Raw genomic sequence first — 288,358 nt, 5'->3', positions numbered from 1 at the left:
GAATTCCCTCACTACCACTCACCAACAATGCACCTCATCTCTCTATAACACCTTTCTGACAAACATGTTTTTTTTAGCGCTACTTATAGTTTACTCACTCAGTTCTGTGATCTGCATGGTACAGGTTCTTTGTAGCAGACACATTAACCCTCTTTGCTTTGTGGGTGGCAGTGAGTGCACAGTGAGCAATGTGACAGTGTGAGAGTAGGGTAAGAGGAATGACTGCAGGGTGAGTGAGGTGACCATATGAATTTGGGTGCATATGTAAGTGCAAAGTGGGATGAAAGACACCCAGCTGATCCTCTCCTTCACCAACGACCCAGCCACCGCCAGAACCAACCTGCACGAAGGGATGAAAGACGTAGCCGAGTGGATGATGAACAGCCGCCTGAAACTAAACTCAGACAAGACGGAAGTCCTCATCCTTGGATCATCGCCATCTGCCTGGGACGACTCCTTGTGGCCCCCTGCCCTGGGCAGCGCACCCAAACCAACGGACCATGCACGTAACCTGGGCTTCGTCCTGGACTCCTCCCTCTCGATGACCAGACAAGTCAACGCCGTCTCATCATCATGTTTCAACATCCTACGCATGCTCCGAAAGATCTTCCGATGGATCCCCACCGAAACCAGGAATTCGGTCACCCAGGCACTCGTCACCAGCCGACTGGACTACGGAAACACCCTCTACACCGGGACCACAGCCAAACTACAGAAAAGACTCCAACACATCCAGAATGCCTCCGCACGACCCATCCTGGACCTCCCCCGACACAGCCACATCTCCGGACACCTGAGAGACCTGCACTGGCTCCCCATCAGCAAGAGAATCACGTTCCGACTCCTCACCCACGCACACAAGTCCCTCCACGACCTGGGCCCCAGGTACCTCAACAACCGCCTGACCTTCTACACTCCCACCCGCCAGCTACGATCAACCAGCCACGCCCTCGCTGCCGTCCCACGCATCCGAAGAGCCACCATGGGAGGAAGATCCTGCTCCTACCTAGCAGCCAAGACTTGGAACTCCCTCCCCATCCACCTCCGTCTGAACCAAGACCACCTCTCCTTCAGGAAGCAACTCAAGACCTGGCTGTTCGAGCAGTAGCAGTCACCCTCCCCCCCCCCCCCCAAGCGCCTTGAGACCCTCCGGGTGAGTATCGCACAATAAAAATACCTTGATTGATTGATTGATGGTTAGTGATGGGCTTGTTTGAGTGAAATTTCAGATCGAGCATTGAGGGGGACAAGTGAGTGAAGGGTGAGTAGTGTGCTTGTGTGACTGCAGGGTGAGGTACAGGGTGAACAGCACAAGTGCATTGTGAGTGCAGTGTGATCACTGTGAGTTCAGGGTGAGCGGGTTAATGGTGTGAGTGCATGGTGATCAATGTGAGTGCATTGTGATCATTGTGAGTGCAGGGTGAGCATTAAAGTGAAGGACAAGAAGGAGGAGTGGGTTGTCTGAATGCAGGGTGCATTTCCAGACACTTGAAGAAACTCAGCATATTATTGATGGTGGCATAGGGTTTCAGATATAAGTTAAACTATTGCTATTATGACATTAATACGGATTGAGGGTGTGGGAAATAAATAATGTGCTGATCCTGCAACAAACTTTCAGTGTTATGATTAGGGTTGCCAGCTCATTATTTTGATATCCCAGATGGGACAAAAATAAGCAGTCACCTAAAGCTGCATTTTTAGCACTTACTGGTGCATTCTTAGAACAGCAAATAGAAATATAAAGTACTTTTAATTGTGTTTTAGGGTTGCCTGAATGATCCATGAGTGATAATTTAAGGGTGTGTATTCAAAAAGGAGCTACAGAGGGAAAGGAAACACAGGTCGCCCTCCACTCAACAATCAATCAAAGCACCAAGAATTGGTTTAGAAGGCATCTATTTTCAGGTTATATACCTTTAAAACGAAGGTGAGTTTCTATAACTTATAGATTCCATACAATCCTCTTTTTTCCTGCTCTGAGGTAATCGCTAAACGTTTAACGCCTTTACTTAAAAAATAATTTTTTACAGAGGACAGTCCCCAAATTGTTAAGTATTATGTTCCCTTCGACTTAACACTTTGTAAACTCAGAACCCGAAAGGTTTTAGAATAAACAGAAAAAATGTGAATGGCAAAATGACCCCTCACGTGTGCACCACCAATGGGTTCACTAGTTGGTACTCACCAGTTGTGCCCACTTTTATCATCATCGGTGGTCATCCTCTTGACATCTGGAGGAGACAACGCGCTCCGTGATGCCCCGGCTGAATGACATTACAGCTGAATGATCATTCTACCATTTTTTCTGTTGATTTTGTTTTTGAGGGAGGATCAAACTGCATTGTGATAATACAGTAAAAATATTAACCAACACAAATAATAAAAGAGTAAAAATGACTGATGAACCACACCAAAGTAGAGGGTAAAATTGAGTAAAAAAACAGTACAGCTATATAGGCACAAGTAAGTGTACAATAAATATGAAGAGTAATAAAAAAAATGTAATGGTCAAGGTGTGCCTGTCACCGAACAATACATACTTTTCCTACCTGTAGAAGAATCCAAGGTGTGCTCATCACGTGATAATAAATATGGGAGAGCATTCAGCAAGGTGTGCACATCACATTGCGTGAAAATCGCTGGAACATCAAAGTGTCTACTCCTATTGGCAGAGACACCTGTACGCGAAGATCATAGGAAGATCAAAGTGTCTAAATTCTATTACAGGACCGGAGGCTTCAGATTATGCTTCTCAATCTTTACTGCAAACATCACAGCAGCCAATGAAAATGCATATTTTCATTAAATAACAATAAACAAACTACATTTCCCATGATGACATGTACGTAGGCACGCCCCCACAGTCCATAAGAACCCCTTGCGTGCTGCCATCTTCCTCTTTCTTTGCTGCTCACAGCAAGAGATAAGTGCACTTTGTTCCTCCCTCTGCTGCATTGCATTGGTTCTATATTACAATTGATGGTTATTACTGTTGCTTATTTCGGTATTCACAGGGATTAGATGTTCTTTGAACTTGCCTTAATGTCGATTGATTGCATGTATTCTGTGGTTTGAGGAATTGGTGTACCAGAGGGTGAGCGCGGTTTTAGGAGCGCTCTGTCACCCGCCCCTCTCTTTGCATTCCTCTGTGGCTCATCGTATAGTTTGCGCCGTTCAGCGTGTGGATTTCACGGTCGTTGACCAGGGGCAGACCGACACCGACTCCGTGTTATTGAGCCTCGTTTGTTGCCCGGAGCATTTTTTCCCTTTCAATAGATAAGCGCGCCTCTCGCGCATGCGCAAGGGCTCCCCTAATCGCCCGATGATGCTGTAGAGACCGGGTGGCTCTCGGCCACGACACGCTGAAATTGGGCTTTCCTCTAGTAGGATTTAAGTCGCGTTTGGGCAGCGCGTTTGCGGTGCAAATTTTCCTTTCATTTCACACGCTGATTCAGACGCTTTGCAATACGGTGATCGCTCTGCTCTCAAAATCGCCTGGTGAAGGTTGTAAAATACTGGCCTGTAGACAGAGTGGGCACACGCTCTTGGAATACATTTCTTGGCCTGGGTCTCTGACCCCTTCTGGTTACAACATTGCTGAGGGGGGTCTATACTGAATCCATTGGTGTGCTAAGTGGGCTGACCCCCCCCCCCCATTACCCTCCTTGTGGCTTTAGAAGGTTTACCATAAAAATATTGACTTCTGGAATTTCCTTAGAGTGGAAATAGAAAAGTCACCCCTGACAATGGCTGAGTGGGAGCATTACCAGGAAGAGTGTGCTGAGGAGGAGGCTTATGACTGGCAGCAGGAGGCTGTCTTGGAGGACAACCTAGTAAATGCTTTGGACGCTTCGGTCCAGTCCTCAGTGAACAGGGCTATGGAGACCACGGTCCCACAAACTGTACAGCAGGCCCTGGCAGCAGCTTTACGCCCTATCAGGAAACAACTCAAAGGCTTCGCAAAGAGACACGGCTACGATAAAAAGCCGCAAAAGAAGAAGGTAGAAGCTTCTACAACGGATCAGGGCTCTTCCAGCCCTGCACTGTGGCCGCATGCGCAAGCGCTATCTGCGTTGCCCGCCAGTGGGGCGGCGGATCATTCCTACTCGGGTGGCAAGGCTAAGGCTAAGCTCAGGGCCCACCTCAATACGTACACTGACACTGATACTACCCACACGGACACCGACACTGATACCTCGGAGGAGCCTCCTCCACCTAAGAAGGAAAAGGCATCTCAGTCTTGTGCGGTGATTCCGACAAATACCCCTTTCACCTTTGATCCTTCGGATATCATGCACCCTAGGTCCTCGGACTGGGTGCCTCCCCCTGCAGTTTCCTCCTATCTGCACGATAACCTTAAGAAGAGTTTCCCAAGAGAGGTGCGTAACTGCCTAAAGTCAGAGTGTCCACGTCCTGACCTTCCGGACAAGGTGGCGGAGATGCCAGAAATCGATGCTAGCCTCCTGACCTTCCTGCGTAAGTTTTCAAAAGACCCCAAACATGGCCTGGATCGTGCCTGGAGAGGCTGACAGGACAAAATGCTGGACGTAGTAGGCCTCTTGGCCAAGATCCTAGAAATGGCCTTAGCAGCCAAAGAATCCTCTACGCCGGTAGATCCGGATATATTGGCAGGATGGACCCAGGGGGCCATATGCCTTATCGGCAACGCCAACTGCGCTATATCATCCGAGAGGCGCAAATCTCTCTTGATCAAGATGGATAGCAACCTGACCGAATTGGCAGATGCAGAACCGGGACCCCTAGCAGCGGGTCAGCTCTTCGGCGACAAGTTCGTAAAGGACGTCTCTAAGTACGTCGGGACCTTCACGGCTTTGGATAAAGCACAGTCAGGGATCAAGAGAGTACTTAGCCAGGGTGTTTTTAACTGGGACGGGCGAGGCGGGGGTCGCTCGTCCGGCCGTGGAGGTCCCCAAGGCTCCCAGAGAGGTGACTTTGGTCGTGGAAGACACGACTACGACTACGCTGGAGGCGGGACCTTCTATCCATCCCGCAGGAGGTTCAACAGGGGACGCTTCCAGTCGAACAACAACAGAGCGAACTTCAAGGCTCAACAAAACACAGGTGAGCATTTCAGACCTTTCTCTTCTTCCTTTAGGGGGTCGTACTCAGCACTGCCTTTGGCAGTGGCAGGACCTTGCACAAGACGCCTGGGTGTTGCAGACAGTGCAGGGCTTTCACTTAGAGTTTTATTCTAGTCCTGTTCAGTCAGGTACTCCTGCCGATCTCCATTTTTCCCAACGAGATCACAGTTTTATAGAGGAGGAGATCGTTGGGTTGCTGCAAAAGCGCGCGATAGCACCAGTCATCCACGGGCCTCTCGGCTTCTGCAGCAACATATTTATTGTACAGAAAAAGGGAGGTGGAAACAGATTAGTTCTGAATCTCAAGGATTTCTATCAGTTTCTAACGTACAATCACTTCAAGATGGAAGGCATCCATCTTCTAACGGATTTACTACAGGAAGGGGACTGGATGGTCAGGTTGGACCTCAAAGATGATTACCTCTCCGTCCCAATTTTCCCTCCGCATGGCAGGTATCTCCAGTTCAGGTGGAACGGCCAATGGTACGAATATTTGGCTCTGCCTTTCGGGCTCTCCTCAGCTCCTTGGTGTTTCACCAAGATAATGAAGCCTGTTGTGGCTCATCTAAGGAGAGGGGGATACGTCTCATAATTTACTTGGACGACATCCTGATAATGGCTCAGAGTCAACAGGTTCTTCTGCAGCATCTCGGCCTTACGACCGCGCTGCTACAAAGTTTGGGCTTTGTGATCAATCCAAAGAAATCAGTGATAGTTCCCAATCAAGTACTAGACTTCCTGGGATTCATGATAGACTCGATGTCGGCTCAGTTGTGCCTCCCGAAGGCGAAACTGAAGGATCTCAAGAAGGAGATCCGAAAGTTGTTGAGCAATCAGACAGTAACCCTCAGTGCGATCGCCAGAGTGGTGGGAATATTGGCCTCATCTGTCCAAGCGATATTCCCGGGCACTCTTCATTACAGGGCCCTGCAAAGGCTAAAGATCAGGCACCTCCAGAAGGGACTGTCCTATTCGGACGTCATCCCTCTGTCACAGGAAGTACGAACCGAGTTACAATGGTGGCTAGGCCATGTAGACGCCTGGAACGGCAGAGCGATTTTAGGCTCCCAACCAAAAGTCATAATCGAGTCCGACGCCAGCCGTTGGGGCTGGGGGGCGCGCTGCGGAGACATCTCCACAGGCGGCAGAATGGTCTCCACAAGAACTTTCCTTGCATATAAATTGCTTAGAACTGCTCGCAGGGTCGTTCGCCGTTCGGACGTTGTCCCCGAGGCAGACCTCTTGTTGTATCCTCCTTCGAATGGACAATGTGTCAGCGGTGAGGTACATCAACAAGTTGGGTGGCACGAGGTCGTCTCTTTTTGTACAGATAGCCAAGGACTTTTGGCATTATTGCCTGACGCACCAGATATCGATAATGACGGAGTATCTTCCGGGACAATCCAATCAGGTGGCAGATTGGAATTCGAGGTACCTCAGGGATTACAGCGACTGGAAGTTGCTTCTGGAGGTCTTTCAGTGGCTACAGAGGATTTGGGGTCCATTCCAGATGGACCCCTTTGCCTCCAGACTAACATATCAGCTCCCACAGTTCTTCAGTTGGAGGCCGGATCCGCTAGCGAAGGCGACCGATGCATTTCTGCAGGATTGGTCAAGGGCAATCCAATATGCCTTTCCCCCTTTCATGTTGATCCCCAGAGTAATGTCACAGGTGATCAGACAACGGGCGGAGATAGTCATGGTGACGCCATGGTGGACGTCCCAGTCGTGGTTTCCCAAATTATTGCAGTGGAGTTGCGACCTCCCCAGACTTCTTCCGGAGTTGGAATTGCTACTGCGGGGTCCTCATCAGGAGCGACACCCATCAATTGTGGAAGGCAGGCTCCAGCTGATCGCTTGGAGGCTTTCAGGGAACAGTGGCAACTGCCAGGCGTTTCGAGCAGGACTACTGAATTTATCTAGCAGGCCTGGGCACCATCCACACGAAAGCGATATTCCTCGGCCTGGAAGAACTGGGTGGATTGGTGCATGGAACGACACTTGGATCCCGTGGGGTCAGAGTTACCCCACGTGTTAAATTTTTTGTCAGATAAGGCAGCGGACGGTTTGGCTTATAGATCGGTGAACAATTTCCGGTCCGCCATTTAAGCGGGGCATGCCCAGATAGGCGGAAAAAAGGTAGGCATGCACCCAGTGGTGTGCAAGTTACTTAAGGGTATTAGTGTAGCTAACCCACCTAAACCCAAGTATACAGGTTTGTGGGACGTTTCGTTAGTTCTCGCGTTGTTTAACAGATGGCCCGTCAACAAGCTCTTATCCAGGAAACAGTTATCGGCCAAGTTGGCCATGCTACTTTGCCTTTCAGCACGCAGACGCTCCTCGGACGTGCGGGCTCTCGACGTTACAGGTAGAGTATTTACTCCGGAAAGAGTTTCCTTTACCATTACAGGAAGCACCAAAACATTGTCACGTCATATTAACTATAATGCATTTCATGATAATGAGAAACTTTGTGTGGTACAATGTTTGAAGATATACGAGGAATGCACAAAGGCTATCCGGCCTCAGGGCTGTTCACAATTGTTGATTGCATTGCAAAAACCCTTTAAAGCTGTGGCGGCCGCCACCATTGCCAGATGGCTTCGTTATATTATGCAAGAAGCTGGCACTGACGTCACCATTTTCGGTGCTCATTCTGTAAGAGGTGCTATGGCGTTAAAATTATTCATGTTGGGTTCTAGCATCCAGGACATAATGCGTAGCGCAGATTGGTCCTCAGAGTCCACTTTTAAGACGTATTATTATAAGCCGGTGGGGGATATTACCTCTGTTGTTTTCAATGAGCGTTAAACTAACATAATCTGAATCCTCTGGTCCTGTAATAGAATTAAAAATTTGCTAGCATTCGCGCCAAGAATTTTCAATTCTATTAAGGAGAAGGAGGCGAGGATTATCCCACCTGGCGTGGTTATGTGTAACAGCTTGCCCACCCAGATATTTTCGGTGGTTACGGTTTCATCTCCTTTGTTTGAGGATCAGACAAGAAAGCTGAATAAACGCAGGAGATTGCCAGGATATTCAACCTGAGGAGCTCGTTATTTCTTCCATGTTGGAGGAGTTATGATGTTATTCAAGTTATATGGACTTGTTCGCTACAAAGAAAGAGGAAGATGGCGGCACGCAAGGGGTTCTTATGGACTGTGGGGGCGTGCCTACGTACATGTCATCATGGGAAATGTAGTTTGTTTATTGTTATTTAATGAAAATATGCATTTTCATTGGCTGCTGTGATGTTTGCAGTAAAGATTGAGAAGCATAATCCTCGCCTTCGTGTCCTTAATAGAATTGAAAATTCTTGCCGCGAATGCTAGCAAATTTTTGATTCTCATGGCAGAGACACTCGAACTACGTAACTTTAAAAACATTATGGCAATAGTAATTGAACCTAAAGGAACCGCATCAAACCTGCTCCAAGATGGCCTGCCGGCGTGATGACGCACAGCGCGACCAACGTGAGGACGGGAGAATGCGTAGGCAGGCGATTCTTGGAACAGTAACCAGGCAACATACGTCAGATCCAGTATCCAGATGGCCTGCTATAAGGTGATTGTAGGGTGATTTGAAAACGTTTGCACAAGTTGCTAGTGAACTTTCCATGTTTCTGAGAGGTGGACTACATGTTCCTCCCACCAGAAGGCATCCTTTTGTTATAGCTAGAGCACATAAAGAGTATTTCGGTTCTACTAAAACGTGCATGCGTATTAAGGAGCATTGTTGTTGGCCAGCTTTAGACAACCAAGTGAGATCAACCGTGGACAAGTGCCCTGAATGTCTGATGTCTGATAAGCTTTGGAAGCTGAACAAAGTTCCTACTCACCCTGTGCCATTACCCGATGCACCTTGGGATAAAGTGGATCTTGATTTCTCTTGACCTTATCTTTCTTTGCCAGCAGACATGAGGTATGCCATATTAGTAGACTACTTTTCTAAATGGCTGTCTTTTTCTTTTGTCAGTTCCTCATCTATTGTTGCAGCAATTAATTTTTTTGAAGAAGCATTTGCCATAGAAGGGTCACCTCGGTCTCTGGTTACTGACAGTGGTTCACACTTTGTGTCTAAGAAAAAGAACATATTTTTTAACAAATATGATGTGAAGCATTTGTGTGTTGCCCTCTATTCACCATGTTCTAATGGTTTGGTGGAGAGAGGGAACAGAATGATCAAAGAAAGGGTGCAACCAGCTATAGCAGCAAATTTAAATGTTAAACATTATCTCAAACAGAAAGTGTGGAAATATAATTCTACACCACACTGCACTACGGGAGGTGCTCCTTTCATGTTATTGAAGGGTACAGTTGTTCATTCTGCTTTGTTTCCTGCATGGTTGAAGGAGCAACTTGAAATCAAAGATGCTGATTACAGTGCGATGGTCAATCAGAAAGTCATTCCACGTGTGGAATGGGAACAACTCAAAATGTCTCTAGCCAATAAATACAGTACAGTGTTTGACAATTTGCCTAAGGTTGGTGATTATGTGCTGATCAAGAAACCAGTCACGGTGAGAAAGGGTGAATCTGTTTATTCCCCTCCCACCAAGGTGGTAAGGGTCAGTAAAGGTTCAGTGCTGTTGGAGAACAAAGAGTGGTGGAGTGTTAGGAACCTAGGGCGAGATGTAGGTGAATCCTTAATAGCGAATTTTACCGATTCGCTATTAAGGATTCGCAAAATTGAATGTAGGTAGGAATCTCTAAAATATTAGCGAATCCTTAATATTCCTTAATAACAAATCGCTAATTGAGATTCGCTAATAAGGAATACCTACCCATTCATTCCTATGGGCTTGGAGGCCTATAGGAATGAATCGGAAGATATTCTCCATTTGAGATTCGCTATTAGTGAATCGCAAATAGTGGGCGCTATTTCAACGGTGATAGGGTATCAAAAGGACACCCTGTTGCACCCCTGAAATGTGCATATGTGCACATGTGGCGCACATACATGCACTAAGAGCATGAATGTGTGCCACATGGCACTTTAAAAAAAGCAATAAAGTGTTTTTTTAAAGAAAATCGCTAATTGCCACCAACTCAAAGTTGGTGGTAATTAGCGATTCCTTAAGGCTAAAGTGCACTTTCTTTTGTGCTACTAACATTATATTTAAGAAATCGCAATTACCGATTCCTTAAATGCAACAGCAAAATAAGGAATCGCAAAAAACAGCAAAATAAGGAATCGCAATTTTGCGATTCCTTATTTTGCTAGTAGGTTTAAACTCACCTACATTGCTAGCATCCAAATAGCGATCGTAAACGCTGAAATGCTCCTAATTTCAGCGTTAGCGCTCAATATTTGGCCACCCACATCTGGCCCCTAGTGTCCTTGTCTCATCAGCAAGCTAAGATTATTAATCAAAAGAAAGCTAAGGTCACAGACTTAGGGGCATATTATCAAGGGGGTTTATCTCCACTTTTATTGTCTTTAAAAGCCAAGAAAGCGGAGATAAAATTATCTCCCTATTACCTAGCTGTCGCTAACACCAGTTAGCGACAGCTAGTAGGAGATAGCGACCATCTTGGGCCCCGCTTTGCATGTCAGTGATATTTATCACTAATGACATGCAAAGTGGGCGTGCCAAGATGTTAGCGACTGGAAACAGTCGCTAACATCGCTATCTCCTATTACCAACTTTTGGAGATATTCGCGCTCAGCGCGAATATCTCCAAAAGCTAACACCTGCCCCTGAGCAGTTCTTAGCCATGTTATCCAATGGTAGGTGGATAACATGGCTAAGAGCATTAGCTCGGTAATGCATGAATATCGCTGACTTTTCAGCGATATTCATGCATTTCGGCCGATTTTTATCGCTTAGGAGATAAACCTTGATAATATCAAGGCTCCTAAGCGATAAAAATCGTCGCAGCTCGGCGATAAAAATATCGCCGCTAAACCAACATAGCGATAATTATCGCTAGTTGTTGGTAATATGCCCCTTAGATTTGACACAGTGGGGACAGTCAACAAATGGTAGTGATGTGCTTGTGCCAAGTGTCAGTGGAGTTCCCAGTCCAACAGATAATGTAAATTCTAGGCTACACCAGTCCAAATTGCCCAGCAAATATAAAGATTATTTGATGTTTTAAATTTCCTCATGTACTTTAATTTATTTTGTTTGTTTTTTGTTTTGTTTTGTTAAAGGGGGAAGATGATGTGATGTAAGCAGTGTGACCCGTAAATTGCCTCGTGCACGAGTTTATGCAGACTCGAGTCACAGTGCGTCTTTTAATGTTGCAGTCCTTTGAAATACTGTTGTTGTCCCGTGCAGGAGAGGGCGGTCGGCCATGAGCCTAACCGTTGATTCAGTTACTGCTGGGATCGCTGTCGTCCGGTCACTGCCGTTGGGGGTGATCTTTGATTGCAATAAAGTTGGAGTTTCTTATGAGTTACCTTCCACTCCTCTGCTCATTTCACCTCCTTGAGCCCATTTGAACTGAACTAGGCAGGGCAGAGGGGTGGAGGGGTGGAGAGCAGTAGCCACCTTTGAAGCACAGAGGCAGCCCCTGCCTCCTTTCCAGCTTTCTTCCTCCTCAGAGGAGTGCTGCAGACATTCTGTTTAAAAGTCATGAAGGGAAACGGGGAACATCCTTTTCGACGCAGATTTTACACCACAGTACTTTTAGAACGTGTCCTTTACAACGCAAGTCGTAACCACGACTTGCGCTGGAGGGCGCTAGAGGATAAAGAATAATAAATTTACTATTCCAACACCTTCCCTAGTATCCACGGGGACTGGTGTTGGAATAGTAAATTATATTATTTACTATCCGCGCCCCCAACGCAAGTCGTGGTTACGACTTGCGTTGTAAAAGACGCGTTGTAAAAACACGTGTTGTGACGGTATGCGTCGTACCGTCATAAATCCAAGGGAAACCCCTCTCATTTGGAGCCGGTGTTTTACAGACCAACAGATCCGCCCCCTCCCTTCCTACCTAATTCACAGGTCAAAGACATATTGCTGCATAGTCTGTGGTCCACTTCCTTGGAACTAGACTGACCAGTAACAGAACTAGACTCTGAGGAGAAATAGTCATGGTTTCTCATCGACCAATGTCAGAGTAGGGGTCTTTGAATGCCAGTTCCGCTTGCCAGGTTCAGTACCTCAAACCTGGAAGTTCTGTATCCTGCTGGAAAGAGCTGCGTTGACCCTCAATGTGATAAGAAGCCCACTGACTGCTGCCAAAAGGTACTGGAGGTATCTATGCAGAGAGTCAAGGCTGCCGAGAGAAGAGGGCCATGATGAGCTCTGCAGAAGGAGCTGCATGTTGGTCTGCTGCAGCCCAGGGAAGGATCTGCACTGCCAGACTGTGGGGTGAGGCCAGGTTACTCTAGTCCCACTGCTGTGTGCACCTGAACAAGGCACCTTCTTTTCAGACTACGCACCCCTCACCACCACCCATCAGTCTGTAGTAGAGAGCAGAAGTAACTGCAAAGGACAAACACTGTGAAAAAACACCTTTGAAGGTTTTGCTTTAGAAGAACTCAGCATTGTGTTCCATGGCTCATACTGAAAAGAAGTGCCTCTCAGGGCTTGGAGGTAAGAAGAACTGCAGCCGCATACGGTGGGTTAATTTCAAATCCTTCATCAAATCACTGCTGCGACCAGGAATAGACCCTTCCTTTGTTTGGTGGTGGGCTTGTAATTTGGGCCCCAGGAAAATCTGAAGATTTCCCTACCCTGAGCAGGCAGGAGTAAGTGTGAACTCTACTTTCCTCTGCTCATGCAGTTCCACCTCCTCTGAACAGGAGCACAGCCACCTCTTTGTTGGATGTTGAGGGAGTCAGCAGGGCTGGACCAGAGGCAGCACTGTGGCATTCATCAGAGATTGATTCCCAGAGCACCCAAAAGTGAGAGCACTGCAGTCAATGTCAGCAAGTAGTAAAAGAGACTCTTTTAAAATGCAATGTCCAACTAAGATTGTGGGGACAACAATAACATTGAGACACAAGGGAAGCTACAGTGGTAGCAACGAGACAACGTTATCTTGCCAGCATTATTACTACTGTATTATTGATGGATCTAAAGCCTTCGGAAAGTAAAAAGAGATTGTGCCCCACAAGCTCTTGGGGTATTTCACACTCCTCTTATCACACAAATTGTCAGGATCCAGAAGCAGTATACAGAGAGAGGGATTCGGAGCGCATCTAGGTCCAGCATACGAGCTCCCAGAATTCAGAAGCAGCCGGCATTGAGGATTCGCTAATCACCTATTCCGTGATATTTAGGCCTCTGTATTTCATGTGTAGTTTTGAGCTATGTAAGGTGATTAAAGTACTTTTTCTTTTCAAGTAAAACACTGGCTGGACAGCAATTTATTAATGGTTTCATTGAGTTTTGAGCAGTGGTTGAGGTGGATCAAAAAAGAACGGGAACTGTGATGCTGCGTGCAATGGGATGGAGTGAGTGTGGGGGTGGGTCAAAGGCACGGCTAAAAAAAACAAATATTCTGTAACTCTTTCAGTTTTCCACCTTAGGTGATTACATTTAAGATACCATACAGCTTAAATGAAAAATAAATGCACGCTAAGTTAATCAGTGGGAAATGAACTATCGTACATATGAAATCTCTATTAGTTAATGCATTGCAGAGATCTCTGTCTGTAACCAGACAGCTATCAAAAGTAGGGGGGGGGGAATAACCGTCCTCAAATCTACAATTTTAGCAAAAAAATTAACCTAGTAAATTCTCAGGTCTAACGTAACTGCGTTTCTGTATAACAAAAAAGAAGTGAGAGTTTAAAAACATCAGTCAAAGGCAGAGAACAAATTAATGTCCAAAGCAAAGAATGTTCGAAACACCCTTGGTGCATAGGTGCTTCAAAATGCACAAAATCCAGTGGTCATACTGCGTTAAAGATCGTGATAAACCCTTAGCCCGATGTCACTAGATCGTGGTTCATAAACCGATTTTAAAGATAGTTGTAATAAAAGACAGAGTTTTAAATTAGATGCGGATATAGTATTTTTGCAAGAAACACATCTTACAGATGCTGAATCACTAAAATTAAAGAGAGGTTGGGTGGGGGAAGTTTTCTTTTCTCAGGGAGATGGTAAACATAATGGAGTAATAATACTATGTCGTAAATCACTCCCAATTAAACTCCTGGCGAAGGAATCAGATGTTGATGGTAGATTGTTCAATGTTAAATTGTCACTAAATAGTGGATACAATGCATTTTAATATGTTTTGTGGGTTTTATTCAGAAATAAGGAAAAAATATTTGCTACCGATTCTGCGAGAAGCGGGCTTCATTCAAGTCAGACCTGCTCTTATTTATCTCCAGATGTTAGGCAGTACCCGCAACATTTTTTATGTGGCTAGTTTTTTAGTGGCAGCAATGAGAATTAGAATGAAAAATTTGATGATAAATGCATAAACCTGACTGCTTTTTAAATGATTTGCATTTTTCCTGCTTAGATGGGTTTGCGCCGAGATTGTAAATATATAAAATGCTCAAATTTCTGTATATATGAATTGTTCGGTCTTTTATGATTTTAACTAATCGAATAAAGTGTTTTGACTGACTGACTGACACTAAAGAGTGTTCCAGTCTCTCTCCTCAATGTCTACGCCCCTACGAATGGCAAACCCACTTTTTGGCGCACATTGCCCAAGCATATAACCCATTGCATTGAAGATAATTTTATAATAGCTGGTGACTGTAACCAGATTTGTCCCCACTGCGTAGTAGCTGAAGACACTGTGTACTTGTCTGTACTGTGCTAAATTTGCAAAGTAATTGCAGAAAGGGTCCTGTACATAACCAGATATGATAAAATAAGTATTTCTATCTTTTCATGCGAAAATGCATCTTGTACTTTCACAATGGTGAAACTGACAAATTAGCCAGCAGTGGGAGATGTGATGATTTTGGGATCCTCCCTAACCTAGGGGGAGTACCAAACAGATGCCTTGAAAACAAAAAAGCACATCTTATTGAACGATTTAGTTGTGGTCCCATCCTCTTAGGACAAACCCAAACACAGTTATTGGCAAAAAAACATTCCCAACCAAAGGCCCTGCAAAACATCATGGGATGAGATTAGCAGGGGGCAGTGAATAATATATAGGGGCAGATTTATGAAGGCCTTGCGCCGCCGGTGCGTCATTTTTAACATGGGAAAAAGTGACGCACCGGCGGCGCAAGGCCTTCATAAATCTGCCCCATAGTATACAATATCAAAAGAATTCTACAAAGAGCTGCAGTTCAACTGATGGTTACTAGATGTCCCTCACAAGTCAAATGCAAATGCTTGATGAAAGGGTTTCAATGGTTTTGCATTTGACTCGTGAGGGACATCCAGGGACGACCAGTGGAACTGCAGCTTGATGTAAGAATAATTTCAATGCTTTGCATTTGAATCGTGAGGGACATCTAGGGACGACCAGTGGAACTGCAGCTTGATGTAAGAATAATTTCAATGCTTTGCATTTGACTTGTGAGGGACATCTAGTAACAACTAGGTGAACTGCAGCTCTTTGTAGAATTATTTTGATATTGGATACTATAATATTCACTGCCACTGCTAATCTAGTCCCATAATGCTTTGCAGGGCCTTTGGTTGGGATTGTTTTTTTGCCAATAACTGTGCTTGGGGTGGTCCTAAAATGATGGGATCACCACTGAAGTTCAACAAAATTTGCTTTTTGTTTATGCTCTTTGTGTTCAAGGCATCTGCTTGGTGCTCCCCCTAGGTTAGGGGGGACCCCAAAATCATCAGCTCTCTCATTACCTAATGTTTTCATTGTAAAAGGTCATTTTTGTGAATTGGTTATATGCTGTTAAGCATGTTAAATTGCTTTATCTAAGTATCTGAGAATATTGTTGATTTAGATGCTACGCTACATGATTAAGCACAGTTTTGGTACTGTCCTTGGTGCAATTTGCAAAGTGCGAATTATTTAGCGTAGTTTTAAGCCCAGGGTTACTCAGCATAAACTTCTTGATGCTTGGCGTCTATGCAATCCGTCCACTAGAGAGTACACTTTTTACTCCCCAAGCCATCAAACTCAGTCAAGAATTGATTATATTTCTGTTTCTCACAACATTTCACAAACTCTCTCGTACGCACAAATTGGTCCTATGTTACTCTCAGACCACGCTCCTATCTCAATTCGCCTCGACATCTTACCTAAAACTACTGGTCCTAGAAAGTGGCGTTTCACACATGGCCGCACTGTGAGGAGCTCCCTGTCAGTGAAAGCCTTCCTGGCTGAGAAACCCCCCCTTTTCCCTGCTTTTTCCCCCGTTCCTCACAGCGGAAATGGAGATGACCTGGCCGATGCCCGGTGGAGCCACTTGGATAGGCTATAGAGGAGTCTGGTCCGGGTCTCCTCCCTGGCCGTCTCCTACCCAGCCGGACATCGGGGCAGGGCTTACCTCTTTCCGCCGATACTGCTTCTCCTTCTGCCTTTGCTGCCTCCCTCGGAGTTGCTCGCCCTCCGGAAGTTCGCCCGCCTCAGCTCTATTCTGGATCCTCCTGGGGGCTCTGAATGCCGTGGGACGGCCTGTTGACGGTGAGTAGCCCCGGAGACGATGGCTGTTTGTTTCTTCCAAGATAGCCGCCCGGAGAGACGCCTCGGCCGAGGGCTCCCGGACAGGGATTGCCGTTTTGGCTTAAATCCCCCTTTTCCCCCCCGCAATTCTGCCTGGATCTTGACTCCGGACACTATGACGACATGTGCCGATGCCCGGTGGAGCCACTTGGTTTGGCTATAGAGGAGTCTGACCCGGGTTTCTCCCGCGGCCGTCACCTACCGAGCCGGACATCGGGGCATGGCACTCCTCGTCCAGCTGCTCCTGCTTTCTCCCCCTTCTGCCTCCTTCGGAACGACTTGCCACGGAACGCTTTAAATTGGACCTACCCTAGATGGCGGCGGATTGATCGGAGACCTTATTCCTCTCTTCCTGAATGTCCCATTGCCCTCTAAGCCAGGTGTCTGCCCTGATGCCGGATCATCTGCAGCAATGAAATGTAATTGAGGGTGAGTGCCGCGGCACTGTTGGACCCGAATTTCCCACCTGCAATTCAATATTTCTAATATTGGCTCACTCACCCAGCCCCCGCTGCTGCTTTGCTGCCTCTACTTACACCATACAGGCTGTCTGCTCTGGTGTGTACCTTCCAGGTAGGGGGGTGCGGAAGTTTCATCCTGCGGTCTCATCATCGGTGCACCCGTGGTCCAGAGCCTCTACACGCCTTCTACAGCCTGCCGTCCACATTTGGTTTCGTTGCTGCCTCCCCCCATTGACTCTTGGCACTTAAATACTGCGCTCTGGTTCTTCCTTATGGACTTTTTGGGTTTTGGACATCCCGCCGTTTTGCTGTTGGACTCAGTTGATACCCTTGACTCCGACGCCATCTTGCAAGACCCCAATCTTTCCCCCCTTCCCTCCGGTTTTCCACTGATGATCCTCTATCGTTTTTCTCCTTCTTCCTGGTCCCATCACCCTCTCTCACAACAATACTCTCGTCCCCCTCTACCTCCCCCCACCACTTTTCCACTCACTATGTTATGATTGTGCAACTAACTGTTTAATTTATCGTACCTATAACTCGTACCTATAATCCCTCCATTTCTTTATGAAGCTGCTCTCCTGCATTTCCATGACCCGGACCCGCCATCTTGTATGACCCCTGTCCCCCCCTTCCTTCCTCCCTCCTGACTCCTTCTGATAACCTGCAAATGTTTTTTCTCTTTTGCTGAACGCCCTTACCCCATACGCCCTCAGCTGCCTTTCTCCCCTCCCAGTTTTTCCCCGACTGCTGTTCTTATCCCCTTTTTCATCTTCTGCCTCTTATTATTTGTCTTTTCTTTGTAAATTGCTGTGGAAAATGTTTAAATTACTGCACATGGTAACTCGCTATGTTGGTTCTTTATGTAGAGCGCTCTGATACCTCTGGGTCGTGCCAGGGCTATATTAAACTCAATAAATAAATACATAAATACATAAATAATACTCTCCTTTTGAATCCGGAGTTTTCAGCTTCCTCCACCAACTTTTTTAATGATTATTTTAAGAAAAATCAAATAGAAGGAATGCCATTCTCTACTATATGAGATGCTTTTAAAGCCTCAGCAAGGTAAATCATTATTGGTTTTGTTGCTAAGAAACAAAACGTGCCCGTTAACTTGCTAATGATCTTCTTCATGACATTAAGAGACTGGAGCACTCTTATTACACTTCTCACTCGAATGATTGTTTAACAGCTCTTATAAATGCCAAACTGCAATTCAATAAGAAATCGACGGATGATGCCTCATTATACTTCTTAAAATCTAGTGCAAAATTCTATGGAGGTAAAAATAAAGCAGGGTAAATACTAGCCAACTATTTAAAAGTTAGGCAAAACAAATTGAATTTCAAATCTATCTATGATGAGAACTCCGATTTAAAATTTAAAGATGGTGATATTTTGACTGAATTCTCTCTCTTTTACAAATTATTACATACATCTGAAACACAACCCACAGACTACTCCCTGGCGCATTTCTTTTCTAATATCCAAAAACCCCAACATACTCCTCCGGATTTGTCCTCTCTAGAGACAGACCTAACACAGCAACTTTTAAAGGCTCTTCAAAACCTTAAACAGGATTAAGCACTGGGACCAGATGGTTTTACTGTCAAATTTTATCTCCACTTCTCTAAACTCTTTCTACCCAAATTACATTGCCTAATTGACTCCTTTCACTCCTTAAATAACTCCTCTGGTTCTTTTCAGAAGGGCATATCTGCCTTATTCCCAAGGAAGGCAAAGATTCTAAATATTGTAAAAATGACAGGCCTATATCCCTGGTTAACATTGACTACATAATCTTTTCCAAAGCGCTAGCTATACGATTAGATTCCTATCTGCCAAAACTGTTGGGAAAAGAACAATCTGGCTTTGTTAAGGAACGAGTCATAACAGATAATACACAACTTTTTTTAACGTTTTATTTAAATATTCACACCTGAAGCAACCCCTTGCGGAAATAGCATTAGACACAGAAAAAGCATTTGATAGAGTTGAATGGGATTATTTGTTTTATACCCTTATGTGGTGCGGCTTGGGCCCTAAATTCATATCCTTAACTTCTCTCCTTTACTCTAACCCTCGCGCTGCAGTATGCGCTAATGGTTTAATCTCCCCATTCTTCAATTTGGATAGAGGAGTGCGTCAAGGATGCCCTCTTTCTCCCTTCCTATTTAATTTGGCTTTGGACCCTTTTCTTTTTAAATTATGTCAAAACTCAAATTTACATGGCTTCCAAACATTGAACTCCCACATTAAACTTGCAGCTTCTGCTGATGATTTTCTGATTTTTATGTCAAAACCAGATGATTCAATTCCTGCCTTTTTAGCCGAAGTGAAGTCTTACAGCCAGATTCATCAATGTCAAATTCTGCGATTTCTAAATTGCGAGAAATAGCGAATCGCAATTTAGAAATCGTAGAATGGCATTCATGATAATTTGCGAGAAAAAAAGCGATTCGCAATTGGCCTCAATCGCCGATTGCGAGTTCCCAAAAATCAGTAAAAATTCGCAGAATCGGCCGATGCCTGTGTTGAAATTGCGATCTCGCAATTAACGAAATCGCAAATTGCGAACTCGCTAATTGCGAGATCGCAAAAACGGGAAGTCGCATTCTGAGCACAGTGATGACATCACAACCAGGAAGTAGGCAGGTTGCACCCTCATTCAGCAGTGAGAGCCTGAAGTGGAAGCAGCATTGCCAGAGCTCCCCTCCAGAGTGCCTACAGGTGAAAACCAGGAGACACCCAAGTGCCCAGCATGTCACAGGAAGCTGCAGGAGAAACTTCCACTGGAAGAAAACGGAAAATTTAATTTGATCGAGGGAGTCTGCAAGGACCATAATCGGCTCTTTGGTAAAGACTCCCGAAGGGTGACTGAAGCCGAGAAAAGGCGGATATGGGTGCGCATCCACGCCAAAGTGAACTCTGTGGGGGTGACCCAGCGCACTGTTGATGAGATCAAGAAACGTTGGTACGATCTCAGAGGGCGGGCAAAGGAGAAGATTGCAGAGAGGCTGGGGGAGAGGGCTGCGACAGGTGGAGGGGATCCCACTGTCCCACCAAACACACCACTCGAGGACCGAGTCGAGGACACCATTAATCCGCAGGCATGCGTGGGGGTGATCCAGCTGGACTCCTCCCGACCCACCACAGATACAAAAGGTAAGAGCCATGCGACTGCGGCCCCCTGTCCCCTAACAATGTCCATGACTCCAGATCATCCCATTTCAAACCCCAGTCATGCAGCCAAAGCACACCACAAAAGCGCTATTGCATTGTGGGACATGTAGTCTGGCCACAATTACCATCTAGCCCCATTAAGCCAGACCTGTTTAGTGAAAGTCTATCCAACAGTGAGTCAGGGAATGGTAGCCTGCATGCATGTAGGAAGATCAAATGTGGAAGAAACATGTCACTAATCAACGTCCACTTTACATCACAGGTGACGCAGAAGTCCCCAGTTCAGACAGCGATGCCCTGCAAATTGAGGATATCCCAGAGGACACTGAGGGAGACTTAAATCTATCACCACAGCCAGGACCATCAGGGCAAGCTGCCGCACCAGCGGTCATTCCACCACCTGCCCCTGTGGACAGTGCCACCTCTGCGCCAACAGGCGCAGCAGTACCACAGCGCGTCACTCAACCACCAGTGGTGCTGACGACACCAGCAGCAGCATGCCGACAAACCCGCCGCCCTGCGGCTGTAAGGAGCCAGTCAAGCGGACTGGTGAGGGAGCAGCGCAATAACACATCCCGCGCTGCCAAAGGAGCAAACGTGCGACCAGGTGGGCTCTCTATTGAGCGCCGTATGCTCCATGTCCATCAAACCCAAGCCCGTCATCTTGCGGCTATACACCTCCAATTCAACAAGACCGCCAGGAATGTTGGTCAGATGTCTGACCGCATGGAGAGGATGACAGTTGCTATGTAGGCCAACACCCAGGCCATGTACAGCCAGCGGAACCTCTACCGGCGCAGACACCGGCAGCTGCTGACCCGCCTGTCAGCATACACGCGGTCCAATTACATTATTGGCAACGCGACCTCCCTGCTCTCGCGACGCTCCTTGGCCATGCAGGTCCAAATGGTCCAGTGCTATCAGGACATCGCGAGAGCTCTGGAGCAGGTGACAACAGCAGTACAGGCCATGCAGGCAACTGGCCATGGCCAGGCGGGGGGGGTGACGACACCAGTGAGGCTACTTCCAGCCATAGTATCCAGTCTGTGCCACCGGTGGTAGCACCCCACCGCAGCAGCAGGCCCTCTGCTGCCTCACGGCAGAATCAGGAGGATGATGTTGAAAGGAGGTTGGGAGCATCTGCCCGGAGGCGGCATTGAACAATTGAACATTACCATGAGGGGCCATGCTGCTGCTACAAGCATGCCCTCCTCAAGAACATGGGACATATGACGAAATATGTCAATCATGTAACAGTTTGGGAAATCCGGGAGCGGAGCTTGCCAGAGCCGATGTAGGAAGCGCAGGAACCGAGCTCCACGCTATCATGAGCAAAATCCTGATAATTATCCTAAATTAACGGAGGCTACAGACCCCTGGAGCGAGGGCACGCTTTCCGATGTCGGTGGGGAACATTTGAAACACAGTCCGCTGGAATTTGACGACGTAAGGAGAAGCCGGAGCACACGTGGGTTTGCTGGCGGACTGGGCCCTAAGCCGCGGACTTGCCTGGGAGCCTGGCCGGCGTGCGTGACCCTGCGTGCGGCTTGCGAAGGAAGCGCAGTCCCGGGACCACCGGAGCGGCAACGGAACACGGACTAAGCTGGCGGAGCAGAGGGAGATAGCGGTGTGCTGAGTTGAGAACAAACAGGCCGGCGTCCGGTGAGTGCAAGAACACCTAGCGGCACTCGAGAGCGAAGGAAGGAGACACTGGACCCGGAGCCGCGTCAGGTGCCCACCCCAGCGGACTGGCATCGGACTCACGGTAGATTGTTGAAACTCGACCGTAAAACCCGGAAAAGAGACTGAAACGGCAGTGCATCGGCCTGGGCCACCTGAAGGGCGACTATTGCGGCCGTAACAGCAGCACTAAGGGCCGCTTAGCTGCAGCTATTGCTCCCCCCTCGTCCCCTAACAGCTTGCACTACATGACGGAAAGAACACGGAGGCACAGAATCTGAGGAGGACGAAGGCTATTCCGAGACAGTAAGTGCAGTAACTAATTGGGGGAGAGTGCAGTTTTTTAAACTCCTGCAAAACCACCGCCACAGGCCCAATACAAGCGGGGATACAGGGGGACCCTCCCCCACCAGGCACCGAGTGAGCGTGTGGACAGAGGGCGCGTACTGCAGAGCGGCGGCAGTGATTAGGATGCGGGGGCCATCTCAGAGGCCAGCGCCAGCTTGCTCAACATAGCGCCAATATAATTATAGAGGAGAGGGCCGGCAATGAGAGTTCCCCACACTTTGGAAAGTGGCTAAGTGGATCTGATTGAGGGTTACTCCCAAAGACAGCCTCTACCAGGTTACACACTATGACCGTTACCAACGCTGCAGGGACAGCAGTGGGAGACGGGGAAAAGGAAGTTTTTGTGGACACAGAGGCCGGTGTGGGCCGTAGGGACTGCCTGGATACCAGCTGAACAGGGAAGGATACTGTACAGCTGCAACTACAGAGCTGATGCAGCGGAGACAACTGGCAGCAATCTAATCCCCGGCGGAGCCACGACAGAACCCAGCTAAGGCGCCCTTGACGACACCAGTGTGGTGGCAACTGGAGAGGGGAGCAGGATCAAGGCATATACACGCTTGGGGTACGGCAACGATTACATTGGAATGCAACGGACCACACTGGGCGTCGAGTTGATGAGAACCGCATACACTAGAAATTAGTCCAGAAGAGTGTTGTCGCGGGGGAGCCCCACCGCACCACAGGAATCTCCTGAACGGAGTTGGTGGCAGGAGTGCCGATATAAAATCTGTTACTGCTCACGTGCAGGGAGGTGAGTAGTGCGCTATACAAATTTTAACTTGACTTGACTTGACTTGAGGTGAGTCGCCTCGGAACCAGACAGATTGCCATGGGTAAGGGTGACAAGACCCAATCCAAGTTGGCATTTGACCAACAGAGATCTAAGGTTCCGGACTCACAAGAGCCGGAGCCATCACCAAAGAGCAGGGGCCCAGAGGGCTCAACGTATGCGGATATAAAAGATATGCTGGTAACGATGGAGAAAGGACTGCAAGACAGCATGGCGTCAATTGGCTCGAAAATTGATGCCCTCACATACAGAATGGACCGCATGTCGGAGCGGGTAGACAAGCAGGCGGAGCGGCTGGACATGTCCGAGAGACGACTTACGGAAGTGGAAGAAGCACAATCCGAATGGGACAAAGACCGCAAACAGTTCACTAGACTACTCCAAGTTATACAGGACAAATCGGAGGATTTGGAGGCCCGCTCGAGGGGCTTGAACATTCGCATTACGGGGATTGCGGAAACGACGCAAACTGGGATTATGGAACTCTTTGTAGAGAAACTTTTGATTACTCTTTTGGGAGAGGATGTCTTCTCATCGATGTTTATTGTAGAAAGAGCTCACTGCACATTGGGACCCCGTCCGCGGCCGGGGGCCCCCCGAGACCGATAATAGCAAAACTACTGAACTACAGGGACCGGGATACAGCGTTGCGGGTTGCAAGGGACAAAGGGAAACTACCGTTCGAAGGCATGGATGTCTCCTTGTTCCCGACTTCACTGCGAAAGTTCAGGAGGAGCGACGACACTTTGCCCCATATAAGAAACTACTCCGGGAACTTGGATTGGATTATGCTAAGTTGTATCCCGCAAAACTGCGTATAAATAGACAAGGTCACTCACATTTTTTCACGGATCCTAGAGAACTTCAGAAATCTTTGAAGGAGTGGTCCAAGGAACGGAGGGGTAGCCCAAGAAGCCAAAATGAGGAGCAAGATGAGAACAGCCATCTGGATGAGCAGGAATAGCTAGGTTAGCAATATTCAGGTCTGCTCGCTGCGGCCCTTATTGGAGACTGGGCAGAATTGGGACTATCGGACCTCGACCTGAAGTGACTTTCGGGAGCTTGGAAGAGCTGCAAACTGAGCGTGAAGAGACCCGTGAATGGACAGCAGTGCCATAGCTGGGTGAGATCTTTTCAATATATGTGTATCTGACAGCAGACTTGCTACATTAATAGACTTTATACTGGATTGGTTTAAGCGTACAGTTCAATGCGAATGGTTCTTGAACTTTGATAATGTTCTCTGAGGCTTCAAGGAGGAAACGGGGGGAAACCTTTTACTACATTACTGAGCATTGACTTAGCCTCACGTGTTAATGGACACTTAGGGGGCGATAGCGCTGGGGTGAAGGTGAGACATAATATGCAGAAGTACAGTTATTTGCTTGTCCTGGTGACCTCTGCCCTAGCGCTTTTAGCTCTAATGGTCCAGAGGAGGGCCGGTTTGAGGGTTGTTCGGGACGGTTTTAACACCTTGAACGCTATGGGGATTTTTCTCCTGTGCTGTAACTTTACAAACACCATTATTCATGACGAGCTGGGCTCGTCATCAGCGTAGCAGGAGGCTACTGCATGACGAGCCCAGCTCGTCATGAGCGTGGAAGGGGTTAATGGAAGGTGGAAGGGGGGAGGGATGGGGCGCAGCAAGGCCAGGTTGGGGGCGGTCGGCTGTGGGAGGGGAAGAGTGGGGAGGTGGGGGTGTTTTGATTCGGGGATAGGGAAGTTGATTGTTCTGCCAGATGAGATCCCTCTCAGTTCTAATTGTCTAAAGGTAGCTATGTCACCTGATGCCAATATGGGGGCAGCACCCAGAAGATGGAGAATCACATTTGTTGACTATATTGCCTTGCTTCAAAGATGGCTGACTGTTGTGGAATGAATGAAGAGAGAGCTCTCGAATATCTGAGGGCGTTGACGTGGAATGTGAGAGGCCTTAACGACTACCGCACAAGAAAGGTTGTGAATTATCTGCACAGACACCACATTGATTTAGCGCTCATCCAGGAGACCCACCTCCCAATAACGAGCAGAATGCCCTCCGCTAGGGGGCTGAGGGGTAACAGTGTTGCTGCAGGGTTCACTACACATTCTAGAGGAGTGATTGTATGGGTCAATCCCAGATCAAAGTTACAATTGACAATGATTAAAGCGGACTCGGAAGGCCGTTATTTGATCACCAGATGTGTGGGTAAGGAACATGACCTGATAGTGATTAATGTCTATGGCCCCAACTACGATTCCCCAGAGTTTTATGATGAGATAGCTTCACATTGTCGACCTTACGTTTGCTCCAGAATGATATGGGGTCGTGATTTTAATCTAGTGTTTGACCCAGAGGTGGACAGGTCAACGGGGCCAGCAAGACGACCAGTGGCTGCGGCTTTGCGCATGAGGTCGGAGCTTGTTAAACTAGACTTGGTGGATGTCTGGAGGCATAGAAACCCCACGAAGGGCGGATATACGCACTACTCTGCCTACCATGATATCCATACAAGAATCGACTACTGGCTGGCGTCCCAAGCAAGTGTCAGAAGCATTAAGGAGTGCATGATACTTCCCCGCACTCTCTCGGACCACTCCCCCCTGCTCCTGGTATCGAAAACTCCTGTAAAGAGAATCCCCCCATTCCCATGGCGCTTCCCCCCTTACTCATTGTTGGATGAAGTATTCAGAGGAGAATTAGCAGAGGAAATAGATAGTTTTTTTAAAACCAATGTGGGGTCTGTCGATAGTTTTCAAACGGTATGGGATACATTCAAAGTATATATCCGGAGTATTGCAATGTCCAAACACTCAAGTGTACTCAAAGCCATAAGAGAGAGGCTGAAACACCTTAAGACATCAATTGTCGACACTAGAAAGGCAACAGCAGAGTAATTCAGATGCTGGCATAGAAGAACAAATCAAAACGCAAATCGCTGACTACAATGAAGAGGCGGACAGGAAAGTACAACACATGGGCAAATACGCAACGGCACGCACATATGGTGAGGGGGAACGACCAAGCTCTTTGCTGGCTAGAATAATGCCGGATGAAAGACGACCTCTGGCGATAGATGAGCTGATAACGTCGACGGGGGAGGTACTTACAGGGGAAACAAAAATACTTGAGGAATTCAGAGACTACTATTCTGGACTATATAAGTCCAGATCCTCCCGAGTGGAAGAGGAAATAGATGATTACCTTAGCTACATTAAAATGCCCCTACTGTCCAATTCACAAAGAGAATTCCTAATGATGCCCATACACCAAGACGAGATTATGGAGGCGCTGGAGGGAATGCGTTCTGGTAGCGCTCCGGGAGCGTATGGGCTGACAGTTGGCTTTTATAAGGCTTTTAAAGATAAGCTGGTTCCACATCTATCTACTCTATTTGACGACATCTGTGCAGAAGGAAGTATGCCTAGTTCTATGAGAGAGGCACTTCTTGTCACAATTCTAAAACCCGGGAAACCCGCTAATACTTGTGGCTCTTACAGACCGCTTTCTCTGATAAATGTAGATGCTAAATTGTATGCAAAAGTGTTGGCCACGCGCCTGGCGTTGTTCATACCAGAATTGGTTGCCCCAGAGCAAGCAGGATTTATTCCTGACAGAAACCTCACTTACAATATTCGTACAATATTAGGGACAATGCAAAATGTATGTCAGGAGGGCAAAGCATTAGCGATTTTTCTTGACATGGAGAAGGCCTTTAACTCGGTAGAGTGGCCCTTCATGCTGAGAGTACTTCGTAAACTAGGTCTGTGGGAAAGCTTTTTGCAGATGATAGGAGCATTATATTACGAGCCCACAGCGAGACTGCGTATGGGCGATCGTGTCACAGAAGCTTTTGAGATTAGTAGGGGTACCAGGCAGGGCTGTCCACTATCGCCCCTGCTATATGCATTGGTGGCGGAACCATTGGCCTGCGCGATTAGGGAATGCCATAGGTCCGAGGGGATCAATTTCCCAGCATATCAGATTGGTATTTCTACATACGCAGATGATACGCTGTTATATGTCCGTGAACCCGAAACAAACCTCTCCTCAGTGCTCAGAGAGGTGGTAAGATTTGGGGCTCTCTCGGGACTAAAAGTGAACTGGAACAAGTCAGTTGCGTTCCCATTAACACCAGTGACGGTACAATTTGAAATGGAGTACCCGTTGCAGTGGACAACGGACCCGGTCAGGTATTTAGGGATTCAGCTTCATACCAACCAGGACATTTTAGTGCGGGAAAATTACGGGGTCGCCTTTACGAGACTGGTCGATGACGTGGATGTATGGAGTAAGTTACCGTTGTCCTTAATGAGAAGAATTGCCATCATGAAGATGGTGGTATTACCTAGGTTCCTGTTCCTGTTTAATAATATCCCAGTGGGCCTATCCAAGGCCTTTTTCAAAAGCCTGACTCAAGTACCTATTAAACTAGCCTGGGCCGGTAAACAGCCCAGAGTTCAGTGGAATGTTTTGATACTCTCTTATGAGTTGGGAGGGCTGGGCGCACCGGACATGGGAAGCTATTACAGAGTTGCTCAGGCGGCTCACCTGCATACGTGGATACACGGGGACTCTACCATTCCACACGTCGTTCTGGAGCGATTGTTTGCAGAACCTGCCCCATTAACAGCTACTGTGTTTTGTCCTGCTGAGTGCAGTATTGGTAAACTGGACTCAATAAAGGTCACAAACCACGCATGGCATGCGCTTTTACGGGAAAGGGGCGGTGGACCGCTGTACTCCCCACTTATGCCGATAGAAAGGGCAGTGTGGCTCGCCCCATTGAAAGAGAAGGGAGTCACATGTGCACTGAATGGGCGTCGCAAAAATGGAGGACCTCTTTATAAACGGAGTGGTAAAAACCTGGGAGCAGATACTACCCCCGGATATAGAGGCCACTCTATTGCTGCAATTTCAGTTTCACAGGGTGCGCAGTGCCCTATTAGGACTATTAGGCGCGGATCTGGCAGAACCGCCGGAGGTCCCGGAACTCACATACGTGATTAAAACGGCAGCCCCTCAAAAGTTGGTTACGAACCTAATTAAGATAGGAGTACAACAAAAGGAACTGCAACACTCTAAGGCCAGGACTGCGTGGCAATGCGATTTACAAATGCAGCTAGATGATACAATGTGGAAATACTGTTGTACAAGTACAAGGAAGCTGTTTCTTAATGGAAGGCATAGGCTGATTCATTTCAAATATTTGCAGCGTGTATATTACACCCCAGCGAGACTGCATAGATATGGGCTTCGACAATCTGCTGAATGTGAACGTTGCCATGCACAGGAGGCAGATTTCATGCATATGGCGTGGAGCTGTCCTGGTGTCAATAAATTTTGGAAAGAAGTGTTTTCAGAAATGAGTACGATCTTAAAGACAGAAATGCCGGCTAACCAGGCACTGGCACTGCTGGGCTACTCTAAGCCCCTCCCAGTTGCACTAAGACGTCTGGCAGATATAGGCTTTTTTGATGGCTAGGCGGGTGGTCGCAGTATGTTGGATGAGGGGCCCGTTGCCAACTAAGAAGAGATGGGCAAGAGACATGTTATATTGCAGCACGCAGTCGGAAACCTACAGTGAATTGCTTCCGCCTACAAGTCGGCTCAAGAATTTCTGGTGTCTGTATAAGACATATTTGAGTACTGGAGAAGGTGAGGACATGACACAGGGTGAGGTGCAGGATGGACACGGAACGCACGCGGGAGAACGGGAGGAGACAGCACAGGATGGACAGGAACCGATGGAGCAGGGGACGGGGTGGGCGTAAAAGGATAATAACCAAACTTAAGAGGTATAGTAGGTAGATAGACATCTGGAAACAGTGACCTCTGTATGTGGGGAGGGTGGGAGTCCGGAGCAATACTCTAGCTAATTGATTTAGCAGTGACGTGAAATGGAAGGGAGCGCTGAGTGGTATGAACTTGATTGTCGTAGAAGGGCAGGCCACGGAAGGTATACAGGTTGCACCCTGGGATGGAACCTATAGGGTGGTGGGTAAGCCTACGTTCAGGATGATGAGATGAGACGGTGAGTGTCTGGCGAGTTGAGGGTGGGGGGAGTTGTTGGGGTTAGACCTTGTATTTTTGAGAATTAGATACTGTTTTAGGCCTACATCTTCAGTGTGGTGGGAATAGCAATCATTGACAAGATGCTAAACGCTTACAAGCAAGGAGAGTGAGACAGGTCCGGATGGGCGGAACTGTAGATAAACCGGAGATTCTTGTACTACATGACCCTTGACTGCCGCCGGACCTCCGGGATGTCGGCAGATTGGCTGTGTATGATGTGTCCAGATGATACAGATTTGATGACTATGATTTGTTGCCGGTCTCCGGGTTGTAGGCTAACTGCTGTGTGATAAAATTAATAAGAAAATAAATGTTTTTGAAAACTAAAAAAAAAAAAAAAACTGTTTGGGAAATCCCTACTTTATTGTGCTGTAACAATAACCTACATTCTGTCATATAGTTACTGCTTATCTATATATCGTGTTAAGTTAGCATGAGCTTATTAAATGTTTAAACGCCATTTTTCCTTTTGCTGCTTCTGCACATGAAACATAATTGTTGATTTAGCGTTCAGCCTAGAAGAGCGTTGTGATTTACATGAGAATAATATGTTATTGCTCTGATATCAGCTTTGCTTGGTAAACTATGTCTGTACAGTGAATGCTGAAGCTTCAAGGATAACTCGACACAGAATTGTTGTGAGGTCTGATCTCCGCACCTTCATAGACTTAACATAAGTGCAGCTCCTGCCAAATTCTGGCTTTAGGCGTGTTTTATATTGCTTTGCTTGGAACACACACACACACTTGATGCGGTTCGCATGCAGAGAGCTGGTGGAAACTGATGTGATCTCTTCACACTAGGATCTTGAGGTATGGGGCCGCCCTGCTAAAACCCAAAGAGACCTTCTTAGATATTAATATAATGTGCTAGTTAGGGAGGGTGAGAATTAGGTGTTGTTAACCCTTATTCATTACAGCATTTTAGCATGCTATCACCTTTTGCTTTCTATGGACTAGTAACTATGCTGATAACTTTGCTTCTGATAATATGTTTCCATGTATTATCTGAGATACTGTGTTTGAGAAAACGGCATTAGTAAATAAATATTTCAAATGTGCACGTGTCCTCTTTTACTCCACGTTCTGGTTTGAAATGATTGTATAACGAAAGAGTGCTCATGTGTTCCACGTGACCTGAGGTATTGTAAGTTCACGTTCTGGTTTGTCTAAACATTGGGAGTTTGTTATGACCAATGAGACACTGTAGCTAGCTCGGTAAGGGGATTTTGGGTGCTGAGGTTCGTTTTGGGTCACCCTAATTCACTGAGGTTCCAAATCTCTATGCACAGTTCTGTAGGAGAACGGAATCCCTGCTACATGACGCCCGATCGTTGGTGGTCTTATATCATGACACTCGAGTAGTATATCATTCAAACCTTAACCCCTTCACTGTTGTTTCTGGAAAACGGTGGTGTCGGACAAAACCTACCTATTTTTGAAATAGGTCTTTTCAAGCTTGAATCTTTCTAAAACGGTTTCCTTGAATTACTACCAGTTGTGCTACAAAGTTGACTTTGTTTTTATACTTTCCTGTGCTGTCATGGCCCAGCCGGTGGACATTCCGCAGCATAGTTGAATTGCGGTGCGCAATCATTTGCAGACTTACAATGTACCCGTTGACGGCTTGGCTGTGATTTTGGTGGTGAGTGCGGAGGCAGCTTACCCGTACTAACTCTTTTATTCGTGGGTGACGTTTCCGGCTGTGGACGCTAATTCTGGTGTGTTCCACACTTACACTCCCTCACCTGTACCGAATGAATATACTCCGTACAGGGCACAGGAAGTACCTATTGATACTTGGCAGCATCGTGTTTTGTTTGGTGGCGCCCTACCCCATTCTTTAACGGCTCCGAGGTTAGGTCCTTGTAAAGTTGGAATGAAGGCAATTAAGACGATGAAACTATAAGAATAGTTTATTCCAACATTGGCAGCATAATACAGGACCACAACCAAACAGGATGAAGACCAACAGCTGAATGCCGGTGAATACAGTTTAGTATTCAGTATACAGTTTAGTAATTGCTGCTGTCGGCTGATTTGCACATCGCTCGCTTTGCAGAAATTGCCGTGTAATATTGTCTGTGCTTGTCTGATAGATCGTAGCGCTGCATTCATTTTACATTGTTCCCAGCCATCTTGTTGTTGTAATATTGTCTGAGCTTGTCTGATAGAACTCAGCGCTGCATTCATTTTACATTGTTCCCAGCCTTCTTGTTGTTGTAATATTGTCTGTGCGTGTCTGATAGATCGTAGCGCTGAATTCATCTTACATTGCTCCCAGCCATTTTGTTATTGTTGTGCCTCGTAGCCCGTCCCTCCGCCCCGCTCCCGCCTCCCAGCTGCTCCTCCCTCCCACAGATAGTCGTAGTTCGTGCCGTCCTCACTAGTGCTGTGACCCTCCTGACTCGCTCAGAGGCGGTCGCTCCCCACGTTCCCTGGCTTGTGGTATTGTAGCGCTATCACGCTCCCTGCTAATTGCTGCTGTCGGCTGATTTGCACATCGCTCGCTTTGCAGAAATTGCCGTGTAATATTGTCTGTGCTTGTCTGATAGATCGTAGCGCTGCATTCATCTTACATTGCTCCCAGCCATTTTGTTATTGTTGTGCCTCGTAGCTGTCCCTCCGCCCCGCTCCCGCCTCCCAGCTGCTCCTCCCTCACCCCACCCCCCTCCACTATCCACTTATGACATATGTTTGTGCGCGCAGCTTTCACGCGCAGCGATCGCGCCCCAATGCTCGCCAAAGGTGCGCCAAAGGTAAGCCCGTCTACGCCCGTCCACACCAAGCGCCAGACCCCCTGGTCCCCGCAAAATCCACTCCTCCCGCATAACGTATGATCCCGCTACCCTCTCAGCACTCAACCCCGGCCGTCTCCCAGACTGCTATCAAGCCGCCCCAAGACACACCCATGGACCCTTCACCTCCCACTCCTGCAAATTCGACTGCATCAGGACCCACACCAAATCCACAGACTCCAAACAGAGCGCCGACGTCAACCACCTTAAGTGCATCCTACTCAACACCCGCTCGATCCACAGACACGCCATTGACCTTTGGAACCTACTCGACACCACTTCGCCGGACGTCCCCTTTCTTACAGAAACCTGGATGAACGCCTCATCAGCTCCCGACATCGCCATATCCATCCCGGACGGCTACAAGATCATCCGAAAGGACCGCACCAACCAAACAGGAGGAGGCATCGCCATCGTCCATAAGAACACCATCCGCATCACGACCAGTTCCGACGATAACCTCGCTACCGCCGAACACCTTCACTTCCAGATCCACACCGACCCCAAGACCACACTCAGAGGCACCCTCATCTACAGGCCACCAGGACCCCGCACACAATTCAGCGAAGAGATCGCTGACTTCATCAGCCCACACGCCCTCCCTTTCGAGGACTACATTCTACTGGGAGACCTCAACTTCCACCTGGAAAAGAAAAACGACAACAACACCACCACCCTTCTGGCAAACCTGGCCAACCTCGGACTCGAACAACTTGTTGATACCCCCACTCACTATGCCGGGCACACGCTCGACCCAATCTTCACCTCCAGCAAGCACATCTCCTTCAATCACACCACAGCTCTCCATTGGACGGACCACAGCTGCATTCACTTCAACTACAAAAAGACCACGATCCACAACCTCCCTCAAACAATTCCCCGAAGAAACTGGAACAAAATTACCACCGACCAACTCCTCACATCGCTTCACCAATACCCTCAGCCAAATCATCGGACCCAAACCAAGCAGCCACCAACCTCACACAATGGATCACCCACAGCGCCGACGAACTAGCACCCCTGAAAGTCCATCAAATCAAGCAAGGTAGCAAAAAAGCCCCCTGGTTCAACGACGACCTCAAGAAATCCAAGAAGTTCTGTCGCACCCTCGAGAAAGACTGGAGAAAAAACCCTACCACTGACAACCTGACCACCTTCAAGAACGCCACCCGTAAACACCGCCAACTAATCCGATCCACCAAGAAATCAGCATTCAAGGATCGACTTGACAACAACGCCCACAACAGCAAGGAACTATTCAACATCATCAAAGAATTCACCAACCCCACCGCCGGTACCAACGACATCACTCCCTCCCAAGACCTGCGACTCCCTAGCCTCATTTTTCCATAACAAAATCGCCGACATACATAACAGCTTTGAAAACCAACCTGGAGACCACTCCTCTCCAACCACCTCCGAACCAAAACCCCCCTCCAACAACGTTTGCGCCTGGAACCCAATCACCACTGAAGACACCAACCGCCTGATGAACTCCATCCACTCAGGATCGCCAACCGACCCATGTCCCCACCACATTTTCAACAAAGCAGACTCCATCATCGCACCCCACCTCCGCGAGGTCATCAACTGCTCCTTCAACTCCGCCACCTTCCCGGAAAGCTGGAAACATGCCGAACTCAGCGCCCTTCTGAAGAAACCCACAGCAGATCCCACTGAACTTAAGAACTACCGCCCCATCTCGCTCCTCCCATTCCCTGCCAAAGTCATTGAGAAAGCCGCCAACAATCAGCTTCCTCGAATCCAACAAATCCCTCGACCCCCTCACAGTCCGGCTTCCGAGCCAAACACAGCACCGAAACCGCCCTCATCGCAGCAACAGACGACATTCGAACTCTACTGGACAACGGAGAAACAGCTGCCCTCATCCTACTTGACCTCTCCGCTGCCTTCGACACAGTCTGTCATAGCACCCTCATACAACGCCTCAGCAACGTCGGAATACAAGGAAAAGCATTGGACTGGATCATCTCGTTCCTCGCTGGAAGAACCCAGAGAGTCCGCCTTTTAGATCAGAGGCCACCGAAGTCATCTGCGGCGTACCACAAGGATCATCACTCAGTCCCACCCTCTTCAACGTATACATGAGTCCCCTCGCATCCATCGCGCGCCAACACAACCTCAACATCATCTCCTACGCAGACGACACCCAGCTGATCCTCTCCCTCACCAAAGATCCAAAAACCGCCAAAACCAACTTACACGAAGGAATGAAAGAAGTTGCCGAGTGGATGAAGAACAGCCGTTTAAAACTGAACTCGGACAAAACGGAAGTCCTCATCTTAGGCTCATCCCCCTCTGCTTGGGACGACTCATGGTGGCCACCGGCCCTGGGTACCGCACCCATACCTACGGACCACGCACGTAACCTGGGCTTCATCCTGGACTCCTCCCTCTCGATGACCAGACAAGTCAACGCCGTCTCATCATCCTGCTTCAACATCCTACGCATGCTCAAAAAAATCTTCCGCTGGATCCCCACAGAAACAAGAAAAACGGTCACCCACGCACTGGTCACAAGCCGACTGGACTACGGAAACACCCTCTACGCCGGAACAACAGCCAAACTACAGAAGAAACTCCAACGCATCCAAAATACCTCAGCCAGACTCATACTCGACATTCCCCGCCAAGCTCACATTTCCGGTCACCTGAAAGACCTCCGCTGGCTCCCCATCAACAAGAGAATAATGTTCCGTCTCCTCACCCACGCACACAAAGCCCTCTACGACCTAGGACCCGAAAGCCTCAAAACGCGCCTGTCCTTTTACACCCCCACCCGCCAACTTCGATCATCCAACCAAGCCCTCGCTGCAGTCCCGCGCATCCACAGATCCACCATGGGGGGAAGATCCTTCTCCTACTTAGCGGCCAAGACATGGAATTCTCTCCCCACCCACCTCCGCCTTACACAGAACCACCTCTCCTTCAAAAAGCAACTAAAAACTTGGTTATTCGACAAGTAATTTACCCCTTACACAGAACCACTTCTCCTTCAAAAGCAACTAAAAAAAAAACTTGGCTATTCGACAAGTAAATTTCCCCCCTCCCCCAAGCGCCTTGAGACCCTCTGGGTGAGTAGTGCGCTATTCAAATTTTGGAACTTTGGAACTTTATTCAGAAGAAGGTTGTTCCACGAGCGATGCACTTTTGAAGTGAAACATTCTCTTGAAAAGTGTACGGAATTAACTAACGTAACAGGATAAAAACATTGGAGCGCGCCAGAGCGTGCCAGAAACACAACGAAAAGCACTTACTTGTACACTACATCTTCTCCTTTTTTACATAGATAAAAATGAAAAATAAAATTATTCTAATAAAGTTACGAAAGAAAATAGTCTTTAAAACGTGTAGGAAGAGAACAATTCCTGTGACTCTTAGTTGTAATAAATGAGGAAACATTAGAAGTGCTAGCACCAACATGAGAACCAACACTAGCATCAATGTGAGGTTCCACAACATTTGATTCTTCAACAAAATTGAAATTGTTATCTGCAATGTGAACACAAGGAGCATTAACCAGAGAGTGATCATCAGAAGTTGCACCTAAAGGGAAAAAAGAGCAAGAGGAAGAATCATTGACATACTTAGAAGTGGAAATCTTTCTCGCCTGTTCTGGAGTAAGTCTTACAATAACACGCTTATTCCACCACCCTTTCCGGTCAAGAAAAAGAGACCCCTTAGAAACTTTAAGAACTTGAGTGGGTAAAGAAAAAGTTGACATACCCTTCTTAACCCTGCTATTAATTTTTACCATAACCCAGTCCCCAACATTAAAAACTTGATCTGAAGAAATGATTTTTGAATTGAAGTTCTTTTCTTGAGTCACTTGTTTGGATGCAACATTTCCTTTGACAATTTCTCTGGCATGACAAGCCAAACAAGATTTGTCCTTAGTCTGCAAGTCTTTTATCCAAGACGGGCAAATATTACCATTTGGATTCCTTTTCCTTAAAAGCCTAAAAGGGGATATTCCAGTAGTACTATGAGGAGTAACCAAATAAGACCACAATGTGCCCCTTAGAAATTCTTCCACATCCATACTAGAGGCAACAGCAGTCTGGATTCCTTCCTTAAAAAACGTATTCATTCTTTCTATTAAACCATTTGAGGAAGGCGAATAAAGCGCTACTCTAAGGTGTTTAATGTCATATGATTTTAAAAATGAGAGCCATTATCGCTTACTAATTCCCTAGGAGGACCCTCAGAAAGAAATATTTTACTCAAAAATGTAATAACCACTGCAGAACTAGGATTTTCACAGAACTCAAATACACACCACTTCGAGTGGTAATCAATCAAAGATATTATGTAGCGTTTATCACTAGGCATAATTTCCCAAGGACCAGAAAAGTCAATGGCTAACTTTTGCCATGCCTCCTCTGGAAATGGAACCGTATGTAAAGGTAACTGGGGTGTCTTCCAATGCTTGTCCGAAATCAAACATGTGGAACAAGAATCAATCCAATTGGCAATGTCCCTATCTATGCCAGGCCACCAAAAATGCTCTTTTAACTTCCTGGAAGTACCACCAATACCTAAGTGTCCTTGATGAGCAGAGTCAAAAAGTCTTTTGCGAATGCTCATAGGTGGAACACACAAATCACCCCTAAAAATGACATAATTCACAATTGTGAGTTCCTCTTAAACCTGTGCAAAAACTTTCAATGAGGCAAGGAGTGCACGAATTTTGGGCCAACCTGAAACAATCAAGTTTTTAACACCAACCAAAACCATGTCTTCAGAACAACTCTTTAACCAATCAGCCTCTGAAATACAAAAAGGTGAAAGCACTAATTCCTCTATTGATGCTACAACATATTCAACATCATCGATAACATCATTTTCCACACCATCTTTCTCCAAACTCAGTCTCGAAAGAGCATCCGCCCTTAAATTATTACCACCAGATATGTGTTTGATGGTGAAATTGTATTCATGCCAATTTGATAATATTCGAACCAATCTGGAAGAAGCCTTGCCTGTTCCGTTACCATTGAGGAGATGTAACAATGGCTTATGATCACTAACAAGCGTAATATGTGAACCCCAGATGTATGTCTTAAATTTTTCTACAGCCCAGGAACAGGCAAGGGCTTCTCTTTCGATGGTACTGTAATGGGACTCAGCCACATTTAAAGCCCTGGAAGCAAAACCTACAGTATTTTCTTTATAACTGCTCCTTTGAGTAAGTACCGCACCTAACCCTTTTTGACTAGCGTCAACTGCAATGGTGCATTCTAAGCTTGGATGGAAAGATGACAAAGCAGGTGCTTCTACCATAACTTTTTTTATCATGTCAAAAGCGTTGATAGCCTCCTCAGACCAAGTAAACTTCACATCTTTTTTAAGTAAGACACGAAGAGGCTGAACAAACTGAGAATAATTCTGAATAAATCGTGAATAATATCCAGCTAGACCCAGGAACGATCTAAGAGAATCCTTGTCTTTCGGAAAGACAACATTAGAGATTGCCTTTGTAAAACATACTTTCGGTTTGATACCATGAGCAGAAATACTGTGACCAAGGTAATCCAATTCTTTAACCATAAAAATACATTTTTTAACACCCACAGTTATCCCCACCTCCTTGAAGCGTGATAAAACCTTTCTTAAAATTTTGAGATGTTCTGCTTTATCTTTTGAATGTATCAGAACGTCATCCTGATATGCCTGTACATTTGAAATATCATGTAATATTGTGTCCATAAATTTTTGGAACACGCTGGCGGCAGACGCCAGACCAAAGGGAAGTCGAAGGTACCTAAATGCTCCAAAAGGAGTTATAAACGTAGTAAGTTCAGAAGAGGACTTCGAGAGAGGAATCTGATGGTACGCACTCCTGAGGTCCAAAAGTGTAAACATTTTTGATTCTGAAATTCCCGTTAACAACTCCTGAATTTTTGGCAATGGATGGCAATCCACAATAATATTCTGATTAAGAGAACGTAAGTCTGCACACAAACGAATGGATGAATCTTTTTTCTTAACTACGACTATAGGACTAACCCATAGTGAAGAATTAGTTGGGACGATGATGCCTTCCAAAACTAATTTGTCTAACACTTTTTTAAGTTCATCCCTCACATTCAAAGGAATATTTCTTAACTTATGACAAACAGGAATGGCATTGGGTTTCAGCCTGATTAGATGCTCAAAATCTTTAATGTAGCCAACAGATTCCTTGAAAACCTCTGGAAATTCAGATATTAAACCATGAACCTCTGCAGGTTGTCATCTCTGAGTTGGCACTGACCACTCAGCATTGTATAGTGGCGGGCGACTTTAACTTCCATCTTGATGTGACAGGTGACCCGGACACAATTAAACTGCTGGATATAACATCCCCGCTGGGTCTTGTCCCATACGTGTCTGGTCCCACGCACGAGAGAGGGCACACTCTTGATCAAGTGTTCTCATCAGTTCCGGTTGCTGACGTAGAAACCTTGCCTGTGCTCTGGACAGACCACAGGCTGATCAAGTTCTCGGTGCCGGAGATTGGGCGGCCGGGTAATATTGCTCCCGTGTTACCTAGACCAGCTTCGAGAGCGCTGCACAGAGTGACAGCCGACATGCTGGAGCAGGCGCTCGCGGAACACCCCTGTCAGCTTTCGGGTGTTCTGGAAAAAGACACGGAGGCCTGGCAGTCGTGGCTGACCGAAAGGTTGGACGATCTTGCCCCGCAAGTTGCCCCTCGGTCCACGGTAGCGCGGCAATCTGCGCCGTGGTTTACTGAGGCGTTGAGGGTGGCTCGCAGCCAGTGCAAGGTTGCTGAGCGGGCCTGGCGCCTTCAGTATAATGGGGAGGCTAAACTTGCCTATAGGGCGGCTATCAAGGCCTATCACCGGGACATCTTGGAGGCCAAGAAAGCATACCTGGCTAGGAGGATTGAGGCAGCGGCGAACTCCTGCAAGGAGATCTTCACGGTGGTGAAGGAGTTCACGTCCCCCAGCTCCCAGACACCCCCGTCAGTATCATCGGAGTCGTGGGCTTGTGATCTTGCCAGCTTCTTCACAAATAAAATCAAGGCGATTCAAGCCTCCTTCTCGGAGAGCACCGTGGATAGTGATTGCGGCCCCGGTGCGGGATGTGAGCTACCGCCCACGCCTGTCGCTGTTCTGACAGATTTTCCTGCTGTCTCGAGCGAGGCGTCGCGGGCGCTGCTTGCCAGCCTTAAATCGGGTTCGCCACTTGACCCCTGCCCTGCCAGATTTTTGGCTGAGATGGCGGCGGTGGTGAATCCTCTGGTTAATCCTATCCTCAACGCCTCCTTGAGGGAAGGGAAGGTGCCTTGTACCTGGAAGAGGGCGATGGTCATTCCCCTCTTGAAAAAGCCAGGTCTTGATGCTGAGGTCTTGGCCAATTATAGGCCAATTTCACTCTTGCCGGCGTTGGCTAAGATCACCGAGAAACATGTTCATGGCGTCTTGTCGAGCTTCTTAGAAACGAACCATCTGCTCCATCCTTCCCAATCCGGATTCCGTCCTAATTTTAGTACGGAAACGGCACTGTTGGAGGTCTCTGAGATCATCAGGGAGACTCTGGATGTTGGTGGCAAGGCCATGTTAGTCATGTTGGACCTGTCGGCGGCCTTCGACACCGTCCCTCATGCGGCGCTCCTCGCCAGGCTTCATGACATCGGCATTAGGGGGACGGTGTTCAAATGGTTTACATCTTTTTTGGAAGGCCGCCGCCAGACGATCTGGGTCTCGCAGCGCTCCGCCGAGATGCCGCCTTTGGGGGTTGGGGTTCCACAGGGCTCTGTGTTGAGCCCATCATTATTTAACATCTTTATGACCCCTTTGGCGGCGGCGGTGGAGGCGTATGGGGCCCAGATCGTGTCCTATGCCGACGATACGCAACTCCTCTTCACATGTGGCAAAGACCAGCCATTTGATGGAGAGGGTATTCGGGCCTGTTTGGCCATGGTATTTGATTGGTTCCAGCATAACAACTTGAAGGCCAATTCCAGCAAATCTGAGGTTCTCTTTTTTGGATGTGCCACTGACCCTGAGTGGCGACAATGGTGGCCGGTTGAAATGGATCCCCCGGCACAGTCATCGTTGGTTGCCAAAAATCTCGGGGTTAAACTTGACAATAAATTGTCATTGAGAGCCCATGTACTTGGTCTGGTGGGCGCCTGCTTTGGTGTTCTGAGGATGCTCCGCAAGTTTCTTCCATTGCTTTCTGCGGAGCATAGGCGGATCACCGTGCAGGCGCTCATTGGATCAAGGCTGGACTATGCCAATGCCCTTTTCCTTGGCCTCCCAGACTACCTGGTCCAGCGTCTACAGGTTGCACAAAACTCTGCTGCCCGCGCGATTTTCGGCCTGCATAGGCGATCGCGAGCCTCGGGGCTGCTTCAGAAGCTCCACTGGCTGCCTATCCGTAAGCGGATTATGTTCAAATCCCTTACGTTGATGCACAAGGCACTGTTTGGCTCTGGGGCCGGATATTTACGGCGCAGGTTGATTTTCTATCGCCCTGCTCGCCTACTGCGCTCTGCAGCTCTTTTCACTGCCGTGGTTCCTCGCGTGCATAAGGCCCGCACTGGGGGCCGCTCCTTTGGCTTTAAGGCACCTCAGTTGTGGAACTCCTTACCACTGGCGTTACGCAGTACTCCTAACTTGCTTCAATTTAGGAAGAGCTTGAAGACATGGCTTTTTAATGCTTAGTTTTTTCTGGGGGGTTTTTCTTTTCTGTATTGTTTCGTGTTATGTTATTACACACTGATTTATTTGTGGAAAGCGCCGGGACACTCTGTCGGAGTAGCCGTGCGCTATATAAATATAATTTAACATAACATAACATATTTTCTTCATCAGCTACATTAAAAATTGATGTTTCATTAATTTGAACAGGCGAATCTGATCCTTATACTAATTTTAATCCCATTTTCGCCAGGTCCTGCCACCCAACAATGTATTTGCCATTGATCGCTACATAAACCTTTGCTGTAGTGCACCTACCTAAGCATTCAATCTTAGTTATAAAATACCCCAACATATTGATACTACTCCCATTATAACCTTTAGGAATAATATCTAAAGGGAAAAGAGTCACTTTCTTACTCCAATGCTCGTTAAATAAAACATCGGAGATGATGGTGACTGGTGCTCCAGAATCCGCCCTCATTTCCAATTTTACATTGTCAACAATTACATCGCAAGTAGGATCTTTAACACGTTCACTGAGAAATTTCAACTAAATCAATTGATAACATTTTCCTTTCAGATGAATTATAGCGATATTTCACATCTTCAACAGTATTAATGTGAACATCATCAAATGAATATTGCAGGGAAGAAACATCAACATTAGAAATATTGGTATGAGAATTGTCAAATGAGGAAAGAGAGGAAAGATTGTAAATTCTAACTGTGAAGAACCTGGTCAATCAGAACCGGCGGCGTCAGGGACACGCCCGATGTCTTCGGATTCCCCTGTCCTGGCAAACAGAGACACGGAATGCTTCTAGGTGGCATCAGAGATCAAATTTATTGGCTGCAGCCAGTAACAGAAGTCCTAGAAATCATCACGGTATGAGTTCTCAGGAGACTGCTCAACTTTACAAAGCAAGTCATCCCTTTTTATGCCAAACATTGGGCTTCAGGCAAACATTCCTAGTTTACAGTTCAACCAATCACATGTTTCCTCAGCAATAAGTATTGCATAACGACAAACCCATTTTACAGTTGTCCGGCCCATGATCAATCACTGAACAAACCCAACATTCTTCTTTAGACAAGCCCATAATAAAAGGACCACAACCCATATCATAAATATACCATAAAAGTAGGAACAGAAAACAGATAGAAGTAAGATAAGGCATGTTTGTGTGTAGTAAAGTTTTACAACGTCCTGTGCTCTGATCCTTAATCTAGATCAGCTAAAGGGCAGGAACTGGTTCAACAAGGTCAGCTTCAGGCAACAGGGTCAGTTCACTCAGGTCAAACAGAAGTCAGCACAAACTGCAGCTAAGATGTACGTGTACTTAAAAGACTAGTTCATCCACAGTCATCGGCCTATGTGAGGGCAACCACAAAATGGCTGCCACACACAAAATGGAACCCAAGGGTTCAAAACGAAATCCCTAAATACATAGTGAATCCATCGGTCTAACATGACGAAAACACTGGTACTTGCCGCACTAACTATTTACGGCTCGCTAATATCAAATTCATAACAAAACCATGCCATTTATAAAACGGGTTCAGAATTCACGGAACCACAGACCCTCCTTTTGCCCTTACATAGGCAATCACTCAGTCTGCGTCTGAGTTGATGTCAATATTCATCAGATCATCAAGATGCTGCTGAAGCATCATCCTATTACTCAGGACTTCTCTCGAGACAGGTCTTCTCACACACGTAGTAGCACATTTTACAGTTGTCCGGCCCATGATCAATCACTGAACAAACCCAACATTCTTCTTTAGACAAGCCCATAATAAAAGGACCACAACCCATATCATAAATAGACCATAAAAGTAGGAACAGAAAACAGATAGAAGTAAGATAAGGCATGTTTGTGTGTAGTAAAGTTTTACAACGTCCTGTGCTCTGATCCTTAATCTAGATCAGCTAAAGGGCAGGAACTGGTTCAACAAGGTCAGCTTCAGGCAACAGGGTCAGTTCACTCAGGTCAAACAGAAGTCAGCACAAACTGCAGCTAAGATGTACGTGTACTTAAAAGACTAGTTCATCCACAGTCATCGGCCTATGTGAGGGCAACCACAAAATGGCTGCCACACACAAAATGGAACCCAAGGGTTCAAAACGAAATCCCTAAATACATAGTGAATCCATCGGTCTAACATGACGAAAACACTGGTACTTGCCGCACTAACTATTTACGGCTCGCTAATATCAAATTCATAACGAAACCATGCCATTTATAAAACGGGTTCAGAATTCACGGAACCACAGACCCTCCTTTTGCCCTTACATAGGCAATCACTCAGTCTGCGTCTGAGTTGATGTCAATATTCATCAGATCATCAAGAGGCTGCTGAAGCATCATCCTATTACTCAGGACTTCTCTCGAGACAGGTCTTCTCACACACGTAGTAGCACAAAGGCCACATATGGCAGGGCCACACTGTACACAAAGACAACATGAGAAGAGAATCGCAAAAACCATCCCAATGATCATCAGAATCTTCCATCCCCAAGTGGATAACAATCCCCAAAACCATCCAGTCAACGACCAACCGTCATTATCCACATGACTCAGAGATCTTATGTAGTCTGGAAATGGCCTGATATACTGTAGGAGCATTGTCTGGAATAAAAACGCAGCAACTCGATTGGATCACTTTACATACCCCACCTCGGTCCGCAAGTATAACATCTAAAACCATTTGATTCTGTAATGTCATAAGGTGATCCGCTTGAAGCTCAGTGGTCAAATTACTAAGGACACCGGCAGTTTCATTTATGGTGGATTCAACCACTCTCGTTAATTGTCGCAAGTGTCTACTGTTTGCCATAAGTCCCCAAAACGGTAGGAAACCCTTAAAGAAATCTCCCACTTCTTGTCCAGCGGTATCTTCCTGATCGAAGACACCTCTAACAACTCTCGTTCTGTGGTAATCTACAGCAGCAGTATACGTAGGGGGCAACAAATACGCCACATAACATGTGCCCGAAAAAACAGGGGGCAACCATGTATATGCTCTAACATAGCAGACAAAATACGTGCCCTTAGCTGCTAAAAACGGTGGGGAAGTTTGGGACGCAAAAACATACGTCTGAGTACAAACACTCTTCCCTAACTGAGCTCTCGGATTCTTGCCTTTCCGTTGCAGACAAAAATGACCACGATGGGGTACAATCCAAATCGGAGGTGACCTTTTTCGTCTCTGCTTCTCACCCAGACTAATGCTATATCCGGTTGCATCCCAGCAACATATGCTAATAACTCATCCTTGGGAATAGTCTTATACGTTTCGATATCTCTACTCATATCTGTAATTCCCTTCACCAAGGCTTTATTACTTGAGTTATCTCTCATGGAACGCAGAGAATAAACTTCGATGGCATAAACAAACATCGTCTGATATGCCCATATGGACCCATTGTAACTGAATGACAGAACCAGATAAGGAATACCTCTATCCATAGTATGCGGCATAAGACCACACACCCAACAATTAGTGGTGTTTACTACTAACTGGTGTTGATGCAGAAGCTGTACAAAATAATTATTCACAAATTCCGACCTTCTGATTGCTCGTGTTCAGGTAAAGTATGAAAAGAATACAAGGAAGCAATAGTAGGAAAAGACATAGGTTGGGAGGTGGGTGCAGAAGTCAATTGGGAAGAAAAAACAAGATATCCCATTAAGAACATCGCTATGCTAAGTAACATTAAAAGACATGTTATCAAAAAACATTTGCTACTCATTAGTTTACACAGTTTCATTTTAGAGTTCTTTTCCTCGGCAGCTCTCTCAATCTTAAAAAACTCCATCCTCTAATCGATGCCGTTCACGGCGGTTGGTTCTCTTCTGCTAAAGATGCTTCTGTCAGCCCAGGGAACTCCCTTAGACCAACCAGAACCGTCGACCTTGCGTCTTCGGCTTGCACTCTCTAGTCTTTTCACCGTGACCCTACAGCTGAGCTCGGACGGCAGCTTGAAAAAGAAAAATAGGCCAAAACAGTTTCTTGGATGAAAGAGTGCCGTTCTCCAAAAACAAAAGGAAAAATTATACTTTTATTTGCTCATTGTTTCTTGGTCGCAAATTATAACAGTCTTTTCCAGGCTTCGTTTGACTTTGAAATAATAGTTCAGGCTCAGTGGTGTCCAATCTTAGATGCAGAGGCACAGCAGCTTGTAGAACTTCATCATCCTCACGTTCAGACCTTGTCCATGTCAAATGAGCATCACTAAATGGAATGAATCTAGGGACCTTCTCACAATCAAAATCAGCTTTACCATCCCTTACCCAATGATCATATGGCAAAGGCAAAGGATCTTTTTTACAATGGGTGGCATGCACCCAGTTCTTTTTGCCTGCTACTCTAACAGCGGTTCTAGTAACCAACAAAATCAGGTAGGGGCCGGTCCATCTAGGCTGTAAGTTCTTTGTACGCTGAAAGTTTTTCACAAAAACATACTGTCCAGGTTCAAGTACGTGGCCTGGATCTGTAGTGGCTGTCGGCAGAGTGTCATAGACCTGTTGGTGGAGAACACGTAATTTAGCAGTCAAGTCATGTAAGTAATCCACCAAAATAGGGTATTCAATACTGCTGTATTCTTTCGGACGAGGCACACTCCAAACATTCGCTGGACGACCAAGCACAACTTCATACGGACTAAGTCCCACTCTAGAATGTACAGTCGTCCTTGTTGACAAAAGAGCCAACGGCAAGGCATATGGCCATGTAAGACCAGTGCTCGCTTGTACCTTAGCCAATTTTAACTTAAGCGTACCTTTGTAACATTCAACAAGTCCAGCAGACTGGGGTGATTCGCTGCATGGAACTTTTGGTTAATTCCTAATCCAGAGCATACTTTCTTCATGATCTGACCCACAAATTCACTCCCATTGTCCGACCATACAATTCTCGGCAATCCATACCTAGTGAAATACTCTCTCAACAAAACCTTGGCTGTAGACAAGGCAGTATTATCTTTTAGGGGGTAAGCCTCTATCCATCTAGAAAAGGCGCAAACAACCACAAGAACATATTTTAAGTTGTTGCATCTCTCCATGTGAATATAATCTAACTGTATCACCTTAAGCGGATACGTCGGAGGAGCAAAATGACCAGCTGGAGTTGGAATTCCCTTACCAGGATTATATTGCAGACAAATCATACAATGTTTCACCACGTTCTCTGCACATTTCGGGATTCCAGCATTCTGCCAAATTGGAGCCAACAACTTGCATATTCCTTTCGAACTTATATGAGCCAATCCATGAGCCATTGTAACCACTGGGAGCACATACGCATCTGGCAACAACCATCGCTGGTGTTCCGACAACTCAATCCAACAACCTGTAGAATCCAACATACCCGTACTCTCTCTCCAAACATTCATTTCCTTTTCTGTAGCTTCAGCCTGAATCGTCTTCACACTTTCTATCGTGTCTTCATACATTTCACCAGCCATAACCCATCTCGCTGGTCCTGCAACATACATACGGCTCATCACATCCTTCGCTGTCTCCTTTGCAACTTCATCCGCAAACGCATTCCCTCGACCAACATCGTCCACAACTTTTTTATGCGCACTACATTTCACAATTGCAATCTGCTTTGGGAGAGTGAGAGATTACAAAAGTTCATTCACTAACTGTCCATGCTGAATTTTCGTTCCATGGTAAGTAAGGAACCCTCGTTCTCTCCACAAAAGCCCAAAACTATGAGCCACACCAAACGCATACTGACTATCGGTATATACATTCACTCGCTTTCCTTCCGACAACACACACGCTCTAGTCAATGCAATCAGCTCTGCTGCTTGCACAGAATTCTGTGGTATGCGTGCTGTCTCAACAACTGTATTTAAAGTTGTGATAGCATACGCTGCAGTCATTTCACCATTCGGAAGCTTAAAACACGAACCATCAACCCACAGCGTACCATCAACATTATCAAAAGGAGTGTCCCTAAGATCCACTCTAGCTTTTGTTTCTTCCTCTGTACAAAGAAAACAATCATGCTGTTCTTGAGCATCCGTCTCTGTAGAAATCGGCAACAACGTAGCTGGATTCAACACGTTACATCTCCTAATATGAACATGGCTAGCCAACAGTGTCAACTCGTAACCTGAAAGATGTGCACTAGTAAGGTGCTGTGTCTTAGTCCTGTTTAATAAGGTTTCCACTCCATGCGGAACCATCACAATCAACCTATTATCCAATACCAGACGACTGTCGGATAGAAACGGCAGCTGCGGCTGTAGCTCTCAAACAACTCGGCAATGCTTTAGCAACTGGGTCTAACGTTGCTGAGAAATACGCGCATGGACGCTGCTTGTCCCCAAAATATTGTGTCAACACTGACAACGCACATCCTTCTCTCTCGTGCACGTACAACGTAAAAGGCTTGCTATAGTCTGGAGTACCCAACACAGGAGCCGAACATAATGCATCACGTAATTCAGAAAAACTTTTCTGGCATTCATCAGACCAAGGAAGAGGATACGGAGTATCTTTCGTTGTCAATGCTTACAGAGGTTTCACCAACAGTGAAAAGTTGGGGATCCATTGCCTACAATACGACGTAATACCCAAAAAGGCACGAACTTCTCTCTGTGTGGATGGCACACTCATTTGCGCGATCGCTTGAATTCTTTCTGGGGTCAATCGCCTTCCCTCCTTCGACAAGAGATGACCTAAGTAGGTTACTTCTTGTCGGCAATATTGCAACTTTGAAGGTGACACTTTATGGTGAAGGTCAGACAAATACCGCAACAACGAAAGAGTAGCCTCTTTACAAATCTTTTCATCATCAGCAGCAATCAACAAATCATCAACGTACTGAATAAGGGTAGCACCAGCAGGCAACACAAAACCATCAAGCTGAGTTTTCAACGCCTGACTATAGATTGAAGGACTTTCACAATAACCTTGGGGAGCTCTCCTAAACCGGAAGCTTCGTCCTCCTAAAGAGAAACCGAAAATATCCCTACTCTCCTCAGCGATCGGAATGCTAAAGAAAGCATTCTTCAAGTCAATGACAGAAAACCAGGCTGCCGAAGCAGGAATCAACGTCAACAATGCAGTGATATCAGGGACAACAGGAAACTGTGGCACGACAATCTTATTCACTTCTCGAAGATCGATTACAAACCGATACACAGGTGGCTTAGAAGCATCAGTACGCTTAAGAACAGGCAAAACAGGACTGTTACACACATTTCCCCTCGTTTCTTCAACTACACCCTTCTCAAGCAGATCATAGGCAATCGCCAAAAGAGCTCTCTCACCATCGCTCGATATTTTATAGTGGGGAATATGAGGTAGCTTAGCATTCGTTTTAAGGGTAACAACATACGGTGCAATCTGCAAAAGACCAACATCATTTGGACCTGTAGCCCAAAGCGTATCAGGAAGCGAACGCAAATCCAGTGGCAAACAATCTTTAGACAAATACATTGGAGAAATCACTTTCTTACCAAGAGGAAGCTGTACTCCCGAAGGAGAACAATGCAATGTCGCATACAATCTTTTCAGCAAATCCAAACCCAACAGATTCTCATTACAACCATTCGTTAGAATAAGTGGAGCTTCCAATTCACAAGGGCCAATAGAAAGGGACAAAGGACTAGAAACTGGGTTACAAACTGGGGCGCCTGAAAATCCTACGGAAACATTGGTTAAGCCAGACAAAGGTGCGCCAGGGAGTTTAGAATGCATAATAGAACTCTTTGTCGCACCAGTATCCAAAAGAAAAGGCTCTACTACACCTGATGTAATCACTTCAACATAAGGTCCATTCTGATCTACTGGAACTGACACTACCCCCTCTCTTTGCCCATGGCTGTCCTAGCTATCATTATAACCAACACTCTCACCTTCGATACAGTAATCCTCAACATAATACTGGGCAGACTTTCCACTCGGAGCATTCTGTCTGTCAAAATAATTCGCAGAATTCTGTAGGGAAGAGGAACGCTCATTCTGGGGGATCACACCATGACCTCTTCCTCTAGGCGCTTGCTGAAAACCACCACGACCTCTCTGACCAGGTGCACCATTCGCAGGCTGTAACAAAGCCGGGCAACTATTCTTGAAATGACCTTCCTCTCTACAATAAGCACACTGATTAGGGCCAGGAAAGAATCGCTGAACATATGGCTCAGGCTTCTGTAACAATCTCTGAAATTGCGAAGGTTGCTGAAACTGAGGCTGATTCTGACGAGGCGGATAAGCTTGCTGCAAAAGAACTTTCGTCTTTAAATCTTTCGTTTTCTTCTCCGCTTTATCCTTCTCATCTTTATCCCTATTCTCGTAATATTGGGCAGTAGCCAATATCTGGGCCGGCGAAGAAACGGCCCATGAACTCTCAGAGTCTTTCAACTTATTAGAAAGTTCGGGAAGCAAGTTAAAGACAAATTTATCCACGAACAACCTTTGACCACCTTCCGTACTCATATCCTGACCACTATGATCAATAAACGTCTCTTTAAACCTAGTGAAGAAGTCAGACACACTCTGGTCTTTCTTCTGCTTACATGCTGCTAACTTATCCCAATTCACTCGTAGCGCAGGCATCATCGTTTTCATCAAAGTAATAATTCTACCTGGCAATTCTGAAACTAAAGGTTCAGGTTTAGCACCTCCCTCTTGTCTACCATCTGCAGCAATAATATTCGCCCAAGTATCTCCTAATTCTGCTGCATGATTCTCATGACGAATCTTCGCCCACAAAGGTTGCGGAACTACATTACCCATCAACATATCTATGTCAGCTAAATTCATGATACATGCATCTGAGACAACTCCTTGTAATAACCAGCAGGATTCTTACGAGGGTCAGGTAACGTCTGCTTAAGAGCCAAGACCTCTGATCTCTTCCAAGGAACATTACCCATATTCGCTGAAAATGCGCCGGAGCGGCAACAATATTACGACCGGCATCAGCCTGAACTGCTTCCTTCCATATAGGAGGAACTTCTCTCATTGGATACTGTCTCGCTTTTCTTCTAACAGAGGAATCAGGTTCGTACAATGTCTGAGGCGGAAGTCTAGACCTAAATGCCAGTATCGTCTCTACGGCATCTGTAATATCAGATTCTACTATCATCCCTTTAGCAAAATCCGACTGAACATCAAGTAGTTCCTGCGGGATCAAACCCAAATCATTATCTTCCCATTCCTGACGCAGAAACATACACATCACATTAAAAACAAAACATACCTTTGCTTAGGCGGTTCCCACTGAAAGAAAACATCCATAACTGCTGGCAAATCATACCTTGAAGCATTTATAATCCATCTACGAGCCAACAAATCCAACACAACCCGTTCCTCGGAACCAGGAAGCTGACTACGACTCTGCTTACGGTCCGAAACAGGGGTCATATTCAGTGACCCAAACAATGGAGACAACAGAGTAGAAACAGTCTCGGTCATTCATTTTCGAACAGAAGGAGAAGAAGCAGACATAAGAACAGGTGAATAAGTGTTTTGAGGCAAAGAAGGTGTAGGCATAAGAACAGTAAAAGTCTCAGATGCAGAAGCGGAAGGCAATGGAGTTTGAGGCAAAGCTGGTAGCAAAGCTGGCGACCCTAGAGCAGGTTGCGCAGGAGGAGGCAAAACCATCTGTGGAGCACCGGGTGGCTGAACAACAGCAGGAGGTTGAACAACAAAGGGTGGAACAACCGGTGGTAATGGAGGTGCAGTAGCACCCTGTACATAAGGAGGTGGCAATCTCAGCAAATGAGAAATCAAAGGATCTTTCTCAAGATCTTCAATCGTTTTTGGAGGAGGAGACGGCAAGGCCGGATAACATTTATCTATGGCCATACAACGTTGCCTATCTGACACCTCGATTGCTTTATCTTCTTCGTTTTCTTTAAACTGCCTAGCAGCTTGCATTATTGACACATTCTTTTCTCTTTTATCTCTTTTAGCTTGTTTAATTTCTCTCTGTTTGGCTTCTTTACGCCAAAGGCGGAAGGAGTCAAACATTGCCGGCCGGACTTTCTTCTTGAATAACGCTACTTCTAAATTATCTAAAATATTTGATTCGAAACTACCATATTGGGGCCATCGTAAAGCACCATCCTTTTTAGTGTAGCGGATCCATACTTCATTATAAGTAATAGGACCCACTCCGTGTTTTGAATAGAGCTCATAAGCCGGAGTTCCAACCGGAGGTATCGGACACGAGTCCTGTAGTCAGGAATCCTTGTTGCAACCACAACTAAACCATTTTCTAAGTTTGCTAAGACCAGGCATCTTATAGCTCACTAATCGAGCTTCCAACTTCAAGGGGTTATCGACTATCGATACTCTCGCAAATATACGAGCCCCTCGGCTTCGATTGCTGCAGCAGCCGAATCAACCAAGAACCAAAAACCAAGAACCAAACCAAGAACCAAACAAATTCGTGGGAGCGACCCACTTATACTTAACCAAAATATCTGTCACGCCACCAGAAGACCGTCTATCGTCTCGCTCTACAAATCATCTATCGAGGGTCCAAGACAGGGCGACAGTCAGGGCAGCAGTCCTTCATAGCCGTCGGAAAGTGGGAAGCCTCGCAGCAAACACCTTCGGTCCACGTCGACATACAGGGGTCGATGAAGTGGCGGCCTTCCTCCAGAATTTCCTCACGAAGCTCCTCACGATCCCGGGTTTGGACCGGTACCACGGATGTCGCCCCACGTTGGGCGCCAACTGAAGGACCGGGTCAATCAGAACCGGCAGCATCAGGGACACGCCCGATGTCTTCGGATTCCCCTGTCCTGGCAAACAGAGACACGGAATGCTTCTAGGTGGTGTCAGAGATCAAATTTATTGGCTGCAGCCAGTAACAGAAGTCCTAGAAATCATCACGGTATGAGTTCTCAGGAGACTGCTCAACTTTACAAAGCAAGTCATCCCTTTTTATGCCAAACATTGTGCTTCAGGCAAACATTCCTAGTTTACAGTTCAACCAATCACATGTTTCCACAACAATAAGTATTGCATAACGACAAACCCATTTTACAGTTGTCCGGCCCATGATCAATCACTGAACAAACCCAACATTCTTCTTTAGACAAGCCCATAATAAAAGGACCACAACCCATATCATAAATAGACCATAAAAGTAGGAACAGAAAACAGATAGAAGTAAGATAAGGCATGCTTGTGTGCAGTAAAGTTTTACAACGTCCTGTGCTCTGATCCTTAATCTAGATCAGCTAAAGGCCAGGAACTGGTTCAACAAGGTCAGCTTCAGGCAACAGGGTCAGTTCACTCAGGTCAAACAGAAGTCAGCACGAACTGCAGCTAAGATGTACGTGTACTTAAAAGACTAGTTCATCCACAGTCATCGGCCTATGTGAGGGCAACCACAAAATGGCTGCCACACACAAAATGGAACCCAAGGGTTCAAAACGAAATCCCTAAATACATAGTGAATCCATCGGTCTAACATGACGAAAACACTGGTACTTGCCGCACTAACTAGTTACGGTTCGCTAATATCATATTCGTAACGAAACCATGCCATTTATAAAATGGGTTCAGAATTCACGGAACCACAACTGTTTTCCTGTTCCTACAAACTATATTGAAGTGACCAGTTTTACTACAAAAAGTACACTTTTTTCCTAATGCAGGACATGTAGGGCTGTTGCTCAGATGATTTTTGGAACCACATCTAAAACAGTATGAGTTAACCTTTCTTTGAAAAGGCTTAATTGAAGAATTCTTTTGAAGGACAGCATTGATCTGAATATCTTTATCTGGTTGAAGCACATTCCCCTCATTGATGCATCTTGAGGAAACTATCGACCTTTCCACACTCTTTGCCATTTCTAAAACTTCATTTAAAGTTGGGTCGCGACAACTTAAAATTCTTTCCTGTATTTTCTTGTGATAACAATTGTACACAAATTGATCACTGAGGACGGTATCCAGATATGCCCCAAAATTACACTCTGCAGCCAAATTCCTCAAAACAGAGATAAAGTCCTCAACAGATTCATCCTGTTGTTGTTTCCTTCTCATGAAGTTAAAACGTTCCATCATGACGCTGGGTTGTTCTAAGAATTTTTTATTTATTCTTAAAATAGCGTCTGTAAACACATTCCATCCTTCTCCATTACCAGGTAGTGGTTCAGAAATCGGAAGATTATTAAAAATCTCTTTCCCAGCAGTTCCCAAATGGCTGTACAAAATAGCCAATTTTCTCTTTGAAGAATATTCATCTGCTCCAATCGCCACTAAATAATTTTCAAAACTTTTATACCATAATTTCCATGCCTCTTTTGGTTTACCTGGAGTAGGCAGGAAATGACTTAAGTAAACGATTTGTTGATTAGTGGCCATTTTAAATAAATAAATACATTTAAATCCTTTGAATTTGTCAAAACTTCCGAAAGTTATTAAAGCTTGTTTTTTTTTTAATAAAACAAAGTTCTCCAAGGTAGTACTTGTTTGTACTGAATAAATAACGTAAATGTCTTATTTTGAAAATAAAATTGAAGAAAATACCTTTAAAACTAAAGAAATCACAATCGGAAACGCTCACCGTGAACCATTACCATGGAAACAGCTTCTTTAGTAAAACTAAGATGGCCGCCGGAGCGTGAATGAGCGTGATGACGTCGCTATGAGTCATTGCATTCACGCTGTCATTCGCGTCATCGGTGACTCAACTAATCATTCGCTCCGCTTACTGAAGTCAGGAAAACCAATTAAAATGCGTCAAAAAGTCGACTTTATGCTCAGAGAGAGCAGGTTTCCGACGTGAAGATGCAGAGATTGTATCCGAGGTTCCGGTGTGAGACGTTTCTCTCAAGAAGGTATTTAAAGTCTTTTTGTGCAAAAATGGTAAAAGAATAATTCCTTGTCGCCAAAATGTAAAGTTGGAATGAAGGCAATTAAGACGATGAAACTATAAGAATAATTTATTCCAACATTGGTAGCATAATACAGGAGCACAACCAAACAGGATGAAGACCAACAGCTGAATGCCGGTGAATACAGTTTAATATTCAGAAGAAGGTTGTTCCACGAGCGATGCACTTTTGAAGAGAAACATTCTCTTCAAAAGTGCGCGCTACGGAATTAACTAACGTAACAGGATAAAAACATGGAGCGCGCCAGAGCGTGCCAGAAACACAACGAAAAGCACTTACTTGTACACTACAGTCCTTTGTCCATTCCAGGTGCAAATTGGCCTGTTCTGGCTGGATTTCCTCCTCACCCTCTACACGGCAATTGTGCTCTTGTCGAAATTCGTAGACTACACGTAGTCTCTATTGCTGTGATTAGAGCTTTAGTGCAATACATAGCCCGCAATCTTCCGGGTGGGCCCCCGGGAGGTGCAGCGCTTACGGCCGGACAGGGCGGTTTGAAGCTCAGTCCCGTGATGGTCAATGCAGTGATGGGCAAGCGTCCCCAGGAGAAGGATGATTTTCCTTTCTGGCTTGCCGAGAAGTTTGACCAGCTGGAAGCAGTATTTCCTAATACAACTCCTGGTGACAAACACAGGATTTGACGATTAGTTTACCAAAGGATTTGGCTCCTGAAATCGGTGACTGTGAAACCTCGGGTAAAACATTTGCGGCGGTCTATGCGAGGTATTATGGCACTCCGTCTATGGCTGTCCTGCCTACGATCATTAAACGTGTTCAGGATGATCACGGACCGGAGGCAGCGGTTGAATTGGGTATGCACCTGTGTGGCTCCTTTGATATAGTTTGCGATCTCATTCTTGCTAATGTCAAGGGGGATGCAGTGAACTTTCAGGTGGCTAATCATTTGGAGGCAATTCCCGATGCTGACAAACCCAGACAGTTAGCGAGGATTATTGTGGCGGCTTATAAAACAGTGGGTCACAATAGCAAGGGTCTAAAGCCTTTTTCTGTCAAAGAGAAAAAGCAACCCCAAGGGCAAACTTCAGAAACGGAAGTTCAGCACAAGTCCAAAAAACAAAATTGGCCCAAAAAACAGAAACAGGGTAAGCAACAGCAACAACTGCAGACACTAGAATCTCGTCCTGCGTCTCCGATGCCTGCACAAACAGAACGTGTTTATGACTTGCGCGATCGCGCGACGATTAAATCACCTGATCGATTTCAGGTTTCAGATCAACGCTCTCCTCGTTCCTTTGAGGACTCATCGGGCCTGAAGACCGGTGGTGGAGGAGACGGAAGGGGTCGGGTGGTCAGCAAGGACGTGACCAGCCCCGCCAGACAGACGGTACAGGAAAGCAGGACGGCTCAACGCCGGAGAGACCACAGTTTGCCAAGAAGAAAGTCGCGGCTTTAACAGCGCATCGATATGCCACAGATAGTGAGAACGCGGCTTCGGAATCTGACATGGGCTCTGACCTTGCTGGACAGCGCGGCGGAGATTACCATTGTGAGAGAGGCCCTGGTCCACTACTGAAGGTGACAGCGACTGATATTTATGTTGTGATAGAAACAGCCGATAGAAGAGTTGCTCCCCCTGATAGACTTTATGAAATTGTCCTGTTAATCGAAGGTGACATACAACGTACCATCAAAGGGGTATTTTGGGAAAATCTTTTGTCTACGTATGACATTTTGCTTTCGGAGGCTGACTGGCCCCCACCTTTTGTGCTCGCAGCACCGCGAGGGGAGGAGGTAATCCTCCCCAGCTTCGCGCACACAGTCTCGAAAGAGGATGCGCTGCACTTTGCAGAAGAGTGGGCTAAGGCTCTTGCGCCGGCTCTGTACTGTAACCAATGTGGTTGGGAGAAATTGTCCCCATGCCACGAGATACCTTTGCGGTCTCAGCCGCAGCCTCAACCTCAATATCCCATTCGGCGTGAAGCCAAGGCTTCCGTCGCGGCAATCCTTAAACAATTGGAATATCAGGGAGTAATTGAAACATGTGTGTCACCGATGAAATACCCTCTTTTTACTTTGACCAAGCCTGACGGTTCATATTGTTTGGTATTGGATTACAGGCATTTAAACTCGCATTGCCGTAACTGTGCAGTACAGAATACTCACGGCTCTGCCCTAGTGGATAGTCTTGTGCGTAAGCGTTTTAAGACCACGCTTGACATTTCCAACGGTTTTTATGCCCATCGATTGGATGGTCTTAGTTCCCAATGGACCAGCTTTACGTGCGGCGGTGTCCAAAACAATTTCGGCGTCTCTCAATGGGCTATAAGATTAGTCCTTGGATTTTTACCGCCCGCATAGTCTCTCTCTTAGAGAGGATCGACCCAGATGCATACTCGTATGTGGATGACACATATCTCACAGACGACAAAATTTGGGAGCATCTATGTCGAGTAAACAGCATAATTTGTAACTTTGCAGACATGGGTTACAAATTTAACTTTGCAAAATCGCACATTGTGGAGTACACAGTGTTGTTCCTGGGCTATGAGCTCAACAATGAAGGTAGAGGTTTGGCTCCTCACTTCTTGGAGAGGTGCGCACAGTTGCGCGCTCCTACGACACTGAAAAAATTACAGTCTTTGCTGGGTTTCTTAAATTTCGGGAGAACATACATTCCGTAATATGCCCAGCGTATCAAGCCTTTGTATGCTTTGATACAACCAACTTTTTCCAAATCATGCTGGCTGCTTGAGCACTCACAAAAGGGGGTGGTGATGGACAGAGCATCAGAACCAATCAAACACTCACACCCAGCCATCTTGCAATCCTTGCAGGCTGATTTGCTCGCTTCTAAATTCTTACTGACTCATGATAACCACACTAACCTGGTGATAAGAATCATTCCTGGGAAGGTGGGTTTCACGTACCTCACTTTTAATGAAGGAGACACAGTACCTATTGCTTACAAGTCACACTTGTACACTTCGGCTGAAATGCGGTTTTCCACTGTGGAGAAAGTTTTGACGGCTGTACAGATGGCAATTCTTAAGGAACGTGTTCTGTCACATGGAAAACGCATGTTGGTTGTTACCCCCTGCCCTCATTTGGAGGCAGTTATAAAAGCCAGTGTACCGAATTCTAAAGCTTTGCACCCTCGGTGGATTCAATGGGCTGCTTCCTTGACATCTACGGATGTCACGTTTATGTTTGACGCCTCATTGCAGTCGCAGGAGTACTTGCAGTATGAGTTCGTTCATCCTGCTCCTCTAGCTATGCGACCTTTGGAGGACTTCCATTGCATCATGGTTCGGCGCAGGTTTCCGCATGCGCCATTGTGGTCGGTGCCATGGTGAACGATGAGTTCAAGTCCAGAGTAGTGCACACGCAGACTCTAGGGGACTGCACCGCACAATTGGCAGAGCTTCGTGCTCTCTTACTAGCGTTGGAGTACGCTGACCCTAGTGTGACCACTCTTATTGTGAGTGATTCGTATTACTGTGTCCAGTCTTACAATGAAAACTTGTTCTTTTGGATTCAGAATGATTTTCGTGATTCCAAGGGTAGCACAATAAAACACAAGATGATCTGGGTTCGAGTGGCTGAGCTTAAGGCTACCTTGCCACTCCTGTTTTTGATTCATGCTCTCGGCCATCAGCGTGTGGGAGTTCACGCTGTCGGTAACTCGCTTGCTGATGAAGCGGCGAAATCAGCGGTATCTACATATTTAGTTGCAGCAGTTACACGGTCCAAAAGTAAGATTGATGATGACATCTTGGCAGCTGTTGCTGCCACTGAGAAGGGAGGTAAACATCCTACAGGGTTCCCTTCGAAGTACACATACCACTTAAGTCCCGATAAGGTTCCTTTTGTGAAAATTCCTGAAGTTGGAGAACGTTTGATTCCCAACTCGGATCGCAGGGCTACGTTGATTACAGCGGCGCATGAAGGTGTGGCGTCTGCGCATGCGGGCGTCTCGGCCACTGTAGCTCAATTACAAAACGTTTCTGGTGGCGGGGACTGTACAAACAGACGCAGACTATGTCCTTCAATGTGACATTTGCCGGCAGATTAAACCTTCGACTGCTGCGCGTCCGCCACAGACACAGTTGTACATATCTAATAAACCACTAGGTTGTGTTTATTTAGATCACTGCAGTCCTTTTTCCTCTGATACTGCGTATAAGTACATCTTGGTAGCAGTTTATTCATGCACACGCTTTGTGTGGGTATGGCCCCATCCCAGCGCTGATTCACGGACTGTCATAAGAGATTTGCTTGTCTTTGTAGGGATTTTTGCCTGTGGTACCTTCCATTCGGATCAGGGTCCGGCTTTCGCCTCTAAGGCATATAAGGATGCCATGACTTCGATGGGGGTCCAAGTCAAGTTTTCGTCTCCCTACAGACCTGAGGGTAATAGTGTAGTGGAGCGAATGAACCGTAACTTAAAGCAATCTTTGAGAGCTCGAGTTATAGGCACTGGCAGAAACTGGCTGGCCCACCTCAATGGCGTGCAGCGTGCACTTAATAATCTCCCTAGAAGGTCTCTGGGTTGGCAGACCCCATACGAAATGCTCTTTGGCATCAAGATGTACGTCCCTGACCTTGATGGTTTAGACTGCGTGGCTTGTGCCACAACCTTTGACGTAGATGAACATTGCAATGTTTTATAGGATCTACAAAACACCAGAGACAGTCTTGCAAAGGAACTTTTTTGCCCTACTCATCGGATGATGCGTTGCAGATCCCGGTAGTTGGCTGGCTGGCTGCCCCAAGTTGGAGAACTGGTGCGAGAGAAGATCGATAACAAGAAAGAATTTGGTCCTTCCTACCGAGCTCCGGTTCCCGTCCTTGGAGTGAGGGGCACAAGAACAGTCATTTTACCACCGCTTCCGGGTCGTAAGGAAAACAGGTTTATCTCCATTGACAATGTCAAGATACACAGAGTGGCCGATTCTTCTTAGTATGACACCGGCAGTCTCCTGTCCTTCCATTGTGAGAAATTCTGTTTTGGCCACTGCTTCTAATCCTGAACCAGAAGTGGCCATCGAGTTACCTGCAATTTCCAGTCCTTTATTAAGTACTTTGCCTGGTACAGACCATGATGACATTGATTACACTTACCCCACTGACTTATCTATGCCTGACCTGCAAACACGTTTGGCCACAGAATCCAGATTTTCTTTTGACACTGTTTCCAATGCCTCAAAGAAGCCCTCACGGTTTGCAGTTTATGCCAGTTTATTTAAAAAACATTTTTTGATTCCCCCTTGGAACATATATTTGGCTGGTACTTTTTTCAATTTACCTTTTTATGTCAATTGGTTTTGTGTTTTATTTTTTTCAAATCGTCAATGGACACTATGTCGAGGAAAGAACATTCATTCGACATCTCAATGGAACTTTGGCCCCCCTTTCCTCGTCGCATTCAGCACACAGACTGAAGAGAGACTTGACATTTGTTAACATCACTGCTTGGCCTGTTCTTGATGGGTTTGTGTGGGATGCCGTTAGATTTCAAAATCATGGCCCTTCAGAGGTTGTTAATGTCCCTAATGTGCTTAGAGTTAACATGGGGGATGTAGTGAAACAAAACATATGTTCTGATGATTGGGATGTTCAGGCCGTAGAGACTTTGTTTTCAGACTTGAAATACTATGCTGCCTTTGATGCTGAAGATTTATACTTAGAATCTGCTAATTATGGTGATTTGTTTTGTTTTCAACATTTTGGCAATCACTTCTTACATAAAACTACTTCCAGAAGGAATACTGTAAATTATACGCAATGGGAGCATTGCCCGGCTCCTATACAAGGCAGTTACAGTACTTTTCTGAAAAAGTACACTTATTTTACCGACTTCAATCAGTCTAATCCTGAGTCCTTTTATTTTAAAATGACACAGAAGCCAATGTCCAAGGTTAGACTTACCGATACTAAATTATTATACTCGAAGTCCTTTCTTGATCAGCTGGCTGTTGGCGGCTACGAATTGTGGAAGGAAACTATTGACCTTAAATCTGTTTGGGGTTCTAAAAGCTGGCATGTACAAGGCACTGAGGCTTTGCACCGAGCATGTCTCATCCCAAATCATATGTTGGTTTTGAATTCTTCTATTTCGCAAACAACATGCTTTGGATTGGCTACTTCTAAAAAATTAAATACACCTACCATCCCTGAGTTAGAGGAATATTCTGGCTGGAGTAATTTTACTCAGTTTTCCATAAGGGAATTGCAGATCCTATTGCTAAATTCATCCTTTAACATATCCGGTATGGATCCAAAAGGTTGACTGATGTGGCACAGAAGTGCTGATTCTTGCCAGCATCGTTTTCTGGGTTTAACTGATGGCTTTACACAGGTCAGACCTGATTCACGTTTTGAAACTGACCATTCTGTCACGACTTATTCTGTGGGCAAATTATGTCAAAATTGGCTGAAACATTCTACATTGGCTGCAGTTAAAATGCATCTATCCAAGCTGAATGAAGATGTAGATTTAAATGATTTCATAAAAGGCCCGGCTAGTGGTAGATCAAAAAGATGGATATATGCGATTTACAATGAAATCTGGAAGACATCGCAGGTTGAGGCGGCAACACGCCTTAGAGCTATTGATCAAGCTAATCTAGAAAAGGTGCTTGCAGTTGTTGATAATAGTATTAACATGCTTTCTTCCCGCATTTACACGTTAGATAACATTGTGTCCTCTGTAGTGGATATTGTGCAGGATGAAGTATCTGTATTGTACCACAGTCAAAATCAGTTGTGTTCTATTATGCAATTTGCGTGGACCCTGCAGACGCTGAAGGCTGGCAAGGTGCCATGGACCTACTTGAACGTGTCCTCCCTCTTTGCCCCTTTTAATTTAACTGACAAGCAGCGCTTGCTTTCCATGCGAGATGCGTCTTTTTCAATGTTACATATTGAAAGGTTGGACTCCTTGCCTTTCTCTGTGACAGAGGCCACTGCTGCAACGTGGCTTATCCACGGTTTGATAACATTACCATTTGCTTTATATAAATTTACAAATTGTATGCGATATGTTGCTATAGGTCGATATGAACCATTGGGTAATGTATTTCTCCATGAAGTCTGGTCACTCCCATTTACTTACAGATGTTTAAAAGACGGACAAGAAGTGTATCTGAATGGGGAGGAGTGTACAAAGACGCCAGATCACTCTTTAATGTGTAGACACATTCAATTGCACGGTTCTTGCAACCAGGAACGGCCTAATTTAGCCTGTGTTTTGAAAGGAACACCAGTTCCCGCAATCGTCCCCACTTTTACTTTACTGGCAAACGGCAGTTATTTACTTTTAAATAATGAAGATTGTTGTGGGTTAATTAAAGGTGTTGCTTATGTGGTGACCGTATCTGAACGTGTGGTTTGCTGCAAAAATGTACTGTACCCACCCCCGCCTGGGAAAGGGGATGTTTCCATCTGGCCGCGCATCCCAACCTTGACGGCAGAGTTCAATGGCATGAGTAGAATAAGAGCTCTTTTGTCCCAAAAAGAAGTGGCCTTGAGTTCGGCTCGAGAAACATTTGTGCTTCACATAGCTAACACCCGCACAGAGGTTCAGGCCCCTTTAAATACTGATCTGCCGTTGCATTTCAGCGAACTGGTACATTAAATCTTTAACGCGTCCTCCACGACTGGGCTCGTGCACTTTTTTAATATAGTCAGCAGCGGTCTTGTGACTTCATTTGAAAACATATTTGGGGTCATTCCTGCTTTCTTTTATTCTATTTTTTCAAGTCTATTTGGTGGATTCCCGGTTTTGTTGGCATTGGCGGCTGGCGTTCTGGTGATATTTTGCTTTATTAAAAATGGATGCCCCTCCTGTGCAAGAAGCCGCACAGCCCCTCCTGGCACTGTCTGGCAACAGGATGCTTGAATACTATGGCACTTTGCCGCTTGCGACTTTAAGCACGGCATATGGATGATCGTTTCGATTTTCCTATTTTACATGTGTCCAGCCTGTGTTTCATTGCCTGAGCTGCGATTTTGACTGGGCCCTTGATTTGTGTCTCTGTAAGATGGTGTCTCCTGACGTCGTTTTTAATCAGCTGATGAGTCCCGTCGTTACTCACGAGTTGGTTTGTTCTGGCGAAAGGATTATGGCCTTGGCAGCAATGCATGGACTAATGGGTCATTGGAACATACTCGCAGCAGCGCAAGATTTCTTGGCACATAGCTTTCTTGAGAACCCACCGAGTTGTCCTCTGATGGTGATAGAGGCTCCGGTACTAGAAGAGCACGTATGTTCTTTCCCACTATTAAATTGGATGGCTGAACTGTTTTCGGATGAAGACGGTGACTTGATGTTGGAGGCTGTTGCTGCATATTTTGCATATTCGGTCTTGCCCTAAAAACTTTCTAGGTTTTGGTCATACCACCTTTTTCTTTGAATTTTTCACCTCCCAGACCTATTGGCTTGAGTACAAGTGAACAATGTATTGCCATTTTGAGATTTTTTTGATTTGATTCATGCAAGTTATTTCCACCAAATTTTTATATTATGATATTGCTCATCGTTCTTGAACTCTGCTTTCATGAGGAGGCCCTTATCTTATCTTATCTTATCCGTGCTCGGATCACAGGGGGGTGTCATATAGTTACTGCTTATCTATATATCGTGTTAAGTTAGCATGAGCTTATTAAATGTTTAAACGCCATTTTTCCTTTTGCTGCTTCTGCACACAACACATAATTGTTGATTTAGCTTTCAGCCTAGAAGAGCGTTGTGATTTACATGAGAATAATATGTTATTGCTCTGATATCAGCTTTGCTTGGTAAACTATGTCTGTACAGTGAGTGCTGAAGCTTCAAGGATAACTCGACACAGAATTGTTGTGAGGTCTGATCTCGCACCTTCATAGACATAACATGAGTGCAGCTCCTGCCAAATTCTGGCTTTAGGCGCGTTTTTTATTGCTTTGCTTAGAACACACACACACACTTGATGCGGTTCGCATGCAGAGAGCTGGTGGAAGCTGATGTGATCTCTTCACACTAGGAGCTTGAGGTATGGGGTCGCCCTGCTACAACCCAAATTAGACCTTTTTAGATATTAATATAATATGCTAGTTAGGGAGGGTGAGAATTAGGTGTTGTTAACCCTTATTCATTACAGCATTTTAGCATGCTATCACCTTTTGCTTTCTATGGACTAGTAACTATGCTGATAACTTTGCTTATGATAATATGTTTCCTTGTATTATCTAAGATACTGCATTTGAGAAAACGGCATTAGTAAATAAATATTTCAAAAGTGCACGTGTCCTCATTTACATAACGAAAGAGTGCTCATGTGTTCCACGTGACCTGAGGTATTGTAAGTTCATGTTCCGGTTTGACTAAACATTGGGAGTTTGTTATGACCAATGAGACACTGTAGCTAGCTCGGTAAGGGGATTTTGGGTACTAAGGTGCATTTTGGGTCACCCTAATTCACTGAGGTTCCAAATCTCTATGTACAGTTCTGTAGGAGAACGGAATCCCTGCTACAATTCTGTCTAACTTAATCTGACTCATGTCATTATTACTATTGTCATGCATGAGTGAAGTAATGGGTGTGGGGAGTGGGTGCACTAGAAATAGTTCATGCAGATTTGGTTACGGCGTCTGTGTCCTTCTGCAGGATTCTCCCTGCGTGCGTGACGCACATGTGCAGGTGGTCGGTTGTCCCCTTCCGACTCACTGCCAGAGATGTCTACAGGTATCCTGCGCTTGGTAGCAATGTTGTGGAGGATTGCACACATGGCCACGATGCGGCAGCAGACCTCTGGCTCATATTTCATGGCCCCACCAGTCTTGTGCAGTATGCGGAATCTGCTCTTCAAAAGGCCAAATGTCCTCTCAATTTCTTGTGCGTATGTGTGCAGCATTGTAACGCCGTTGCTGTGGTGTTGCAGGGTTGAGGTACGGGGTGAGGAGGTACTCACGGAGAGCGTAGCCGCTGTCACCTGTACGATAGGAGCAGAGGGTGAGTGCCTGTTCTGCGCAGCTACATTATCACAGTGTACTATTGTGGGTCATGTGTACTTACCTAGTAGGTGTCCTTCACCAAAGTCTCCCCTGGCCAGTCGTGTATGAATGCCGCTGTGCCGGAATATGAAGGAGTCATGTGTACTCCCCGGGTACTGTGTCACTATGTCCGTGATGATTGTCTTGGCATTGCACACCATCTGGATATTGAGAGAGTGGTAGCACTTGCGGTTGCGATACATGTATTCTGTTTGTGCTGGTGGGCAGATGTGGATGTGGGTACAGTCAATGCATCCTATGATATGTGGAAATTGTGCTACGTTGAAAAATTGTAGCTTGGTGTCATTCAAGTCCTGTTGGCTGGTGGGGAATGAGATGTAGTGGTGTAGCCGGGTCAGCATTGCATCCAGGAAACTCCTTAGGCAGCGGGACATGGTGGGCTGGGATATCCCCCCTGCAACAGCGACTATCCCCTGGAAGCTTCCGGAGGCCAGAAGGTGCAAGCTGCACAATACCTGGACATGTGTGGACACGGCATTGGTCCTCCTTGTTGGGTGCTGCATCAGGGGGTATAGGTCCCGGATCAGCTTGACAATCATTACACCATTCAGGCGGTACTTAGCGTAAATTTGCTCCCTGGTTTGGCCCAAAAGGGTGACCCGCTGGCGGAATATCCGCTCCTGGATCCTACGTCTGTTCCGTGCTGCTCGCTGTAGCCTTCGCCGCCTGACCACCATGTAGAGTCCTGGCATTGTGAGAGTCCTCATGCTCCAGTTGCATGTCCTTAACTGTGTTTGGTCAGGCCTGCACCTGTTGGTAGTTTGTTAACGTTTTTCTGAATATTTTTTTTTCCTTACTGGTTACCACCTGGTTTGAGTTCTCCCTAAATTGCGCGTCGCAAATAGCGATTTTCAGGTTTTTCGCATTTAGCGAATTTCCATGAATAGCGATTGCGATTATTTTGCGAGTTCGCAAATGAATTTGCAGAATCCATGGTTTCTCGCAATTTCAGAATCGCAAATGTCCTTCTTCAAGGAATCTGCGAATTGATTTGCGAATTCGCAATTTTTCCGAATTCGCTTTTTTGGTATTTTCACTATCATGAATTCCTTTTAATCAAATTGCGATCGCAATTGCTAAATCGCAGGTTTTGTGGTTTGAGGTCCCTGTCTGTGACAGAAAGCACTGTGACTATGTTAAGTCATTATTTTAAACTTGTATTACACACAATATAAGATAGGCTGCTACAAAATACACAAAAAGGTTTATGATTACAAAAAAGTGTTTCCAAAATATGGATTTTAGTAATACCCATGCTGTATGTGCAATTTGTGTATAACTGTCCTTTAAAATCATGCACATCACAGCTCAGCTCGTAACTCCCTTACAAACCGACTCCAAAAAGAATACATCTGTGTCTTCAGGAAGCTTCAAGTGATTCCATCAATTAAATCAAGTACAAGCTTCCTTTACATTTGCACATATATAAATTTCTTTCATGCAGCAGCACCCTTACAAAAAGGCGTTTCAGGGTGCTGCTGTCTGCCCTTCCCTCGATTTCACAGCACAGGAGACTCCCAGCTTTACACTTTAGCTGAAGCATTTCAGCTTTCGAATATAGTTGTCTTTTAACAAAAAGTAAGGGGAACTGTTCTTGAACTGAACAAGTGCTGTGCCCCTCAGATTCCACCCACTTCGATCACTGGTTGTGAGTATCTATCGCACACACCTCCCTGAGTAAGCCTCGGATCGCACTAGCTACATGGACTACCTGGAGGGTCAAGAGCTAAAGGGGTTTACTTAGTATTCTCTTTCGGAGCCAACAGTAGAGTAAGCTCTAAGACACCAAACATAAAATTATGTCATTGTTTCAAATTGAGTCCAGTAACCCCAGATTTCCTCAGGAGCTCTTTGTGTTTGCTTTGTTCGCCCTGAGTTGGCAGGGTGTGCCCAGACGTGGGTCCCTTGCTCATTTTGCCACTGGATTCAAGCTAGCCTGGCTGATGAGGGCTGTTAGCCCAAAACCGGTCCCAAGATGCTTGCTTCCGGTCCAGGGAAGATATTGCTTGGCAGTTCCGGCTGGATTGTTCTCATGAGGCACAGGGTCAAGGCTGATTTGCATATAGCCATGTCTGAACTGGGGTGGGGAAGTGAGCAAAAGAACGACGATAGATTCAACCAAGATCTGTAACTGAGGGCGAGTGTCCGAAAGGTTTCAGCGCTCCGTCCATCATCTCCTTGTGTTGCCTTTGTTCGCCCTAAGTTGGCAGTGTATGCCCAGATGTGGGTCCCTGGCTCACTTTGCCACTGGATTCAAGCTAGTCTGGATGATGAAGGCTATTAGCCCGAAACTGGTCCCAGGACGGTGTAAAGGAAATATTGCATTAAATACCAACGAAGTACACCTTTGTGTATATGTGTTTACATTTGAGCACATCTACGTTAACCTCTGGTTTTATAACCTGTTTATTGTTGTACTAATGTACTTATAACACATTTCTCCCTTACAGTGTGTGACCAAGTGCACTGGGTGTCACAAGCGTGACTTATTATGAGGGTAGAAGAGCCCTACATTGACAACTTCCGTTGACCCCAAAAGGTAGTCTGCGTGGGTTGGATGCAGGTCCCAAAGCAATCAGCTGGACCATGTAGGGTTACGTGTTAGGGACAGGCTGTCAGTATTTGAGAGACCTCAATGTGATTGTTCAGATTAAGGGGCAGTGCCTGTGGTCTGTCTGAAAAGGGCACATTCTTGTGAGTGTGACTCAGTGTTGTATCTGTGTTATTACTTACCTTTAAAGAATGTCTTTGTGCAGAGCCTTGAGTGCTAAATCTGTGATTAAGTGTTATTCAGTTTGTGCTCTGCATTCCGGCTACAGGCTTCGGACTGCAGTTTGGCACTTGGAGGTCGGTGCAGGGATTCTTAGGCACAAACCGTGGAGGTCCTCTCATTGTAAATATACTTGACGTTACAACGTTCATGATTGGTGGGTTACCTTTCATTCTTGATTGACCTCTGCTGCCCCTAGGCTCAGTTTGCAAGGATAACAGATGAGCTGTGCTGCTGCACATCCTTGGTGTGAAATCCTGGGGAGTTGGTCTGAAGTTGTCCTCCGAGAACTCTGCTAGGCACCAGGGCATCTAGGAGTTGGGCAGAAGGGCACCAGGCCCTTCCTCAGGCTCAAGTTATTCATTGTCAGAGGTGCCTGCCAAACTCCTCTATGATGGATTGGAGCAACATCTTGCTCTGTAGGCAGCTCTATGGAGAACACCATGAAGAGTACCAATAAGAAGCCAACACACTGCCAAAACCTCTGGGTGAGTGAGGGCCTCCGATAGGGTTTGGTTGATGTAGACTAGCAGTTTGTGAGTGAAAGTCCCCAAGGATCGCTAATGCAACTCTGTTCATCCATTTTACTGAATGTATCAGCAATCAGGAGTGAGATGCATGGTTCACTCGGGTTGACATTGAAAGCATGACAGTTTGACCCTCTGTAAGGGCTGACAAGTTAGGGATAGTGGGACAAACTTTTAGCTGATGGCCTTTTAGCTCAAGGATTGCCACCAATGATCCTTCAAAAAGTGGAATCCACCGTGTTTCTCCTCAAGCTATTCATAAGAAGCCACAAGGGTCTGGTGTAGGTGTTGTATACAAACGATCCACCTGTGTGAATAATAATGTGGTAACATCAGAGTCCCTGTGAGGGGCTAACCTCTCGAATGGAACCATCACAATTCCTTGATTGGTTCACTCATGTCTACTACGTAGTATATTCGTAATAGCTAGTTTTCATTTGGTTAGGCGCCTTGATGCCCATTGGGCTTAGTAGCGCTATATAAATCTATTTTCATTCATTCATTCATATCCAAACAATAAAGCCACTGATGCTTAAGTGAGTACATGGCTGCTGATTTAAACAATGCTTTTTGTTCCTACAATTAAATGTTACTGTGCTCCTAACATGAATCTCTTACTGTTGCGAGACATGGGTTGGCTATTTCATCAATGCCTTTGCAGCAGGATGTGACGTATCTTATTCCAGGCCAACGGATTCAATCCCACTTTCTAGGATCCACAGATTCCGGTATCTGGTGAATACGTGCATCGCACAGGATTAGTTTGTACATGATATTTGAAATACACTCACATCTTACGGGCAGTGCGCAAGCCAGAGCAAAATTGCAACACGACATTGGTCCAAGACACCATGAAATTTTACCATGATTGTTTAACTATCTCTACTAAAATAGGATCTATGTAAAACTTGGGACTCTTTGAAGCAACTCTCTATGATAGCACAAACCCGATGTGGCAGATAAACTAAGGTTTTTAAAATCAGTTATTCCTGAATAAGGCAGATCTAAAGAAATATAATCTACTCAAACGTGTGTCAACCGTTTCCTTGCATGAGCCACTTACCATGACACAGGACTGTAGAACATGTATTTTTCTGATTGGGTGGTAATAGATGCTATTTTTAAGACTTTGGTGTCATATGGCATGGATCATTGCCAAATAATTTATTTCGAGAAGAAATAAAGGTTGGGTGGAAGTTTCTGTGATATAATGATAATATAATTACCCCTTGCAAGAACATAAAAGGGAAATGTGGGGTGACCTTTTGAGGTTTTGTTGGACAGCAAATGTCACCCACATGCATAGTACTGCAGAGGGCCACCTCATGCACTAAGTAGCCACTACTGCTTTCAGCAGTGTTCCTAGTGGAATAGGGTACTACTGCCTACCCTGTAATGGGCATTGTCATTTGTGAGTATTAAGAGCTGCATACTAATGTGGGTATTTGCCCTCAGTGAACAGAGAAGGTTTATTCTTACCAGCATCTAACCTGGTAGATGCCAACAGAAGCAGTATTCTAGGGAAACTATGTATTGTAAAAGATCCACATACGGGTTAATTCACATCTCAATCTCATCACCAAGTTGAGTTGATGTCCTAGAACCAAAAGTGTTTCGTTGTCATCATTCTCTTAATTTCCTTTCAGGCAGAAGATGTTCTTGTTTCATCTAAATTACTGGAATTTGAAAGGGACATTATCTCACAATTTTTTTTTTTTAGGCCACATGTGGACTCCTGATCGGTCTCACCAGTATATTCGACTTTACGGATCAACTTGGTTGTGATCTAGGATCTCGATATTCATGTTTCTCTTCACAGGTCTTCCTTACTGACTCTGAGGCTAATAACTCCTTCTGGTTCAACGGGATCAGAGCAACTTGTTGAGGGGCTGGAGGTGTGCGGGTATCCAAAGAATTTACAGATGAGCAATTTCTGGCACAGACCCTTGGTCCTTCTGTTCACTAAATGAACAAGGTCCCGGGGACTGAATAATCTGGTGGCGTATTTGTATCAACCCTATTTATCTGTACCATGTCTTATACCAGGGAATCACCTTTGGCAATTTTCTTCATTTGTAATATTTATTTTGGAAAAGGTCTGGGTTTCCTGCAAGAAGAGCTGCGGTGATTGTCGTCTGGTGCATCTCGTCGTGCGGGGTGGCTTCCACTCAGTAGGGGGGGCTGTGGCAAAGATTTGGATTCAACTGACCCAGGTACATCTCCCACCCCCCCTCCACAGGCCTCTCCTGATCCCCTTGAGGTTGATGGGCATGGGGATTCAGATGATGACGCGAGCCCCTCATGGGACTGGCGCCTCTCACCCGTAACCCTGGTCCCAGGGCCTGATGCCCCCACTGCTCCCTCCATTGGGTTGTGAAGTATGTAGGAGCAAAAATGTGGGGCGTAATCGCTTGAGGGCAGAGTGTCCTTGCCCCTCTTTAGATGGACAGGTGGCTCTTACCGCATAGCTACACCTCCGGATGGCCATCTTCTTGGCCAAGTTTATGAAGAACCCAGGAAGGGGATTGATAGATTTTGGCGAGCGCGACACTCTTGGCCTGCTCATCAAGCTCTTCAACATGGCGGAAGTTTTGAGTGCTTTGATTTCCCTGGAGGTCCTGTCTTGATTTGCACAGTGCGTAATCATCTTTCTGGGCTTTGCAAACTGTGTGCTGTCGATGGAGCGCTGCTGTTCCTTGCTCATAACGGTGGACCCAAAGCTGGGTGATCTGACGGATTCAGAGGCTGGCACAGTGGTCTAAGGAGGGCTCTTCGGGGAATCCCTCATCAAAGGATTGGGAATGTTTGTGAATATGTTCACGCCTTTGGACCGGGCTGCCAATTCCGGTGAGTCCTCCATTAAAGGTGTTTTCTCCACTCTGGTCTTCAGGGGGGGTGGCAGGGGTTGTGTCGAGGCAGGGGCCACTCGACCAGTCAGTCCTGCAATATGAACCTAGAGGTCAAGGCTACAGAAGGGAGAACAGGACAATATCGGGACCAGTCCCGGTTCAGCAACTTTTACCCAACTAGTGGAAGGTGGTACAGAGGCTTTGACCAGGCTGCCAATTCCAGTGAGTGTTAACCCTGCTTTTTTCCTGAAAGTAGGGGAGTTTTCTAGCAAATTTGATCCAAGTCAGGAAACCGATCACAACGGATGCGTGCGTCCTACAGAACATCCAGGGGTTTCAAATAGAGTTCCTTGGTTCCCACATTTGAGCAGTGCACCCACTCCAGTTCTCAGCACAGGAAGATGCGCTGGTGGATGCAGAGGTCCCCACACTTCTGGCCAAATGGGCTATTTGCCCAACAACTCTACATTCTCACGGCTTTATCAGCAGCATATTCTTAGTCTACAAAGGATAACGGCCAGTTATAAACTTACACAAATTCAACGAGTGGCTAGTATATTGCCACTTCAAGATGGAGGGAATCCATCTCCTTCATGATTTTCCCTGCCCCGCTTACTGGACGGTTTGTATAGACCTGGAGGATGCCTACCTGTGCATTCCGGTGTTTCCTTCACACACGCATTTTCTCCAGTTCCTCTGGCGCCAACAGGTCTTCGAGTTTTTCACTCTGGCATACAGCCTTTCCTTTGCCCCATGGTGCTTCTTGAGAAACTTTTATGCTACAGTAAAGTTTTGCAGTAATGGAGTATAACCAGGTATGAATAATGTGTAGTTATCAAGATATATGAGAATGAACATTGATTTATGAAATTAGTTTGATTTTAAGTGACTTTAATTGAGTTTATAAAATGATAATGTGATTCTGAAAACGAGCAATGCTTCATGTTAGAGAGACAAGTTTAAACATGTTCTCAGCTAAACAATGGTCTACTGATATTAGAAATTGTTATTTTTTGCATACTTAGAGTGAACATTCCAATGGACATTATGTGATTCGGTTCTCATGAGAATATGGAGACCCTGAAAGTTATGCTAACCATAGCATGTATGTTATAATAATGTTTCTTTTCAGCATTTGATATGAACTCATACTTTTCCATTCTCATGAAATGCGTGAGAATATTATTTGATGTTTCTACTTTCTAAATGTGCTAATTCTACATCCTGGACTCATGTCTTCGATGGTGGTTTGACACCACCTGACACAAACATTTGTAAGAAATCTTATATATTTGGAACCCAGAAGGGGCAACACACAATTTATTTTTTCTTTGTATGGCAACGCACTCCCAATTTCTCTTAACTCAGAGAGGCACTTTGCTTTTTGATGCAAACTAATTTTGGAGGATTTTTCGAATGTCTTTTGGATTTATGGCTCTGTGCTACATTCAGTAACATATGGACTGCCCTGCTGAACCAGAACTAATCTTGAGATAGACTGTCTCGTTTGCTAATGTACAATGCCCATATAGACTTTAATCTCCTATCCTTGGATTAGTGTAGCTCTTTCTTGTTAGACCTGGAGAATTATCCTGCTACCCAGTGGTAGTCGGATTCTGTACCTTTGAGTTTTGATTCTAATGTCCTTGCATAAATGCTGAAAGCTTTGATTAAAGCAATTGTATTACTAACTGAATTATTAAAAAGATTATTAATAATGAATGCTTTTCCATCTTTAATACAATAATTTAACTAAATCTGGTCTGTGACTTTATTTGTGTCAATGTTATTTCATTGCACTATGCAACTATTTGGAAGTATGGGGAAGGTACTATTTGAGTAAGTAAAAGACGTTAATAGAGAGTAGATGGGCAATCACCCCTCTTATCGTCTAAAAAAGGTACATCGAAGATTTAGAGATAAATGAAGATCAGGATACTCCAATAGTAGGAGGGCCCAGTGCGGTTGGGGTATTGGACAAAAAGCGTTATGCTTCCACATAGTCATAAAAAATAAATTATGCAGCCAGGGCCACAATTGTAGGTGAATTTGAGATTATTCCGTTTATGTTCAGATAGTCAACAAAACATTCATAGTCCACTTGTTTAGACATTTGTTTTTCTGTTTGTAAGATTATCTATATTTTCTCTGATCTGCCACAGATTATGATCCAGTACCACTAGCTCTAGAGCCTACTCTTATATCTAGCTGAAGAATAATAGAAACATTATGCACAAATAGTTTGTTTTGATATGCCCTCTTAGCTTGACTAGTGTTATGTGCTTTGAAGTATCTCATCGAGGCATCTAATCAGTCATAAATCAGTTACCATCACTTGACTATACCTTAGTTTCTATATTTTATTTGCCACAAGTCACATTATCAATGCCTCTTGATGGAGGTTTCTTCATTATACTTTTCGGCTGCAAGCACATTTTAAGAAGCCACAGAATCACTTCTGTGTTTGTAGTCTTATTCTCATCAGAACGCGGTATCATGTCTGAAAAGCATATGCCTTTCAGGCCTCGTTTTCACGAGCACCTACCTTTGAAAATGACGCACGTGCATCCCAGAGCCATTTTGCCTGGACAGTTACTGTGTATCTCCACCTCTCTGTTGCGTGAAGGTCTCCCATTGTGGGAGATGTTAGGCACAGGCTTTAACCTTCAGATCCTTGCTCCTCGTTGCTTCATAGTTGTTAACTGGGCAAAGCGATATCTTCAAAGCACATTGCTGCAGATTTCCTGACTGTTCTTTAGTTATACGGTAAGAACATATTACATTCCCTCTATTGATACAGAAGCAAAACTGCATTTCTGAATATGATGGTTTCATTTTCGTTACCACTACCATAAGGTCACTGTAGCCGTGAGTATTACTTATTTTTACAGACACTGAGATGATTAACTTCAGTTGCACCTGCATGCTGCATGTTGTAGCCTTACCCATAGGTTTCTACCATCACTGTGATACATTGAAGGTAGATTAGGTTCATCCCCCACCCCTCTTTATCCTGGAACTGTCCCTCAAATCTGGTTTAAATTTCTGCCTTAAATTCCCTGTAGGTGCCTATGATGAGACCCCGTGATTAAGTGTGGGGTCAAACCCTGGTCGACATTTGATAAAAACTTGTTGCCATCACATACACAGGCAACTGTGGGCTTGTCATATTGGATTAGGAACTTTTCCGTTTTTTGTACACAAACATACAAATAAATGCTTGTTCACTATTATTTACTGAGCTTTGGTTGTGGTTCCTTCACTGGGGTCACTGCACACTTATATTTTCATGATATTTACAAGGAAATGTGGCTTAGATTATGATCCCGTTCAAAAGTCACATTACAAACAGGCTTTGGCCAAATATAAACTCCTGGTTACAGAAAAAAGTAAATTATATTGTAATCAAATAGAATCAGCACAAGACTTGGAGAAGCACCTATACCAGGTGGTCACTTGGTTATCTGGACAAGGCCCTTCCTCCTCTATAGTTGCTTGCTTCTCAAAACCTTAGCAACTCACTCGCAACTTACTTTCAAGAAAAGGTCAGTAACAAATATTCTAACTTTACAACACACATTTCCAGTGACTCCTTCAGTAGTTTCTCAAGAACATACTAATTGTTCTTGTGATGTCTTAATTACACCCCCAGTCAAAAATCTTGCTCCTTCACTGCAGGAATTTAATCCGGTCTCTCCAGAAATGATTTCACACATACTTACCACCATCAATTCTGGATCTCCTGATGACCCTTGCCCTCCACCCACTCTTAAGTTGTTTCCTGACATCATAGGCACCAACTTAGCTGAGATTTTTAATGTGAGGTTTAAAACAGGCACATTTCCCTCTATATGGGGGGGGGGGGGGTGGAAGAGAAGTCATCAAGCCCTTTATTAAAAAAGAGCAATCTGGATCCATCCGATGTCACCAGTTACAGACCCATAGCTTGTCTCCCGTTTCCAGCTAAGATCGTTGAAAAAATCATGAATGTTCAGTTATCAGACTTCATTGATCAAAATAATTGCCTGGATGAATCTCAGTTTGGATTCAGAAGGGGAAATGGCACCGAAACTGCTCTTATCAAGGCTTTGGAAGAAATTAGGAAAATATTAGATGGAGGCGGGGCTGCAGTTTTGATACTGTTGGATCTCTCTGCGGCTTGCGACACGGTCGATCATGTGACTTTGATCGACTGTTGGGATCTCCCACAGAGCTAAGGCCCTTCTGTCTTCCTTCCTTTCCAACCGAGCACAGTCAGCTACCTTTGGTAACTTCAACTCTCCGTCGTTTGCTTTCCCATGTGGTGTGCTTCAGGGATCCTCGCTGAGTCCGACCTTATTTAATATCTATGTGTCGGACTTGGCGAGGGTCATCAAATCCCACTAACTGGGCATAACCTTATATGCAGACGACACACAATTGGTTCTGGCAGTTAATAACAACGGTGTAAAAATGGCGCACAACTTCCAGCAGGGAGTACTTGGATGGCAGGTAATTGCCTTAAATTAAATTCTGATAAGACAGAAGTTATGATTTTTTTTTGGGCAATCTCCTCCCAGTCTGGTCCCCCCACTTGGTGGCCAGCAGAACGGGGATCACCTCCGTTACCATTTGCAAATGTGAGAAACTTGGGGGTTATTTTTGATAATAAATTGTCATTCCTGCACCATGCAAATACAGTTCTTTCTTAATCATTTTTCATCATTAGAATGATTAAAAAAAACTTCCTTATCTTTCTATCTCTGCTGCCAAGACCCTTATCAGTACATTAGTCATGTCTCGCATGGACTATACTGTGATGGGCTTTATTAATGCTCAGGAAAGAGTATTAAACAAGTTGCAGTTGGTGCAAAATGCAGCAGCTAGACTGCTTACAGGTACTCCCAAATTTAAACCAATTTCCAACATCATCCGACAGCTGCATTGGCTACCTGTTAGAAACAGAGCCAAGTTCAAGGCTTTGTGCATCGCCTTTAAATCAATGCACTGTTCCAGACCAGAGTTTTGTTTTTTTTGTTTTTTTTTTTAAATCACTGCGTCCAGGTGCCTACGTTCATCCTCAGCAAAACTCCTGATGGCACCACAAACAAAAAAAAGTCTCATGGGGCGACAGATCCTTTCTATTTGCCACCATTAAACTTTGGAACAGTCTTTTGCCCCATATTAATACAATCACGTCCTTACTTACATTAGGTAGCAATTAAAAACTTGGCTCTTTACCAAGAAGCATCATTCTCCTGCTAGCATGACCCAAAGCGCCGAGACACCCATGGGTAAATAACTAAAGCTGCAAATAAGCCATATCTTATAATTTGCACCTGCATAATGTTTTCATTTCTTACAATAATTGTGCTGCATTGTATAAATATTCCAGACAAATGATATGGAAATATTCCATCGTAGGGATCACTTGGGTTAAGACCACATCATCCATAAAATTTTACACCAATATTCAAAGATTAAATCTTGAGAAGATCACATAGATGTGGAGTCACACATTCAGTGCTGTCAAGTAGAACAAACTTTCTTTTAAACCTCTTCGTCCTCCACTTGGCCTCGACTGTGCTGCTTTATCACCCAACAAGACATTCTCCATTGGAAGATCCCTTCTGTCCTCATCGTCCTGCTCAGGTCAGCTTCAACCTTTCACCCTAACTCTCCCTTCCTTTCTCTTGCTACACCACTGAAATTCCACACACTCCCCATCATTCACCACTCTGTTCCGTTAGTTCTCATTTCTTCTGCTCCCACAGTTCAGTTTTCGGCTGTGGCCTCACACAGTAGTCCAATAACAGGCTACTATTTTATTTTTACTAAAAGGGCTATCACATCAATCCTCCTCTACCGGGGTGACACTGCTCTGTAGCTAAATCTTGGAGGTATCAAACAGCGAAGTTACTGAAGCACTGTAGCTGAAACAATGGTGGTTGTTTTCAAATTCTTTATTTTCTTTCCATATACACTTCTTGGCCTGGTCAAGTGGACTACAATAAATAAACATGGAAAAAGAACATCTTGTATAGAAAAATGTAAAACCCAAAAAGCCTTTAGTTTTTAACAAGGTTTAGCTTTTTCCAATCTTCTCTTATTTTAATTCAGAATAAACCCTGGCGACAAAGAGGAAAAAGCATCCAGATTCATGCTGTTCTACATGAAACACGCATGCAAATAATATTCCACATAGATCACGTTGTCACGGATTTTGGACCACTTCATAGATAAGCTGTTTAGGTTTCTACACTACCTATTAGTAGATCAGAATGCCATTGAAATAAATGATCAAAACACACATAGCCAGCTCCTGAACACTGAATTTTCAAAAACACCGAAATGTTGCTAGTTGACTTAATTGGCAGATTGGCCATCTTATACTCAAACTGACCCAACCGGATCTTAAACCAATCCTTTCACTCTTTTCTGCCCTCATATCTTACAAGATGATAGGCTCCCAGTTGATCTTGTTTAGGGAACCTAGCTGCCATGAATATCTAATCTAACAATTAATGACAGTAAATGATGATCTTCAATACTGATGGGAAAAAATTACACTTTCATGTTGGGAGTTTTCTTCGCTACTAGTGACCCCGCTTTTAAAAACTTGAGTATCGTAATAGAAAGTTCTGATATTTGAATACTACAATGAAAGGTTTTGTAATAATTAATTACTATTATTATTCATATCCCCATAATTAATACAGAATTGAAAATTACCCATGCCAGCTCTTTTTGTGAAGAAATGTGGTTAAGTCAGAGCCAAAAGAGTAGGTTTTGGTAGAGCTCTGTAGTCCCTGGAGCACTCGGCTGAAGCACATACAGTGGAACAATCACATATTCATTACTATCACCATTACCTAAGCAAATCCAGCTATATTAACCGAGGGTAGGCAGAGCTTTTTTCTGGCCACTGATATACTGTCACTAGGTAAGGTGGCAATTGCCGATTTTCAGGTTGGACTACATGCTCTTTTGAAAGTTTTCAGTTTTTCCTATTTACTAATAATAGCAGGTAAAATCACGCCTGACAAATCATTAATTGGGGTGGAGGTATCCAATACGGTACAAATGAAAGGATTCAATCACATTGTTCTTCATCTACTGCGCATCTCAGCGTAGGCACCAGAATTGATCGGAGGGCAAGAAAAGGAACATTATTAGACCCGAGGCCAAGTCCGGATTATCAATGATCGTGTCCTCCCAATTTCAGAAGTGGTTTTTGTTCCACAAATACACAGCGCAAGGTTTCCTTGCTACAGGATGCCACTGTGTTGGAAACACATACATGTCACTAGTACAATTACAAAGAACGGGCTTGCTTCGAACACCAAGTTTGTATCTTCTACTACTCTTCCATCCAAGTTCTACACAAAGAAACTTAGCAACAAAATACATTTACAGGCAGTAGACAGTGGGAAATCTAGGAGGAGGATCATTTGCACAAGTTCGCACTTGGAAAGGTTCACACTACTAAAGGGTATAAACAGCAATAAATGTACATATCTGTACATGTGTTCTTGTGAAAAACGTAATATTGGTTTGGATTTGGTTTATTATATATGAAGAGAACCATATGTGTAATCACAAATGTAACAACTATAAATCAAGTATGAACATTATGTCATATTTGCTTGAAGCTTCCCATGATATTGATTGCAGGCCTTAGCAGGCCGAGGAGCTCTAATGTTACATGTTGTACATTTTCCAGAAATCTTCCTTTTTAAAAAAAAATATTTTTATTCAGATTCAATCCCCCACCCCCCTTTTGTTGTACAGGGCACAGATATTCATTAAAGATTATAATGCAAGGTTATAACAAAAATCATACAACACACAACTACAAAGTATACAAATAAGATTGCAAGACGACAACGAAGAACGAAAATAAATTAAATCCTGGACACATTAGTTTTCAATACCTCCTACCCCGGATCTCTCTCCTTCCATCTTTGTATAGGTTCCCATATTTCTTTTCCTAATGTCTTGCCTTTTCTACCCCTCCTTGCATTAATTGCTTTCTCATAGATTGTAAGTAGCTAATAATTGTGTTAGCCAATGGTGGAATTTGGGTGGTACACGATCCACCCAAGCCGTGGCAATGCACAGTCTCAAGACACCCAAAACCATAAAGATAAAGTACTCACACGGTGTCTGGATAGCATTATCCACTATTCCGAGAAGTACCACTGGTGGCGTTAGAGTAATCTCTATCCTTAATGACCTTTTAAGGAATACTTCAATTTCATCCCGGGTAGTTTTTCAAAGGGGTGCATGTAGCAAGCATATGGACTAAATCAGCCTCGGCACTATCACATCTTGGGCACGTGATACCAGCTACCCCTCCCCATTGTGCTATCCTGGTGGGCGTATGATACAGCAAGTACAGTGTCTTATAATGTTGTGCCTGAAGTGGTGCTGAACACAAAAGTTTCTGACCTAATTCGAATGATGTACGAAAAAGTTCCTTCTCTACCCCCAACTTCTGCATCCATTTATTTTCATATTTTTCCAGATCATCTACTTGGCGCTCTATTGTTAATTGTACAGTCTGTACCATCCTGTATAATATTCAAAATAGGGTTTGACCCAAATCCCGCCGGTCCTCCAGTTTTTGTCAACATAAAACTCCTAACATACAGACACTTTAAAAAATGGGTTGAGTCCAAACCATATATTGCCTGCAAACCGCTAAACTGCATCATCCCCTGTGAATCTAACAAATCACCCATTTTACTAAACCCATGGCATGCCCAATCAGAAAAAGCAGCCCCTGAAAATATGTCCAGGAAGATTGGGATTACTATTCAGTCTGGTGTATACGTTTGATCTACCTAGACCAAATTTTTTCACAAATGAAGTCCAGATCTTGTGGGCAGCCATAACAGTTTTAAATGTAGTCCTCTTACAATAACTATTGCCAGTGAACTTCAAGAAAAGGTTCTCAGCATGATCTAGCACCAATGCATAAATTGCTAAAGTTCCTAACCCATCTTGCCTTTCCCTTTCTGCCCCTCCAAAGAATCCTGCCATATACAGGAGGGACACCACCCAATAATACAACTTTACATCAGGTAGGGCCCACCCACCCCGCTCCCTAGGGAGTGCCCTGAATTTCAACGCCCTTCGGGTCTTTCCATGCGCCCACACAAATCGATCTATCATGTGCTCAAGAGCCTTAAACCACTTTGCTTCAAACAGTAAAGGTAAGGCCCTAAATAAATACAAACATTTTGGGAGAAAGATAATTTTGATTATATTAGTTCGACCTACTATTGAGAAGTGAATATTATGTAGCCTGTCTAGCTCCTTCTTAGCTTTATTTATTACCGGTGTTATATTCACCTCCACCTCCACATTTTACATTGACCCCCTATGGATATCTACTGGACAGATGTTGTCATTTAAATCTATACGTCGTATATATGGGTTGATGTAGAGAGCAAGCAGGGGCACCCCTGACGTGTACCCCTCTTAATCTTGGATGGAAGCGTGTACCCTGCATTTACTCGTATACGAGCAGTTGGACCTGCATATAATACCTGAAAAGCTTTCACCAGCCCCCCACCCCCCAAACCCCACCCTCAAAATAAACCAGAGAAAGTCCCAGGAGACCCGATCGAAGACTTTCTCTGCATCTAATAACATTATCGCCATTGGGTCTCCTGCAACTTCTGCGGCATCAAACAGGGTAATAACTTTTCGGGTGTGATGGGTGGTACCTCTCCCTGGTATGAACCCGTGCTGATTGATACTCACAAGGGTATCGACTACTTTAGCAACTCTAAGTGCAAGGATCTTGGAGTATATTTTTGTGTCCGCATTGAATAAGGTTATTAGCCTATATGATCCAGGTTGATTAGGCGATTTGCCTTTTTTTTTAAAGATTATGACAATATCTGCCCCAGCCCAACTACTCGGGGTGGATACTCCTGCCTGCGCCTGCTGCATTGTAATGGCCAAATCCTGCTGGATTACGTGCCAAAAGGTTAAAAAAATTCCATTGGATTTGATCGGGGCCTGCGGCCTTCCTAGACGGGAGATTAGTTAAAGCAGCCAAGATCTCTTCCGAGCTAAATGGTTCCTCCAGCTTCCTCATCTCATCCTCCGCTAGGACATCTACTGGAATATCCCGCAGATAGTCACTTATCTTAAACAGATCGCTTGGGTGCTCTTGGTCATATAGTGAAGTATAAAATTTTCTATATACTTCTCGTATCCCCTCTGGGTCTGAGACGATCGTTCCCGCACCATCCTGGATCTCCCTCACTTGCCCCGTAGACACATTCTGCCTTGTGCGAATAGCAAGCGCACTGCCCACAGATTCATTGAACTCCTAGCATCACTCTATATACTAGGTATGTTTTTGCTGCCTTATTAGCGATGCTCTCCTCCACCTCGATCTTTGCTTTCGCTATTAACACCTGATCTAAAGGTGCGCCCCTTACCACACTGTTAGTTCATCCTCTGCATCTGCCACAGCTTGAACGAGGTCTGCCTCCCTTTGTCTTTCCCGCCTGCGACTTGCTAGACTAAAGCTTATGGTCTCCCCTCGTACAGCCACCTTAAAAGAATCCCACATGTTCCCAGGCGCCGTACTAACTCTGTTGATATCCAAAAAGCTCCTAATCCATTCCTTCATATGCATGATGTAGGCATCCTCTTTTAGCAACCTCTCTCAAATGTCCATACCCGATCCGGGCTTTTAGTTCCAAGCGTTACTGTTAAAATCAAAGGGTTATGGTCGGAAATTATCAGAGGGAGCCTCTCAATTTTAATTTTTGATTGTAGAGAATGAGACAAAAAAAATACTCACACATACCTTATGTGGAGCAGAGTAATAAGTAAATCCCTGTTCGCCAGATTTTAGGGTCCCCCAAACATCCAATAGGGCATTATTCCTTGCGAGGTTGCATAATGATCGCCACACTCTTTTTCCTACCCTGATATTCTCCATTGGAAACCAGTCCCCCTGCCCAGTTGATGTTGAAGTCCCCGGTCAAGATAATAGTTGGAGAACAAGTGGCCAGCTCCAGATCCATAAAATCAAAAATATCCGGGTCATCTTCCGTCGAGCCATGTATACACCCTAAGGTAACCCACTCCTCATTGACTTTATATTCTATGCGAACCAACCTCCCCCATTGATCCTTTTTCCTGATTATAAGATCCCTTCGTTTTAACAGGATTGCCACTCCTCTGTTTTTAGCCCCCAGTTTACACTATGCTAGTACGCAGAACCCCAGCTGGTCCAGCAGATGGCCTTGTTTTCCCTCTATACGAGTCTCCTGGAGGCACACAAGGTCCACATTCCGGGATCTCAACCATGTTGCAACCCGCTGCCTCTTAGTGCGGTCATTTAGGCCACAAACATTTACCGTAATTATACTCACTCATTAATGCACACCAGATAATTTTCCCAGCACGCTATCAGTAACAAACAATATTTTGTCATTTCTCCCTTGTTGCCATGTCTTCACCCCCTCAAACACCCAAGCTTTGACGATGCTTCCCTGTATGTGACCACCCAACCAAAAAACAACTTGCCCTTTACCCCTCCTTTCCCCCCCAACCCTCCCCCCCCTTACGGGCAAATAGGTCAGTCCTGACCTATGCATTACAGCTGTAGCCCCAAGTTCCACCTACCCCTTCCCCCTGCTCTTGAATACCATCCCATGCTTATGCCATATCTGACCTGCTCCCCGCCGCTGCTACTGTATTAAGACATACATTTAGCCATAGCCCTTCCACATATTATTAGACCACCTATTTTTTCTGTCTTAGTGCCAACGTCATATTTTTTTAGCCCCCTTTCCTTTCTTTAATCTCATCAAGATATGCCTGAGCTTTAATCTCAGAGAAGAAGATCCTATTCTGCCCGCTATCCACTACCTTGAGGGGACATGGGAACAAATATGCCTCACAGCCCATGTTTTGGAAAGGGGTTATCATTTGCCTCATCCGCCACCTCCTTTCCACCGTCGCGTGGCAGAAATCTGGGCGGGCAAAAAAGGTTGTACCATTGTAGGAGCATCCAGCCTCTGGTTTGGCTTTATCCATAATTTCTTGCCTCAATAAAAAGTTTCCCACAAATATCAGGATTGCCCTGGGTTTGTCGGTAGCTGGTCCTTTCCTTTGCACCAGGGGGAACCTATGGGCTCTTTGTATCTCATTCTCCCAGTTCCAACCCGTAAACTCTGGAAAGGCCCCCTTAAGCAAATTGATAACAAATGCCCGCATATCCTGCCCTTCCTTCTGCCACACCCAGTAATCTAACATTATTGCGCCGTTGGCGATTCTCGTAGTGCTCAAGTTTCCAATGTACATCCGCTGCGATCTTTTCTTGTTCCTTTTTGAACTCATGCCACTTCCCAACATCTTCCTCCAATTTCTCAGTTCTTGCTTCCACCTCCGTGACCCTCGATACCATGTCCGTATAAAGTTTATTCACTTTTCGTAGTGATGCCTGTATTTTTTGGTTTGCCTGCTTTGCCCTCCGCGATTCACTCTTGGCCTCCCCCTGCATTTGCTTTAATGTAGTGTACAACATATCCATCGTGGTTGCTTGGGCTGGTGTATTAGGCTGGGCGTTGGGCAGGTTATTACACCCCTCCTGGTAAAGCTGGGAAGTAGCTCAACAGTCCCAGTCCAATTATTTGGACACTTCCGGATGTGAGGGGCTCAAATTAATTTTGGACCTGTTGCGAGACCTATTCTTCAGGCTCCTTACCCTCCTTTTAGTACATGCCTTGAGAATTTCCCCACTATCAGTTGTTGATGCTCCGGACTCCAACTCAGGCTCCAAACTGCCCATGTCGCTTTCCGTTGTTGATGCCGAACCCCTTTTCCTCATCATCCTCTTCTTCCTTATCATCGTTTACGGAGAAAAAACGATAGTCACGGGGGGGGGGGGGGGGGGGGGGGGGTCCCGGAATTATAAGGGTACCGCCTGTACCTTGAAAAGTGGGAAGCCGTTTATTATGTTCTTTCAAGCCTAGCCCCGAGTTCTGGCCTACAGGGGTGGAATCTTTAGGACTTGTTGCCTGTCCCAGATCTGGCAATAAGACCCTAATCGTCTCGGGGGCCTCCATAGGGTACAGTGCATTCATTCATTCATTCGTCACTCTGTGGCCCGAGTATTGTATGCGGACCCGATTCCTCCATGTTATTCTCTATACAAATGCCTGTGGTGGCCTCAGCCCCTGCCAGTGTTTCTGCAATTACCAAAGTTTCCAACATTTGTCCATCCTCGTTCCCACAGAGAGACAAGGGTACTTTTCCGCCCCCATCGCAGCCCCCCTTACCAGATACCGCTGACAAATCCATGGGCTGTTTCCTGACGGCATCCGTAGCCGAGCTCTGCCTTTCGCTCGAGAAAGCCTTCTGAACTTTCCCATCAGGAATCTGCTTACGCTGTGCTGTCATCGCGGCCTCAAGCACGGCGCGGGAAAATACATCAATCGTAGTGCCTCACCTGTCATCCGTACCTCAACTTCGCCTGCGGCTCCCATCCAGCCATCACAGAGGCCTGGGCTCGGTTCTCCTAGGCTGCACACATTCCCGCTCGTAGCTGAAGCCATCCGTAGAGGGGAGAATGCCGTGTCCAGTATTGACGCTGGGGCTGGAACTGGAGCAGCAAAAGATTCATGGAGGGTAGATTGACGCATATTCTCTTCTTTGCCAGCGGCTTCGCTATTATGTCGTTTTGCTCCCTTCTTGTTTAGGTGCATTTTTTCCTTTGACTTTCCATCGTTTTCTTTTTTTAAGTTTGCCATTCTTGGCATCTTCCGAGTTGCCTTTCATCATGTTCCTTCGACTTTGGGTCATCGACCTTAGATTGGAGCTTGGAGCCGCTGTGCCAGGATCGCTTGAGACAGCTTTCTCCCTTTCTCTCCTTCTGTGGATCTCTGTGGTTTTGGGCCGCGAGGGGCCATACTTTGTATCAAGGTCTGCCGCGGGTGTAGAATGCTCTTCCTCGGAAACTCAAACCAGTAGAGCACACTTAAAAGGTTGGATTTGCCTTTCACTATAGATGAGCCAAACGCTGTAACAGCTTCAATAGGTACAGCATACTGTTTTAACTTGATCAGCGGCATTTTCCCATATATTCTAATGACATGCAGGAGCGAGGAGAGGAGCGACTGCTCCCTACGGCCTGTTAGCAGCCATCTTGCCCCATCTTTTCCAGTAATCTTCCCTTCACGACTGCCCTGCACTTCCTTGAGGGGGGGAAGATCCTTCAAGCTGCCCTGCACTTCGTTGAGGGGGGAAGATCCTTCAAGCTGCCCTGCACTTCGTTGAGGGGGAAGATCCTTCAAGCTGCCCTGCACTTCGTTGAGGGGGAAGATCTTAACACCTGCATTATCAGATAGGTTTTGCCCTAGCAAGTTTGTCAAGTGATCTTATGGTTTTGACTTGTAGGCAGAGAAATTGGATATATACTAGGTCATTTGTACATTTTTTTAGCTATGTGCTCCAACTGACCATTTTCAAGCGAGAACCTTGTCGGTTGAAACAATTGTCTTGGATGTTTTGATTGGATGCTTTCCATTTAGCATTAAAGACTAGTTGGACTTTGAAACTTTCCGTCGTTTTAGGTTTTAATTTTAACACTTTATAACCAGTGGTTCCGTTAAAAGACAGGTCGATCCCAGCTTTGGAGGATCACCGGCACGTCTAAGAGAATCTTTGGCAGGATCCATCCACCCACTCCAGTTCAGGTGAAGGGAATAAGATAGCACAAAGACGTATGATGACAGTGGGGGAAGAGCGGTGTAAACTGAGAACAAAGTAGAGCAAGCAGTACAGTAGGAAAATGAGCCTAGTGAATGGGCACAGATGTGCGAGTTAATATAAAAAATAAAAAAAATCACACGCAATAATTCTCATTTTTGTAAAGGTTTATTAATTTTTCATTGATCTGGGCACAACGTTTCAAAGGGAGATGATGAATTATCAATGATCAAAGGATTTTTAACAAAATCCAAAGGATGGCGTCAAGAGGCGGATGGTAAATGAGTGCAAACATAAAAGTGCAAAAACATCAAAGTAAAAAATATTTGAATCCCCAAAGAGTCCGGTTAATCCAAATTTGTGTTAAAAAATTGAAAGGTTTAAGTTAAAACAATGTCAAAGGTGATATGTTAAATCCAGGTGTGATTGTTGACAACATTAAGCATGTAAACTTGGGTGACCAAACAGTTCCCACGGGTTTCTGTGAGTACATGGTTTCAGACGTAACCCGTAAGTCAAACCCCAAAACCACAGTCCTGTGAACCTCGTTAAAAGAACGCTGTGCCTGCTGCCTCTCAATCACCATCTGCAGGATGGTCTGGGGCACAGCACAGTAAAATAAACTTTGCTTCCATCAATACTCTAGGAGCCCTCGAGGATGCTCCAATTCACATAGAGGATAACACATCATACACAATCAAAGACAAAGAAAATTTGGTGGAGCCACATATGCCTGCCTTTCATTCCACATATCATGGCCCCAGTAGGACAGAAACCCAAGGGGCAGCTAGGTTCCTAAACAACAAATTAGAAGAAAACAATCCAGGCTTAATGAAGTGATCCCCTTCAAGCTCTTCCAATTTGTGACTAAGGTTGAAGGTGGTTAGTACTGCAAGGCATTCTCAACCCTACATCAACACCCTACCCCTCTAGAGACAGAAAATACTTGTTCCCCATGCCCTCCTGCTCCCCCCGCCTCTCTCATTTATCACACATTTCTTTTAAGGCCCACAATGTCCATTAGTAGCAGCTGAGGTGATCAGTCATAGAACCACATGAACAGAAAACAGCGATACTAGACAAATGCAGTACAACACTAAAGCCACTTGCCGAGTGAACCTTCACTGGAGGTCTCGCTACAAGCAGGGGAACATGGTGATCATAGCAAATGGCAGAAGACCTCGCTTAGGCCCGCTTCCCACACACTAGGGTGCATGATGGAAAAAAGGAAAAGCACAGGCACTGCCAGTTGCTGCCACTTTGCGGTGGTATGCAGAGTGAGGGAAAATAAACACAAAAGGTGGCCAAGCCGGGGCAGGAAGTAGGGCAACATACACTGGCAAGTGTGTGTGTGTGTGTGTCATCTTAAAACAACAAGAGGCATTCCATACCAATAAGTCATAGGTCTTTGCAACACTGAGTTCCCATTGCACTTTCTGGTCCTTTCATCCAGGATGCCAGGACAGCTTCTCATCAAGGCGTGGAGCCACTGATGGGGTGACTGTCTGTGGCCAGGGCTCCACCCAGCCTCAACTTTGCACCCCAGATCCATTAGATGACAGTCCGCAGCAAACGATCGTAACAAGTCACCCTTTCCTGATTTAAACAGATATGGCTCAATGGTGACTGAATGATCAAATGTGCATGTTCAATAGCCATACAGATTGCTTACCACAATTCAAGTTAAATTCCTGGGTCTTGTTCCATACCTTTAAGAAGCATCCACGATAACTGCAGTACTAGAAAGGGAGGGGCCTTTTCACTACAAACATAAGGGATAGGATTACATGGTCCTCCCACAACAGAAGATTTTGTTCAGATTATTGCAGCACTGGAACAAACCTCTTCAAAAGACCTCTTTAAAGACCTCTCAACTGCTGCATATAAAGGGACAAACTTGTTTCGAGTGTGTGGTAATCAGAGCACCATCACAGCCCCTTAGATATCCATTCTTATGAGCAAGTGGGGTTATTCTCAAAACCAAGGCAGGCACACCTAGATACAAAAAAAACCTAACACAATCAGCCAATCCTGAAACACCAAAAGTCAAGGCTAGAAGGAAGAGCACCTTCATACGTACTGAATCGTAGCCTTTGGATAGAAGGTCTCTATCAAACTTAAGAGCAGCAGAGGAACTTCACATGGAGGTGTACGGACGGCACCCTGTGGACGGAAAGGTGTAGACTCAGATGGAGGCTTTGAGGAATGCAAAGGCTCTTCCAGAGGGGCACAGTTAAGGAAGAAGGTTAGGAACTCATGCACCAGGCATTAAATGTTTAGGACTTCGGTCCCCAGGAATGCCAGAAAGCTCCAGGTCTGCTCCTCAATTTTTGGCACATCCTAAGAGCTGCAAAGATAGCACCTTTCACCAGTTCAAGCACTCTGAATCCTTGTCATTTGGGCAACAGTAGCTGCTTTCTGAATGTACTGTCAAGCTCTTCCAGAGCACCACAGAGGAGTCCCGACAAGAAGGCCTTCAGCAGGAAGCAGGAGACTGATGAAGGAAGACAAGCAGCAAGGTATGGATGCAGGGGAAGGTATGGATGCAGGGGATACAGGAACGCAAGGGCTCTCGTCTAGAACAGTCATTAAGGCACACCATTGTTCGTAACCTCCAAGACACGCTTGCGAAGGTGAAAAATGAACTCGAACATGGTTGCTGCAAGGCTCTGACTGATGAGATATTTGGGCAGGCGGCCCTATAAGAGAACGAAAGCAGTTGATCAGCAGGATAGAAATGACCAGACTCAAATACAGTCAACAGCAATTACTGCATGCAGCCATGGGGTCACAAAAACATACAGCTGGGACAAACACCAATATGGACTGAAACAAAGCGGAAAGAGCAATATGAACATTCAGCAGTGTATGCAGTTGGGTAGGCCAAACCACCTATTTTTATTTGTTCGAAGACTTTAAGATAGCATTTTGAGACGCATAGTTATCAGCTGTTCTTATACAAGGCTATATATTTTTTTTTAAATCTATATAATAAAAAAGCACCTTTTCTGCCTGGTCAGTGAGCTATACCTATTCAAGATGTATAACCCCACATTGGCCTCACCAAGTCCTTCATTCACTTATCAGTTTGTGTATCAGGAAAACATGCATGCTTTCTCCAGATTGCTGGAATGTGCACTTTTTTCTACAACCTCGCCACTGTAGGACTGCATAGAGGCTGGTATATGGCACAAGCAAACGCCAGTGGTGGAGATTAATCCAAGCACTCCATCCATCCCTAGCCAGGTTTGCTACAGACATTCCACAGCACAAACGTCACTTGCACTTCACGCCCAATCTCGTTCATCACTGACACCCTGTACCCTGCCTTCATTCTCTTTACTACATTGTAAGACTGGTATGCTGGTTTGCTGTTTACTTCGCATCCTCCTCTGCCTACAAGTAGTTTCAGTGATTGGGCACACAGCATTCAGAAGCAATGGTAGCTGCCTGCAGTGAATCATCACCAGGCAAGGAAAGCAGGGAAAGCTCCTAAATGATTTTTTTAACATGTTTGCTATGAAATGGAATGAGGAGCGTGCACCCTCCAACTTTCCTGCTGAAACATTCAGAAGGAAGACAGGAAATGCACACACCTATTAGGGACACAATGCTTAGCTTTGCTTAACACACAATGCCAACACTTTCAGTGAGAGCTTTCACATAAAGACACGTAGCCCTGAACACAATCCGCTCCTTCACTCCACCAGTGAAGTCCCCTGTGCTCTAATATATCTTTTCCTAAAACCTCTTGGCAGTCTACTTGTTTGCCCCATTAAAGCTTTAGGAGGACCCTCAAGAATGCTGCTACAGTAAACTTGACTAGGCATCTTTGTTTACATCCACTACACTGAAATGAAAATTCTTATATAGGGCATGGCTACCCGGAGGCATCCCAGCGCTTGGAGCCGCAGAGAGGCAGAGAAGCTAAGATAGTTCTTATGTAATCTTAATTATTTCGTTTCCGGGAAAAGCCATGTCTTTAGTTTCTTGCGGAAAGTGAGGCGGTTGAGTTCTTGGCGAAGTGAGAGGGGCAGAGTTTCACAACTATGATGCATTGTAGGAAAAAAGGCGACCTCCGGAGCTAGCCTTACTGATTCTGGGAACTTCTGCCAGATTGAGATCATTGGACTGCAGATTTCTGAAGGACCTTTGCCTTGAAGATTTTTATGGGCGATACAGAGGGCCTTAAAATGTATCCGTTCTTTTATCGGTAGCCAGTGGAGTGATCTTAACGCTGGTTTGGCTGAGGAGCGATAATTCGTGCCAGTCAACAGTCTCGCCGCTGAATTCTTGACTACCTGAAGCTTACAATTCACCGAAGTTGGAGCTCCCAGGTAGATCGCGTTTCCATAGTCAAGCCTAGATAAAATCAAGGCCTGAACTAGAATTCTTTTAGCCTCGTCAGGCAACTGGGGAAGAATTTTACGTATAGATTTTAGCAGGCCAAAACAAGTGGCCGCTGTTTTCCTGGCTTGTACTTTAAGCGAGAGATCCTCGTCTAACCAGAATCCTAGACTCTTTATCTCACTTTTTGGGGTAGGACCAGGGCCCATACAGGGTGGCCATAATTTAGAGGCATTGAATGATGCCTGCCTGCCTAATAGCATAAGTTCGGTCTTCTCACCGTTGAGTTGGAGATGGGACTGGCTCATCCACTTGGCCACTTCCTCCAGACAGACACGGACTCGTTGGGGACAACTCTGCTTGGTTCAGGGAGACCACGAGCTGCGTGTCAGCATAGCTGACCAATTCAATCCCATAGGGAGCCACTATCTCAGCTAAGGGAGACATGTACACATTAAAAAGTGTGGGGCTAAGGGAAGAGCCCTGAGGGACCCCACACTGCAGAGGTAAGGGAGAGGAGTGACAATCCCCTTCAAACACCTTAAAGTACCTTTCCTGCAGGAATGATTCCAGCCAAGCGAGGGCCTTTCCCGAGACTCCAAGTTTGTTTAGGCGGGCTAAAAGGATGTGGTGCTTCACCGTATCAAAGGCGGCACTGAGGTCCAGGAGGATAATGGCCACATTGCCACCTGCGTCCAGAATCCTCCTAGACTCCTCAACCACCTTTACGAGCGCCGTCTCAGTCTCCGTCCCTTGCCCAGGGTAGAAGCCTGTTTGAGATGGGTGGAGAAGATTAAAGGCTTCCAGAAATGAAGACAATTGGCGGTTGACAAATCTTTCCGTCAATTTACTGATACCTGGGAGAAGGGAAATAGGACGGTAGTTGGACAGGTCAGGTCTCCGGGGTCAAGATTAAGTTTTTTAATCAGTGGTTTGACCATGGCCATCATCCAGTCCCATTGGACTAAACCTGCTTCAAGCGAAGAGTTAACCAGATTAATAATTGGTGCAGTGATAATGGTCAAAACGGATTTCAGGATGTTAATTGTAGCAGGATCGAGAGGTGAACCACTTTTTATTGCTTTGAGGAGAGGGGGTAACAGTTCCTCAGTGAGGGGTGAAAGTAGAGCGTGGGAGGCTTCCCTTGAGAGGATATTTCAACTTGCATAAGTGGCTCGGGAGTGGTAATAGGGGGAAGGACCAATAGAATCTTTTGAATTTTGGTGTGAAAGAAGGTTGCAAGCTCTTCACAGCGGGATCCAGTTACATCTGGGATTGGAGGAGGGTCAGGGGCCTTCAAGAGATTTAACAATTCTGAAAATCTTTCGGTGCGTTAGGAGACGCAATCATTTTCTCTGCATAAAAGGCGGTTTTGGCCGCCTTTAGAGCAGATTTATAGGCATTAATGGAAGCCCTATATTTAATTGTTTTCTCTGGGCTAAAGTCTTTCCTCCATTGTCTCTCCTCTCGTTTGCAGCATTGTTTAAGTTTCCGGAGTTCCGGCCCAAACTATGGATGATTGGTTAATCCCATCTTTTGAATAGTGGATTTCCTGGGGAGCACTATGTCCAGTGAATGTTCTATCTATTGATTGAACTCTGAGCTCGCTGTGGTGAAATCATGATTAACCGGGGGCTGGGTGGCCCTCAAAACTTCGACCATTCATTCACCTTGAGTTTGGGCCAATGCCTTGCCTGCGTTCTGCAGAAGGGTTTGATCAGGCCCGGGGAGGTAGCACTCCAAGTGAATGGTATTACAGAGTGGTCCGACCACGGGACCGGACTCTGGTCCTTGGTGGTTAAATCTATAATATTGGAGAAAATTGGGTCAAGGTGGTGTCCCTTTATATGGGTGGCTTGCTGGATTTTTAAAGCCATTTCACATGTTGCCAGGTCTTGGGCCAAATCCATGGCTATTGTGTCTTGTGGATCATTAAGGTGCAGGTTCAGATTTCCCAATAAGGTGAAATTAGAGGCTGAACTGGCCAGGTTCACTACAGTTTCCAGTAGTGCCTTAGAGAATTGTCCTACAGATCCTGGGGGACGATATACCAGGAGCCCTGTGAAGGAAGCTGACGGTGACAGGGCAATGGAGAAGTGGACATTTTCACAGTCAGAGTGGGCTGCCTAGAAATCGGCATCCTAGATGTTCCTTAAAAAGGATTGCGATCCCTCCTCCTACCTTCCCTGCTCTATCGATATGCTGGATCAGGTACCCCAGGGACTCTTGTGTCCCTGGTAGCAAAAGTACGAGCAGCCTATGCACTCTAGACAGAAATAGATATTCTGTATTGTGATCCTCATTTAGGAGTGAACTAGATTCCCAACTTAAACTCTGGAAATCTGTGCTCCCTGATCAGTGGCAGTGATCCTCCTGGACCTAAGTGCAGCCTTTGACACGGTGAATCACCGTGTCCTGATCCATCGGCTGGCCAGGGCGGGGCTCGGGGGCACTGCCTTAGCCTGGATAGAGTCATTCTTGTCGGGCCACACGTTCCAGGTCTGGGATGGCAACTCTCGTTCTGACTATCTTCCCCTTCTAAATGGGGTGCCCCAAGGCTCCTCACTTAGTCCCACTCTTTTTAATGCATACATGGCCCCTCTGGAAGATGTGGTTGCCCCCTTTGGTATCAAAATTGTGAGTTATGCGGACGACACGCAACTGGTCGTCTCTCTCTCACATCTTGACCAACGCTCAGATAATCTGCTACACTGCCTTCAGGAAATTCATTTTTGGATGTGCGATTCCTCACTCAAACTTAACGGGTCCAAGACAGAAATTATGCTGCTGGGAAAAAAATGGACAGCGATTCCACCATCTGTCTGGCCCGATACTATGGGTGAGGTTCCCGCTCCCAAAACAGAGATCAAGAGCCTGGGGGTCTGGCTCGATCAGGACTTAACCATGAAAATCCAGGCAAAAAAACAGCAGGAATTTGTTTTGGACTTTTACGCTCTGTCCGTAAGATTCTCCCTCGGCTTCCCCCTCTGTCCAGGAAGCTTCTAGTCCAAGGATTGGTACTTTCACGACTGGACTACAGCAATGTGATTTACTTAGGGGCCCCTGAAGACACTCTTGGCAAACTTCAACGAACACAAAACGCGGCAGCCAGGATGTTGATGGGCCTTTCGTCTCGAGCCTCTGCTAGAGTAGCGCTTAAAGCCCTCCACTGGCTTCCTGTGCGAGAGAGGATCGATTTTAAGGCTATGTGTATCTCCCATAAGCTTCTGAATGGGCAAGGCCCTCCGATTTTAGCGGGTCTGGTCACCCTGTACAAAGCCTCGAGATCTCTGCGCTCGGATAGTGAGCGACTGGCAACCGTCCCCAAGTTTAGGAAGGGACGCACGGGAGGCCGTCGCTTTTCTGTGAGGGCAGCCGCACGCTGGAATTCGCTTCCCCGTGGCTGGAATCTTGCCATTTGCGCTTTCGTAAGCAGCTTAAAACTTTTCTTTTCCCTAAATAGGTCCTTTTGCTTCCTTCTGCCCGTTTCTGACTTGACTTTATAGCGCAGGGATGCCTCCGGGTCACCAGGCGCTATATATATATATATATATATATATATATATATATATATATATATATATATATATATATATATATATATATATAAAAAAAAACAGTGGAAGATCAGAAGTTTGTCAGTTCGCTCTCCCTACAGAGTATTTACAGTAAACAGTGGGTTGCAGAGGAGTGGTATTAGTTGACCCGGTCAAGCTCATGCACTGCTCGCAATGACATTCAATATGTGTCTTGCACCAGCTTACAGTAGACAAAGACTGGAGAGGGAGGAGTCCATGTACCCAGCAATATCAGCATTGAGACGAGGGAGGCAAGCTGCATTGTTGTACAGGCTGAAGGCGTCATGTGCAGTGCCAGATAACAGTAACAATATTGTATAGTGGGGTGCAGAACAAAGTGGGGGGTGAAGGAGGAGCATGAGCAAAGTGGACACCTTGCCATAGAAGGTGCAGGAGATCAGTGGAGGATGGAGAAGGGTGAAAGTGGATAGGACCAGGGGAGTGGAGGCAGAACATGTAGACTGCAGGTTGGCAGAGGATGATGAAAGATGTAGTCACAGGTAGAGGGTGTGAGGCTGGAGAAGGTAGTGGTGATGGATGCCTGAACATATATATAAAAAAAAAAAAAAACAGTGGAAGATCAGAAGTTTGTCAGTTCTCTCCCTACAGAGTATTTACAGTAAACAGTGGGTTGCAGAGGAGTGGTATTAGTTGACCCGGTCAAACTCATGCACTGCTCGCAATGACATTCAATATGTGTCTTGCACCAGCTTACAGTAGACAAAGACTGGAGAGGGAGGAGTCCATGTACCCAGCAATATCAGCATTGAGACGAGGGAGGCAAGCTGCATTGTTGTACAGGCTGAAGGCGTCATGTGCAGTGCCAGATAACAGTAACAATATTGTATAGTGGGGTGCAGAACAAAGTGGGGGGTGAAGGAGGAGCATGAGCAAAGTGGACACCTTGCCATAGAAGGTGCAGGAGATCAGTGGAGGATGGAGAAGGGTGAAAGTGGATAGGACCAGGGGAGTGGAGGCAGAACATGTAGACTGCAGGTTGGCAGAGGATGATGAAAGATGTAGTCACAGGTAGAGGGTGTGAGGCTGGAGAAGGTAGTGGTGATGGATGCCTGAACAGAAAGTCGAATAGATATGGTGGGGGGGGACATGTGAGGGGAATGAAGGCAGAAGAGTAGTATGGAGGAGAGTGATGACTGCAGAAGCAGGATCACGGTTCTGGGCGAAGGGGAAAGAGTAAAAGCCAGAGCAGGGGTGACACCCGATGGTGTAGGAGGTTACTGAAGGGCATGAACAATGCAACTTACCTTGAGGTCAGTGTTGAGGACCCAGATGATTGTACACACTGTTGGATTCCGGGAAGACTTCAAGACCACGAAAGCACCAGGACCGTTTTCTCCACTGAAGGGAAGAGGACATGAATGAACATGCACAATGGTAAGAAGATATATGAAGACATCCATTGGTCGTGTGTACACTTGCATGTGCGTACACACACACTTCAAATTCGGAATAATATCCCACCCGCACGATTGAGAAAAACGCTTACCGCACGTATTTGGGATTTGGAGGCCTGGCTTCATGAGAGACAGACATCCCTGAGGAAATATAGCGATCCTTTCGTCTCTCAATCCTGCGAACATTCACAAAATCCCTACAAGAGGAAAAGCAGCAAAGACTAAATGACCTGAGCAGGGTGCAGGAAATCAATTATTCAACAAAGCAGAGGGCAAAGCTAAATGATGACTGCACTTATGATGTGGAAACTACTTGCTAGGTCTCTTGGCGGTGGTTGAAAGCACGGTCTGCCAAACAGACAAATCTTCAGTCTTTTCCTGAATATTATCAGTGTAGGGAAGAGCTTATTGTCCAGCAGAAGCGTCTTCCCTAGAGGGTACTCTGCTATATAGGATATCCACTCCAAGAACAGACGTGGAATAAGAACTGAAAAGATATTTACGTTTCTGTATAAATGATGCGGTCCTTTACATATAAGCCAGATGCAGCTCTGACTTGGCAAAGTTTTAGGTATTGTGCAATAGAGGGAATTGCAGTAGTCCAAAGAGGGATGTATTGCTGCACAGACAACTAAAGCCGGTGTTTCTTCCAACAGAAAGAATCAGAAAGACGGCATGTAATTTCATAAACTGAAACTAGCAGTAAGCCACTACCGAGCTGACTTCAGGCAGAAGAGACATTGTCGTTCTAAAGAAAAGTTGAGCTTTTATACTTTATTTGTAGGCTGCAAGTCCATACGAAAGATTCTTTGAGTTGGTATGGCTGCTAGAGAAGGTCTGCCTTTCCGGGCAAATATAAGCAACATTTTTTGGGTTGCTAAGTTGAAGATAACTGAACTCCTGCAAGTAAATGCACATGATCTATGTTGTGTGTGCTGTGTTCTTGAACCCCCCCCCCACACCAAAGTGTGTCCACCATCAGCGTAGCATTGGACAACCACCTGCACTTGAAAATGTCAAAGACTGCAAGGTATAGATTGAAGAAGGTATGCACAGATATGAGCCACGAGTAACTCCATCAATTCAAAAATCTAAGCGCCAGAAACCACCTGCAACATTTCATTTCAGTGAAATAGCCGGTTTCTCTTAAACTCTCAAGACTCCCAATAGTAGTATCTTTCCAAAGCACCATCGACTTGTGCCGACCCCTCATGCCCAACTGTAATCGGGCCTCTTCCCTAGTCTTTGAATCTTTATGCTCATCCGTTGGGTACTTGCCACTGTGTTCATCAGCTGCTGTTCTTCCACAGCCACCCCACCCCTGCAAGCCTAAATATGAGACCTTTTCAGACAGCCAATCAAAGCCTTCTGATGCCAAAATTAGTTTAATACAGTGCAAAATTGGATAAAAATGTAACGTTTTGTAACCTGACATCCACCTCTGTTTGAAACAACCTTGTTAGTCTGCTCATTCATTTAAGGCCTTTGCAAAGTACAAGATCATTAAAGCTGCAGACTGGATTTATTATAGGATTAATACAAGAAATAGATTTGCCCCAAGGACGGTTTCACAGTGTGTGGTTATGTGGTCCAAATGAGTAGCATGCAGATAAAAATTCCGCAATAATCGTACAACCTCACATGATTCTCGCAGTTGCAACTGAATGAAGCTATGAGGACCATGTCCAAGTTGTCCGATGCGTTGACTTTCTTAAGATTCTTGTGAACCAAAGGAATATAAAGAAAGGCATAATGGAACTCACCTGATAATTCAGTTAAAGACAACCCTAGTATGGAATTCTCTCCTGTTTCCATACAAGAGAAGGGAAAATCTCGATGACTGTCCTTTGTCGCAAACGGATCTACTAGAGGACAGCCCCAGCTCAGGCTCTCCGCTTAAACACTACTTTAACCCTCTAGATGAAACTCTCCACGAAAGGTGTTCTGAATCACCCCCTTGGATAGTTAACAGTCAGTGGACACAAAGAATGAAGCTCTCTCTCTTCGAGTCAGTTCAGAAATGGCTAGGATGTCAGATCTAGAATAAGTTTTCCCTGAAAAAGGGAACAAAGGATCTTACTTTAGTAGATTATTTTTCGGACGGACACAAACAATGAGTAATTCGCCCATGGCAGTGTGCGGCCCAGTAAAGCTGGGTGGAGTCTGTTGTCGATGCCGTTTGCGCCAGCGAAGGCTGAAAGTAAGGAGCTTTGTGTAGGCTGTATTGCGGAGATCATAAAAAAGCCTGTGAATGTTGATAAACAGACTTTTGGTAGCTTGCAGTGAATGTACTCTGGGATTCAGAAGTGAATAGCCATTCCACACTTCACCAGTCGGAGGTGCGTATAAAGGTCTGGCCATCAAAAAGCACCTTCATGCCTTAGGCCTTAATGTGTATTATTATCAATTTTATAAAGCGCTTGGTTACACCTGCTGGTGTGTCCCCGCGCTAGAAGCTACTGTTTGTTTCCTTAGTCGTGGGACTCTGGTTGCGGCTCGAAGCCCTATAAGAGGCCTTAAGGGTTGGGGAAACAGGATTGTTTTTAGTTCTTTGCGGAAAGTCAGCTCAGATTTTTCCAGTCGCATCTTCTCTGGCAGCTTGTTCCACAGTTTAGCTGTCGAGACTCTAAAGGATTTTCCACCCATTCTTACTCTTTTTACCTTTGGGACCTGCACCAGTCCCGTGCCCCATGATCTCAATTGGCGTGTGAGTTCATACCGCTTAAGATAGTTGAGCAAGTACCTAGGGCCTTTTCCGTTTAGGATACGATGTCCTGTGCAGAGGGCCTTAAACCTCACCCGTTCCCTAATAGGGAGCCAGTGAAGTGTTTTTAGAGCCTTTTGTGAAGATGCCATTCTGGGCAGTTGAAGGATCAGGCGGGCCGTCGCATTTTGTATGCGCTGCAGTCTAGTGATGCACTTTTCGTTGGCTCCTAGATATAGTACGTTTCCGTAGTCCAGCCTGGATGTTATCAGTGCATGGACTAGGGTTAGGCGCACCGGCGTAGGCATAAGGTCCAATGTTTTTCTAAGGACCCGTAATATGCCAAAGCACGTGCCTGCCACTTGTTTGGTCTGGTGGTCGAAGGATAGATTTTTATCCAGCCAGACTCCTAGGTTTTTCACTAGATTGCTGGGTGTGGGTAGTTCACCCAGCTCGTCTGGCCACCACGCTGAGGTCCATACTGATGGGGTTTTGCCTATGATCAGTACCTCTTTTATTACCGTTAAGACGGAGACAATTGTCCGTCATCCATTTGGCCAGTTCACGCATGCAGCTCTTAAAATTATCAGCGCATTGTTCTTCTGGTTGCGTGAGCGACACGATCAATTGCGTGTCGTCTGCGTATGACACGGTCTCAACCCCGAATTTGTCTGTGATCGCTCCAATCGGGGCCACATACAAATTAAATAAGGTGGGGCTGAGGCTTGAGCCTTGTGGAACTCCCTGCTTGAGTATCATTTCATTGGACCTAAACTGTCCTTGTGCAACCTGGAAACTGCGGCCTGTAAGGAATGATTCCAACCACTCCCAAGCTTTGCCTCTTACTCCTCCCTTTCTGAGACACTGCAGCAGTGTGTGATGCGCCACAGTGTCGAAAGCGGCACTGAGGTCCAACATAATGAGTGCCGCTGTCTGACCTTCATCTACGTAGCTCCGTAGAGTTTCCGTTGAGGCCAGTAGGGCCGACTCCGTGGAGTGTAAAGCACGGAAACCAGACTGAGAGGGGTGGAGCAGACCATTGGTCTCTGCGAATGCAGACAGTTGTTGATTTACTGCTTTCTCCGCAATTTTAGCAAAGTAGGGGAGAAGGGAAATAGGTCGCAAATTGTCCAGTTTTGCAAGACTGATGTTGGGTTTTTTCCTCAAAGGGAGGACTATTGCTTTCTTCCAGGCAGCAGGTACTTGTCCTGATGCAAATGAGAGAGTGAGTAATTGAGTGATGTATGGCTCCAGAGTGGGTAAGCTACCATGGAGTTTTTTGGTGGGGCTGGGTCATTAAGTGATCCTGATTTAATGCTGCCTGCTATGGCATATTGATTCCCGTGAGGGCACTAAAAATGCCGAGAGGCAGTTGTTTTGTATAGTAGGGGGGGTTTCCGTTCTCCCATCCCCTACTCTAGCTGCCTCCGGAAACGCCGTATAGATTTTATCCACTTTGCTAGCGAAAAACTCTGCTATTTGATTGCAAGCTCTGACTGATCCGACTATCGGGGCTGTCAGAGGGATAAGGTCAGATAATTCCCTGTATACTAGGAACATTTCCTTCATGGAATGTTCGCGTTCTTAATTCTGGTGCAGTAATAGGTTCTCTTCGTTTTCCGGATGGTGGCATGATATTCTTTTAAGCCTTTCCTATATTCGGCTCTGTCTCAGAATATGACCTACGCCATTTCCTCTCTAGATTTTTGCATGAGGCTTTTAGTTCTCGCAGTTCAGTATCGAACCAGGGGGCAGGTTTAGATTTCCTTGCCGGCGCGTTCAGAGTCCATGGGGCTGTGTGATCTAGCGCTTTTTGGATTCGTAGGTCTAATATTTCGCAGGCAGAATCAATTTCCTCGACCTCAATCGGGCCTTCTGATTTTATTAAATTCCTCTGGGCAAAATTTGGCCCATTTCCTGCGTTTATTAGTAGTGGTTTTCCCATTCTGAAGTCCGTTTTCCGGGACCGCTACCCGAAATGGGACTAAAAAATGGTCAGACCAGATAACAGGCGTTGGGGGTGCTACGGTCAGAGTATTCCAGTTGGCGTAGATAGGGTCCAAGAGATGGCCCTGGCAGTGAGTGGGCACATCTGATTTTAGCAGCATCTGTATGCCTTCTAATTCCTGTCTGAGGTCCTGCGCTACGTTGTTTAGGGGGTCCTCAAAGAACAAGTTACTTACCTTCGGTAACGATATATCTGTAAGAAACAGTAGTTAGTATTAGATTCTTTACCTTAGAATATCCCCAGGCGTCAGTCTGGATCCGGAAACTTTTGCGTAGCAGTACCCCTGCGCGTCGGTAGGCGTCGTCTGCAGGCGTCCCCTGCGGCTCCGCGTCGTCGGCGTCGTGATGACGTCGCTGGAGTATATAGACGCCGCCTCCGCGCGCTGACGTCAGTTCTTTGCACACAGCTTTTCCGCGCCAGAACACGCAGAGCCATGTGAGAACTAACACTGGTGCCATTTGAAACTAGGGCCCTGAAAGGGATGTCCTTAACCCTAGGTATCAGTTCGCAGAACGGGGAGGATGGGCGGGGCGGTAAGGAATCTAATACTAACTACTGTTTCTTACAGATATATCGTTACCGAAGGTAAGTAACTTGTTCATCTGAAAGAAACAGGTTAGTATTAGATTCCTTACCTTAGAATAAATACCCCAGCAATACCAACCCCGGAGGTGGGTCTGCGAACCAATACAACCTACACCAGAAAGTCCTGGAGGACCGAACGGCCAAAGAAGCCGTCCCTCCGGACTTGACTGTCCAGGCAGTAGTGCCTCGCAAAGGTGTGCAGCGAGGCCCACGTAGCCGCCTGGCAAATGTCCTGCAAGGGGACTCCCCGGCCCAGGGCAGTAGAAGCCGCCGTAGCCCGAGTGGAATGGGCCCTCAGCCCAACAGGAGGCTCCTTCCGAGCCAAAGAGTAGCATGCTTTGATGCACAGGACGACCCACCGAGAGATGGTCCGCTTCTGTACCGCCCTTCCCTTCTTCTCACCCACGTAGCCAACAAACAGTTGGTCATCCACCCGGAACTGGCGTGTGCGATCCATGTAAAATGAAAGCGCACGTTTTGGGTCCAGACGATGGAGCCGCTCTTCATCCTTTGAAGGATGCGGAGGCGGGAAGAAGGAAGGCAAGGTGATGGACTGCCCAATGTGAAAAGCAGAGACTACCTTGGGCAGGAAAGAAGGTCTAGTCCGAAGAACCACCTTATCAGGATGAACAGACAAGAAAGGAGGTTGAATAGAAAGAGCCTGGAGCTCACTCACTCTCCTGGCAGAGGTGATGGCTACCAGGAAGACCGTCTTTAAAGTGAGAAGACGGAGAGGACAGGAATGAAGGGGCTCAAAAGGAGCGCACATCAGGAAAGTCAGAACCAGGTTCAAGTCCCACTGAGGCATCACGAACGGAGTTGGAGGATACATGTGCGTGATGCCCTTCAAGAATCTTAACACAATAGGGGACTTGAATAAAGATGGCTGATCAGGTAGCCTCAAGAAGGCGGAAAGGGCAGAAAGGTAGCCCTTGATAGTGCCCAGAGCAGAGCCCTGCTGGGCAAGGGAAAGGAGGAAGAGGAGAACCTCAGACAGAGGGGCAGAAAGGGGATCCACAGCCTTTGCTGTGCACCATGCCACAAATCTGCTCCACCGGCAGGCGTATACCGACTTTGTGGAGGGACGCCTGGCTGCCAGAATGACATCACAGACTTCAGGAGGCAAGTCAAATGGCCTCAACTGTCGCCGCTCAATCTCCACGCATGGAGGTGGAGACTGGACAGGTTCGGGTGGAGGACCGTCCCCTGCTGCTGCGACAGAAGGTCCTCCTGAAGGGGCAGACGGATCGAGGGACCGACTGTCATGCTGAGTAGCTCGGGATACCAGTATCTTCGAGCCCAGTCCGGAGCCACAAGGATAACTTGGGCCCGGTCGCGCCTGATCTTCTTCAGCACTCTGGGCAGAAGTGGTATAGGCGGAAAGGCGTACAACAGACCGCAACTCCACTCGCGCCGAAAGGCGTCGCCGAGCGAGTGCCGTCTTGGAAACTCCAACGCGCAGAACTGATGACATTGCGCGTTCTCTTCTGTGGCGAATAGATCTAACCAAGGCTCTCCCCATTGCTGAAAGAGGCCTCTCGCCACGTCCGAGTTCAGACGCCATTCGTGATCCACCGAGCACCGACGGCTGAGTTCGTCCGCCCTGGCGTTCAGAGAACCTGCCAGGTGTTGAACCGTCAGAGTCACGCCCTGACGTTCCAGCCATTGCCAGAGACGCAGAGCCTCCTGGCAAAGGGTCCACGACCCCACACCGCCCTGTTTGTTGCAGTACCACATGGCGGTGGTGTTGTCCGTGAACACCTGCACTACACTCCCGTTGACAAAGGGGAGGAATGCCTTCAGTGCTAGGCGAATCGCCCGCAGCTCCAACAGGTTGATATGGAGCCGGGACTCCGCCGGAGACCAGATGCCTCTGATCTCCGCCTCTCCCAAGTGGCCACCCCAGCCCTGGAGGGACGCGTCCGTCACAACCACGTGCTCCGGTTGGGGAAGGGAGAGGGATCTGCCTCTGACCCAATCGCGGTCCGTAAGCCACCACTGCAACTGTCTCGCAGTGCCCTCCGAGATCAGGACATGGTCGGATAGGTTGCCCTGATGCTGGGCCCACTGAAACTTCAGGTCCCACTGCAGAGCCCGCATCCGCCACCTGGCGTGATGCACCAGTAGGATGCAGGAGGCCATCAGCCCCAGAAGCCGCAGCGTCAACCTGACCGAAACCCGGGATAACGGCTGAAAGATGGGAATCAGAGCCTGAATATCCCGGACCCGCCGTTCCGGGGGATAAACCCGAAACTGCGCCGAGTCGAGAACCGCTCCGATGAAAAGGAGCTTTTGAGAGGGACACAGGTGTGATTTCGGCACATTGATGGAAAACCCCAGCTCGTGCAGGAGGTCTGCCGTCATCTGAAGGTGGTGGACGACTGTCTGGGGCGAGCCCGCCTTCAACAACCAGTCGTCGAGGTAGGGGAAGACTGAAACCCCTAACCGGCGCAGATGAGCTGCGACCACCGCCATCACTTTCGTGAACACCCGTGGGGCGCTGGTAAGGCCGAATGGGAGCACGATAAACTGAAAGTGCTCGTGGCCTACCGTGAACCGCAGGTAACGCCGATGGGCCGGCAGGACGGGGATGTGAAAATAGGCATCCTGCAAGTCCAACGCTACCATCCAGTCTTGTGGGTCTAGAGCAGCCAAGACCTGAGCCAAAGTCAACATCTTGAACTTCTCCTTCCGGAGGAAGCCGTTGACGTTCCGCAGGTCCAAGATAGGACGTAGGCCTCCCTTGTCCTTCTTGGGTACCAGAAAGTAGTGGGAGTAGCAACCACACCCTACTTCTGGCCCAGGAACGCGCTCGATGGCCCCCTTGGCCAAGAGGGCCGTAACTTCCTCCTGCAGAAGTGTCAAGTGGTCCCCCGACACACACGGTGGTTCTGCGGTGGCATGGCTGGAGGAGTGGACTCGAAGGGGAGGGCGTAGCCCCTTCGAACGAGCTGCAGCACCCACCTGTCCGATGTTATCGCGCGCCAGCGGGAGTGGTGATGGCGAACCCTGCCACCCACTGGCGTCACGTGAGCCCGAAAGCTCGGACTAGGAAGGCTTGGATGCAGCAGCGGGGGGAGGCGTGGACTGACCTCGCCGCTGGCCTCTACCGCCACCACGGCGGAAACCACGGCCGCCACCGCGCTGGGGAGCGTTCTGCGGCGCGTGGCTGGCAGCACGTGTGGGACCGCCCCTCCCTTGGCCACGAAAGGGGCGAAACGAACCCGTCTGCTGGCGCTGGGTCGAAAGACCCAAGGACTTGGCCGTGACCCTGGAGTCCTTGAAGCGCTCCAGCGCGTGGTCCGCTTTGTCACCAAACAGGCGACTGCCATCAAATGGCATGTCCATGAGTGTATTTTGGACGTCTGGCGAGAAGTTGGCAGATCTCAGCCAAGCATGGCGACGAATCGCCACCGTCGTGGACATGGCCCGTCCCAGTGAGTCGGTCGTGTCCAGACCACAACGGATCGAGTACCGCGCCGCATCCCGGCCTTCAACCAAGGCCCGGGTGAGCTTGTCCCGCACTTCCTGGGGGCATTGCGGCAAACACTCTTCGACCGTATCCCACAGGGAGTGGGTGTAGCGGCCCAAGAGGCACGCGGTGTTACAAGACCGCAGTCCAGCGCTCAAAGAGGAAAAGACCTTTTTACCAAATTGGTCATACCGCTTTGATTCCCGATCGGGCGGAGCCGACGGGAATGCGGACTGTGAAGTGGAGGCCTGGATCACCAGACTCTCCGGGGAGGGATGGGTGGATAGGAAGGCAGGGTCGTCCGAGCACGGACGGTGACGCCTGGCAACGTTCCGGTCAACCGGTGCACCAGAAGCGGGCCTGGACCAGGTGCCCAAAAGGACATCCGTCAGGGCCTCATTAAACGGCAGCAGAGGCTCCTGGGGGCATGACTGCGGTTTAAACACTTCGGTCAGAATGTTCGGCTTGACCTTCGCGACGGGGAGCTCAAGGCTCAGGGCCTTGGCAGCCCTCATCAGGACCACCGAATAGGCAGCACCTGCCTCAGACGCCACAGGGCTCGGGGAGACAAACCCAGGGTTGGGCGACTCGTCCAGACCACTGGCATCACCCAGATCACCTACCCAGTCCACATCATACTGGCAGGCACGGGATAAAGGGTCCTCAGACCCCTCCCAACCCTCTCCATACTCGTCCTCATCGCCGTATTCAGGATCGACGATATAGACCTCGGGGTCAATGGGCCCCATCGGCGCCGGATCCGGCGTCGGACGACGCCGGTCCGACTCCGCGTCAGGAGTCAGAGGGGGAATGGGGGTGGCGCCGCGTGGCGTCGGCGCCGGGGACCCGACGCCGGCCGGAACCGACGGCGGAGTCGCTGCACCGCGCGGAGGCGGTACCACGGGTTGGCCCAAAGGAACCGACGCCGGAGAGGCCGGGAGACCAGCCGGTGACGAACCTGAGGGGCCCAGCGGCGCCGGGGCCGGAGCCACCGGCGGCGTCGGGACAGGAGCACCCGAACCGCTCGGGCCCCCAGACGGGACCGACGGGCCCGCAGGCCCCGCCGGAGGAGACCTCGCCCTCATAGCTATGAGGAAGGCCTCGATCTCCTCACGCGACGCGCCTTCCCCAGGGACCGACGGGTATGGGGCAGACGGCGTCGGCGACCCACGCGGGCCCGCGGGGGTGGGGCCACCCGAACCCCCGGCCGCATCACGCGGGCGTCGGGGGGAGTCAGGGGTGCGATGGCGACGTCCCGACTTCTTTTTATGCTTACCTGACGAACCGGAGGAATGGTGGCGACTCCCGGAGCGCTCATGGCGGCTCCGCGATCGTTCCCTCGACCGCTCCCTCAACCTCCGACCGGACCGGGACCGCTCTCGACGCGGGGCCGACACTCGGAGCTCGAGAAGCTTGCGGGACCGCTCCCGCCTAGCTTTACCAGTCAAGGCCCGACAGTCGACGCAGGACTCCACGTCGTGGTCCGCGCCCAGACACCGGAGGCAGAGTCGATGGTGGTCGGTGACCGACATCATGCGGTCGCACCAGTCACAACTCTTGAAACCGGGCATCCTACCGGCACCGTAGAAGATTAAGTAGTTAACAAAAAACTTGGTCAAAAGACCGGAGTACTGCTCTTCGGATCTGCGCTAACTGGCGCGGAAAAAAGAAGAACTGACGTCAGCGCGCGGAGGCGGCGTCTATATACTCCAGCGACGTCATCACGGCGCACGACGCGGAGCCGCAGGGGACGCCTGCAGACGACGCCTACCGACGCGCAGGGGTACTGCTACGCAAAAGTTTCCGGATCCAGACTGACGCCTGGGGATATTCTAAGGTAAGGAATCTAATACTAACCTGTTTCTTTCAGATATGGTAGTTTAAGTCCCCTAAGAGGAGGAGTCTCTCATGAGTGAGAGCAGAGAATGTGAGAGTGTCCATCAGTTGCGTGCGAAAGCTGGCTGCAGGTCCCGGTGGGCGATATATTAAAAATCCCTGGAAACCATATCCATGGGGCACTGCTAGAGAAAAGAAACCGGTCTCACTTTTTCCAATGCACCTCTCTTCTAGAGTGCAAGTCAGCTCATGCTTATGTATAATCGCGATCCCCCCCCTTTCCCCTTCCTCCTGTCAACTCTTTTGATATCATATCCTGGTGGAAGCGCGGCCAGTATATCTGGTGCAGACGCTGAGTGTAGCCACGTCTCCGTAAGGAATAGTGCGTCTACCTGATGATCCGTTAGATGCTCGTATAATTCTAGCTTGTGTTTCCCTAGAGACCGGCAGTTGAGCAGGGCAAGATTTAATATTCTAGCCTTGTGCCTCGATCCTAGTTGTCTGTTGAGAATGAAAGAGCAATGAGCACATGTTTTGTCTCCATGATTAATGTTTATACTATGCCGGCATATATTGTCAGTGGGAGGACACAGGTTTCTAAGTTCCCGGGAGCTATAGTATTTCCGGAACATAAGACCCCCAGGGGTTCCTGCCCCTGGCCCCGGTCGGTCACGGACAGGCACAGACGGGCTTGCCTTTGGCGCGCTTCCGGCGCGCCCGCTGCACCCGTCCGCTGCGCCTACGGCGGAGGTCAGGCATTTGTAGCGGAAGTAGACAAGGGAGGGAGGGGCCAGGCAGCTGGAACGCTCCCCTTCCACCACCCCCAAGATGGCGTGTGTTCCTTCAATGCCGGCCCGTGTCAGCCCGTGAATCGGCTGTGGGGGACCAGCAGAGGTCTGTGGGCAGTGGCAGTCACTCGTGCACAGGTAAAAATGAATGTGCAATATTTAAAAATGCTTTCAGTCCTAAATCGACCTTCAGCCAGACACACACTTTTAAAAAACAAACGAGCTCTGCACCTCCCGGCTTTTCGCCTCAAGAGGACAGAGTCTTCTGTATTAAGCGTTGCGGGGGTTAAGTGGTGGTGTAAGTACTCACCAGGGGGAGGGAGGGGCCAGGCAGCTGGAGAGATGGCGTGTGTTCCTTCAATGCCGGCCCGTGTCAGCCCGTGAATCAACTGTGGGGGACCAGCAGAGGTCTGTGAACAGTGGCAGTCACTCGTGCACAGGTAAAAATGAATGTGCAATATTTAAAAATGCTTTCAGTCCTAAATCGATCTTCAGCCAGACACACACTTTTAAAAAACAAACGAGCTCTGCACCTCCCGGCTTTTCGCCTCAAGAGGACAGAGTCTTCTGTATACTGTATGTCCAGAGCAAGGCGTCCCTGAGTGTAGTCAGCCATTCACAGCTCTGCCCATCAGGTCTCTGTTGATATCTAGCTGCTGCAAAGCAGATTCCTTGGCTGCTGAAGTCCAGAAGACAAGCAGTCTCAGAAGGAAGCCGTTCTTCAGTGTAGTCAATGCTGAACAGGTATGTTTTCAAGTTGTAAACAAGACCGTATTAGTCTTCGTGAAAGAAGTATTCTGGATCCTTTTCTTTTCTTACTTCAACATTTCAACCTCGTTTCAAATTGGGAAAAGAGAAATGGTTGCTGTGTCAACTGCTAAACGAACAGGGAGATTTTCGATTACGATAAAGGGTTGATCCTTAGGAGACATATTTAACACAGTATTTGACTCTGCCATCTTTGAATGCGGTCTTTTTCAAGTTAGCAGCAATGACAAATTGTTGGTGAATCGTATATGCTTAGACAAAAACAATTGAGCAAGCCTAGACACAGTCAATAAACAGAAGACTTACAGAGTTGGAACAAACTCACAGCCTGCTCAGGTTTTAACAGTATAAACCCCATTAAATGGATGTGGCAGATCGTAGTGATATCCAGCTTCCGAACTCGCATCAGAATCTGTGAGCATCATGCCAAATGTACATGGACAAAATGGAAGAGATGATCTTCGGCAACACCACCCCTTGGAACAACTCCTGGTGGCCCTCAGAACTGGGACCATCACCCAAACTGACTGACCACGCCAGAAACCTCTGTATAATCCTGGAAAGCAAACTGATCATGAAGTCCCAGATCAACAAAGGTGTCACCGCCTGCTTTCACACACTCCACATGTTTCGAAAACTCTTCAAATGGCTCCCCCTGAACACCAGGCGTATGGTCACTCAGCCCCTAATCACCAGCAGATTAGAATATGGCAACGCTCTCTAGGCTCGAACGCCAAACACCTTGTGCAGGTACTCCAGACCAAACAGAACTCCGCTGCAAGACTCACCCTCGACCTCCACAAATGGACCCACATCACCCCCCACCTTAGAAAATTCTACAGGCTCCCCATGCCGAAGAGAAGCCAATTCAAGCGGATGATCCAACAACGACACTCTGCTTCCCTCTCACTCGCCCACGCCACCTGTAGCTACCAAAGCAACAGTGGAAGACGCTAAACCTACCTCGCAGCAAAAATGTTGAACGACCTCCCTCTGCAGCTCTGGACCTCCACCCCTTTACTGGACTTCTTATCTCTTCTGTTCGTTATACCAGCTATAGTCTGCATCTTCAGCAACCCCCTTTGGACACAGACAGCTAGCGCCGGGACGCCCCTTGGCTGGGGCAGCCGTGCGCTATATAAACACTTATAACATAACTTCTGGAGAGCACTTGAACGATTATGCCCCTAAAGTGCCTGGCTACCATTGCGGCGATTTACCTCGTTTTATAAGTCCACTTGATTGACTCTTACCTGGCACAGATGTTTGCTCCAATGATTCATAGAAGAGTAGAAGTATCAAGCTGATGTGTCTGTATTTAGTTACCTAGCAAAGACTTTTAGGAACGTCTGTCGGCATGGATATTAAGACTGATCACTACGTCTGATTGAGTACAGTTGTGATCTGGTTTACTCTTCAGCCGATAACAGACAGGTTGCTGGGCCCCGCACTGATGCTTCTGGTAAAGAATACCAATAATTACCTGTACTCAATGTGTTCAATGCAATGAAGATAAACCTGGAGACCTGTATATTCATCAATAATAAAGGTGAAGGAGGATGAGTAAATTAATACTTTGGGAATCCTACCTAAATTGTCCAGTGCAAATCTGGTGACCCACTTGAATGGAATCGTTGAAGACATGCAACTCAGATGGCATAGAAACCTTTTACTTGACTTTTGTCAAAACACCATTGAGAGACCATGGTACAAAGATAGTCTGCATTGTATTGACATACATGCACTAGAAGACAAGCCTGGAGGTATATTTAGAGCCATACCTGGGAGAGATGACACCTCCTGCAACCCCTGAAGCCACCTCATAGGTCACCATTGTATTATCATCCACTCTTTGAAGGACCTGCATTCAGAAAACAAAACAAAGGTTAAATTTAGGATGCTGAGACCTGTGTAGGTCTCTAGTCAATACACAAATAACTATTTGCTTGAAGTCAAAAACGTAGAGGTCTTGCAGCGGGAGGATTTGACCCGTTACAGTACGTACTGCCAGAGTAAACTGCGTTGAAACTACTTTAGAACATTCAATCACACACCACTGCTGCCCACCCTTAAATGACCTACAACTTAACACAGTATTTTTGTATTTAACAAGTTGGCATCACTTATCGAATGCTAGGTTGGTGTTTCTGGTGTGCTGCTCTGCTATACTAAATGATCAGTGTACTGCTGCATGTTATCTGCTGTGAGCCCCTTGTCCCCAGCTCAGAAATATGCAACTCGATTCCATGGACTGGGTGGGTACAGCTGTAAGCTGCCTGGCTCCTCTGTGTCCTGCACGATCACATCAGTCATAAGGAGTTGTCCCTAAAATGATAAACGTTACCCCTCACCCCTGGGTAAGGAAATATGGCACATACTTCATTAAACTGAGGCACCCTTGGCAAGGCAGGCTCACTCATCTCTTAGAAAGAAGGGGTGTGATTTAGCTCCCTCGCGGCCATGACAATTTTTAGATTGGGTTCATAGTGCTGCGGTCTATAAGACCTATTGGTTACAATAGGCATAACGTAGACACAGGGTCGTTCCTTTCTGCAACTGGCTGGCTGAAATCAATCATCTCTTGGCTCATTCTAGAGGGGCTTTCGCTCACTACATGATGTTGTCTGTCTGGTGTATTATTCCTTCTCAGCAATAGCTTTAGGGTGCTATTTGGTGAACTGAAAATTCACCCAGAAAAGAAACCTCCCCTCTAAAAGCAACACATGAAAAATGGCATTGACATGTGAGCTTACATTCATAAATTAAGATCTTTGTGGTCTTACGCCAAACTCTGATAAACAGATACCTCTGTGTTTGTGGCGCAGTGTTAAAAACTTGTAACAACTAGTAAGGGATGTTTTTGCTTATTTCTCATTAATAGAACATGCACTGACCTTTCCAATAACTTGCTGAGCAGCAGAAAGGGGGCTGCAAGTACAGCTTCAATCATATCCATGTCCAGCAAATCCTTTTAGAAAAAAGATAGGACAGCTGCAGAACTTCTTTGCAGCAGTCTGTCTGCAAGCCAAATGAGCAGATCAAATGTGATCCAATGGTCCAAGCACTGAGTGTATTCACAGGCACTCTACGCAAGTACAGTGGCATGTCTGAGGGGTCAGCTTCCGAGTTTTGCTTTCACTCAAAGGGCACTATGTGATTGGCAAGGACCTTATTTTGTCTGGACTGGAACGGTTATCCATGTAGCCATAAAGTCTGGGTTTCGAATTCAACCCATCTTTTTTTATTAGGCATATTACAGCATGGTCTGGAGTTTGGGGGATATGGGGAACCTGTGGCAATGACTCGTCAAAATAAAATAAATCACAATAAGGGAGCCAGAGGCCTGCTTGCCGTACATCCTCGACACATGAAACACCACACCAGGTACGGCAAGACCAATATTCCTATACTAATTTCTGGAACAACAAAACTGTTACAAAAGGCTGAAATAAAAAAAAGGAAAAAGATTTGGACGGAAAGGCCACTCCCACTCTTTGAGACATACTTCATCATCGGCCAGTCTGTCCCACCATGTTAACATGGTGGCTCAACCTCAATGGGAAGGGATATCAGATTAAGTGTTCTCTGGTCATAAACGGGGTCCATATCATTTTTTGAAACAACCTCAGTGTAAACCTGGGTATTTCCTTTATTTTTGGGTACACTCTGATGGATTAAAAATTAAATATGTGTCTGCTACTGGGTTCGAGCATCATGTCCTTCTCCTTGCCAACATGTTTCGGCCTCCAGAAGTTCCCTTGTGAGAGTGTCTAGGGCCTTCATCATGGCAGTCAGCTGTACTCCTTTTATCAGTCGTTATTGCACCAATCACGTGCATGCAGGTAAAAATAAGTCTTACCTGCCTGTCCACCATCTTCACCTTAAAATTGTTGGGTGTTTCACCAGGCAGTCACATCAGGGAGGAACCACTCCTGTAGTCCCACAATTAGTCAATGTACAGGTTCCTGCCTGTAATGCACAGCAGCCACCGGTGCCCTCCACCTGATTACAGCCATGACTTACATTTCAGGAAATGCAATACGAAGACACAATATCAGACGCTTTCGCACACAAGACCCTCCTATCCAGACTGCAAACAGGTATGACAAGTTCATTTTCTATACCAGTAAGAGCCGTACAATGGGCTAGTGCCTGAAGCTATAGAAGTGGGTGTGCAGCAGCAGTGTTGTGATAAGGATCCTCAACACTACGGACAGATACACATCATCGGATTCAGGAACCTGACAGGCTGGGCCACACCAGACCGATGATCGCTCAGGAGCAGATTGTTCATTTTTAGGTTTCGCCCTGGGCGTTGCAACTGCGTACGCAGTTGCTCCGCCCATGGCGAAACCTCATGATCCTACATATGTACTTTGGTTCAGCCTCTATCTACCATTGGCTAGCTCCATAAATGGAAGCTAGCCATTGGGAGACAGAGGCTGCCAATCACGCTTTCTCTTGAAAACGCGATTCGGGGGCGTTTCGCTGTGTTTTTTTAAGCCCCGCCCCTTTGTCCCGGGCCGCGCTGCGATAGGCTGCCGGCCCGGGACACCCCCGTGACGTCATTCCTGGGCCGCGCTGTGATTGGCTGCCGGCCCGGGACCTGACTTGTTTGTCTTTCCCATGAAATATCTTTGTATTTTGGTGTTTGCAGGGGCTTGACAGAGGGTGCAGTTCAGCGAGGGAGCTTCGTGTGGGTGTCCACGCTGCAGCCTCGTGGGGCCTTAAAGGAGTGAACATAAATTTTGTGTGATTTCCCGGCTGTGCATTAGTGTGCCGCCAGATGTCAGGCTTCCTCGTCGTGGGAAGAGCTGAAGACACCTCTCTTGGCGGAGGGACACGGCCTACCTCTGCTCGGAAGCATCTCGGCTCCACTGCGTCCTCGCCACGAGCAGGGGCCCCTCTGTCCCTCCACCTCTCCGTGCATCACCCCATCTCCCGTCATCTGTGTGCAGCTCTATGCTGCATCCCCGGCAGGCTTGTGGTGCAGAGGCCCACGAGTGGCGTCGTGCACACCCGCCACTCGTGCACACCCGCCACTCGTGCATGCCCGCCACTCGTGCACGCCTGCCACTCGTGCACACCCGCCACTCGTGCACACATGGATACTCCGCAGGCATGCACACACCCTGGACCTCTCCTCGAGGCGTTTCATTCCATAGATGCTGGATTATAAAACCTGTATTATTTACGTCTATGGTAGCGGTGAGCGTGCGTGGCCTCACCGTGGTGCTGTCACCACAGTATTGTTCTAGTGCTGTGACACGGGTGCAGTATGTTATGTTTCCACCCGTGTTCGGTGTGTTCTGGAAGGCGTGTTTGCGGCCTGTTCACCAGGTTGCCTAGACTTACATAAACGTGTCGGATATAATGCCGCATAATTAAAGGGCGAGGGACGGGGCCCGTGTTTCAGGGGCGCCCAGGTGGGGAGGGGTCCTTTCGGAGTGGGAGGCCTGGTATTCTGGAGGGAGAACTCGGTGCTGGCTGGAGGCCGCCATACCCCGGCCTGCACTCACGGGCTCTTCTTTCCGGACAGGGATTCGCGGCGCGCTGCTATCCATTAAGCCTGGATGGGGCCTGCTGACGGTGCGAGGAGCTAGAAAGGATGCCCGTGGCGCTGGTTTTGTTTCCTTTCACGAGCCGGTGCTTGGAAGCGGCGGAGAGTGCTGCCAGGGGCTTCCCTCCCTCCTCGGCAGACATTGTCCTCTTCCGCTGAAGGGTGACAAACGCGGCCATTGTGCGCCGCGCCCCGGGCTCCGAGCTGGCCCAGTAACGGCCTCGCTGCGCTGGGTGCTCGTCGAGGGGCCCCCATCCCCTGCACTCGGCCATACATGGGCGAGTGTGTCTCGATGCTGCTCGGGGCGGGGCACAGATGCCAGGGACTGAGCTCCACGTGTGGTGCTGCAGCCAGACCCTGCATTGCAAGGCCGAGCTGCGGCCTCCTGGGCTGCAGGTAGCGCATTGACTGCAGCGGACTCACGAGCAGGCGCTGAGCCCGCAGGGGATGACTCCTGGACGGAGCGTCACTCCTGGTGGCTGCTCCCTGAGGGGCCAGCACGCCGGAGGGCTCAGTCCTCCCGGGTTTGCTGGCCCCTGGGCAGCCTGTGCGTGGCGTGAGTTTCCCTGGTGCCTGCATCTCTCCTGTGATGTGGTCCATCACTCTCAAAGTATGCCCTTGAAGGGTGCTCGGGCGTCAGTCCCTTTGCCCCGGGTCTCAGGGGGCGAGTTTGGTTGTGCACTTATGCTGTGAAGTTTGCAGACCCCTAGCTCCACTCCATCTCTCCTGTGCTCCTCGCAGTCTCCCTGGGTCTCACAGGGTCGCTAGTCTTGGCTTTGATTGGCCGCCCTGTCGTTGCTGTGGACGTCAGCTCCTCCCCGTCCAAGGGCTGGTACAGAGGAGATGTCAGGATTGTGGCTGCAGCCCTCAAAGTCTTATTGATTGAATGGAAGAAAGTGGATTTGTTTTCAATTAGCCATGACTAAGAGGAAGCCTTCTGTGACGTCAAGGCCGCCGAGGGAGGGGGTGGGGGTCTGGTGCCCCACGGGGCAGGTGCCCACAGCGCCCGCCTTGCTTCCCCGGCTGTCTACCCTCAGTCACTTATGTCCTCGCGAGAGAGACATGCCAGAGTTAGCATCGCCCCTGGTGCAAAGACCTGTGGTGTCCTAGGAGTCCTATCATCTGTGGTCGAGGCTGATGTTTCTTATTTTATATCTTTGTTACATTAAACTCCAGTTTTGCTGCTTATATGAATTGTTCTCGTGCAATAATTATAGAAAAATACGAAGGAGCGAGGGACTATGTTTTGGCCTGATTTCATGTTGCGGACACTCAGCACAAACTGGTTGTATTAGTTTCAAAAATAATTTGTACCACAAGACTACCACCTGTTAGTTTGGCTTGACAAAAATGGTGGCACAGTGGTACCTGCACTGCGTTAACACAAGAGGACAGGCAAATAAACACCCGCCGCTAAGTTGCAGGCAACAGAAAGTTGTAAGTCAGAGCACCCGGTTTGGCGCAGTTGCACTGGCGGCTACCTTACTGTGTCCGTGAATTTGTAGATTAACCTAACAGCGGCAACGCCGCGCACGCATGTTTCTTATCTTTTAGCGGCCTTTTGTGTTTCTTGTACCGTGTGGTAGAAGCAGTCAGTGGTTGCATGTTGCCTTACAGGCCAGGCCGGTCCTAGTTTCTCCGAGCCCTGTGTTGCAGTTTGCGTTGCAACCACGAACAAAAAAAAAATGGGCCGAGATCACACGCTCCGCCCGGATCCCGGACAGCAGCGCCGAGATCAGTCGCCGCACCGGTGCGCAGAGGCGGGTTACCGGGAGTCTCGCAGAGGCCGCCACTCCCAGTTGCACTGGCGGCTGCAGGTGTAGGTTAGGAAGCACCAGAGCTGTAGTTGCGGCTGGCGGGGTTCCGGTCCGAGGGATGCCCAGATGTAAAGGAGCATCAGAATGGTAGCTTGAGCCGGAGCCATAGCTTGAAGTGAAGTCTTGTACTTCGGGGGGACACCAGACCTCACAGGCCAGTTTTCGAATCCCACCAAGGCTGAAAAGGTAGCCACAGGCTAAATAGTTGGGAGGGCATATGTCTTGTGTGTATAAGAGATGTATAATGTGGCCTGCGTATTAACTAATTAAACATTTTACTTAAACACTTCTGCATTTAGACTGCGGTTACATAAAAAATGTCAGCCTGTCATTTATTTTATGGGTTCTGATGTTTTCCTTATTTTGCAAATTTGGTTGCAGTGCTTCTTACTCTCCTGTTTGTGGATTGGGTCTTCCCTCCATGATCACGCCCATCGTTGCCAGATCTCTGATTTATTCTTATCAAGTAGAGCTGCTTCCCTGCCCCCTCGGTCTTGTGTGCCTCTGTTGCCTGATTGCGACCCTGTTTTGTGTGTGCCTCTGTTGCCTGCTTGTGACCCGGTTTTGTGTGTGCCTCTGTTGCCTGCTTGTGACCCGGTTTTGTGTGTGCCTCTGTTGCCTGCTTGTGACCCGGTTGTGTGTGCCTCTGTTGCCTGCTTGTGACCCGGTTTTGTGTGTGTGGGTGCAAATGCAATAGGTGTCGCATTCGAGAGATTAGGCTATTGGCTTTGTAAATGACAATGCCATTTATTTCGGTTTTCAAAGCCACCACATAAATAAAAATGTTGTCATTTACAATGCCAATAGCTTTAACTTTTCCAAAGGCGAAACCGTTGCATTTTAAATGCTTGTTTATTATTTGGAAATATGGGAAACATCGCTGGTGTGTTGGGAGAAGCCAATTGCAAATGTAAAGTGTTAACCAGAAGTGTGGGGATTGCCATCTAAAAAGAGCACAGTGCTGCATGGGCCCAAAATATCCTCAACCTACATTTCAATATTGAGAGACTTTCCCTGTACCTATTTACAAGGGTAAAATGGGTTGCTGCATCAATTCAAGTTGCCATTTCTTTTACCTTATGTCAATCATAGCTCTGTAGAGTACGCATTAGAGGAACAGGCACTTAGGCTCTGTATTGCCTATGTCTGAATAGACATAAGGCACAGTCGGAGAATGGCCTGGGTTACCTGTAACTGCAGAGCATGTCTCCATGAGGCAGACTGGTTAAGCCAGGGTGATCCATAAAGGCAAGGATCATGGTTGTCCCTGGGACTCCTGTACTGGCAGGATCATGCTTGGACCAGGGGTCTCTTATACTTACTGGAGTCCTGATAGGGCCCCGGGTCTTCTGTACTTGCAGTGGTTGTGGTTGGTCCTGGGTTTCCTGTACCTGCAGTGGTTGTGGTTGGGCCCCGGGTCTCCTGTACCTGCAGTGGTTGTGGCTGGGCCCCAGGTCTCCTGTACCTGCAGTGGTTGTGGCTGGGCCCCGGGTCTCCTGTACCTGCAGTGGTTGTGGCTAGGCCCCGGGTCTCCTGTACTTGCAGTGGTTATGGTTGGGTCCTGTGTCTCCTGTACCTGCAGTGGTTGTGGTTTGGCCCCAGGTCTCCTATACCTGCAGTGGTTGTGGTTTGGCCCCAGGTCTCCTATACCTGCAGTGGTTGTGGTTGGGTCCTGGGTCTCCTGTACCTGCAGTGGTTATGGTTGGGTCCTGGGTCTCCTGTACCTGCAGTGGTTATGGTTGGGTCCTGGGTCTCCTGTACCTGCAGTGGTTATGGTTGGGTCCTGGGTCTTCTGTACCTGCAGTGGTTGTGGCTGGGCCCCGGGTCTCCTGTACCTGCAGTGGTTATGGTTGGGTCCTGGGTCTCCTGTACCTGCAGTGGTTATGGTTGGGTCCTGGGTCTCCCGTACTTGCAGTGGTTGTGGTTGGGCCCCTGGTCTCCTGTACCTGCAGTGGTTGTGGTTTGGCCCCGGGTCTCCTGTACCTGCAGTGGTTGTGGTTTGGCCCCGGGTCTCCTGTACCTGCAATGGTTGTGGTTGGGTCCTGTGTCTCCTGTACCTGCAGTGGTTATGGTTGGGTCCCGGGTCTCCTGTACCTGCAGTGGTTATGGTTGGGTCCTGGGTCTCCTGTACCTGCAGTGGTTATGGTTGGGTCCTGGGTCTCCTGTACCTGCAGTGGTTATGGTTGGGTCCTGGGTCTCCCGTACTTGCAGTGGTTGTGGTTGGGTCCTGGGTCTCCTTTACCTGCAGTGGTTATGGTTGGGTCCTGGGTCTCCCGTACTTGCAGTGGTTGTGGTTGGGTGCTGGGTCTCCTGTACTTGCAGTGGTTACAGATGGGTCCTGGGTCTTCTTTACCTGCAGCGGTTGTGGCTGGGCCCCGGGTCTCCTGTACCTGCAGTGGTTGTGGCTGGGCCCCGGGTCTCCTGTACTTGCAGTGGTTATGGTTGGGTCCTGGGCCTCCCGTACTTGCAGTGGTTATGGTTGGGTCCTGGGTCTCCAGTACTTCGATTATGATTCGGTGCTGGGTCTCATGTACCTGCAGGGAGTAAGGCATAGTCCAGGGATCCCATATACCTGAAAGGATCATGGCTGGGTCTTTGGGCCCCTGTACTTGCAGATGTTACATTGGATCTTCGGTACCCAAGAGAACCACGGTTGTGCCCCTGTTCTTCTACATTTGTATGGATCAAGGCTGGGCCTTCGGCCTGTACTTACATGAATCATTATTCTGCTCTTTGCGTCTCGCCCATGCTTTGATCACCAGCGTCAAGCATCAGGCACACCAAGATTAGGCAGCAGTATGTTCTAAAAATAGGATTTATTCGCTGTAATTGAACCATAGGTGTACGGTGCATGCTGGAATCATGGATGGGTCTGCGATTACCAGGTTCAGAGGACTGATTATATCAGTGAGCACATGGAACAGTGACAACACCAAGCAGAATATGAAACTGGAAAAAGGCACAAGTTTTAAGGTCAATGTGTGTAAGAGCCTCTTCTGTAGCCAAAATCTCTCCCTGGCAGCACTGTATTCTGAGAACTAAAAACTGACATTTTAGTGGCCTTCTGCAATTTGTACAACATACTCCTCCTTCCTTCCTTCCTCCCTCCCTTCCCCATTTCTACGAGGGCAGGTAGGATGACAGGGTTGCAAGGTAGGCACAATGGGAATAGACAAAGGAAGTGAAGCACGGACTCCTGGGTTACACACCTGACATAGAGAGACTGTTTTATTCCACAGGGTCATTTTCTCTGGCTGCAGGATAAGCTCCTGGTAGATCACTTCAGCAGTACACTGCATGAGAGCCTGGGAAGAAATACAGTCATGAATTTGAGAGAGCCTAGAGGAGAAGACAGTTACAAGTGGTGCAAAGCTTAAAGGGAGAACAAGCATGCATACGAGAACCTGTGGAGGAAGAGAACAATTAATGAGAGTTTGAGAAGTAACAAATGCATGAGTGAGCTAGAGTCTTTGGGAAGAGGGGCATGCATAGGGCAGAGCTGGGACATACAAGAGGCATACACGGGGGAAAGGAAGAGGCATACACGGGGGGGGGAGGAAGAAGCATACACGGGGGGGGGGGGAGGAAGAAGCATACACGGGGGGGGGGGAAGAGGAAAGAGGCACACATGGTGGAAAAGAAGAGGCACACTTGGAGAGTCATGAATAGAAAATAACCTTGAGAGGAGAGTTAAGAATGGGCGAGGAGAAAGAAATAGTCACCATAAACAAGAGAATCATGAATGGGGGACAAATTGAAGGAGATAAACTGACCCAAGTGGGCGAGAGCTTTGAGAATGTATGGTCATGAATGGACAAGAGCAGGAGAGAAGCTTAAACTTTTCTTTGGGTTCAAAGCCAGTTGGAGGCAATAGGGAATTAATTGTAGAAATGAATGTTATTTATCAATGGTGTGCGAATGCCACAACATCATGCAGTGGTTATGGTTGGGCCCCGAGATTCCTCATAACCAATTGCTCATTTTCAGCACTTGATTCTTATAGGACTGCATTAAAGACTTATTTCAAAAGGTGGTGTCAGATTAAACACTCAGAAACAGTGTTACACTACAGTTAACAGTTCATAAAAGTTAACTGACCAGACCTTAAGGTTATTAAGAAAAAGGAGGTTAATGCATGCAAGTACATTAAAGAAGCTTAAAATTAGAGCAAAATGAAAACATCAAGTGCTTACCACATTCTGGTCCAGACAACCATCAGAAAATGTTAAGTGCTAGGTGCCCCAAAACAGCTTAACACTGACCCCTGTAGATGATTTTAAGGGAATACAAGTGTTTCCCCTTTTCTAAGGTTAATTCAGAAGGGCTGGCTTCTTTAGAAAAGTCAGTGAGAGGGAACATTCCGATGGAAATATTAAGTGTTACACTATTGGTAATCAATATGTCTTATTCATTATTCAAGAACTTAGACTGAAGCTAGAAGTATTTCAGGGATGCAAGCTGTGCATCTTCCACACTCCTAAGGCCGAGCAATTCAACACCCAAGCAAACAAGTGCCCACCCTCCACAAGGGCATTCTAGACTTTGTGTGGTGTCCAGTGAAGTGACGCACCGTGCCCATTGAAGGAGAGCAAGTGAAGTACTGAACTTTAAGCTGGGGACAGTGGCAGGCTTGCGTGCAACTAAACACTAGGAGTCCCTCTGATTGCTGTTTTAGAAGTATGGGAATTTATTTTGAACTGCAGCTAGTCATGGTGAAGATTGTTTGGAGGTAGGTGCACCAAAGTGCTGTAACAACCACAAACAACTGTGAGACCATCAAGAACTAACCGTTATTAGTTGCAGATTTGACTAGTGATCTCTCAAATCAGAGAAGCTATTAAGTCACTTACAATGGTTCCAGAGTTAAGACAACCTCCTTCAGCTAACAAGATGGAACCCCAGGCCAATAAACTAAAGTCCCTATTTCTCCAGACTTCAAGAAGCAGCAGAGGAGGTTCACAGAATGGTCTGCGACCATGCAGGCTCTTCCCGACTGAGGGCCATGAAGCGACTTCCTCAATTAGGAGACCATTGTGCTTGTTCCTGGGTAGCTGGCTCAAGACGCCTTGTGGCTCTGGGGCAGTCAGAGTACATCAAGATGTCCTCTATGCAGGCCTTTTCAGTCGGCTGGTCCTTGGCTACCTTCTGTGAATCAGATTACTCATACTGGCAGGGACAGTCCAACTCCTTGTCATAGGCAGGCTTGTCTTCCTATCTCCACAGGCCCTTCAACAAGAATTTTTGGCAAGGTGCCCCGATTTAAGTTGTTTTAAAGATAGTGGCAAAAAAGCAGTGACAACAAACTAAGAAGCTTGTACTTACCCTTCCTCTGGAGAGTAAGCCATACCATTAAGTGAGGCTGCCTCATGTTCTATCATATTTCATTAATATTTTTATTTTGTCTGTTTTAAAAACAATTTTTTACTAGTAACATATTGAATACTTAGAGATAATTTCTCGCAGGGCTTTACAGTGCTGCATCATTAATGAGTTTCCACAGAATAAGAAAAAGTTTACAGACACGGTGGCAGGTGCAGGACTGATGAGCCAGCTCATTTGGTTGTAGGGTAATATTGTATGTTCCCCGTGGGCTGTTCTACCTAATTTTCTGATTAGTTTACTCTTACTTCCCTCCTCACACTAGATCAGATACATTTAGTTTCATCCAATGCCTCATACATTTTCAAAATATCTTTAGGGCAGCCCATGCCAGCATAAACTGTTTTTGGCTGCTGCAACGCACCAGTCAATGTTTTTGTTCCAATCACAATTGTTGTGGGGTTATGGGCTGGCCCATCAATATACTATGTCCTTTTTGCTACGATGAAGTTCAAGATCACAATCAATCTCTGGTATCTATTCAAGGTCTGATCATCCCATATTCGTAGATGCTGTTTCCAGGCATAGTGGTAATCGCGGAGTGGCAGCTATTTAAGACACCAAATCAGAACTTTGATATTACTATTCACTACCATATTGCATGAAGATTCCTTGTTCACTGCATTCCCTTGGGTAAGTGTCCCCAACCGTTCTAGCAAAGATCTGAGCCCTCGTGTATATGCTGTGAAGGACTAAGTTGCACCAAGTTAAACCACAATCTCAAGGAGACCTCCCTGGAGTGCTCGAGTACCTCGTTCCCAGCCTCCAGCTCAGGTGTACCTTTGTCAGCTTCTCAGTGCGATTATAGGGTTCGCTAAATCCCTCTGGGTATTATTCAGTACTAAAGAGGTTACTTTCCTGGCTATAAACGGTGTCTAGAGTTTTGCCCTCCAAAATCAATTCTTCTGTACTTTGTTGTGTTACCCACACTTGATCATAGGACATGTATGAGCTGTATGTATTTAAAATGCTGTCTTTCTTGAATGTTCAGATGTTACTCAATGCGTGGGGGAGTTTTTACACCCATTAGAGTCTAGTTTTTTTTTTTTACTGCAAGTCTGATCTCTCCTGGCATTGCTTGGGTGGATGTGTAATGGCCTGATCGGGGGAACCATTTCACAAAAGGATGTGGTCACAGACAGGAAAGGGGGAATTTTATGTTTTGCCTGGTCATGGGAATCTCTGCTACACTGAAAAAGCAGTGGCCGACTAACTCTTCCCACTTAACGGGCTGATCTGGTTTTGGCAAGGAGAAAGATGCGGATTTGAAAGCTGCCATGTCTAAAAGGTCAACAACCAGCCGGGGACAATGGAGACCACCTTTTTGTGCAACACACATACATGGACTCTAATGTTCTGTCACAAGTCCATTCATAGACAAACACACTACCAGCCATGAGGAAGACTAAGAATTCACATATGGGGGATTGAAAGAACTTTATGAGGTCGATGCCAGTGGACCTGCTCCTAACTCCCACAGGAATACAGATATCAGTACAGCTTCCAAATGTAGAAGCTTATTAGACCAGAGGAGAAAGGTCATGGATTGCGGACTCTGGAGATGAAGAAGAGTCATGAAAGGATGACAGAATGGAGGTGATAAGAGCCCTGAATGGGTGAGGCTGAAAGAAGGGAAGTCAAGAATGGGTGACAATCTGGAAGGAGAGAAGCTACAAGAATGGATAACAGCTCCGAGGGAGTGACGAGTCATTAATATTAAAGAGTCTGTGGGAAAGTGTGTTAAATAGAAGAAATGGAAGACCTTATGTGGAGAAAGATTTAAACAGGAGATGGACAGATGCTAAGAAGAAGGTTGCCCTGTACGAGAGCATGCATAAGCAATGTATCAGACATAAGTGGGAGAAAGCCTGGAATGAGGGAGACAGTCATGGATGGTAAACAGCAGCAGAAGGATGGGGGTGAGCCTCAGTTACCCACCGTTAGCGGCGACCACCCCTATCTGTTGCCGTAGTTTGAAATAATGCTTTGAGAACAGCCTGGCCCACATTAGCTTGTTGCTTGGTTTGCACATCTACACAATAGTGTTTTGTGAATGTGTGCGGTGTAGACCATGTAGCTGCTCTGCAGATGTCATCTACGGGAATGTTACCTAGAAATGCCATTGAAGCCCCTATTTTTCTTGTAGAATGGGCTTTAGGAGTAACAGATAATATTCGTTTAGCTTTGTGGTAGCAAATTTGTACATATTTGACAATCCATCTAGCTATCCCAGATTTTGATATGAGATTACCCTTCTGTGGTGGTGAGAAAGACACAAAAAGTTGTTTGGTTTTGCAAAAAGGCTGTGTTCTCTCAATGTAGTATAGCAATGCTCTTTTGACATCAAGGGTATGAAGAGCTCTTTCTGCTACTGTTTGGAACTGCCAGTCTTCTTGCAGCCACACAGATTGAGGTGGAAGGGAGAAATGACCTTGGGTACGAATTTAGGAGTAGTACGAAGAACGACTTTATTTTAATGCATTTGCAAGAAAGGTTCTTGAATGGTTAGTGCTTGTAGTTCACTAACAATCCGTAGAGAAGTAATAGCTACTAGGAACACAACCTTCCATGTTAAAAATTGTAGTTCACATTTATGTAAAGTTTCGAAAGGAGGTCCAGTTAGCCGTGTGATAACAATGTTCAAATTCCAGACTGGTGAAGATGGTACTCTAGAGTGCCTGCTATTAAAGCCTTTATGGAAGGCATTAAAAGAATAATGCCTCCTAAAGAGAGATAGATGCTGTCTGTTGAAGGTATGATGCTATAGCTGCAAGATGTAGTCTAACACATCCTCCCGGTAATAAGGCGTATGCTCCTGCCAGGGACTAAGCCATCAGGCGTGTTCTGTGAAAATGTAATAAAAATTTAAAAAAAATAAAAAAAAAAAGTCGTCGTCTAATAGATGAGTAGGCGAAGTTACATCTTTGGAGGTGCAGTAAGTATCCTATGATGTGTCGAATAGACGCTTCTAAAGGATTAATATTGTTGGTCACAATATATTACAAAACGTTTCCACTTAGCTGCATAGCATGCTCTAGTGGTTGGGTGTCTAGCTTCTTTAATAACATTCATGCAGTCTGGAGGAAGGTTAAGATATCCAAATTCTAGGATTTCAGGAGCCAGATCGCAAGGTTGAGCTGAGCAGGGTCAAGGTGCCTGATCTCTCCACGGTTCTGTTTTAAAAGGCATGGAGACCGGTATAGTTTTTGGTGTGGCACTACAGACAGTTGTAGCAGTGTGGTGTACCACGGCAGTCTGGTCCACGTTGGAGCAACTAGGATGAGGGCCAGAGATTGCTGCTGTAGTTTGCGTACTACTAGTGGCATGAGTGGTAGAGGTGGAAAAGCGTACGCAAATTTGTTTGACCAGTTGATCCATATCGCATTGCCTTTGGGCAGTGGGTGTGGATATCTGCCGGCAAAGCTTGGGCATTTGGTGTTTTCGTTGGTGGCAAAGAGGTCTATCTGAGCTTGTCCCCACATCTGAAAGAATGGCTGAAGAACTTTGGGATGAAGTTCCCATTCGTGAATCTTTTTGTGTCTGAGGACTTAACAGATCTGCTATGGTATTTTGAACTCCTGGGACATGCTGGGCTAAGAGGATATGTTTTGAGGTATAGCCCACCGCCATATGTTCTGTGCTAGCTGAGAGAGTTGCAGGGAGTGTATTCCTCCCTCCCTGTTTCTGTATGTAATACATGGCGGTCATGTTGTCCGTGCGGACTAACACAGCTTTGTTTGATACTTGCTGTTGAAAGGTTTTAGTGCTAGGAATATGGCTAATAACTCCAGATGATTGATGTGGAGTAACTTTTGTTGCGGTGTCCACCTGCCTAGCATGGTGTATTGCAGTAGGTGGGCTCCCTAGCCGGAGAGCGATGCGTCCGCTGTCAAGATTATTTGGGGAACTGGCTCTAGGAACGGTCGTCCCTTAGAAAATGTTTTGGTGTTCCACCACTGCAGAGAGCGATGAGTCCGACAGTCTACCAACACTAGGTCTGTTAATTGACCTTGAGCCTGGTTCCGTTTACCGGATAAGCACTCTTGGAGAAGACGCATTTGAAGTCTGACATGGGGCACTATGAAAATGCAAGAGGCCATCATCCCTATAAGCTGCATAAACACTTGTGCTGTAAGTGAGTGTTGTGGCTGAAACTTTTTGAGAAGAGTTTGCATGCTGGCTATCCTTATTGGAAAAGGGATGAGCTAGGGCTGTTGAGGTGTTTATTGTAGCACCGAGGTACTGTTGTACTTTGGATGGTTGCAGATGAGACTTGGTGTGGTTTATTGTGAACCCCAAGTTGTGGAGCAGTAGGATTGTGGCATGGGTGTGCTGAACACACTGGTTGTATGAGCTGGCTTTTTTTGAGCCAGTCGTCAAGATACAGGAAAACGTGGATGTTTTGTCTTCGTAAATGTGCTGCCACTACTGCTAGGCACTTGGTGAATACTCTTGGTGCTGTAGTGACTCCGAATGGGAGTACTTTGAATTGATATTGCTGCCAGTCTATTACAAATCTGAGATACTTCCTGTGAGCTACGTGAATGGGAATGTGGAAGTTGGCTTCCTTGAGATCTAGAGTAGCAAGGAAGTCATTTTGTAATAGGAGAGGAAGGACTTGTTGAAGTGTGACCATGTGAAAATGGTCTAACTGGATGTAGGTTTAGCGGTCTTCGGTCCAGAATAGGCCTTGGAGAGCTGTCCTTCTTTGGGATAAGAAAATATAGGGAGTAAACCCCCTTGTTTTGTTGGTGCAGAGGAACTGGTTCTATTGCACTTTTCTAGCAAAGATATTACTCCTTGCTTGAACAGCGATCGATGTTCTTGTGACATTGGTTGCTGTTTGGGTGGTATGTTTGGGGGGTAGATGTTAGTTCTAGACAGTAACCTGACTGAATAATTTGTCGCAACCACCTGTCTGAGGTGATGTTGATCCAGGCAGGAAGGAATTGTTGCAGTCTTCCCCCCCACAGGAGTGGAATGTGGGGGGGGGGGGAAGCAGAGGAAAGTCATTGGGTGGGGTGGAGGCAGAGCGGGAGTTGTTGGCTTTGCCTCTGCCTTTGCTCAGAGGAGCGGTCACTTTCTTCGGCCGGCTGGTGTTCTGGCACGTCGATGCCCTCTTCGAAGATGTCGGGAATAGACGCGGACGAGCGAGCCATTGTTCGAGCTAGTCTATCCCGAATTGTTTTCTTGGAGCAGAAAGAGGCACAAGCAAAACAGTCTTTGGCCTCGTGCTCTGGTGAGAGGCAAAGGTTGCACACCTCATGTAGATCGGTATGGCGAAACTTCGATCTACATCGAGGACACCTCTTGAATGGCATCCTTTCCATGAGCCAGAAAGTAAGGCCTAGGTAGGTCTGAAGGCCTTAGTCTACGACCAGGAATCGAAGACTTCGAAATTGTGAAGAGTCGCATCTATTTATTTATTTTATTTTAAGGTTTTATAGAGCGCGTAGTAACCCTAGAGCATCCCAGCGCTAGAACCAGAACTCAGGAGAGGTCAGAATCGAAGGGGGGGGATTTAAGGAAAGAGAAAGGTTTTCAAGGCCTTCCTGAATTGGAGAAGATTAGGTTCAGTTCTCAGTCTCCGAGGAAGGTTGTTCCAGTGTTTGGCCGTGTGGACCGAGAAGCGGCGTCCTCCGGACCGGGCCTTTTTGACTCTGGGAACAGTGATGAAGTTCTCTCCGCCTGAGCGGAGGACCCTACTCGCATTGTAAGTGATGAAATCCTTGAGGATGGGTGGGCCTTTGTCATGGAGGGTCTTATGGGCCAGACAGAGGGCCTTGAAAGCCACCCTTTCTCTGACTGGGAGCCAATGCAGGAGCTTCAAGGCTGGCTTTGCCGAGGATCTGGCGGGGGTGTCGGTAAGTAGGCGGGCCGCGGCATTTTGGACTTTCTGCAGGGTATTGAGGGTGGCTTCGGGGGCACCCAGGTAGATTGCGTTGCATCTATGTGGATCGCGATCGGAATAATAACGTCGAACTGGGTGAGGATTGCGTGCCGAAGGAAAATCAGTTCGAAACTGGAGCGCTGGAAAAACATCAGAGCCAGATGGCGGAAAAAAACAATCTGAGGATGGAGCCGACGTCCATGCGCAGTATGGTCCAGGGGAGGAGTCACCCATCTCGTGACTCCCAAAGAACTTTTCAGGACAAAAACAAACTGCAAACATCCGGGCCCAACACTAGGTGGCGATCTATGCACAGTGTGAAATCTGCAGCTTATATGCTGCAGAACATGCGCTATCCAGACTAGATAGCTGTCCGCACATTGTAACATTATGTGGCAGATTAACAGCAGCTTAAAGATTTACATCTGTCCAGCTTAGCTAGTAAAGAAAGTTGGACAGAGGGGCGGTGGTGGGATGATAAGGAGAAATAATCCACCTGCATATTACAAATATGGAAATTTCTGATTCACTGAATTTAGGCAGAGACATAAAATTGACCCAGGAATGAAGTTGGATAGAACAAAGCCTGTTCACCCTCACAGGCATTTTAAATATTTATCAGGAAGTAAAAACGTATGAATTCTACTGATGCATATCTTGTGGTATTTCATATCTAATCAAGATGTTTTGACAATTTGCCTTGTGCAGTCCACCCTTAAAGAGAAAGGCTAGCGGGCTTGCATCAATGCTACATACACAAACCTTAATTATCACCAAAAACACACAGTACTCCAAAACAACATTAATGCAGCATACTTGGAGCCTATTGAGTTTACTGGGATCAAAAGGCAGGACACAAGTGAAGAAATATCTAGATGGATCTTGGGACGGTGTCATTTATGAAAGAAAGAATGCACCTGTATATAAAATTTGAGTGAATTGTAGGAGGGAGGCATGTCCATCTGCACTGTGAAAGTGTGTTAGTCATGGATATGAGCAGTAGTTAAGGTCTCAGCTGGTTAAAGAAAGACGAGCTGTATGAAGCAGAAAATACCCAGGTAGGCATGATATTGAGTAGAAAAGTAAGCCAGTGTTCTGTGTGAAGAGGAGTGTATTAAGTAGGTATCCTTACCTTCACGATGAAGGACTTGCCATAGAACGGTGTTTCGATGGTGTACACAATATCGCCAACTTCCTGAAAAACGAAAAAAACACATAGAACTTATTAAAACAGACTGCACTCTAAGGAAATTTAGGTGCATAAGACGAAAACTGACTCTGGTTTCACAAATGTTTCCTGTTTGAGCCCAGTGCAGCGAAACATCAGACAGGTAGGAGGAGGAGGAGCATCCGCGGGCCACGTCAGCCATGAAAGTAGGCGGGCCACGTCAGCCATGAAAGTAGGCGGGCCACGTCAGCCATGAAAGTAGGCGGGCCACGTCAGCCATGAAAGTAGGCGGGCCACGTCAGCCATGAAAGTAGGCGGGCCACGTCAGCCATGAAAGTAGGCGGGCCACGTCAGCCATGAAAGTAGGCGGGCCACGTCAGTCATACATAAGAGAGAAGCACTCCGATTCAGTTAAGCAGGAGGATGAGCCACTTGTGGCTGATTCAACACGCAGGGGAAAGGGCAGACAAGGGCAAACATCAGAGAAAGAATTAATGCATTTCGGTTTACACATCTCTGATGCAACGCAGGGCATGGAACATTTGCACCATATTCTGGGTGGTGGTAAAAGTCTGTTGGTCTCCTTTGGCGGCTGCCTTATTCTTCATGTGGTTATGAGTAACAGTTTGTTATGGTCTAGGAGAAACACCAGGACAGGTCTAGATTGTCTCCGCGACTAAAGGCCTGGTCTTTCTTCTCCCCTGCTCCTTTTGGAGTCTCTTACTCCTTTAAGGAGTTTAAGCGCAAGGATCATCTTGCCTCGTAGATAATACCCTAAAATCCCACAATATCTGTGGAGTGGGTCTACTACATTTCAACTTTTGTCCCCTCTGCACAGCCCCACTTTTGTACCCTCTTCTTACAAGCCATTCATGGTTCATCGATTCAGACCTGCACTGGGGCAGACATGCCAACGAAGCTGCTAAATACCAATTCTATCTCCATCCAAGTTTGCACATTTTCAAAAAGTGGTCTAAGTTGGTTCTAGGGATTTCAAGGTGGTAGTAGAGACCGGCCCCCTGAACTCCTGGAAACTTGTGCGCCACTCTGATGTAATTTTGTCACCCGTATCCTACTATCTTTGAATTAGCAGCTCATCAGAAATCTATCCAATAGCGACTGCTCCTTGTACCTATATTTGACTGTATTCAGGAACAGGCTCTGCACCTAGATGGCTTAAAGCCCATCTCCTGGAACTGGATTACTGGACCACAATTCTACAATGTATTTACAAGCAGGACTGCTTTAACAAAAGATCTAGCAGAAAGAGCTAATTACTCTTAAATACACCTCCAGTTGCAGATACAATGCACCTGCAGATGTGTAATGTAGAAAGAGAACTTGACAATTCTTCAACTTGCTGGAGGAAAGGTGAAATGCAGCAAGAAAAGGACTCAAGGAGATATCAAAAGGGCTGCCTTTCCCAAGAAAATAAATGTGATCATACAAACTCAAGCCTTGCACATTCTGCTAAAGATCTCTATCAATATTCACTCACGTTGCTTTTCTCGAATTTCCAGCTGGCCTCTTGTGCCAGGATCTGCTCGACCACTTCCAAGGACTCCTTGCCCTGCTGCACATACTCTCGTTCCTGGAACACAATGGATGGTTATTCCTGGGGGTGCTTGGAACAGAGACCCACTTCACAAAGCCAGATGCAATGAGAGAAGCACAAACATTCAATGCTGACCGGCACCATACAGGAAATATGCGAAAAGTGACAAACTGGACAACTTTGAACAACCCTCTGTTTCTGTCATATTTCACATTTTAGATTCCTACAACCTACACTTCGAGATGACTGGGCGGGTAGAGTACAATCGTTTTATGGATACTAGAAGGAGTATGGCTATGTAATTGTAAGCTTTGTTTAGTTAATTAAAACCATTACAATAGATAAGATCTACAAAGAGTAAAAACAATTCAGATTTTTTTTTTAAACTGGTGTATAAAAATGTGTGCAAATGAGATATTTGTAAACAATCGGTCAGTGTAATATGGCTTGTGTTTGCGGATATGTAACAAGATTGCCAGGCAAATAGGTCCTTAGTTCTACTGCTTAAAATATGTACATTAAAGTTTGAGGCAATCCGTGCATTCCAGGATTCTTCAACCAGAACTCGGACTGTAGAGTGGGATCGGTCTGTTTTGTTAGACTTTGCATTTCCATGACAGAGCTCGATGATAGGCACCGCCCAAGAATGGCCACAAATGTTTGCACATCTTGCCATGACCCAGTGGGTAGAATTTGAAAAACAGATGCTGGAAGCTTTGACACGCTCTGGTTCTAAGGCATTCCTCAAACTAGTGTGCCTTACAAAGCAACATATCAGTTCTCTTAATGGCCAGACCAAATCCCTTTACAGTCGTCCCTAAATGAAGGCTATTTGGGATCCAATGTTAATCATTTGGCTAGACAAGCTGCATAACTGGTTGATATTCAAATAAAGTGTAATTTTTTTTTTCACCCGACCCTTCTCCAGACAGAAGCGTCTCTATTATTCACTAGTTCCACTGTCAAAGACAATAATTAATACAATTAATACTAACTATTTTATCTGGTCCTTTTTCCTATCAAAGTCAAGTCAGAATGTGTGCTAGAAAGGAAATACTCGTGAAAAAATAAAGTGGACATTTGTAAATACATTGATTCAAGTCACCGCTCACCCAGCATACATATACAGGTCTAAAGTAGATGCAAATAAACCTGCTGACACATTTCTTCCACAAACACCACTGCTATGATAACTTTTTGGATATGGCAGGAAATGTTAACACTAGGTCAAAATAGTCAGAACCTTTGACTTAACCCTCTGAGATATAGAACCGCATATTGCTTGAAAGCCCAGCTTGCGATACCCGAGCTAGTGGTAGAGAGGAGAAGAGTGGACCACCTGGCTAAGACTACTTGGAAAGCTGAAAGAGAAGTAAGAGTTGAAACGAACACTTCACTAAGCCTTTAATAAGGTTTGACTACACAACATTGGATCTTTTCAGCCAGCAGGGCAGTTTCGTCTCCTAAAATCCTGGAGATTCCGTCAAATTATCTATTCCTTCAACCATGAGCAAACCCGACAATGTACCTGAGCTGTGACTGCTTGCTGCCCTGTCCCGTCATCATCAGACTCATTGTCAGATCCTAAAAATGGCAAAGAGACACAGGTCAAAAGACAGATAACTGCCAGTATACCAACAAATTCTCCTGTGCTAGGACATTTTCTAACACCAGGGGTGTTTTTTTATTTTTTTAACTGGAACACTAGAGTAGAGACCTCTGGTAATAATTTATAGCTGGTGCAACTTGGTATGATGGAAAGGGATGCAATATCACTGAAACAATTACGCACAATCCGAAAGGGATAAGTTTTCACTAGCACAATGGGAATGTACACTATCATACATGGTATTTCCAACTCCAGGGCAAGGATGCATCACAGAGGATACAATTCGATCTGCTTGCCCAGGGTTTGGGTGCACGAGACCGCCACAAGAGATTCCAGTAGTGCAGTCAAACTTCAGCTGCTCCCCCTCCCTACAAATTTTTAGAGGCATCCCCTTCTCACCTGCAAAGGACTCCGGGGGAGAGTAGAATTGTCCATCTGAGATGGCGCGGGGGTAAAGCAGGGGCTGATGATTGGCCGCAGCCTGTGTAGCCAGATACCCTGCAACCAACAAAATTGCGAGAAAATTAACAAAAAAGAAAGAGCACACGCACAGTTTTAATGATACTACCGGCTCTATCTTTAGCTGTCATTACAGGATGAAAGTTGAAGTTTGGTGAAATTACTCCTCCTAGAAACCCAACTCCATCATACTTTGCCAGTGCGAAATGGCTGTGTGGAGCCCAGACACCACTGCCCCAGTAATCCAGGATAGAACTGGCAAGCATCTCACATAAGTAAAGAAATTGAATGAAAATGTACTTAAAAATACACTTATGAAAATAACCTTCCCTGAAAGGGTGAACAAGAGACATATTTAATACAGGAGATGCAAGCATCACAGTTCCGCGGTCATCCCAGTTAAGTCTTTCAGGAACAGCCAGTTTGTGTACAGAAAGGCTGGGGGAATGAGGGCAGATACTAAAGGTGCGGGGGGGGGGGGGGTTGGGAGAGGAGTTCTCTGAAGTCTTTCTGCACTGAAGCCCCACCTCTTCCAATCATGGCACTTCGGAATGTCTGATTTGGTGGTAAAGGATAGTTTTCAAGCTAATGTATTGTATTGCACGCTACTCCGCAACCAATAAATGATTAGTGTTGAATTAGTACAGAGAAATACGAAAGTAATTGGAGTGGTGGATAGGTTAGTCAGTTATTTGGATTTCAGAAGGGTAGTGGAGGGATAGAGGAGGGGAAAAAATGTTTGTATTTATATAGCGCTCGTTACCCCTGATGGGGTATTGAAGCGCTTTTTTGGCGAATGTGTAGCAGCCTCTAAAACAGTCCTTCAAATCAGTGCACCCTCATCTGCTAGACCTCTGATAATAATGTACTTTGGCTACACAGGGGCCAGATTAAGCCTCCCAATCTCCCCAATAGCAGTAATGTCCCGTCTCCCTCGCCTCCCCAACGGCAGCAGTGGCATGTCTCCCCAACGGCAGCAGGGGCATGTCTCCCCAACGGCAGCAGGGGCATGTCTCCCCAACGGCAGCAGGGGCATGCCTCCCCAACGGCAGCAGGGGCATGCCTCCCCAACGGCAGCAGGGGCATGCCTCCCCAACGGCAGCAGGGGCATGCCTCCCCAACGGCAGCAGGGGCATGCCTCCCCAACGGCAGCAGGGGCATGCCTCCCCAACGGCAGCAGGGGCATGCCTCCCCAACGGCAGCAGGGGCATGCCTCCCCAACGGCAGCAGGGGCATGCCTCCCCAACGGCAGCAGGGGCATGCCTCCCCAACGGCAGCAGGGGCATGCCTCCCCAACGGCAGCAGGGGCATGCCTCCCCAACGGCAGCAGGGGCATGCCTCCCCAACGGCAGCAGGGGCATGCCTCCCCAACGGCAGCAGGGGCATGCCTCCCCAACGGCAGCAGGGGCATGCCTCCCCAACGGCAGCAGGGGCATGCCTCCCCAACGGCAGCAGGGGCATGCCTCCCCAACGGCAGCAGGGGCATGCCTCCCCAACGGCAGCAGGGGCATGCCTCCCCAACGGCAGCAGGGGCATGCCTCCCCAACGGCAGCAGGGGCATGCCTCCCCAACGGCAGCAGGGGCATGCCTCCCCAACGGCAGCAGGGGCATGCCTCCCCAGCGGCAGCAGGGTCATGCCTCCCCAGCGGCAGCAGGGTCATGCCTCCCCAGCGGCAGCAGGGTCATGCCTCCCCAGCGGCAGCAGGGTCATGCCTCCCCAGCGGCAGCAGGGTCATGCCTCCCCAGCGGCAGCAGGGTCATGCCTCCCCAGCGGCAGCAGGGTCATGCCTCCCCAGCGGCAGCAGGGTCATGCCTCCCCAATGGCAGCAGGGTCATGTCTCCCCAATGGCAGCAGGGTCATGTCTCCCCAATGGCAGTAGGGTCATGCCTCCCCAATGGCAGCAGGGTCATGCCTCCCCAATGGCAGTAGGATGGCAGTAGGGTCATGCCTCCCCAATGGCAGTAGGGTCATGCCTCCCCAATGGCAGTAGGGTCATGCCTCCCCAATGGCAGTAGGGTCATGCCTCCCCAATGGCAGTAGGGTCATGCCTCCCCAATGGCAGTAGGGTCATGCCTCCCCAATGGCAGTAGGGTCATGCCTCCCCAATGGCAGTAGGGTCATGCCTCCCCAATGGCAGTAGGGTCATGCCTGCCCAATGGCAGTAGTGTCATGCCTCCCCTTGTCCCCAATGGCAGTAGTGTCATGCCTCCCCTTGTCCCCAATGGCAGTAGTGTCATGCCTCCCCTTGTCCCCAATGGCAGTAGTGTCATGCCTCCCCTTGTCCCCAATGGCAGTAGTGTCATGCCTCCCCTTGTCCCCAATGGCAGTAGTGTCATGCCTCCCCTTGTCCCCAATGGCAGTAGTCATGTTAGTTGGGCCAGCTGACTTCGGTTCAACTGGCCCATAGTTATTGGCAAGGATGACATGAATCCAGGAAACAAAATACACAGTGCTCCAAGCAGCAAACTCACATCTCTCCTCCTCGGCCTCCCGAGTGAAGACTTTGAAATCAAGGAACCAGGTTTCCAACCAGGCGATGACGAAGGACACGATGGGAAGCAGGTAGCCGAACGCCCCTTTCGAGAGAAGCTGCAATGGAGGGAGGTACACAAGACGTGAGATAAGTCACTTGGATTGGCTATCTGTTATGACAAAAATGTTGCCTCAGCTACAACGCAGAGTGCAAGACAACATAATCATTCACTTGCCTGCCTTCACTCACTCAGAAGAGCTCGGTTGGATCTCAGCGCAACTTCTATAAATACACACAGGGACTGGAGCTACCTCTGCAGCATAGGTCCATTTTTTGAGCATGGAGTCCAACGGTGCCAGGAAAGTGGACACAAGCTCCTCTCCTACTGAGGGATCCATCTGCCTCAGCTGCATGTGGGACTTTAGAATATGGCAGACAGTTAAGAGCACAAGGGGCAGGCGCAGGAAACCTTTTCCTTTAGTTTATACTCTTCCAAGAGAAGTAGTTACTAAAGAACAAGTTACTTACCTTCGGTAACGCTTTTTCTGGTAGATACAATATCTGCCTGTGGATTCCTCACCTTGTGAATATCCCCTTGCGTCAGCAACATTCGGAAATTCTTTTTGAAGCTTCGCGCCGACTTGGACGTCATAGAGGCACGGCATGGCTCGCGACTCCGCTGATGTCACAGATGCCTATAACAGGCCCACGCCGGCGTGATGACATCAGTTCCGCCCTTTTTTCCATGCCTTCGAGGCACACGGACGGACCAATGACAGTAGACATATACACAGTATACGCAGTACAAATATCAAGGTAACACAGTGTGAAGCAAATGCAATAAAACATTTGAAATAAACAACTCCTTGACAATAAAATAAAAACATTACAGAAAACTCTGGTAAAGAAGAGTGGACAACGGGGAGGCGGGTGGGTCAGTGAGGAATCCACAGGCAGATATTGTATCTACCAGAAAAAGCGCTACCGAAGGTAAGTAACTTGTTCTTCTGATAGATACATCTGCTGTGTGGATTCCTCACCTTGTGAATAGAGTCCCACAGCAGTCCCCACTCCCGGAGGAGGGTGTCCACTCTTCTAAACCAGGAAATCCTGAAGGACAGAGCGCGCAAAGTGACCGTCCCTCCTCACCTCGGAATCCAAGCAGTAATGCTTCGCGAAAGTGTGGAGGGAAGACCAAGTTGCCGCTCTACAAATATCCTCTACAGGAACACCTCTAGCCAATGCTGAGGTTGAAGACTTAGTTCTAGTAGAATGAACCCTTATGCCCTCTGGTGGTTCCTTACCGGCCAAAGAGTAGCAGATCTTTATACAGAGGACGATCCATCTTGACAAAGTTCTTTTATGGACCGCTCTTCCTTTCTTGCAGCCAGCAAACCCAATGAAGAGCTTGTAATCCAAACGAAAGTCTTTAGATCTGTCCAAGTAAAAGGACACAGCCCTTTTGGGGTCCAGACGTTGCAGTCTCTTCCTCCTTAGAAGGGTGAGGGGGAGGATAGAAGGTAGGAAGGGTAATGGACTGTCCTAGATGGAAGGGAGTTACCACCTTAGGCAGAAAAGCAGCCCTGGTCCTAAGAACCATTCGATCAGCATGATTGGTCAAGAAAGGGGGCTTGTAATTAAGAGCTTGAAGCTCACTTACCCTCCTTGCTGAGGTTATTGCAACGAGGAAGACGGTCTTAAGAGTCAGAAGCCTCATAGGACATTTGTGAAGAGGCTCGAAAGGAGCACCCATCAAAAAAGTCAAAACAAGGTTTAAGTTCCACAGGGGCACAATAAAAGGAGTAGGAGGGAACTTATTTGTGAGGCCCTTCAAAAACCTTAAGACCACAGGAGATTTAAAAAGAGATTGCAGGAGATTTAAAAAGAGACGGCTGGTCAGGCAAACGAAGAAAAGCCGACAGCGCTGAAAGATAACCCTTCACCGTGGCAACAGCAAGCCCCTGTTGCGCCAAAGAAAGGGCAAACTGGAGATCAGACAAATGGGCTCTCAAAGGGTCAATAGATTTATCCCCACACCACGTGACAAATTTAGACCACCTATAAGAATAGATGGACTTGGCGGAGTCACGCCTGGCCGACAAGATGACATCCACCACGTCAGGCGGGCGAGAAAAGGAATTCAGGTTGCCCCGTTCAATCTCCAGGCATGAAGGTGTAATGTCTGGAGGTGGGGGTGTAGAACCTGCCCCTCCGAGAGAGGAGGTCTGCCCTGAAAGGGAGACGGAGTGGCGGGTGAGAGGAGAGGTGGAGAAGATCTGTATACCACACCCTTCTTGGCCAGTCCGGGGCGACCAATATGACTTGGGCCCGGTCTTGGCGAATCTTCCTCAGAACCCGAGGCATCAAAGGTATGGGAGGAAACGCGTAAAAGAGTTGATTTCCCCAACTCAACTGAAACGCGGCCCCCAAGGCTCCTTGCATCGGATACTGGAGACTGCAGAATGACAGGCAGTGAGCATTCTCGCGAGTGGCGAACAGGTCCACCAGAGGAGTCCCCCACATCTGAAAGATGTCGTGAACCACCTCCGGGTGAAGCCTCCACTCGTGGTCGGCAGAAAACTGTTGACTGAGACCGTCTGCACGAACGTTCAGAACTCAGGCCAGATGATTTGCCATCAGACAAATCTGACGGTCCTGAACCCAGGACCAGAGACGCAGAGCCTCTCTGCAGAGACACTGCGACCCCACTCCTCCCTGTTTGTTGATGTACCACATCGCGGTCGTGTTGTCCGTCAGGACCTGGACCGAACGACCACGAAGGGAAGGGAGGAAGGCCTTGAGCGCCAAATGTAGAAGGTTGATGTGAAGCAACCTTTTCTCTGGAGACCATAGACCCTTGACCTCCAGATCCTCCAGATGAGCACCCCACCCTAGAGTGGATGCATCCGGTAGCACTGTGGCCACCGGAGGAGGTAACTGAAAAGGCTTCCCCCCCCCCCCCCCCCCCCCCCCGAGACAGGTTGCCTTCCACGCCTCACCAAGACAGATCCGCCGCAGCTTCTCTGGAGATCCTCACTGACTCCCTGAGATCTCCGTTGTGTTGATACCACTGCCTGCGGAGGCACCACTAGAAACGCCCTCATGTGCCAGCATGCATGGTTGACCAACAGAATGCATGAAGCCATCAGACCGAGCAGGCGAAGGACCTTCAGGACTGGAACGATCACTCCTTTGTAAAATAAAGGAATCATTTCCTGTATGTCGCGAATCCATTGAGGAGGGAATGCGCGACATACAGTTGTGTCCAGTACAGCACCTATGAACAGGTTAAGCTGGGAGGGCACCAGGTGAAACTTGGGTACATTTATCGAAAAACCCAACCTGTACAACAACTGGGTTGTCTCCTGCAGATGGAGCACTCTGACGACTCTGCTTTGATCAGCCAGTCGTCCAAATAAGGGAATACAGGAATCCCTGACCTCCTGAGATGCGCCGCCACCACCATCACCTTGGTGAAAACTCGAGGCGCAGTAGTAAGCCCAAACGGAAGGACTGCAAACTGATAGTGTGCGAGCCCACCGTAAAACAGATACTTCCTGTGCGACTTCAGGATTAGGATGTGAAAGTACGCATCCTGCAAGTCGAGCGACACCATCCAGTCTTCTTCCAGCAGTGACTGAAGAACCTGAGCAAGGGTGAGCATCTTGAATTTCTCTCGTTTCAGAAACAAATTCAAGATCCTGAAATCCAGGATTGGACGAAGCCTGCCTTCCTTTTTGGGAATCAGGAAATACAGGGAGTAGCATCCCCGACACCTTTCCTGCTCTGGGACCACCTCTATCGCACCCTTTCTTAACAGAGTTTGAACTTCCTCCTGTAGGAGTAACAGATGTTCCTCTGAGCAATATCCCTGGCAAGGAGGGTAATTGGGAGGGAATTCCCGAAAGGGAAGGGCATACCCATTTTCTACGAGATCGAGAACCCAAAGATCTGATGTAACCGATTCCCAATCCCGTAGAAAGTGGGTAAGCCGACCCCCCCCACCGGACCCACATGATGCTGAATGGCGGATCTAGGGCTGCTTTTCTGTGGATGGGGTGTTGGAGGAGGTGGAGGAAGAAGAGGTTTGACGTCCACGAAGACGACCGCTTTGCTTTCCCCTGTATGACCTGTACAAGGTGTTCTGCTGCTGCTGCTGACCTTGTCTAAAGTTCCGAAAAGAAGAGCGTCCAAACCCTCTGAACTTTTTGGTCGAAGCACCTCTAATCTGAAGGCCCAAAGATCTAGCAGTAGTTCTGCTATCTTTAAACCTTTCGAGGGTTGTATCTGCCTTCTTGCCAAATAGTCCTTCTCCGTCAAAAGGCAGATCCAAAAGCGCTGCCTGAACATCAGCAGAAAAATCAGAGGACTTTAGCCAAGCTGATCTCCGTGTAGCAACTGCAGTACCCATAATTCGAGCCACAGAATCAGCCGTTTCAAGACCGCTCTGAATTACCTGGCGTGCCGCTGCTTGGGTGTCAGACAATACCTCCTCAAAATCACTCTGTTCTCTTCAGGGATCTTAGGAGCCAAAGCACGCATTGAATCCACAAGTGCGTGCACATACCTCCCCATGAGACAAGTGGCATTTGTAGATTTCAATGCTATACTAGCAGATGAGAAAGTTTTCTTGGCCACCTGATCTTGTTTTTTAGCCTCCTGGTCCACAGGAACTTGGGGAAAAGCACTTATAGATTTTAGAGCATGCAGCCTGAATCACTAGGCTCTCTGAAGAAGGGTGAGATGTTAAGAAAGCAGGGTCCTCTGGAGCTACCCTATATCTCCTAGCCACACTCTTGGAAACAGCAGGAGCAGAGCGGCTTCTTCCAAACCTCCATAATGGGCTCAATTAATGCTTCATTAAATGGAATTAAAGGCTCCACAGCCGAACTTGGAGAGTGAAGAACTTGTCAGAAGGTTCGACTTAAATTCAACTGTTGGTAAAGTTAAATTTAAAAGACCAGCAGCCTTCTTCATTACCACATGATATGGTTGGACATCCTTTGAAGGCGTATCATGTCCAGAAGGCAATTCCCACTCTGGGGAAAAATCAAGGCCACTGGCATCAGCCAGCTCTTCAAAACAGTCTTCTCCCAGCTCACCTTCTAGATCAGGGTGAGAGTCGACATAACTTCGTTCCTCCAAGAGACGCTGAGCTTCTCTTCTGGATCTCTCCTTAACACGCCTCGGTACCGGATCCATCAACGACTCCGATGGAGTCAGAACCGACGTCGGTACAGACTTCGATGGCCGAGGTGTATGCTCCTGATGTCTACTCGGAGCGGGCGACGTCGGCATTGGAGTAGTCGACTTCGGACGAGTCAGTGACGACCTCGGCGGAGCCGGAAACTGCCACGGCGTCGAAGGGGCTGGCATAAACGGCATGAATGGAGCCGGGGCATATAAATGAGAAACCTGCAAATTAAATGCCAGAGGACCCATGGGACCCGAAGGTACACCAGAGGGGTACCACGCCCTTGAGAAAACACCATATATAGCGTTTAAGAACGCTGAAGGGTCTTGGCCCGTGCTGGAAAAGGAGGTTGAATACCTTCAGGTTGACCTAGAGGTGGGATTGAATCCGGCTCAACAAAATGCGCAGATTCTTTAACTTCCACAGGAACCACCTCGAGTCGGAGAAGGTGTCGGAGATGGATTGGACTCCGGAGCCGGAGAGGGAACCTGCGACCTCGAAGGCGAAGCCTCACCTTCCTGATCCGGAGACTCATGTGGAGGGACCACCTTCGAACGAACCTTCTTGGGCGACCTAGAGTCTGACTTCTCACCCGAGTGATGAAGAGACTCATGTCTCCTCTTCCTATGCTTCTTCCTTGACCTAGAAGCATGATCCGAAGAAGACGGAGGCCGAACCTTCACGAGATCTGGACCTCGACTTCGATCTCGACTTCGACTTATTTCTCTTAGAGTGAGATTTAGATGTTTTCTTACTCTTGTCGGCTTTATGTTTTGCCACAAGCAGCTTGGTTTCTCTCTCCCACAGGGCCTTCGGATTCATCTTGCGACATGATGAACATCCATCCACGTCGTGATCCGAGCTTAAGCACCAAATACAGTCCTCGTGTGGATCCATGATGGACATCATCTTTCCACACTCTCTGCAGGGCTTGAAACCGTTTTTCTTCGACATCTTATCGAAATAAAGAAGCAGAAAATACAGAGTAATGAAACAAAGTCACAGTATTGTAACTGGGATTCCCGAAACCGTTAGAGTCGACGACGCGGAAAAAAGGTAACTGATGTCATCATGCCGGCGTGGGCCTGTTATAGGCGTCGGTGACGTCAGCGGAGTCGCGAGCGATGCCGTGCCTCTATGACGTCCAAGTTCACGTCGGCGCGTAGCTACAAAAAGAATTTCCATATGTTGCTGACGCAAGGGGATATTCACAAGGTGAGGAATCCACACGGCAGATGTATCTATCAGAAGGGAAGATATAGTCATGACCAATGCCTCAGACTAAAGAGGCAGCTTTATAGCTACAAACATGTCGCCATAGATTAAATATAGCAATGCCATAGGCAATCCGAGATCTAATAGATTTTAACCTTGTAAAGTGTGAGCTAAAAAACAAAGTCACAGTAACCACCTAAATAGTGTTTCAACAGCCAGGCCCTACAGATTAGAAATTTAAAAAATGTATATACATGTTGTTAGAACTGAAGGTCTCTAGTTGGCAGAGGTAGAAACCACTGTCCAAATAGGGACCCTTGCTTCTAGTCAGGGTAAGGAGGAAACCCTCTGAGATAACCCCTGCTCACCCTCTAGGTAGCTTGGCACGAGCAGTCAAGGCTAATCAGAAGGCAATGTATAAAGTATTTGTACCAACACTCACAGTAACAGTGAAAACACCACAAACTGACTCCACAACAGTTTAGAAAAATAAAGGTATTTAATCTAAACTACACAAGACCAAAACGACAAAAATCCAACCTACACAGTTCAAGAATATGGTTTCAAAAGAGTTCTTAAGGTTGCGATAAAAATTCTTTAGGTTGCGATAAAATAATTAGGTTGCGATAAAATAATCCACAGTTACGTGAAAAGTTCACAGTTGCGTCACGTTTAGCTCACAGTACCTTTAGTTGCGACAAAGTTCCAAAAGCAGAAGCTGGTGCGGTGGTAAACAAGCGATGCGTTGCAGCAGCGGGCGTGTTGCGACGAATCCGGTCTGTAGGGGGAGGAAGGCCACTTGTATGGATTCCGGTGCCTAGGTTCCGTAGGAAGTTTGTTCTCGCAAAGGCACGATGATCTTTGGAGGTGCGGCGATCTCCGGGGCGACGATGCGCGGACCAGCGGTGATCTCTTGCAGCTATGCGATGCTTTGGCTTCGGCGATGACTCTCGCAGCGACGTGATGCAGTCCGCAAGCAGGCAGTGCGGCGATCTCACCCAGCGACGACAGGCTCTACAACGACACTCGCAGCAATGTTAGATTTCCCGCACCGATCAGGTGCATCCCGCAAACGAAGGATGCGACGGCTCTGACAGCGGCAACAGGAATTTCCTCACACTGTCGGGGATGCGCTCCGCAGCGAGCGATGCGATAACTTTTCTGTAGCAAAGTCTCTCAAGCTTAGTTTCCAGCTCCCAAACACAGCTACAACTTCCAGAGGCACCACACGGGGGCCAAGCACTCCAGGAAGGACAGAACTCAGAGCTTGGGGGAAGCTTTGGGTGAAGTCCTTTTGGTCCTGGGACTTCAGAACAGGAAGCCAGCTCTACTCAGGTCCTTTGAGATTCCTTCAAGCAAGGGGACACAGCACAAAGCAAAGTTATTCCCCTCTCCTTGGCAGCAAAGCAACAGCAGGGCAATCCAGCAGAGCAACAGCTGGACAATCTTCCTTCTTCAGTTTCAGCTTTCTCCTTGGCAAAGGTTCCATCTGGATTCCAGGATGATCTAATTTCAGAATCTCTACTAGATGGTCAGTTGAGGGTAGCTGCCACGCACTATTAAACTTGTTTCCCTTTCCCCTGCTACCTAGAACACCCCTAGGTCTGAGAATCAGTTTGATCCCAACATGGATCGCACCAAGGTGGCAGAAGAACCATTTGAAAACTTAGCCAAGGGTATGTCCACCCAATCAGCTTCCACTAGCACCAATCCCCCTCGCAAAGAGGGTTTGAAAGACAAATTCCTCAAACTAGAGAGGTTGGAAAAATTGGAAAATTCGAAATGGTGGGACGGAATCACACTGAAACAGTATCTTAGACTGAAACGCATTCCAAGAGGTCTAAGAGGCCAGATCTTTCCCACCTATGACGACCTAGATGCTGACCTAATGATAAAATGGGAAGAATCTCTCACTAATAATTCAATCACTTTGCACTAACAATCAGTATTTCCATCAGAGCGTAAGGTGACTTAACTACAATCTGAAATTGCAGTCCTTGAACAGGAGATCAAGGACCTAAATTTGCCCGCACCTACTATAAAGAACTATACTATTCTAGACAACATCCTATTAAAGCATCAATCAGATATTAAGAACAGGAAAGCCAGACAATTGAGAAGGGACGAGTTGGATTACACCCATGGTAGGATTTTCACATTTGATAAAAAGTATGATTCCCTGATCCAGAGAAGTTCCAAACCTGATAATAAGAACAAAGCGAGCTCAGAACCTGCCTCCATGTCATCTGGTAACACCTCATTGAATTCCGCCAGTACCAATGGGGGGGATTCAGATAACCCAGACAGAGCCGAACAAAGCAGTTCAGCTTTTTTTCGAGAGGTTTTACGAATCAGAAAGGGCAACAGATACGTTCCGCCAAGAAACCAATCAGATCAAAAACCAGGAGGGGCAGGGGAAACAAGTTCAGAAGACTACAGAAGAAAGCTGAGATCGGGAACCAACAAGAACTAAACGGTACAGATACCAGGGAAGTCCAGGTTATTAATCTCTCTAAATTACACCTCACTCCAGACATGATCTCCCTTTTAAGCAAGGGTCTGAACTTGAATCCCTATGCTACAGGGGACATTTGCAAATTAAAGATTGATCTCTTTAAATTTGTAAGGAACTTAAAGCTCAAGAAACATTTTTTTGGGTTGGAGAAAAGGGATAGAGGGACAAAGAATATTCCTGTGCAGACCACCACTGATTCCCTGTCAACAAAAGATGTGCATACAACCCACCTTCTCTTGTCATTGACTGATATGGAGGATTCTCCTTTAGATATGGACAGATTACTTGAAGAACTGGACATAGAATCCGACTATAGCATTGTCAGTGGGCTCAAATCGGATAATTTTCACAAACGTGTGGTAGAAGATTTAGACAACCTGAATCGTCCACGAAAAGACAGAATGTTTAAGTATAAGGACAATCTCACAAATGGGGAAAGACGTGCACTCACTACACTCATGAACGACAATACCATCACTATCAGGGAGGCGGACAAGGGTGGCAACGTGGTGATAATGGACCGCGTAGACTACCACCAAGAAATCTTAGAACAACTACAAGATGATACTTGCTATGAACGCCTCACGTACAACCCCATGGGTCCCCCAACACTAGAGATTAACTCACAACTAACAGTTCGGAAACAATCTGGGTTAATAAACGAGGAGGAATACTTATACCTAAAAGTCTTTAGACCTGCATATCCATGGTTCTACACTCTGCCCAAAGTACACAAAAATCTCCCTTTCCCACCTGGGAGACCTATCGTTTCTGGCATAGGGGGACCTACAGAAAGAATGGCCGAATATGTGGATCTGTTTCTGGGTCCCCTAGTCAGAAATTTACCTTCCTACATACAGGACACGAAACATATCCTGAGTACACTAGCAGACATTCAGTGGCAAGATGGATCTCTGCTTGTCACGATGGATGTGGTATCACTGTATACCAGCATCAATATAGACCTAGGTATGCAGGCGATAAACAAATTCCTTCACAACAGACCTGCATCACTCTGGCAACATACACTCATGCTTTCCACAATGATAGAACTAGTACTGAAAAACAACTTTATGTTTGATAAGAATTGGTACCGTCAGAAGAAAGGAGTTGCCATGGGCTCAAAGATATCACCCTCGTTTGCCAACTTATTCATGGGCGCACTGGAGTACGACCTAATTTGGGGCAAGAAAGGTGCGCAATATATCGACTCAATCATTTTTTGGGGTCGTTATATTGACGACTGCATCTTGATTTGGTCGGGCTCAGAAGAACTTCTAAATGACTTTCAGACATCTGAATGACAATACATGGGAGATCCAATTCACTATGAATTGGAGTAGGACGAATATTGAATTCCTAGACATTGAATTTTATATATCATCTAACTGTCTACATAGCAGACTTTTCAGGAAGTCTACGGCATGCAATGTAATCTTGCATGCCTCGAGCTCACATCCTTCACATCAAATTAACGCCATACCCTATGGTGAATTCTTAAGGGCAAGAAGGAATTGTAGTGAGGACCTAGAGTTCGGGAGATGTTTGAACAGCATGAAGGAGATTTTACACTAGAGGCTACTCCACCAAGACAATACAGAAAGCAGAGAGAAGGGTTAGAAAAGTCATAAGATCTAACACTCTAACCACTACACGCAAATCCACCATCTCAGAGAATGAACAAATCAGAATGGTGACTGATTTCAATTCCCTTCATGATGTACTACGGAAAAGCCTTACCAAACACTGGGGGTTATTGAAATCGGAGAAGGCACTGACAAACTGCATTACAGAAAGACCACAAATTTCTTTCAGAAGAGGCAACACACTAAGGACCAAACTGAGTCCCACTGTGCCTCGTGACACCACACACACTACATGGATGACAACACAGCCAGGGCTTTTACAAATGCGGCTTCTGCAGTATGTGCAAATGGGCTAAACATGGTACTACTCAATTCACTAGTCCTGATGGTGTTCCTTTCATCATCAAAAGTAACAAACTGCACAACTAAATTTGTGATATACATCATAGAATGTGAATGTGGAAAGTTTTACGTGGGAAGCACCATTAGACCACTCAAAGACAGAATTATGGAACATATAAGGGCAATATTGAATTGTGACCCTAAGTATCCCGTGGCTTTACACGTAGCATCCTGCCAAAATGATAAAACAAATAAAGTAGTAAGATTCTTTGGCATTGACACAGTCCCTTTGGGCGTCAGAGGTGGCAACCGCAAACTAAAACTTAGACGCACCGAAGCGACCTGGATTATGCGTCTGAGGTCTGTGGAACAAGGACTCAATTATGACCAGGAGATGCAGTATTTTCTGGGAGATTGAGTACACAAATATGTAAAACACTGTCAATACACATCACATCCAAATAGTGTGTGGTTCTATAGGTTGAACATGGTACATAACAAAATATTGAGTGTTATGGTATATATTGTTTATCCTTTATGTCTTGATAACTCTCCTGAACTCTGAACTGGATCATGACATGAATTGACTTGAAAGATATATATACTTGATTACACTATTGTTGGTTATGTGTTAATAGTTAATTGCGACTACAGCAATTGGAGACAAAATTTTTGTAACCTGCATTTTTAAGTCACGTATGATTGGGACCTGCACCAGGAGACCGGTCATGCCCATTCACGGCACTCACAGCACAGTCACTCTTGAGGTTCGCCGATTTTTTCATTCTTTTATTTTTTCATCTTTTCATTTTTCGCGTTTCCACTGTAGCTTTATTCCTTATTCAAGGATAGAAATTTAGGGTGAAATCGTAGTATGTTTTACTGAATATTCTATCTCAAATTATGACTATGGGTAGCAACCACAATTTTTATGCCAACTGCTCTTAAAGATACTAACTATTCTTGCGCTTTACAATTGTAAATAACTAGTTCGACTGGGAACTCAGGGATATGGACACATCGATAATTAGATAAAGACGGGTCTAGTCGTTAAGCACGCTGCGCGATGACGTATATATAACGTTTGTGCACCCGGGTCACGTGTCCAAACAGGAACACAGCCCGGAGAGAGGACGCGCTACACGCCGCTCCCGCGTTAACACAGGTAAGAGTGGGGAAGCTGCGCATATAAACCAGAACACTTCCGCAACTTGAACTGTTTATATTACGGAAGTTAAGAATCTGACCACATCCAAATCTTGTGATCATTTCAGCCTGGGGTTTCCCGCCATTCTTTCAAGTCGTACCCGACATGAACGCACAGCAGTATACTTAAATAGGTAAGCCCTTAAAGGAACTTGTCTTAACAAACAATCTTGTCGCATTCAGTGTGGATTGTGTGAATTCTTAATGGGCACCTATCTATTTCAGAACAGTACCATGTTCTAAGTTTTCAACATTTTTAATCGTAAACGCTGTGATCTCCGGGCACCACAGAACTAGATATACAAAACATTGGTAAGCCACTAGAAACCGTAAATACTGTCATAATGTTTTCTAAAACTGTGCGCTTCAGCCACCATTTACTAAACATAGAAGTATGGTACCATTAACTTAAATGAGATGTACAATGACATCCAGGACCGTGCTTTAATTGATGTTTCTCTACCTATCGGTTACTCTGCGAAATAGTCGGAGGTTGTCACGAGTTGGCATTCACTCATCAGGAAACCTGTTACGATGTTCCCATTGATTTCCTCTATCGAAACCATTTTTGGAACCCAAACAAGGGTCCATATTAGCCAGTGTCAGTCGTAAAGTTAACGGATTTTATACGGCGAAATTTTAAAATCACCATTTATTTGTTGCCTTGCACCTACCCGCCCCCGCGAAGCCTTTTCCATGCACTGTCGGTTCCAGCCGATCTTAGGGCTGTATACCGAGTCGAAGGGGAAAACTCCCAACGGCAGACATCTTGAGTTGGGAGGCGGCAGCTGTCACAGCGCTCTAGCCATCCCTATAAAAGGAGCCCAGTGAGAACTGGCGAGAGTTTCATTGTTTTGACGACTGCTAAACGTATTGGACCCCCTCCTGAGGCTTGAGCCAGGCGGTAGATGCTAATTGAATTGCATACATTGTAGCTGAATAATAGCGCTTTAACGGATTTTATACGACGAAATTTTAAAATCACCATTTATTTGTTGCCTTGCACCTACCCGCCCCCGCGAAGCCTTTTCCATGCACTTTGTCGGTTCCAGCCGATCTTAGGGCTGTATACCGAGTCGAAGGGGAAAACTCCCAACGGCAGACATCTTGAGTTGGGAGGCGGCAGCTATCACAGCGCTCTAGCCATCCCTATAAAAGGATACGGACAATCTCCGCGTCAGCGGACGCGTATAGCGGACGCGCCTCGCCAGCGCCGGAGTCACGCCAGAGTCAGCCCGTCTGCACCCGTCCGCGCCTCGGACGTGCCCCGTTTGTGACTAGAGCCATGGCGTCCCCTCTATCAGGTAATAATGACCATTTAGATTTTCCTTCTATAATTAATGCGTTAACAGATACAAATGACTCTTCACGCATAAAATATGCAACAGAATATCTGTTATCCCTACGACCTGCTAGACATCCCTTATGTAGGCCAATAGAGCCTGATCTAAAGAAAGCTATCTGCCAATGCTGCCAATTCTCCATTGACCCTGCAGAAACAAGAGCTTCGCAGGTCAGAAAACTTAAGAATATTGCAACAACTAGTTCAAAATCGTTTTTATTTTTTAGTATCAACTGTCGTTCATTACCCAAACATAAAACTGAAATTTTTAATTTACTTTTGGATGAGGCGCCTGATACTGTGTTCTTAACTGAAACTTGGCTTCAGGATAGCTCTGGCCCAGATTTAGCCATGGCACTCCCCGACACATACGCTATTGTTAGACTGGACCGTGAAAAGAAATTAGGTGGAGGAATAGCAATTTTTTAAAATAGTTATAATTGTGAATTCAGCAAGCTCCCATGTGAAGGTTGCGAAGGCGCAATTTTCAAACTCTCACTTACACCTAACTTTACCTTTTCTGGAGCACTTATTTATAGGCCGCCAGGAGCCGCCTCTAAATGGCTACCAAACCTGTTAGAACTCATTGGTCCTCTAGTTATGAAAATGGCCAGCTTCACCATTTTGGGGGATACGAATTTACATTTGGAGAAAGAGGATTGCTTAATAGCCAATGATTTTATAGCGGATTTAGCATCCCTTAATCTGACCCTAAAGAATTCCGGCCCCACACATAGAGCCGGTCACTTGTTGGATCCCATCTTTTCCAACTTAAACGACATTTACACACACTGCCTTACCAGTGCCCTGGTCAGACCATTTTCTGATTAAATTCTCTCTTCTTGTAAAATTTTCTAACAAGGATAATGCACCGGTACCTACGCAACTAGTCAGGAAATGGAAAAAGCTTGACATGGAAAACCTCAACTCCTTTCTTGAAGGCCATTTCCCCTGCACAAAATCAACAGTACAAGAGTTTAACATCTGTCCAAAATTGGCTTACAAAAGCAATCGATATCTCCCTACCCAAAACAAATTTAAAACAAAATTCCCACCGCCCTCCCGCCCCTTGGTTCACTGAGACCCTAAAGCAAGAAAAAAGCAGCTGCAAAAATGCAGAACGGCAATGGAGAAAAACCTACTGTCCAGATGCCAAATTAGCTTATAAAAATAAACTTTCAAATTACCAGAGGCTATGTGCTAAAGCTAAAGCTGAACATGCCTGCACAAAAATAACAGAAGCTCTTGGCCAGTCTAAAACACTTTTTAAAACCATGAGAGAACTAGCTGGTTCCCTCACTATACAATCGCCGCCAGACCTTAATAAACTACAATGCGACTCCCTTGCGGTTTTTTTTGTCGATAAAGTGGACAAAATATATCAGGGTATAGAACAAGACACAATCGACCTGGTCAAGACTCATTTGACTCTGCCTCCCACCTCACCTATTGATACTAGTTTTGAAACTGATACTTCAGATTCCATCACCCCTGCTGAAGCAGTTCTGTCTTCCTGTCCACCCTTTTCTGATGTGACATCTCCCGCCATTCTTAACTGGCCAAAGCTAGACCTTGACCTAGTTCGTAAATTATTAAATACTATCAAATCAGGCTCACCCAATGATCCACTACCCTGCTCGGTCCTAAAAAAACTCAGTAACGGGGCCTTGGATATAATCACCAATCTTCTTAATAAATCCTTACAGGAAGAAACTGTACCGAATGAGTGGAAGCACGCGATGATTCATCCGCTGCTGAAAAAAATGGGAGCAGACCCCAATTTGCCATCCAACTTTAGACCTATCTCCGTTACCCACCTTTGCAAAAATATTAGAAAAACATGTTCATAGGGTTCTCACTGATTTTATTACCACTCATGATTTGCTACCCCTCCATCAATCAGGATTCCGTACAGGCTTCTCCACAGAGACGACCTTGTTAGGCGTCACTGAAAACATCCGTCTAATGCTGGACCGTGGAGAAACGGTAGCCTTGCTGTTACTCGACCTCAGTGCAGCATTTGATACTGTGTCACATTCTGTTCTTGAACAAACACTCCATTCCATAGGTATCAGGGACGCAGCTTGTAACTGGATTAAATCCCTTCTGGAACAGCGCACTTTCCAAGTCTTCTCTCAGTCCGCCTGCTCTGACACTATGACTCTTAAACATGGGGTACCTCAGGGCTCCATATTGAGTCCGTTACTTTTTAACATTTATATGAGCCCGCTGGCCAAAATGATAGAAGAGACTGGATTACTTATGTTCTCCTATGCTGACGATTCTCAGCTTATCTTCTCTCTATCATCTACAGAGTCTAATAACACCTCTTCACTTAAACTCGGCTTAACCAAGATCGCGGAGTGGATGAGAAAAAATTCTCAAACTCAATGGTGAGAAGACTGAGCTACTGGTCTTAGGTAAGAACAAAGAGCTCTGGGGACCCCAACACTGGCCAGACGAGATGGGTACCCCCCCGATCCCAGTCAAATCAGCCCACAACCTTGGGGTCATCATTGATGAATCGCTTAATCTTAATCAACAAGCTACGAAGACGTCAGCTGCCTGTTTTGCGATATTAAAGTGGTTGAAAAAAATTTGTTGGATGCTGCCCAAAAATACTCAAAAAACTGTCATCAATGCTTTAATAACCTCCAGACTCGATTATGCTAATGTGCTATACTTGGGGGCCAATAAGGCTACAACGCGCCGATTACAGACAGTGCAAAATGCAGCCGCGAGACTACTGTGGAAAATTCCCATCTCCACACCTACCACCAAGTATATCCGCGAACTGCACTGGCTGAAAATCGAGAATCGGGTGAAGTTTAAATCTTTATGCATAAGATCTCTACCAACAGTGCACCCAAGTACCCCCAAAATTTAATACATCCCTACCGCCCATCTCGAACCCTTCGTTCAGCCACGGCCAATCACTTTGTGATTCCAAAAATCAGGCTGGCACGAATGGGCGGAAAATCCTTTTCATATCTTGGACCTTCAATTTGGAACACTCTCCCGGTGACACTTCGGCAGGAAATCAACTATATGAAATTCAGGAAGGCCTTAAAAACCTGGCTGTTCAACATCTGAAGACCTGAATTAATCAAAACACTGGATCACTAGCGCCGGGAAACCCTTTGTTGGGTAGCTGTTGCGCTATATAAATGAAATAAATAAAATAAAAGTTCTAGAATATGGATGTTTCTATTGACTGACGTTCGGTGATCTATATTATTTGGTTCAATTACAGTACTGAGAACCTTACCCTGTTTTCTCAATTTCGTTTGCACACCAACGGTCACGGGCCCGGCTGGGTCGGAATTACCACTAGCTGTGCGGTGAGCCTCCATTCTTTTAATATTACAGCCTCACTAGTTTTGCGTTTCTTGCCTAGCTACCATGACTAGGACATAATAGTGATGAGGTTTTTCCCTTTTGTTCTTGGTCAATTTTCTTGAATATACAGACCTTCTGATTTTGAAACCGCCATCTAGGTATGTGTCCATTTGTGCATTTAGCCACAGTTTTCTGGAACTTCTCACCTCACAAAGCATGCAGTATGAAAGAGTCGTGCACGGATAGAACACCTTTGCCCGCTATGGTATGTTTTACTGTGCATATCGTTCGTTATAAACAAAGACATCTAGGTTCCCTCAACGTGTCGTCACAAACCCACTGGTCACCAGCACGTCAGTAATAATAACGGCATTTAAACACTTTCGACACGAATGTGTTGGGGTGGCACTTAGATACAAATAGGTGAATTGTGGTACATTCACTGTAGTGGAAGCCAAATGAAGTATGTACAGACCACATTACAAGGTCTTGTTGTAACCATATCCATATATGATACATGCTCTATTGTCACTTATCGGTTTGTTTCAGCCCTGAGGAATCGCGAGTGCGATGAAACATGTGTCGGCTGGCTGTATACTCCATTAAAAGACTCCACGATTTACCCTTCCACTGGAGTTTCTGTTAAAGACTTCTGTCATTCTGTGTTCTATACTATATGTTGTATTGTTACATAACAATCTGTATACTGTGATTTGAGTGCATCGGCAACCCAGTCTGATCTAATTTTCTGTTGTCAGGGGTCCTGTACTTATACCCCTAAAAGTCTTTGTTCTCTTTGTGCAAGTGGGCCCTGAGCCCGGTCTGAACCAGTTTTGGGTGTTTCTTGAGCACTTTGTTTTCCTGGCTTCTCCTTTCCCTTCAGAGTGAGGGGCAGGGTCGTCAGCCGCCCAGCAGCAGGTGGAGCCAGCATTGTGGAAGGCAGGCACAGCCCTATTCAGGCCCAGGTGCTATCTCCTCCCACCACTCAAGTTGCAAATGCAGTCATTCAGCCTAGGGCTGACTCAGCCAGCCTCCTGGGGAATCCCCAGCTCCCGTCACTCTCAAACCAGACAGTCAATACACAAACAGGCCCAGGCACACAGATGGGTCAGACAAGAGAACAGCAACTTTCTAAAAGTGCTGTTCTCAAACACAGGATTTAAAAACAACCTTTCCTAAAAGATGTGTTATTAAATTCTGAGTTCAGGGATACTAGATACTTATGTACTATCTTGTTCCTATGGGAAGAAATGCTTTTAGCCACTGTAGCCAGCATCCCCCATGTTAACCTATGGAGCAAGATAGCCTTACAATAGTGAAAAACGAAAATGGCTGTAATTCACTACCAGAGCATGTCACCTGCACCAGTACATGCTCTACATTTCACATACACTGCACCCTGCCCAGGGAGGTACCTTGGCCTTCCATAGGGGTGACCAATGTGCACAAAAAGGGAAGGGTTAGGCCTGGCCAGTGGGGACACTGACCAGGAGGACATGGCAGTTCACAGACTGCACACAGGCACTGCGGTGGCAGGCCTTAGACACCATTTTAGGGCTACTCATGTGGGTGGCACAATCACTGCTGCAGGCCCACTAGTAGCATTTGTCATCACCAGCCCTGGCACACTAGGTGCACTTTACTAGGGACTTCTTGGTAATACAAATATGCCAATCATGGATAACCAATTACAATACAATTTACACAGAGCATATGCACTTTAGCAACGATTAGCAGTGGTAAAGTGCACAGAGTACTATTGCCAACAGCCACGGGTCAGGAAGGGAAGTGAGGAAGAAGCAAAAAAAGTTTGAGGATGACCCTGCAAGAAGGGCCAGTTCAAACACATGTGCAATAAAAACAGCATAACTGCTCAGGCAGAGAAAAGAACCTTGGCTATGCCCAGACGAGGTGCGACCAGAGGATGAAGCAGGTCACCTGGTGTGGGTTAGGGTTTGTGTCCTCTTTAATTGCTACAACGGGAACAGTAGGGGTAGATTTTAGATTGCAAATAAAGAATTTATTACACAAACCGCAGTAGTTTGGGGTATTTGTGGAATAATTCAGAACAGGGAAGGCAACCATGACCCTTTTGAAATGACGCACTGCTCTTTCGCTCCCATTTATTGCGCTCCATCATCATGGATGCTGCCAGAATTAAAAGGATACAGGGGTTCTAGCCCACCTCACTCTTGGAGTCTCTGGTGCTGCACCACCAAACTAGTCAACTGTAAAGATACTGCGACTAAACACACCAGATACTTTGTGCTTAGTTTTCAGAGGAGGGCTTGCTCAGTCTTACAACTGCAGGGACAAAGCATTTGATTTTAGGGAAGACCTAGTTGAAAAGGACACCTCACACATCAGATGAACTCCATCATGTGCCTCCGCCGACAAGAGTTTGAAGTGAAAGATTCCAAACCCCAAAACACAAGGGGGGGGGGAGGAGAAACGGACAACCACTGACCAAATGAGGCAACTTGGGTTCTCTGCAACAATTAAGAACTAGAGTGGGCATTTTTGTGAAAATTGGTGTAAGCCATCTATTCATTTAGGATCTAGAACATCCCAGTATCAAGTCAGAACTGCCCCAATTCTGGAAAGAGTTCGACTTGCCTCTTTAAAGAGCACTACATCATGGAACACAATACATTAACCGTTGACAACTCGTCCTATCCTCTTACTTGCAAACTTTAAGCTTGCCTTTGACCATGTAGAGCACTCTGCTGCCTTTCTGCTAGGTTCGCATTATAGCAATACCACATATGTATATAAAGGCCTGGCTGATCCTCATTATTAGCCAGCAACTCAGAGCGGAGTACTCAGCTGCGTTTCTGGCATTAACTAACAAAACTTGACTGAGCAATTCCGATTTACAAAGCTGTAATGCATTCCAGGTCATTAAATGCAGGCTTATAACGGAGAAGTCAGCATGACGTTCAAGCACTTCTGTGGAAGAGGAGTGAGAACATGCTCTAGTTTTCTACTCAAGACCAGGAGGATGAACAACATTCCCAGTTAGGGGCTTAAAAGGCCAAGGGGTGCAAACTGAAATACAACACTAAATGCTAACAAATTGCCTGAAGAATCAAATGACTCTAGTCACTTAGAACCAGCTTCTGAGTAAATACAGGGTGGTTTTCAACTAGAAACCAAACGCATGACTATGGACAAGGAGATATCTCCCATGCCAACCTGTGAGTAAATACAGGGCCTAGTTCACAAAGGTAAATTTAGACAAAACGTCTAAGTTTAGACTATGTTTATTTAATAGCATTCCCAATTCCCGCATTCCTCCCTGATAGTTCGACTGCTCTGCAAAATCTGACATGGAATTCCAATGTGCACTTTACAATATGAGAACTCAAGATACCCGTAAATGAGGGCAGCTTGCAGGGCTGAGATATATATATATACACACATACACACACACACATACACATATACACACACTACTACAGCAGTACCAGTCTTTCAAGTGGACTGGTGTTTAAAGGAAGCTTGCACTGCAGCTGCTGCCTCCTGTAGTACTTGTACTGTGCAAGCTTGCACTGCATCTGCTGCCTCCTGCAGTATTTGTACTGTGCAAGCTTGCACAGCAGCTGCTGCCTCCTGCAGTATTTGTACTGCGTACTGTGGAAGCTTGCACTGCAGCTGCTGCCTCCTGTAGTACTTGTACTGTGCAAGCTTGCACTGCATCTGCTGCCTCCTGCAGTATTTGTACTGTGCAAGCTTGCACAGCAGCTGCTGCCTCCTGCAGTATTTGTACTGCGTACTGTGGAAGCTTGCACTGCAGCTGTTGCCTCCTGCAGTATTTGTACTGTGCAAGCTTGCACAGCAACTGCTGCCTCCTGCAGTATTTGTACTGTGCATTGTGGAAGCTTGCACTGCAGCTGCTGCCCCCTGTAGTACTTGTACTGTGCACTGTGGAAGCTTGCACTGCATCTGCTGCCTCCTGCAGTATTTGTACTGTGCAAGCTTGCACAGCAGCTGCTGCCTCATGCAGTATTTGTACTGTGCACTGTGGAAGCTTGCACTGCAGCTGCTGCCTCCTGCAGTATTTGTACTGTGCAAGCTTGCACAGCAGCTGCTGCCTCATGCAGTATTTGTACTGTGCACTGTGGAAGCTTGCACTGCAGCTGCTGCCTCCTGCAGTATTTGTACTGTGCAAGCTTGCACAGCAGCTGCTGCCTCCTGCAGTATTTGTACTGTGCATTGTGGAAGCTTGCACTGCAGCTGCTGCCTCCTGTAGTACTTGTACTGTGCACTGTGGAAGCTTGCACTGCATCTGCTGCCTCCTGCAGTATTTGTACTGTGCAAGCTTGCACAGCAGCTGCTGCCTCATGCAGTATTTGTACTGTGCACTGTGGAAGCTTGCACTGCAGCTGCTGCCTCCTGCAGTATTTGTACTGTGCAAGCTTGCACAGCAGCTGCTGCCTCCTGCAGTATTTGTACTGTGCATTGTGGAAGCTTGCACTGCAGCTGCTGCCTCCTGCAATATTTGTAGTAAGCACTGTGGAAGCTTGCACTGCAGCTGCTGCCTCCTGCAGTATTTGTACTGTGCACTGTGGAAGCTTGCACTGCAGCTACTGCCTCCTGTAGTACTTCCACAGTGTTCTGTGGAAGCTTGCACAGCAGCTGCTGCCTCCTGTAGTACTTGTACTGTGGAAGCTTGCACTGCAGCTGCTGCCTCCTGTAGTACTTGTACTGTGCACTGTGGAAGCTTGCACTGCAGCTGCAGCCTCCTGCAGTACTTGTACTGTGCACTGTGGAAGCTTGCACTGCAGCTACTGCCTCCTGCAGTACTTGTACTGTGCACTGTGGAAGCTTGCACTGCAGCTGCAGCCTCCTGTAGTATTTGTACTGTGCACTGTGGAAGCTTGCACTGCAGCTGCAGCCTCCTGTAGTATTTGTACTGTGCACTGTGGAAGCTTGCACTGCAGCTGCAGCCTCCTGTAGTATTTGTACTGTGCACTGTGGAAGCTTGCACTGCAGCTGCAGCCTCCTGCAGTATTTGTACTGTGGAAGCTTGCACTGCAGCTGCAGCCTCCTGCAGTATTTGTACTGTGCACTGTGGAAGCTTGCACTGCAGCTGCTGCCTCCTGCAGTATTTGTACTGTGCAAGCTTGCACAGCAGCTGCTGCCTCATGCAGTATTTGTACTGTCCACTGTGGAAGCTTGCACTGCAGCTGCTGCCTCCTGCAGTATTTGTACTGTGCAAGCTTGCACTGCAGCTGCAGCCTCCTGCAGTATTTGTACTGTGGAAGCTTGCACTGCAGCTGCAGCCTCCTGTAGTATTTGTACTGTGCACTGTGGAAGCTTGCACTGCAGCTGCAGCCTCCTGCAGTATTTGTACTGCACTGTGGAAGCTTGCACTGCAGCTGCTGCCTCGTGCAGTACTTGTACTGTGCACTGTGGAAGCTTGCACTGCAGCTGCTGCCTCCTGCAGTATTTGTACTGTGCACTGTGGAAGCTTGCACTGCAGCCTCCTGCAGTATTTGTACTGTGCACTGTGGAAGCTTGCACTGCAGCTACTGCCTCCTATAGTACTTTTAGTAAGCACTGTGGAAGCTTGCACTAGAGCTGCTGTCTCCTGTAGTACTTCCAGTGTTCTGTGGAAGCTTGTACTGCAGCTACCGCCTCCCGCCTCCCGCAGTGCATGTACTGTTCATAGGACAAAATGGCCTAGCAGGGAACTGCACTCCACGTGTTGCATGGCTGTTGCACCCCAAAAGCTCCCGCCAGAGGGCCGATGGCCAGGCGAGGCAAAGAGTTACCGCGTACCACAGGGCGAGGCAAATAATAGCGTCACGAGGCCAAGCAAACAGTATTAGTGCCACAGAGCCAGGAAACCGTGGCAGGGTGAGGGAAGGTGTGTGAGCCAGGCAGAGAGTGGAGAGGTCCACAGGTCTTGGCAAGGCGCGACTATTTGAAGGGGCCTGGCCACGACCAAAGCAGGGAAACGGTAAATGTTCAACAATGTACACTAATGTGATATGGCCAGAGAAAGCATGGAACTGGCAAAACGTGTACTGGAGACATGCGAAGCGCGACGGACCGTGTGTGTAAGAGGGAGGCAAAAAAAGTGCAGGCGGATGAAAAAGTGTGAAAGCGAGGTCTAGTGAGACAGATACATTTTCTATAATCGAGTATTGTCACTAGTGCCTAAAGCCCTGCAGCAGCGTCTTGCTCCTCTTTGTGGGGCAGGCCCAGGGGCGTGGGCAGAAGACGGTGACGGATAGATAGCCGGATTGAGCAGATCAATGTTAGCCCAGGATGTAAAGAATCAATACATTCAATGGCCGTGCCACGAGGAGGAAACTCCTTTTCTGAATGTCACTCAAGTCTTTAAGCGCCGTGAGATCAGATTTCACCATGAAGTGCTTGGAGCCGCAGAGACGACTCCCAGCGGCGGTTGCAGTCAGCAGACCGGACCATGTGAAGTCAGCGTATGTGGGGTTTCTGCGAAGGCTTAGGGCTGATGCATCCGGGCGCACTCTCTTCACTGTCTCCCGGCTAGACAGCGGTCAAACAGCCTCGGAGCATGAGGAGTGTCTCTGGCGACAGCAAGCATCGCTTGTGAAGCTGGAGCGCGCGGAACAAGACAAATAAACTTGGCAAACTGCAGTCACGTCTGTGAAGTCTGCAAGGTCCTCCTGAAATCATTCATGGGACAAGAAAGCGATACCAAACACACCTTTTTAGGTCTCGCCTGTCGATGCGCATGCGCATCGAGCAAGGCGAGAGTATTGCGAGTTATCCACTCTTTATCCACACTGCAAGGAATCGTGGCGATTCCTTGCAGTGCCCGTGACTTTTAAGGTCAATGCGCATGCGCATTAAGCTTATGCGCATGCGCATTGACCTTAAAAGTCACGGGCGCGTGCATGTCCGTCTTTGTTTACCCGCTCCGCCCCCTCCCGCCGTGTCGCCTTGCCTACTCTCTTCCACAGCCTCCCCCAGCTCCGCCCCCTCACTACTTGATTGCACGGCCGCTAGGCCGTGCCTCCCCTACTCTCCTCCCCCCTCCTCCCCTGCCTGCCTGCCGCTAGCTGAGTCCTAGCGTTGGCTGAACATCCCGTGATTTTGGACAAATCCCTTAATCTTGCTGTGACCTTGTTTCTACTTTCAGCGCGGAGGCTTATTTCTAAACATGTTCACACTCTCGACGTCTGAAACGGGTGAAACAGGACTATGAGATTGCAAGATTTCTGCGAAAATTGGTAGTCTTAAAGAGCTATGCCGCCCACTTTAAAACACATTCAAGACCTCACTAAGTGAGAGGAGACCTCACTGTTCCTCTACCACGAGGCATCAGACCTTTAAGACCGCAGCGTTCTTTCTGTTCGAGTGAACGCAGACCCTGTACAATACCACTCGTACGAGTCACAACCCAGCCTACTATAATCGCGCATCTTTGTGTGACACGTTCCGTGAATTCCATTCCCCGAATCTGTTGCGAAATACTACAGCCCACACTTTACCCGTGTTGTGACTGACTAGTTTTAATTTATTGCGGTGCCCATTTCATTTACACTATTTTTGTTCTGAAGTGTCTGCCATTTATTGCAGTATTGTACCTCTACCTGCACTTTGTACGCTTCTGAAACCTGCACACATATCACTTTTCCTCCTATAATGTACCGATTGCTACTTCATGTATTTTTGCTGCTCACCATTGTCACTATTCATTCACGCAACTCAACGTTGCCTTCCTTCACCTATAATTTTCTCCTCACGCATCCTTAATGCTCCCATCGAGACGCGCCCCGCCAACCCACTGCAAAGTCCGCGCTACCAAAACCAACAAACAAACTATCACCCCCGCATCGCTCTCCGTACTCTGGCCTCAGCAACCCCCTTCTCCACCCCCACCAGTCCCCTCGGCTAACTTGGTAGAGATGCGGCCCCGCCCGGGCTCCCCCCTCCCAGGACTTCCTCCTCGCATCCCTGCCCCCTCGCGCTGCTTCAACCCCTCCCCTGGCCACGGCACTTTATTAGGGGCCTAACCCGACCATTTGACTGTCATTGTAAGTCTCTTGCTGGAGCTACAGTCCCAACAAAAAATAAGCCTTTCGGCAGTCCGATGTCCCAGCTGCGTCTAGCTTGCTTTCTGTGACCAGACACACGTTTTTTGGCTTTTATTGAGTTATCCCCTCTGCTCTTGAACATTGTAAATCGCACCCTCTCTTCTATGGGTGCTAAGTGCTATATCCTGTATTTTTCTTCTTCATATATGACTTTGTTTCTATCACTGTGCTGCTCTCTGCAAATTTATAAAGCGCTCTGATACCCGTCAAGTTTGCGCTATAAAAAACGATCAAATAAATAAATACTTGCATGAAGTCCGTGTTTTAAATCTAGCGACTGAGATGTATTTTCTATTTTGTTTAGTTCATTTCGTGACAAAAACGTTACGAGTCATTGCCTGTGCGACTTCTTTTAATCTTGCAGAAGCAAGGCTGCACCACGCCACATCTTGTTCCTCTTTTACCCACTCTGACACTGTCCCGGGACCGTCAAAACCAGTTTGCCCAGTTTGGAAAGCTTCACTTCAGTGCTTCTCTCCTCTACCTGCATATCAACACGGTGGTGTGAGGGGGTGTGGTGTCGGGAGAGGTAGGCTGGGGGGAGGAGAGGTGTGTTTGTGACAACTCCCAGGGCTGTGCACAAACGCCTTTCATTTGCTCGGTTACCAACAATCTCATAGCCAGCTACTTAAGTGTCCAGGGAAGGCAACACGCAGGGCCGAAAGCTGCCGTTATTATCCGTAACGACCTCAGAGGGGACCTCTCAACATTACTCACAGAAAACAACTCAGAAGGTGGAGTCATTATACTAAAAGGAAACCGCACAGGCTTTCTGTATACTGTGACTGTGGGAGAATTAGTTAATGTTCCTGCGTTTGAGTTAGAGCTTTTAGATTTGTTTATGGCTTTTTTTCTTTGTAATTCTTTAGCATTGCCTACAGGAAACAAAAATGCTAAAGATTTAAAAAAAAAACCATAAACAATTCTAAAAGCACTAACTCTAATGCTGCGAGACCTATTGCATTTCCAATGCTTGTTAACAGTACTTTCAAACAGATCCTACATGTCATTGGATACTGGATGGCTAAGAGACAAAACGTCCCAGAAAGTACAGGCTCCAATCATGGGTTTAAACAGAGGAGTTAAATAGACGCGCACACAGCGCCACCGTGCGACAGCGCAAAGGTTCTTCACCACACGAACAACCTGGAGGTTCCTTCAGTACTTTACGCTGGTGTTTAAACGCGGTATAGACTCCAAGTTTTGACGCAAAAAGAAACAGGCGGAAGGAGTTAAGAAATCGGCTTGAGTCCGAGTGGGTTTGATCAAGTTGATTGGGAGGTTGGAGGGGGCGGAAGTCCGATCATCTAGTTCCCGGAAACACTATTTAACTGTGATAGCATGTACCATACTAGAGCGAGATGAGGGGTGCGGGCATATACTCTTCATCCGCTGAGGAACATTCCCTGGAGCTAGAACCGCAATCGCAGCAGGCACATCAAAGTCCACGCCTGACGGACATTATTACACACAGTATCTTTACCCATTAAAAACTGAAGCTGGGTAGTGGCCGCGGTTAGTTTTCGCTTACCTTGCCTTTTGGTACCAAACTCTTATTACTAGGACCTGATCATGAGTGGGCGGGGCGGATAGGGGGGTCCGATTCAAGCACACACCCCTGCTTGAGCAGGGGGTCTGAACTGTGTTGTGCGGAGCTTATCACCCGGCAACCTTCGTTATTTAAGTCTGCACCTTCGTTATTAAAGCTGCAGTGTTAAATATCACATGCACCTTCGTTATTTTCAGCAGGTCAAACCTGCCAAATTTATACAAGGAAACATCAGTACAGTGTTTTGCAGTGGGCACCAAAATCCTCATTTTATTCCTCAAAAACAGTACATCGAACCTGATGAATTCTGAATCATGAGAAGGCGGGCTTTGTTGGGCCCAATAAATAACACCTTCCCTCTGGGGACTCGTAACCAGGGTGATCCCATCAACCAAGAGAGGTACTAGCAGAGGCAGGGTATAGCCCTGGTGGTGCCCGCTGCTGAGCATGACACAGAGGTGCAGTGGCAACAACGCAACACCAGACAAAAAAACAAGCATTTGCAATGCAGTAGGTCTCGCATTTGCCAAAGTTTGAGCTATTGGCATTGTAAATGACAATACCTTTTATTTGCATGTTTTGAAAACATGCAAGTGGTGCGTAAACACGCACTTTGTACTTCTAGTCGTTGCGAACGACAAACAAGGCTGGCAGTAACTGCCCGTTTTACTGCCAGCTTTGCTTCTTGTAAGCAAGGACCAAGTGTCATTTACAATGCCTATAGCTCAAAATCTTACAAATGCGAGACCTATTGCAGTGCAAATGCTTATTTTCTTTGTATTTCGGTAACTTAAGTGAGCCTTTGCTGCGCTTTCACACTCATTTTTATTGATTTCTAGAGAACAGCAGGGTAACATTTTCACCTCCCGAAAACACAGGAATCTCACATTTAATCACAGGACACAGATCTTTCCGCTAAAGGCGGGGGCAAGCCATCAGATTAATAGGGGGCTGAGGCTCGGGGCTGGTTTGGCCTTACAAGGTGGAATATGAGCAGAGCCATCAATAAACCTGCTACATAAACCTTGGAATAAAGTGGGTAAAGCACAGCCGTATTTTGAGCAAGCTCTATCCGTTCAAACCCGGAAAAAGATCACTTATATGAGGCTCCTGGCACTACCCATAGTGGAGTTCAACCAAAGCTGGGCCCGTGTGGATAAAACAGTAGCATGCAGACTTTGTGATTATCACCAGGAATCCTGACCACTAGAAACACTGCACAGCCCTCACTCACAATGCTCGGGGCAGCTCCTGACCCCTAGAAACACTGCACAGCCCTCCCTCACAATGCATAGGGCCGCTCCTGACCCTGAAAGCACTGCACAGGCCTCTCACAATGCACAGGGCATCTCCAGACCATAGAAGAAACTGACCCTAGAAGCACTGCACAGCCCCGCTCACAAAGCTCGGGGCAGCGCCTGACCCTAGAAGCACCTCACAGCCCTGGGCCCTCACTCACAATGCACGGGTCAGCTCCTGACCCTAGAAGCACGGCACAGCCCTCACTCACAATGCACGGGTCAGCTCCTGACCCTAGAAGCACGGCACAGCCCTCACTCACAATGCACAGGGCTGCTCCTGACCCCTAGAAGCACCGCACAGCCCTCACTCACAATGCTCAGGGCAGCTCCTGACCCCTAGAAACACTGCACAGACCTCACTCACAATGCACAGGGCAGCTCCTGACCCCTAGAAACACTGCACAGCTCACTCAATGCAGGGTGCAGCTCCAGACTCCTAGAAACACTGCACAGCCCTCACAATGCTCAGGGCAGCTCCTGACCCCTAGAAACACTGCACAGACCTCACTCACAATGCTCAGGGCAGCTCCTGACCCCTAGAAACACTGCACAGACCTCACTCACAATGCTCGGGGCAGCTCCTGTTTGCAATGCACAGGGGAGCGGTTACTCGAGTGCAGCACTGCAGGGCTAAAGCGGTTGAAGGCCCTGGTGCCAGCAGAGGTGACCTCACATGACCCTGCACAAGATGACGCTCCGGAGGGCTGCGGGACGCAGACCAGAACAAAGAACGGATATTTGAAAGTAGACTGGGTTTTGGGACGTGAAAGCATAATCTTGCGATAGATCCTCATACAGCCGCAGAAAGAAGGAAATGAAATCGGAGTTCAGAAGGGACATTCCCAGTCTGAGGAGGAGAGGAAACAGTGGTCATGTGCGAGGCGGTGTGCTTTAGGGGAAGGGTGCTGCTGGGAGAGTTGCTGTGAAGGGTGTAGCCCTCAGAGGTGCGTCACTGTGCAAAGAAAAGAACTGCAGATCTCAAGGGCAGCCCAGTATCGGAAACGTCACTGTGCGGAGAAAAGAGGTGCAGATCTCACAGGTGCTGCGGTACAGGGAGAGCTACCGTGCAGAGAAAGGAGATGTGGCACTGTACGCGGAGAGCTACTGTGAGGAGAAATGAGCTGTGGCACTGTACAGGGAGAGCTACTGTGAGGAGAAATGAGCTGTGGCACTGTACAGGGAGAGCTACTGTGCAGAGAAAGGAACTGTAGATCTCACGGCAGGCACTGTACAGCGAGAGCTACTGTGCAGAGAAAGGAGCTGTAGATCTCACGGCAGGCACTGTACAGCGAGAGCTACCGCGCAGAACAAGCATTTGCAATGCAATAGGTCTCGCATTTGCGAAAGTTTAAGCTATTGGCATTGTTAATGACAATGCCTTTTTTATCTGTTTTGAAACCAACATAAAAATAAATGGCATTATCGTTTACAATGCCAATAGCTCAAACTCTCGCAAATGCGAGACCTATTGCATTGCAAATGCTTGTTTTGTCCTTGCAATGCTGGCAACATCTTCCTGCCTGTTCTAATGCTTGGTTGTTATAGCTTTAGAAGTGTCTGAGGGTGATTGAGTTCACAACGTACTATACAAAAAGAAAACATTCTTATTAGCAGCCTACCTGTGGAGAGTTATCTAAAATGGAGTGTTTTTGTACTTAAAACTGGTAAGGAAAATAATTCTTGGTCCATTCTTAATCACCATGAGAACCTATACATTGATTATTTTTCCTGCTGCACAGACACTCAAGAACCATATTTACTAGTCCAGTGAGTGAGTCACTCCAGGGTCGCAGTTATCACATTGCTCAATGGCCCCTATTTGGCAGGGATGAGCAATGTTTGGCTGGTCGCAGTCCATGACACTGTGGTCGGGTAATCACTGCCATTATATAATTTATAGTTAACAGTGTATGTTTTTTCCCACTGGGAATCATCGCCCTAATTTCAAAAGCTCCGTAGCTCACAATTAAGGGACATGCATTAAAACACAAACACGCCTGAAAAATGTAATAGTGCAGCACACAAGACCCACTACTAAGTCTTGAGGCACTTTAGAAAGTTTGAAGCAGAACGGCGGTGCTGGCAGACTTGGTGGACATGTTTATCAACCCTGAGCTGGTGAAAGACGTCAGCGACTTATTCAACTGTTTTGCTCATTAGTGAGTGGTTTGTTCATCAAATGCAGGAGAAATTTACCTGTGGTAAGACACGCAGAGTGTGTTACCGAGCAGGCGGCAGCTCCGGGCTCCCAACAGTTAGTGTGGAGGGTGGGAGCGTTCAAGAGTGGGAGGGGCGGGGGGGGGGGGGGGGGGGGTTCCATTCGCTCTGAGAACAAAGTGTGTAATTCATTGCTTGATAAACAGACTTTCAAGCAACGAGGTCAATGGCAAGAACCCACGCAGCGCTCTCAGCATGTTACACACGAGAAATGTAACTAGCTATTATTTACAGCTCTTAGAACCAGTAAAAGAGTTGTATGCAGCGCAGAGTAAAATAGAAGTAAAAAATGTGTTCCTAATAATGTCACTGCATTGTAATGTAAGAGTTTTGTAGCAGGAGCATAAACCGAATGAGCAATCTCGCAGGTTGCTGGTAACAGTGCTTGGAAACTACCCATCCAAGAGCTACATTGACATGTGCCTGGCATTAACACACATACCAGCCGAGGAATTGCGGCAACGGGGGAAGAGACGTGCAACACACCCATACACCTCCAGAGAAATGCAAAACACAACAGCATCCTCACCCCTCTCTCACCTTCCGTACACCCACAATGAACATATTACAGGTTGGACCACTCATGATTTTATAAATCACATGCAGTGTCACAGCCCACAAACGTGCCTGCCTCATTCCAGCTTGATCCCTGCGCCTCCTATTGCAATGGCGGAGCTAGCAAAAAAACCAAGTTTCAGCGAAAATAGTGACCACGCATGTGAAGCCCAGTTTCCAAGGCCACGCTTCTCACAGGGGCCGCAAGATCGCCACACAACACGGTCGATTCCTGTTGTCTGCCCTCATTAAAAAAAACATTTAATCACAAGCTAGCAACAAACAAGCAAACAAATCCCCCCCGGCCCTCACTTACCTACCTCCGGCCGCTGGAACACGCTGTGACGCACACCGCAAGTCGGCCTGGAGCGCGCCTCGGCAGAGACGCGGGAGGACAGGAGCGTGATGCGCGTGAACGTGCACATTGACGTTCCCGCGCGTTCACGGACCTGAGTCGGCTCGTTCACAGGTCTAGAGCTGCTCGTTCACAGCTCACACTCCCTTGGCAGGGAGGAAGGTGACTATAGAACTCGCTGGCGGGAGCGCATCGCGCTCCAACGCCAGGCGAGCCCTAAAAAGGAGATGTGGCAATGCACACGGAGAGCTACTGTGAGGAGAAAGGAGCTGTGGCACTGTACAGGGAGAGCTACTGTGCAGAGAAAGGAACTGTAGATCTCACGGCAGGCACTGTACAGCGAGAGCTACTGTGCAGAGAAAGGAGCTGTACATCTCACAGCAGGCACTGTACAGCGAGAGCTACCGTGTAGAGAAAGGAGATGTGGCAATGCACGCGGAGAGCTACTGTGAGGAGAAAGGAGCTGTGGCACTGTACAGGGAGAGCTACTGTGAGGAGAAATGAGCTGTGGCACTGTACAGGGAGAGCTACTGTGCAGAGAAAGGAGCTGTGGCACTGTACGCGGAGAGCTACTGTGAGGAGAAATGAGCTGTGGCACTGTACAGGGAGAGCTACTGTGAGGAGAAATGAGCTGTGGCACTGTACAGGGAGAGCTACTGTGCAGAGAAAGGAGCTGTGGCACTGTACGCGGAGAGCTACTGTGAGGAGAAATGAGCTGTGGCACTGTACGCGGAGAGCTACTGTGAGGAGAAATGAGCTGTGGCACTGTATACGGATAGCTACTGTGCAGAGAAAAAAGCTGTAGATCTCACAGCAGGCACTGTACAGCGAGAGCTACTGTGCAGAGAAAAGAGCTGCTGATCTAACGGCAGGCACTGTATGCGGATAGTTACTGTGCAGAGAACGGAGCTGTAGACAGCACAACAGGCACTGTACAGGTGGTGCGGTACTGGGATAGTTACTGTGCAGAGAACTAAACTGTAGATCTCATAGCAGCATCGTATGGGTGGGTCATTGTGCAGAGAAATAAACTACACACATCACAGGTGGTGCAGTACTGGAAGCGTCACTGTGCAGAAAAGCCAAATGTAGCTCGCGGCAACGCACAGAGAAAGGCAGAGTAGGCTTCACGAGAAGCTGTGGCACTGCACTCTTAGCGTTAAGTGAAGGAGGTGTAGGCCTCATTCTCCAGGTAACATGCTATGTATTACTGTGCAGAGAAAATTAGTTTAGACCTCACTGGCGGCACAGTACCGGATGAAGTGCTGAGGAATAAAGAAAAAAAAAGTGCGGGCCTCACTGGTGGCACAGTACCAAGAAAGGAGGATATGGGAGGCCTCCAGGTAGCCATGCACTCACTATACAAGACCACAAGAACAGAATAGAATGGCGGCGCGTGGGGTAGAGGGAAAACAAAATGACATTATTTCCATGATGTCAACAATTTAAAGATACAAATCGTCTAGTACTAACAATGGTACAGAAGCTATGCTCCAGGGGTGCAACAAGAATAGAGAGAAAGCCAGCGAGTAGCATCGAACTGAGACAGATATTAACTTTATCCTGTCATAAGCCAGGGGCTGATCAAAGCTCATTCTAGGAATTGTAAAAAATAAGTATTCCTAAAGCTGTCTTTAGGCAAGACTTAAAGAATAAAAAAAAAACCACAAAAAAACCAAAACCGCAATATGAGAAGTCTCGGGGGCGGGGGGGTCAATGGGAATCTGAATTATTTCAGTACAAAACAAGAGGGGCGTGCAGCTGCGGCGTGGTTACCATTTTTTAAAAATGTTTAATCAGACAACTGTGACACCCTTAATCTCCTCGTCATGGAGCACCCTGCCAACCTAACCAAGAAAGGGGTTCTTGCAAGTCTGCCGCCTGTTTAAAAAAAAAAAAAAACGTTTTCAGGCGGCAGCCTTACAAAAACTTCTTTCTTGGTTAGGTTGGCAGGGTGCTCCTAGACTAAGAGATATATAGACTAAACAGGCGAGCAACAAAATTGGTTGGAATTTTCAGATGTGACATTTTAACCTTGTTTTAGTATTTAGATGGCATGTCACACGTGCAAATCAACATCATTCATGGGTAGGGAAGTGTGGTGCCTTTTGTCTCTTGGTTGCAGCAAAATAAAATGTAAGATAAATTGCTATAATTAATATATAGTTTTCAATGAACCAGGTTTGTTTTCTCCAGTTTGCAAAAAAGTCTGGTTTGTATCGGTCATGGGGTACTGCTGGAAAGTCATTTGCTCGGGCTTTTCAATTGAGGTTTTTTTCTTCAGGGTTCTAATTTGGCAGTAAAGCGCAGCTCTGACATAAGGTCAAGGTAATAACAGCCATGCTGGGGTTCCTTTCAGCTCACATATTCTTCAGTTAAGGTCCCTCCATAGAAATGTTTGAAGATCAGGGTGAGATATGAGGAATGGAGTAAAAACATGACCTGCATTTAACACTCAGCGTCAGTTTCAAGGACTCCAGGTAGTCCGTGATTGGGCACTGGGATTGGGGAGAGTCCCAGACAATTCTTTCAGAAGTGTAGCATAGGGAGAAGTGTAGTGTAGTGCAGGGAGAAGTGTAGTTCAGGGAGAAGTGTAGTGCAATCCATGGAGTTATTGCGGCAGAGAAGAGGAACGTACCTCTGAGGAATTGGAGTATAGAGAGAACTAATGTCAGAGAAACTAACAGAGCGCGGCCCTCGAAGGTGGCAGTAGGGGAAGAGCTACTGGATCAGAGAAGCAAGTGGGGCTGTGCGTGAGGAAAGAGGCATGGTAAAGGAAAAGCTACAAGAGAGGAAGAGAATAGAGCAGTGCATGCCTCGGAGGTAAAGAGGTACACAAAAGGAGGCAGCAGGGAGAAGATGGAGGAAATGATGTGCCACTGAGGGGATTTGGTACAGGAATAGTTTCTATATTTAAGAGATCATGTGCGCGTCAGAGGTGGAGCAGAGTTACTGCAGTGAAGATTAGATGGAACATTTGACCTCACAGGCAGTGTGGTGCAGGTGGTACTGCATGGAAGGTCTATAACAGTCATCAGAAATGGGTGACTTCGTAGGACCTGGGAGCTCATTGGAAGGCCACACACAATCTAAACTAGTCAGGTCTCTCAATCGCAGTGCTCTTGGAGGTGGGGGGGGGGAGGGGATTCACCCAACTCCCCCATCCAAGGGCTGACTAACAAATCATATAACCTTAGGCACACATACTAAAAGTTCACAAGATCATACAATATATAGTGGTAAACATGGATGTCTTTTTTGATGGTTTATTTTCGGCTAGTTGGCCTCTTTTAGCCTTCTTTATTTAGCCAACACGTGTTTCGTCGTCTTTAGGGTATCCCTACGACTGTAGCACACATGCTCAGGCGAATTTTGGAATACTACCACGGGAGGCCTTTCTCAATTTCGAAAAGGATTTTCACACTGATGTGAATATAGAAGCGGACTTAAGAGCGCATACTGGCGGCGTTTAAAAAAAAATACGCAACACTGGTTGGAACTGTGAACAGCGAAACAGGTTACTCCGGGTCGGATTGTCAACCGGAAGTAGAGGGAAGGCTTTAAACAACTGTTTAGCTAAATCGCCCTGATGAAGTTGTAGGGATGTACCCTAAGACGACGAGACACCTGTTGGCCAACAGGACAAAAATAAACCATAAAAAAAAAAAAAAAAAAAAGACATGAATGTTTACGACTATATATTTCATTATCTCGTGAAGTTTTACCGTGTGCCTAAGGTCATATGATAGTTTTGATAACCAGAAGATTTTAAAGTAAACTCTTTCACAGAAAAATCACTGATATACATTAGTTCTTTCACCCCAGACTAGTCAAACTAGAAGCCATAAACTGTCATTGTGTAAAACTTGAACCTGAGCACAAGCGGCCAGAGCGGAGAACAGCTAACTCACCTCGGACAGAAGGACCTTTACGATCAGGAAGGCACAGGACACTAGTGTGGTGATCTGAGAAAAGAGCAAAGGAAACAGTGAGTGGTGCACAGTTCACCAACCGGGTATACTCCCAAGGCCCATCCACCTCAATACCCCCTTGGAACAAGCATTTACAATGCAACGGTCTCGCCTTTGCAAAAGTTAGAGCTATTGGCATTGTACATGACATTTTTATTTATGTGTTGGTTTTGAAAACCGATAGAAATGGCATTGCCATTTACAATGCCAATAGCTTAATCTCTCGCCAATGCGAGACCTATTGCATTTACACACACACAAAAAGCGCTCCGACACCCAGCCTTTGGGTGGCTCGTGGCACTACTCATCCCAACGCAGGGCGTCAACGCTTTGCACCTACACATTCTACATGGACGATAAATCGGGTGTGTGTACAACAAAATAAAAAAGGAGTTGCATACGACAGTGGGGGTTACAAGGTGTAGGACCCCTTCCCGGTGGTCACGTGCCTTCTGCCCCCCTCACCCCTTGGTGAGCCCCCACCTTTTTTTAGGACGTGCGCTCTGGGGTTAAGAGGACAAATGGCGCCTTTTCCCCACTCCTCGTTTAGTTAACAAACCAGTGCATTCTTGGACATGTAGTCTTATCTCAATGCTCCTGACACGTTAAGCGATGGTTTGTAAGTGGAAAGCTCTGGCGGTCACTATGGAGGGGCGGGAATTCCATGTAGAGCGGACTGACGCCTGTGATCCTGGCCAAGCCAGAGGATCTGTGCGGTTTAAAGACTCTGCAGGCAGAGCCCGCCTGCCCGCAGCCTCCCGGGTCGGTCTCATCTGAGACGGCTGCAATCAGAAACCCAGCTGTCTCAGGCCTGGGCTAGAACACCCCCAGTTTGCTCGCCCCCGTAGCATCACTGCTGCTGCCGCCTTGAGCTTGCTTTGTGCCACTCCTGGTTTCAGTCTAGAGCGCAAAGGATGCTAGAACTTGTAGTTCTAAACCTTCTTCCCACTATAAAGTGCGCATGGGCGGGGCATAGACAGCAAGGGTCTCATGCATCAGGGGCATGCCTCCAAAGAAACAACCGCCTTGAGGGGGCCCAGCATGAAGGATTACACGTGTAAACGGGGCCCGGCCCCGTACCCTGTTATTGGGGTGGTGAGGGGAGTTCCTGTGTTTACGGGATGTAGAGTCTGGTGATGGAAGGGCTCTGAATACTCCGCGAGGAGCTGTGGAGGGGAGGATAGCGTGGACACAAGGAGTCTGTGTGGAGAGGGGGCAGGGGTCCCGGGGCAAAGGCGAGGCTGGGCTTCACACCCAGCACGGGCTGAGAGGCCTCTAGGAGCTGGGTCTGTGACACCACCGCATCCCCCCCTGGCCCCAGTGCTGTGGCCATGCACAAGGCGCTTACTTACCTGAAGTCACTCCCGCACGATAGAAGAATCTGGCACCGCCCACACCTTGAAAACCCGGCACACCTCCTGGGCCGAGCCGAGCCAGAGGGCTCAAGGGGCATGAGCTCAGGGCCTAAGGGGGCAGGGTAGAGTCAGTGCGGGGGGCAGGAGTGTCTGCCCCAACATTACAAACAAGGGAGGGCCGGGGCAGAGTCAGTGCGGGGGGCAAGGAAAAGAAAGGAGGCAGGGTCTGAGGATGAAAGGCAGCAGAGAAGGGAGATCAGGGCACCGATTGAGAGGAAGGAGGAAAGAATGAGAGCAAAGGAGCAAACGAGAAGGAAGCCACACATGAGACGGACGCCGGAGAGGAGGGAATGGGAAGCAAAGTGTGGGAAAAGGGGAGTTGAGCAGCGGGAGGGGGCAGAAGTAGAGCGGAGTAAAGACTCGGAGGGCTGGAAGAGCGGACGGAAAGGGAGTGGAACGGGGCAAATACGGCTGCTCTGGGAAGACTGCGCACCTTGCACGGGTGGACACTCAGCCGTTACATTCTTCGCACCCAGTGGTTCCATTCTGCTGGTTATAGAGCAACTGCAAACAGACTTTGTCCAATCCTATCCCATCGTTCAATGAGGCAGTGAGGATGTGTTCAAGCATCTCATGGTGGTTTCAGTGGAAGCGATGAGAGAAAGGGGCATCAGGTCAATTAAATTAGGATCTATGTAGTTCCTGAAGCCACCGTTGTGGCCCCGCCTGCCACCAAAGGATAGAAATAAACAAGCGTTCGCGTAAACTTTTCTCTTTTAGCCCCGTAATTTTCAGACTGGGCTCCCTGACTTTCTGCGGACTTAAAAGCTATCTTTTTATGGGGCCATCTGGACCCATAAAGAAGATAAGAAAGCTTTTACCAAAAACAAGTCAAAGAACCCAGTCTGATAAGAACGAGGCTAAAAGAGAAAGAAGAACGTCACTACGACCTCTTCTCCAATGGCTGGCCATGGTTTAGGACGCCAGCCAATGGAGGAGGGGCGGGGGTTAACTTCGCTAGTAGAAAATACCCTACATCATTAAATCTCGCCAGCACGACTGCGCAGTCTTTCGCAGGCCGAGACCTAAAAACCAATGAAGTGACCTGCCTGCGATTCACCTAATCCCATACGGGTTCTAGCGGACTCCTGCCACAGCTCTGTGCAGCATCCACCTCCCTTCAAAGCACCAGAATCCCTCCACCATCAAGTCCTGTCGGCGGCCATCCCACCACAGGTTACACAGAGTAGGGTATCTATAGCACTAGATAAACGAGATGCTTTCTGAGCGCTCATTTAGCAAAGTAGACATTTTTATCTGCAAACCAAGATCTGCCAGCATGAGTAAGGAATTTAAATATCAAAGTTTAGTTTATATTTTGAAAAATGTGATAAAAAAACACTGCCAATAGGTAAAAGTACTAATAGACAAAGTGCTGTTTTAATTACATCACAGTTTGTTGATTTTTGGAGCAAATGCAACATGTGTATAGTGACGAGTGCAGAAAGGCTCAATATCTGAAGCAGCTTTAAGGGTATTTGCTCACTTCCAATTATAGAGATGTTGGTATTTACCGATAGAAAAAGTGGCGAGATATTCGGTGTATAAAAATGGGAAGAAAGAACGGTCTGTTTCATTTCCAACAATTCATGGACAGCATGCATTTCTCATTGACCTGCTGGGGGTTGCCAATCCGAAATGGGACAATGAGAAAATGCAGAAATGATTTGCCGAATGAAGCATTGGGTTTATTTAATGCCACCCAAGAAACAAACACCTTAATTGCCCTTCACCTTTAAAGAGCAGCTCTGCTTTCAAGCACCTGTATCACCCACTTTAAGCCTGCACTGGTTGCATATTGCAGTCTCAAAGCTTTGGCTACTGCAGTTACCCACTTCGGCCAACTTCTACCTTCCACTTCAAAATGGAATGACCCATCTCTCCAAACCACCAGTTGTCACACTGCCTTCCAAAGACTAACAACCTCTCCTGTTCCAAGCATCGCTGTCCTTGCCTCCTTCCAAACGGCAAGGCTCACCTTCCTCAGAGTAACATCCGCTGCTGCTCCTCTAAACATTGTCTCACGCCTTTCTCTCCACGCACTTCCGGACCATTACCTCACTTCTGAGATTCTTAATGGCCCTCCAGACCTGGCTGGTTGAATACGCCTTCAAGCTCCTGGATACATTATCGGATGATTAGCCACGCTTTATAAATCTGATTGACTGGAGCTCTAATTTGATTGGAGCTCTAATTTGATTGGAGCTCTAATTTGATTGGAGCTCTAATTTGATTGGGAGTGTGGCCCTACCTCATTCCAAGTCCCTGCCGCCCGCATTGGCTGCTGCTAAACCATGTAGCTACAAACACAACTAGTGCCTTCCCTAGACTCACTAGTCCCATGACCGCTACTCAATCCAGGCGTCACCGCGTGAACAAACAGGCATGACTATCACAGTGTGTACCTCCATAAGGGGAAAAAGTTACAGTACTACTTACCGCTATCACCCACCAGTGTTGAAGACGAAATACAGCGTACCCCAGCAACAATCCAGAGAATCGAAAAAAGGCAAGAATCTAGGGAAGATAAACAAGGTGTGTGGATTAGAGGAGAAGAGGAGTTTGTGCAATGCAGATTAGATGGAGCATTTTAACTCAAAGGCAGTGTGGTGCAGATTTAAATTCGTGTCCCAGATCCAACAGAGGCCCATAATTACACTTGCATTTTCTGGTTTGCCAAGAACGGATTTCATTTTGTGTTATCTTTTACTTTAACAGTCTGGCCTTTTTGCTCACTACATGGCTTAGTGATCAATTTAGCCCAAACATTCCTGCACAGTCCTGAAGGCTGGGCTCCAGTTCTCTGTTTTGCCAAATTTCCTTCTTTTATTGACAGGGGTGAATGGAAAATTTTCTCCAAGAAAGAACATTCACTGGAGTCATAATGAATGTGTCTCAGCCTGTAGGCTGTGGTGGATGTCCGCTAATGTGGAGTTCCATGTAGTCAAAGATGACTGGATCTCACCGACAGCTGTGGGGTACTCAAGGCATCCCACGCTGTCAGTGGAGGTCTTCTCTAGGGTAAAGTAGTGCAGTCAAGGATTAAAGGTCTCATGCTACCAATGGTTGGGAGGGCGCACAGGATCTTCTTGAATGAGGAATCTCGCAGTCCAATGCAACAGCATCTCACCCTGTACTCAGTGGTGTCCTCACTGCTGTCAAAAATAAGGTGCCCTTGACTATCGTCTGTAGGGTCTTCTGTGAAGCCTTTTTTAGAAGGGGTAAATTCAATGTAGTAAAGGTTTCTGAAGAAAATATCCTGATTGAAGCCAGACCATCTTCTCTACCGCTCTTCATAGGCCAAGGACACTTCTGAACGAATGTCTAAATGGTGCATTCTCTAACTGAATAAAGGGGACATTAACGCACACCTGGAACGATCCGCAGGTCAGATTAGTTTACTTCCTTTATTTAGCACAACCAGCTTTAAGGCACCGGACGAGTCAAACTTGAATGCAAGATGGCCACCGGGTGGGAGCTCCTGATCAGAGCTCCGAGTGCATGGGGTTCCAATTCTGGATTTAATCCCCGTTAGCACCCGCATCTTCGAGGATTCAACAAAGAGTAACTGGAGCAAGTAACTGGATGCAAAAGCTAGTTATATTACCTGGTCTGGGGACGGCTACTGCCCGGGCGCTGGACATCACACGAGCTGCCTCGAGATCGGCTGCTGAGAGGACGGCTGCTGCTCTGGCGCTGGACGTTGGAGGCGCTGGAGCTGATCTCTGGAGGTGCTGGAGTCAGAGATCGCCCTGAGGTCGAAGGAAGGCGCCCGTTCTGCACCGGACCACTCTGAAGAGCTGCGCACCGCTGGACACCGTAGGAGCTGCCTACATCAGGGATCTCTCTTGGATCTGTGAGCCCTGTGCTGCCTGCGGGAGGGTGCCTGCTAACACCGGAGCGGCTCCACAGGATTCACGGCGGCACCGGGGGCCGAGAGCCCCCCCCCCCATCCCCCCACCGCCCGATCCACGGCAGTGACGCGGTCAGGTACACGGGTGGCTGCCATCAGAGGAGCAGAGCCGCCGGCCCCGCAGCAGGCAGCAGAGAGTCACGGCGTCATTGGAGTGCCGAGAGAGGCTGAGTGCTGGGGGCGATCTGAGGAGTGGGGTGCCACCGTCCGAGGAGCTAGCGGAGAGGAGCCCTGTGGCTGGTGGGATCAGTGGGACGGAGGTCGGCTGGAGCCTGCCCTTGCCACGCCGGGAGCCGGAGCCATCTGCAAACATCGGCTTCGACGCTCACTCTGGATGACGGGTGCATTCTGAGTCTGCAGGCGAGGGGTCTTTAGCGGAGCCTGAGTGAGCACCGTCGCACACGCCAGACTGACTGGGTGATGGTAGACCCGGTGTCTGTCTCACAACGGGAGTGATCTCCCTGCCCTGCCTGGCAAACTGTTCGCCTGGCTGTTCGTCCCATGCCTGCGGCCACCAGGACACCAGAGGAAGCTGACACCAGAGGAAGCGGACGCCTTGCTGTAGGGTGGATGGTCGTTCCCCCCTCCCCCCCCCCTTTGTATTCAACACCCAGCTGCATTAGGAACAGACCGACTGGTCTGCAAACGCTAGCGAAGATCGTCTTTGCCGAAGTGACAGCGACAGCTAAAAAAGGTATTTGCTTTGCCCCACGCGTTTTATTGGAAATGTGCACATTCTGCCCCACTCGTTTTGTTTTACAAAACCTCTGTTGTTCAAAATGGCGGGGGTCATAACTGAGCACCTAATCCCCTCCTGTACCGCCTGAGCCCACGAGGCCCCTCAGCAGCCCCTCTTAAGATAATAAAAAACTGAGATAAGACTCCCCTTGGTATGCAAGTTCCTGCGCCGGCCGAATAGACTCTGAAACTACTCTTCCCTGCTCGGATATCAGTAACAACCAAAAGAGGACTAATCCTCTCTTCCTTGCTCCAAGCAAGGACAACAAAAAAGGACTAGCGTCTCCAGACCTATCTGGCGGCCATTTTAGACTGACCTCTCTCTCTACTCAGCGGCCATCATGGACTAGTCATTGCCTTTACTGCAGTTTCTATTTTATTTTATTTTATTATTACTGGCTTCCTACATTGTATGCATTGCTATCACATTACTATCGTATATTCTAGTGTTATATCTGTTATTGCTGCAGTTTGTATGCACATTTATGGGATGCAGTAACTCATTAGTAGTTTAGCCCTATTTTAGCCTGTATTTTATTTTATATGCGGCAAGCTGCACATATCTCACCTCTATCCCCATCATTCACTGTCCGCTACCGCATTTATTTATTTGTTGGTTTTTCGATGTAAGCTACATCACGTTATTGCACTGATTATTACTACCTCATTCAACTCGCTCTGTCATGTAAGCTGCACACAGCCACTTTCTACGCCTAGACTACACTGCTGTTACCTCGTACATTCTAATATGTAACTTGGCTTCCACCTAATCGGTCCTACCTCTCATAGTTGGTTTCACGGTGTAAGCAGACTGCTACCTCGTATATAGGATACATGTGGTAAGATGCACCTACGGACTGTCTGTTCGGGGATCACACCGACTTCTACTCCTTATATCTTTGATCACTCACTAGTGTCGTCCTTGGCCCTGTAACTAGCGGCTGACAGTTTGTACTATCGTCCTGCTTCCTACACCTAACACCACAGCCTCTCCAAAATGGAGCTCAACGGCAAGTACACTTTTAGAATTAACTACCCCGCCACTCCTCTCTCCAAAAATGCCACTAAACGTTTTAAACACAACTTCTTGAGGTCGCACCCTGAAACACCCTTTGCCGACACTTACTTCTCATCGGGCAATGGAGCTCTGAATACTGATATCATCTTCCACACCTCACGCAGAGCCCAATGGAGAAAAACTTTCCTATCCCTACTCACAGTCTCCACCACCAGGAAAACAACTCATGGCTTAATTCTCACCATCACACCTTCCCACCTCTTCCCTGGCAGGTCTACCATTACTATCTACAATAACGGGATTGTCCTAATCCAATCCACGGACAAGAACCTGGATTTACTAGACAACCTGTTCCCCAAGTTCAAAGAGCACCTCTCCAAGCTGCGGACCCCTACACAGAACTCCGCCAGCACTAGCACCCCTGACGTCGCAGCCACCACCTACTACACTTCTACCCCCAGCGCCCCAGTAAATGGCCCACCTGTTGTTAACGCTCCCCACTCCCCAAGGACAGTCACAAATATATCCAGTGCATATACTAGCAGCCCCTCTAACATGACCCTTCTTATCCCCACCCACACCCCCTCCATCCCTCTCCCCCCGGACAGAACATCCCCCACCCACAACACACCACCATCTGAACAAGCCACCGCCCAAAGTTTATCCACCCCCCACTCCCATCCCCCCTATGACAGACACCTCTCCCTCCCCATCTCCCTCTCCACCCCCACCCACGAGTCTCACACCTGACACTACAACTCCCACCCACAACACGCCTACATCTGCACACACCATCACCCGGAGTTTATCCCCCCCCCCCCCCATCCCCCCCACGGCAGACACCTCTCCCTTCCCTGCTCCCTCCCCACTCCCACTCACAACTCTATCTCCCTCCCAACAAAAGATACAGAACATACCTCCCCCCTTACCTTAGCATCCCCCTCTCTCCCACCTCCTACTCTCAGCCCTCACTACCCTCCTGTCTCCCCCACTGTCTTCAGCCTTCACTCACTCTTCTACTCACCAGCACCGTCTCCCACTGAAGTCACTACCTATGCCTCCCAACCACACCCTGCCACACCTCCAATACCCTCACCCCTCGCCCACAAACACGTCCACACCTTGAATACCATCCCACTCACTAGCACCGCGGAACCCCTCAACAACGCTAGTATACCCCCCCCCCCCATACCCTGCCTGCTCTCCAGCTCACTACTCCACCACTCACCAACGGCTCTCTCCACCAACACCTTCCCCAATGACCCTCCTGACCTGACTTTATCCACCCTCCAACAAGTCAAAGAGGAAATCCTACAAATCAAAAAAGACGTCCACGCAATCAAAGACCTTCTCTCCTCACAGCCCAGTCTACCTCCCACCACCCAACTACCCTACAAACGACGCACCCTCCCTACATACCCTCGCCCCCGACACCAGCAATGGCCTACTATCCTGTTCGCAATAATTCCCACCGCCCCCGTCGTGTTCTCAACCCCTTGTCGGACCGCGACCTATGCTCTCTCCTACGCTCTTATGGCCCAGGTCCGGTAAAAGACTTTTCCAACTCACACATCCCCATACCCACAATTCTTACTAACCCTCTGAGGCTCCCAACACTCAGAGGCTCCGTCCCTAACAACCTCAGAAAAGTTCCCCTTACACTAGAAAGCCCGACCACCCCTCTCTCTCCCGAACTCAAATGCATCCTACTAAACTGCAGATCGGCCCAGAGACATTCCTCCGACATCGCGGATCTCGTCTCAGATAGGGAGCTGGACCTAGCCATTCTAACGGAAACGTGGCTCACTGAAGCCTCTACCCCGATTATGGACATACTAGTCCCCCCCAACTATCACATCATTAGGCTGGACAGGTCTCCTGGCAAGACGGGCGGGGGAATTGCATGCATCTTTAGGAGCAACCTTTCCGTTACTCAAGTCACCTCCCCCTCCCTTTCCTCCTGTGAACTCCTCTGCCTCGACATCACCAGTGAGGGCAAACAAGTCTGTGCTTTACATCTCATCTATCACCCGCCTGGTGACAATCTCATATTCACCCAACAATTCATGGACCTGATCACTTCCAATGCCGGTCGGCAGACCACTCAAGTATACCTGGGTGACTTCAATCTCCACTGGAACGATCAGAAAGACACCGTGGTGAATAGTGTCAAAACTTTCCTCAATGCGCTTGACCTCACCCAACTATGCGATAAACCAACACACGACAAAGGCGCGATACTCGACCTCATCATTGCCAAAGAGAACGCTATTCAACTGGAGGCGATTCTACCCTGCGATTGGTCAGATCACCACATTATCACCTTGTTTATCAACGAAAAAGTTAAACCTAACCCTACGCAACCAATCAAATCCAAAACATGGAAAAGGGATTTGAAGAATCTTAACCCCTCCACACTACCTCCCCACATCGGCAACCTCCTCCTTCCCCCTTCAGGTGCCTCAGATGTTCAATCACTGACTGACCACTACCTTGACTCTATGAATACAATAGTCAATGAAGTCGCCCCTCTGCAACTGAAGAGTCTCCACCAAAATTTCTAACCCCTGGCTCAATGACGAAAGGCGTAATATGCGAATGGCAGAGCGCACCTGGAGATCGGACCCTTCAGCACTGCATCTCAAAAAGCTTAAGAGAAATACCTACTTTAGGAAAATAAAGCGCACAAAGTCGGACTTCTGCAGCCGCCAGTTGGACCAAGCGAAGAACAGGCCAAGAAAGCTGTTCGAGCTAATCAAGACCCAAACAAAGGCACAACCCACGCAATAAAACAGCACAACAAATGACACCCCACACTGTGAAGCCTTCTCTGCTTTCTTTAAACTAAAGACTGACAACATAAGAAATGACCTCATCATGGATGTAAGTCGATACCCCAACCACACCAGAAAGGCAGACACCCAACCTAAAAACAAGGCATCCTGGCAGTACTTCGATACCTATTCGGAAGAAGTAATACACAAACTGCTCTGCACCTTGAAGCCCTCTAATCACCTCACAGACCCTCTACCTGCTAATGCTGTAAAAGACTTTATCCCCCTGCTCCTCCCTCTCTGGACCAAGATCAACAGCTCTTTACAACAAGGCCACATTCCAGACTCCCTTAAGGTGGGGCAAGTCACGCCTATACTCAAGAAACCTACAGTTGATCCGTCTGACCTAAACAACTATCGGCCCATCACCAATATCCCCACACTGGCCAAACTGCTGGAGAAATGTGTCCAACTACAACTAACAAAACACATTGATCAATTTGACCTCCTCAACCCTCATCAATCAGGCTTCAGAGCGAAACATAGCACTGAAACAGCTATGACACACATAATTGATGACGCCCTCCAAATTCTGGATCGCAATGAGTCCTGCCTCCTCATCCTTCTTGACCTCTCGTCTGCATTTGACGCGGTCAAACATGAGAATTTGCTGGAGCTGCTAAGTACTAGAATGGGGCTATCGGGAACTGTTCTCAAGTGGTTTTCGTCCTTCCTTCACAACCGGTCTCAGAGGTTCAAGATCGACAATGTGCTATCTACACCTGTGCCTGTAGATCTAGGTGTTCCACAAGGATCCACCCTCTCCCCTACACTGTTCAACCTCATTATGGAACCACTCGCCACCTTGCTTCAAGCATCCAATGTACAATTCCATATGTACGCCGATGACACACAACTCTATCTAAAGTTACAATCCCCGGAAGATATCAAACATCTGAATTCCACGCTTATTAACACCCAATCTTGGCTGGCCGATAATCACCTCAAACTAAATGCTCTGAAAACTGAGTTCCTACTCATCTCACCCCCGGCGAAAATCTCCACCACCCAAACCTGGCTCAACAACCTAACAGCACTCAATGTCCAACCTACCATCGTGGACTCGGCGAAATCCCTAGGCATCACTCGACGCCAAGCTCAACATGCAGCAGCACGTCAGCAAAGCCACAAAAGCAGCTAATTTCCAAATTAACACGCTGAGGAAAATTAAACCCTTCCTCCTGGCCAAAGACTTCCAAACTGCTGTACAAGCTTTAGTCATCCCTCGAATAGACTATGGAATTGTGGCCCTCAGCGGTCTCCCGCTATCAACAACAGCACCCTTAAGAGCCTCCCTGAACGCTGCCGCGAGACTCATTACTGGCTCTAGAAAGCATTCGCACATATCCCCAGACCTAAAGTCTCTAAAATGGCTGCCTTTCGAAGCCAGAATACAGCTAAAAATTGCAGTTATGACACACGCGGCCGTGCACCACAAGGCACCTAACTACCTCGCTCAAAAGCTGTCTATATCAGGAGGTTCGAGATCCAATAGGAGCACAAAAAATCTTCTCCTGAAACCTCGTAGATTCCGGAAAGTGAAAACTTACAAGCGCTCCTTCTCAGGGATGGCTCCCCGGATATGGAATGCGCTCCCTCCTGAAACCAGGCTGATCTCCTCCACTGCACTCTTCAAGAAAGAGGTGAAAACCATCCTTCTGGCCAAGATCTCCTGATCGTTATAGATGCTGGTACAGAGACTCTGCATTGCTTTGTATCACTGCTCACCCTATCCCCTGGCACTATACTCTACTTGTTGGGGGCACTACTACGCTACTCTTACTACCGACCAAGATATGATACACGCTGGTTTACTGATCCACCTGTACACCTCTGTAGTGTGATCAATGACCTGTGCTGTTCCTATATTACTCCCTTACCTGATTGTATATGGATTGGTTTTATGTAGGTTTTTATTATCCATGTTATTACCATGTTATTGACTATTATACTGTCTCCCATTATCTCTGTTGACTCCTACTGCCCCTTCCCTGTCTTTGTGAAGCGCTCTGATATCTGTAAGGATCCTGTTCGCGCTATATAAAACTTTGAATAAAATAAATAAAATAAACCAAACAAATGCAAAGAAAAATATAAAAAATGTAAACACAAAGTTGTGAAACATGCACACTTTTTTTTAACGAAAGGTTAGTTAAAAATAACGAAAAAGACATAAAACCGAAAACCTAAACACTTCGAGGGCATGGGTTGCAGTAGTCTGGTTTCTATTTCTCCTACAACCCTAAACAGGAAGTGAGGGGACTTGAGGAAAACCATGGGGAAAGGTCAGAAAACTGATGGCTGAACAAAAGTGAGGCAGGAAAATGAAGTAGAAATTCAGTATTAATAACGGAGCAATACAGAGGGGTGAACGAGTGAGAGGGAGTATTCTGCTTCTAAACTCAGTATAAAAACAGGAACACAGTGAAACAAATTGTATGTAGTGAACACGTAGAAAATATATCGGAATATACATTGTTTTAATAATGGGTTCTGCATGTTGCAATCTTTTATACCGCTTTTGGGAAATAAACCTGTAGATTTTGATTGCTGTTGCATATTACTAGACTTAAGGAAGGAGGAAGCAAACACTGGCAAAGCCGATGGGACAGGTATTGTCGCCAGTCCGTTTGCTTTGGCAATGCTACTGTTGTATTGTCATGTTTAAATAAACTTTATTGGGAAAACTGCTGGGCTTCCAATAAAAAAAAATTGGCTAAAAGCAAAATCATGTTTTGATCTCAGAGGACACAGTGCAATAGCAGTCCTTGGCACTTAATTGACTGAATGTTCGTGTGGACGTGCTCCTTGTGAATCTGCGAAAGGGTAGCATGCTGGCGCTTAATGGCTGATGTGGCCAGCCAGACACATTGCCCAATGATGTATATTGTGGAGTCATGCACATATTCCACCCACTACAAAAGGCCAAAGGATGAAGAGGGCTGGCTGAAGGCCCCATAATTGAGTTTATTATCTGTATAATGGTAGTAAAATGAAAAGGTCTTGGCTAAACTCAGACCTTAAAACAGGTGTCACTTACAAATATATCGAAGAACGAGGTTGAAAACGTATACTCCAAGATCTCATTCCTCAGATGCTCCTTGATCCCACCTCTGGTCTGTGGATGTGAAACAACAAAAAAAAGGAGTCAGAAGGGCTGTGGAAATCAGAGGTGAAACTGTATGAAGACTAAAAGATTAAGCTTACCCTGGGAAACGTAAGCACAGTCAACATGTGCTTCAAGGCACCGACACCTGTGTATCGTACATGAAACCCCTTTGAGAGAGACCTATGATACTCACTGGCATTCGTAAACACAAAGATAATCAACCTATATATTGGATGTCACTTAACAAAACCCTTTTAAAGCCCCAATTAAAAGCACAGTTCTCTTATTGGTTTTAATTACATTAGATGCAAGTAGGACCATTTAAAAGATGCATAATTCTTTTAAAAGGTTTTCCATCGAAAGCTAAATGGGAAAGAATACTAAGCCCATCCTAAAGAACCAAATGTACACTAATGTGTTTATCAAGGGAGCAGGTCCCAGTAGTGTTGACTGGGTGCCATGGTTGAATATTTGCTATCGCTATTGTGGCCGATTAAGAGTTATCGAAAGAGGTCACCTCGCCATCTACAGGAAAACCATGATATTTAGAAGTATGGGACCTAACACGGCTAATCCAAATGGCCATCCGTCACAAAGGTCACTCATAATGTGGCCTGAGATATAATGCTGGATATCAAATTGTGGGGAGCGATTCAGTGGAGGTAGTCAGGGACCAGAATTAGAATCAAAGAGTTAACAAAAGTTTTACCCCCTACACCATAAATCACACTCTTATTTTGATAGCAGAAGTCCCATTTATGGACTACTAATCTTATTGCTTTTTTTTAATCTCTTTATGGATAGCTTTTTTCGGTTACGTTTGTTTGCAGTCTATACACAAAAACGTGCTGACATTTCAGGTCTCAATTCTTTGCACACAAATATATACACCACACAATATTTACAAGTGGCAAATCAGTACAAATGTATACATATATTCAAATGTTCAAATCACAAACAAAAACATGTTCCAAATATGGACCCTATATCAATTCTTCTGGTTAAAGTCCTACTTTATTGCCAGTACTACACTGTTTATTACTTGGCAAATCCTAGTATTTGGTCCTGTTGGAGTGAAGAGTCTATTCCTTATAGGGTCAATATTTGGAACAATAGGTTTGTGATTTGAACATTTGACTATATGTATAAATTTGTACTTATTGGTCACTTGTAAATACAGTGTGGTATATATATATTTGTGTGCAAAGAATTGAGACATGAAATGTCAGCAAGTTTGTGTATAGACTGCAATCATACCTAACCGAAAAAAGCTGTATATAAAGAAAGATAAAAAAACGCAATAAGATTAGTAGTCAATAAATGGGACTTCTGCTATCAAAACAAGTGTATGATTTATGGTACGGTAAAACTTTTGTTAAAACTCTGAGATATAATGCAACACTCAGCACAGCCTCAGGAGCTCCACAACCTCTCTGTAAAGATCTCCCTTCTTATATTCTTCCCCTGTTGGGAACATAGCTGCTCATCTACCTTCACACGAGGGATAGGAGGGTTCACATCCTCCCAGCTAGCACCTGCTGCGCTCCTTCCTTTTCCATAAGGTTGTAGGCAATAAGATAGTGAAGCATGGATGGGCATGCAAGTGGTTTGAGGGACAATCTCTGCTATGTCCCATGCTGCTCCAATAAACGGATAGGGAGGCCTGCTGATACGGTTTGCCATGTCTGAGGCAGCCCATTTCTTCTGGCACGCCAAGTCCTACCAGTGCCATCTCTCAAACCTACACCACTCCACACTGGAGATCGAAAGGGTCTGGGCATTTTGGATAACGGGGGCTCCTTTACATCTCCTAACAGACTTTCAGATGCTAAACCTCTCAGAGTCTGAAGCTCCCAAGGAAACTGCCAGCCGGTGCCCAGGCCCCTCCACCCTGGGTTAGTCTCTTACATGCTTATGCAGTATCACAGCTCCAACTGTAGTTCTGAATACAATGGAACTGAGAACAGCCCAACACACTCACCAGGGGCGCATACTCAGTTATGGCGGAGATGTCACCCCACTAAAAAAATATAATGATAATAAAACCAGTTTATCATTTTATTTTTCTTACTGAGTCAATTGCCAGCCTTCGGGATGGGGCAGAACCATCCTGACCTAGTGCACAACTCTCCTCCCTGCAGCTGAGAGGCTAAGTGCGCATGCTGGTTTGGCCAGCTTTCTTAGGACGGCCAAACCGAGATGCGCACAGGCTCCCTGTGCCCAACTGAGCGTCAAGTCATCCCGATCGGGCCAATATTGGCGTTGCTCTCATGCTTGTAAAACCAGCATGAGAGCTGCGCTGTGATTCGCCCATAGGAGCCTGTGCAGTGTGCCCAGCGTCTGGGGCGGAGCACCGAGGCGGCAGCAGCAGGTAAGTTTTTAAATATTATTTCCCCTATCAACCCCCCACTGCCCTCCCCCAGCATTTGCTTTGGACAACGACTTTGCTGTTAAAGCAGCCGCCACCGACTCACTGCAGCTGCACACACATTCATCACTGCTGACCTGTCTGATCACATACTCACTACTTCTGGATCACAAACAATCAACTACCAACATGGACTGTCAAGCTATGGACCAAGCACACACTGCAGACACTGGCCTTTGTTGAGCTTGAGACAGCGATGTCCTTTCTACTATCAGGACACATGATTGTGGCCCCACAGCATGCCAGCAGCTGTGTTCTTCTACAGCTGCACAGAAAAGTATGCCTGATTAGCAGAGAAGTGTGTCTGGGGTAGGGTTTCTACATACCATCGACCACACCAATAGATTTGGATATAAAACATTCAGAGATAACCAGTATAGATACAAACACACATTTGAGCACACAGAATTAAAGAGTCAGCTGCAATTAGATCAACAACCCGTCCTTTGATATAATCTTCAGGTTTCCAATTTCCACGCTTTGAGAAAAGTCTTAGACCTTGCGGCCAACACGTGTTTCGTCGAGATGGCATATCGCCCACGCCTTCATCAGGGCTTAATATACACAACTAACGCTACCAATATAAGGATGGTGTATCATTTGAGGAGACCATATCAGGAGTACTCTCCGGTGCTATGGGTATATGAAATATAGCATTGTGCACATGAAGAATCCCATCTTACATTGGTAGCATTAAAGTCAATTGTTTATATTAAGCCCTGATGAAGTCAGCTGAAAGTTCAAATATTTGGCTCAAAGGGTGAATACTAGAAACAAGAAGATTATATTAAAGGACGGATTGTTAATATAATTGCAGTGGACTAGGACTGTGTGCTCATTGGCGTTTTTTCAATGTATTGAGTTTGTACGGTTCACTAAGGTGGTTTGGTGGCCACCTTTCCATTTAGAGCAGTGTCGTAGCGCTAAGATCGAACCACATTATTTTCTGGCATTTTAAGTGTGCGCCACTAGTTCTACCAATCCATGGAACAATTTGTTAGCAGTATCAGTACAAAGATCAACAAAGGACACACATTCACATACACAAACATCCATATATTCACACAAACATGCAGACTAACATAGCAACTCAGTCAAACAGCAACACGGATAAGAATTCAAACCAATGTATTGGCACCCATGTATACAGCTTGGAACAAATGCAAGTAAGTGCAGAATTCCACACAACGCAGATACAACGTAGACAAAAATAAACCAGGTTATGGAACGCTAGAGAGAAAAAAAACTTGTGGTAGGGGCAAGTCTACTGCACAGCAGTGTGTCACTTCACAACTGTGTAGCTCAGAGCTCCACAATTTTTTTAGAACGACTATCACTTTTTAGAACAAACTTTTGCGACCCACCTAGCTTTAATGGATATAAGTCAGATGTTCTTTTAATGTAACTAAAGCATTGTGTGCCAGTGCACTCATTTACAGGCAGCACATATTCTATTGAAAGTCCATTAAATTTGCAGAGACACAGTTTACTATTAAAACTATATTGAACAGAAATGTTAATGTGTGGAAATCGGGTTTCAGTGAATATTTATCATTTGTGCACCACCCAGTGAAGTCTCTTAATTTGCTTTGATCGTATTAAAATCACTGCTACCATTGCACTTTATAATAACATGAGCTTCCATTTTTACTTTGTTCACTGCTGACTGTGTACAGTTAATTTACAGGTATTTACGTTTTGTTACAAAATATAGCATCCTACTGCCTTTCCGGTCACTCTATACTCCAGCAAGACTGTCCAATAATTCAGTATACTTTTCTTTCTCTGACTGCAAAGTGAGCGGACTTTATAAACACCAAGTCCCATGTTAAACCAGCATTGGCAAAGCCAACAGGTTTCGCCTATGCGAGATCGATTGGCTTTGTCAAAAAAAAAAAAAATGTTGCACAGCAGTGCGAGCTGCTATACTAGAGAGATTAAAATAAACACAAAAAGCGATAGGACGAGGCAAGCCCGCATTGTAGCGCTTTTTTTCTCACTAAGCTATGCATGCACAATGTTAAATTGTAATTTTTCCTATTCTAAACATGCAATTTATTTTCTTGAACAAAGGTCCATTGCAGCTACAAGCGTGTCAACGTTTAGCTAGCTGGAACACCGAGCATAGAGAGGCTGTGGCGTTGGGGCCAGGGCTGCTGACTTTAGAGCTGGGGAAACTAGGTTGGAGTTTCGGTGCCAGCTCAACATCCCGCAATTCAGGGCAAATTACTTAATCTCGATGTGCCTGTTAAAATGAATATGTCCTTGTGTGATGCAACCAGTAACCAGCGCACATGTAAAGCGCTTCAAGTCGACTTTGCACTATATAAAACAAGAAGTGACTAACGAAAAGGTGAGAAAGGGGCATACTATGACTGGAGTGAGGTGGTGGGAGGGACTGGTCAGCATGAGCGGCAAGGGACATGCAACAAGAGTAGTGAGGTGGTGGAAGGGATGGGCAAGCAACAAACCACCTGGAAGCTGAAAAGTAAAAAAATATATAGGTTTGTTACAAGTGCGCAACCAATGGTAGGACACAGGCCGCCGGAAGCAGTAATAGGTTCAAGTACCATAGCAAGGTCGAAGACGTGAAGCCAAGCAGGAAGCTGGAGGCAAGAAGGGACGTTGACCAACAGTCAGAAAGTAAACAAGAGGGTGACGTGGGACCCAACTAATGGTAAGTAATGGGCGGGCTCCAAGCCCCATTTAAGATTTTTTTTTACAAAAGATTTTGCAAGAACAGCACAACCTAAAAGCATAAGCAGCAATTTGTCAAAAGATACAGCCTGACATTTGACCACTGCTTTTGTATTTAACTTGTCACACTTGCCGCACTTCAGAGTTTAAAGGCATCTTAATTTATAGCTTGGACTTATAAGACTCACCAGAAATCACTAGTGGCTGTGACCTACAGTTTGGGAAACACTGGGTTAAATAGTTTAAACTACACATACATACAAACACACATACATATACCATGAAGGTGAAGAGCCCAAACAATGGGAGACTGCATGGACTTTACAGAAAGAGTCAGTAAGGTATCTTTCTATAGTGGTACAGTAAAATATGGATGTACCCCCGTCTACAGAATATCCTGCTACCGTAGTCAGCCTCATGGGCCATTTGTACATACCATCTTAGGAAGCACAACAAGCACCTTGGAATCCGTAGGCACCTGGGGTAATGTATTTCAAAGGAAAAACGGTCCCTAGGATAACCGTGACATTCAATATTATCAGAATGATATAAGCAATGTTTTAATAAAGACCAAACAATGTACCCAACAGTGAGGTGAGAAAACCTGCCCGGTGCTCAGGCAAGAGTGATACAGCAGATTTCGCAGTATGTATATATCCCAAGTTTCAAATTAGCTTCATGTAAACGGTCTGTATAATTTGTCATTGGCGTTTCGATCCATTATGACCGTGTGATGATGGCTATGCAGTGCTTACCAGTCTCCTCATTTGATACAATGCCACACTAATGTCATTAGCCTTTTCTTGTTACCCACAGGGAGTTTGGGGCGGGACTTTCATTTCCCTAATTTTCGCTACATCTTAAGACAGGATTTTCCTCCTTTCTAGCTACTTCATAATTAATAGCCAGAGCACAGCTAAAACTGGGCACAATCATCTGCAGCCCATACCGACATTAATTACTCTCAGACCACCCAACCTTCTATCTACCTGCTCTCCTCGACTGATGCACCTGCATCACCCCCAGAGAACTGTTCTCCTTCTCGATAAGTCATGAGGTTGGAGGCGGGTGGGGGGCGGGGGGGTAGGAGGAAGAAGGGGGTGTTGCTATAACATTTTTTGTCTCAATGCTGATCCAACAATTGTAGTACATCTAAACGCCGTAGCAAATACAGACAGGTTTACATGAAAACTTGCAAAATAGGGCTCTACATCTACAATGCATAATGTGATAGTGTAATTTACATGCGCCACTCTTGCCTGTGCACATTTTCTCATCTCTCCGATTTACCACCTCAATGTCGTCCCTGTGCATACATTGTATGGTCTTTATTATTAAAACATTTGGTTATATCATATTATTATCATCAAACATCACTGTTATTATATGGACCACTGTTCTTAACGTCTCATGGCCTGAATCAACAAGGGAAGATAAAATGTCGAATAAAGGGGTGGGGGGCACAGGAAAATATTGCTGCAAATTAAAGCAGGAACGAGAAGGCACGGTGAACAGGAGGATGGAATATGGGGAGGAAAGGGAGAAACACAGAGGAAGGGATGAAGGGGAGAGCGCTAGAAAAGAAGGGCTAGAGGGAACATGATTGTAGAAAGGAGCAATGCAGAGGCATGGGGACTGGATGGATAGAAAGAGGGTGAGAGGCACGGTGAAAGAGGAAGAGAGTGCGGTAGAAAGCGAGAGGGGACTCGAGCGGTAGGTGGAGAGCGATAGATGCAAGGGAAACAGCGTAAGGGGGGAGTGGGGAACAGCGATAGAAAGGGAGAAGAGTGAGACAGCGGGTAGGGAGGGAGAAGAAGAAACTAATGGGCAGGAGCGCGAGAGGCATGGATAGGCAGAGGGGCAGGGGAAGCGAGCAGAGGCTGGCAGGTGAGTGGAAAGACAGGGTGGTAAGCCATGTGTGTGTGTGTGTGTGTGTGTGTGTGTGTGTGGCGGGGGGTGACTAATAGGGCAGCATGGCACTGAGGTAGACCAGGGGCCGCCGTAGATATACGGCTGGTCTGCTGAATTTGTGCGAGCGGCGTTATTACCGCACAACACGGAATACCGTCTGCGCCCTAATCCTGGTATTACTGCAGCACTAAAAAATAAGTGCCAATGAGCAACGTAATATTCAACTGCCTTTTTCTGCAGGTGGTTTGGGACATTACGAACTTCAGCATTTGAACCCACACAGTGTTGCTTAAGAGGTTTAGCAAGGCACAAGGTTATGGCACTGAAGCACATTTTGTAACCTAATTAACAAGTAAAGTAGTAAAGAAAGAGAGAACGAACTAAAAGTGAGAAAGACAGGGCAAGTGTAAGAGAGGAATTAGGTCAGCTATTGGAAAGAAGAAAATAATGAAGAGGAGAGTCAGAGAGAAAGAGAGTGAGGGCCAGAAAGAAACAACCAGACATAGGTAGATACAGAAGAAATTTCAGGTATTGAGAAATTCACCGCTGCAGCCGGGCTTGGACAGGATGCCAGGCAACCTGTGTTGGGATGGGGGTGGGGCCGCAAAAAGACAGGAAGCAGACTGGAGCCTACCCTGCGCTCCTGTGCCCGTGAAGCCAGCCGGAAGTGAGTGTGTGAGCTAGCGGGGCTCCTGTGCTAGTGGAGAGCCCCGCCTGCTGCAGAGACTGACCCGCTGCCGAGGGAGAGAGGGACATGCGGAAAGAGCACAGTGAGTGGGGGGGGGGGGGGGTGGGGAGGGAGTGGTGGGAGGGATGTGTGCACGTGTGTGCGTCCTGATCCATTGTGACTGAACAGCATGCCAGAATCGGAGCGCGTGTTGACATGCGCGACCTGATCGGATTCCGGCATGCTGCGCGTGCCCATCTCCGGTCCTGCCAAGAGCCGGCGACTATGGTTCTCTCAGGCGAGAGCGCTTTTGCGCTGTAATCGCCAGGTGCGAGACCTAAAAAAGCAGTATCCACTTTCACAAAGAGGAATAGTGTGGGCATAGGCTAAACAACCTAGCTCAGCTCTGGCGCCTCACATCAATAAAACAGGAATAACTTTAGTGGGCTTGCATAATGATCTACCTCAAATGTGCAAAAGTGGGAGGAACGCAAAGGGATGTCCAGAAAAAGAATCAGGATTGCTTCACAAAGCAATTAGAGGACTTGCATCAAAATAACACCTCACACCCACAAGGGTTTTTAACAAATAGGAAATGTTATGCAGATTTGTAGAGTGCACTATAACTTGGGAGCGGGTTCAAGTCTACAAAACATAGGTCCTAGGCGACTACTCGAAAAGCCAGGTCTACGGCTTCTTGTAGAATTCAAATACTGGACATGATTTCACCGGTGGCGGCAAGAAAGATTTTCTTCAATTCAGGTTTTGGGTCCTTCCACTCCGCTCCCATACGGTAAAATGGAGTAAGGATAGTGAGGCAGTGTGCCCTGCTTGTGGTTTCCCAGCTGAAACAGCTCTACATGTGTTTATTGCTTGCCCTGGCTACCGAGAGGCTCGAAAGCGCTGGCTGGTAAAGATTTGTAGAAATATTGGCTCCAGGAACTATCTGGAAGCTTTTCGGATTCTGAAATCAGACCTCAGTACCCAGATTGTGTTTTCAGTCTCTAGATTTTTGTTTTCTATGTGGTGTACTAGAAGGGCCCTACTAAAAATTACTCATTGAGGTTCAGGACAAGTGGTAATTATTTTACTGGAACCCTTTATAATTGTCTTTTTTAAATTACGATTAAGTTGTTATAATGGGATGTATGACGTTTCAACGCATGCTTTTACAACGCATGCCATTACGACGCAGGTTTTACAACGCAAGTAGTTACAACGACTTGCATTGGGGGGCTGGATAGTGAATAGTTTAATTTACTATTCCAACTCCAGTCCCCGTGGATAGTAGGGAAGGTGTTGGATAGTAATTAAACTATTCCCTATCCTAGAGCGCCCCAGCGCAATGAGTTATAATAACTTGCGTTGTAAAAGTTGCGTCGTAATGGTAATGCGTTGTAAAAGTTGCGTTGTAAAGGATGTTCTTCGTTATGTGCTTTTTAACTTTCTCAGATTAGTAGCTTTTAATTATTTATTCATCCTTATTATGCACCTCCAGATTTATATAGTATAATTAGTCTGTCTTAATATAGTCTATCTATTGTAAAGGATAATAGAGCTTTTTAAACTATTGTTGTACCCCCATTTTGATATTGAGAATCAATTATATTATTGTTCATGTTTATTTTAGCGCTGTACTTTTTAAGGTCGTAATGACCGAAATAAAGTTTTCTGAATGAATGAATTCAAAAAGTGAAGAGGAGACTTGTGTATCATCAGTTCATTCCATGATTTAGGAACAATGTTGGAGAAGGCTTGACTGCCAGATCTGGTTTTCAATATGCGCGAGATGTGTAGGAGGAGAGCGGACAAGAGAAGGTGTTTGGGAGGTTTGTCAAAGCGGATGGGATTGTGGAGGTATGCTGGGCCAGTGTTATATAATGCCTTGAATGTGTGTGAGGAGTTTGAATTGTGCTTGTGTGTGGGTGATTTACAGTGATTGCGGCCACAGAGTTCTGAATGGTCTGCGGTCTTCTGGTGAGATTTTTGTTGCTCCCAGCACCTAGGATTTTCCCCTAGGTCAGTTTGTTTGTGATGAGGGTGTGACTTATTGGGAACCATTTTAAAATCTTTGTCAGCATCTTCAGGGTATTGAAGCATGAGGCAGTGACTGCATCGACTTTAGCAGTCATGTCGAACTTACCATCGATGAGGATCCCAAATTTCTTGGTTTTGATAATCCTAGTTCTTTTGCCCACTAGGTGGAGTTCCATGGTGAAGTGTTCTCCCAGAAGATGATATTGGTCTTGGTGCTCCGCTTCAGACAGCTGGCCTTCAATCCACTGGGCTATTTCAGTCATGCGGACATGGAACTTGATCTGGGTACTGGGCATCTTGCCAGTGAAGGGAAGAATGAGTTGTGTGTTGTTGGCATAAGAGAAGATGATGACATGAGAGCAGATGATACTGACTAGAGGGAATTTATGTTAAGTTAATATCATTTGTAAAGCGCACTTACACCAAGCGGCGCACTTACACCAAGCGGTTTCATTATGTATGCACTGAAAAGGGTGGGGCTCAGGGAGGACCCTTACAGAACACCGTAGATTAGGTTGTGGCTGTCCAAAGTGTACAGTGTGTGTGTACAGTGTCAGGTTGAATGACTAAGTCCTTCCAGTTAAGAACAAGCATTTACAATGCAATGGTCTCGGCATTATTAAATGTAGAGCTATTGGCATTGCTCATGACTTTTTCTTTAAAACAAATAAATGGTATTGTCATTTACAATGGCAATAGGCGAGCATTAGAGAGTAGTAGAGAGTATTCGCGGACACAGCCACACACACACACACACAGCCCCCCCACACACACACACAGCCCCCCCCACACACACACACACACACAGCCCCCCCCCACACACACACAGCCCCCCCCCACACACACACAGCCCCCCCCCACACACACACAGCCCCCCCCCACACACACACACCCACACACACACACACACACACACACAGCCACACACACAGCCCCCACACACACACAGCCCCCACACACACACACACAGCCCACACACACACACACACAGCCCCCACACACACACACACAGCCCCCACACACACACAGCCCCCACACACACAGCCCCCACACACACAGCCCCCACACACACAGCCCCCACACACACAGCCCCCACACACACAGCCCCCACACACACAGCCCCCACACACACAGCCCCCACACACACAGCCCCCCACACACACCCACACACAGCCCCCCACACACACACACACAGCCACACACACACACACACACACAGCCCCCACACACACACACAGCCCCCACACACACACACACAGCCCCCACACACACACAGCCCCCACACACACACAGCCCCCCCACACACACAGCCCCCACACACACAGCCCCCACACACACAGCCCCCACACACACAGCCCCCACACACACAGCCCCCACACACACAGCCCCCACACACACAGCCCCCACACACACACAGCCCCCACACACACACAGCCCCCACACACACAGCCCCCCCAAACCCACACACACACACCCACACACAGCCCCCACACACACACAGCCCCCACACACACACAGCCCCCACACACACACATAGCCCCCACACACACATAGCCCCCACACACACATAGCCCCCACACACACAGCCCCCACACACACACACAGCCCCCCACACACACAGCCACACACACCCACACAGCCCCCCGCCACACACCCACACAGCCCCCCGACACACCCACCCACACAGCCCTCCCACACAGCCCCCCCGACACACCCACACCCACCCAGCCCCCCCACACACAGCCCCCCGCCCACCCAGCCCGCCACACACAGCCACAGCGCCACACACACTGAGCGCCACACACACACACTGAGCGCCACACACACACACTGAGCGCCACACACAAACAGAGCGCGCCACACACAAACAGAGCGCGCCACACACAAACAGAGCGCGCCACACACAAACAGAGCGCGCCACACACAAACAGAGCGCGCCACACACACCCCGACACACACCCCCACACAGCCCCCCGACACACACCCCCACAAACACCCCCCCACACACACACCCCCCCCACGCACAGAGCCACACACACACCCCCCACGCACAGAGCCACACACACCCCCCCACCCACAGAGCCACACACACACCCCCCCACCCACAGAGCACCACACACCCCCCCACCCACAGAGCACCACACACACAACCACCCACAGAGCCACACACACACACACCCACCCAGAGCCACACCCAGCCACACAGCCCCCCCCGACACAGCCCCCCCACACACAGCGCGCCACACACACAGCGCGCCACACGCGCCACACACACACACACAGAGCGCCACACACAGAGCGCCACACACAGAGCGCCACACACAGAGCGCCACACACAGAGCGCCACACACAGAGCGCCACACACACACACCCCCCCCACACACAGCCCCCACACAGCCCCCACACACACAGCCCCCCACGCAGAGCCACACACACACCCACCCCCCCGCCACACACACCCACACAGCCCCCCGACACACCCACCCACACAGCCCTCCCACACAGCCCCCGACACACCCACACCCACCCAGCCCCCCCACACACACCCACACAGCCCCCCCACACAGCCCCCCGCCCACCCAGCCCGCCACACACACAGCCACAGCGCCACACACACACAGCGCCACACACACACAGCGCCACACACACACACAGCGCGCGCCACACACACAGAGCCCCCACACACACACACAGAGCCCCCCGACACACCCCCACACACACCCCCTCCACACAGCCCCCCCACACACAGCCCCACACACACAGCCCCCCCACACACAGAGCCACACACCCCCCCCATGCACAGAGCCACACACACCCCCCCACGCAGAGCCACACACCCCCCCCACCCACAGAGCCACACACACCCACAGAGCCACACACACCCACCCACACACACCCACCCACAGAGCCACACCCAGCCACACAGCCCCCCCGACACAGCCCCCCCACACACACAGTGCACCACAGAGCCACACACACACCCACACACACACCCACCCACAGAGCCACACCCAGCCACACAGCCCCCCCCCCACACAGCGCGCCACACACACACACAGCGCGCCACACACACACACAGCGCGCCACACACACACAGCGCGCGCCACACACACACACAGCGCGCCACACACACACACAGCGCGCCACACACACACACAGAGCGCCACACACACACAGAGCGCCACACAGAGCGCCACACACACACAGAGCGCCACACACACACAGAGAGCGCCACACACACACAGAGAGCGCCACACACACACAGAGCGCCACACACACACAGCGCCACACACACACACACAGCGCCACACACACACAGCGCCACACACACACAGAGCGCCACACACACACACAGAGCGCCACACACACACACAGAGCGCCACACACACACACACACACAGAGCGCCACACACACACACACACAGAGCCACACACACACAGAGCGCCACACACACACACACAGAGCCACACACACACACACAGAGCGCCACACACACAGAGCGCCACACACACACACAGCCCCCCACGCACAGAGCCACACACCCACACAGCCCCCCGCCACGCACACACCCACACAGCCCCCCAACACACCCACCCACATAGCCCTCCCACACAGCCCCCCCGACACACCCACACAGCCCCCCCGACACACCCACACAGCCCCCCCACACACCCACCCACATAGCCCTCCCACACAGCCCCCCCGACACACCCACACAGCCCCCCCACACACACCCACACAGCCCCCCGCCCACCCAGCCCGCCACACACACAGCCACAGCGCCACACACACACAGAGCGCCACACACACACACACAGAGCGCCACACACACACACAGAGCGCCACACACACACAGAGCGCCACACACACACACACAGAGCGCCACACACACACACACAGCGCGCCACACACACACAGAGCGCGCCACACACACACAGAGCGCGCCACACACACACAGAGCGCGCCACACACACACACAGAGCGCGCCACACACACACACACAGAGCGCGCCACACACACACACAGAGCGCGCCACACACACACACACAGCGCGCCACACACACACACAGCGCGCCACACACACACACACACAGAGCGCGCCACACACAGAGCGTGCCACACACACACACAGAGCCCCCCCACACACACCCCGACACACACCCCCACACAGCCCCCCGACACACACCCCCACACAGCCCCCCGACACACCCCCCACTCACAGCCCCCCACACACACACACACCCCCTCACACACAGAGCCACACACACACACACCCACCCACAGAGCCACACACACACACACACCCCCACCCACAGAGCCACACACACACCCACCCACCCACAGAGCCACACACCCCCCCACCCACAGAGCCACACACACCCCCCCACCCACAGAGCCACACACACACACCCCCCCACCCACAGAGCCACACACCCCCCCACCCACAGAGCCACACCCCCCCCCACCCACAGAGCCACACCCCCCCACAGAGCCACACACACCCCCCACCCACAGAGCCACACACACACCCCCCACCCACAGAGCCACACACACACCCCCCCACCCACAGAGCCACACCCCCCCCCACCCACAGAGCCACACACCCCCCCACCCACAGAGCCACACACACACACCCCCACCCAAAGAGCCACACACACACCCCCCCACCCAAAGAGCCACACACACCCCCCCCATCCACAGAGCCACACCCAGCCACACAGCCCCCCCCGACACAGCCCCCCCACACACACAGCGCGCCACACACACACAGCGCGCCACACACACACAGCGCGCCACACACACACACACACAGCACGCCACACACGCCACACACACAGAGCGCCACACACACACAGAGCGCCACACACACACACACAGAGCGCCACACACACACACACAGAGCGCCACACACACACACACAGAGCGCCACACACACACACACACAGAGCGCCACACACACACACAGAGCGCCACACACACACACACACACAGAGCGCCACACACACACACACAGAGCGCCACACACACACACACACAGAGCGCCACACACACACACACACACAGCGCCACACACACACAGAGCGCCACACACACACACACACAGAGCGCCACACACACACACAGAGCCACACACACAGAGCGCCACACACACACACACACAGAGCGCCACACACGTTTCTTCAGCCATAACTGCTTTCTAGGAGCTGCTTGTCAAGAAAAAAAGTATATCTTGGTGATATTAAAAGACCGCATTGCCACCATTACGTATTGGACTAGTTTAAACACAAAAGAGGGGCTCCGAGCCCGGGCCCTCGGCTGCTACAAGGGCGTCGCAGCGGTGGGCATGCGCTCCGAGTGGCTCGGGCGCGCTGGAAGTCCAGAGAAACTCTAAGATCTTAAAACGGCTGCAAAGCACCAGAAATGGAAGGGCACTAACCAACATGACCCAGAGTCTTTCCAGGCTCTTCACTTTGGACCCGTCTGTAACCAAACTAAAACAGGATGTGAGAGAGGGCCCAGCATGCAGATCTCAGCTGCCTCAGTATGCTAATAAATTCTGGTAATTACTAGTTACAGTAGACTGACAGACTAACTTGGTCTCATGGACATGGAGCGCAGTTGCAGCACCAGGCAAGCATCAAGAGACCGAGAGGCTGCACATTCACATAAAGTAATTAAAATACAAATTTATTATGGATTGGCTCGGGAGTGCGGTAGCCCAGCCAGCCGTAGCACCATGCGAGCCGATCCTCAGAGACAGGGTGACTGAGTACAGTCCTACCAAAAATGCAAGGAGCATCGTGTACACGGCCACGCACATCAGTTTCTACAATGAAATGTTTTACCACCGTCAATTAACAGGCTTTGTCCTGTACAGCAACTATGCATGTTGCTGTTAAATGCACAAGACAGGCTTGACAGACGCTGAACTCAACTGCAGGCAGCAGAGAGCCTGCAGAGATTGCCAGGGCAGCTCACGATGATCAGTACGCCGCTCTAAAAGGTAAGCCTTATTAGGAAGGAGATAATGGAACACCACTTACTGTGTCTTCAGTAGTGCAAGCACCATTTGATACGGCCCAGTAGCCACTCAGCCACAATAGCTCCCAGCAGCAGCGGCCGCAGAGGAGGTCCACAACTGGCCTCAGGCAGCCAGGCGTTTTACATAAACTGTGAAGGCCTGCTTGCATCCAGAAACAAGCGGATGAAAACGGTAGACCAGTACATCTGAGCCGTTTAGGCATCACGACTCGAGGCCAGAACCTAAAAACCTTGCGTTGCCGACACTCCTGATAAACTAATAGGACAGAGCTACACTCGATGCGAGACAGATCTTGCCAAGTAGTCTGCCACCACAAACTGGGACGGGCTCTAACATTTATTTGCATTAGTGTGAACAAGTAGGAAGAAATGGGTCAGTGCTCCGTCATGGATGTAGGGGCACATTCTACCACGAGGTCATGAGCATGGGCTCCCTTTCTAAAGCAACAGCCGCCTGCACTTCTGTTCGGCCTGAACGGGGAGGGCGTGGCCCAGTTCAGGCCGCCTGCTGGCCCGGGGCGGTGTCAAAACAGGATGGTAAAGACAAGCCCTGCTCAAATGCCTGAAATAAGGCATCAGCCCTGTCCGGAGCCCGTCTCCGCGCCATCTTGTGAGACGGCTCGGTCCTGCACCTCATTGCCCTTCAGGACCGCCGGCAGGATGTCTTTGTAGCGCCTCGTGGTGTCATAGGCGCTGCAGTGCTGGGGTGTTTCTCTGTAGCACGTGTGAAGCCCGAAGATAGCAGGGACAGGAGTGGCGGGAGCTTGCCTTTGTAGCGCCTCGTGGTGTCATAGGCGCTGCAGTGCTGGGGTGTTTCTCTGTAGCATGTCTGAAGCCCGAGGATAGCAGGGACAGGAGTGGTGGGAGCTTATCTTTGTAGTGCCTCGTGGTGTCATAGGCGCTGCAGTGCTGGGGTGTTTCTCTGTAGCACGTCTGAAGCCCGAAGATAGCAGGGACAGGAGTGGCGGGAGCTTGTCTTTGTAGCGCCTCGTGGTGTCATAGGCGCTGCAGTGCTGGGGTGTTTCTCTGCAGCACGTCTGAAGCCGAAGGATAGCAGGGACAGGAGTGGCGGGAGCTTCTTTGTAGCGCCTCGTGGCACTGCCGCCCCCGGGGGCCTCCCTCCAGCCCTCCTGTCCCTCACACCCAGAGCTGGTACTCACAGGGGGCTCGTGGGTCCCTCGCCGCGCCTGAACGGCACCCAGTGTGTTTAAGGGAAGGTTTAAGGGAAGCAAGCGAAGCTCTGCAAAAGAAAAGCGCAGCAGATATGCGCCGGTCTGGGACTTACCCTTGAACTGCGGCGTGAATTTGGGCAGAAGAAAATTTACTTGAGTGGCAGCGAGGCTGTTCCTGCCAACAACAACAACAACCCCAAAAAAATTGCAGCTGCAAACGTATGAAATTTTTGGAATCGGGGGCGTGTTTTTTGCTGAGTGACAGATAATGTCACAGATAAAAAGAACGCAAAAAACATGCCCCCGAATCCGAAAAAGACGGGGCTTCAACCGAGTGAGGCCCCTCTCCTCCAATGGCTGGTCTCCGTTTAGGAAGCCAGCCTATGGAGAAGAGGAGAGGGTTCAAGCACCCTAACTAAAAGACATAAAATCTTCGGACTCCGCCCACTGCTACGCAGTGCGACGGTCCTCGACCTAAAAAGCGGGTGCATCAGAATGCGCATCCTTGGATTCAGATATCCTGTAGTGTTGGATGGGGAGGGAAACCCTGTCAAACGCTACGGTGAGGTCCAGGAGGATGGAGGTTCGCTGTTTCTCCTCCTGCTAGTCTCGTGAGGATGCAGACATGGGTAAAACACACTAACAGGGCACTGTAGAACAAGGGCCTTCAACACAATATCCAGAGCCTGAGTTCTGTGCCATGAGGGATCTTCCACCCAAGGCACCAGAGCATTGTTACGCAGGATCCTTCAACACAACACACAGAAGCATCACACAAAGTGTCTGTGGCATGAAGTGTGTCCTTGCCAGCTACAGAACTCTGTACAGTTTCGCTATGGCCCTCCCAATCAAGGTTAATCTTCATAGAAAGATTCCCCGGATTAGAAGATCCTCCAGCACACTGGCTAACCTTGGGTAACACCCCTGTGACACAGTGAGGGTACACCTCACTTCGATTTAGAAAGCAGGCCTCACCGGAACCAGTGCTTTAAATGGGCAGGTATTGTACCTGCATCTCATTTGAAAGGGAGAGTGCCTGAACTGCTCAGCACTACTGCAATACATTTAATGGGTAGAGTACGGGCACTTATCAGGAGCATAAAGGTACTCTAAATAAGGAGTACCTGCACTTCTGTATTTGCATTTAACCCCTTCGGGGCTAATGACGAGCTGGGCTCGTCATCGCGCTTACCTGTCCTGCGCGGATGACAAGGCCAGCTCGTCATCAGCCCCACCCTCGGGGGAAGCGCTGGCGCTCCCCCCCGAGGCTCTCTGATCTTCGTTTCTTTAATGGGGGCGGCAGCGGAAGAGCTTCCGCTGCCGCCCCCGCGCCCCCCCCATGGTAATCCCTAATGACATCAGCGCGCACAGCGCGCGCTGACATCAGGGATTCCCAGCGCTCGGGAAGCCATTTGCTTCCTGCGCGCCGAGGGATAAGGTGAGTTTCTCGTGGCTGGCGGGGGTTTGGGGCAGCGAAGAGGCATCAGGGGAGAGGAAAGAGATTTTCCTTTCCCCTGATGTCTCTTTGCAGGGCATTTCTGCCTCACGATCGCGCACAGCGTCGCGATTGTGCGGCGGAAGTGCCCCCACTAGACACCAGGGATATAATTTTAGTTTTTAGGAAGCGACCCCTTGGGCAAGGGTCGCTTCCAGGCGGGCTGGCAATATGTTTGTTTTTCTGCCCCCCCTGGGGGGAAATCGGCCCGTTTTTTCGGCCGTTTTGCCCCCAGGGGGGGCAGAAATTCCCCACTAGCACCAGGGATATTGATTATAGCCAAGATGGCGGCCATTGCTTTTGTTTACGTTTTTCTGTCCCCCTGGGGGCAAATCGGCCCGTTTTTTTTGCCGTTTTGCCCCCAGGGGGGACAGAAAATGCCCACTAGACACCAGGGATGTAATTTTAGTTTTTAGGAAGCGACCCCTTGGGCAAGGGTCGCTTCCAGGCGGGGTCTGAGTATGTTTTCGTTTTTCTGCCCCCCCTGGGGGGAAATCGGCCCGTTTTTCGGCCGTTTTGCCCCAGGGGGGGCAGAAATTACCCACTAGAACCAGGGATTTTTGTTGGGGCAATGTGTTTGTTTTGGGAAGCGACCCCTTGGGTAAGGGTCGCTTCCAGGTGGACAGGATTGTGTTTTTGTTTTTCTGTCCACCCTGGGGGCAAATCGGCCCGTTTTTTTTGCCGTTTTGCCCCCAGGTGGGGCGGAAAATGCCCACTAACACAAAGTTTTTAGGAAGCGACCCCTTGGGCATGTTTGCTGGTGGTGTGTGTGGGGAGTGGTACTTGGCTGGATGTGTGCGTGGAGCGGTGCTTGGCTGGCGGTGTGTGTGGAGTGGTACTTGGCTGGCGGTGTGCGCGGAGTGGTGTTTGGCTGGCGGTGTGCGCGGAGTGGTGTTTGGCTATCTATGCACGGAGTGGTGCTTGGCTGGCGGTGTGTGTGGAGTGGCGCTTGGCTGGTGGTGTGTGTAGAGTGGTACTTGGCTGTCTGTGCACGGAGTGGTGCTTGGCTGGCGGTGTGTGTGGAGTGGCGCTTGGCTGGTGGTGTGCGTGGAGTGCTACTTTTCTGTCTGTGCACGGAGTGCTGCTTGGCTGGCAGTGTGTGTGGAGTGGCGCTTGGCTGGTGGTGTGCATGGAGTGCTACTTTGCTGTCTGTGCACGGAGTGCTGCTTGGCTGGCGGTGTGTGTGGAGTGGCGCGTGGCTGGTGGTGTGCGTGGAGTGCTACTTTGCTGTCTGTGCACGGAGTGCTGCTTGGCTGGCGGTGTGTGTGGAGTGGTGTTTGGCTGGCGGTGTGTGGGGAGTGGTACTTGGCTGGATGGTGCTTGGCTGGCGGTGAGTGGTGCTTGGCTGGTGGTGCTTGTGGAGTGGCGCTTGGCAGGTGGTGTGCGTGGAGTGCTACTTTGCTGTCTGTGCACGGAGTGCTGCTTGGCTGGCGGTGTGTGTGGAGTGGCGCTTGGCTGGCGGTGTGTGTGGAGTGGCGCTTGGCTGGATGGTGCTTGGCTGGCGGTGAGTGGTGCTTGGCTGGTGGTGCTTGTGGAGTGGCGCTTGGCAGGTGGTGTGCGTGGAGTGCTACTTTGCTGTCTGTGCACGGAGTGGTGCTTGGCTGGTGGTGTGTGTGGAGTGGCGCTTGGCTGGTGGTGTGCGTGGAGTGCTACTTTGCTGTCTGTGCACGGAGTGCTGCTTGGCTGGCAGTGTGTGTGGAGTGGCGCTTGGCTGGTGGTGTGCGTGGAGTGCTGCTTGGTTGTCTGTGCACGGAGTGGTGTTTGGCTGGTGGTGTGTGGGGAGTGGTGTTTGGCTGGCGGTGTGTGGGGAGTGGTGTTTGGCTGGCGGTGTGTGGGGAGTGGTACTTGGCTGGATGGTGTGCGTGGAGTGGTACTTGGCTGGATGGTGTGCGTGGAGTGGGGTTTGGCTGGCGGTGTGCATGGTCTGGTGCTTGGATGGTGGTGTGGGTGGACTGGAACTCTGCTGGCGGTGTGTGAGTAGTTACTTTCTGTTGGTCACTACACACACTGCTAGTTGAGTGACTCTACGCAGTCCATCATTTTCTGTAGTTGCTGTGTCAGATATGTGGGCGTGTGAAAGTGATGGGCGGCTGGCGGTGTGAATGTTTTGTATGTGTCACACGTACAAAAGGTGTATGAATGTCCTTACTGCCCCTGTGTGATGTGGGTACTGGTAGTAGCAAAAGACTGACTGGCACCAAAGTGGTCAGGCAGTTTAAAAAAATTCAAAAAATTATCCAGTGTCTTGATGTTAAACCTCATCTAATCTCATTTGGTCTAAGCCCTATTTGATGGCCCATCTGGCCGAATTTTAATTTGGGGGGCAAATTTGTGTGTTGTTTTTTTAATTGTTATATTGTTTGTGAAATGTGGTAGTAATTTTTTTTTTCTTCTCTATTTTTGTCTTGTTCCAGGCTTTTGCTGTTTGGATTGTTGTAGGTTGCGTGTCTGTTTGCAGCTTGTGTAGTTGCTTGTGCTTGGTAAGTGAATGTATTTTGTACTACTTCCCCTTGATGTTTGTCTTTTTGAAAAAGGTTGTACTTCTAGCAGTTTGTGTGGCTCTGTGTTTTTTTTTTTTCAGCATTAGTGTTTGATGTGCACTTTGTTTTCTAATCTGTCATTTCTTTTTTTCTTTCTAGTGGGATTTCATTTCTTTTCGCTGTGTCTCAGAGTAGGTGCTGGTGAGTGTAGCTATATTTTGTAAGAGTGAAATTGTTTTGGATTGTATTTATCTTTTAGTGAAAGACTTACCTTGTTTACTTCTTACTTTGCACAGTGTAGGTTGTTGTTCACTTGTGTGTGCAGTCTTCTTGCTTTGTAAGGATAATGGCTAGTCGCAGGATTACTGCTCAGCAGGTTCTTGGTTTGCTTTTTGAGTCTTCCTCGGACCATGGTTCAGAGTCTGAGTCCGATTCGGACTCCCAGGAAGCGGCAAAAGATTCAGGCAGTGAGTTCTCTTCGCATGGAATCATCATCATCGGATGATGACTCTTCTTCTAGTGCGGATGAAGGGCCTATGGTACAGGAGGACATTGTGTTGCCGGTAGTGGGCCAAGAGGCACCTGTGCTGCTGCCTAGGGCCGCAAGGTTTCCTTTCTTTTTACGTCGGCAAGAGGCATGTGGGCTGGAGCCTGCACCCAAAAGGCTTCACATTGCTGTGGTGCGCAAAGGGGCATCTGGTACTTTGTCTTCCTGCTGGTGTAGTGCAGCAAGAGGCATCTGGGGCTGTTAGGCTTCCCATTGGTGTAGAGCGGCAAGAGTCATCTGGGCCTGCTTGGTTTCCCGGTGGTGTAGTTCAGCAAGAAGCATCTCAGGCTGCTGGGCTTCCCGTTGGTGTAGTGCAGGAAGAGCCCTCTGGGGATGCTATGTCTTCTGTTGGTGTTGTGCAGCCAGAAGTATCTGTGGCTGGTAGGTTTCCCATTGGTGAAGAGGGACAAGAGGCATCTGGGCCTGCTTGGTTTCCCGGTGGTGTAGTGCAGCAGGAAGCATCTCAGGCTGCTGGGCTTCTCGTTGGTGTAGTGCAGGAAGAGCCCTCTGGGGATGCTATGTCTTCTGTTGGTGTTGTGCAGCCAGAAGCATCTGTGGCTGTTAGGCTTCCCGTTGGAGAACAGCAGCAAGATGTTTCGGTGCTGCAGGCTGGGGTGGCTGCTCCCCCCGTTGATAGGGATGGCCTCTGGGTTCCCCCTGGCTTGGTGCAGCCGGCATTGCCAGAGTTCACTGGTGTTCCTGGGTGTAGAGTGAATACAGAGAATTTTCTGCCAATTAATTTTTTTCAGTTGTTTTTTGACGATGTGTTTTTGCAAGAGATTGTTGAGCAAACCAATTTGTATGCAGAACAATATTTGAGGGCCAACAGTGCCAGCCTTAAGCCCTATTCTAGAGCAATCCGGTGGACTCCCACAAATGTTGGAGATGAAGAAGTTTCTGGGATTAACTTTTTTGATGGGCTTGCTAAGGAAGTCATCAATTACTTCATATTGGTCCACTAGTCCCTTGATGGCAACAGCTATATTTCCAGCAGTCATAAGTCGTGATCGGTATACGCTTCTTCTTCGGATGATGCATTTTGCTGATAATAGTTTAGCGTTGTCACGCGATCACCCTGATTGTGACCGTTTGTTTAAAATTCAGCCTGTCCTTGATCACTTTGTTGATCGTTTTTCTGAGATTTTTGTCCCTGGTAAAGAAATTGCAGTGGATGAGTCTTTGGTGTTGTTCAAGGGCCGCTTGGTTTTTAGGCAATACATTCCTAGTAAGAGGTCACGCTATGGAATCAAACTGTATATGCTGTGTGACAGTGAGACTGGATATGTCTACAATTTTAGGGTGTACACTGGTAAGGAGTCCCGCATTAACCCTCCTGGTTGTCCTTCTACTTTTGGAGTAACTGAGAAAATTGTGTGGGAACTAGGTAGAGGATTATTTAACAAAGGCCATCATTTATATGTAGATAACTTCTACACTGGTGTGCAGTTGTTCAAGGAGTTGGCCAAAGTGGGCACTGTTGCTTGTGGCACAATGCGCAGTAACCGTAAAGGTTTCCCAAAGGAACTTGTTTGCAAAAGGCTTGTGCGGGGACAGTCTACGGCATTGCGATGTGGGGAGCTTTTAGCTGTGAAGTATTCAGACAAGAGAGATGTGTACATGCGGACTACTATCCACGATGAAAGTACTGAACCTGTGCCTGTTTGGGGTCAGGGTGCTGAAGTGCGCAAACCTGTGTGCATTCTAGCTTACAATAAGTTCATGGGTGGTGTTGACAGAGTAGATCAGAGGTTGGAACCTTATGCTGCTCTTCGAAAGGCTTACGTTTGGTACAAGAAGTTGGCTATCCATCTGTTCCACTTGGCATCATTTAATGCTTTCGTTGTGTACCAGAAGTCTTGTCCTGAGAAGATGCCTTTTCTTAAGTTTCAGGAGTCTATAATAGGCAGCCTTGTACTTGTGCAGCAGGCAAGTGTTCCTAGATTTGGAGTGGTGGAGGAAGTGGCTAGATTGCAAGATCGCCACTTTCCTGAATCTATTCCTTCCACTACTGCTAGAGACTTTCCGACTAGAAGATGCAGAGTCTGTTGGCGAAGAGGCGTGCGGAAGGAGTCTCGTATATACTGTCCCGACTGTCCTTCTAAGCCTGCATTGTGTCTGTCAGCTTGTTTTAAATCGTACCACACGCAAAAGAACTATTGGGAGTTTTAATGAGCTGTAAAGTGAATTGCCTGGTCTGCATTCTGTAAAACATTTTTAGTTTGTTTCAAGGATTGGCATTAGTGCAAAGTTTTTATTTTAAGAATTTGTGTTACCCGATTTGTAGGTATTTCCATTTGTTTAGTGTTATTTTCAAAAAAAGAATTCTAAATGCGTTTGTGGTGTGTGCCGGCTGGTGCTTGGCTGGCGGTGTGTGTGGAGTTGCGCTTGGCTGGTGGTGTGCGTGGAGTGGTACTTGGCTGTCTGCACGGAGTGGTGCTTTGCTGGCGGTGTGTGTGGAGTGGCGCTTGGCTGTCTGTGCATGGAGTGGTGTTTGGCTGATGGTGTGTGTGGAGTGGTGCTTGGCTGATGGTGTGTGTGGAGTGGTGCTTGGCTGGCGGTGTGTGTGGAGTGGTGCTTGGCTGGCGGTGTGTGTGGAGTGGTGCTTGGCTGGCGGTGTGTGTGGAGTGGTGCTTGGCTGGCGGTGTGTGTGGAGTGGTGCTTGGCTGGCGGTGTGTGTGGAGTGGCGCTTGGCTGGCGGTGTGTGTGGAGTGGCGCTTGGCTGGCGGTGTGTGTGGAGTGGCGCTTGGCTGGCGGAGTGTGTGGAGTGGCGCTTGGCTGGCGGAGTGTGTGGAGTGGCGCTTGGCTGGCGGAGTGTGTGGAGTGGCGCTTGGCTGGCGGAGTGTGTGGAGTGGCGCTTGGCTGGCGGAGTGTGTGGAGTAGTACTTGGCTGTCTGTGCATGGAGTGGTGTTTGGCTGTTGGTGTGTGTGGAGTGGTGTTTGGCTGGCGGTTTGTGCGGAGTGGTACTTGGCTGGAGGGTGTGCGTGGAGAGGCGCTTGGCTGGTGGTGTGCGCTGAGTGTTTGGCTGGCGGTGTGCATGGTCTGGTGCTTGGCTGGTGGTGTGGGTGGACTGGCGCTCGGCTGGCGGTGTGTGAGTAGTTACTTTCTGTTGGTCACTACACACACTGCTTGTTGAGTGACACTCCACGCAGTCCATCAATTTGTGTAGTTGCAGTGTCAGAAATGTGGGCGTGTGAAAGTGATGGGCCCTTGAATGGCGCTGTTTGCTGGTGTGAGTGTTGAAATGTGATGGGTCCGCGGCTGGCGGTGTGAATGTTTTGAATGTGTCACACGTACGAAAGGTGTATGAATGGCCTGTAAAGAGGTTGGTGCCTGGACGTGGCTTTACAGCTCACGAGCTGTGAGTCAGTGGTTCAGTTTATCATACTTTCAATTATACACAGTGTATTTCATTTTTGTGAAATTACTTGCGTATACAATTGTATGTACTGAATCATCACTCACCCTCGTGCCAAATCCAACCAGTATGTGTGTGCTTGCGGATTAGATGGGTGTGCAGTAATAATTGTTTTTTTTCTCTTTCTGCATTAGGGTGTACCTTGTCCCTTATTGTGATTGTTGTAATGTGTTGCTTTTATTCCAGATGGTGTCAGTGGTCTTGTTTGTATCAGGTATGAAAGGTGCGTGAATGGCCTGTAAAACGGTTGGTGCCTTGTCGTGGCTTTACAGCTCACGAGTTGCGAGTCACTGGTTCGGTTTTTATGCATTTATTTATTGACAGCATTTCATTTTTTTGAAATATCTTGTTAATAAAATTTTATATACTGAACCATCACTCGCCCTCGTGCCAAATCCAACCTGTATGTGTGTGTCTTTGAGGAATAGATAGCCGTGCTTGAATGTTTGACTTTTGAGTAACTCTGTTAAGGTGAGGTACCCTTTTACTCGGGAGAACAAGGGGAACGCTGGGTGGTAGGACATTTGCCGGCACGGCGATCCCACGGCAAAAATTTTGGAAAAGTGCTATTTTTACCTAATTTTAAGGTTTGCAAGGAGTTCTGGGTAGGAAAACATTGGGGGACCCACGCATGCCATACCTCCCTGGACTCTCCCGGGTGTCTAGTTTTCAGAACTGTTTGGGTTTGGTAGTTTCCAAAGATGCCCGCCAAGCCCCGGGCCAAAAGCTCAGGTGACCCCCCTCAAAAAATAAGATTATTTGGATAAAGGTAATGTTTTGGTCTCCACAGTATGAATTGGGCCTTTTCCTAAAGCAGCCACTATGCCTACCCACGCAAGTGAGGTACCATTTTTATCGGGAGACCTTGGGGAACGCTGGGTGGGAGGTAATTTGTGTGAGCCCAGTGATGCCACGCTTTCCCACACTAAAACGTGTGAAAAAACTGATTTTTTTCCAAGCAAAAAATGAGGTTTGCAAGGGATTCTGGGTAACAACCTGGGGGTAGGCAGACGAATCACCCCATCCTGAATTGCCCTGGGTGTCTAGTTTTCTAAAATGTATAGGGTTGCTAGGTTTCCCTAGGTGCTGGCAGAGCTACGGCGCAAAAACAAAAGGTAGTCTTTTTGTCCGAATCGTGCAAAATTTCACTGGGAAATGGAGGTGCGACCATGCTGCGTTTTGCGCTGTTTCATGTCGCAGCCACTATGCCTACCCACGCAAGTGAGGTACCATTTTTTTCGGGAGACCTGGGGGCACGCTGGGTGGGTGAAAATTTGTTGATCCACGCAGATTCCAGAACTTTCCACCACAGAAATGTGAGGAAAATGTGTTTTTTGGTCAAATTGTTTTGTTTGAAAGGGATTCTGGGTAACAAAACCTGGGGGTAGGCAGACGAGTCACCCCATCCTGAATTGCCCTGGGTGTCTAGTTTTCAAAAATGTATAGGTTTGCTAGGTTTCCCTAGGTGCTGGCAGAGCTACGGCGCACAAACAAAAGGTAGTCTTTGTCCGAATCGTGCTAAATTTCACTGGGAAATTGAGGTGCGACCATGCTGCGTTTTGCATGGTTTCATGTCGCAGCCACTATGCCTACCCACGCAAGTGAGGTACCATTTTTTTCGGGAGACCTGAGGGCACGGTGGGTGGAAATTTGTTGATCCATGCAGATTCCAGAACTTTCCACCACAGAAATGTGAGGAAAATGTGTTTTTTGGTCAAATCTTAGCTTTGCAAGGGATTCTGGGTAACAAAACCTGGTGGTAGGCAGTCGAGTCATCCCATCCTGAATTCCCCTGGGTGTCTACTTTTCAAAAATGTATAGGTTTGCTAGGTTTCCCTAGGTGCCGGAAGAACTAGGGTGCAAAAACTACAGGTAGGCACTTTGCCAAAAAAGGGTCAATTTGTAACTGCAAAATTTAGGTGTGACCACGTTGCATTTTGCGCCGTTTCCTGTCGCAGGCACAAGGCTGACCCACACAAGTGAGGTACCGTTTTTATCGGGACACTTGGGGTAATTCAGATTTGTAAAACTGTTATTACCAATTGAGCTTTCTTGCATTTCTCCCTTTGAATGAAAGACATTGTGTAGAAAAAAAAAACTTTATGAAAAATGACCAATAATTCTCATGCTAGTATGAGTATTCCCAACTTTGAAAATGTACAATTATATACTGTTTCTGAACTCTATAATTTGTACCCAATTCATAAATACATAGGTGTCTTTCATACAGATTATTCCATGTGTACATTTTCCAAGACAAAGTGCACTATACCCAGTAAATGAAAAAATACCATTGCAAGTTGCTGCTCAGTTTTTGGATCTGGGTTCGTCGGGTTCTTGGTGAAACTACAAGTCCTATATATCCCCACAACCAGGAAGGTCTAACGGATCTAACGGTATATTGCTTTCCAAGAGCTGTCAAAATTAGAAAAAGTTATAGGTGAAAACGATGAGACAAAAGGCTGATTTTTTCAACAAATTTTCAAATATTCCAATATCTAACTGTTAGTTTCTATAACGAAACCTTCATGGATTTAGACAAATGACCCCTTTATTAATTCAGAATTTTGTCTACTTATCGAAAATGTAAAGCTTTCCAGGATCCATTATTGCTTTCAAACTCATTTCTACCATTAACTGGAAGGAGGTGGAAAGCTCTAAAAATAGCAAAAATAGGCTATGTCCCAGAAAAATGCCAAAACTGAGTGAAAAATTTCGGTTCTCTGACAAAACACTGTCATTCCCTAAAAGCTGAGAAAATGGAGAATTCAGCCCCACAAACCCTTTTTTGATACCATTTTCAGGGAAAAAGCCAGAGGCTCTCATTTGCAGCCCGTTTTTCCCATTTTTCTGAAAAAAACAAAAAAATCACTATATTTTGGTTAATTTCTGGGACCCCTCCAAGGGAATCCACAAACCCTGGGCGCCTTTAGAATCCACATGATGTTGGAAGAAAAGGACGCAAATGTGGCGTGGATACCTTATGTGGTCAAAAAGTTACAAGGGCCTAAGCGCGCACTACCCCAAAACACCAAAAAAGCCTTAGCACAGGAGGGGGAAAAGGCCTAGCAGCGAAGGGGTTAAAGCACTGACCGGAACCACATGATGGAAAGTTCTGGCGAAGTTGCGCTGAGAGACTGAAGGATGGCTGTCCTCAGAAGCCCAACCTGGGCCCTAAATCATACGATGAGCTCTTAAGTGGAGTGCTCCTATAGATGCAATCACTTGAGCCCTCCCGAGGGGCCGCGGACGTGGTCACACCATCAATGCTAACTCGGTTACCCTTTGAGTCATGGCTCCCATTACCAAGATATATGCTCCTTTCAGCACATTTGTTTTCAGGCCAGGCTCACAAATCACAGGGTGCTGCTGATCCCGAGGCTGGTGACCTTATAAGCAGTACTTGAGAGTGATTGCAGAAGGGAACATTGGAAAGGAAGCGCTGGGAGGGCCCAAAGACCGAAGATCTGACAAAACTGTGCTACTCGGAGCAAGACAGGAAACAATGAGGGGTAGATTCAAGAACACGGTACTGCATGTCAGGACGGAGGGGCACGAACCACGAATCACAGGAGAGTAATGTAGGGTAGGATTTAGGTGCACTGGCAGAGCTGTGCAGAGGGAGGGGGCAGTACTGTAGTTCAGAAGGTACTACAGACAGGATCGAACTGCACTGGCAGAGCTGTGCAAGGGGGGGGAGATGGGGCGATACTCTATCTCGGATAGTACTAGTACAGAATATGATAGACTTGCACTGGCAGAGCTGTGCGGGGGCAGTACTGGGGCTCAGAAGGTAATACAGGACAGGATCGAAAGGCACTGGCAGAGCGGTGCAGGGGGAGGGGGCAGTATTGGAGTTCTGAAGGTACTACAGGGCAGTATCGAGATGCACTGGCAGAGCTGTAGGGAGGCAGTACCGGAGGTTCAGAAGGTACCACAGGACAGGATAGAGATGCACTGGCAGAACTGGGCAGGGGGCGGTACTATAGCACATGATAGACATGCACTGGCAGAGCTGTGCAGGGGCAGTACTGGAGTTCAGAAGTAGCTACAGGACAGGATCAAGATGCACTGGCAAAGCTGTGTAGGAGCAGTACCGGGGCTCAGAAGGTACTACAAGACCGGATCGAGGTGCACTGGCAAAACTGTTCGGGTGCAGTACTGGAGTTCAGAATGTAATACAGGGCAGGGTCTAAGTGCACTGGCTGAGCTGTGAGTGGGCCAAGGAGTAGCAGGGGGTGTGTAGAGCAGGACAGAGGCCCTGTTGTGTGCTTTGGGCATGGGGCCGCTCAGTATTGGTGTAGCAGGGGCTGCAGGCCAACAGTCAGGTGCCCTGGCAGAGCTATGAGTGGGCCTTGGAGTAACGGAAGGTAGCAGTGGTACGGCAGAAGAACAGTGCACTGTTTGCAGTCCAGGAGATAAGATGGACTCTCACTGGCACAGCTGTGCCCAAGACTGGGTAACCAGACAGGAGAGTGACTACTGCATGTCAGGTGAAAGTGGCACGCACTGGCACAGCAATGGGCATCGCTCTGTACTTTGGTAGGAGGAGTACTGAAGGAAGATCGATGTGCACTGGCCAATAAACCGCCCTCTATCTCGACGCGGCCGAATAGGACAAATGTCACGCAAACCGCAGGGCGCTGCCCAGTGCTGCGGTCCTGCAGTGAGGTGCACTGACAGAGGAGCTATGTTGCTCTCAGTACTGGGTTGAGGGGCGCTGGCTGCGCCTGCAGTGGGGGTAAAGGCAGTAGTTGGGAGATTAAATACACTAGGTGGGTGGTATTGGTTGGATTGAACATAGGACTCGGTGTGAAGAACTGGGAAAATGTAAAAGGGGGAGATAGTATATTATGCACGAAACTCGTGGTGTTTCTAACTGAGTCAAATTACGGGGAGGGGGTAAGAAAAAATTTCGGGGGGGTGGGCCAGATTCTTCAAGCAAAAGGCATAGTGGAGCTCCAGGGGCTCTAAGCGGGGGGGGGGGGGGGCAATGAAAGCCTCATTAACAAGCAAAAGGTCTTTAAAAGACCTGTGAAGTACTCGGGTGCGGCTGTGGGTGTGCCCGGGAAGCGATCTCATCCCGGGCTGTCACACGATGGGGAAGCCCTTTGAGTCAAATGGGCGTTGCGCGCCTGAACACAGCGTGTCTAATGAGGCGCAATGTTAAAGAAAGCAAGAGTTCACTGTGACACCACAAGATGAGGTAAGCAGGCCGGACTACGTGGGTCGCAGATAACCAGCGAGAGGAAGTGAGACAATCGATAAGACAGGAGTGCGTGGGGCGACCGGGAAGTGAAAGACCCGTGTGTGAATACCCGAACCTGCACAGCGTTACAGAAATGGCGCAATGCAACAAACAGATTATCACAGTCAATTAAGGAAACAAACCCGATACTTTGACGGTTGCACCGGGCCTCACTTGCACACTGTCTTGCCCGGTGCCACACTGGGAATACCACTCGGCTTCACACCGCCTGTAAAGAAACACAAACCAGTCCAAAGGGTGACACTGGTGAAGAAAGAGGGCCAGCAGTAGCAACCACATCAGGGGCAGCCAAAACATCGGGCAGGAAACTGATGGGACTTTTGTTACCAAACACAGATGGAATGATCATCCACGTGTGGCCGCTGACTACACACTTTACAAACTATCGATTCCTGTACTATATCTGATCCTCTGTACTTTAAAGGCACCAAAGAGCAGAAAGGGACAGACGGATGAAGGAAGGCAAGAAGCAGAACAAGACAGTCTGTGGTGATGGGAGAATGGGTTGCTGCAGAAAGGGGCAGACTGGAGAGCACGAAGCAGGATAGGACAAAGGCTATAGTGGTGGGAGAGCACAGTGCTGCAGAAATGGTTAGAAGCTGGATGCAAGATGGACAGAAGCTTTGGAGGTGGAACAGTAGATTTTTTTTTTTTTTAGAAAAGAAGAGACAGGGGGGCAACAAGCAAAAGAGGACACAGAGTTCGGTGGTGAACCAGCAGATTGTTGCAGAAAGGGACAGAGGCTGAATGCAGGAAGTAGAACAGGACTGAGGGCAGGAAGTAGAAAAGGAAACTGGCTTAGGTGATTGGATTGCAGACTGTTACAGAAAGGGACAGACTGGGGGGCAAGAAGTAGAATAGGACCCAGGCCTTGGTGGCAGGAAAGCAGATTGTTGCAGAAAGAGACAGAGGGTAAAGAGGGCATATGGCAAGCAGAAAGCGAGGGCGCAAACCGGCCCAAAACGACCCAGGCAGGGAGTAAGAGGTGAGCGCAGGAGAGGAAGGACAAATTGCAAGCAAGATCCATACATCCATGACGTTGAAACAGCCATTTACATAAAAAGATAACGCACCAATATTACACCAAATGTGATGAACAAGCTTTGCTAATGAACCTCAATCTTGACTGGCAGCACCCTTGTGTCACTGGACTGGAACCATCCCTCCGTTTCCCTGATATTCCTAAATGGTGCTTTGAAGTTTGTGGTTCCAGCTATGTTCTGCTTCATAGTCCACTACTTTGATACATTATACCAATAGCTTTCCTTTTTTGATGATAATGCGTCACTAATCAAGGCTAATTGTGGGTCATTAGATTAGGGAAAGATGTGCATCATTTTACTAGAAGACCAGTGAATGTTAAAGGTCAGAAGGAATGAGCTTTGGAATAGCCCTCAGGAGGTCTTCGTAAGACACGTCAACACAGAGGTGCACTTTCAGAGAAGTCTCAATGTGCGGACAGCAGTACGTGAGGCAAGTCAGACTGGATGAGAGATGGCCTCTTCACGTCCCAGCGGAGGGATAGCAGCTAAAATAGAATGCACATTATGAGAACATACCATGCATAAAAGTGCAACATTAGTTTACGGTGAAAGGAAAATATTTGTGGTTGTGATTCAATTAATTCATTTTGTTATGGAATTGTAATATTTGGGTACCCCCTCTAAAATTCCATGTGTGGTCAAGGAAAAAAAAAAAAAAAGAAATCACCAAATCGTACCACTGGACTTCAATAACATTGTTTGAATGTCATTTATTCATTAGTTCTAGCCGACCAATGATTTTTGAATCATGAAAGTACATCATTATTTCTACAGTAAACAAGTGTTTTTCAAACTCTGGAGTGTTGCGGCCTACTTCACAGTTGTCAAACTCGATCTAATAAAAAAATTACCTTCCACACAACTTTAATGAATAAGGATTAGACAATTCTTAGGTTTTTGTCGATCATACAATGGATTTTTAACCTCCCCGCAAGTGCCATAATCAAGATTTCTTAGAATTGGCCCTACTGGGGTGAATAGTGACAGAATAGAGGATTATATTAAATGGCCCAATAAAGCTTCCTTTTGCATCTCGCTGACTAAAGACTGCCATCAAAGCTAATACGACAAGTATAGTAAATAGTTCAAGACACACAATATGTTCAAATTGTCTCCCTGAAGCTTTACACAAAAACTTAAGAAAACATTTTTTAACTAAATGTTCCCAAAAATATTGTTTACTTGTTAGAACACCCCTGCACCGACCTCTTCCACCGCTCCAAAACCTGGTTCGCTTGTCATACTATACATTTTGAGCAGTTATACTGAATTACTTGTCATATTCAGACTTAAGTACCTGAATACCAGAGACAAAGATAAACCCCCCCCCGGCCCCCCCCCACCCCGACTTTTGCCGATTAAAGTTGTGAAAGGACAGACAGTGACCGGGTTGGTCCTTCCCTTGCCTCCTGTCAAGCCTCTAATCCACCACTAGTGGTTTTGTCGCAGTATGCATGGTAAGAGGAGAGGTAGTGGCAGTTTTGCAGCAGGTGGGGACTTGGCAGACTAGGTAAGCCTATAGGCCCCTATTTAATCTTCACTGTACAACAAAAGCCCAACTGTACAATTGAACTTCCTCGTCAATAAGTTTCTATATGTACTCACAACTATGTACTCCCAACTATGCTGAACCTGTAACTTTGCATTTTTCTGGTCATTGATAAACACCTTTGAATATTGAGAGGACGTGGAACAGACACCAAGGGATATCAAGAGCGTAAGGGCAAAGGAATACTCTAAGACTGATTAACATCTGCAGGTGAGAACTGGCAGGTGTAGGATAGTTATACCCCAAGTAGGGCTGGACTATCACAAATTAGATGTGGCGTAACAGCCAGAGCAGCCAACTATGGAGCTGGGGAACTAGGTTTGAGATACGGAGTGAGCTCAACATCCTGTGATTGTGGGCCAGTCACTTAAAATCCCTGTCCCTACCGAACATGAATGTGTCCTTGTGTAATGTAACTGGTGCTCATGTAAAGTGCTCCAATACCTTAGGGTCGAGTCCACGCTATATAAAACGGCAAAAAAAGGAAAAAGCTTCCTTTGTTTTCACCACATCTTCCAAACCAACTTTAAAACTTAGGAACGGGGCACGCTCTCAAAGAGTTTTAACTCCCAAGTCTGCCATATTTAGAGTAAATATAGCACAAAAAAGTTCTCAAAGTAAGAGAGGCAGCAGCTACTCTACAAGTGAAAGTGCTTCTTCACTGAAGCCAGTGTGGGTGGGATTGCAGGAGGGTGAATGTGAAAGAGTCAAATGCAAGCTAGAAAAGTGAGTGCACGTACAGTTGAATAGATCATACATTTAAGACCCCAAAAGGATGACGACCACACTGACCTTGTGATACGCAACAACAAATGTATGAAGGCCTTCTGCAAGGCTTCTTTCTGAACCAAAGTAAAAAATGGGTTGTCGAATAAAAAAATCATCATGTTCATATTTCTCATCCTATACCCTAACAATATATCCTTTAACTCCACTCTCGTTGATCTCAAACCCCAAATTAACCCTTTCTAGACTTCCATATTTTACCCCTCTTTGTAACATCTCATACCTCTCTGATCCCCCAAAACAAGCCTTTCTAAATCCTTCCCTCCGACTGTTCCCCATCCACCTTCCTTTTACTTGTCCCAAGCCTCCTCCTCCTGCTTTGAGCTCCAAAACATCCCTCCACTATCCTTCATTCCAAATAACATACTAACATGTCCACCTCAAATTAATTTCGTATTTCATTATGCTGATTCACCACTAATGCTTTATGTGTTCCGGATTCTATGTCAGTCCACGGAGGCTCAGATTATGCTTCTCTTTACTTTACTGACATAAACAGCAGCCAATAAAAACTTTAAACTGGCATGACCCCGGAAGGACAACCCCCTCCAACAGTCTGCACCAATCAGTATCAAGTCTCTTGTATAAGTGTCCATGCACATAATACGACCTCCTCTTTCTTTGCTGCTGCAGCGAGTTAAGTGCCCTTCTATATTACTTCTTTATTCTTGGGGGTAATGTGTGTTAGGGCGGTGATTGTTGACGGCGCGCGCGCGCGCCTGTGATGTGGTGATACGGAGCGGGTCTTCGCTCGTGATTTGATTTGTTGGTAAATTTTGTGATTGTGCCTTATTTTCTTGGCCCGTTTCATTGTTTCTGCCCGTGCGTGTGTTTCTCGGGCTTCCGCGCGCGAACCGAGGCATGCTGTGCGCTCGGTAGGGGGCGGTGGAGCAGGAGGAGGCAGACGCGAGACGCTCGCGCTCAGGAGGCAGTCGAGCCCGGCCCCACACGCAACGCGCATGCGCGAGGAGCCGGCTTTCGTTTTCCTCGCATTACCGGCTCCTCACGCAGCGCGCGTTTGTAGACTGCACAAGTCCTGGCCTCATCAGAACGCTGAACGGAGCGTATCCGTATTAGAGCTCTGCTCTAGGGGAGCTTTTAGTGTGTTTTCAGGGGTCTCCTTCCACCTGATTTTTGGCCTCATTGCCTGTAGTGTTTCTAGTTGCCAGTGTTGTGTGTGTGTTGGAGGCACCCCTGGGCTACTCCCCCCCCTTGAAGTTCCTCCACACCTCCCTGCTTCAGTGCTATGGCGTACTACGCCGAGGAGGATAACCAGTGGGCTGAATATGATGAGTATGTAGACTATGAGCCACAAGAAGAGCATTTGGAGGAAAATTTGGTAGAGGCCCTGGATTCCCACGTCCAAGGGTCAGTGAAGACTGCACTAGTCCAGGCTCTTAAGCCTTTTGCTAAACCCCTTAAAAATTACGGAAAGAGAAAGTTCAAATCTGCCGGGAAGGGCGGTACCTCTTCTCAGTCCTCGGCCCAGGTGTTGGCCCGAATGGCCAGGAATGTCCTGAAAGACCATGGCTCCATGGCGAATGACACGTCTGGGGATTCTTCCCCGACTCCGCCGGATTCCTCCGATTCGGAGGTGGAATCAGTGGCCCCCAGAAAGAGATCTAGAAAGGTGAAGCACACCCAAAAGGCAGACGATGGTCAGGTACCCAGGAATCTTCTTTTTAACCCAAACAATATTGTGCATCCTCGGTCCACTGAGTGGATACCGTGCCCTGAGGTGGCACAATATGTGAGCAACAACCTGCGTCAGGGTTTCGATAATGGAGTGAGGGCCACGTTGCGTTCCGAATGCCCCAGGCCATCCTTGACAGGGAAGGTGGCTGACACACCAGATTTAGATCCCACAATGGCGGCGTTTATGCGCAAGTTTGCGAAGGATCCAAAGAAGGGGCTGGATAGAGCATGGAGAGGTGTCCAAGACAAAATGTTGGATGTCACCGGTCCCCTAACGAAGATTCTGGACGCGGCAGTGATAGCCAAAGATAGGAATGTGCCGCTGGATGTGTCGGAGGTTCTGGAATGGGCACAGCGTGCCATGTGCTTTTTAGGTAATGCGAATGTGGCCGTGTCTACAGAGCGGAGGCGCTCTTTTCTTATGAGACTTGACTCCCAGCTGGCGGAGATGGCCCCTTCCGAACCTGGTGTCCTAGCTAATGGTATGCTATTCGGAGACAAATTTGTCAGGGAGATGGGCAAATATGTTGCCACCTTCTCCGCATTGGACAAGGCCCAATCCAACATCAAGAGGGTTCTCCATGGTGGTGTTTTTGACAGGGCCGGACGCCCAAGAGGTCGAGGGTCCGGCCGAGGTTATGCACAGACCTCACGTGGAGCAGAGCAGAGAGGCAGAGGTAATCGACGCCCCAACTTCTACCCCTCCCGTGATAGAGGAGGTCGTGGCAAGGGGCAAAGAGGAAATTATCGTGGACAACAGGCGAACTCAGGAGACTACTCCTATTCAGGTACGACTTCTATGCCCATCAGAGCATATGGTGGGGGGCAGACTGTCACTTTTTCTCCACAGGTGGCGCCAGCTCACAAACGACCCTTGGGTGTTGCAAACGGTACAGGGTTTCCACATAGAATTTTATGCCTCCCCGATGCAGCGGCGGAGACCAGGTCCACTGTGTTTTTCCCAAACAGAGCAGAGTTTCATCGACGCAGAGATATGCTCCTTGATCCAGAAGGGGGCGATTGTGGAATCCTCCCCACACGAACTAGGCTTCGTCAGCACCGTCTTTGTGGTCCCGAAGAAGGACCAAGGGTATCGGCTGGTGTTGAATCTCAAGGAGTTCAATGGCTGGGTTGTTTATCGACACTTCAAAATGGAGGGGATACACCTCCTGAGAGATATACTATTGGAGCAGGATTGGATGGTGCGTCTGGATTTAAAGGACGCCTATTTAGCGGTGGCCATCTACCCTCCACACAGGCGGTTCCTGCAGTTTCAATGGCGCGATCGGTGGTTCGAATTTTCCGCCATGCCCTTTGGACTGTCGTCCGCCCCATGGTGTTTCACCAAGCTGATGAAACCCATCGTGCAGAGGTTGAGGGAACGGGGTGTTCGCCTCATTATTTACCTCGACGACATCTTGATCTTAGGTCAGTCACCGGAGGTGGTGTCGCTCCATCTGTCGTGGACGATCCACCTCCTTCAGGACTTGGGTTTTCTCCTGAACATACAGAAGTCGATCTTGCAGCCTTCTCAGGTGATGGAGTTCCTGGGTTTCCAGGTGGACTCGGTGAAAGCTCAATTACTATTGCCCCTCAAGAAGAGGGTGGCGGTGAGGAAGGAGTTGAGGAGAGCGCTTGCCTCTCCGACAATCTCCTTGAGGACGTTGGCACGCCTGGTAGGGCTTCTGGCTTCTTCGATCCAAGCGATCTTTCCGGGTCCTTTGCATTACAGGGCCCTGCAGCGTTTGAAGGCCTTGCATTTGCGCAAGGGCCTGACCTATGCCCAACAGATTTCTCTTTCTGCGGAAGCACGTACGGAGATAAACTGATGGTTGGAGCATATGGATGCGTGGAACGGCAGAGCCATTTTCGCGGCCACCCCGGAAGTGGTGATAGAGTCGGATGCCAGCCGGTGGGGCTGGGGAGCCCGTTGCGGCTCGGTGGAGACCGGGGGCCGGTGGTCCCGCGAGGAGTTGAGTCTCCACATCAACTGTCTGGAACTCCTGGCGGGTTCTTTTGCGATCCGCACTCTGTCCCCTCAGGGAGTTTCGTGTTGTATTCTCCTCCGCATGGACAATGTGTCCGCGGTACGCTACATAAATCGCCTGGGAGGCACCAGGTCGCGTCTCCTTGCGGAGATAGCCAAGGACTTTTGGCATTATTGCCTGGCCCATCAAATTTCGGTGACAGCGGAGTATATACCGGGATCCGCCAATGTGACGGCGGATTGGAACTCTCGATACTTGAGAGATGCCAGCGATTGGAGGTTGCACCCCCGGATCTTCAGAGCACTGGATCTCAAATGGGGTCCGTGTGTGGTGGATCGGTTTGCCTCGCGGCTCAACAGGCAAGTGCCCCAGTTTTACAGTTGGCGGCCGGATCCGTTGGCGATCAGCTCGGACGCCTTTCTTCAGTCATGGACGACGGGCATTCTATATGCGTTTCCTCCATTTATTATGATCCCGAGGGTTCTGGCTCAGGTTCGGAGGCAGAAGGCGGAGATGATATTCATCTCCCCGTGCTGGAAGGCGCAAGCATGGTTCCCAGAAGCGATGAGTCTCGCCTGTGCACCGCCGGTGCGGATCTCGTCGTTCCCGGATCTTCTGACGGACCCGGTGGGTCTTTACCATCCGCTGGTACTTCAGGAGCAGTTGTCTCTTATGGCATGGAGACTTTCCGGCGCCGTTGGCAAATGCCGGGAGTTTCGCAAGACGCTCTCTTTTTCTTATCTCAAGCATGGGCACCTTCCACTCACAAGCGGTATGAGTCAGCTTGGAGACGGTGGGTCGGTTGGTGTGCTGAACGACAGGGTGATCCAATGGGATCCGATATCACTGTGATAGTGAACTTTCTCTCTGAATTGGCGCGGTCAGGAATGGCTTACAGATCGGTGAATAATTTCAGGTCGGCTATTTCGGCGGGACATCCGCATGTTGAGGGCAAGCCGGTGGGGGAGCATCCCCTGGTTTGTAAAGTAGTTAGGGGGATTCGCCTGGTGAATCCTCCTCAGCCACGATACACTGAACTTTGGGACGTGTCTGTGGTCCTTCGTTTTTTGACAACCTGGCCGGCTAATGAGGGGCTGTCTCGCAAGCAGCTCTCGGCGAAGCTTACGCTTTTGCTCTGTTTGATCTCGTGCAGGCGAGTATCGGATATTCGCGCCTTGGATTTGGCAGGTAGAGTATTCACTCCCTCGGGAGTTTCTTTTACGATTTCTAAACGTACTAAGACACATACAAAATGTATTGCTTATCCTGCTTTTCCTCATCACAGTAAATTGTGTGTTGTTCAATGTCTGAAGGTGTATGAGGATTGTACTAGAGAGTTTAGGACTGGTTTTGGTCAATTGTTAATTTCCTTGCAGAAGCCTTTCCGCCCAGTCGCCTGTGCGACTCTGGCCAGGTGGGTTACCTGGTTGTTGGACCTTGCCGGTATTGATACCTCTAAATTTGGGGCTCATTCTGTGAGGGGTGCTATGGCATCTAAGTCATTTGGAGCTGGTTCTCGGCTTCAGGATATTATGACTGCGGCAGATTGGTCTTCTGAATCCACATTCAAGACATTTTACCATAAGCCTATTGTGGATGTAGCCTCTGTGGTGGTGGAGAAACTTTAAACTAGCATAATCTGAGCCTCCGTGGACTGACATAGAATGAAAAATTGTCTAGCAGACGCGACAAAGAATTTTCAATTCTATTAAGGACACGGAGGCGAGGATTATCCCACCCGGGCTTGCAGACTTGTGATGTCATGCATTATTGAATGTTTATATGATGTACTGTACCCACCCGAATGTTTATGATGGCTTGCTTGTATTTCCAGTTTAAGGAATGGCCATTACGACATATATTCTTGTTTCAGGTGATCAACAGAAGCAGACTTGAGTTGTCCTGCCTATGATCTGGATTGTTTGCAGTTCTGCAGAGGAGGACTTCCTCGACGTTGGATGCGATGGTTGCCATGTTGGCCTCCGGTCACGTTGGACGGATGATGTATTCGCAAAGAAAGAGGAGGTCGTATTATGTGCATGGACACTTATACAAGAGACTTGATACTGATTGGTGCAGACTGTTGGAGGGGGTTGTCCTTCCGGGGTCATGCCAGTTTAAAGTTTTTATTGGCTGCTGTTTATGTCAGTAAAGTAAAGAGAAGCATAATCTCGCCTCCGTGTCCTTAATAGAATTGAAAATTCTTTGTCGCGTCTGCTAGACAATTTTTCAGTAGCGTGCTACTCGCCGAAAAAGCAATTAGACTCCTCATCAGGGGTAGTAAGCGCTATATAATTACAATACAATGATAATTTCAGTCAACAAATCAACCATACTACTTTGAGTGATAGCCGCGCTATACAAATACACCTTTACGTTACATTGATCTGCTAAAATAACAAACCGCCCACAATTCCCGAAAGTTGATGGCAGATATGACCCCCTGACCTCCAAAAACGTCTAGCTGTTCCTAGTCCGTGCCTGTGTACCTTTAAAGCATAGCCTAACACCGTAAATGCATGTATGGAAACGCCCTTTATAACAAAGCATCATATCCCCCTGGGTACGCCATTAGCTCTTCCCACCCAAATCTTGCTGAATCTCTAAAGCATGCTGCAGGGAGGCAATTGTGTGACGTGTGGCAACTGAACCCACCTTTGCGGGAGGAAAACTCAAACCCTGCTCATCAGAAACGCCCCAGCATCCACGCCTCCATCTAAAAGTACCGTGAGGCAATTCAGCGAACAGACCTCTCCGATGCAGGAGTAATTTATTCAGTCATTCGTGGTGGACGGTCGTTATTCACTTACTTCCTTCCAGACCCTCAAAAGCTAATTACAAACGACATTTAAATAAATAGCTCAATAAAAATAAAAAGTGGATACGGGTGTGTTGGAGAGGGGGGTACTTACGTTTAACTCAATAATCCACAGGAGGGAGACGAAAAGAAGGTCAAAGGTCACAAAGAGGCAGAAAGTCCGCCTGACGTCCGAGATGGGCTTCCTCTTCTCGGGAGTCAGGAAGTAGTGCGGGGAGTAGAGCTGGCTCTGGGAGTAGGAGGTGTTGATGGACGCGATGGCGGGCAGGCTCTGCTCCAGGTCGCTAGGGTAGTGCCCCGGGGGCTTACTCATCTTCCTCTCAGAGCAGGGGCCCGGGTGCAGACGCAGGGGTACGGCCAGCAGGCATCAGCAGACAGTCTGAGGATAGAAACGGGGACAGTGAGTGGAAGGAAATGTATAGAGGTCCCCTCAGACTTCCCACACGCTGCAATCGGTTCCCTTCTACGCCTAAAGTCCGTCGTCACTTCGCTCTCACCGGAGGGGTCTAAAGTCAGAGTCCTCCGGGTCTGATGTGGGCCCACACAAAGGCATAGACAGCCTGGCAGAGTTATCACGTTCTCTGGGTGCGTGCGTGAGTAGACCATTAAACCAGAGTTTTTTTTTCCATTGTGAACATTTCATTGGGAGAACGAAACTTGAGCCCCCACCCCCTACGAGCTCTCAGGCAAGGTTACTGCGTCGTGCCCCCCCTGTAGCTCGGCACCCCCGCGTTGCGTAGCCTTATGTTACGCCACTGGGAGAAGCAGATTAGCAAGTCTCCGAAGGAAAACCGAAACCTGAACTTTATCAGCAACTCACGCACTGACCCAGGAAGGCTGCGAATGGAGTGATCTGCCTGGCTGGGAAATCTCATATGCGCTGTGGGAGCGGCCTGTTTTATGGCAGCTTATAAACTAGAACTACAACCCTCTTGCTGTACACCTGGTGTAGCTGCCTTCTTATCCCACAGCCATCCCTTCATAATAGGACCGCTTCTTTCCCCGCTGTATGTGGTGAGCCGGCTTAGTCTAGCCTAGAAGACTGTTCAAGGAGGGGGTCTGGGATGAAGAATGTTCCCCAATATAATAACAAAATGCGTACATGCTCCGCCTCACATTACCCTAAACAGGATCTCCAGGTAGAGAGCGGTTTACCAGATAACTGACGAAGCTTGAAAACAAGCTCCTATGCCAGCTCGAGTCAGTTCCCATTCCCCCTTCATTCTACAGATGGCTAATGAAAAAAGCAAATACATTGACTGGAGTTGAAGCCCTGTCTGGGTACCTCCAAGCGGAACATGTATGGAGTCCTTTAGCACTTATGTTGACGAAGTACAGAGAGATCCCAAGAGTGAGCTATCTTGAGCTTCATAGCTAGTAATGAAGGTTGTTGCTCCTACCTCACCATCACCTGCAGGCTGAGACCAAACTAGAACATTTCTGCCTAGGCTCTGGCTACACCATGCCATCTGCAGACCAGAAACACCCAGTTGAAGAGGTGATCGGCCTCAAGACGGTCTCCCTCCCCAAAGAGACCATAAAACTAGACTGAGGAGCAGAAGACAATGCGGTGGTGGTGGTGGTGGTGGTGGGGGGGGGGGGGAGTTGGGGGTAGATTAATGAGACTAGGACATGAACCTACGAATGGCAACGTGCAGGAGAGCATCAGGGTTACCAGTACCAAAGCAGGCACAGGAAGCCCTGGAGATTGAGTTCTTGCTCATCAGCCACCCACCCGCCGTGCAGTGTGTCTGAAGGTGTAAAGCCTAGAGTGCTGTGAAGGTTCTAACACTAGAGGTCCTATACAGGATGCATACTTTTTTGGACCCCTGCAACCAATAAACCTGGTCCAAAAGTTGCCACAGGCTAGTAGGCATGCACCAGCTTAGAAATGGTGCTACCATGACCAGAAACTCTAATATAGCCAACTGAAGCTTCTATTGGCATATCCACAAGGCTCTCCACGACCTGGGCCCCAAGTACCTCAACCGCCTCACCTTCTACACGCCCACCCGCCAGCTGCGATCGACCAGCCTCGCCACCATACCACGCATTCGCAGAGCCACCCCCCCAGCACCTTGAGACCCTAGCGGGTGAGTAGCGCGCTATATAAATTGTACGATTGATTGATTGAAACCAGAATCATGCAGTTCTACACTCTGGCATATGGAATGACCACCTTTGGCACAAATCGACCACCTGCTAAATAATGTGCAGAAGTTAATTGGAAAAGTTACTAAAAAGCAACCCCATGTAGAACTGTGCTTCAAGAATGTATTACTAATCATCTTTCAGTTGTTGACTATCCACGTGTGCAACCATAGAACAGGTGCGATCAATAGATCGTAAAATGACAATACAAGCATAGAATGTACCTCATTACGCACCATAATAGGTAGCCCTGCATACTGTGGTCCAGAACTACTGCATAAACTAGTAGCCCAGTGTCGTAACCAAGGCCTCTGCAGCCCTTGCAGTGGGAGGAGGCCCTGAGCTCCAAGGGGCCCCCTCAGCACAGTAACTAGGCCTGTAAGTTCCTGAGCGAGTCCGGGGGTGGGGGGGGGGGGGTGTGTCTATGTACTTGGCAGGAGGCCCCCTCAAGTTTTGTTACACCACTGCTGTAGTAGCCCTAAATATATCCAACCGAATAGTACTAGTAATCATTGAACATGTGTAACTGCAAATCTGAAACGTCCCAGTCATTTAGAATGAAACCTAAATAGTCTTTTTCTTAAATAATACATTAAAAAAAGTATGATAGAATCTGCTTTGGAATACCTGCCAGATGTCAAAACAACGTTACGCTAGACCTGCAGTGTACTTAAAGCTACATTGTATATTTTATTTGGCTACCTCGCTATCTTTGCACAGAGCAGTGATGCGGAGAGGTCTCCCAAAGTTGAGAGGCCTTCTCCTAGATGAACAGATTGGTTGATACAATCACAGGTGGCAGCGGCCATTATATTTTATGGATAGCACCAATTCAGAACCATGTCTCTTTATCCATACATGCTAGAAACTCCGCTTTTCACTATTCATCATTTCAACTGTTGTGTATTTCTACCAGTATACGGCAGTCCTTCGTTCCAAAGCTATGCAACTGATCGGGTAAAATTACAATAACTCATTAGTAATACGGTACAGAACACATAAGAACCAATCAAAAACAGGGGGAGAAGGAGGATTGGGCTAGGTTCACCCTCCTATGTGTTCAAAGTGTGGCAAAAAGGATCTGTGGAGGACGGATGAAAAGAACCTAGCCAAGGACATACGGGTGGTTCACCAATTGGGTGGAAACCAACCTCTTAGCGGAAAAGAACAATTTATTTTGAGTCCCATCACTCACCCAGAGTTGCCCCTAGGTGACATGCTTCATCATTGGGGAGACTTACGCCACTCACCACTTGCCTGGACCTACTGCTTCTTGCCGCCCTGCTTGAGAGAACTGCTGCATTGGGGGTTTTGCGCTGTTGAGCGCACTGTCATCTCGATTGTTGGTCCCCCCCGCCGCCGCTCACTACACCAATTGCGGCCGCATTGCGGGGGGGGGGGGGGGTAAGACTACAGCCCCCATAATTCTCGGCGGGACAGCCCCGCCCACCTACGTGCACTTCCGCGCCTGGAGGCGCACAAAACACCGGTGCTCCCTCGAAAGAGCGGGAGACTTACAACGCCACTCACCACTTGCCTGGACCTACTGCTTCTTGCCGCCCTGCTTGAGAGAACTGCTGCATTGGGGGTTTTGCGCTGTTGAGCGCACTGTCATCTCGGTTGTTGGTCCCCCCCCGCCGCCGCTCACTATACCAATTGCAGCCACTGAGCTGGGGGACTACAGCCCCCATAATTCCTGGTTGGACAGCCCCGCCCACCTACGTGCACTTCAGCGCCTGGAGGCGCACAAAACACCGGTGCTTCCTCCACGTCGCGGGACGCGCGCGGGCGACGCCGGGCTTAGCCCGGGACAAGGGCGGGACCGTCTGTGGCCGTCCAAGGCTGGGCTGGGCTACCCCCTTTTCGACCTTGCTTTGGTTATCCGGGACACTCATTTAAGGTCTGAGAACATCTTGTGTATTAGATTTAAGGTACCTGGTTCTTTTTACCAGTTTAATTTAGTTGCAGTAACACAGGTAAAATATGAATACCAGGCAGAACTTCTTTGGTGGGAGGGTCTGTCCAAGGGACTTTAGAACAGTTCATAACAAGGGCTGCTTCAGTTTTAGAACGCGAAATCGCATTCACTGAGCGCCGCTCGTCTTCTGAGCTGCAGAACAAACGCTCTTCCCTAGGTCCTATTCAGTTGGCTACTACTCCATCTCATCATGCCACTGGTACAGAACTAACAAGTGACATTGGTATTCCCCTTTTGTTAGAAGATCTAACAGAGTCACCGGTTGGGAGTAGGGTATCCAATCCCATAGATATTAGCACAGGATCACAAATAGAAACTTCCTTTGAGGAGCAAAGAGTAGCGACATCCAGCATACCCACGACTAAGAAGACCACTATAAAAAAAAAAACACCAGGCCCAGCTCCCTCAACAAAAAGAAAGCGTGGTGGGAATAAGCAAAAGGGAAGTCGAGCAAAAACCCCCAAAGTAGTCACAAGCCCCATAAATACTAAAGGCCCTGTAGAACCAAAATCTGGCCAAGGAAAAAATTTGACCATATCACACCACCAAGATCTAATAAGTGAGATAGAACATTTGGTTAAATCTCTACTGCTACCGCTCGTGGAGAGGGTAAAGAGAATGACAGAGCAACTGGGGTCTATTCAAGACATGGGCATTGCCAATACAAATTTACCTAAGGACCTGTCAGTTAATCGGCCTGATTTGTTTCCTACTGTCCCGAAGGCGGTTTTAAACTTAACCAATCCTGTAAATAGTGCAGAGATGTTACCTTCTGCACGTGATAACATCCCGGCCAAACAGGTTACGACTATTGATCCGGAGCCTATACACTCCAGGGGAGTAAGAAACAGAGGGCAAGGAAATAATAAGGGTCATGAAGAGGGAAACATCGTAAGGAGACCTTATTTGGATAAAAACTCAAAAGGGCTTGTCCTGCATATAGATCTTCCACCGGAGGCAGCACCCTATGTTATTGTACTTACAGGGGTACCATTAGAGGGGCAATTCGAAGGCCATCAGAATCTTAAGAACAAGGTAGTGCACTGGTTAAGAGTGACTACCTCCCAATATAGAAGGCGAAATACTACATGTCAGAAGATTGGGACGGGTGGGTCGAAGATCAAAGGATTTACAGGGGGGGGATATTATTAATATTAATTTTAAGGATTATAGGGCACCAAGCCATATCAGAGATTGGTACTCAGAGGGCTATGAGGGTGGCATATCCACGCGAGACCTAAGCTATTTTTACCCAAGGGCCCCAGTAGGAAACCCACCAAGACCAGGATATTCGAAAACCCGGACCACGGCGGGCCCCTTGTATAATATTACCACCTCCAACTACTTTGCCCCTCTATCCGGATTGGATGGCGTAGACTGACTTCCCAGCGGGTCTGAAGACAACGTGAGGGAAAAGTAAGCATCTGTCAACACTGCTGATGACACAATAAATAGGGCAGATGGCCAAACTGACAATCTCTAGTGTGGCACAGCCTGATATCAATGTTAAGACTACTTATAAAGGCCAACGGATTCTGTCGAGGAATCTAGAAAGCTTAAAAGACAAAGTGGACCGTCCAGAGTGGCACGAGATAATAAATAAACACAATATTTTGTGCCTCCAAGAAACCTGGACGGCCCACGAGATTCACTTAATAGGATACCAAACTTTTAAGACACCTGCCATTGTCAGTAATCATGGTAGAAACAACGGGGGCTTATGCACCTATATTTCCAACGCATCAGGGATTACAGCCACTAATTTAATCTCGGCAGAGTGTTATCAGATCTTACTAGTAAGGTGGTCGGGCATAAAGAATATGGCCATTGTAAATTTCTACAATAACGCCCATGCCTCCATATGGGAAGGGATAATCATCAGTCTTCGAAGATCATTAAGGGAACTAGAAAAAAATAGGTGATGGGGATTTGGCACTGCTATGGGTGGGTGATTTTAACTGCTCCCTATGTACCAGTCATGTCACTGGCACTTGTCCTAGCGGAGAATGGGGAAGACATACCAACTCATTTTGTCCATTCCAGGCTGGGGGACTTGGTAAATTCTTTGATATACAAGTTTGATCTGGGTTAGATCGATGAAAGCTGCTCACCAGCGTAGCGTTTAAACCCACTTTTAACGGGAGAGGTGCCAACTATAATTGATTTCACCCTTCTATCCTCTAGATATCGGTCTCTAGGGCTGTCTTGGGAAACATTAGATGCCGCCCTTAGTGATAATCATCCCATTTCATTCTGCCTGATTAAAAAGGGACTTGGACCACCTATCGAGGTGCTCTATAACACCTCAATTAATCTGGCAAGTACTAATGGCTACTATATCACATGGGCAAAAGTAGACCCAAAAATCTTTCTGCATAAAAATTGGTGACCAAAGTTTCCAACCACCTGCAAATTTGTCTCAATACCTGTAAGCAATCAGCAAGTTCTGGATTCCTTTGGGGAAATCACAAGTGAAATCCAAAAATTGCTTTCTAGAGAATTTAAAACCCACACTCAAAGTGAAGGGCTGGTTTGATAAAGAATGCTCAAAGGCGCACCAAAATTTGATAGCGGCCCTACACCAAACCCCCAGATCATTGGAACTGGTAAGGCAAACCCGAAAATTTTATCGGGATGCTTTAGCCAGAAGGAAAAAAGCTAAAAAATGAAGTCTGGCAGGATCTCCACGAGGCTTGCTTAAAAAAAGATAACTTAGCCTTCTGGAGAGCTGTAAACGCTCCTTTTTTGTCAGATAGAGAAACGGACATCATTGATATAGCAGTCTCAGGAGATACTTGGGTTGAACATTTTTCTAATTTATATAAGTACCCTAACATGCCTGAGAATATTAACGCCACAGATAATCAGGAGCATTCGGAACCATTTCCACTGGGGGTTGTCTTTGACCATGCGGAGGTTATTAAGGCTATTATGGACAGTGCCTCGGGGAAAGCACCGGGGCCGGATGGTGTCCCACTCGACCTATATAAATCTGAGTGATTATGGTTGCCCCTTTTAACAAATGTTCTAAATTGTGCCAACGCTTCTGGCTTCATTCCAACCTGGCCAGAAGCAGTTATACCAATTTTCAAAAAAGGGGACAGGAATAACTCCGCTTGTTATCGACCAATATCTCTTTTGGATGCCTTAATGAAGGTCGCGGGCAGAGTAATTCTCAATAGGCTCCAGGCTTGGGTAGAGGATAAAGATATCTCAAATCTACAAAACGGATTCCGCAGTGGCAAGGGGACGATTGAACAGGGCCAGCACTGCGGACTGCAAAGTACACCCAAGCCAAGAAAGAAAGCCTTTGTATTACATTCGTGGATCGGAGTTTCGCGTTTGATTGCGTGGACCACTCCTTGCTATGGAAGACGCAGAGTGATATGGGCATAGACCAACAGATCCTTTTATTTATTAGAGAATTGTATAGGGACGCGGGGGCCAGGGTACAGTATGGGGGGGGGGGTTTGTTCTGATAAATGTAATATTAAGAGGAGTGAGACAAGGGTGCATTTTGGCATCCTTCCTAATCAACAGCGTGGGTCAACACATTAAGGGCTTTCAGTTAGATTACTCTGCTGTTGGCGGAATACCCATCCCCATCATTTTGTATGCGGATGACGTAGCAATAATGTCACGTACACTTATCGGCCTACAAAGGGCTGTGGCCGAATTTTCAGACCACATGAGTACCCGCGGGTTGGTAATTAACGTCTCCAAAACTTATTCAATGACATGTAGCACCTCATAAAAACCAAGTGAGGCAATCTTTCTGGAAAATAATAAGATTAAAAACACCAACAGCGTTTGCTATTTAGGAGTTAATTTTGATAGCAGGAGCAATTGGAAAGAGGCAGTGTTTGCTAGAAAATTGGCCTTTAGTAGGGCCAATGGTGCCCTGATTAATTTTTCTAGGAAACTAGGTGGGCGACCTGATAAGGAACTTATTCAAATTTACAAAGCTAAATGTATTCCCACCGGAACATACGGGGCCAGGCTCTGGGGGATTGTCAATGCAGAGCAGATTCAACGCTCTGAAAATGATTTTATCCGCTACCTATTGGCAGCCCCCAAATCCTTACCTATCTATTTTGGCCATAGCGAACTGGGGATACCCTTTGAGGATACGATCAAGTCATCCCACTGCTTCTATGGCATAACATCTGGGTAACGCCGGAAACCTCGTTAAACAGGGATGTTGTTAGATTGCTTAACGTTAGACGGAGTTGCAAAGATCAAGTGGTTAAACTACATCAAAACCATAGCATCGGACAAACGGCACAAATAATTTTTTGATAACCCAGCATGCCTAGAATCAGTTCCAAGATGCACGATTAAAAAATTGATCTTGGAATTTATACAATAAAAGGTGGCTCGTTGAAAAGGATAAACGTACCACCTCGGAGAACCAGTCACTTATTACTCATGTTGGTATACAACCCTATTTATTGATGGAACCCAGTTCCTTCATGAGAAGGTTGTTGACTAGGTTCCGGGTGGATACTTTTTTTCGTTTAGTAACATTTCCCAATTGTAATGATTGGTCCAAACTTTTAGAGAAGTGCCCCTGTGATGATTCATCCGATCAATCTAATATTCATTGCATCCTGTTCTGTAAACTATGTGATCCCCAGGAAAAGGTTCTTTAAGCCGATCCTTACAAAATGGGGTATGAGGGGATACAGAGCAGCCTTTTGCAAACTGAAGCAATTGGAAACAATACGTGGTAAAAGCGGTCTCCTCATACTTGAGAATAGTAATTGGCATGAGGAATACTATGTGATTTGGGCTAATCTTGGCTGTAGTATTTGCTCCTTTTCATCCCTATTATGGAAAAACTTATGAATTTTATGGATCTGAATGGTTTATTTCTTTTAATCGGAGCTTAGAAAAGGCTTAGTAACAGGGATGTGCTTTTTTGTCTCATTACATCTGCCGTTTTCTAGCTCTCGATCTAAAGAAGAAAATTCAAACTTTGTTGCATATGACTATTTTTAGCCCGTGTAAACATCTGATGAATCTATTTTTAACCTTTTTAATGAATTTGACTGTATTATGATGTATGTGCTTTTATGATTTTGCAACAAAAAAAAAAATCGAATAAAGCTAATTTTGAACTTTGAACATTGGGGCCATCCCAAGCATCTACTGCCAGGGGCGCGCTGCGACTTGCGAAGTTACGTAGGAGCACTTATTTTGTGAGTATGTGTTGTGTAGTGTAGGGGGAGTGGTGCAAGTGATATTTAAAAATGTACATAACTAGTGAGCCAAAGTTTTATTCCTGCTCGGCAAGGATAAAAAGGGGTTAATAAAAGGGAAAAATAACTTATGTAATTATAATCCCTAGTATTGTGTCCACATGTTTCAAGGTATCCCCTAAACCTCCTCTTCAGGACAACAAAGGGACCAGCCCCTTGAGTACCACTCTGTGCAGGACCTATAGTTAAGTGAAAATAAAGATAATGAATGCACACCTATTGTGTGAGCATTTCGAAAAAATACATACGGTTGATTGTTAACACTTAGTATTTATTTTATGGCCAAATTGCGCCTCATGGTCTGTCTGGAGGGGCCTGTAGAGCCTGTGCTCAACAACCCTCCGTCAATACGACCTACTCGTTCCCAGGGTGGACCGCATCTTGATAAAGCATGTCACCTAGGGGCAACCCTGAGTGAGTGAGGAGACTCAAGAAAATAAATGTTTCTTTTCGGCTAACAGAGGTTGGTTTCCACCCAATTGGTGAACCACCCGTAAGTCCTTTGTTCTTTTGATCCACAATTGAGAACCATCCAGGGTAATAAGGGTGCCCTTGCTGCCTTTTGTATGGAATAGCATTTAGTACCTAGAGTAAGGAAGAGAAGAGCTAATTTAAATCTGTTTTTTTGTTTTTTTTATTTTCAAATTGCAAAGTAAGTACACATACAAATTTACAATGAATGTCTGCCAACTAAAGTGAGGTGAAGGTTATTTATTTGCTTCAGTGCTTTGCTGGTCTGTGTAGCGAGCAGGAGTAGATTATTGGAAACAACTTCGTCCAGATTAGAAGAAATAAATACTCCTAAATATTTAGCTTTAGGTACCAGCCTGTGGTCAGCCCAGGAGATTTTGCTATTAGTTATTATCAGTGTCTTGTTTTTATTAAGAGTGAAGCCAGAGATCTTTCCAAACTTTATTGCCTCAAGTTCTAGTCCCATTATGGCTTTTAGTGGGTCTGGTGATGTGATGGCCAGGTCATCTGCATAAGCTAAACTTTTTATACTGCAGCCTTGGAAGCCGATCGGTGGGATGTTATGGTTGCTTTCAATCTGTTTAATAAAGGGGTCCAGGTACATGGCAAACAGCAGAGGGGAACAGGGGCAACCCTGTCTGGTACCTCGGGATATCTCCAGTTGCCCGGTTAATTGACCATTTATAGAGACACAGGCCGAGGGTTTAAGGTAAAGCGCTTGTACGGCCTGTATGAACTTTGGTCCAAAGCCCATCCTCTTCATGACTGCCCACAAGTATCTCTAGGAGACCCGATCAAAGGCCTTTTCAGCGTCAAGTTGTGCTAATGACATCGGGTCTCCTGCTGCCTGTGCGGCGTCAAGTAGAGTGATGGCTCGTCTAACATGTTCTGTGGTGCCCTTTTTTGGGATAAACCATGCTGCCACGGATACAAGGGATTCCACCACAGAAGAGATTAGACTTGCCAATATTTTGGAATAGATCTTGGAGTACAGTTGATAAGTGTTATTGGCATGTATGAGCTCATTTCAAGCGGGTATTTATCTTTTTTGGGAAATATAGCTATCCTTGCATTAGACCAGGAATCTGGAGGCGAAGCCCCGCTGAAAATGGATGTTATCAGTTCCGTTAATATTTTCTGGATTTGAGGTGCAAAGACCTTATAAAATTCCATAGGGATCCCATCTAGGCCTGCGGCTTTACAGTCGGGGAGGGACTTAAGAGATTCCTGTATCTTTTCCCAAGTAGGAGTTAGTTCTAATATATCGATAGAATTCGTGAAGAGTGTTTGGAGATTGATCTCGTTCAAATATCTGGAGATGTCGTTCTCAATTATATCAAACGGGTCTTTATTCTCCTCCGCGTACAATTTAGCATAACATTTCTGGAAGCCCTTACGTATTAGATCAAAATCTTAAATCTCCTCTCCTGATTGGAGTTTAATTGTGTGTATTTCGTTGCTCGAAACCTGCTGTTGGGTCTTGACTGCCAAGTGGTGCCCTATACTATCGCTGCATTCATAATTTTCTTGTCGTGTAGCAGCCCACTTTGCAGCGATTTTTTCAGAAAAAATTGCTCCAATTTTAGCTCCAACTAGGACAACCTCATCTTAGATAGCATCGGTGTTTAACCCTGCTTGGATAGCTTGTGTTAGTTTAGCTTCAGCAGTCTTAAGCTTCTCCTGGAGATTAGTAATAACAAGTCTCTCCTTTTTGTTTTTACCCACTGAAAAACCAAGAGTCTCACCCCTGATGCCGGCTTTAAGTGTGTCCCAGACAACAGCCAAGGGAGCTGACCCCATGTTTATTTCTAGAAAATTCTGTATCCAACCCCGCATATGCGTCTGATATGTTAGATCCTGCAGTAGGGCTTTCTCGAAGCTCCAAGTGGAAGGAGTTCTGGGTTTTAACTGCCCCTTGATGTTAAGAATAAGGGGGTTGTGATCGGGCATAAAACACGGGACTATCTCAATAGTACTGTTGTTAATAAGAGGATGACATGAAAAAAATAATCTAGCCTGACAAGAGTGTGGTGAGGGGCAATAGAAAGTGTAGCAGGGGATGAGGGTTTCAAGCTAGCCCAAACGTCTTTTTGACCCTGCATCTCTACCAGGTTAGTCAGGGCCTGAAAAACCAGTGGTTTTCTGCCCTTATACTTCCAGGTGCTATCGGTAGCCCAATTACTGGGCAAGTGTAGGTTGAGGTCACCACAGAGAATTGTGGGGATAGGCCAGTGTGCTAATTCCCCTGATATTAAATTGTGAACCCCAGGATCATCAGTATTACTGCCATATATTGAACAAAGTTCAAAAGAGGGACTACCAGGAAGAAGACATTCCGTTATGACCCACCTACTGAGACGGTCTGCTTTAGACCTGGGAGTATTAAGAAAGAGGCTTTTTTCAGCCAGGAATCCCACCCCCCCTGGTTTTAGACCCTTGAGAAGTAGCCCCCAAAACTTTAAATCCTCAAGAGTCAAGTAGGTATTTCTGTGAGCCTTCGACATGTGTTTCCTGCAGACAGTAAATGTCTCCTCAAGGTTCGGAGGCCCTGCGAAGCACTTTGTCTTTTGGAACGGTCATTTAGCCCACAGATGTTTACACAAACGATTCTTAAAGTATCAAGATTAGCCATTTGAAAAAGAGTTTTGTTCGCCATTCGGTGTCATGAAATGCATAGTCTGCTTGTGTGTACATATAATAACAAAGTAGTGAATTATAACAAACAAAGTGTAGTGCCCACTCTTCCAATAGAAGTGCAAGTGCCTCCCCCCCCTTTTCTGAGCAATCAGGTGAACCCTGAATTATGGCAATCTACATGAACCCCAGCCGTTAGCCACACCGGAATGAGAGAAAAAGGCCCAAGTAAGTTCCCTCCTCTAAATGGTCAGATGTCAGAGATCCTCATAGTTTTCTATGTGTGGGCTGACAAAAATAGGAGAAGAAACTAGAAGAAAGAAGTAAGGTAACGGTGTAGAGGCATACGGTATAAAGGCATCGTTGTGTGTGGAAGGAAGGCCAGAAATAGTCAATGGTCAAGAGTCAATAGTGGCTTGTAATAGGCGCCTTGCCAGGCTTCCTGCCGGGTGGGCAGCGTCAGATAAGGCTAGAGTTTAATTCATCCGTTGTTTCTTGGACTTCAGCTCGTCTAGATACTCCCCGGCTTTTATTTCGGATAGAAAGATTTTGGTTGTTCCATTGCATATGACCTTTAGTCTGGCGGGATTCATGAGATACACATCTGCCCCTTGTTGTTGGAAAGGCAGAATTAATTGTCTTCGGCGCCATCTGCGCTCGACTGTCTGATGACAGAAGTCTGGCTTTGCAAAGTAAGTTATTCCATTAGCACCTTTTTTAAAGTTGAAACAGGCTTTATCGTAATTCATCTGAGAAGAAAGTTTCCAAAATAGACCAGAAACACCCTTGGGTGTCCTCCAGCTGGGTTATGTTGTCGTTTTAGGTGAAAGGGGAAACGATGAGCCCTCTGTACCTCACGGTCCCAGTCCCAACCTGATTCATCAGGGAAGGACTCTTGAAGCAACTTGACGAAGCGTCTTGGATCTTCCCCCTCCTTCCCTTCAGGGATGCCAAGTAAGCATAAGTTGTTTCGACGCTGGCGGTTTTCCTGATCCTCCATCTTTGTCATTAGGTTTATCATGCAAGCTGTGTTGGACTCCCCCTGTTTGGTGGTCAGGGCCTGTTTCAAGGTATTCCGTTCATGCCTCCACCATAGTAACCCGATCACTTATATCGGCACAGGTTTTGTTCAGTCGCCTTAGCCCGCCCTGCAACTTTTTATCAGCGTTCTTCGCGATAAGATTATCCGCCCGCACTTCATGAAAGTCCTTGATGGAGGCCAAGATGGAGGCTAGAGAAGGTTCAGAGGAGCCTGTTTGCAGGCTTTGTACTTCCCCATTGAGTAGAATTTAAATCTTCATCTGAGGGGTAAGACATTTGAGAATCGGAATAGTCCCACTTAAGCGGACTGCGGCGTTTGTCTGTTGATGGATTTTTTGAGACGCTGGACCGTGCCTGTATCCTGGTGTGAGACCTTACTGTCCCCTTCGCTATCTTCCTCAGAGCCATCCTCATTAGAAGAGGTCGGGGTGCCGTCTGACACAGACTAGAAAACCTCCGCTCCTGTCTCTGGGGTCCAAGGTATTTGGGAACCGGGGGGCACCACCAGGCTTTGGATAACTTTGTTGGTTCCTGCTTCGCCGATGTCAGAGGAGATCAGCGGTATTTCAGGGCTATTCTCGTTATTCTCCTCGAGTATGCTCTCTGTGCCCAGCGACTGTGGGGTGGGCTGACAGACCGAGGTGTCAGCGTGTAGATGTAGTGAGGCAAAGACTTGGGGAAGCCCGTTTGGACCTTTTGTGAGAGCTGCCAAGCTGGTTTCTGGGCTGATGGGCAAGATATCAATTTTAACAGCACTTCCCGCTTGTTGAGCACCAGTATTTACAGTTCCTTCTAGTGGGTTGCTGGAGGGAAAGAGGGGGGGTTTTACTGTTGGGATTTGGCAGGGTTTTTTTTCCTCCGAGGAATATTTTAGCAGGGGGGGATGAAAAGTCTCAATGCTTTTTGTATCTCTGGGCGGCCCCCCCCCCACCTGGTTTGCCCAGCGGTTTCCCCCCCACTTTCCTGTCCCCACGGACCTGATTTTGCTTTGGGTGCTCCTTCAGTGGCAGCAGAAGCAGCGTGATCGGTTGTATCCTGGGCAATTGGAGTTCTTGATTTGGCGCCTCTGCGTGCCCCCCAGGTGCTCATGATGATCCTGCAGGCCTCGGGTGGCCCCTTAACAAAACAGATCCATAGGGCCGTGAGTCCACTGTCTTGGCTCTCGTTGAAGGCTGTGGGCGATGCGGAGTGAAGAGATGCCGCTGCTGTGGCAAATTCCGAAGCAGATCGCGTTCGAGGCGAAAAAGTCCTCTGAGCAGTGCGGACAACACAAGTGGGTTTTGGGCTGCCAAGCACTTCCACAGAGAGGCACCCACCCGGAGAAAGCAGCCTCGAGGTTCCCGCTGCACTGTAGAGCTGGCGTGTGTGATGAGTCAGCATCCCGATGACAGGCGCAGGGCAGCTAGACGAGTGATTACGCATCCAGCATGATCAGCCGAGCAACGTGAGCTCAGGCGGATTCCATCTTGCTCCCCACTTAGGATGCCACTGTTGTAAATGATCAAATATCGCTAATTTAATCTCTGGACCTGTCCAGTGATCCTAAAACCCCAGAACCTGGAATCACATACCAACACCAGCGATTCTAAAATTACCAGAACATGGAGTCACAGCCAGACTATGACAAGACCGTAGATGACCACGGTTTCCACAGACCACATCCCCCTCCAGTACAATATGGGCATCAGTAGATGGCCATCGCAGGAGTCCTCCCCCACTCCATTGTACTGATCAACTAGATGAAGATTGAGCTCCCCACCCATTACATGCACCTCAATCACCCAAATGCCAAGTGCACATCCCAAGCAACGACATGTAGATGCCCCAAGACCTCACATGACATCTTAGCAAATGTAGCCCTAGCCCATACTTATGGAACATACCCTCCTGTGCACCCTCCTTTAAATCTATACACCCAGGGCCCCCTTATCAAATCGATCCCAACAGTGCCGTACTATGTACCGCTTTGGCCGCCATAAGTGTGGCAGGGTATGCTCAGACGTGAGTCCCTTGCTCACTTTGCCACTGGATTCAAGCAAGCCGGGCTGAAGACGGCTGGAATGCCAGAGACCGGTCCTCGGAAGCTTGTTTCCGGTCCAGGGAAGGCATGGCTTGGCAGTTCGGGCTGGACTGTTCCCATGAGGCACAGGGTCAGACTGATTTGCATATAGCCATGTCTGAACTGGGGTGGCAGAGTGGGCTAAAGAACGGTGATGAATCAAATCCAGATCTTTTGACTGGTACTATGTACCGCTTTGGCCGCCATAAGTGTGGCAGGGTATGCTCAGACGTGAGTCCCTTGCTCACTTTGCCACTGGATTCAAGCAAGCCGGGCTGAAGACGGCTGGAATGCCAGAGACCGGTCCTCGGAAGCTTGTTTCCGGTCCAGGGAAGGCATGGCTTGGCAGTTCGGGCTGGACTGTTCCCATGAGGCACAGGGTCAGACTGATTTGCATATAGCCATGTCTGAACTGGGGTGGCAGAGTGGGCTAAAGAACGGTGATAATTCAAATCCAGATCTTTTGACTGGGTGTGAGTGTTTGATTGATTCAGATGCTCCGTCCATCACCACCCCCTTTTGTACCACCCCCCCCTTTTGTACTATGAAAAAGCCAGAGGCCCCCTATCAAATTATACACATTCATCAAAATGTGCACCATTACCCACTAATTAAAAGGCAGCGTGTCCTCCAGGTCCTTTCCAGCAGAATGTTTGGCACAGGACTCTTATCAAAATATGCCCCAATGTAACTACCTATCAAATGTGCCCTCTCCTGGCACTCGTCTTCTAAACAGAGCTGCCTGCCCTGCCAAGCAATTATGTTATCTAATGCAATCTAGCGCCTGTGCCATATAGCACCCAGCAAGCAAAACCTAACAAAGACTCTGAATTGCACCCACATCTATCCATCTGTGCACTGCACACTGCAGGACCACCAACAAATCACCGACCAGTTTTTACAGTACGAGGTGAAAGCTCCATTACACACAACAGGAGCAAGGTATTGCATACCTGAATTAGTGCAAACCCAAAAAATATATATATCCTGCACACCTTACTTCAACATGTGGTTGTTGAACATACCGACACTCACCGTATGTGTCTGTCACGATCTTAAATGTAACTAAAACTTATAACAGAAATTGTCCTTGTTAACTACATGCATGGTTGAAACCTGTTCTTACATAAAACTCATATCGTGGGTCCTGTTCACTCTTTATAAGACTGGATATGCTAACTCAGACAATAACTCATGAATAACAAATTGTGTCTGGCCTGGTAGGTTAAAAGCATTCACCCTAACTTACTCTTCAAACATGCCTCTGCTCAGCACTTGAGAGATCTAGCCTACCTCCTTGCTCCAACCTTCCGAGAGATGGAAAGGCACCATAACCGGCCAAATGAACGCCGTCTCCCTCTCCCGCTTTCACACTCTAGCTGCTCAAAAAGAGCTTCAGTAGCTCCCCACCAATAATCGTAGGACCGCAACACAAACAAGCTGGACTACAACAATGCACTATGCCGGAATAGACACTTACTGACCAGAAAACTCCAGACTTTATAAGACTCAGCAGCCAGGCTTGCCCTCAACCTCCCACCCTGCACTCACATTACAAAACATCAAAGAGATCCACTGGCTCCCAATTAAACAATCATTGGCATAGCCAATAGGTGTCGCCTTTGGGACCTTATAAGTTTTTAACCATGCAACAGTTAATGTAGCACCAAGGATATTGTGCTGCATAACTAAATACTTATAAGGTCCGAAAAGTGAAACCTGTTGCCAATGCTTGTTTAAATTCCTTTGCTTTGGGAAGGAGTGGCCACATACTGTTTGAAAGCGCAGTTTCACCAAACAATGAACTCACAAGGTCAAACTGCTATGCCTCGCTTTCTTCTGTGCGCAAGCAACAGGAATTCCAAGGCTCATTTGAGCTTGGAAAATTATCCTAGCAGACATGAAATCTTTGATCAAAGTAATGTTGAAGTTGGTTGAAAATAATAACATTTGTACTAGGATTCAAAACCGTATTAACATCAAAGCGTTAATTAAATTGCCCCCCCCCCCCTCCCGGGGGGAAATAGGATAGGTGAGGAAGGACGCACGATTTTCTGGACTGAAATTATTTTCAACTTTTTAGGAGCGTCTAGCAGTGACAATCTGCTAAGGGGCTGCCCCTTTTTGTCAATTTGCTTTTGTGCACATTTTATTATTTTCGAAAAAATAATACCAGCATAGGTAGCGTGATAGACAGATGGACGGATAGATGGACTTACTTACTGAGAGGCTGCCAGTCCTACTGAGAAAAGAGCAGCTTAGATAGGAGGCAAACGGTTCTATCACTCGAGTATCGGCACACCATTATAAGGACAATAGATTTTGCAACAGACTCCGTACTCAAACTCAAAAGAACAGGGCAACAATTACTCATCAACCACCAATGACCTTAAAAAACTAGTACAGCATTCCATAACTAATGAGTTGGTACTTGCTAACAGTTTCGCCGGCCCTAGTTGAATCATCCCAACCCCACTACAAAGTACTACTTAGGAGAAGGCTAGTTTGTCTCGATTTACTCCTCAATGTTCCCTAAAACGTGTGAATTACACATAGGTGTTTGCCGAATAGCTAATGCTCTCTAGTTTAGGATAACTGGGAGAGCATTAGTTCCCAGTATGTATTAACAGGAACAAGACTTTGGTATTGGGCACGGAGTTACATATTATTCTAGTAACTGTTCTCAATTAAAAGAATCCAGTAGATTTGTTTCCCCATTTAAAAGAGAAAGTAACAAAACAATTGTAAATAATGAACAACAATATTTTCGTTCACAAGCATTTTTACAGTATTTTGCTATCTCCTTCAATGAGGACAAGGTATAATGAAGCACTGGTTCATTCTATGTTGGAACTCATTAAAAGTGAAACACTTGAGTTGTGTCCAGCCAACACGCAGTTCATTCGACCTTTCGAAAGACTTGAAGCTACTCGGGTACATAATGCCCTTACAGTAGCGCCAACCACTTAATGGGGTTTTTAATCCTGCCAGCTGCCAGGAGAGCAATAGCATTAAAAGGTTTTCTGGTAGGTCTTAAGATAGTTTTATCCTATTTTTCCTCACTCCTAAATACACAATCACTCCACCCCACACATTAAGGACATCCTCATACTTGCAGCCCTCATCATGCAGCAAATACAATAAAAGATCTCTGCCAAAGCAGCCCTTCACAGGGCCCATAGGGCATTGCAGCGCCGACCTTACGAAGAGCAATGCCCGATGATGAAGTGAGACATCACCAGTGATGTGCGACGACACCAAGAATGAATCCATAGGTTTCTCCTCCTTATTTTGTCCACCATTTTGTCTTGCTCTCTATTTTTCTGATAAGAACAGTACCTTCCCTTGGATTGACTGGACTTCAGATTACTCATTACCACTGTTCACTTCATACCGTTTTCATAATCTAGTTTGCTAATTATCTCAATAGCTCAGCTGCTCACATAAGTCTTCAGTGACATCTCGTCTTTCATACAGGTCATTATGAAATTCTTTGATTTCAATCTATCTTATTCTGCATCTGGATACTGCCCAATTGGCTTCAGTGGTCTGCAGCATTATAGGTAACGAGATGGATTATTGGGTTATCAGAGAGGGAAGCAGTTCTAATAATTTTTGCTACAATAGTAATGTCTACGATAAGGTGTGCGGATCCATATGATAAAAAAATATATATTACATCCTTAGGGGTGGCCTACCCTGTTCTAACGAGTCTCTACACAGCTTCAAGGCATTGGGAGCTAGGACTGAGAACTGTGCACGAGTTTACAGGACAGACAGCACAGTTGATGCAATCTAATCACATATGATGTGATGAATTTGATAAATTAACACGTTTCCACTGTAGCAGGATCAGTTGAAAGGGAAAAAAAAAAACTCATGACCGTTTTCACAGAGTATGGAATGCTATGTAATGGATTCCTCTCAGTCATTAGGCAGCACACCATTAAACCATTGATGTTCTACAAACTGAACTCAAACCATTCTGAGACAGTATCAGTCAAGATAATACATGGACAACCTCCTGGTAAAGTGTGTTACAGTCCATAAAACGGATGGCAAACGTTTACAAAGGTGATGGATTTAACCCAGATCTTTTGACTGGGTGCGAGTGTTTGATTAGTTCAGATGTTCCGTCCATCACCACCCCCTTTTGTACCGCTTTTGGCCGCCATAAGTGTGGCAGGGTATGCTCAGACGTGAGTCCCTTGCTCACTTTGCCACTGGATTCAAGCGAGCCGGGCTGAAGACGGCTGGAATGCCAGAGACCGGTCCTCGGAAGCTTGTTTCCGGTTCAGGGAAGGCATGGCTTGGCAGTTCGGGCTGGACTGTTCCCATGAGGCACAGGGTCAGACTGATATGCATATAGCCATGTCTGAACTGGGGTGGCAGAGTGGGCTAAAGAACGGTGATGGATTAAACCCAGATCTTTTGACTGGGTGTGAGTGTTTGATTGGTTCAGATGCTCCGTCCATCACCACCCCCTTTTATACCGCATCCGGATGGAATGCCATTAGCTCCCCTTGCCATCCCATACCATCTTCAAACTCAGCTGCACCATTTGCAATGCCATCAAGACTAGCACCCCCACTCATTTTGCAAATAAGCTCACCATTTCTGGTGGATGTCAGAACACCCACAGCAAGGACACCGTCAGATGGGACTAAGAAGTGTTAAAAAAATAGTTTTTAAAAACCAGCAGGATTTTTAAATCCATTATCTAGAACAGCATCCCCATATCCATGAGGACCTCCCAAACGCTGCTCCAAATTAGGAAAATGTTGAAGACTCACCTCTTTAAAAACACTACATCACAATTAACTGTCCATGACCCAGCTTCCTCTCCTATTACTTATTCACTTAATGCTTGCTTTAGACCATGTACAAAGCTCCATTGCCTTGTGGGTAGATTTACGCTATAGAAATAATGCATGCATACAGACATGAATAGGCAGGCACAGGAGCTTGCGGCACCAGTACAGGCAAGGTAAGGTAAGGTAAGGCACTGAGAATCACATGGACACGTAGGGCGAGTACTGGGGCAATATCAAGTGTTAGGATGAGGGTCTCAGAGGGCATCAACAGTCAAGGTGAGGGTCTGGGGCCTCCTGGATAGTCAAAGTGACAGTCTGGGGCATCTTGAACAGGCAGGGTGAGTGCTAATCAATCAATCATATCACTTGTATAGCGCACTACTCACCCGGGAGGGTCTCAAGGCGCTTGGGGGGAGGGGGGTGCTACTGCTCGAACAGCCAGGTCTTGAGTTGTCTCCTGAAGGCGAGGTGGTCCTGGGTCAGCCGAAGGTGGATGGGGAGGGAGTTCATGTCTTGGCAGCCAGGTAGGAGAAGGATCTTCCTCCAGCGGTGGCTCTTCGGATGCGTGGTACGGCGGCGAGGGAGAGGCTGGTGGACCGTAGTTGGCGGGTGGGCGTGTAGAAGGCCAGGCGGTCGTTGAGGTACTTGGGGCCCAGGTCGTGGAGAGATGTGTGTGTGCGTGGGTGAGGAGGCGAAACATGATCCTCTTGTTGACGGGGAGCCAGTGCAGGTCTTTCAGGTGGCCGGAGATGTGGCTGCGACGGGGGATGTCCAGGATGAGTCGGGCAGAGGCGTTCTGGATGCGTTGGAGTCTTTTCTGTAGCTTGGCTGTGGTTCCGGCGTAGAGGGTGTTTCCGTAGTCCAGTCGACTGGTGACGAGGGCCTGGGTGACAGTCTTCCTGGTTTCGGTCGGGATCCAACGGAAGATCTTTCGGAGCATACGCAGGGTGTTGAAGCACGATGAGGAGACGGCGTTGACTTGTCTGGTCATCGAGAGGGAAGAGTCCAGGATGAAGCCCAGGTTGCGTGCGTGGTCGGTTGGCTTGGGTGCGGTGCCCAGGGCGGGGGGCCACCAGGAGTCGTCCCAGGCGGAGGGCGAAGGTCCCAGGATGAGGACTTCCGTCTTGTCAGAGTTCAGTTTCAGGCGGCTGTTCTTCATACACTCGGCGACGTCTTTCATCCCTTCGTGTAGGCAGGTTCTGGCGGTGTCTGGGTCCCTGGTGAGGGAGAGGATCAGCTGGGTGTCGTCAGCGTAGGAGATGATGTTGAGGTTGTGTTGGCGTGCGATGGCAGCAAGAAGTCTCATGTAGACGTTGAAGAGGGTGGGGCTAAGTGAAGATCCTTGCGGAACACCGCAGATGACTTTGGTGGCCTCGGATCGAAACGGGGGGAGGCGGACTCTGTTCTTCCGGCGAGGAACGAGGTGATCCACTTCAGTGCCTTCTCTTCGATGCCGATGTTGCTGAGGCGTTGGACTAGGGTGCGGTGGCAGACCGTGTCGAACGCTGCAGAGAGGTCCAGGAGGATGAGGGCAGCAGTTTCCCAGTTGTCGAGCAGGGCTCGGATGTCGTCGGTGGCTGCGATGAGGAGGGCAGTCTCGGTGCTGTGGTTGGCTCTGAAACCGGACTGCGAGGGGTCGAGGGATCCGTTCGTCTCGAGGAAGGCGGCCAGCTGTTTGTTGACGATCTTCTCGATGACTTTGGCAGGAAAAGGGAGGAGCAAGATGGGGCGGAAGTTTGAGGTCGGTGGGGTCTGCTGTTGGTTTCTTCAGTAGGGCGCTGAGCTCGGCATGCTTCCAGCTCTCCGGGAAGGTGGCGGTGTTGAAGGAGGTGTTGATGATGTTCCGGAGTTGTGGTGCGATGGTGGAGTCGGCCTTGTTGAAGACGTGGTGTGGGCAGGGGTCGGCGGGTGATCCGGAGTGGATGGTGTTCATCGTGCGGGCTGTGTCCTCGGTGGTCACCGTGGTCCAGGTGCAGAGGGTGGTGGTGGGGGGCGTTGGTTCGACGGTGGGGTGCGTGGGTGGTGCGCTGAAGCGGTTATGGATGTCGGCGATCTTGCGGTGGAAGAACGAGGCGAGGGAGTCGCAGAGGTCTTGTGATGGAGTGATGTCGTTGTTGCCGGTGCTGGGGTTGGAGAACTCTTTGACGATGCTGAAGAGTTCCTTGCTGTCGTGGGCATTGATGTCCAGTCGTTCCTTCAGGGATTTCTTCTTGGTGGTGCGGATAAGCTGGTGGTGCTTGCGGGTGGCGTGCTTGAGGGCGGTCATGTTGTCGGTGGTCTGGTCGCAGAGCCAGGCTCTCGAGGGTGCGGCAGGTCTTCTTGGAGTCCTTGAGTTCGTCGGTGAACCAGGATGCCTTCTTGCTTCTGAGTTTGCTGGGAGGGTCCTTCAGTGGTGCGAGGTAGTCGGCGCAGGCGGTCAGCCACTGCGTGAGGTTGCGGGCTGCTTCGTTGGGGTCCGTTGTGCTGGCAGGTGGGTTCTGGCTGAGTGAGGTTGTGAGCTGGTCAGCGGTGATCTTGCTCCAGTTTCTGTGGGGAACCTGGGGCGGGTGGTGGTGGGTTGTGGTTCTTCTGAAGCTGAAGTGGACGCAGCTGTGGTCGGTCCAGTGAAGTCCGGTGGAGTGGCTGAAGGTGATGTGCTTGCTGGATGAGAAGACGGGGTCAAGCGTGTGGCCGGCGTAGTGGGTGGGGGTGTTGACCAGTTGCTGGAGTCCGAGGTTGGCGAGGTTGTCCAGTAGGGCGGCAGTGTTGCGGTCCTTGTTGTTCTCCAGGTGGAAGTTGAGGTCTCCAAGGAGGATGTAGTCAGCGGAGCGGAGGGCGTGCGGGCTGATGAAGTCCGTGAGGTCTTCGCTGAATTGTGTGCGTGGTCCCGGAGGTCTGTAGATGAGGGTGCCTCTGAGGGTCGTCTTTGGGTCGGTGTGAATCTGGAAGTGGAGATGCTCGGCTCAAGCGAGGGTGTCGTTGGAGTCGGTCGTGATGCCGATGGTGTTTGTGGACGATGGCGATGCCTCCTCCGGTCTGGTTGACGCGGTCCCTCCTGATGATCTTGTACCCGTCTGGGATGGCGATGTCGATGTCGGGGCTGAGGAGGCGTTCATCCAGGTTTCCGTGAGGAAGGCGACGTCTGGTGATGTTGCGTCGAGGAGGTTCCAGAGTTCCACGGCGTGTCTGGACGGAGCGGGTGTTGAGCAGGATGCACTTGGGTTGGTTGCTGCTGGTGCTTGGCGGGAGTGGTGCAGGTTCGGAGGCAGGTGAACTTGCAGGCTTTGCAGGTGAAGGGTTCGTGGATGCGTCTCGGGATGGCTCGGCAGCAGGCGGGGTTCCGGCCGGTATTGAGTGCGTTGAGGGTGGCGGCGTCGTAGGTCCGTCGGGTTGTCTTGCATCGGTGGGGGCCAGGGGTCCTGGCGCTGGGCTCGGTCCAGGCGCGCGCAGACGGGCTTACCTTTGGCGAGCCTTCGGCGCACAAAAGGCGCACCCGCTGCGCGTAAGAGGGGGAGACATACGGAGCCGGGAGGGCGGAGCAGCTGGGTGGTGGGAGCGGGGCGGCGAATGGGAAGGAGGGGGCGTGGCCACCGGGTGGCAGTGGCGGGAAGGAGGGCAGCGGGCGGCTCAGCGGCGGCTGGGTCGCCCTGTGGAGAAGCACGAGGAGGGAGAAAACCGAGGAGAGCCAAGGGAGCAGAAGAAGGTAGCAAGGGCACAGCACAAAAAACGGGGGCAGCAGAGGGGCACAGCAGGGGAAAAACGAGGAAAAACGAGGGAGCAAAAGGCAAAAAGCACAAGAAGGTAACAGGGGCACAGCGGAGCGAGGTCAGCAGGGCACAGCCAAAAACGACAGCAAAAGGTCACAGCAGACGGAGGCAGTAGCAGGGGTGTGTGGGGGCGACCTCGTCTGGTTACAGGCTCAGCGGTGAGGGTCTGATGCACAGGGGCAGGCAGAGTGAGGCGTGGGTAGCATGGACAAATCTGAGGAATTCCGCTGCTCCTTCAGCCTGCTATACCCAGCTCTGCATTTCTTGAGCACCAAAGTCTTGGTGCCTAGATGATCTAATACTGCATATGAACCTTTTATGCTGTATATAGAGTAGGAAAACCAAGTGTATTAGAAAATGCTTAGGCAACTATGTCTTAAAATGTTGTATTTGTAATGGGGAAATCAAAATGTAAATACCAAAGCCCAGATCTAGGATTAGATTTGATATTTTTATTTTTTTTAAAAAGAGAAATCACATAAATAGATACATTTCAATATATATTCAGTTCAATAAACTGTTTTTTCATTGCTGTATAATGAAACAAGCCTAGCATTCATTCAAACGTCCTCATTCATCCTTCACTATAGTTTGACTAATATAATACTGCAATATTGATTCTTTATTGAAATAAATTCTTCCTTATTCAATGTATTAACATTTCAGAATTAAGATCTCATATGGGAGATATATTTTTCATATAGTGACAGTATTGTTCACTTTGATACATTTTCAAATATTCTAAGCCATTATTGAATCAAGTTATTTTTCAAACTAGGAGGGTTGTTTGAATTGATATTTCGTATCCATCATGGCTTTGTATTCCAATCTCCTAAGCGTGTTTCGGCTTGACAGCCTTCGTCAGGAAGCCATGTGTAATGGAAAAAACCTATAAAAACACATACAGCAATAGGGATCTAGGTTATGGTCACACAGCCCTCGAAAGTATTTCAGTAATAACTACGGTTTAGTTCGTGCGTCACCTTTCCAAGTGTGCCACCTTATGTCCCATGTCTGATTAGATAAATTATGTCCATAGATCGGTTCAAACTCATGTTACGTTTCCAGTGTCCCACCTTATATCCCATTTTACAATAAAATAATTCACGTCCATGGATAGATCCAAATCCATGTCCGTGGATAATAGAAGGTGAAAACGAGAACCTAAAAAATGTGTTAGCCCGGGAAGCTTAAAGGATTAAGAAAGGAAGAAGGAAAAAATGGCATAGCTTTCCGAACACTTAGAGAAAACTATAATGTGTTTATTTTTGTTCACCTATTCAATGATAACTGGGAATGACTTGGAGAAAGGTGTCTGGCTCTTGATAAATGTGGGTAACAAAATAGTCACACGGCCATCACTGACAGCTAACAAAACCTATAGTGTTATCATGGAATGTTTACTTGGTGTATATAAGCAGTTCTAAGTGATGAACACTCTGGTGGAGGAGTCAATAAAATATAGGACCAGTGCTCTAATAGGAGCAAACAAAGACTACATTAAGAAATTACTGCAAGGGTTGAAGAAAGATGTTGGCTTGTACCCATTATATAGACACCACCATGCTCCCAGTGGCTAGTGTGTTCGTAGGACGTGTTCATAGCAGCCATTGTGATGGTCTCTTATTGTTAAAAAAAACTTCTAAGAACAACTTAATGCCAAAGAGGTCATACATTTAAAGGGTAATTAAAGGTAAAGCAGTTCTACTCTCAATGTCTAAGAAATGATTAATAGTCTACTGGCTAAATCCCAACTTTGACCTGAGAGTTACGCTCGAATGGGGAATAATCCTCAAACAATCGATAATAGCAGCCATATTGGAGAAGAAAATCTTCATTGACAACCAAGAACATTGAAAGTACCCCGAAAACTGCAGCAGTTTATATGTGGACCAAATGTATATTACTGGGTGTTATATGTTATAAATGATGTTTGGCGATAAATTAAATACTTTTCTCTAGGGTGTCTTGAGTTATGTAAAAGAGGGTACATAAAGCTAGAAAAAAGTTTGCGTAAAAATATTACATGGCTCTTAATTCTTATTATCACTTTACTGACTATTGCGGTCAAACATAAAAGGACTATGCAGCAATTCAAAGTAAGAAAATCGACAGGGAGTATAACATGTTATTAACCCAGAGGTTACAGCAAAAGCACTCCATAGTGCGAGTGCAACAGGAATATTACAGGAAGTTACACACAAGGTTTAAATAATGGCTAGTATTGCAATCTGAAAACTAACCGCCTGAATGTACCAAGTGTCCCAATTTTTTCAGCGGGGGGGGGCAGGGGGGAGGGAGAGGACATGAGGGGGATCCATGAAATCATTTGGTATTATATCGGATTGCCTGATGCCAAGGAATTTCACTATTCAAGCCTCTTTTATATGCATCAAATATGAAAATCCACAAAACTTCTCTGCGTTTCCTGTACTTAAACGGACTGCCTTCGTATTGGTTTTTTTTCCCAACATTATCCATTGTATGTAATTAGGTGTATGTTGTGCCTCTGTGTAATGCTTTACGAGTGGTGCAGTTAGTTTTTTTGTTCGTATGGCTGACTGATGTTCCTTCCGCCTAGTAGCCATGGTACGTGACGATTCCCCCACATATCCCAGCTTGCAGGGGAACATCAGCAAATATATGATATTGCCGGTTTTGCAGTTTGTGAGACTTTTCAAGATGACATTGTCTCCATTGATGCTATTTAGTTGTTTCAACTGCAAAATCACACACATTACACATGGTGCATTTGAAATTTCCTATGGGAAGAGTATTGCTATCTATAGTTATTGGAATGGCTGGCTTCCTTTGTGGCATACATGATCTAACGATGTAGTCCTTGATATTTTTTTTCCTCCTATGTGCAAATAGAGGTCTAGGTATGCGCTGTTCTCTTTTTGTATTTAAGATATGCCAATGAGAATGGATTATTTAGTGTATCTGCTCATTCATGGTAGAGTGGCGTGTGACGAATACCAAACTGGATGTCTGTTTAGAGTCACGGTTACTTAATAAATGCTGTCTATCATAATATCATGACAAATACGAGGAATTCGTGCTGCTACTTCAGTCTGCTGTATCCAGCTCCGCATTTCTTGAGCACCAAAGTCTAGGTGCCTTGATGATCCAATACTGCATACGAACCTCTAATGCTATATAGAGTAGGAAAACCATCAGTTATTAATACCGCAATATGGCAAATAAACAACTATTTCAGTTAGATTATTGTTTAAACAAGAGGAAAACATTATTGAATGTTATCAGATGTTAAACAGACTTCCTAAAACCGCTATCATGCGCTTCCACCTCCCAAAACAGCTTCTACATATTTATTTCTCTCATAAGGCTCCAGACTTCCGCTGGGTGACATGCTGTGACTCAGACTGCGGTCGCCTTCGCCACTGAAGCACACCAGGATTGCCGGACTTCCTTCATTTTGGGCTGTTGCAGGGTTTCTTTTGCTAGCACCAACCAGCGGTTTGTGTAAAGAACGGAGTTCCTAATGGAGTGCACCAGAGTGTTTGAGCCAAGGACGATATAAGAATTAAAATTTCTCATCTGCTGAAGTGGGTTTACTTGATTCCATTGTCCTATTACAATGGTTGAGACTCATGTAGGGCATCAGTCATTATATTGTGTTTATTGGGATTAAAGTGGGTTTTAAAGAGCAGCTGACGTGCAAAACGAACAGCCTGTATTAATTACATGCATCTCTTTAATAGCATATTTATTTATAAGATACTAAGATAACATGTTAATAATAAACTTTCCAGTTGCATAGAATATAGCGAATAAAACCTAAAGTAAATTTAAAAAGTCCCAATAAGATGCAACTGTGGCTAATCAAGAACCATAGAATGGGCTCTCTGTGCTCTTTTGGTTGTAAACCAGGCTCCCATGTTGTAACTAGCCACAGGCTTGTAAACTCTGATCTGTGCAAGTTGCAATCAAAAACGGTTTGCACAATGGGATTAACCATTTACTATGTCAATGTTAAATCCTGGTGCAAAATAGGATAAAGTGCATTAACTCCATATTCAAAATTACAGGATTCAGAATGTATGCAGAAATTAGCAATATGGACAAAATAAACAGGGGGAAATTTAAGTATTAGGCACAAGTTTAGATAATTCAACTTAACGGCTCAACATCTTACAGAGGACACTTGCTTGTAAGCAAATGGGCTCAGTAAAGATGGCTCCGTCAAAGGGAAGGGGTGGAAAGAATCTGCCCTCTACCAGAAATTTCTGAGAACTTACATAATATCCTCACATCATTCCCCACAAAATCAGCATTGCTATCCACATTTAAATTTTGCATTTCACCCAACATAACGGGGTTCTCTTTCGTAGGCTTCAAAAGCAAACACTATTTTACTAACTTCTACCACCCAATGATTTTTTTGCCATTTATGGCCGCATAAAATTTTATTGGAAATCTTCCGATGGCACACCTACCCAAAATCGACAGACAGGAAAGACTTCCCTTAAGCAGTTTGTCTCCAACTTCTACAACATGTTACTTAGTTCTGCATCACAGGAAAACAGCATAATCGGTTGTGCTTCAAAACCAACAATAACACTGCGTGGTTGGAGTCAAGTCCCTTCACTGGTCCTCATCACCAAGATGCTCAGTAAGTCTGAAGTGGTTTGTTTCCCAAAAGCATAGCCCATGACTAGAAAGCATGCCCAGTCAGATCAGGAAACAGGCAGAAACTCCTCCTTGTTGGAAAAAGTGCCCTCTTCATCATCGGCCATTGGGGGTGGCGCTGCAGTCCCCCACGGGTCCCGCCAGAGGGCTCTTTGTCAGTTCTTTAAGGAGTAATGCCGCAGTAGTGAGTGCGGGTGTGTGGAAACACTTGGAAACAAAACTGCCGAGTAGCACATGATCTGACATGCACATATGTTTTACAATACTTTTATAGTTTTGTTCCTGGTTTGACAAAATGATGATCCAGTTTTACCCCAACTACAAGGTATTTCCTACCCCCAATATGACTACCACGTTTTTCAACGCTGGCACGTCTTCATGCGGGTCACCTCGCTCCATTCCCCCACGTCACCCGGTCTTCCGTGTAGACAAGAGGGAGTGGTACATATTCGGAAACAGCGCTCACTGCCCCTCACCATCATACGGGCAGAGGAGGGCAGGTAATGCGCTGCATTCCGAGAGAGGCACCGTGAGTATTTGCCTTCCGGCATGCACATTAAAAGAGGGAATGTCTTGGCCACAAGAACATTCATTTAATTTTTTTGACAATGTCACTCTGATAGTCCTTGCCATTCCGCACTACAAACGCTGATGAGGCAGACCTTGAATACTGGTGGGGAAGGAGATATAGGTTATGTGTCTGTTTGTATGTTTATCGCACTGTTCTACCAGAAGCCGTTACTCACACCGGAGTTGATAAACAAATATATTTTAACGAACTGCATCAAGGCTCCCACGCCAATTTAATTGACATCATAGACTTATGTCAATTTGAATGGGGATACTTGTTTGGAGTTGTGCACACGAGCATACTTCTTCTACCACACATTTCTTGTGTGTAGAGAAGCCTTAAATCTCGCAACAAGCGAATGCCTTGGGCATAGAGTTTGCAATATGAATGAGCACTGCACAGCCAGTCCCTGGCGACTGAGGTATGAGTGTGACAGCATGCTTCCTTGCCCGCATGGATTGCAAGAGTCATACACTAATTGATCATGACAAAAATAAGTGCTATGTCCTTCTCTCAAAAAAAGTGTCCCTTTTTTCTTTAATTTCTCTCCCTTTAGGTTGGATCAAGGAACTCCTAAAGGACGTTCCTTAAGGTGCATTGACAGACTAAAACCTGTATATAGGTACTAGCAAAATACTGGGTGTTGCCGTCTCAGATTCCTATTTTTAACTTTTTTGCCCTTCTAGCTCGGTTTTGAAGATACGCCATGGGATCCACTAGGGACCCATAGAAGGCATGAACCATGTTGACCTAACATACTCACTCACCACTATCACTTCCACTTGCTGACAACAGAACAGAAGGAAAATAATCTCCCCTCCGATACAATTTTTCTAGAGGCCTACTCGGTCATCAGTTTTAACCTTAACAAAACGGACTCCTGAATAAAGGTTTCTTAGGGTACCAGTGTGGTAATTTTAAATTCACTCACCTTTCTCCCTCCCCTGCCCCCAAACACCTGCACTCACCACTGCGGTGTTACTCCTTAAAGAACTCTGACAAAGAGCCCTCTTGCAGGACCGCAGCACCACTCCCCACTAGGAGCATCACCCGATGATGAAGCATGACACCCGCAGGGGTGTGTGAGGGCACTTTTTCCAAAAGGAGGAATCCCCCCACCTACACACTATTCCGTCCCCAACCTACCCTGTAAGGGAGTCTCACTCACAGTCTCTTCCAACTACCAAAACAGGCAAGCTCTTCTGGTCTTTTCTTTAGGAACAGTTACACCTAAGTGATTATTATGTTTGCCTTGGGAGCTCGGGAACTGGACCGGTTTTCTCTTTTGGCTCCCAGTCCCCCCATTGTGTGTGTTTTGTAACAAGCAGAAACTGCCAGGAGCAGAACATAGCTGTAAGACTCAAAGATTTGACAGTTCCAGATTTCAGAGCGTCGAATAAAATTATGCAAGTACACAGAGAACATAGAAGCATCAATAAGAATATTCAAGAATGTAAATGCACAAACCACGCACTACAAAGGGGACCACGTGTTTTCTTAGGAACCCAACAAGGTGCTGCTGAATGTGGAGGTTAATGTTCACTGTTTTGTGAACTTACACTTCCTCCTTTTCTGCCTCACTCGCTCAAAGTCCAATCATAAATACATCAAAAATAAGTCATGGGCTCCAAACATGAGTGCATGTTCACACCACCTCCATTCAATGGCACAAATGAAGCACTGAGAGCAGCCTAGTCAAACAGCTATGCCTTCTGCAAGTTTGGGCAGTATGACAAGAGGCTGATAACCATGGTAAAATGCTCAGGGATTCAGATTGTAAGAAAGGTGAGATGACAACTACTATCTTTAGTTGCATTTATTTTCAAATCTTTGTACTTTAACTTCTGCATTTAATATTCTGTTTGGAATTCAAGACTGTCCTGGGGCAGGGGCACCAGACATGGCACTACACACATACACCCCGGCCTCCCTCCCCCAATTTTGTGACTTGTTGTAAATTACAGACCGTGATCATAGAGCCTGGATTCTTTAAAATACCTTGAGAAAAAGAAACCATTTTCTGGCAAATCATTGACCTTTCCTTGTTCCATAGCTACAAGGAACTCAATGGCGATTCAGTCTAACAGGACAAAGGAAAATAAACAAATCTTAGTTCTTGTTTTTCAGGATACATAGTACACATACGCTGTATAACTTATGTACACTCAACCTGTCAACAAGACAAAAGGAAAAATTAATCAAAGGAACAAAATACCGTTAGGATCCATAATTAGGGTGCAGAGCAGAGAGCTTTTGTGTTGAAGATTAATTTTCTGCTGAGAGCTGAAAGCACAAATTTGTAACAGGAGAATGTTCTTTGTTCCCAGTGCCTCGATGAGATCACACGCTACATACCTTTCTGTTCACCAACCACAATGACTTTCTCCTAAAAATAGGAACCCATCAAAACGTATTTTAAGTTGGAAAGTTTTAACAAAATGTTCAGAAGGATTACTATTCAAATATTTAAATTATGATCGTGTGCGTAACTGCAGTCCTGAGATGGAGGCAAGACAAGCTCAGTGCTTCCTCTGTCACTTGATGCAGCTACTGGGACATGAACGGCCATGATTGTTAATGCACTGAAGCCCTCGTACCCAAAGCCTCAAAACTCCTCCACCCCCAATTATCTAATAGTCCGCTGCCTTCCTTAAAGCAGTTAGCAAACACATAATGCACACTAAGTGCTACTCCTGGATTCTGCACCACTCATTCGGCAGTCCTCACGCTTGAAGTTTCAGCCGGAGGTATGGCTTCACTTTCAGCTGTAGCAACGGCTGCACACTCCATCTAGTGGAATATGTTGCTCATCTTGCTCTACCTCAGTTCATAGAGGGTACACCGGCTGCAAGACTGTAGCAAGTCGGGTCTGGCAGATCAGTGGACTCCTGTGTTTGACCTCATGATCACAGATTAAAATCCTGGCGGATCCACTTAGCATTCCAGTCTTCTGTGGACGATAAATGTAATATCTTCGAGTTGGGAAATATTAAACGTCTGTTATTCAGCAATAAGATTCCCTTCTGGGTGAATGCACACTTCAAAAATATACATCATGCAAGTTACTACAACTAAAGTGGTGAGTAAATATGGCCAGATCTGTTGGGGACTTAGTCGAAAAGCAAAGGGCCCTCAGGAGTAGTCCAGTATCGGGATGGTATCCCTTTGACAAGGTGTTGTTTCCAAATATGTGCGTTTGGCTCGCTGATGAAGTGGGAGGCGGGTGGAGCTTGTTGGATCTATACTAGGGTAGAACACAAGATCACAGGAAAATAGAATGACTTGCACCTCTTCATCTCACTAATGAATTTCCCAATTTCCAAGAGGGCAATGTTGCTGTTCTGTGCCCTTCTATTGAGTTTTGATCTTAGCCGTCAAGTACAGGGTGGAGGGGCATGAGGCAGGGTCCCCAGATCTGATTGCCTTATAGGTTGATCAGCAGGTCTTGAATGTTTGATGTGCAGGAAGCAGTGAAGTTTACGAAGAGTCAATCGTTCCTCTCATACTTCCAAAGACCTTAATTCGCTGTACTGCTGCATCGAGGATACTCTTCATTGCAGTCAGTTGGATCTCATGACTAGTGCCAAGGAGATAACTACCTCCATCTGGTAAGAAAGTTTTCCATATGTGGAGTAGGATAGTGTTCTCCTTCATACCGCTACACTATCTTTCCTGAATGCACCCTTTCCCTTGAAGTTAGATTTATTAAAAATTAGTATCGCTTTTGTGTTCCGCCAAACAAATTTCTCCCCTCTTGTTTTTTTGGTTCTCCATCTCCAATCTGGAACTGGATTCATCATCTATTTTGGCAACGTCTATTTCTTCCTTCAGCATAGGGTACTTTGCTGATCACATTCACTCCTGTATCTGCTTGCTTGAACATTGGACGATGAGTTGATCCTTAAAAGCACAGTTGTTTCACCAAATTGGCATCTGATTGCCAACTCACTTAAAAGCGCACACATTCTGCCACAGATTATTATGGTCTAAGGGGTTGCATATAAAGGTCATGGTGTATCACTGCAATTTTAAAGCTTTGGCAAATCCTGCCTACAATCTAAATTTTGCTTTCTTGTTGACAGTAATGGGATGACTTTATTGGGCCACTGCCAAACAACTAAAAAATATACAGGGCCTCCTTGCCCAAAGTGCTTATAAGCACTGCTTCCCCCATCCCTCTCCTTTTTGGGGGACATTTTGGCTTTCAACGCAAATGAGTAGTCTTTAAAAGTCTCAATCCATTCCTTACAGTCTTTTGAAAGGCTGCTTGGGAAAGGAAGCAAGGCGGCTGAATTATGACTGGAGTATATAATTTAATATTTGGATTCAATAATAATATACAAGGTTTAGCTAAAAAGGTGGCAGTGTAAGACTGAATTATGCACAAACTATTTCGCTTCCCTTTATTCTTGTTCAGGGGTATACATCACTTCATCTGGTTGTGCTTAGGGAGCTGTTGTACTGCGGAGTTCAGACGTCCCGCAGATTTGTACGCTCTCTGCTTCCACCTGTTTGGGACTGCTCAGACTAGAGTGGAGTACTTGTGATTGCCTTAGCTGACAGCACTTGCAGTGCAGTTCAAATGGCACTGAGCAGAGCGTGGCAAGTGTTACTAAGAGAATGGTGCACATCACGCTTCAGTGCCCATTTCAAGTTTTATGCTCACACTAAGCTACTCTGCTGCCGTAACAATGTTAAATAATTATTCTGTTTCAAAATTAATGTGCAAGTCACACCTTAAGTAAATCCTAAAATCATGTGTATTCACAGAAAAGCATGTTCGTACTCACAAGTCAATGGGCCAACCAGCACGTGTACATTTTCCTAATACTTGATGGGTCACCTTAAGCATTTCAGGAACTGGTGGCGACTCGTTGTCAAACTAAAGTAAAGGTTCTCAATAGAAATGGCATGTACATTAAGAGGATTATTACTACACATGCTGATTGGCCCATTGACCTGCGAGTACAAACATGCTCTTCTGTGACTACACATGCTTTTAAGGGTTTACTTAAGATGTGACTTGCACGTTAATTAAGAGGATTAATAGTACAGACTACTGAAGAGGCGATCTCCTCTCAGGCTAGCTTACATTTTCACTGGCTGTCCAGAACATTATCCCGACATTCCTACATCATTTAGAATCTATGATGTCATTATTTCCATAAAGTAACAGGTATTACATCGAGGACCTTCAGGCAATTCATATTGAAGGCATGTGTTACTTTCAGACAGATTAGGATATGATTGCATACCCATTGAATCTAACATTTTTTACCATCAAGGCACTGAGGTGCTCCATTTCCGGGTTGAAGTTCTCCGACAAGATGATAAACCTTTGTTGACACGACAGTAGAACAGGATCAGCTTAGACCAAGAACTCATCTAGACTATCTGCGCTCTGTTCACTAGGTCAGACTTTAACCACAGCAGGATGATTTCATTGCAGTAAATTTGTTAAATGACCGTGTCATAGGGCTTCATGATTAATGGTGCTTAAAGTTACCTTCACACATATGTGAACAGTCAAAGACTAGGATTGTTGCCATCTCTATGTTAACAAGCATTTGCAATGCAATAGGTTTCGCATTTACGCAAGTTTGAGCTATTGACATTGCAAATAACAATGCCTTTTTTTTTTCATTTTTAAAAACACAAATAAAAGGCATTGTCATTTACAATGTTAATAGCTTAAACTTGCGTAAATGCGAGACCTATTGCATTGCATATGCTTGTTAAGACAGAGTTTAACTAAAAACTTGCTACCAGGCCGTTCCTCAAGACAATATGTGAAAGATGCTGTTTATCGGCTACACAAATATGAAATGTATAATTTTTATTCCGTTTTAATCATGAGTACACGATCTATGGACTGCGATTGGAAACGTTTTGTATGATTATATATTGTATTTTTGTATGTTTTGTCTGATTAATGTATATTACAATTTACAGTAATTTATTATATTACTTTACCAGACGGCTCGTGCAGCAAAAGGAATTAAAAAGGTAGAAAACGTATATATTGTGTCCTTATGTATCTGTACTTCGTTTTTTCACTGCATTACATGATTGGTTGTTCTTCTACGAGACATATTAACATCTATTTTTAAAAAAAATAAAATATGGTATAAGTCATATGTAGAGACCAAGTGCGCGCCCTGAAATTTGCCATTTCGATAGAGGTAGGCTGATAACGATTTTTAAAAAGCGCCTGGAAGGCGCCATCAGACTGGGTGTTGCCTATGTACAAAAAAAAAACACACATCATTCAAATAAATAAAAAAAAGCTAAATTGAAGAGATAAATATATACGAAAAGTGGAAACGACATATGGTAGGTATGCTGGAGCCATGCAAGGCCCCAGTTCCCAAAAGAGCTCACATCAAATGCCTTGTCACTTTATTTATATACACTATGCTGTACCTCTTGGGTCTGGAACAAACCTGCTAGTTAGTAATTGTGGAGCTTCGCTGGCTTTTACAGAAGTCACTGTACCAACACCTGAAGACTGACGCATAACTAGAGGGATGTTTCAAGGAGAAAACCTATAAACGCTCCTTCTCAGGAATGGCACCCAGGATCTGGAACTCACTCCCCCCGAAACCAGGCTCATCTCCTCCACCATACTTTTTAAGAAAGAAGTAAAAGCTATCCTCATGGCTAAATACACCTGAATTATTATTGAGTATGATATTTACAGTCAATGTACCATTCAGTTCTACTGATCTTTTGCATTTTTGTATGACTCGTATTATTGACCTTCCTGATTGTTTACGCTATTACTTATTTGTACTTGTATCATAATTGATGTATCTGTCTGATCTGACTATGCTGTTGAGTCTGACTATGCTCCCACATGTACCTTCCCCACCCCAATTGTTATGTACTCACATGCTATAACCTTCGTTTGTAAAGCGCTCCGATATCTGCAAAGATCTTGTTCGCGCTATATAAAACTTTCAAAATAAATAAATAAATAAAAGCATCTTTCGGGCTTTGAGTTAAAGGATGACATGGAATCCAGGTGCTTTCGGATAAACAGAGCCATAATACGCACGTTGTTTAGAAATAACCGTGTATTAGGGAATGTGCTGCTCTGAAATTGGAGCAAACATCGATTTAATATTTTATATCCTGATAATGTCACGTGCACACTCAGAGTTGTCTGAGGCGCAGAAGTGAATGTTCGGTTATTTTTTTATAGGTTGTGTTCCCTGTGTTATTACTGCAATATTCACTGATTTCAAACCCATAATATCCGCCCCAGGAGGGAACTAAAAGTATACACATGGGCGGAGAAAGGAAAAAACGTGAGCAGTTTTTTTCTTTCTTCAATTTGTCACACAGTTAAACCTTGCTCCACCTGTAGTCCCGGCTTGCTGATGAGGAACAAGCGTGCATTTACCGAGCGCTAATGACCACTGCAGGACGCGGGATACCACCAGGGATTCCTGTAACCGAGCCTGCTAAGATCTGAATTAACCAGCTAGAGCCCGGGAAGCAGGGACCGGCGGTATATTTACCGAGTGTTAACCGGTGTGCAGTGCAATATGACCCTGACCTGAACAGGTGCTTTCCAAATTCTGCGAATTCAGTTCCACCAAAGGGGTAAATTCACCTCTGGAGCGCCGAGTAAACGGGAGTGGGTGGTGGGGTTCCCGAGTCGCTAATCAGATTTGCAGTGTGATCTGCTGAGCAAAATAGCATCCTTAGATGCGGCTGCTCTTGGCTGATTCAGTCCGAGCGAACATCTTCAGGGCCTGCCAAGCTTAAGAACTGGGCAGGGGCAACATAAAATGTTTCCCTGGCTGGTCTCTGCCGTTGCTAGCGCAAAAGTCAGTACAAAACTGTATTAACATGAGTGCGGTCAGGGGAATTTCGAAATATCCGTCCAAACATTAATCTGTGTGATGCACAAGTATACGTGCAAAATTGCGCCTATGCAATCATTGCAACCCAGAAACAGTTGTGCTAAATTTCCCCTGTGCACTTTATCTACTCCGGAAACATTGGTTCACTATTGCACTGGTGAAACGGATGTGGTCCTGAAGTGTAAGTGTGAAAATGCACTAGCGCCAATATAGCCTATGTAATCACGAAATTACTCGGTAGTGGCGCCCCGCACCTAACTCCCTTCCTCATCCGGCTGTTAATAGGAGACCCCTTCCGATACCAGCGGTATTTTTTACACAATAAGTTACCGCCTGTGATGGGATTGGGATGCATGCTTTCTGGGGACGCGGGGTTTGGGGGTAGGGGTGCAGAGACTTCCCACGCAAGCTCGCTCTCCGCTACCAGCAGCAAGAGCAGGGAGGGGTCAGCGGTGGCCTACATGGCGCTTACAGAGTAGTGAAGCGGAAAATGGACTAACCGGCCCCTTTGTACTGAGGTGAAGGTACAACCGTCCTCGCCCTCCCCTCCACAGGGTTAAGCAAACTCAATCAACGCATGGACGCTGGTCTTTTACTGCAAAACGGAGATGGGAGGGGAGGGTCAATCTGTTACTTCTTTAAACTGAAGGTAGATCCGGTTTCAGAAATCTTTACTGAACATTGTAGAGTCGCAACAAATTAGTGCACTAGCACTGTTTTGGCAGCATCGTTTTCAATTTCATAACTAAATAAACAAGTCAACTCTTGTACTTACACGTCGGGTCAGCTAAGTACTGATAAGGTGTCATGTCTAGTAGAGACGTCACATTCATGCGTCCCAAGTAACAATAATACAAACAATTGTACACATCTACTATTATAAGGACAGGGTCGGCCACAATCGGAGGGAACGAGACAGAGGACGTAGCTTCCCGGTGCGTGCTGGTCCCGCCAGATCCCTCGTTTCCAACCATAGTCATGGGCACATCGGTAACTGCTGTGTGCGGCAACTTAAACGAGTATATCAGCACTGCTGCTCAGCCACGCTGGGGAGATCACCCAACCTGGAGGATATAGTGTGGCCCACTGAGGACACTGGGTTCCACCCTTCATGTTAAGAGGTGCTGCCGGTACCTCATCTCTGACACAGAACTTACCTGCTGGACATACCGTTTTCCGTCCGCAGACAGGCTTCCCTATTCTTCTGTGGTTTGCCTCCCCCTACCCGTAAACCGGCCACGGGCCCGTGCCAACTGGAAGACCCCTGTGATCAGTAGCATTGCTAGTGAGAGGACATATGCCAACGAGTGCCACTCGGGCTGTACAGTGCGTCACGGGCATCGGTGCTGTGCAGCGTTAGAAATGGGCCGGATCAGAAGGGCACGGCGTGCCCGTACTTTTAAAAATGGCAGGAAGACAGGCAAACACGGAGGAGACGTGGAGCCACTTCCTTTGGGCGGGACTTCCGTCTTCTGAAGTCCCGCGCACGCGCCCACGGAGTACCTGAGAGCGGGGCTCCCATGCCCGAGGGAGAGCCCCAGCTACCGGAGTCCCAAATGGCGGTAAGTGGGGCTTAGTTCTAGGGGGAGGGGAGTGCGCTTGTGTGTGTGTGAATGTATGCGATGGCGGTGGGGGAGGGGAGTCTTTGTATGTGTGCGTGCGTGTGTGTAGGTGCGTGTGTGGGGGGTGTGTGCGTGTAGGTGCGCTAGTGTGTGTGTAGGTGCGGCGGCGACTGGGGTGTGTGTGTGCCTGTGTATGCGTGTGGCTGTGTATGCGTGTGGCTGTGATGTGCGCATGCGTGAGTGTGGGTGCGCGTGCACGCAGTGTAATCCAGCCGAAGAGAAGCGCGTGGCAGTTCCTTGTCCTTCATTCCCCCCCGAGTCAGCTAGCTATAAGTCTCCACCTGGACGCATCCTTTGGATGCGAATTCCAGGCTCGACCTAAAAAGGAATGCAGGCTGGTAGCCTACGAGGAATGTGTTGCTTTTTATTTTACCATGGAGTTGATCAGCAATGTCCTTCTTAATGATACTTTCAAGCAAATGGGTGATCGGACAGTAACATGCAAAGTACAAGCATTTGCAATGCAATAGGTCTCGCATTAGGAAAGTTTGAGCTATTGGTATTGTAAATGGCAAAGTTTTTATTTATGTTTCTTTTTTTTTTAAATAGCTAAATTAATAGCTTCGTCATTTACAATGCCAATAGTTATAACTTTCGCAAATGTGATACCTATAGCATTTGTAATGCAATATGTTTTGTATTTACAAACCGCGAGAGGACAAAAAAAAGCTCCGGACCACCGCCTCCTCCCAGGCCTTCAAAAGGGACCTCAAAGTTCTCCTCCTCCAGAGACACCTCCAAAAGTAATTCACGTCCTCTTGCTATTTGTGAGGAAGACTTCCCACTACTGATAATTTCTACTTTCCATGACCATGGAAGTGCCTTCCCAGTGTATGCCTGTGATTGGAGGGTCTGCCTTTTTGCAGTATTTTCCATGTACTGGTGTTCGGTGCCCTTTTGTAACATGCACACACCACTCTGCCCTTGCAACACACGTCTGCTACCTCTCACATGTCTTTGCCTTTGATACTTGCACAAGTGCCACCTTGCCCATGTAACGCTTGTTCCTGAGCCTGAGTGTCTAGCACTTATTGCAGGACTATACCTCTAATTATACTCGGTTTTCTCTTATAACTGCACACTTGTCACTTTCATTTCCTCTTGTGCGCTTTTGACGACCTCATGTATTTTGGTTGCTCACAATTTTTACTCAAGTATTTTGTTTGCTCACGATTGTCACTATTACCTTTACTACCTCATGTACTTTTTGGTTGCTCATAGTTTTTACTACCTCATGTATTTTGTTTGCTCACAATTGTCACTATTACCTTATGTAAGTAACGTATGTTTTTGCAACCTGTTCTTTTGTAATGTTTCTCATTATGTTTCATTTCTGTTCCTAATGTGAAGCGCTCTGACGCCTTCGGGTAAAGTCCGCGCTATATAAAAATGCATAAATACATAAATAAATAAATACCGCCTTCGGGTAAAGTCCGCGCTATATAAAAATGCATAAATACATAAATAAATACCGCCTTCGGGTAAAGTCCGCGCTATATAAAAATGCATAAATAAATAAATAAAGCAAATCAAACATCCTCGTCACTCTGCCGGCCTGCGACCAGAAGTCAGGCAGGCCGGCGCGACAACCGGACACAGGAAGTAGGAGGGCGGGAGCCTACCCCGCCTCCCACGGAAGAGCCGCGATTGTTTGGAGCACCGGAGCAGGCAGGAGCCTACCCTGCGCCCCGGTGCCGAAGGAGGGAAGAAGAGTCCTGCTGCCGGGCCCTGCAGCTGAGGAGAGCCGCCGCACGAAGGAAGCCGGTGAGTGGCTTGCTGAGCTGCGGGGGGAGCATCTGTGTGCACGCGCGCACGCGGGGGGGGGGGGGGGCGGGCTGTGTGTGTGTGCGTGCGTGTATGTGTCTTGGAGTGCGTGTGTGTGACTGGGGGAGGGGGTGTGTGTGTGTGAGCCAGTGTCTGTCTGCGCGCGCATGTGTACGGCGCGTGACGCGACGTGCGCGTTCGCGCACACGAATCCAGGAGAAAAAGCTCGTACACCCTCTTGTCCTCCTTCCCCCCAGACTGATCGCTATACGTCTCCAGCTGGACACATGCATCCTTGCAGGATGCATTGCCAGCGAGACCCAAAAAGGGGTGGGTTTCTTCAGGAGAGTGAAAGATCACTCATGTTTTAAAGGCATCTGGGAAGGAAACTTGGGTGAATGATGCATTGTCAACATTAAGTAGAAGCATTAGGGCTTCATTGGGCATCTCATTATATATTATGAAATGATCATATGAGACGCCCTTCAGGTTATAAGATTCGTGCCAGAAAGTCACCAGAAGAGTGTCAAGTGGTCCACTTAGACGCATTGTACGATGAGATGGATTGAGCACTGTTGAGTGTGACCATAATCATGTACTGCCAGGTTCTATCAGTTGTGCCTTTGGAGCAGTGGTCGAAGTGGGCGGGAACGGCAGGGAACGGCGTGCCCCTACTTCAATTCTGTAGATTCCGTTCTACTTTATTATGAACATTCATCCCTGGACATCAGAAATATTCTGTTTGTGGACGGGCGGGGTGCGAGAAGGAAAAGGTCTGTCTCTTACTTCCTGCCCAGACAAGACAATGAAGGTGTCCGCTTCTGCTCTGCCGCTGGCAGCTGCCCCCTCTTTCTTACTCCTACTCCCTCTCGTTCTGTCTAACTCCTCACTTTTCCGAAAATCATGAATCAAGAAATGGTTCTCACCGTCTCTTCCTGTCGTCCATTTGTACCCCTGTGAAATGGATGCAAAAAAGAAAAACACTTTTGCTGGAAATGCCGTTTTGACAATTATCTATTCCAAAGTGCAGCCTCCGGAAATAAAATGTTCAAACTGAAAAATAATTAAATAAAGCAAGATGGAGTGTTCTTAAAGTGGCCAGATACTTTTTTTCAAACCCCAATACATTAGCGCCACTTTACAGAGTTTGCCAGTAAAGAGCTACTTTTGTTTTCATGTCTTTCTTTGAACAGCATTGTTTAACTCCAGTACCTCCTACCTGGAGGCAGGGCCGGCGCTAGGCATGGGCAGTGTGGTCAGCTGCCCAGGGCCTGGCACTCTGCCTGCCAGGATGGGGCCCCCCACAATGGCAATTAACACCCCACTAGTCCTCGTGTATGTCTGCCGATCAGAGTGAAAGAAATGCTTCACAAACGGGCTCATAGGAGGGCCCCCTCCCCTCCTGGGGCCTCTAAGGGATGGTGTGGGAAGGCCTAGGGGAGGTTACACCTCTCAGGCAGCCAGTTCAGAGACTCAGCAGGGCGCCCCTTGTCAGCACTTTAGCCCACACAGGTTTAACTCAGCCCCCAAGCAATTTTCACACCTTCAGTTTGAAATGGGCTGTACAAGAGTTGCTTGGGGTGGCTGAGAAGAGGAGCTGCGGCCCAAGTAGAGTCTGCACAAAGCAGCTTCCTTGAGATCAGAAGGTGTCACTTATGTAGATTTCAGGGGCCTCCCACATTCCCTTTTGCCCAGGGCCCCGAAAATCCTAGGACCGGCCCTGCCTGGAGGTGCTGCAATACCTGGTTGATGGGTGGATTGGAAAACGAAATGTGTACAGCGGCTTTGTGTTCACAAATGTGGTCTTTTGAAACCATACTGCTTACGTTTTGTAAGCATATAAGCAGTGGACATTGAAATGGGTCCTTTCTGGGCCCTGTAGTTATGTCCTTAACTTTTCAGGCAAAAATACTGGTTGATTTCTGAATAATGACTGTAAAATCGAAAAGTTCACCATGTTCCTGATTACATTTTACATGCTTTATTAAATCTTTCATTCCTTATGAGTGTTTGCTTTTTCCAGGATGTGGTTACCTTTTCTTTTAGGCAGCATATTGCTCTTGCCTAGTGTGTAATTTGAATTGAGTCGCATCCAGTAATTTATAGCAGGTAAAATTGGATTGTAGCTGAAGGCAGTATGAGTTTCTCTCAGTGGGGCAGTATGGTGTTCAGTGAGAGCAGACGTAGCAGTGGGGGCAGAGCTGCTAAATTTAGAACTGGGAAACCAGGTTCAGCCTTCATTAACAGTCCCCCAGACCACTCTCCTGAGGGAGCACATTCCCATGCCAGACCTTAGAAGGCACCAGAAAAGCCCTGGTGTGTTAGCACCAGCAGGTGGACCCTAGCAGTGGCAAGTGTGGGTTCACCTTGAAGGCTTGCCCACCACAATCCATACTGAAGTTCACCTCCAGTCTTGCGGGTAGGCCTACGAAGTAGCAGACCCAAGAGCAACAGTGACTGTCACTGAGGTCACAGGACCCCTGAGAAGAGCTGGCTCTAAGGCGGTGCGACTGGTGTGACTGCAACGGACACTGACTGAGTGGGGGCGTCGTATATTATGGTTTTAAAAGCACTTGCTGCCTCCTTCCTGGCCGCCAGCTATTTTCTGCAATAATACAAATTTCATGATAACTGGTGAATAAACTTCTTCCTAGAGCGAGATCTGTCTAGTGGAAGTTTACTCATGGAAAGATAGCGCAGAGGGTTAATGTGCCTGCTGCAAAGAAAATGTACCAGGCCCATCACAAAGTGCACATATTGTAAATAGGTCAGTGGGTTACTGCTTTTGTCAGTGAGATCCTTTTGCTACTTGCAGTTTATATCCTAACAAAGAACAGTGAGCTATTAACTTTCATCTAAGAGCTGCATACAAACTGCAAGGTATAAACTAGAGCGTTATGGTTTTTCCCCTAAGCCTTGGATTATCCTAATGTTGCAAAAAAGTGTTATTTTTTATACAAATCAATAATGATTTTTAAAGAGAACCCCCAATCATGGTATTAAGTTTTAAATTCTGAGTTTGTGTTTCTCCAGGCCAATTACTATTAAACTATACTGTCTACTAGTATGGTTATCATGTGACTCCTACACCTTGTAGTCCTTTGTCTTATGTAACATTTCCTATACAGTCATTTACACACTTAAAATTGATTGTCTCTGTATATTGCTGACGACAGAAACTCCATGGCTCAGAAACAAATGGCTCGTGCTTCCACTTTCAAGCATTTTTGGGACATTCTGTGATTAAAATAAATTCACAAAGTGGAATTTTTTCTAATGTCAATAGCTCATATTAATAGTTAAATAATCATGTGTATCCATTGGTTGACTTACATAACATAATAAGGTGTAACTGGTCAGTGAAATGCCACACAAATACTAAAGATTGGGATGTTTTGCGCATCCTGGCCACACCTCTAACTCCACCCACTGATCCAATCCTCAGGTTATTCCCACCCTCTGATAATCCGTCCACAGTTCCCCTACTTTTTTTCCCCCACTTCGACCACTGCTTTGGAGACGTTATTTGTGTGTGTGTGTGTTTTAATATTGGAGTGCCAGAGTTCTTGTAGTATGCTGCCTTGGCCTCTAATGATGTACCTGTTGTCAGGCAAAGCTTATTTAGGGCTCAGCAGGTATTCATGCACCCAAGTGCATTGCTTTTTTTTCCAGTATGTGGATATTTTGTGATTATATCTAGAACACTCGATTATTAAGCGTTCTCTTGCTGCTGGAGAAGACACCAAAATAGAGTATTCCGAGTCAGTCAATTACTTTAAGAAAAATACATATTTAGGGTGCAACTAAACTGTAAAGTTGTCAAATTTATAGGTAAATTTACAACAGTGTAGAATTTTGATGTCTAAATCGAGAAATCTTCCCCACCGTAAAAGCTATGAATATATGGAATTTCAAAAAGCAGTTGTTAGAATGGATTATAACATTAGAACGCGGAAATTTCTAAATGAGTAAAGATGTTGAAAAATTCAGAACAGAAAAAAAGTATAATACGTTTTTAACCAGAACCACAATTTCCTTACCAGTAAATACTTCAGAAAATAATTCACTTTTATTTTAGCAAATGTGATTTAAGCGGACAAAGAATTGCGTTAGTACGATGAAGATGGCCAATCCACCCACCCTCACCCTTTTCCACTGGTCTCTGCTAATCTACAACCTACTTTTCAACTACAAACCATAGACGATTTACCCCCAGCTGCCACCCCCTCACTGCCCCTTCCTCCATTCAGCGATCAATGTTAACACAACAAGCACTGCACCATTTAACCACCTGACCAAACTCCTCTAACCTGTATCTCTGACATCAACATACCGGTTATCTCACACCGCGACACACACCTGGTTACATTCACCACCATGTCTTGAGCCTGCTGTGAATACCTGTCAAATACTTACAGAATTCCTCCGAAGCTTCATCACCGGCGTCCGTAGATAATCTTCACACGGACGTTATTGGTCTATAATTTGTAACATTTCCGGGTCGCATACTAACCAATACTAGGGCTGAACATATACTGGGTGTCATCTGTGAGTGGAAAGTACTGGTAACGTGTTAGGTGAACTACGATTGGAGTATTGGGAGGCACTCCAGCCAATCCTAGCGCGCTATAAAGAATTCCAAAGTGTTGATTGGTTGTGGAGTGCATGTGCCTCTGCCCGATCCAACTTCTTACAGTCAGTGGGTGCCAGTGCCACCACCTATCGTTGAGAATGAGCCGAAGAGAGAGGGATAGGAAGGATGAGGGATGGTGGAAGGGGTCAGAAAAGCGGGGAAGGGAAGCAGAGCCCCATGTGACCCGTGTGAACAGGGCTTTAACGCTATCATGGGACGACAGGGGGTGATTCCGGGCTTATCACTTGATGTTCCTCGAGGTTTTACAATCATTTGCCGCTTCGCTTTGATAACAAAGTTTCTATAGTATCGGCCTTTATTAAAAGTTCATCAGCCCCATTATGATCAATGTCCGATCCACTTTGAGATGACATTTTATCACACACAGGCATATCAAAGGGGTACCGACATTTCATAGTGTTTATGAAGAGATTAAAATCATTTTATACTCTTATTTGGATAAAATCACTAGTGTCGTCTTTACATTTTGTAGATCAAACCTTTTGTGGTTAGAAGCCTCTCCACCTTAAGATAACATTGTGGAGAAGTGTGGCTCATTGTGGAGAAGTGTGGCTCAATGTGGAGAAGTGTGGCGCAATGGTTAGAGCGACAGACCTTGAAGCAGAGGTTTAGCCTGGGACCAGGGTTCAATTCCCGCCTCGGCGGGTCTTGGGCTCAATTTCCTCAGACCTGATAATTCTCGCCTCGGTGCCTACTCTAATCATGGGTCCCACTCTGCAACTCTGGGCAATAGCTTAGATGCCTGGCTTCACCTTGGGGGTGCCCAGGAGTGGGCACTTCACAGGGAAAAGCCAGGAAGGGTTCCACAGCGGTATGCGTACAAGCGCCGAGATACCCTCATGTGTCGATTTGTGTGCTACACAAGTACTACTACTACATTATTTAAAGGCTGCTGTTATTTATGGAGACTCCCCTTTCATGCAAAATCAATCAATCATTTGTAAAGCGCACTACATACCCGCGAGGGTCTCAAGGGGCGGGGGGGGCCTACTGGTTGAACAGCCAGGTCTTGAGTATCCTCCTGAAGGTCAGCAGGTCTTGGGTCTGTCGTAGGCTCAGTGGGAGTGTGTTCCATGTCTTGGCGTGCTGACATGATCTAACACTAAACATATTACAAATTCTTTACAATAAAATGTTTCTTTCTGTTCTTAAATTTTGGGCAAATCAGTAAATATGGGTCAGACTTTCTTTGTGTAATTGGCAGAGATTGCACTTTATGTTCGAAGGTTTTGGTTGCCATTTAGGGATATATTCTAGTGTTTGGCATAAGCCAAAACGTAAGTGAAGTAACTTGCTTTGTAGAATGATCTAAGTAATGTAAACTATTTCTGAGGACGAGGCTCTCTGTAAGAGACAATCATTATCCAGGCGTTCCTTCTTTTTTAAACTCTTCTTTATCTTCGAGCCATGACCGCCTCCTTATTTGTTTATTGAAAGCTTTTTAAAAAGGTTCATGTGGAAACGCCATGTCCCATAACTCTTTGGCTTTCAAATTTGATAGTGCTGTATTGAGAGCTCAAGCCCAATTGCTCGAATTTTGATGCGTGTTATTTTGGATTTCATTCCATATCAGGGCTCGCAGTGTGTTTTCACCAGAGGATCCTATTAATGACATATATTTAATCGGTGCACCTGTTTGTGATAATTTTTGGTTTATTAGCCCAAATTCTAATCGGATCTGAGAAGGAGATGCACTCTCAGGAAGATGGAATAAAAGTCTAAAAACCTTATTTTTTGCTGACTTGGGAAAGTCTCAAACTTGCCCGGGAAAGCTTCAGTACCATAGCAAAGTGTTGGAATAAACTTGGCTTCTGTTGCAGCTAATAAAGGCTTAAAGGTTGGGCTTTGCAATTTCCGATGTATTCGCCGGAATGCTGAGATTAGGGAAGCAATTCTTGGTTTCACTGCATTCTGGTGTAAGTGATGTGACTGCTGATCTTGTAGCCAGACGCCGAGGTATTTATATGAGGTGCCTCTGAGGATTAGTTTCCCCCCCCAGGGACCAGCTACCTTTCTTATTTATTTTTCTGCCAAAAAATCACTACCTGTGTTTTTGTAAGATTAATGGCCATTTCATTCTCAACACAGTAGATATTTAATTGGTTAAGTAGCCTTTCCAGGCCCATCCCGGTTAGATTCATAATGACAATATCGTTAGCGTATTCTAGTGAGACCACTCTTTTGGTTGCCAGTGTTGGTGGGTAAGAGTTAGATGTTTCTAAGTAAGCACTAAGATCCACCAGAAACAGATTGAAAAGCACTGGAGCCAAAACGCAGCCTTGCTTCAGGCCTCTCTTTATTGCTATTTTTTCTGTTAAGTTGGTGTTTTGGCCGAGTTTAACCAGTGTCCAATTGTTGGTATACAAGAGTTAAATTGCACACAATAAATTAGTGGGGATTTCACAATTGCCTAGCTTTTTTCCGTTGTAGGTTGCGATTGAAATGGTCAAAAGCTATGAAGAAGTCTATGAAACGTGTACAGCAGTTGTTTCTTTGACACACATTTGTTCACAATCATGTTAAGAGCTGCCAGGTTGTCTAAAGGGCTGGCTTTTAATCGGAACCCTGTCTAGTTTTATGGAATAAAATGTTTCATTTCAGCCCATTCTTCGAGATCTGTCAATAAAAGTCCTGCAAATATTTTGGAATCAATATCCAGGAATGCTGTCATTCGGTAGCTATCCGGAGAAGCATAGGGGCACATGCATCATTGAAGGATTTTGCACTTCCTAAATTGCGAAAATTAAGGAATCGCAATTTAGGAATTGCAAAATCCTATGCATCAAGAAATCCTTACAGTTTTTCGGATTTCTTAATTTTCGGAAATTGCGATTCCTTAATTGTGAATCGCAATTAAGGAATGGCATTACATTGATTCCTATGGGCCTAGAGGCCCATAGGAATCAATGCCTTTTTGCGAATTTTTCTTTTACGAATGACATTTGGTGATGCATTGCAAGGGTGCTGAGGGGGGTTCAAAGGACCCCCCCTGCACCCTTGAAATGTTTGTTTTAGTGCAAGTTTCACACACACATGTCCAAAGGACGTGTGTGTGTAACATGACACTTTACAAAATGCATTTTTGTGCTTTTTTCAGAATTTCGCAAATTAACACGAGGGTCAACCTCGTGTTAATTTGCACTTCCTATTTCAAAATTCGCATTTAAAAAAAAATTCATGCATTGCATTTAAGGAATCGCACAAATGCGATTCCTTAAATGCATTCGCATTTTTAGGAATTGCAAAAAAATGCGGATTTTCTAAAATTGTTTCATGCATCCCAAAAACTTATTTAGGAAGTGCAAACGGCCGAATTTACTGATTCGATCCGTTTGCACTTCCTAAATAGGTTGATGCATGTGCCCCTTAGGGCCCTTCTTGTATATTGGCAGTAGAATTGAGCCATGCAAAGTGTCCAGGATAGTTTCTGTAGATAAGCAAAAGTTAGATAACTTTTGAAAACCAGTACTCAGAATTCCCGGTCTTCTGTGTGTGTATAGCCCCCTGTAGGCTGTTAGTGCTGGGCGCACAATTCCCCTTTACTTGAGTCTGTGGGTTTTACTGGAGATTGATAGATTTCATTTCTCTGTCTAGGGCTCTTCGTTGTTGTCTAAGGGAGCTGGAAGACCAAATGTCACACTTTGGCCGGGGCAGGTTTTAGAACTTTTTGATGTTGACAATGCGGCTTTAAGTTCTTCTTGTATTTGGGTCCAGGCCAAAATCGGGTCTTTAGTATCCCAGATAAATGTGGAACTCGTCTTTTTCCATGAGTCTTATCGAGAAGATGTCAATCTGTTCCATCTAATTGTTTTTCCATTGTGTGGCTGGGTCTTATGTTCCGATGGATTTGTAAACTTGCCTCTTCGCATTATAATTAATTATGCCGATGGTTTGTGGCGAGTAATCACTTACGCACCTATAACTAATTTTGTATAACAACATTTAGTGAAATTTTTTCCAGGGATACAAATGTATAATCTCGGACCGGATCTGTTTTGTTGGTTTTTCTTATTGCGTTCATCGTAATATCTCCTTGAATATGGCCATTTAATGCCCAAACTCCCAGGGCCTCCATTGTTTTTAATAATTCATGGTCTGATTTGTTAACTGAGCCAAATTTGGAGATTTGGATTGGAATACCCCATACATATCTGTTCTATTTAGATTTCCGCTACTTCCTTGGTGGTTAGCCATGTTACAATTAAAGTCACCTGTGACTATACATGGAATGCCTAGATACGAAATTTCCATGGCCATAAGATAATTTTGTATTATTTTTATGTTCTTCCGTTTTTGAGTTGAGTTCTGATGGGTGTATATGTTTAAAAAGATGATAGTGCCCTAGGTGTTACCATAGTTCCAGTTGTTTATTATTATTCCTTGTATAAATGGAGCATTATTCGGGAGACTGGAATAGGAGACGTTTTTACTAAGTGCTATATATGTAGTTAGTCCCCCTTTGGATGACCGTTCTTCTTTGGTTTTTGTGCGGGGGTAAAGATTTCTGCATACCTTCCAAATGGTTGTTCCTCCTCTCTCCACGTCTCTTGTAGGCAAATTATGGTGAAAATGTTAAAGTACTTTCTGAGTATTGGATCGAAAAGTAGCTTTTTGATGCCTTCAATGTTCCATGAAAGCAAGGTTATGTATGTGAGGGCATTGCCCACTGGAATCCCTTGGGTTATTCGGTAGCTTGCTTCATTTTGCTGCTGAGCCTGCTTCAGGCGAGGTCGCCCCCACACACTGCTGCTCCTGCCCGCTGACTGCCGGTGCTCTGCTCTGCTGCCTTCGTTTTGCCTCCTGTGCTCCTGTGCTAATCCCTCCTCACCCATCTGCTGCCTTTGTTTTCTTCCGTCTGTGCATTCCTTTCCCCCCATCTGCTGCCCTCGTTTTTTTCCCTCTGTGTTTTCCTTTCCCCCCATCTGCTGCCTCATCTTTCCCTCTGTGTTTTCCTTTCCCCCTCCTGCTGCCCTCCCCCTACCTGTGCGCTGTTCTCTTCAGCCGGACGACCCAGCCGCCGCTGAGCCGCCCGCGGACCTCTTCCCGCCACAGACCTACGGCGACTCCGCCCCCCTCCTGCCCATTGTCCGCCCCGCTCCCGCCACCCAGCTGACCCGCCCTCCCGGCTCCTTACTTAAGGGGACCGCGTGTAGGGGTAGGGAGCGACCGCTGAACCTGCTTCAGGCGAGGTCGCCCCCACACACCGCTGCTCCTGCCCGCTGACTGCCGGTGCTCTGCTCTGCTGCCTTCGTTTTGCCTCCTGTGCTCCTGTGCTAATCCCTCCTCCCCCATCTGCTGCCTTCATTTTCTTCCGTCTGTGCATTCCTTTCCCCCCATCTGCTGCCCTCGTTTTTTCCCTCTGTGTTTTCCTTTCCCCCCATCTGCTGCCTCATCTTTCCCTCTGTGTTTTCCTTTCCCCCTCCTGCTGCCCTCCCCCTACCTGTGCGCTGTTCTCTTCAGCCGGACGACCCAGCCGCCACTGAGCCGCCCGCGGACCTCCTCCCGCCACAGACCTACGGCGACTCCGCCCCCCTCCTGCCCATTGGCCGCCCCGCTCCCGCCACCCAGCTGACCCGCCCTCCCGGCTCCTTACTTATGACGCCCCCTGAGCGACTGCGCAGCGGACGCGCACAGCGGGAGCACCGATTGAGCGCCGAAGGTGCGCCAAAGGTAAGCCCGTCTGCGCCCGTCCGCACCTGGACCGCGCCCAGTGCCAGGACCCCTGTCCCCCGCAGACACCAGCCCACCCGCCGGACCTACGACGCCACCGAACTCAACGCGCTCAACACCGGCCGATCCCCGGGATGCTACCGAGCCATCCCAAGACGCACCCACGGACCCTTCAGCTGCCACTCGTGCAAGTTCACCTGCAACCGGACCTGCACCACACCAGCACCCAACAAGCCGAACACCAGCAGCAACCACCTGAAGTGCATCCTGTTCAACACCCGCTCCGTCCACAGACACACCATCGAACTCTGGAACCTCCTCGACACTACATCTCCAGACGTTGCCTTCCTCACGGAAACCTGGATGAACGCCTCCTCAGCGCCCGACATCGCCATCGCCATCCCGGACGGATACAAGATCACCCGGAGGGACCGCGCCAACCAGACGGGAGGAGGCATCGCCATCATCCACAAGAACACCATCCGCATCACGTCCAACACCGACGACGCCATCACACCCGCCGAACACCTGCACTTCCAGATCCACATCGACCCCAAGACCACTCTCAGAGGCACCCTCATCTACAGACCCCCGGGACCTCGAACACAATTCAGCGAAGACATCGCCGACTTCATCAGCCCGCACGCCCTCCCCTCCGCGGACTACATCCTCATAGGGGACCTCAACTTCCACTTGGAGAACAACAACGACCGCAACACCGCCACCCTGCTGGACAACCTCGCCAACCTCGGTCTCAAGCAGCTGGTGACCACCCCCACCCACTACGCCGGACACACACTTGATGCCGTCTTCTCATCCAGCAAGGACATCGTCTTCAGCCACGCCACCGGACTCCACTGGACGGACCACAGCTGCGTCCACTTAAGCTTCAAAAGAACCACGATCCACCACCACCAGCAACAGGTTGCACGCAGAAGCTGGAACAAGATCACAGCCGACCAGCTCACCGCATCCCTGAGCCAGCACCCACCCACCAGCTCAGCGAACCCCAGCCAGGCCGCCAACAACCTCACGAAGTGGATCAGCAACTGCGCAGACGACCTCGCCCCACTGAGGACCCCTCCCAGCAGACCCGGCAGCAAGAAAGCTTCCTGGTTCACCGACGAACTAAAGAGCTCCAAGAAGAACTGCCGAGCCCTCGAGAAAGCATGGCGCAAAGACCCGACACCAGGCAACATGACCACCCTCAAGCTCGCCACCCGAAAACACCGCCAACTGATCCTCGCCACCAAGAAAACTGCATTCAAGGCACGACTGGACAACAACGCACACAACAGCAAGGAACTCTTCAACATCGTCAAAGAGCTCTCCAACCCCAACGCCGGAAACAACTACATCACCCCATCTCAAGACCTCTGCAACTCCCTCGCCTCCTACTTCCACAACAAGATCGCAGACATACACAACAGCTTCAGCACACAACCAGCGCTCTCCACGACCGCACCAACGCCCCCCACCACCGCCGTCTGCGCCTGGACCCCGATCAGCACCGAAGACACCATCCGCATGATGAACTCCATCCACTCCGGATCTCCAACCAACCCATGCCCTCACCACGTCTTCAACAAAGCTGACGCCGTCATCGCACCCCATCTGCGGGACATCATCAACACCTCCTTTGACACCGCCACCTTCCCAGAGAGCTGGAAGCACGCCGAACTCAGTGCTCTACTGAAGAAACCATCAGCGGACCCCACCGAACTCAAAAACTACCGCCCCATCTCGCTCCTCCCGTTTCCGGCCAAAGTCATCGAGAAGACCGTCAACAAGCAGCTGGCCGCCTTTCTCGAGACGAACGGATCCCTCGACCTCTCGCAGTCTGGCTTCCGGACCAACCACAGCACTGAGACCGCCCTCATCGCAGCCACGGAGGACATTCGAGCCCTACTGGACAACGGGGAAACAGCGGCCCTCATCCTCCTGGACCTCTCCGCGGCGTTCGACACCGTCTGCCACCGCACCCTAGTGCAGCGCCTCAGCAAAGTCGGAATCCAGGAGAAGGCACTAGAATGGATCATCTTCTTCCTCGCCGGAAGGACACAGAGAGTCCGCCTACCCCCGTTCAGATCAGAAGCCACCGAAGTCATCTGCGGCGTTCCTCAAGGCTCATCGCTCAGCCCCACCCTCTTCAACGTCTACATGAGCCCCCTGGCGGCCATCGCACGACAGCGCAACCTCAACATCATCTCCTACGCCGACGACACCCAGCTGATCCTCTCCCTCACCAACGACCCCGCCACCGCCAGAACCAACCTACACGAAGGGATGAAAGACGTAGCCGAGTGGATGATGAACAGCCGCCTGAAACTGAACTCAGACAAGATGGAAGTTCTCATCCTGGGCTCCTCGCCCTCTGCCTGGGACGACTCCTGGTGGACCCCCGCCCTGGGCTGCGCACCCAAACCAACAGACCACGCACGCAACCTAGGATTCATCCTGGACTCCTCCCTCTCCATGACCAGACAAGTCAACGCCGTCTCCTCGTCTTGCTTCAACATCCTACGCATGCTACGTAAGATCTTCCGGTGGATCCCCACCGAGACCAGGAAGACGGTCACCCAGGCCCTCGTCACCAGCCGACTGGACTACGGCAACGCCCTCTACGCCGGAACCACCGCCAAGCTCCAGAAGAGACTCCAACGGATCCAGAACGCCTCAGCAAGACTCATCCTCGACATCCCCCGACACAGCCACATCTCCGGACACCTGAGAGACCTGCACTGGCTCCCGGTCAACAAGAGAATCACCTTCCGTCTCCTCGCCCACGCACACAAAGCCCTGCACAACCAAGGCCCAAGATACCTCAACAGCCGCCTCAACTTCTACACACCCACTCGCCAGCTTCGATCGACCAGCCTCGCCCTCGCCGCCGTCCCCCGCATCCGAAGAGCCACCACAGGAGGAAGGTCCTTCTCCTTCCTGGCCGTCAAGACCTGGAACTCCCTCCCGACCCACCTCCGCCTGACCCAAGACCACCTCGCCTTCAGGAAGCAGCTCAAGACCTGGCTGTTCGAGCAGTAGCAGACCCTCCTCCCCCAAGCGCCTTGAGACCCTCCGGGTGAGTAGTGCGCTATATAAATGTTGTTGATTGATTGATTTTGTTCTAAAGACTGTTGTTGCATTTGTAAGTTACCGGTCCTGTAACGATTTAGGGGCCAGCAGTAGACCAAGTTATGGCATTTTTGTTCATGTCAGTCTATTTTATTTTGATTTATAGTAAGAGCAAGCTAATTCCAGTCTACTTTGTCATCATGGACACCACTGGGAAGATGACAGATACCTTCTTATGCTCGGTTTAATGATATTGTTAAGGGAGGGTAGTTGTCAACGTCTGCTCCTATCATATTCCTCAAAAAGGAGATGGACATTCCCTGTCCTTGGTCTAATTGAGTTTTGCCCTTTATTGGCGAATCTATCTGTTCATTCTGTAGTAGCACAACTGGATAGTTTTCCTCCGGTGGGTCTGATACAGTGATTCCCCACTCAGAGAAGAGGCTGTGCTTTCCCAGGATCAAATCGGCAATTATAGGTAATGCCCAGGTTACTAAGGTTGCTCCTTATGGATTGCTGCACTTGAATTCTATTGCCTCTATACATGTAGGTGGTAAATGTTTTAAGTCTTCTTGAGCCACCAATAATTTCAAAATATTTGCCCCATTTGAAATATCGTAATTGCCAAGTGATTTGTAGAGGGGCTGAAATATCTTTTTCGTCATTTTCCTTTGAGGCTCCTCCTGACGTGCATTTTCCTGCACAGTAGGCGCCTATTGAAGGATCAATTCCAGTAGAGCTACATTTTTGTGGCGGTGCAGCAAGTTTTAATTTTGCTTTGAACCGGGGGCGCGCTGCAGTTTTTTTGCAAAGTTGTCCTTTTTTGCATTGATTCTTCAAAGCGCTGATCTATTTTAAGAGACAGTTGTTTTCGGTGTATTTTGATATCCACCCCAGGCTGGATTGGGCTGTGATCTGCAGTTGTTGGCTTAGCATCCTTTTCTTGTAGTGGAGTTTGTGAAGTTTGGTGTCCAGTTTTAATGCTCTGATGCTTGTTAAGAATGTAGTTGACTGAATGTCATCTGGATAACTTCAAATTAGTGTGTTTTGTAGATTCCTTTTAAAAGAATGCTGGGAGATGGTTGTATTAATTGAAGAAGGATCAGATCCACTAATATACTGAGAGGAGCATGAGGCAGTTGGTGGTTGGTCTTGTTGAGGATTATACAACAAGCTTTCAAGGTTCAGCTGCTCTCTGCCAGAAGGAGAGATCAAACTATTATACTATACTGGTGGTCTATATTTGTGTCAGTTCTTCTTGCTTGGTTAAAAATTGAAAAAAAAATTGCAGTTGACTGTTTTAATCTCTATGCTCTTTCCAATTTCTCTTTTTTCTTTTTGAATCTTTTTCCATTTGTTCTTTGAGATAACGTTGTTTTCCATTGGGGAATTTAATGCCATGTTTTTATTAGGGGAATGAAGAGCTTTTCGTGTCTGAGGAATGTTGGTGCTCGTTGACTGAGTCACGGGTTTTAGATTTTTATATCCCTTTTTGATGCTGAAATCATGGCTTCTATGTATTTCTACTGTTATAACACGCATGTTTTGTGGATGTTACCCTGTGGTATTTCAACAGGGACTGAGTTCTTGTGTTGGATTCTGTGTTACAGAGGGAGTAATGCATTTGGAAAGTTTGTTGGCCTAGTTCAATGGAAGTTGGATCTTTGGGGTTTTTATTTCCTCCACCAATGTAGCTACAATTCATGGGAATTCTTGTATTTTATCAATAATTTGGCTGCATGTATAGCACTGATTGCATTTATCATGTTGTTTGTTAGATGTTGGAACATCTATAGCCTCCCTCAGTAACTCCTTTATTGAGGTATACATATTCTCGAATCGGGAGTCAATAGCCGCAGTGAATTGTACTAATGATTCCAGTAATGCTATTTGTCTTTCAAATTTATTAGATCGTATTCAAGGGCCTTTTATGTATTGCCTAGAGTCTGAAACAAACGGATCCAAGTATCTGGCTCCATGCATCTGCTGTATTCACAGAAAGTTTGTCCAGCTTCCTTTACACTGGATGGCGTAAAATGATTCCAACACTCTGTTTCACAGTTTTGTTGCAGCTTGTAATGGTTCCAGCATTTTTTCGTCGTTTCTTTGTAGTTCTGATAGACATGCATTCAGTGGGGCCTCTGCTGATTCCGGGGACTCAGTGATTGAATTATGCATGACTTCTTTGGGTGACTGAAGAGGAACCGAGGAAAAGAGCAAATAATCATTTGGAGTATGTTTTACTTTTGGTGGATGTTGAATACTATCTTTGACGGACAGAGTATTTATTGATGGGGAGAGGGATGGAGTTTGTTCTACGACCGCCATGAGATCTTTATTACTTGCCGACTAGGCTCTGGTGCTAGCTTTGTTCCTGCTGCTACAGAGCTTCCTTCTGTATTCGGTTTAATTGGTTCCTTTTTATTTCCCAGTTTCTCCTACTGGGGGATAGATGTTTCCACGTAGTTTATTGATTTTTATTTTGTTGCTGTTTGCTCTATTATTTGGTTTAACATTCAGGTGATCATCTGAAATACGTCACACTCCATCAAGCCCTGCTTAACTCCCACTATGACTAATTCAGGTTTCCTTGTTTAGGGTTTTTCAGCATTGTAGGCACAGGACCTGATTGTCGTGGGGGTATGGGGGCCGCTGCGCCCGTGGCATCAGGGCTGCGGCAATATTGATTAGGCAGGACACCATTCTGTGCTTTCTTCGTGGCTCCGACTGCCTCGTCGGGCCACGCCCCCTTTATTTGTAGCTGGCGCGTGCCGACACGCGCCAGCGCTAACGTGACCTCTCGGGCGCGGGTAGACTGCACCGCTACCCTTGCCGGAGGACATTACATTCCTTCTAACCTTTATTAAATACACAAACAAAACGAAACAAATAGTGATCAGTTAGATCTGTTACCAGTCACTAGAATTTCAGTCCCAGGATCGTCACACCATGAAGTCGGCCAGCCTGGAGGATGGAGCCGGGTTTCTTCTCAGTCCATACCTGGAGTGTTCTCTCCGCGAGAATGGCAGTGATGGGGGTCATTCCTTGCGAGACTTCACTCTCCAGGGATCTTGCAGGAGAGCTCGGCAGACTCCCCGCTGGCGTTACCAGTAGTGGCAGAGTGTCCTGGTCTTGCATGTTCTCATTCTCAGTGGGGGGCATTAATTGCCCTTCTGGGCCCTCTTCCGCTGCCGATTGACGCGGCCTGGCCTCAGGGGAGTCGGACGCCTGCAGTTCCGGAGTTCCGGCGTGCACCTTCTTGAAGAAAGAGATGTTGCGAGTGACTACTTCTGTTCCTCTCCTGGTTGTTACCATGGTGCCAGTTCTGCGGATGGCTGTCCAAGGTTTATGCTCAAATGGAAGCCGGAATTTGCTCCCAGGGTATCTATCCTTGATGTATACCTTGTCTCTTACTTTAATGACAGATTTCCGGGCCCGTCGTCTGGCACAGGCCTGGTCATTGGAGTTGGTCCGGTTGGCTATGGTCTTTCCAGCGTCGATCTGAGATGGGGTCCAGCTTGGGTGATGCGGGATGGTGTCTCTCACTACTCGGCCCATGGTCGCCGGTTCCGGGGCTGCCTCGTTTGTGAGATGGGGTGTCAGCCGGTATGCGTATTGTTTTGTTGAGAGTACGCATGAACCTCTCTACTTCCCAATTGGCTTGGGGCCAGCGCAGGGTCACCTTCCGGTGCTGAATTCCCCAGGTCTTTAGATAGTCCGCATACTCTTGTCCATGAAAGGGTGGACCGTTGTCTGTCTTCACCACTTCGAGTATTCCGTGGGTAGCGATGGTCTTCTCGAACTTGGTAATGACCTCCATGGCCGTCTAACTCCCCACAATTTCAACCTCTGGGTACTTTGTGAAATCGTCGATGATCACCAGTGCATAGCATCCATCAGGGAGGTGTTCAAAGTCTACACTCACGCACTCCCATGGCTGTTAGGGGTTGTCTTCCGTGATGACAGGATGAGGGCGATCTGGTTGCCCCGCTGCTTGGAACCATGTGCATGTTCTAACGGTCTGTTCAACCATTGTGTCCATTCCCGGGAACCACACCTTAGCTCTCAGCCGGCTCTTGGTCTTTCCCATGCCCTGATGTCCCCGGTGTGCGAGGTCCACTGCTTGCTGAGTCAGGCTCAATGGCATCACCAGTCGTGGCCCTCGGAGCAGACAGCCTCGGCTGTCGACCGAAAGTTCCTCTTTGACCTGAACCATGGATTCCAAAGCGGCTTTTGCTTGCGGCGTCCGTCTGATCATGGTGGACTGAATGGGGCGCCAGTCATTCGATTGGACTGCTGTTACCGTCAGTTGTAGGCATTCATCATTCCAGGTGGCTTCGACAATAGCCTCATGGCTAATAGGCAGAGGTTGGGATCTTTCCAATACAAGCCGTAATTATTCTTCAGTGTCTTCCGCATCCTCTTCCTCTGCTTTGGTGGCCGCTCGGGGATGCCTCGAGAGGTATTCCGCTGGATTGGATGAGCCCGGTTTGTACTCCACCCAATAGTCATATCCCTGCAGTTGAAGGATCCATTTTTCAATCCTTGGTGGAGGTTTGGACGCTGACCCTTGAAACAGGGGAATGAGGGGTTTGTGGTCTGTGGATACTGTGAATGGATGGCCATATACATAGACGTGGAAGTGCCGACAGGCCCAGTGGATGGCAATCGCTTCTCGCTCTATTCGCGAGTATCTCTGTTCCGTGTCCGTCAGTGAACGGCTTGCATACGCTATCGGGCCCATTCTCCATTTCCTTGCAATTGTGTGAGCACGGCTCCGAGCCCATATGGGCTGGCGTCCACTGCGACGTTGGTGGATCTGGTTTTGTTGAAGTATGACAGTGTTGTATCTGCCGATAGGGCTGATTTAGTAGCTTTGAAGGCCTGATCCTGTTCGCGGCCCCACTGCCAAGTGGTGGAGGATTTCGTCAGTTCTCAGAGGGGCTTCCTGAGGTTGGACAGGTCGGGGATGAAACGTCCGCAAAAGTTCACCATTCCCAGGAAGCTTCTTATTTCCGAGATATTATATGGTGCAGGGGCTTCTTGTACATCTCGCACCTTGTCTGGATCTGGGGCCACTCCTTGGTCCGAGAAGGTGTAGCCAAAGAAGCTGATCTTGTTCTTCAAGAATTGGCACTTCTCTCTGTGTAGGGTCAATACGGATTCTTTGATTCTTTGGAGGAACCCCGCAGCCTCCTGTGGTGATCTTCTATTGTTGATGGATATATGAGTAGGTCATCACTTACACTCATAACCCCTGGGAGTCCGCTGAGGACTTCACGGATGGTGTTTTGAAACACCTCTGCTGCACTCGAGATTCCAAAATTGAGGCGTTGGTATCTCCTGAGACCGATGTGTGTAGAGAACGTGGTGTTGTATCAGGAGTCCGGGTGTAGTGGTTGTTGGTGATAACCGGACCGGAGGTCCATCTTCGAGAACCACCTCGCGCCGTTCAGTTCTCCCAGTATGTCGTCGGGGGTCAGGTGAAGCTCCCTCTTCACCGCGGCATTTGGGAGGCGCATGTCCACACAAATGCAGACTTGCCCCGGCTGTTTCGGTTTCTATGCCACTACGATCGGGGACACCCACGGGGTGGGTCCGATGACCTTTTCAATTATACCTTGCTTCTCCAGTGCCTCCAATTCTTCCTCAACCTTCTTCCGCAGGTGGAATGCAATGCGCCTGTGCCTCAGCGCCACCGGTTGGACTGACGGACCGATATGGAGAGAGACTTCTTTCCCTTTCAGGCATCCAATGCCTTTGAAGACGTCTTCAAACTCCTCCATGATGAACTCTAGTTCTTCTTCCTGTACTGCCATTGCAAATGATATTAGCCTCAGCTCTTCAGCTGATTGTCCACTTATTAGCATACCGCCGCCTTCCTTTGTCACGTACACTGTAGTGGGGATCTTGAGATATTGATGTTGCAGTTCAGTCTTGAAGCATTCCATGAGTGGGATGGGTGTCTTCTGGCCGTACGCAAATACTCTGATCCTTGCCTCTCGTAGGGGTGGGCGTGTACTCAGTTGGTTGTATACATTGGCGGCCATCAGCTCAATTGAGGCCCCAATGTCAATAGTGGCTCTCACCTCCTGATGGTGGACTTTGATTCTGCACTTTGGAAGTCGTTGTCTCTTCCGGCGTGGCTGATCAACTGCAAACACATAGTGGACCAGGTAGTCACCCACGTCATCATCCATATCTTCACTGTCTCGTTCTTCAGCTACAGTCTGTGCTGCTTCCTTCTTTGATTTCGCTGACCGGCATACCGCTGCGAAGTGGTTCATCCACCCACACGCACTGCACTTCTTTCCTCTTGCCGGGCAGTCTTGCATGCGATGGGGTGGGCCTTCGCAGTAGCCGCATTCCTTCTTCTTGTCCGGCTGTCTTCTCCCTGCGTTTTGGCACACTTTCGGCCTCACCACGTTTGCCTTCTCCGCCATATTAACTTGTTCCGTCTTGATGGGTTGGTGGAGGGCCGCTTCCATGTGAGAAGCTCTGGCTTGTGACAGTTCCTTTCATCGGCCCAGGGTGAGGATGTCCGCTCGTGGCTTGCCGTCTTCCTGAAGAATGTTTACTCTGAGTTTGGACGAGTAGCACCCTTGAATTATCTGACCTCGAATTTCTTCCTAAAGGTATAAAAGCTAATCGTCATCCAATAATCCCTGCTCATGCCAAGTTTTAAGATATCCATTGATAGTTGCTACAAGTTGGAACATAGGGTTATGAGGTACTTTTTCATAACATTGCACATCATTCAATTGTGAGTAGATTTCATTCTCATAGTCAATCGCATTCATAACCACTATTTTCCCACCTTTGTCTGTCTTACGAATTATAAGGTTCGGGTTATCAATTAGTGCTTTCATTGCATTTCTCTCTTGTCTAGTAAGGTTATCCTTGAAAGGGTATTTGATCTCTGATCTCTTGTTATCACTTTTTTCAAGATCATCAATAACTAGTCTATGGAAAATCTCTATATTATTCCCACTAATTAGATTAGGTGACCAACGGGATTTCATTTTCAAACCGCTTGATAAGGAGAAATCTGGTGTGATATCCAAGTCATCCAATACTTTACTAATTGTGACCGGGTCCTCTTCTAGTTCCGTAATTGATAATACATTTACAGTATCTTGAATATCATTTATAGTAAGACCACTTGACGCTGTGCCCAATAATGATGGTGTCGTAACTTTATTAGGTTTTGGATTTAGTGCAAAATATTTCTTTAGCTTAAGGCATCTTACAAATTTAAACAAGTCAATTTTAGTGGTACATAAATCACCTACTGATTCCGGACAAAAACCCAAGCCTTTCCTAAGTAATGTAATCATTGGTGCAGTCAAAGTATAATCAGATAAATTGATAACCTCTACTCGCTTATCATCCTGATTGCTCACTGTTTCTTGTCCCAAGAACGGGTTTTCATTCTTTGATTATCTCTCTCCCCTTCTGCCCCTCTTCCCACGCCTAGTTTTCTTGTATTTTCTACTTTTTTGGCCTGATCTCTGTTCCCCCGCTTGATTCGATTTATTTCTAGCTTAAAGGAAGAGTTGCCTAAAGGGTGTGGCTGTTTTGCTTGTACGCCCGACCCTCCTTCTGCCTCACTGTCACTGGTCGGTATTGTGCTCAATGAGGTGTTACTAGAACTAACAGATGTTGGAGCCACCACCTGTTTAGTTTTGTCTGTTTGAACCAAATAATCATATTTGCTAGAGAAGGTAAATACCCTCCCTTTAGTGTAGTCTACCTCATCCCGTTTCAATTTACGGGCTTTCCTCTGCTTAATATCGTTCTGATGGTCAGATAAAACTTTCTTTAGAATCTCATTGTAGGAGAGTAGGGTCTGCTATCCTATGGTCACCCCAAATTTTTGCTTTTTGCTTCACTGGTTTTCGACTACTGAGGCTGTGGGCCTGCTGATCAGACCCCCAGCCTGCTGTTCTCTCACTAAATTAATGACACATGTGCTATAGGCACATACCAATTGGAAATGGACTCCTTGTCAGCCCCTGTATAATGCACTATAGGTGCCCAGGGCATAGGGGCCACCAAGGCCTACCAGGGGCTGCAGCATATCTTTTGCCACCCCTGGCTGGTTCTTAAATTGACACAACTGGCTGATCACTCAGCTGGGGTGAGGTGGTGTAATCACCCCTTGCTTAGATATAGTATACCTATATCTAAACCTATATCTGGACACATGTAAACCTGTGAGCCACTCCTATGGAAGGCCTCATCAATCCTGGAGGCAGAGTGCGTGGTTTTATGTGAGATGGAGCTCTAGCATGAGCTGAGCCTGTCTGCAGCTGTCGGGAACAACTCCCTAAGCTGTTTCAGGATAATGCCATACCATATACTCTTAAGTGCCTTATAATCCTCGCGGTTAAATAGCAACTTTGGTTTGGCTTTATCAAAACATGTCGTGTAAGGTGTCATACGATTTGGAATACTATCCCCTCGCCAGTTCTGGCGACGGGGATAGCATTCCACCCCTCTAGAGGGGTAAGACATGTTACTTCACTTAAATGCGGTTAATTTCTCCAAAGACCTTAAGATCCACAAAATGGATGCCTCTGCCACAGACAAATGTCTGGACCCCTGCAGTTGACCGAAACTCAACCAAATGGGTCCTGGACAAAGGGTTTCCTGTCACAGGAGGGTGTCACCGCCCTCCAGACAGGAGATAGTGGATTGTAGCAGGGAGGTTTGAAAGAAACCAGACACTGCCTGGGGCGCACAAGGCTGCCCCTTGCATAATCCGGCCAAACCGGTTCTGGGGCACTCCAGCCCTCGTGCCAGGGCGGCCTGGATCAAAGGAAGGGGGTGTATCCACCCACTTCCTGGGTCCCACCCATAGGAGGGGACCTAGCAGGTAATCACGCCCCCCAGATTGGAATAAGAGTGGGAGCAGTGCCAATGCACATCAGATTTCCTGGAAGAAACATTAGAAACGAAACTCTGGACCCTTGGACCTCCATCTCAACGTGGAAGCCCGAAGAATCTCCCTTGTGGTCAAGGAGTGACCACCCTGCAGCAGCAGGCACCATCCAGCCCTCGACGTCTACTTAGTTGCAGTTCCCGCCGGAACTCGAGCGACTGAGATCGACGAGATCAAGCTTGCCTGCCTTCCAACAGCCCGATCCACAGTCCCTGCAGAGCTGAGACCCGTGGAGGCGACCGGAAGCGTGGGGCACGCCATCTTGAATTGACCACGAGACGCTGACCGTGCAGCCCACGAGTGACCCTCGAAGCTGTGCACCAGGGTTTGAGAAGCCCCCACCCTGAGCTGCTCCTGAGCCGAAGTTCAGCCCTCCACACTCGACGAGTGCTGCGTGGGGCCCTTTGGCTCTATTTGGCTCAACGCGTTGGCCCGGTCACTTACCAGCTGGCTAGTGGTCCCTGTGCCGACGAACTACCTAAGAAGACTCGTGAATCTGGTTGCTCCAGATCCACACCAGCTCCCCTGAAAAGGAGCCCCGACTCTGACCTTCCTGGTCCGAGTGAGAAGCAATCTTCCGATCCCGCGTGGATTGCTCTTGCCAAGGCTTGTTTGCTCCAAACTTGAAGCCGACTGCACCGACGGTGAGAGCCTGCGTGGGACAGATCGTGACCTGCTCCTGGACGTCGCAGATGCCCCAGAGCCCACGTGACAGCGGAGAGAAGCTCCTCGACGACCACCTGATTGCGCCCGACATTGCCTGGTTCCGTCCTGGTTCCACCCTGGTCACTGCTGAGTGACCCAGACTCTGTCCCCTCTGCTTTCAGGTACTCTACAACTTGAGTCCACCCTTGGACTCCACCGGACACTTCATCTTCAACCCGCCTGCAGCCCTTTCAGCTTCAAGCACCAAGAGCCTGCGTGTCAAAACCCGACGCCACTTCGACCCTGTGCACCCACTTCCTGTGGGTGAGGTAACTTTGCTCCACCGGTGTTCCCACACTGGTGCACATCTCTAGGGTCTGTGTGTTAAGTTTTGTTCCTCTAGGTCCAGCGGAAGTGTCCTTAAACTTTAACTTTATGACTTTTACGCACCATTGGTTAACATTGGTGCATGCGTGCGCTTTCCGCACATCTCCCGAATCCCGAGGGCCATTCCCGACTTCAGCATTGCTTGTCCTGACTGCTCCCAGCGATTCCCTAGGCCCTAGGCCTAACCACTGTTCGAGTGGCCTCTCTTATACCACTTGTTTAGTATATGGTTTGAGTGGCCACCCGCCCTCATCCATAATTGTGCAACTTGTATGTTTAAACAGTGCTTTTGATTTAACGCTTGTGCCCCTTTATTCATAAAGAATACTGGGGATTGTTTTTAGTAATAAACACATATATTTTTATAATATATACTTGTGTGGTGTCCTTTCATTTGATATTACAGGATTGTATGTGGTAAAACAGCTCGCTTAACACGACCTCTTAAGTTAAGCCTTTAGGCTGCTTAGTCCATGCTACCCCTAGGATAGCTTGTCTAATAAGGTTGACTTACAACCAGACACCATAAGGAATTGTTTGGTCAGGTAGTAGGTGGTTCCAGAATTGGAAACATCCCCTACCAGGCCAACTTCTCACATTGGTGAGCAGCGGTGCGGATTTGAGCTTGCTGTTGTTTTACCATTGCAATCTTTGTATCAAATTGAAAGATCACATCAAGTACCTCTAGGTACATATAAAATCAAAAGCTTAGCATATTAAGTTCTACTGAACTTAGTAGTTGTAGGTTGAAGGGATTAGCACACCCTGACTACAACTCACTAGTAAGGTACAGTAGGAAAACACTTAGTGTAGGTAGGTGCATCACTTACACCACACTAGAGTCATGTCTGACACAGGAAAAGCCTCAGGGTCTACTCCTGTGACAGTTGACCTTACCCAGGCAACTTCCAGCTATGACAAACTAACCCGAAAGGACTTGGTTGCCTTGTGCAAATCAAGAGGGTTAAAAAGGGGCAGAAGCCCCACCTGTCCAATCCTGATAGCCATTCTAGAACAGGATGACTTAGAAAGGGCGAAGGGAATTCCCCTAAGGTCAGGAGATGGAGAGAACCCAGCTGTAACTGGTACCCCTCAGGAGGAAGAAGGAGAAGAGGTGGATGAGGACTCAGAGATTGAGGACACAGAAGACCAGGGTCAGGAGGGTAGCCAGGTTGGATTTGCCAGGCTTAGCCAGGCCAATTTAAACCTACTGGGAAATGGAGAGGGCCAGCACCTCCCCAGATCCCACAGTCTTATTCTCCCAGGCAACAGAAGAGTGAGATCTCCCTCAGGGGACTCTCATATTTCTAGTGCCTCCAGAGAATCTGAGAGAGGTATGACTGCCTCTCAAAAGACTGAGCATAGGGCCAGAACGAGGGCTGTCAGACTCCAGATAGAGAGGGAGGAGGTAGCCCTGGCTCAAGCTAAACTTACCTTGGCTCAAGCTAGACTTACCTTGGCAAGAGAGCAGAAATTAAGTGGCTTAGATGCCACTGGTGGCAGCAATTTTCCAAGAGAAAAAGACAGGGGCTATGACAATAGAAACCTGACAAAAATTGTGCCCCCCTTTAAAGAAGGGGATGACATCCACAAATGGATGACTGCTCTGGAGAGAGCCTGCATGGTACAGCAGGTTCCTCAAGATCAGTGGGCTGCAATTTTATGGTACTCCTTTTCTGAGAAAGGGAGGGACAGGCTCCTCACAGTTAGACCTGAGGATGCCAAAAACTACTCTGTTTTGAAGAGTGCTCTTATTGAAGGGTTTGGCCTAACCACTGAGCAATACAGGTTGTTGTTCAGAGACACCCAGAAAGCACAGACTCAAGACTGGACTGATTTCGTTGAGTGTGCCACTAAGGCTTTGGAGGGTTGGTTGCAGGGAAGTAAAGTTTCAGACTATACAGGATTGTACAATCTTATAATGAGAGAACAGATCCTTAATAACTGTACAAACCAGCTGTTGCATCAATACCTTATTGACTCTGATCTGACCTCTCCCCAAGAATTGGGAAAGAAGGCAGACAAATGGGTCAGAACAAGGATTAAGCAGAAACCCCAGAACCAAGGTGGTGACCAGAAGAAAACAGACCAGAAGGGTGGTAATCAGAATCAGAAAGATAAAGAAAAAGACCAGAAGTCTTCAGGCCCCCAAACTAATAGTAAGGAGGGTGGTTCCCAAAATGGAAACAAGAAGAAGAAGAACAAAGGTCCAAAGACACCTTGGTGTAATACCTGCAAATCAGTTTCACACTGGGGCAGTGAGTGCACCAAGGCAAATCCAGTTCCCACCACTACAGCTCCTAAAGCAACTGCAACCCCAAGTACAGTAAGCAGTGGTGGAACACAGTCCAAGGGTGTAGCTGGGTTGACCCTGGGTATTGAAGTAGGATCTGGCCTAGTCAGAATCCCTACACAGGCAGTTCTCCTGTATGATGTGGACATTGAGTTGCCCACTGCAGTAAGCCCCAGTAACCTGGGCAAATACAGGCAGACTCCCTTAATTAATGAGAAACTGGCTCAAGCCTACAGGGACACATGTGCCAGTGTCACAATGGTGACACCTGACTTTGTGGACCCTGGACAGATTGTACTAGGTGAGAGCTACCTAGTGACCAACGCCAGCAACTCCACTACCTCCCATAGTGTGGCAGTTGTGAACTTCTCCTGGGGAGGGGTTGATGGCCTAAAGAAAGTTGTGGTGAGTGCAGACCTTCCAGTGGACTGTCTGTTAGGCAATGACCTTGAAAGCTCAGCATGGTCAGAAGTGGAGTACAGGACTCATGCAGAAATGCTAGGGATTTCAGAGCATGTCCTTGCCATGACAAGGGCTCAGGCTAAGAAGTGCCTTCCTGAACCAGTGGTGGATCTTGAAACAATAGACCAACCACAACCCAAGAGAAGGAGCAAGAGAGGAAAGGCTCAGCCTTCCACCTTGCCCCAGGTTGAGGATCAAGTTTCAGAGGAAACTGATTCTGCAGCCCAAGAGGAGACTGTCTCTGAGGAGCTTGAACCTGACCAGGTTGAGTTTCTGGGGACAGGGGGACCCTCAAGGGCAGACCTGAGGCAGGCTCAATTAGATTGCCCTTCCCTTGAACCCCTCAGACAGCAGGCTGCTGCTGAGGCTGCTGGGGATGCCCAAGGTACCCATACTGTGTATTGGGATGATGGACTCCTTTACTCAGAGGCTAGAGACCCCAAGCCTGGCATGACCAGGAGGTTGGTCATACCTCTGCAGTTTAGGGGGTTCCTTCTTACCTTGGCCCATGATATTCCCCTTGCAGGACACTTAGGCCAGAACAAGACGTGGGACAGGCTTGTTTCACACTTTCACTGGCCTCACATGTCAGAGGATGTCAAGGAGTTTTGTCGCTCCTGTGTCACTTGCCAAGCCAGTGGTAAGTCAGGTGGCACAACAAAGGCCCCCCTAATACCACTACCTGTGGTGGGGGTTCCCTTTGAAAGAGTTGGAATTGATATTGTGGGTCCAATGGACCCCCAAACAGCATCTGGGAACAGGTTTATACTGGTGGTAGTGGATCATGCCACCAGGTATCCAGAGGCTATTCCCCTGAGGACCACCACAGCCCCTGTGGTGGCAAAAGCCCTCATTGCAGTTTTCTCAAGAGTGGGCTTCCCAAAGGAGGTGTTATCAGATAGGGGCACCAATTTTATGTCCAGCTATCTGAAAGCAATGTGGAAGGAATGTGGAGTAAACTATAAGTTTACCACCCCATATCATCCACAATGCAATGGGCTTGTGGAGAGATTTAACAAGACCCTTAAAGGCATGATAAAAGGATTACCAGAGAAGCTCAGGCGGAAATGGGACATTCTTTTACCCTGCCTGCTCTTTGCTTACAGAGAGGTCCCACAGAAGGGGGTTGGCTACAGCCCTTTTGAACTTTTGTTTGGCCACCCTGTGAGAGGTCCATTGTGTTTGGTGAAGGAAGGATGGGAGTTACCTCTCAAAAAGCCCAAACTAGACATAGTGGACTATGTACTTGGTCTCCGCTCCAGGATGGCTGAATACATGGAAAGAGCATCCAAAAACCTGGAGGCCAGCCAAGAATTGCAGAAAGCTTGGCATGACCAAAAGGCTGTACTGGTAGAGTTCCAACCAGGACAGAAGGTGTGGGTACTGGAGCCAGTGGCTCCAGCAGCACTCCAGGACAAATGGAGTGGACCCTATCCTATCATTGAAAAGAAGGGAGAAGTCACCTACTTGGTGGACTTTGGAACACCCAGGAGCCCTCACAGGGTAATCCATGTGAATCGCTTGAAAGCATTTGTGGACAGGGAGGACATGAGCTTGCTCATGGCCACAGATGGGGAACAGGAGGAAGAGAGTGACCCTCTCCCAGACCTGCTTTCTCAGAACCCTGATGATGGTTCAGTTGATGGAGTAGCCTTGGCAGGCAGCCTCACTGACCAGCAACAGATGGACTGCAGACAAGTTTTGCAGGCCCACAGGCATTTGTTTTCACTCACACCCAGCCAGACTGACTGGTGTACCCATGTAGTGGACACTGGTGACAGTCTGCCTGTGAAGAATAAGATCTACAGGCAACCTGACCATGTCAGGGATTGCATCAAGGCTGAGGTGCAAAAGATGTTAGAGCTTGGAGTGATTGAGCCATCAGAGAGCCCATGGGCCA

General features: G+C 47.3%; 1 protein-coding gene across 3 annotated transcripts; it reads right to left on the bottom strand.

Moving 5' to 3' along the window:
• Window positions 1–84,587: 84,587 nt before the first annotated feature.
• Window positions 84,588–264,879, bottom strand: STARD3 (StAR related lipid transfer domain containing 3). Of its 3 annotated transcripts, none has more exons than XM_078645652.1 (15): window positions 264,748–264,879; window positions 219,790–220,074; window positions 179,586–179,663; window positions 170,482–170,559; window positions 166,568–166,621; window positions 131,849–131,966; window positions 129,317–129,415; window positions 128,837–128,892; window positions 127,252–127,344; window positions 125,718–125,780; window positions 116,526–116,621; window positions 107,721–107,800; window positions 93,871–93,975; window positions 93,629–93,722; window positions 84,588–87,137 (listed from the first exon to the last, which is right to left on the bottom strand). In XM_078645652.1, exons 2-15 carry the CDS (start codon window positions 220,006–220,008, stop codon window positions 87,027–87,029), a joined length of 1,344 nt encoding a protein of 447 aa, XP_078501778.1. In that variant the 5' UTR covers window positions 220,009–220,074; window positions 264,748–264,879; the 3' UTR covers window positions 84,588–87,026. The 3 variants fall into 3 exon arrangements, with proteins under 3 accessions (XP_078501778.1, XP_078501780.1, XP_078501779.1); XM_078645654.1 differs by lacking the exon at window positions 264,748–264,879 and adding an exon at window positions 264,665–264,740; XM_078645653.1 differs by lacking the exon at window positions 264,748–264,879 and adding an exon at window positions 261,258–261,285.
• Window positions 264,880–288,358: the final 23,479 nt, after the last annotated feature.

Source organism: Lissotriton helveticus, chromosome 5_1 (assembly GCF_964261635.1).
Source record: "Lissotriton helveticus chromosome 5_1, aLisHel1.1, whole genome shotgun sequence".
Classification (NCBI taxonomy): Eukaryota; Metazoa; Chordata; class Amphibia; order Caudata; family Salamandridae; genus Lissotriton; species Lissotriton helveticus.
The sequence above is the reverse complement of the archived record's forward strand: the minus strand, read 5'-3'. Positions and strand labels throughout refer to the sequence as shown.

Excerpts from the sequence above, each read along its gene's own strand:
- STARD3 (XM_078645652.1), bottom strand. The coding sequence starts at position 220,008 with ATGAGTAAGCCCCCGGGGCACTACCCTAGCGACCTGGAGCAGAGCCTG. Across the intron at positions 129,416-131,848 it reads GGAGGCCGAGGAGGAGAGAT|GGTATCTGGCTACACAGGCT; the intron begins GTGAGTTTGCTG and ends TGTTGGTTGCAG. Across the intron at positions 93,723-93,870 it reads CCAAATCCCAAATACGTGCG|TGGAGAAAACGGTCCTGGTG; the intron begins GTAAGCGTTTTT and ends TCTTCCCTTCAG.